Source organism: Haemorhous mexicanus, chromosome 19 (genome assembly GCF_027477595.1).
Source record: "Haemorhous mexicanus isolate bHaeMex1 chromosome 19, bHaeMex1.pri, whole genome shotgun sequence".
Classification (NCBI taxonomy): domain Eukaryota; kingdom Metazoa; phylum Chordata; class Aves; order Passeriformes; family Fringillidae; genus Haemorhous; species Haemorhous mexicanus.
The window spans coordinates 3111286-3393399 of NC_082359.1; the positions used below are offsets into that span (position 1 = coordinate 3111286).

Here is a 282114-nt window from a genome sequence, read left to right on the forward strand (position 1 = left end):
AATTTTTTTTTGTTTATTAGTATTTATTAATTCTTATACTTAAGGAGGTTAACAGGGGAGGACTAATGGCAAGAGATGAGTTTGAAATTTCCACTGGGACTAATAAAGTTGAATAACAAATTAACAATTGCTCCCCAAAGCCAATACAGGCTGTCTCCAGATTGAGCCACCTGATAGCAGGGCAGATTAATCCCCACAAGCACCTTCTCAATTGAGTACCATTCTCATTAAAACAGAAATATTATTATTATTATTATTATTATTATCTCATAAATAATAGACTAAATAACACAGGACATTATGCCTTATTCTCATTATCTAATCCATTGTATTTTGTATATACTAGAGTCTTGCAGACTCTTTTGGGGATTTCCCCTTTCCCTTGAAACAATGTGTCCAGAAAAACATTTTTCAGAGATGGATACCTGCTGGCCTGCCACTTCTACTATTGCTAAACCTAAATAACAGAAGGAATTAAGCAAATGAGCTGCATAATCATCACCCCAACTCTCACAAGTGTTTTTAACACTCATGTTCCAGAAACACTTTAGGGAAAACAGCATGTCAACTGCATGAAATGCAGGAGAGAAATGAACAGGAGCTGAGCTGCTGACGCCCCTTCCACTGAAATAATTCTCCACTTTTCCAGGAGCCCCAATGAAAGCCTTAGGTGCCCTATTTGATTTGCTCAAACCCAATGTAATTACTCTTGAACAGCAGACAGCCTCAGCCCTTGTGGGCATGTTTTGATTGCCCTACAGCAATAAACAGCAATAAATATATTCTTATTTATTGTATCTGACAGTCTAATTTGATTAAATAAATCTAAGTGATGGGGAGAAAAGACCATAATCTACTAATGTCATAGCCTAATATTAATGTCCAATTTGCTGCACAGGGTCCCAGGGGCTCTTCAGTTAAAAGTGTTTGTAAAGTGTTTGGTTGAGAAATCAAATGGGGACAAAATCTTAATAGTATTCTACAAAATATATATGAAGCTTCTTGAAAATGAGAGAGAACAGAAAACATTGTTGGAGAGAACCTGGGGAAATATTCTTTAAGGAATCTCTGGTCAGGATAAAAGTGAAAAATTTGCCTGCAAACAAATCCCTACTAGGGGGAAGGAAAAGCTAACAAATAAACCAAAAAAAATACCAACCCAGATTATACACAGATTACTGTTGGAAAAAGAAAGAAGAGAAATGTCAATAATGAAGAGTGTGAAAAATATACTGACATCTGAAAACAAAAAACATCAATAAATTACCAGGTACATTTCTGCAGAGGTACCTCCCCCAAAACAACTGTGATGCAGTCTTTGGACAGACTTTAAAGGTCATTTTGTAGGAAGAAGAACATTTCTGAAAGGATTTCTAGTTCATGGACCTCAGATATCGTTTTCTCCATTAGATCAATGTTTAAAGGTCATTTTGTAGGAAGAAGAACATTTCTGAAAGGATTTCTAGTTCATGGACCTCAGATATCAATTGTTTTCTCCATTAGATCGATGTTATTTCAGGCCATGTGTGCATTTAGGTGAGGATTTCTCCAGGTGTGTCAGAACATCAGGAACGAGGAGAGGTGACCCGTGGGAGGGTGGGGCTCTTTCCGGGATTTTGACCGAGGCACAGGCTGGTCCCTTACATTTTTATCTGAGTGTTTACTGGCAGCAGAACATCAAAAACTCCTACTTGTTCTTTACAGGTGCAGGAGACCTATTTCCTCACATTGTGATGTAAGGAGAGAGACAAACTGATCATTAAATATAATAGACTCTTCACGGAAGGAAAGAAACTCTTCCCAAGGTCTGCAGCTCCTGCTGAGGCAGATCAGCTCCCCCAGCCCCGCTGCAGGGCTCGCTGATGCTCCAAACCTCACGTTCAAACCGTGCTGATTGCAGCGGTGCTCAAAGCAGAGGCAGCAGCGAGGACCATCAGCATTCCCAAAGCCAGAGCCACCTGCCCCTTTGTCCCAGGAGCAGAGGCTGATTATGCCGAAGAATTTCAGCACTCAGGCACAAGGAGGAGAAGATTTAGGAATACCCTGGCTTCAAAAGCCGTATCATTGCTGTTATCTGCGAGCTGCAAAGGGCAGCCAGCCCGACTGACTGGATGAGCCGGCATTCCCCAAACCCCACCGAGCCCAGGGAATACAGGGGGAGACAGGGGGACCCTGTCACAGATAGATTTTATAAAAAATCCTTTCATTAGGGTTTTTCTCTCCTGAGAAGCTGAGAGGCCTCAGAAGCAAAATGTAAACAATGATTCTCTGCTGCTGTGGAATGCAACAGGTGCATCTGTGATTGGTCTCATGTGGCTGTTTTTAATTAATGGCCAATCACAGTCCAGCTGGCTCAGACTCTCTGGTCAGTCACAAGATTTTATTATCATTCCATTCCTTTCTACTTCTTGCTAGCCTTCTGATGAAATCCTTTCTTCTATTCTTTGGTATAGTTTTAGTATATAATTTTCTTTTAATATGATATATATCATAAAATAATAAATCAGCCTTCTAAAACATGGAGTCAAGATTCTTGTCTCTTCCCTTGTCCTGGGACCCCTGCAAACACCACCACAGCTCCCAGTTATGGGTGTTCTCCACCAGAAGAAATATTCTTCGGGGAGAAAACCTCCTGGAGCAGTTCTGTGCATAAAGCAACTAAAAATTCACCATTGTATCCTTTTTTCTTTCTCTTCAGTGGTGCCAGGCTCTTGCTCCAAGATTTGGTACAAAATTATTATCATTTGTACCCAAACCAGTCATTACAGCAATATTTTCATCCATCCAATCCATGGCACAATCTATAGTTACAGCCTAGAACAACATTTGGTATCATCCACCAATTAATCAGCTCAGCAGTGTTAATTGGAAACAATGACACATCCATACATAGGATAATGACACCAATACTAAAGGAACAGAGAGAAATTCCTGAAATGCTTTTCCTTTTTCCTTTGCTCCCCCCCCCCTCCAAAAAAATCCTCATAAAATTCATCTTGGTTTTATGGGGACTCCTCATGTGCAGTTTACTTCTTTAAAGCCAGAGAAGGATACTGGTGGCAATTAGGAGTGGGAAATCAATAAGAGCCTAATAAAGAACAGTTCTAGCAGCAGAACATAACAACTTCACCTATTTTTTTAAATAATGCTGCTGAAAGGAAAAGCTCCTGTGGGCTTGGATAGCTCTGACAGCCTGTTCAGCTGCCAGGAAGCTCAGGCCCAGCAGGATCTGAGATGGATCCACAGAACAGGTTATAACTCCATCCAGCTTGCTCAGCAGCTACACTTGTTCTGTTTCTTGTCCCTCCAGCAATAATTCCTGTGCTTTTGCCCCACACACAGCACATAAAATCCACATGTGGATCTAGCAGAAACAGGGATCATGGGATAAAGCTTTTGGCAGCCTGGCCCATAGCACAGGCTGGAGGATTAGCACTGATGACAGGTTCTCTGTACCTGCTTGCAGAGGGACAAGGTGGAGAGCTTTGAAAAGCCTGCACTTTCACAACCCTGCAGGTGTGGAACCAGGTGATTCAGATGCAGTTACACTGTGTGGAACACTGTGTTTAAGAAGGGTGTGTAAAATTTGGAGCACATTTTTCAGCATCAGTTAAGAAGTTTCACATCATCAGGACACTGCTTATTGAAAACTGTGTTGAGGACTGTAAGGCTGACCTGTGCAGATCAGGGGGAGGACTGAAGTCACCCCAGGCAAGAATGCAGCTTCCAACACCACCCAGACAGGTGACATGCAGAGGGAATACATCCCACTGGAATACAAGCTCACAATCTGCTCTGAGAGATCTGTCCCAGAAAAACAAAATCTCTTCTAACTCTTCAAATGTCACTGGTCCTCCCTTAAGCTCATGCAAAAGAGGAGTAAATGTTTGGGAACATCATGCAAAGATCACAGATAGAATGGGAGATGCACATTCCAGAACACTCTGGCTGTAGCCCAGAGGGACAGTTAAGAGTTTGAGCTTCCACTTGTGCCTGCAGATAAAATTTTATTTCAATACTTTAGAGAGCAAGCAAACCACACATTAATTTTTAAAGAAATAATTTGATGACAATACCAGCGAGGCCCCTTCTGTTGTCAGAGGAATAGCACATATGTTTGCTGAAAAACTGTATACTTGTAACTTTTTGGAATTTTTTCCACATCCTGAAACTTTAATTTTTTACACTATATTGCCACTTTGAAAAATTCTGAGATTTCCTATCTATCAGCAATAGGAGTTTCTATAAGAAAGCTGAGTATCCAAACTAGGAAACACATAAAAAGCTACTTTTCCATGTTCATACATTAGAAATTACCTCACTTGACTGAAACAGTATTTAAATTGTACTTTCTCCAAGGAGATCACAAGGGGTAGAGAATAATAATCATTGTTGTACAATCACAGGACACCAAGGTGATTTAGAGTGGCTATTATTTTACTACTTGTTAATGATTCCTTAAGAGTCAGAACAACTGGCAGTCAGAGAAAGGAGACTCATTTTACCATGTATGACTTTTCATCATGATCAGGTGCTTCAGTGAATCCACCAGAGCCTCAGACCATGGCAGAGCCCAGATGACCTTCATGAGCAAGTCACTGTTCAAAAACATCCATCAAGACAACATTCTTCAACATGTTGGGGACAGGAGGGGACACCCTCACAGTCAGAGCAGTAAAGGTGACTCCCTAGAGCTGCACAAAGGAAGCCTGCCACTAATACATGGGCATGCATAACAGGCCAAGAAATTCCCACGTGGCTGGGGTCACCTCCCAGATCTGGTGGCAGATCTGAAGTTCCAAACTGCTTGAAAATAGTGCAGAAAGCAGTGCAGGCCCAGGTTTCAAGGCTTCCCTTCTCACTGCTTAGTCCCTGCTCTATGCTGGTTGCTATTTTGCCAAATAAGCACTGGAGTCCCCACCAGTGACAGAAATGTTGTCTCTCCCAGTCTCAGGATGCTTTTTGCCTCAGCCTGGCATTTTGTGTTTGAAGGGGAGATCAGAAATGGTGCAGTATCCAGGCACTCATGAGGCTCAAGTGTCCTTGCAGTAGCTCTGGGCTTTTCCTGACATTGAACTTGAAAAAAAAAGCTAAATCAAAGAAGAAACTTCTCCACAAACTTCTGTGTTACACAATTGTCCTGATTTCCTGCTTTGCAGAGGAAAACACACGGGTATCAGGACACAGATCATTTGAGGACATCCTTTTGTACACTGTGCTAACAGCAAGCACTAGAACTGCAATGGCAGTGTCTGCACTGGAGAGCCCAGGGAGCAGCTGGGGCAGGAGGGACTGGAGAGGCAGCCCCTGGGACACTGTGTTCCACCCTGGGCTTTCTGTCACCGAGGTGACACTGATAACTGCAGGGAGCTCAGGGAAAATCTCTAAAGAGTGAAGTGCCTGCACCAGGTGGCATGTGAGGAGAGGCTGAGGGTCTGAGTGTGTTTAGCCTCAAGAAGGGAAGGTTTGGGAAAGGAATCCAACTGTGGTAATCAAACATTTAAAGGGTAATTACATGTAAGATAAAGACACTTCTTAGAGATAACAGTGCAAGGGCAAGAAGCAATGGTCAGACTGGGGCAGGAGAAATCACCAGTGGATATAGAAGAGAAAAAATTCAGTGTAAGGGCTCAAGTCCTGAAATAGGTTGTCTAAAAAGACAGAAATCTCTATTCCTGGTGGTTTTCAAAATCTGATCAGACAAAGCCTTGAGCAATTGATCTTGCTTTGAAGGTAGCCTTGCCCTTCGTGTTCTCTGGAGGCACACTTCAAACTAAGTTATGTTATCTGGAGATCCCTGACACGTTTCCTTTTCTTTAAATCTACCCTGCTGTTTGACAAGCTCATCTCTGCACTCAGGTCTGCTATCACAGGCTCACAAGTCAGAGATTTGACAAATTGCAATTCTTACAGTTACAGGGCTGAAAAAGTCAATAGTGCCATATACTAATTTTTCACTAATCACTCACTGCCAAATCCTTGAGGCTGTTATCAGGCAAAGGCCCATCAAACCCTGGAGAAAGCAGAGTGCACCCCAGAGCCCCACTTCACTGTGACTAATCTGAGCAGAAACTGCATGTGAGCTAACTGAAAGCACACCAGGGCTGTGGGGGCAAAGTCTGGGAGCTCCTAATCACCATTTGTTCAGCTCACACACAGCAGAGCTGCAGGAGAGGTGTCCAAATAACTTCTGGGAAAAGCTGGCAATGGATTTCATCAGCTGACTGTAACTGATTTATTACACTCAATTGCTGATGGATGATTTGCAGACTGAGGCTACAATATCCCAGTGATTCATAAGCCTTACCCCACTCCAGTAAATTCAGCATTTTTTCCAGACAGCAATGTTAATTCTGCTCTCAAAGACAGAAGTGATAGTTCAAAATTGGTGGAATGGCTAAGAATAAAGAATAAATGACCCTGAGCTCACTTTGGCTTTTTGATTCCAAAGCTGAACATGCATGACTGCAAAGTGTCAACAATAACTCAGGCCAGCCTTGGGATCCTAACTGTGCTCCTGAACAGCACCTGAGAGTGGCAACCAATAGCTTAGACCAGGCAAAAATTGAGCCATATTCACTTTACTCCTCTTTTTTTTTTCTAGAAATATTGCCTAGAACACAAGTACAGTGCAATTTTGGCACAGAACACCTGTGTAGCCACATGGATCCTTCACAAGAAGTTCCTAAGTACTTTGCAGTATTAGGATGAAAAAAATGAATGAATCCAATTTAATTCCTAAAAAGAGAAGGATGAAGAGGAAGAACAGCTTATAGATTTTAAGAGCAAATTGAGAATGACCAAAACAAATGCTATCTATAAGCACAATTCATGTTAAACCTATTGAGAGTTAGCTAATTATAACAGAATACACATGCTAAACCCAGAGAAGTAAAAACTAAAATTACTAAGATATTAAATCTGAAACCAATACAAAATACTTCACTTTTTCTTTTCCCATGCCAAGTTTTTATTTTCATATTCCAATAGACCTGCTGGAAATGCAGGCCTGATCTTTCCCTGCTTAGCAAAGATTTGTCTTTGATGTGATTGATAATGAGCAGGAACAGGAGTGGGACAAACAGGTGCTCAGAGCCTTATGAGCACAAGAGATGAAAACAAACCTAGTCCTGCCCTCTCCTCACTGTGAGCTCAGTGAGTTGCAATTCCTCCTTTCCCTCCTCATTCCCAGTTATGGCACATCCATTAGCTGCAGACTGCAAGGCTGTTTCATGGAGGTTTCATGGCACTAATGGGGAAAGTAGATGTTAATAGCTAAAATTTTGTTTTTATGAATTATGTTCCTAGGGCTTAATGGCTTGTGTTTCCTTGGCAACAAACATATCATGTGCTTTTAAATAAGGTTTGTCCATGAGCTTTGTACAGGACCATGCCAGAGGTCCCTGCTGATAAGGTTTCTAAAACATTATGAATGCAGAAGAGTGGATCTACCCTTTGACAAAGCATGGACCACACTGGCAGAAGAGCAAGAGCCTTCCCTGATCTCTACAGAGGTGCTCCAACTGCAGCTTCCTGCTTTTATCATCTAAGTCCTTATTCATGCAAAGAACCATCTTCACTTTTTTACACCAGTAAATTTCACTAACTCCCTGGTTTTCCACTTAAATATTCTACACTTTAAAAAACCCAAAAAACCAAAAAACAAACCCAGAATGATATCCCAGGAATTAAATTTGTAAGGCTGCACTGTGGTTTATCCTGAAGAAACCTTGGAGAAAAAACAAGTTACTTATTTTATTTCCTGTTTTTCTACAGAAGAACTTGTTACAGGAAACAGGCTGCAATCTGTTACAGAACTTCAACATGCTTTGTGATCCACAAGAGGGTAACCCAGATCCTCAGAAAAGAAATCCTAAACTCCACAAACTGTCCTGGTGGAAAAACAGGCTTGTGGTGAATATGCACAGGCACAGCAAAGTCCTCTGGCTGAAGCCAGCAGAGATCACCCCAGTGCCACTCTGAAGCACTGCTAACACTTTGTTTCACAGCAAATACAAAAGCTCCATGTACAAGTCTGGAAAGGTTTAGTGATAGGAGATGAGAATTCTTTTTTCTTACACCACGTCCATGGAAAAAAGTAACATACTCAACACCACATAAATCTTGGCTGACTCCAACCTTCTAACTCTGAAAACAGCAAAGGTGGAAGGGATGGAACACTGAACTTCTGACACAAAGTACCAGCTAATTGACTCATTTATATTCTTAGATTGTCATTCACATAGTAGCTAAACCAAGTAGTGAAGAGTACAATCATGTGATCCATAAGCACCTTAAAACATTTACTAACCAGTAATCCATGCAGGGCTCAGAGTTAAGGGAGGCTGACATCCATTGGCATCAGGACCAAAAATAAGAGGAAAGTTACAATCAGCACTCATCTGTTTGGTTTATTTATTAAAGCAATCAGAAACTTAGAAAATGAAACAATTCCAAACATGCAAAAAGAGTGTTCAACTGTTACATCTGAACCAAGAAACACAAAGAAAGGATTATTAAACACATGGAAACAAGATCTAATAGATAGGGAGGAAAAAAGAAGGTGGAAGGAACAGTGGAACAATTAGCATGAGAGACATTTTGCAAATCAGACTGAACAGAATTGACATTAATAGATAAGGTGTGCACTGAACCAGCACAGGTGGCCCAGGGAAGGAAAGAAGGTAGCAAAACTGTTCCATCAGGCAAGCTGTGCAGGCAGAGAACCCTGTCTTGTTTCTCTGCTGTTGGGCTGATCAGTGTAATCAGGAGTCCCCAAATGCTTCTGCACCAAGCTGAGCACCACTGAACATTTAGAACATTACAACAAAACTGCCTCAGTGTGCTGCTCCCCAAGAATGAGATTGGAAACCAGCCCTGACACCACCCAACAGAGCATCCCCAGCCTGTGCCAACCCTGCCAGAGCTCCAGAAGCATCTGGAGAACACACTTAGGCACAGGGTGGGATTCTTGGGGTGTCCTGTGCCAGGACTTTGAACCAATGATCCTTGTGGGTCCATTCCAGCTCAGGATGTTCCATAATCACAAAGGTGTAGAGAGGACAACATCTAGACAGCTTGCAAACAGGTACATCAGCCCCAGTTTCACCTGGGAATGTTGCTGACATCATTCAACCACTGCTGAAATCATTATTCCCTGCTGAACACAGCACCCAAGGCACAGCAGCTTCCTGCTTCAGAGCAGATTGCTCTCTGCCCCATCAATGGCACAAAGGACAAGGCTGTCACCAGCTGCAATGCCATTCCCCAGGAACTGAAAAGTAAATTGATTTCCGTGACTCAGCTGCTCAAATCAATACTCACCCTCCCCTCCTCCTGGACACATACAGACATTTTTCTTCCTTTAAAATAAACAATATCATCTCCAAAGTTAAGGAGCATTACTGTGCTTAATGTGGTATAAATACATTTTTCAGGGGAAAGCATTTTCTGCCTATTACTTTATCCAATGAAACATGTGTCACCAGCTCTTGTGAATCTGATCACTGACAACCAGGGTGTGACAATTTTGCATTCATGTTCTTGACCTGCTGGAACTGGTTCTGAAATTTTATGGCAATTTTTGATTTGAATCATGTCCATCAACACAACATCCCAACACCTCTGTGTTGACAATCCTACATGAAGCACATAAAAAACATAATTTCTCTGGGATATGACACTGTCCAAAGCTATGATATCATCAAGAGGCAATTAAGGCCACTTTAAGTAGATTTTTAATGAAAATTAAGAATTGACAATTGGCTAAATACTAAATTATTACTAACTTCTCGAGAAAACAGTGTGAAGCAGCAAGAGCAAAAGCATCCATTGACAAGGAGAGTAAGGAGCTTCATCTCAGTTCACAGGTAGTAAAAAGAAATTCAAGCTCCTGTGCAGAGACTTGCAGGTGTGAGTTACAGCCTGCCAAGGTATGTGAGCCATAAAGATACTGACAGCCAAAACACCCTGAGGACCAAAGCACAGCCATCAGCAATGGAATGTGCTCCTGCATGGGCACTCAGGGAAAAGCACTTCTTCTGCCTTTATCTGCATATATAACATGAGGGATGGACAGCCTGTGGTTGGTTGGGGTTTTTTTTTAAATCCAAGAAAATCCTCTTTATTAAATTACTACCAAATGGCAGCTTCAGATATTGTTGCTCCTGCAAGTGAAGTAACAGCACAAGGAAAACAAGAACTGCCTAAGCTTGTGCCTCTGGGTTCCACCTGATTTTTTAAACTGCACATCCAGTTCAATTAATCCTACTCAAAGACAGCTTCTGATGGCTGCTAAGGTAAACAGTAGCTATTTGTCCACACAAATGATGGATGTGGGACCTAGACTGCAGTGTTCCTACCATTCACAGATTTGTTTCCCACATGCTCAACACCCAGAGCAGGATATTTGCTGCCTAGAAGTACTGAGTTGCTTATTTTCAAACAAAGCACAAATCCTCACACATATTGGATCGATTTACTTACAAAACATATCAGTGTCATCAGTGAAAGACATCTTGAATGATTTCTCCTTAGCAGTAGAAGAACAAGAAAAGCAAATCTAAAGTCTCTATTTCCTACCACTCTCATCATTTTAAAAACATTAAGTCCCTAAAATCCATCTCTTTGTTCTGTGTTTGACCCTGATCCCAAGTCCTTGCCCTAAAGCTAAGGGCCCTTGGTGATCCTTGCACAGCCAAGCCCAACATCCCAGTGACAACTGCCCTGAGGAGCCCAGGGAGCTGAAGGAGATGGAGCTGATGTGCTCCATGGGCTGCCTGTTGAAGGCCATCTCAAACTTCCACGTGCACAATGATAATTTTTATCAAGTGATCATCCTTTGGATGATCCCAAAGGACACAGAATTGCAGTGACTGCAGGGAGGCAAGGGCAAGGTGCTCTGACTTTCTTGTTTATTGTTCTTTTTATTGTTTATTTAATGAATATATTTAAATAAATATGAGTAGACATATCTCAGTATGTAATATTCATATTATATAGAAGAATCTACATCTTTATTACTTCCTCTAAAATTATCCTGAACTAGTAAATCTAATCTTATATATAAGGTTATAAATTTTATATACCATGTGTAATTTACTTTCTATCTAATTTTATATCTATAAAGTTAAAATTTTATCTAACATAAGAATGTTGTATTTATTTGTAATGCCACTTTATCACATCCAAAGGTGTTCTGATATCATTACTCCTAACAACAGTCATAAACAACAAGTAACACAGAAAATATTTGTTCTCCACAACTTTTATGGTTTAGGGTGGGGTTTTTTATTTGCACACTTTTCCTACACAACCAAATAAAAAGATAATGCAAAGATAGGGTAACAATCTCATGCTGTTCTTTCAATAAATCAATGGATTTACAGGAAAAAATGAGAAAACAACTCATTAAACAGAGAAAGGTGGGTGGGCAGGGAAGTATTCTGTTAGCTGGGCTACAGTGTCTCCAGACACAAGTTTTAGTCAAAGTTCTTTCAAGTTTATTGCAAAACAAGTTAATTCCACAATTCAAAACTATGCTTTGGGAGCCCAGATCCTGATGTACAGTGCCAGTGTAAATAATACTGAGTGAACTTTCTAGTCCCAGCACTGAAATCCATCCTGTCCCAATGGGTACATCCTGCTTGGCCATGAAGTGCAAGGGGCCAGCCCTGCAGCCTCTGCAGTCTCTCAGTGAAAGCACCAGCTTGAGTCACAAGTCACAAAAGCACCCACTAGGAAGATGTTTGCAGAATCTGTACTTTAACTTCTAGAACTACTGTGTAAGTAATGATATTGGAGAATAAAACATTAAGAGTACTGGTTCCAGGCAGGCAGAGTTACATCCTTTAGATGTAAAGCTATAGAGCACCCGAGTGATTTGTGCTAGCTGCTTCAAATCCCAGAGGAACTTGTTTTCTTCTAGTAACCAATGATGATCAAATCCTTGGGGGGGTTCATGAGCACGATTTTATTTCTCTGAGTGCAGGGTGAATACTGTGCAAACAAACTTCTCCAGCAGATGGAAGCATTAGTCAGCAAAAGCTGAGCTCTCACAGGACTGTCTGTGCTGCAGCACCACAAACCACCTCCACTGCTGCTCACAGAACTTCAGCAGGTACAAACCCAAGTGCTTCACACTAATGGAACACAAATCTACAATTCTGTACCTCTAGAGATCTCCAGTATTGCTGTAGCACAGCATACAATTATTATTTCAATATTTACAGAAACCTGACACTGGTGAAAGTCCAGAGACGGGAAAAGCTGGAGTATGAATCATAAAAATGTGGATTTCAGGTAAAATTTACCAAAACCCCTTAAGCTCTACCAACCTTTTCCCACACCTCCCTGAGAGTTAAACAAACACAGTCTAGTTTCCTGCTTGCTTTCTCATATTTTACCAGTAAATGTCATCCAAACATAAATGTTTAAAATGTACTTAAATGCAATAACCTCAAATTGCCAGGTAGGGTGTTGAAATAAAACAAACCCAAGTTCAGGGGTCATTCTGAAGCTCAGTTAACAGAAAAAGTAACACAAGTGGCCATTAATAGTAGGATCAAATATCCCTCCAATTACAGATTCAGCAACATCCCAGGGGAGTACCTGCAAGGCTGCTCCAGTGCATTAAAGCCCAGGAAAGGCCATGATTACTGACATATTTTACAGTGATGCAAGTCCCTTGGCTCACAGCCTGATCTGCAAACCCCACCACTGCATGGCAATTAACTAACCACTGTTTTCAAACAAGAATTTAAGGATTTACACACAGATCTGAAGCAAGTGACTATTCATGGCTCACCTGAGCACTGACTGGCTGCTGCTTTCCCCCTCTGTGAGCTGTTCTGTTCCTTGCCATCTGATCAAAATGACATTAAGTGATTTCAGGTATGAAGCACAACTTTCTTTTACAGTTAGTCTGGCACAAAGACTGAGATTGCTTTGTTCAGTATGCTGAACAAATAAACAGTCAATCAAGCAGTACTTGTAAAGCATAAGGATGGGAATCCAAAATAAACAAATATCAAAACTCCCCAACCTCTATTCCCTTTCTTCTCCCCATACTTCTGTGGAAATTCTGTTCCCTGCCCAATGAAGTTACATTTCCTCTTCTGGATTTTCCTCCTAGCTCTGCCAGAACTGAGCTCCTACCCCCATTCCAGCCTCCTCCCCACATTTCAGGAGCCCTGGATTTTAGTCAATAGCTCAGGTGCCCTAAACTCCTCAGTTACCTGGCCTGACATCAGCACTCTCCACAGCTTCTTTGACTGCATTCCTGTTTGCAGCTCCACAGTAATTGTAAGGATTTGGATTTTCAGCCTGAAGATGACTGTACACAGTGGGGCCAAAGAATGGCTCATTCCATGAACTTCAGTGGGAAGTTTTTAACTAGTTTCTAGTGAACTCCAGAGCATCTGCAGCGACACTGAGAGCAGAGACTTTACTTGACATGTGGAGGCAGTCACACTCACACATGCATGACTTGACTAATATGCCCTAGACATATTCTCTCAAATTGCAGAAAGTGTGGAAAAGCCATTTTCATACAAAGTTATTTATTTATCCATAGAGCAATTGCATGTGTGTTTATGTACATGCACAAACGCTGCCAGGGGTACAGATCTGCACATCACAAACAGTGCTAACCACTGTTTACATCCCCACATCCTAACATGAATCACACACACTTACTAAACTTGTTCTTCACTAAACTTGTTCTTCAGTACCTTTCTCATCTCTAGTAGCTACCTCCTACTTTTTATTTAACCTCTGCTTCACTTTTCACATTGACATTTCTGGGAACTGCTGGAATTATTAAAACAAGACAGGTACATGAAAGCAGTGATGAAACAGAAATTGGCAAAGGTAGGAAAGAAGTGGAAAACAAATTACAGGCACACAGGGAGCCTGGTGCAGATGCAGCAAGCTCAGGCTGTGACATTCACTGTTACAGCAGTCTGATGTCTGCTGGATAAATACTGGGCTGGGCTATTTATCTCAGAAACCAAGGGAACCAAAGAGGAAAAAACAGAGCAACAGAAACTGCAATCCCATCTCAAGCAGAACCACAGGACAAAGCAGCTTTTCTCCATTTTCTTGTGCTTTGATGTTAACAGTGACATTCAACAGTAGAAACAGGTGGGCAGGATCCCAGAGGCCAATGGAAACAGCCCAGGCAGAGAAGTGACAGGACATAAAGCAATGGGGTCTTTGAGTCACAGGCAGCCCTCCCTGCAATATTAAAATATAAATAAAAGTCTCTTCTTTATTCCAGTTTATGGGAACATTTCCTGGCACCCATCAAATGACAAACCCTTTTTCCCAGTTACCTCAGCCAACTCGGTAACCATGGCAACTGCCTCCAGTGCAATGACATCATATGGTTTCCTAGGTAACCGTTCCCAGTGCAATGATGTCATGTGGTCACCATGGCAATGCTCCATGAAGCCAGGAAGAAAGAACTTTAAGTGGGAAGATAGGTCAGAAAGGACAAAAGAGGGCTCAGGGAAGAGCAGGATAAAAGATCATTGAGGTAAAAATATGAACTTTGTATCAAGGATAGATGCAAGGAAAAGGAATGGATGGACAGACTGAAGGACAGACAGAAGACAAAAAAGGAGAAGTTTTAAGTAATTTGAACCACAATTTGTTTTTTAAAAATCTTAATTCTCTAATCTCCAATACATTACTTAGGCCAGAGATTCTGAAGCAAAGCATGCATGGTCACAGGAGCTTTAAGCATGGTTCAAACACTGATTTACTGGAGGGACTTCTGACCATCCAGAATAAACTGTCAGAAATCTCAGGAGAGACACTGAGGGAAATCAGACTACATAGAATATACAGGTACATTTTCTAATATATTTCCATTCTCTGACTGATTACCCAGGGCTCTGTCACAGCACTGCCCATTACCAGGTGTCGCTGCCACACCTGTACAGGGCTTGAGGAGATTCCTTTGCCCTCTTCCTTCTGCTCTTTGTAGCTGAAGCCACAATAACAAGAACCTGACCAGGTGACAGATGAAAACATGTTTTCCTTTTACTGAAAGTTCCTTCAGTCCCTCACCAAGATGGAAGAGTGTCCCTTCTTTTTAATTTTCTAGATCTTCTTCCAATTCTGTTATACTCCCAAATATTTGAATTTACTGAGTACAAATACCCTTTCTGCATTCAATCCTGTTTTAGCTCCGGCCAGTCTCAGCCAGCAGACAATGTTACTGCCAGCTTTAAGTTAAATGGCTATAAAACCCCTGGGAAAAAGCTTTTTTCTTGGCAATAAAAGGCCAGCATTATTGATACACAGTGTTTTATCCATGTATACAGCCTTGAGTGCAAGAAAAAGTAACAAAAAGCTCTGCCTTCTGAGGACAGCCTGCAGGCTAAAAGCTTAGGGCAATGTTCCTGAGAAAGCTTCCAGGTCTACCACACAGTATTTTTCTATCCAGAATGAAGCAAGGCATCCTCACACAGTCTCTCTAAAGCAAAACCTCAGTATAGTTTATTCAGCCCAATTATTGGCCTCCATCACTCTTTTCAGATGGAGTTAATGCAGAATCAGATGTAGGACCTGTGATTGTAACATTGCAGCTCAGCAATGCAGGGCTGCAGCTGTGACATCTTCTACTAAAAGTGACTTGTTTTCTACAGTTGAAGTGAGGATGAACCTCAGCTGGTCTATTCAGACCCAAACTTCAAATAATGTGAAGCTTAGAAACCTAATTTGGGAGTGGCTGCAGCTGAGATATTTGTGTCAGACTAACCCACAGACTCTCACAAGTCCCTGGCAGCAGTGCCCACCAGCCCAGCTGTCTGTACAGTTCAGCACAAAGGAACAGAGCACATTCCTATACCAAGGATTTGGTACAGTTTGTCACAAGGAAACATTTTTGTACCTCAAGACCTCATGCAGATTGTTGCTGTTACTCAGACAGCAACAATGCATTTCATATGCCAAGCACTTTCCAAATCTCTACAAAGGCAGGCATTAGGGCTCATAAAGTCCAACTCCTTCAGAGCAGCCCACTCAGAAAATCTCCAAGGGGTTTCATTGCAAAACCCTGCAGTCATCAGCTTGGAAAGGTTCCAGGTGCTTAATCACAGCAGAGTGGAACTGAGAGAGGGAAGAAAAATTCTGAGAGATAAGTAGCACTAGGAAGGATGTGGTGGCCAAGGGAGAGAAACAGGAAAAGGGGAGGAGGAGGAGAGGAAAGGGAGAATAAATATCTCATGCTGTTGATGAGCAGAAACACAAACACCAGAGACAGACACAAAGAGGCCAGCAGTGGTTCCCCCAAGTTATTCTTCTGTCCTCATGCACTTCCTCCCTAAATCAAAAGATATTCATGGAGCAGCCAGCTGCACATCTCACACAAAAATCAGGCTAAGCTGGGCATTCCCATACAATCAACAGGTCTCACAAACCAGTTACATCGTCATGAAGTTATCAGAATTCTTTCTGCAGGGGAGTGGAAGGAAAGCTCAGCAGGGTCAGCACAGCATTAAGGAAAATAACTGCTAGAGGAGAAAAGAAGTGGAAAATAGGTGGTGAGGACTGTTTTGGTTGTGAGATGGAGTTTTTTCAGGCTGAGCTGTGAAACTGAAACATCTGCATTAAGCTATGCTTCAGGCTGCAGTCTTATTTCAAAAACTAGGAATCTTAGAGAAACTGTGGCAAAACACAAAATAATGTCCTTTTGTTTAACTTCTGATAAATCTCTTTGATGAACAATGATATATGAGAACATTAAGTAAAACAAAATGCTGAGAATTAACTTAAAAGGGAGAAAGAGGAAAATATAGACTAATGACTAATGGCCAAGCAAAAAAAAATCTGCTATAAACTGTGTTCCCTTAAGTAATAAAGATTAATATGCATAAATATCTAATTCATTCCCACAGGAAGTGCTATGCTTTACAAGTGCACACACAAGTTCTAGGTCAATTAAGAATAAGACAAATTCTGCTCTGATTGATACAAGACAAAAAAGATCACACATAATAGAAGAAATGACAACATGCAGCTCACCAAGATGGACAAAGTATTACAGTGAGGAATAACAGTAAAACTTTGCAGCAGCTGTCCCAGAAGCTCTTAAAAGCTTCAGCTCTCAGGCTAGCTAGACCTAAAAAAAGTAATTGATTTCAAAAAACAAAAGTTGAAATAACAGACAGAAAAATAAGTCTTGTTTCTATTCAGTAAGAAATAAATTGTAAGGTCAGAAAATATATTTATCATGAGGAATCAGAATATAGGTTGAATAAAATATCTCCTGGGTATTCCTTACTTTGTGTCAGCCCATCCACCTGCTAATTAGCACCAAGACATTATTGTGATTGCACTAGGATAACAGCATGAATAATTCATTATGCCTTACCCAGAGATCTGGCACTTTAGTAGCTCTTAATCAGTTCCTAATCCAAGGATTCAGCATAATCTTTATGGCAGAATTAACAACATACATCCACACATAATGTGTTTAGTAAAAATTTAAAGCAATTGTTTTAAACACAACTAACAATGGGCTAATAAGCTCAGCTAAAGCTGGGCTTCACTAATCTGAAAATAAGTTAATTCTGTCCCCTTTTAGCCTAGGCTTGTGGCCAGTCTCAGAGTGAGGAAGTGTCAGCTGTGAAAACCCAGAGAATGACTCAGCAGTGGTACCAAAGTGTGTCCATCTCTGGGCAATGCTGGGCTCTGAGGACACCACTGACAGAAAATGCCTGAACTTCCCAACCCTTCCAAACGACCTTAGAGCCCAGAGAGGCTTAACAGGGCTTGTTTCAGAAGAGGCAAATAGCAGTCCTTAAAAAGCTTGGGGTGGCACAAGGGAGCAGAGATGTCTCTGCCCTTTGAGGACAGGCTGGAATCTCACTCACCCCTCGGACAGCCAGCAAACACCTGGGGAGACCTGGGCCAAGGCAGGCCCAGCCTCCTACTCCCTGCTCTGGACTGGGATGCAGTGACAGAACAGAGATGACTGCTCCAGGCTGGCTCTGGCTGCCATGGAGACAGGAAGCCACTCCAGATGGTGCCCACACCTTGCATCCCTCTGGGTGGTGCTCTAAGGCCCCACACCGTGGGCAGGTGTGTCACTGGAGTCACTGGGCTGTACTTCCCAAACCAATAACCACCCGGGATTTGGCTTTTTTCTGAGTCAAAACAAAGAAAACACGGCCAAGCACAAGTTTCTCTTTGCAGACAGAGAACACAATCCATTTTACTCAGCAGGGAAAGCAGTTAATCACTGTCATCCATCTACTGCTCTGCCCTCTGCAAGAGTCAGATGTGCTTTTGTGCTGGAAGGGCACAGCAACAGTCACAAAGCCTGTTAGGAAAATGCTGCTCCTGCCAAGCCCCTGCAACTCCTGCTCCCTTCCAATGTGTGCCTTACGTGCTTGGGAAAGGAATCAATGCTTTTCTGCCAGCCCTGCTCTTTCTGTAGCCTCTGCTGGAGAAATCCCTGAATAAAGGGCATTCCTCAGATGTTCAAACAAGGATGCAGTTCTCTAAATGCCACAAACTTTATCTACAATTACTGCAAATATAATAGGCTTATATTTCTATAACATACCTTTATTACAACTTAAAAATAATTATTATATTTAATATTTATAACTGGCAAAACATCACTGAAAGTCATATGGACAGTATATTTTGATCTGTTTCTTCTCTTAGACATGTTGTTAAACCACTTAATTCTTCAGAGATGGAAGAGTTGAACTACTATTAGATTGAGTCCTAAAGTGGAATCGATCACATTATCAAATTATGTGAAAATAGCTCATACTAATTTGAGTACATTACAGTACATAAATGATTTCTTAATGATTTCCTCTATAAAAAAATATATATTAACTGCTGAAGTACTCACAGTGCTTTGCCTTGGTGCACTCTGGGGTTTACAAAACCCAACTCAATGAAAATAATTCATCTGGCTATAATGTTTGAGTTGGGACAGACCAAGCTGGCTCATAATTATTAGTTAAAATCACTTTAGACTAAAATATAAGACAAGTAACGCTGAAGATTCAGAAAAATGTGTATATTTGAAGTATATATATATATATATATATATATATATATATATATATATATAGTAAGTGTATTACTACATTTATAGTTGTTGAATATTAAATCACAATTGGAAAATGGGAAAGTCATAATAAACACTGTTATTTCTAACAGATGGTTCAATTTCTAACATCAATTAAAAATTTACCTGGCCTGACCTCAGTGTTCAGAAAACATCTTCATTTATCTCAGAAATCATTAAGGCTCAGACACTAAACCATCTGCATCTAAGGAACTTCAAGTACTGTAGGCTTGTTCAGAACAAGATCTAAACATCCTCTGTCAATTATGTGGATAATCAACTTCACATCCTTCAAAATCTGCCACTGATTTCAAGGAGCTGCTTCAATGAACCTAAGATCTATCAAATAGGTTTCTTGTGTTGTTGAAGTGGCTTAGCCAATTTTTCCTCATCAATTATGTTAAATTAATTCAAATATGTGATGTGGATAGAATTTTAAAAAACCAAGGATACAAAGCACAGGAATATTTTTCCTGTTTTCTCTCTGTCCTTAAACTCAAACTGGTTTATTGAAAGATTTCCAGTTGTTCCCATGCTGACAGAAAATGTTTTATAATGTTTAATGACATCAGTTTTCACCTTTCTAACTTCCATTATCATTAAGGCATTCTCTTATATGACTTAAAATACAGCCAGGCTTTTCATTTTCCTCAATGTGAGGTGTACTCACAGAATTCTTTTCTAGATTATTATAAACAGCCTATTGCAGCTGCTGGAAGAGGCCCTGAGAGTAGGTTAGGGAATACCCTCCATGCTCCTTTGGGCTCTGGAAGTCAATCCATCCAATTTACAGATGTAGATCACAGGTGTGAGGATTAAGGATGGAAAATCACAGCCTGAAGTTACAGGCAAGGGAAAGGCAATGTGGAAAATCTATTTTCAAACCCAGAGTGAGACCCAAGTAGTAAGAGGGTGAATGGTTACTTACCAGAGGAAGTGTGACCTCTGATGTGTGTTATCCATGGACCTCCAGTCTCACCTCTCTTCTTTAGGTTTCTGCTTGCCTGGAACATTCTCAGGGCTACTGCTCATGCTGAAGAACAGCCTCTCAGTACATAGTTTAGTGTCCCATACATTGGCACATTGTGTTCAGTGGGTTCAATAGGGTGTGGGTGGTTTTGTACTCTGAGAGATGAACACAACCACTTCTGTGAAACTTGAACATGTTTGAGCACATTGGGACATAGACTGACAGTGTGTCTGTCCCTATAAAGAGCACACAATTAATTCAAGGGCAAACTACACCATAGCTTTCAAGTTCCTTTAACATCACAGAAAATGCTGCTTTACTGTTAGCAGCTGTCAGGATGCTAAAAGTTCAAGGATATGCACAGGCCTTGTTATTATTATACCAGCACCCTCAGAGTGACTGAACCTCTGAACAAAGATTGCCTGTGAAAGACATGAAAATTGTGGTTCTGGGCAAGAGTAATGGTCAGGTGGACACTAATGAAACCCTCACCATGTCAAGAGCAGCAAAGAACCTTTTATGCCTTCAAGGACACATAAAGTGTTCCCTGGGGACAGGGGGCAAAGTCACTCAATTTTGAGTCTTTCCATTGGAATTACCCCTGCTTCAAACAATGTTGTGAACTTCAACTAAGCACCTTTGCTGAATACGTCTGGTGTTGACAATCAATTTGGCATAGCCTAGGATTTTATGTTTATTTTAGAGAGTGATAGGTAGAAGACATGACTTGAGAGTCACCTATGAGAAATACCAGTTCCAAAATACCTGAATCCTGTGGTCTACTGAAAAATATTGGAATAAACATGTGCTATCCATCAGCTTTGCTTTCCTCCAGATCACAGTAAGGATTACAAAAAACCATTTAGCAATCCCAGGGCCCAGGAAATGAAAAAGCTGCTGAAGTGTAAACAAGGATATGGATTGCACTGGAGCATTTGTTTTCTTGCTCCACAGGAAACTCTACTAACTCCTACCAAAACACAACCACAAAAACATGCTCTGCATGTCACTGACTCCTTCACTGGCAGCTGGAAAACATGGCAGAAGTATCTGCTTTCCTCCTGGGAATCCAATTCACTGCTGCACAGCATCATTCTGCAGAATGGCTTTGGTCTCCACTTGGGATCCTGTGCCAACCTTCAGCTGCCAGCCCAGAGATGCCAGACCTGCTGACTCACTTGCAAACTACAAAATGCTCGTGGCTTTGTGATAAAGGGTGTGCACAAGACAGTAACTAACATGAGAAAGGACCCCTTGGCTTTTGGATGAAGAAAAAATATTAATAAGAAAGGTAACAAAAAGGTACTTCTATCAACAGGGAAATAAACCTACCAACTACCAATATTTTACTAACCATCCAGAGTGTTTCTGTGTAAAAAGGCAATCTTATGGCCAAGTTTTACCTTGGTTCCACAGGGGCAGTAGGAAGGTGTGTAACTATTTTCACCTTTTTCAGATGTTGTGTTACTCTTTCAACTGCTGTCAATTTTACTGATATAATAAAGCTAGAATTATCTCTAAGATGATAGAATATATAAATGCACACAAACCTACCATTTAAAATTCTAAAACTCTGGATACTTAAAAGGAAGCAGTGCACTGCTTTTAAAAAGTATGAGCAGTTGTTGTGGGTAATTCTGACCAGTAATAATTATTTTTATAATTAAAAACTATCAGTTCTGATAAATGAGAACTTACATGACCTTTGAGCTAGCTCAGGTGCCAGTGGCAGTCTGGATACAGCTAACTTCTCCTGCTTCTGGGACATACCATGACAGAAGTGTGCTCAGCACCAATAAACGTGCATGTACTCTAACTGTTGGGAGAAAACAAAAACAGTGTTAAGTTTGTGTTCTAGACTTAAGTGAGTTAAATAGAGACAGGCAGTCTTTAGCAACAAGTATTGCTTCTGTTTGAAGCAGGTAAATATGAAATAGCTACTGGGATATTCACCTATAAAACTGATTTGGTGAGCAGCACTTCAGAGAAAGAGCTTAGAAGTTGCAGTGGACAGAAGCAAACACAATTCTCTGCATTGATAAGGTAAGTTACGTGCTTTACAACTATTCAGCAGCTCTTGTGCTGAGCAAACAACTAAATATACCACCTTGGGAAATTCACTTTAATAGAGGTGACCCCCACTGCAGGTGCTTTTGGGTTTTGTGGGTTTGGGTTTTTCTTCTCTCAGCACACTACGTTGTGGTTTTGTGTTGTTTAGCATGTGTCAACTTCTCATTAAACTTTTGATTAAATACGTTTTAATCCATCAGTGATGTGCTGGATAACTCTATCTCTGCTCTGAACAAAAGACAGGACAGCTCATGTAGAGATAACATCCCTGAAGCAGCATTTTATTTTATTCACTTAACTCCAAAACATTTAATTTAGAAGTCTGGCTTCCCAGTCATCCATCTTCACATGGGCAAATATTGACATAGAGTTGTCAGAATACACAGACAACCAAACAGCCAAAGAGTTTACAAAAAATAAATTCATGATTCTTCAAAACAACTGCAAAAGGTTACAAGTATCAAAACTCTTAGGTAGATGCACTGCATTTAAAGAAACTGTGCACATAAGTTAGAGGCAAAAAAACCAAATTGCTACTGAAACCTCACATTTCAAACAGTTTATTGTAAACTGATGAACAGAGTTGTCATTTCACATCAGCTTAACTGTTTTCTTTGACTGAAAAAAATTTGGGATGGCTAATTTACTTTGCATGCACAAAATGTACTGCTTAACAGAACTGTCAGCTCATTTCAAACAGAAAACTTTAACTGGAATCTAGTTATCCTCAATCACTTTCCATTATTCTTTTCCATATTTTCCAATCAACAGGCAAATTAAAAATGCCTCCTTCTGCACTGCTGAAGTGCAACTAAGATAAATAGGGCCAATAAACCAATCAATCCATCAATGCCCATGAAGACTCATCTGAAACTGCTTCTTGATAAAGTGGACAGCAGATCTGAACAGCTGTACAATACAGATATGCTTAGCACTAGATATTTAGTGTGACTGTGGCAAGGAAATATTGGTGATGATGGGGATGGCCAAGTGGATGAAAGAGGGATCAGAGGAAAGCTTATTAATTATTGCCCTCTCCTGCTTCTTCATCCTGCTGATCACTCGTCCACAGAGTGAGGTTATCTCGAAGCAACTGCATGATGAGAGTGGAGTCCTTGTAGGAATCCTCATTTAGTGTGTCCAGCTCTGCTATGGCATCATCAAAGGCTTGTTTGGCTAAAAGGCAGGCCTGCTCAGGGGCATTCTGGATCTCATAGTAGAACACTGAGAAATTGAGTGCCAGCCCAAGCCTAATGGGGTGAGTGGGCTGCATGTGCTCTTTGCTGATTTCAAAAGCCTCTTTATAGGCAGCTTCTGAGGCTTCCACGACACTGTTCTTCTTCTCTCCAGCAGCAACTTCTGCCAAATAGCGGTAGTAATCCCCCTTCATTTTCAGGTAAAAGACCTTGCTCTCATACTGGAAGTCATTGCAGTTCTTGATCAAGTATTTATCTAGGAGAGCCAAAACATCATTGCAGACTGTCTCGAGCTCCTTTTCTATCTTCTCCCTATAGGCTTTAACCTTCTCCAGCTTCTTCTCATTGCCATCTGCCATGGTCTTCTGCTCTATGCTGCTGATGACACGCCAGGAGGACCGTCTGGCTCCGACTACATTCTTGTAGGCTACAGACAGCAGGTTTCTATCCTCATTTGAGAGGGGCTCATTCAGCTCAGTTACCTGAAAATACAAAGAGCAAATTTAAAGGGTTTCCCTTAGAGAAGAGTGTGTAAACCTCCTTCAATACTTTCAGAGTGCAAGGTTCAAAACTTCTTCTAGAACTCAAAATTCCTTCTACACAGGATTAACTTTGTAACATTGAAAGTTTAAAACTGTTCAGCAGTCAGGACTTAAAAGAGAGAGATCCCCATAGTTTTGAAGTAATAGAAGGGGTATTAAGAAGCCATTGCAAAGAACATTCACTGAATAAAAGTGAGTCAAGCTTGTGTAATGGAGAAGCAATCACAGGGGAAGGCTCAGGTTTTTTAGGAAGTCTGCTGTAATTACACAGACTACACACTTAGTGATGAATTTACATGTACCTAGAAAACCAGCTCTTTGAATCTGGAGCACAGCAGTGACACTGGAAGCTGGTGCAAGTCTCCCATTTCTGTCCCCTGCTGCTTGTGTCCATTTGACAGCAGAGATGGGAGCACTGCAGTCATTAAGGTCTGCACAGCACAAATGGAATCAGTGTTCCATGGTCTCTTTCAGACATGTAGTGAGTGATTACACAGTGTAATACAAAAGGTACCCTGATTTCTGCTCACTGGCTGCAGACAAATTCCAGAGATAGGAGGTGAAACAATCTGCATAGAAATAGGACAGCAAATCAGGAACAAAGCCATGATCAACTTAGAACTGCTGCTTCAAAAAGCTGAGATAGAAGGATAATACTTCTCATACTGTGTATTTAGGCCTATTTCACTTGATATTTTAATTCAGGCTATCAGACTCATGGTCACTTGCTCTATTTTTAAAAATTTATACACATGAAATTAAACTCAAAGGAATTAGGATGAAAAACGTAACTCCTCTACCTTAGCCATACTGCTCTAAAATCAGTCACTAGAATTCTAAGGATATGTACTTTGGTGTGAAAATAAACTTGTCCTTGCTCAGACACTGTTAAAATCATTAACTATTTCTTTTTAAAATGTGCACATTTACACTGTTTGAAAGGCACCAGAGTGTTCACAGCCAATACTTAGATACTACAAACAATCAAGTTACAAATATTTACACTATTCTGAGACTGCTGGTGTAGGCAGTGAACCTTCTAACAAATGTGCTGATTTCCAGATCCAAAAAAATATTTAATGTGAATTAGAACTCTTACAGTAAGAGAGAACTTACTTTTAAATTTGGGTTCTGATCTTAAAATATATTAAGTCAATTAGTTTTATCTCCAAAATGACTTTTCCACAGTTCAGGAACCTGAACTCCCAAAAGACACTGCTCTGCTTGTCCTAATAGAATTAGAGGCAACCTACAGAGGATGAAATACACAGGAATAAACTCTAATGACATCTTCAGAATCCTAATCATAGCTCCCAATCAGTATTTTCCTCAACAATCTCCATCACAACCTACCTGGGTCGTCTCTAGCAAGGATATTAACAGTTCTTTCACTGTTTAATGACCAAAACGGGAGCATATAAAAGGAATCCTGACTATGACCCTGAATTCCCAACTCCACAAGCTAATGAGTGTGGCAGTACTCCATCAGCTCAGAAATTACTTCTGTGTGTGATCCCACATAGGCCACACACCAAGCAGAGCTCCTTTCCATGGAAAACACCCCAAAGTGAATGTTCCACAGTGGAGAGCAGATAAATGAGCTGACCCAGGTCAGTGGCCTGTGATTATACTGGTTCTGCCAGCCAGAGCACATCACTCAGCCAGAGCCAGTTCTGAACCCGGTGCTGCACCAATCCCTGTACCTGAGCCAGTATAGAGTCAGGTTAGATTAATTAAACTTGCCTGATACAAAGTTATGCAGTCCATTATTGGGGAACAAACAGAAACCAGACTAATGAATTCAAAGCAGATCAATTTCTTGTATCATGTGGGTTCAGAGCTCTATACCAAGACCTGGAGGTTCTATAGCTACAGGTACCCCAGAGAAGGCCATGAGGAAGTCATGTCCCAGCAGGGGAGGGCACTGCTCCCATTAAAGACAACTCATTCCCCTCTCCTACACAAACACACTTCATTAACCCCAAAGCAGACACTCACGAATAGGTACTAAAAATATAGAATATCCCACACTTTTAGAGTCCATTTCTACATACAGATAAAGCCTACATAACTAGAACCTCAAGCTATTTGTTTCAAAAAAAATCAGTTCAACACTTAAATTTATTTGACTGTGTAGTATTTCTCACATGATTAATTTTAAAATTCTGTATCTCACATCACCCACATTACCAATTTGAAACAGTAAATTATTTTTTACCACTATGTAGCGAACATAAATCAGAAGAGGCCCTAAGCACTACATATGAGGATTAACACTGTCCAAAAACTAAAGAGCTTACACAGCTACCATTTTTTTATTGTTTCTAGAATGATCTTAACCAAAGGGTACTCAACACTGAAATCTCACGATGCTGAAGCATTTGTTGCATCAACTGAGAACCTTTCACACTGACACCCAAAGCATCTTTCTCAATGTGTTGAGAAACAATTCTGTACCTACCGTGTAAACAGCTGGAATCCTGGAGCAGCAGTTCATGCAGTGGGAATACCATGCCCCATGGAAGAATGCCATTTGCATATGATTGCATTTGCTATTAAAATGACTTTAATAGTTACAAATTAATGGGTTCAGTAAACTAAACCCAATTATTTGTAACAGCAACTATTTCATTTTCCCCTCCTGTTCACACATTACCATCGAAAATACTGGAATTCTTCCATGAAAAAAAAAAGTTTACAACAACAAAAATTTGTATTAAGCAGCAAATTCCTTATTTAAGCCACAACTGCTACTTGGTCTAGCTTTTTTTCTTTATAGAAGGAATTAATGGGAGTAAAAAATGAATGTTTCTCCAGCTTTATGCTGACAGATGAAATGGCAGCCTCCTCACTTTTTTTCTCCAGTGGCAGTCAAAAATCAGGCAAATACACTTTCACTAAAACAAGCATTTGTTACTTTATGTTTCTGAAGTAACTACCATGCTGTTGGCTACATTCTGTATTGAAAAGTGCAGTAATATCTAAAACTGAAATGAATTGTTCAGATTTCAGTTTACACTGAAAGCACACTACTTTCATATAGCACCTTTAAAAAGTATCAGACGTGTTACATCCAGAGATGTAAGAAAAAAAAAAAACAAGATATCCTTGAGAATAGATTTCTGAGTTAGAATACAGATTTCCTTCTTTTTGGAGGAAGTCTAAATTCTCTGGATTGCAAGATGACTTCAATATCAACCTATATGGATTAAAAGCTCTCTGAATTATCTCTCAGTTATTTGCAATCATTGAAACAGAAGTATGAGCTGTGAGGAGAGCCAGCCCTCAGAACATTCCACAGATTATGCTCAGACCTACAAAATCAACCTCAACACTGAAGAGCATTCTGGAAATTGCCCTGATAGAGTGAATACCTGGGAAAGCCAAATAATCAACAGAGGCTACATCACAGATATGCAACAGTGCATGAAGAGCTCTAAATAAGGGAACTGTTGCTTTTCAATTCAGCTTGCTTTTTGTATTTTAAAAGTATCCAGAAGTTTCAGAACTCCACTTACTTATAAAGTGTTCTCAAGCTCCCAATTACAGAAGCTCATGATCACACAACTTACTTTTTCAGAAGTGGCATTAGAGATGAGAATACCTCAGCTCCAGATGAATGAAAATTTGCCCAGCAATTAGAACAGTTTGAAGACAACTGGACACACACACTAGCTGTAAGTACTTCATTTACACACTTCCTAAAGCAAAGCAACTGTGTACTCATGGTTTCACATGTGCCCAGAGACCATACATACCCTGTAGGTCTGAGTTCTTGGAGAAACAGAAAGCTTTCTACTAGCAACAGCTAGAAATTGTCTTCTTGAGCAGTACATTTTAGTGGGTTCTCTCTTTCATCCTTTAAAATTACCAACTGAAAGAAGAGTTGCTACTATGACATTATTTGTATCAAGAACTCTAGAGATAGAATTATAAATACACCTTGTTTTAATGTCTTGTGGCTCTGGTATTGAGATACTCAGAAGTATCACTGCTTTAGAACTGGACTGGTTGTAACATTTATTACAACATAATAGCAAAAGTGAACAAAAGCAGCAAAATTAGTGTCTTTTTGCTGCCCTCATTTAAGGGAGGTGACATTCTTACAACAAAAACGTGGACTCCATTTGAAGCTGCTCTTTTTCAAACTAAAATCATCTCATGCTTTCAAACAGCAGAACTGTCAAGAAAAACAGTTCCTCTTGGGGCCTTAGGTGTTCACAGAGGACAGATCAGCAAGAACAAACCAAATGTAATCTGATATGGAAAGAAATTGCTAAGCATCCAGTGGCATTAATATTACCCCTAACATTCGGATCGTGTGAATGCTTTGTTTTCAAAAAAGGGACTAGACATAATAGGTTTGACCATTCTACAATTTTATTATGTATCAGTACAGTCAGATCAGTACAAATAATTTTCATTGCTTGGTTCTCAAAGGAGCAGAGTTGCAAACGTAACATTTTTTAAACACATTTCAGTATTCAACAGGGTATGGAATGCACTGAGAAACTGTTACCCTACAAAGAAGAGGCAGAAAGGCAACGTTAAAGCTCGGGAAACGCTCCTGGAACAGGGGGTAGCTTTCACACCCGCAGCTATTATCTTTGAAACCGATGTTACTGAGTGAGGTCTCTATTCGTGTCTTTTACAGCGAGGCAACAGAATCGTCTAGAAGAGGAAGGGGCTCCTCTTGCTGTGTCCCCAGACAGCCCCCGCCGCAGTGCCCATCCCACAGGACCAGCGCCCCCAAACGCTGGCGGATGCCCAGAAGGGGAGATGCACCCCAAGGTGAAACCCAGCACCCCGTCGGGGTGGGAGGGAGGTGGGCGAGGACGGGCCCCGTCTGGAGCAGAGAAGGAATGCACAGAGTTCCCGCCGCCAGGAGAGGCGGGCGGCATTCAAATGGACGCACTGCGAGCCCGATTGGCGCGGCGGGGAGACGGAGAGGAGGGCATGGGGACAGCCACACCCCCGGGGCAGGGACAGCCGGGGAGCGGGAGGGCTGCGAGACAGCCCTTACGGGGAACGGAGGGAAGGAGGGGGGAAAGGAAACACATTTTGAAAGAGGGTGCTAGGTCCGGTTTGGACCGGCTACTCTTTGTCTCATCTCTGCCCAAGGCAGGTAGTACCGGGCACCGCCCCACACGGCGGCGAGGTGTCCCGGCGGGATGGTCTGGCTCCCGCTCCTGCCCTCCTTTCTTCACAGCGACGGGTGGGACCCGGCGGCTCGCATCCTCCCGGACCCAACCCCGCCTCGGACCAGCCCGCACTTCCTCTCCCTCCCTCCCCCGCCACTACTCCCCTACACACTCCTCCCCGAGTACGCCCCACGGCCGCCCCGCTACGGGCCCCACTCACCGACTTCATGGCCGAGGCCATGTCATCGTATCTCTCCGCCTGCTCGGCCAGGCGGGCTCTCTGCAGCAGCTGCTCTCGGTCCCCCATGGCCGCTTCCGTGGTGGCTGCCGGGCTGGGCTCTGCGCGCCCCTCAGAGAGAGCGGAAGGCGGGCGGGGATGTGCGGCTGGCCGCGCACGGGTGGCGGGAGCAGGAACCGTAAGCGGAGCCGCCTGCTGTGCTGTGCCGGGCTGGGCTGTGCTGGCCGCCGCTCCCTCGCCCGCCGGCCGCGCTCCCGGACCGACCGCGGCGTGTGCGGCTCGGAGCCTCGCGCTGCTGCCGCCGCCCGCGCCTGCGCGCCGGGAAGGCAACGAGGGGGCGGAGCCGCGGTGCTGCAGGGGAGGGGAGGGGGCGCCGCTCCCCCGCGCTCTATTTCTAGGTGACGTCACTTGCTATAAATAGCCATCGCGGGGCGCCGGCCGCGGGCCGCGCGTGCGCGCTGGGAGTGCTGCATTTTCCTGCTGCAAAGGTGGAGGTGGGCGGGGGGCGCGGGCACTGCGGGACGGGGCACGACACGGCCTTGGAGACCGCCGCCGCCTCACCGGCCCTGCCTGGCCTCGCCAGAGACACGGGTGGGCCACCGCTGGCTGAGCATGGCCAGGGTGACCACGCTGCGCGTTCACGTGTGCGACCCTGGCCAGCCCCTCGGCTGCTTTGTGCGGCCGCAGCCTGCAGCGGCGGCACGGCTGTGCCTCTCGGGGGGAAATAAGTGGATCTCGCATCCCGGCTGCCTTGAACAGCCCGAGCTGTGGGGGTGGTACCACGGACCAATTCTACTACCTCACCTAAGAGATGCAGCAAAATTCGATATTACTACGTCTGTGTAATAGTCAAGCTCCTCTTCATAAATTGACAGACTACCATTCTTATATAAAAATTATCTCAAGGTAAGAACCTTGCACAAACAACAAACTTCTGCTGGTGTCCAAGGAAACGCCGGGAGCTCCGTTACTCATCTCTGACAATAAATCATGGATTAACTTTCCCCATTGAACCCTGGCCAGCATTTAAACATGCCTGCACCGCTGAAGCTATGGGGGAGCTGCTGTACAGCTGAGCCAAAGGTTTGCTCACCTGCAGACAGTTCAGCACCAGAGCACCTGTGGCGATTTCAGCTCCCATCTGTCCTCACCCCCAAAGGGAACGAAAGAAAAGTCCATGAGCACAGCCGGGAAGCAGAGACAGGGCTGCTCTCACTCCTCCCGACCTCTCCACTACCCTCCGTACTCTCACACTACTGCAAATGAGTCAATCCAGTCCCTGGTGCCAGACAAAAGTTTTTCGCCTTAACTCTAATGCTGCTGGCTTTTGTGCATTAAACCCTAATGCCATTTAAAATAAATGCTGCGGTTTTCAAAGTGATTAGATGAATATTGCTTGTTAAAAGACACAAATAAATATGACAAATAAGAATAAACTATAATTATATGTAATAAGGCATGAAAGATAAAACTTAGCAGTTATAAACTGATTGCCAGAGCATTCTGGAAACAGCCCTTGCAGTAGTGTGAAGCACATACACCACTGTGCACTCGTCCCAGCATGCCAAAAGGGGCTTTTTCCTACTGGGATTTTGTTTTCACTGTTTCAAAGAGAAGGCAGTAACATCCAAAGCCTGAACAGAATGGATCCCAAGCATCAGTTCAATTTATCATCATAATTATTTTAAAACTCGCATTGATTTTACCTTAGAATAAATGTTTAGATATATACAGCAAAGATGTGACTTTGAAAATATATTATTCCATGTAAAAATACAAATCTTAATGCATCTGACCCTTAGGCATGAGTAGTGAGAGATGTGCCAATCCTCCTTGCCCAGTTCACTTCAGCTGGGAACCTTTGCAGTTGTAATAATTTCTCAGCAGAGATTAGTCAGTTTGCAAAGGATTCCAACAGCTCTGAAAATATGTAGGGCTTACCAGCAGCTTTCTAGTCTTGCACAGCAGCTTCAGACTCCCCAGGGAAATGGATTACAAAGTATTTTTAAAACCAGTTATTCACCCACTGAACCAATCTGCATTAATCTGCCAAATATACGTGGATATATCTACACATGCACAAAACGTTCACATTAAATGCTTCGGTTTCCTTAACTGAGGCCTCTGTAAAACAGCATCAGCCTAAAGCATCTCAAAAATTCTTAACCTTGAATCCACGAGGTCATGTGTAACCTCACTGCTCTAAAACCAGATACACATCTAAATTCAACAGTTTCAAAAAAGTACTAAAATAAGGCAACGTTGTATGCAGCATTTCCACGGTCTGACTGTAACCTAAAGAAAGGGAAGAGATTGCATTTCACATCTGAGGTCTGAGGGAGAGTACCTGTATTCTCCTGTGCACACTGTGCCTCCTGCTCTGGATCTCCACCCTCAGCAGAGGCTCCACAGTTACACAGAGGTACAAATAAACAGAAATTAGAGCTCACAAAGTGAGTTTTCTAATCTTCTACAATATTTATGAGTCTCAATTTCTTCAAACAAAAATGGAAAGGAAAGGAAAAAATCAGCAGGCCTTTTATTAGAGTGCTGAATGGGTGCAAGCAGTGCCTGCCTGTGGTTCCCCTGCTGAGCTCAGATGCCAGGCATCACTCTGTGATTCCCATCAAAGCTCAGGAATACTGCTCTCGTGAGGCAGGACTGAGAATTGTTCACAAAGTGACCACACCCAGCAAGAATTTGTAGATAGAGAAATTTATGGCACTGAAAATTGCACTATGACCTCAGGCAGTGGCTCTGCTCCACAGGCAGATCTGATTATTGGACAGCACCCATGTTCCAGAAATAGCTTCCTGCTGAAATGCCATTCCAGTTCAGTGCTCACTCGCACAGGGGCACTGGGGACACCACAGTTGTCTCAGAGGGTGTCTCCCCAGTGCTGATGTTTAGCTGCAGGGACACTGCTGGAGAGGCACCAGCACAAGGAAACCACCATGAGCCATTTCCAAGCTTTCCCCACAGTGGAAAACCTCCCCTTTTGCTGTCCTGGAAGCACTGAGGGAGCACACACATTTTGTGCCACTCTTCCCAAGACTCATGGAACTACAGCAGTGCTGCTGTGAAGTCCCTGCCACTAACATCCTCCTGATCCCTGGAGAAAATGATCTTCTCTCTCCTTCCTGCAGCAAGGAAATGTTTTATTTAGGGAACTGCTAAATGATGAAAGTCTTGGGGACAAGATACTGAAAAACAGAGAGAGAAGAGAAACCACCCACTGGTGGGGGAGGTTAACCAGATTCCACATCACAGCAATTGAAGTAGAGACAACTGTGGAAGAGAGAGTTGGAGTTCGTTAACATCTGGTCTTGGAAAGACTTGGGACTGGCCCTTCCATGGGGCATGATGCTCAGATAGTGCTGTAAGGACAGATCCTTCCAGAGGCTCAGGACTACCTGTAATTTTTATTGTTAGAATTCTAGCAGCACATTCCCCCAGTAAAGTGAGATAAATGTGCACCAGGAGGATAGATGGTGTAACCAACGACAAGATCAGAGCATGAGATAGCAGTGGGTGTAACTCTAGTGTGATGATTCTCTCCCAAACCACAAGGGACTGTAACTTCAGTGACATACTTCTAGCCAAACCATACATCACACTTTAACAAGCCTCTAGGCTGTCACAGTGTGTGAAAATATTCTACTCTTTGTCATATTTCAATTTCATATTAATCTTGAATCACTCACAGAACCTCCCTCATAACTCAAGGGTAAATCCTAGAATGAAGAAAGATGACACTGCCTGAGTGCTGCTCAGCAGCAGCAATAGGGCTCATGCCATGCATTGTGGTGAAGTACTTGGTGTATCTATTAACCTACACTCTAAAACAGAGGGGTACTGATTTGTACAAAACCTGTGAAGCTCTTGCTCCCTCATGGGAAAGGGTAGGTCTGTACCCCAAAGCCTATTTGGGATCACTGCAGTGTATTAATACCATTCAGTATTCACACACAGTAGCCTTTTGCATGTTCAAAATCCTGTGCAGACACAAGCTGATAAAACCTCAGAACTCTCTGGCAAAATGTGCTATCTTCCAGCACCTGCTCATTTCAGAGTCCAGTGAGGAAACAGCACTATGTCTGAATAAAAGATGATGGCAGTTTTTCCTTGCCAGAATGATTCAGGGATATGCACAGGGGGTTGTCAAGCATGCTCAGTTGTGGGGGTTCCTTTAAGTGGTGAGAACACAGTAGCTAATTGAAAGCAGCTTTAACTCCTCATGAGCTACTTCAGACTAGGGTGTTTGCTAGTCCTGCCCAGATAGAAGAATGCAGTTTTACTCTTTATATAATGAGGGGAAAGTAACCAGGATTCAGAAGCTTCAACAGGAAAACATGAAAAAGCCTGCTTATCAGCAGCTGCCACCAGAGCACCATTTTGAAAAGAGGCTGTACAGGTAAGAGGAAAAAGAAATAACCTGTGTTAGAAAATATTGGAAGTAAAGGAACAATATGAACACAAAATAACTCAATCCTACGATTTCTGGAACCTCTCTGAAAGACACCTCATGCTGAGCATAAACAATTAAGGACTCAGCATCAACAGCCACATTTAAAAAATAAGACCAGATCTGTCTTAACAAATGAATTTTTACTGCCCTTCAACCTTTACCAAAGTGGATTAGTTTGACTTAGAACTGGATTAAATCCCACTGAAAATGATTGATCTGAAACAATGACCTTTCACTGTAGAACATAACATGAAAGACTTTGGGGATAAGACTAATGAAGTGCAGAGATAAAACAAAAAGCCTTTGCCGACATTTTCAAAAGTGGCCTCTTATTCTGGGTGCCCTACTTGAGTCACTGCACAAAGTGCTCGTTTCCTCTCAAAATGAGGCCCCAAGAAAGCTGAGCCAGGCATCCAGAATGAGGGACTGCCAGAAAACACTTCCTTGAAGCTGTGTCTCCCAGCATTTGTCCTGAGTGGGTGTTGGATGCACCAGTGACAGTAAGCAGAACTGCCAAAGGGACTGTGAGCAGGAAAAGCTGCTGCTCACATCCTCCACCCCCTGTAGCAATGACATGGATCAGTTCAGGGGAGTTTCCATGGCAGTTCCTGTGCAGGACCTCCACACAGCCATTTCCACAGCACACCTCCAGGGCAGAACCACCCTCAGCCTCCCACCTTGCCAGGCTCAGGGCTGTCTGCTGAACTGCCAAGAGAAAGCCACCTCTAGCAGCAGTGCTGGAAAACATGGATGCTGCCTACTGGGAAAGTGTCCCTCTCACCTCAGGGAGGGTCAAGTAACAGAACTCCTGAAAGTGCTCCTAGATTTCCATCCTCCTTCTGTGATCAATCAAGACATACAGGCACTGTACTTTGGGCCCTTATATGCCTTTTAAGATAAAAATAACTTTGGGTTTTTCTATCTAGGGCAAGCTCCTTCCTTTGCTAGGCCAAACCATGTGGAGGAGGAGGAATGACAACAGCAGGTACAGCACATTCAGCTCAGGGCAGGTCAGCCACGTGCTCAGTGTGCTTCCAAGTACAGCTCCAAGGAAGAACAACAAAAACACATCCAGAGCTTGCTCCAGATGGTAGGACAGGGAAAGCAGAACATGATGGGGACACGAATCACATCTAGGAAACCAGAATGAGGTAAGACACAAATTGAACAAATTGCTACCCCAATAAAATGGAAAAGAACTGCACTAGGCTCTCCTTGAAAGGGTAACTCCAGCCAGCAGCACAGGCAGAGAAGGTCTAAAGCACTACTGGCATTCAGCAGAGATTCACTTGTTCTCTCCCCCTGCTGCATGGCCAGGCACCCCATCTGCTCTGGCTCCTGGATGGGGAGGCAGCAGCCCACCCCTGAATGCTGCTCAGCCCCCTGTAACCCAGCATGGCCAAGCCCTGTGAGACCAACTGTAGGCACCACTAGCAAATTCCTGTCCAAATGCAATTAACTCCCCCAAAGTGCTGTGTGTGGGTTCAATAACCAGGTGACATGGGGCAAGAGTGGGCCAAAATACACCGTACTTCAACCACCTGACTTTACATCTCTTAAAGGGAAATATTTTAATGTGCTTGACTTTACATATCAAATTTTGAATTGTCTAACATAAATTTACAGAAAAGTAATAAGTTATTTCACCTGGGAAATGACCTAGAAAATTCAGTTTTCCTCCGGAGAGCAACTGTACCAAATTCAGAAATGAAATTCATTAAGTATAAGAGAAAAGGCCTTAATTCTGCTTTAGCTGAAAATCCTTTTTCAGATTTAAGTTTGGAAAAGAGACTTGTTGTTCTAGCACTCCTGAGGAATTTTGCTGAATTGAGCCTCTTCTTTTTAACTAAAAACTCAAAACAACTGTGCTCTTGAACTATTTTTAAAACTTACAAGGTCTTAGGACACTGGTGGTGTTAATGTGGTAGAACAAAGGTCACTTATATGCCAAGCCAAAATACCTGCATTCCCTAGCATGGGGTGCTTTCTTAGAAAAACCTATATAGAATGACAGCGATCTAAAATTTCTATACAGACAGTGTTAATCTAATCTTATCATCTCCCCTGACAGGAAACAGAACCAAGTATTTGAAAGGAACTGAAAATCCATCTCATTGTAAGAGAGGCGTCATTGCTCTTTACTCCAATACATCTTCAACAGCAGGGAAGTGTAACCTCCCTGGCTTTCATCCACATGTATCATGTACCATCAGAGTCATTGTAGTGACATGTCATCAGCAGGGACGAAAACCAAACTACCTTATTTGGGATCTCACACAGCAGCCCAGCAAGATCCAGTGGGAATTTTGCTATGGGGCAGCTGCCTCTGTATGGAGCCGCGTCGCTGGCTGGCTCCTGACCGTGTGGCGTCTCCGTTCCACCGCGGGCCGCAGAAGGGCCGGGGACAGCGCCCACAGAACGGGCCTTGCCAAGGCGCGGCCATGGCGGCCCCTGCGCCCCGCCCGCCCCTCAGGGGTCCCCCCGCCCCGCGCGCCTCCTGAGGAGCCGAGCGCGCCCCGCTGTTGCTATGGCTCGGCGGGAGGCGACAGCCAATCAGAACGCGGCAGGATATATCTGTCGCTGTTGCCAACGGCCGCGGACCAATGGGAAGGCCGCGGCCGGCGGCCCGCGGGCCAATGGGGAGGCGGCGGCCGGCGGCGGGAACGGCCCCGAGCGGAGCAGAGCGGGCGGGCGGTGGCCGGGGCTGTGAGGGCAGGGCGGGCTCGGCCCTCACGGGTGTTCGTGCGGCCCTACAAGCCCGGCATCTTGGCTCCCTGTGGAAATAGTCGGTTCACTCACGGCCCCGCTGTTGACGGCAATAAACGATAACGTGTGTGACCTTTCCAAGCACCGCTGTTCCCAACACAAACAAAAGGGGTTATTCCTACTGAGATCCACCAAAATAATGGAGGCTGCAGGCTCTCAACACCTGCAAGTGTTCCCAGGCTAGCTGGTCCTGCCTTTTAATACATGTGACATGTATGAATTAATTAATTGACATGTGAATGTTATCACTTCACATCCGTACCTTAAAAGAAATGAACTCTGGAGAAACAGTAAGTGAAAATCTTTACTTGAAAACTTTGTGACAAAAGGTAAGGGAGGCATCTTCCTCCTGTATCTCCCCGCTGGAGGTTTGGCAACGGGGACACATTTTGCAATACAGATTTTTTAAAAACCAGTAACACTTCAGAAAAATACCCAAAAACCCACCCTATAACTTGCAGGTTTAGTTTTAAACCTGCATGAAGGGCTACTTCTTGTATTAAACACCAATTCAATTTGGCATGCCCTAGCACTGAAAATTGTGCTGTGCTCCAGTTTGTGTCACCTGTGGCACTCCGGAGTATGGAACACTCCAGAAGTTACACCCTGCAGTACAACAGGAAGGCAGGGATAAGAAATAATAGTATTTTACCAGCACTTACTGAGACCTTATTTTCCAAGCCTGAGAAAAGGTTTTCCAATATCCTCTGCAAGGCAATGTAACCAAATTTTACTCCTTTGAGCACAGGAGCTTCATTTACCTTCATGATGTAAGCAAGGACTCTGATCTGGCCAGTGCTATGATTACATCTATGTTACTGCCACAGAACCAGTACCTTGATAAGTTTAACATTTACAGTGCAGCTCCAGACAGCTCCAGGAAAAACCTACAGTCCACAGTGCACTTTTGTTTTCTTCTATCCTTTGCAAAATTCTTATTAAAACTGTAACTAAACCAAACTTTGTAACCAGTGAAAACACTTCCATCTTTCTCCCTCACTCTATTCCTCTCCCCTTTCAGACTCCTATTAAAAAAAAAGGGGAAAAAGGAAGCAATGGGGTATTTCCTGGGGAACTGCAGGCACATGGAGTGTATCTGCAGGCAGGTCACATCCGTCCACTGTCAGAAAATTCACAGAGCAGGCATGCTGCCTGGAACATGTCGCTGTTTAGTGAGCCAACAACTGGATCCTCCAGGACCTGAAAGACACAGGAAGGAACCAAAGCCTCACCAGGTATGATTTTAACAGTTGGTTATGGTGGAAGAGCTGCTTTGGGCAGACAGCAGCACAAGGTGTGCGATGGGAAGGGATGGCCCTGGTCAGGGCTGTGTGCATGAAGAGACAAAGGCCTGCTTCCCCTCCAAGTTCACAGTAATCTGTCAGTGGGTGTCGAAGTGATGAGCACGATCCATGCCCAATCCAACTCCCAGGAATTCAGAGCAGAGCAATTCCCTTCACTTTGCCCTAGGCTTTGGCTCCTATAAAAGCCAGTAACTGACAGAGGGTAAGACAGGAATTAAATCATTAAGGAAGTGATGGTCTGAACAAGGGAGCTCTGCTCGGGGAGAGAATGAAATATCTCCAAAAATGAATTAACTTTTTGTTTGTTTGCTTGCTCGCATTTTACTCTCATTTTGGTTCTAACAGGATGCATGACCTACCAAAAAAAAGTTGAGTCGTGTGGACAAAAGAAAGTTTTCACCTGCACCTCTGTGGTTTAGGCATAGGAACCAAATACCTGCATATTCTTGCCACAAACCCAGAGTAAGTTGATTCAGCAAGAAGCAAAGTGCCCAGGAAGTCTGTAGAATGCTGTAAAATCATTTACCCATTCAAGCTCTTCCTTTCTGTAGAGCTCACACTAAAATATGCAAAAATTGCTTTTCTGAATTCTTCAACTGAGTAATTATTACAAAGATTTGAAGATGTCCCATTTGACATCTACAAGCATCACTCAGTATCTTGCTCCCAGCCCATAGTGTACTGAGTGTCATGTTTCTTCACCACTGCAAAAATCAGTGCAAGGATGCAGAACAGCAAGATGAAAACTAGCTAGGGACAGCCTGCTCTGGGAATCTTAGAACAGGCTCATTCATTATTAACGCCCAAAGCTTTCCTTCTCGTCTGGCTTACATTATGGCTGGTAAAAAGGCCACTTTCCAAGATACAGATCTTTATATTGATGCTTTCAGAGGCTCAAAAGAGGTTCTGTTACTGCCCTCAGAGCTGCAGCCACTTCCCATAATGAGGCCAGCAGATATAGGTCCTGCTTTTTGTAATCTCTTTTGAAAAGGTTTTCCCCAGCAGCTCACACTGAAAGGGAAACAGCAGTGGATGCTGACTGACTGTTAGGCCAACACATGTGATGCCAAAAAATACATCAATGTACAGCCTTAGGGCTTTCTTGGGTCCTATTTTTAGGTAACAATCCAGAGATGTGCTCCCATCCCCTTGAAAGCACAAGATTTCTAACTTGTATTCTCTACTGCCTTGAAGTCCCCATCAGAAGGCATGCAGGCTGCACCCACAGCATGGAACTGCCTTCTTTATCCAGGCCAATAATCACACTGCTCTGTGTACTGCCATCAGCCCTCTCAAAACAGTTCAAAATCCCTTTTCCTCAACAATAACACAGACTTGCAAATGAAAATTACATTACACATTTTAAGAGATCTGAGAGAACAGAGTCGAATTGTACAAACCTCCTTAGAGGGGAGGACCTCAAGAAGCCATCTTTGTGTGATTGTTCTATAGATGAGCCCTCTGCTGCTAAAAATGTCAATGACTCTTTGGATATGCACAGGATCTTTTGGCCACCATTTCAATGACACGTTTAGTAAAATTAGGGTCTGACTAGCACTTCAAGTAGGAAAAAACAAAACCACCTTTCCTTCTGCTATCTGCTGGGTGTTAGCCAGGGAATGCCCAGCTTGTTCTGAACTGGACTTCAGAAGCTATGCTTAGATCAAACATATTTCATACTAAATATGATATGAGATTTCACATCTCTGAGAGAGCTGCAGGGGATCATGTGTACAGAGCTCCTTTCTCTGAACTTTAGGTGTGTTCTTACCTGGCTTTGTCCCAGGGCTTGGCTTTCTTCCACACAGGGTGCAGAAACAGGTGGGCACTGAGGCTTGCCAAACACAGTCTGAGAGGAACTGGAAAAAAATATTATATACAAGTGCATTTGTATTTAGGCTCTATTTGCCACTTACTGTAATGTTTTGCAGCAGGACAAGTTGGCCTGACTATTCATTTGATAGAGTTCTGTTGTCTGCAAACCTGCCCCATTTCTCAAAATTGTTATGACCTGAAAATACAAGTTCTGCAGTGGGAAGACTGCCCTGACCAGGAACAGCACACAGGGAATCACATCTCAATTTGCAACTTTCCTTCTGCCCCAAAACACTCTCCATAAACAAGGAGGTGTCTACCAAAGCTCCTGGAACATGTTTTAAAAGCAGAGACCTGAAGAGTCAAAATATGTGGCTTTAGACAAAGACACAACATTGGCTACGCTTCTGCTACAGCTTTCCAAGGCCACCAGTGGAGTGTGGGGACACGGCTCCCCCATCCACACTGCCCGGGAGGCTCTGCCAGCCTCCCCAGACAGATCAGTCTGTGGGCACTGGGTCAAGCAGCAGGCACTGGGTACTCAAGAATAGGATGTTCTCTCCCATGATCACCAACTCAAAAGTCTCTCTAATGCAAGAACAGTGCCCAAACCAACACCAGGAAGAGCCCAAGGTGTGAGTGTCCATACGGGCCCAGACGAGAGGTGCCCAACACTAGAGTACAGGAAAGAAGTAGAACCACCAGGATAAGTGTCAAGTTCCCTTCCTTGGAATGCTCCCCAGGTTCCAGCCACCAGCCCTGGGACTCCTCCTCTGCTGGAGGCTGCATTCAGAGTCACATTTCCTAATGACAAATGGGCCCAACTCCCTCTCCCACCCTCTCAAGCATTTGTCTCATGTTTTTTTACAGCCCACTTACAGCGACATGCACAGTGCCCTTAGCAACGAGTTCTGCAATTCAGTTATGCAACATGCCAAAAAGTAGCCTCTGATGGTGGGGCTGGGACTGGCTGCCTGCTCGTGTCAGGATGCTGGGCTGTCCAAAGGGGAGAGCCTAACAGCAGGAGGATTCCCAGCACTCTGAGCTGGAATCCCAGAAATGCAGGCAGAAGCTGTAAGCTACCATGAACATCTCAGCACTGACATTTTCTAAATCAATATGCTGGCTCAAATGCAGAATGCCTTGCTCCACAGAGCTCAGTGTGCTTTTCTCTCTGAAATGGAAGGAACTAGATTTCCACTCTGCAAGAGCCATTAGCTGGGCTGCATTCCACCTGTCCTGACTTGCAGAGTGAAGAGGATATACCACCACTATCTGTAAAGGGGAGCATCTGTTTGGTGTCCCACGGGGCCTTCCAGTCCACTTGCTGGATCAACCCCTCCTCTCAGGCAGCAGAAGCAGATGGAGACAGTCAGCTTCCAGCCTGGTTCCCTCTCACACTCCCACCTCACAGCCCTGTAGATCAGAAGAGGTTTGGACACAGCCCAGGTGCGTAGGAGTGGCTGTAAAAAGCCCATGAAAGAAATCAACAGGAATTGTTCTGATAAGCTTTGAGGCCACATCCTTTCCAGGTGAGCATCTCTAAAAATGAGACAAGCAGATTAAGGGTCCTTTGGCTGACTTGTACCTCCATCCCAGTGCTCAGGAAGCAAGGAGACCATAACACTGAGTCCACTCCAGATAGGTGATCTTGGCTAAATAATTTCCTTCTATTTGTGTTACTCTTACCTCTAAAACCAGGACAACATCACTGCCCTGTCCTTCCAGACAGGAACACTCATTGGCCTTGATCAGACAGTTTGATCTCTTGCCCCCACGAGTCCCCAAAGGAGTGATGCTCATAGCACCATGACTGCTCAAGAGGACTCTGGTAACAATGCTCTTCTCTAATCCAGAGGGCTCTGCCTTATAATACAGGTGATCCTCACTGACTGAGCAGTGGTCTTACCCAAGACTACCCACACCAGCTCTCCTGGCTCCTTAGAGAGAAACTGCAAAATGAAATTGCAGCCTAAGCATCACTCACTTCTGAAAAAGACTGATGTTCCATAGCATTCATGGGATTTTGAGGAGGTCAAGGTTTTGGGGGGACCTGGACCAGGCCACTAAGCAGTGTTTACAAAAAAGGTTCAAATAACTATGTCCTCACCAAAAGGTGCCAACAAAGGGGCAGCAAGTCCTGCCCCTCACAGGAATATGATAAAGGGTGTGTGGATGCCTGGCACACTGACATACCCAACAAGGAGACATTCACCACAGATTTCTTCTACTGGCAGAACATATCTCAAAAATAAACATGAGCTCACTCCAGAGTCAGAACATGCAATTTTAAATCCAGCCAAAATATTGCCAGCAGGCCTTGCTGATCTTTCATGATCTTTAGCCACTGTTTAAAACTGTGAATCCTAAAGCACAGCCTGAGGTTTACAATGGCTGACCTGGGTTCTCCCCAGCAATTCAGAGCAAGCAGTCTGACATGAATGTGAACAAGGCACCAGGCCAAGTGAGGAACAGGGGCAAAAGGCAGAAATGTTTTCTGCAGGGAACTGGGGCCAAAGCCTCACCAATCTTTATCTCCAGTGAATCACTGCATTTACTTGTTGTTTAACGAGCCACAAAACCTTCTGTGCCTTTGCCTCCTCATTTTTAAAGTGGGAATAAAGCTTCTTCTACCTCTCCCTTTTTGACAAACTGACAGTGTCATGCTGACACAGACGCTGGTCAGTGTCAAGCAAAAGGGTTATAAAATGGGGCTGCTGCTCCTGTTCTGTCCTGCAGATCAGTAAATTAAAGGAGGCCCATAATGTCTGGCAGTGTTTATTTTTATGTAACATTATGGAAGTTGTATAACATATGGAAAATGGCACGAATTTTTGTTGTTTTGCATTCTCTGAATTCATCTCAATTCCCAGAGAAAATCTGAAATCTGAAACCTTTGTTATAGGTGGAAAACAGAAAGAGAACAGTGCCTGTCTTTCTGTCTTCCAATTTGGAAAGCTTGCACTGTGGAATAATCTTGTCATGAGGTTGTGAAGCTACAAAAACTATTTTAGGATAAAGTACAGACCCTACCAACCCAGCCCACAGAACCAACAGAACCAGCCCTTACTGGATCAGTACAGGTTATGCTTTTCTGCCAAAACCAAGCAAAAAGTTCAGAAACTGAACCTGCCTAAAAACCAGGGGGTCATATTTTCTCTGATTAGGCTGGTTCCAAATCTCCTTTGTGCCACACACACACTTGTATACTTAAACAAGATTACCCATGCACAGATATAAATACTGGCAAAGAAGGATGGACACAAGGAGAAGCAGCCCCTGGAATGAGGTGTGTCACTATTTCTGCAACTCTCTTCAACAGGGTATCAAGACATGGCTGGACTCTGCAGCATTTTTCTTCCTGCCTTTAGGCAGCCCTGTGCTTTCCCTCCTTTTACCTGTGAAGAATAGAGTCCAGGGTCCCTAGCTGTCCTCCTCTAAGGATTAAGCTTTCATCCTGTAAATCTGACTGCTGAATGATTCTTTCTGAACTGGCTTCAACACAGCCAGCTTGAGGGACTGTGCTCAAGGGAACTCTGACACCTGCTGAAGTAAATGCTCAAATTAAACACAAGTACAGATACAGATAACATAGCCCCAACCTCTGACCCAGCTATTCCTTCTCTCCTTGCTCCACATTCACCAGAGCCTGGGTGAATGGCAGTTACAGCCCTTTCTGCTCTACAGACTGATGGCAAAAGCCAGTGGGCATCACTTATGCATCCTATCAAGCCTATTCTGAAGAACAGGGAGAAGAAAAGAGATGGTGGGAATGCTGAACAAGACTGGACAGGAAGAAGACAAAGAGGAAGAGAGAAAAAATAGCAAGAGGGAGAGGAAAGTGAAAACATGTGCTTGAAGACAAGCACCATGTCACAGATAAGTTCCCAGACTTTTCTCAGGCAATACCTTAACAATGACAGGCATTAAAAATCCAGAACTTTGCAAAAGGGCAAGATAAGCAGACATCACCTGGAGGGACTCTCTCAATGGAAACACTAAAAGGAATCCACCATTATTTTATGGTTGCAGTTTAGGGAAAAGAGTAGGTAAGAATGTCTGTTTCAACACCTTAAATCAACAGATTTTCTCGCAGAACCATCATGGAAAAGGAATTCCAAAGCTCCAGATAAGCCCTGCTCTCCTTCATCAGGACACTTAAGTGAGCAAGAATGTTTACAGCAATGGGAAGAGAAGCTTGGAAAGTCTTAAGGCCAACAATTTGGGTGCAGTTTTACTAACCTTCTACACCTGGGCTCCACATGGAGCCAGAGACTCCTCCGGTGCTGTAAGGGGCCCACCACATGGGCAGCCAATAATTCACAGAGGGAAAGGACTCGTAAGAGTGCAGGACAAAGCTCCCCTGCCAGGGGTTGGCAGCAGCCCTGCTCACTGCTTCTCCAGGCAGCAGCACAGGAGAGCCAAAGCAGGTTCCTGGTTCCATCACAGCCTCAGTGCCAAAAGGTACAGGTTGTTCAGAGCTGTGAGTGGTGAACAAAGCCATGCTTGTTCCAGCTTCATACAGCTCAGGGCTCTGCATACAGCTGCAATGATGGAGAAAATGAATCAGCCAGACATACTGCTTTGCCAAAAGGGGACCCTCAGCTAAACCTCTGAATCCTGCCCTCCACAGCTGGGAGATGAACTGCTCTGAGTGGACATGGAACATTTCCATCAGTGGTGGCAAGGCTCCCAAGTGATGTCCCCAAGGAACTGACATGGAAGGCAGTTCTGTGAATACCTTTAAATGTTGCTTTGTTTCTGAACTGTCACTGTAAAGATGCCATACATCACCTGGATTCCAGCATCTTTAAATATGTTCCTTCAGGAGGCTTATACAGAGGTGCAGCTGACTGCTCCCATCTTGGCTCACAGGGCATGTGGGTTCTCTCTGTTTGCTCAGGGCTGATGTCCACACAAGATCCACCTGAAAGGTGCAGGCCAGGCAGGTAAAACAATGCTAATGATTACTCCAAAAGGCAACAAAACAAGTCCAATCTGCCAAATGCAGCAAGACCCCTGTGTTCCTTGTGACTGAAGTTTGGTTAAGTGTCTGTGGAAGGACATGGAAATACTGGGTTTTCCTGGAGTACATTGCCCTGATTCCAGAATCTGAGAGCTAAAACCTGCTGCTTCCCATGTATTTGCTTTCATTTGGTGCCTCCTTAAAGCCAGGCACCTGTTGTTGCACAGGCATTAGCAGTGTCTGCTCCTCTGGAGTGACAGCCTGGAGCCAAACACGGAGGCACTCCACTGAAGCAGCCACTTGATCCATCAGCACATAATGCTGTTCTGAACAAGCAATATCCTTCCCTTCCTGAGGGGAATTTAAAATTGATTTTCACCTCTCTGGACCACATTCTGAACCCATTAGGAAGAGACAAACCTGCAGTTTGTAGAGTGTTGGATCCTTTATCCTGTGGCTCATTTCTGTGGGAAGCCAAAGCCCTCTCAGGACAGGAATTGCTGAGCTCTTCCATATGAAGGAGGCGGGATTTCTGACGGCGTCGATAATTGGCAAACCAGTTATAGACCTGGGTTGGCTGCAGGTTCATGGCCCGAGCCAATCCCTCCTGCAAACCCAGGTGCAGGGAGAAATCAAAGGAAAAAAATCACATCCAAATGATCAAGCATTTCCCTTCAGTTCCAAAAGCAGTCCAGCAAGAGACCTTCCAAAGCCAGAGGCATTTACTCACTAGGTCTCCAACAGGCCTAGTGGATCCGATTGAGGAGACCATTCTATGAACTCAGAGCTGACAGAACACACAAATTCCACCCTGCACTCCCAGACAATTTGTTTGCTAAGGAAGCCACTGCTATTCTGTACTGCTCACCAGATAATGCCCTCACCAAGCCATGCTCTTCCCACAGAATGACAGCTTCACAGAGGCAGACATTGAAGTGTGAAGCCCTCACCTGGCAAGGCAGTGATCAACACTGCTCGTTGATTTAATTCACACATCTCTTCCATTACAAATCTGTCCCTGTCCAAAGAAGGTAGATCCATGCATACACTAACACAGCCTATTGTGTTATCACATCAAATTACCAGCATTTGAAAAATATGTTCTGGTGAACCAAGTGCAATTTTATATAGGCTGTTACTCAGTCAAGTCAGAATTATTTATCACTGTAATAGAGCTCTGCTGAGTGATGGCTGTTTGGCTGCCTATGCTCAATCACTACAAAATTAAAACTGTTAAAAACCCAGTGAGGAATTTATTGCCCCTCAACTTTTTGTCCACATCAAGAGAAATTACTTAGCACAAACCTGATGATTTTTTAAAGAAACCTTTAGGGAAAGATCAAATATGAGGAATCCTAGCCCCAGTAAGCCTTTTGAAAACAAGGATTTAGAAATTAAACCAGTTATAGACTCTTGATAGCAGTGTCCTGCTTTTCTGTGACAAAGAGGCTTGATTGGAAGTATCCCTAGCATATCCCTACCCTCTGTTTCTTGTCTGGATTTGCTGTCACCTCTGCAGCAAACCTGTACAGGTGCTGGCGTACTTCTTCTGAATAGTTTCGATTCTTCAAACCTTCAGGACAAAGGGAAATAGGTGGAGGATTCCTGTACACAGGAGAAAATGGGATTAAAAAGGACCCCAAAGGAATAATTCACATTCACGGGAATTTTCTCACATTGCTAAAGTGGTCAAAATACCAAGAAAAACCAAGCTCCAAGAAGCAGCATCTTGAGGTGTAAAAGCAGCCTCTGCTTCTGGAAACTACAGAGAAAAATAAAAAAAATCTTTGTTTCCCCACTGTGCAGTACCTCTTCCTGCAACGGAACTTCTGCAGTGGTGTCAGAACATCTGTCTGCTGCTTCTCCATAACCCTCCGGTAGTGAACCTCATGCCAAAGTTGCACCAGCTCTTCCTTCTCTTCTGCCTGGCAATGCTAAAACAAAACTGTGCATAAGCAAACTTTTCAGAGAACCACTCAGACTGTGTAGAAAGGAGAAAACCCTCAAGAGAAATGTACTCAGGGATTCCTACTGGTTTGACAGAGCTAGTAGCATTACCTAAGCATATGGCTCACTGTACCTTCCCTCATGCACACAGGGAGCTGCCTAATTCCTTCTTTTCCCCGGGTGAAAAGGTCTACATCACCAGATCTAGAGGCCAAAAATCCCTCTCCTTGAGTGGCACCATCCAGCCTTCCTCATATATTCCCACCCTGCCAAGCCCCCTAATCTTGGGCTTCCCAACACTCTTATGTCCCGAGCCCCAAGACTGTGAAAAACTCCAAGCACCACGACAGCAGAACAAAAATCCTGCTACAGCCAAGCGCATAATCACCCAGTTACCTTTCTCCCCTCGGCTGATTAGGTGCCTGTAGCAAAGGCTTTGGCAGGGCAGCAACGCACACTTAGCACCTTCCAGGGCCTCACACCCGCTGGAAGTGCTCCACGTGCTGCAGTTTAGGTACTTCTGCACTAAGGGCTCCAACTACTGTTTTTCTAACACGGCTTTTTGTATCCATGAGGAGCTGAAGAACACATTCCTACCTCCAGGAGTCTGCAGGCTGCATCATGTTGCCTTTTTTGGATATGAATGGACACACAAGCCCGGACAACGTGGATGTTAGTAAGAAAGTATCTCTGGTTCTCGCATTTCATCATGGCTTCAACCAGCTTCTCCAGACTAGGAGAAGAGCTCTGGAGCTCCCGGCAAAGCTGTCCTGCTAGACTCAGCAGTTTGGTGGGTGGGGGATGCTCATTTTCATTCTTCTTTAACATGGCCATGAACTGCTTCATCATCATGTCCTGTTGGAATCTTTTTCTATGCAATGCACAAAGTTGTGGTTAGATAAAAACTCTTTATCTCCTATTTTTAGCTTCTATGGTATGCTTTTCTTCTTCTTTTTTTTTTTTTTTTAAAGGAAATAAATTCACTGTGCTGTTAAAAGCAGCCTAAGGACCTCAAAATAAAACTAGGCCTAAAGCAGCCCTGAAAAGCTAAAGACACACCAGATTTGCAGCTGAGAAAACGGAGCTCAGAAAGACACATTAAACTTTCCCCAAAACTCAGAGACTAACCCTGGGGTTTACATCCACTGCTTACAGGTTAAAACTTAGGAAACATTAAGTCCAGGTGAAATTAATTGGGGGAAGTTTCTCCAAAATTGCACGTGACGGGCCCGGGCAGACGGCAGGTAATGCAAAATGTAAAACCCTCGTCGGGGCTGGCTCTCACCCGTTTTCCTCGGAAAAGGACGCAGCGCGATTCCCCGCACCCTTGGGCCAAACGGGGAGAAGCTGGGCAATAGCCGCAGGAGCTGTAAGTGCAGGAGCTGCACGCGGCAAACCCTTCTGCTTCCTCCCCGCTCCCCGTCCCTGTCCTCACCGTCGCCTCGCTCAGTGTCCAAGCGCTTCCCGGCGCCGGGGGCAGCACGGGATCAGGTGCGGAGCCGCCGGCGGTTTCCCAGACACCGCCCAGGCGGGGCTTCGAGGCTGCCCCTGCACTCCACCCCCCAGCCCGCCGAGTGCATAGGACCGCCTCGGGGCAGAATAGATGACAGCAAGTTCTTTCCATAGTAGAGAGTATTTTTGAGTCGCTAATGGGGATCAGACAAGCACTGATAATTGTGACACACTTAGAGCGACTGAATGAAGAGGCACGCAGCTCAAACCCACCTTCTATAGGTGGGTGCCGTCTAAAAACAGATGAATCATCCTGACTCAGTTTAGGGGATAAAAAACTGAAGCAGCTAGGGTTTGCCCTGAATCAGATCTGAACACCACTGTGAAGGTGTCAGTCCTCCCCTCACTCCACTTTTCCGAGGAGCCAACAGCCCCCAGGCACAGCACGGCTGTGACCCACACCTGCACTCCAGTAACCAGTCGTGCCAACGCCCTGCAAAGACAAAGGCTCCGCGCTTGAGCGCAGGCAGCTTCCTCTTGCGGCATGAGGACATGGTAAAAACCTGCCCAAAACCCTCGGCAGCAACTTCTGCTCAGTGGCCCTTGATTTCTCCTTAGGCTTTGGTGCTGGCCTTGAAAGACGAGGAACTGGCTTCCTGCTCTTGCTGTGTGACACTGTTCTAGATCCAGCCACGAAGACAGAAAATCCTGCATGATTACAAGACAAAGCCCCAGTACAGGATTTTGAGCTGAACACAGAAAGCAGTATTTTCTTTTGACAATTGTTTTCTTTTACTCACCAATTTTGCATTGCTGTCTGTGGAGTTACAACAATACATCAGGTCACTTCATTTTCTGCATTTTACTTATTTACATGTATGAAAATTTAACAAGCATCTCTCACATCTTATCTTACATATTCACACAATCAGGTACACCTTGGAAGGGGAAGGGACAGGCTGCTGCCAGGCACATCAGATACCAACTGGCACCGATCATTTCCAGGGACTGGAAGCTGATACCATCACACTGTGCTGAATCCAACTGCCCTTGAAAACCATTTGCACTCTCCTTTCTTTACCTCTGCTCTAACTGAAGTTTTGGCAACCAAGGACTGCAGCTACTTGAAACCAAGCTGCGGTCAGGTGATAGATACTGGCAAGCCAAGAGCTCCAATTCTTTTTTTCCAAGCACTTAATCAAATTCTGTTGAATATCAACAGCAATATTGCTCAGGTCCTCTTGGAGCCTCAATATGAATCCAACAGAGAGACTCTTCACTTCTACTTCCTTGCCACAAGGTAGAGCTTCTAGCTGTCTCCCTAAGAGATAGAACCCCATTCACGGGGCACTAGCGTGCATCTTGTCCAGACAGTCAGTCCAGAACATGACGAGCCGGCTGTCTTTGTTCCAGCAGAAGTCTGTGAAGTCTTTCAGCAGCCGGTCTGCGAACTTCTCGTCGCCGGTGGCACTGGAGCGCCAGGTTTTGGTCAGCATGGTGTTGTAGGCCCAGTTGTAGCCGATGCGCTCCTCACAGAACAGGCTCTGCGTGCTGGAGCTCGTGGAGTTGCGCCGGCGCCGCTGCTGCCCGCTGGAAAACTTCCTCTTGGAATATGGCAGCTGCAAAAACACTGTCCCTGCAGGAAACAGGCAGCACTTCAGTCCGAGGCACACCTAAGGCCCTGCTACTGGCAGCTGATGGTTAAATTCCAAACTGAAACTGGCCTGAGTTTCATTTAATTGCCTTTTAACAAGAGAAAATGGGATACACTTTTCCCCTTGGTTCTTAGGTGCTACTTCTTCCTGTACGTTACAACACCAGGAGGGAGTGCACTTTGTCTGCCTTTCTCTTACAAGCACAGAATGAAGCAAAGATGTAGGCTCTGATCCATCTTGCTAGCTCCCCATCAATTTCCAGTCTCTTCTGCAATTTTCCAAACACTGCCTTCCTGTCATTGTTCTCACATCTCAGCAAGCAGACCCTAAAAGCTTGCTCTATCTCCCACACAGTGTCTATGGGTAGAGATGGATCTACAAGAGACCTTAAGCACAAGAACAGAGCACTGACCTGTCCCAACACCTCTCTCCTTCTTGCTTCTGGGTACACATTTATTTACATTGACCTTGGAATAAACTTTGCCTTATTTTTTAAAATTTCCTCATCTTCTGGAAAGAAAAGTTTCAGAGCTGCTGTAAAGCAGGATTTCAAACCAACACCATTTATTAGCAGCAACACTTCGTGCTTTTCATACTGCCCCCTCCAGTTTTCTGGTTTGTGTTTTCTGACACACCTACTTGTCATCTGGTTAGGGACAGAACAGCACAAACATCACTGACAAAACACAAACCACATGTAAAATGGTTCTGTTGTTTGTAATAACCTCCTCCTTGCCACAGAGCCTCCCAAATATTGCTCACCTGTGACATGGATATACTGGGGCTTGTTTTCTGCTGGGAAGTTGAATGCAGAGGCTGAATATTTATCTTGTACAAATCCAAATCTGAAGAAATAGAGACAAGGGGAATTAAAAAAGAAAAGAAAACAAAAAGATAAAAAGAGCCACTTCAGGTAGAATTCCTCAGCCAAAGGCAGGGGCACTAGAGGAAATCCTTCCACTATCCCTTTCTCACAGCCTGAAGGCAAAAGGAAAAGGGATGATGAGAGCTGAGCCTCTCCAAATATTCTCTGGCCCTGCCAGACACAGTGTGAAAGCCTGTCACCCCACACTGCTCAGGCCTGTCACCCCACACTGCTCAGGCCTGTCACCCCACACTGCTCAGGCCTGTCACCCCACACTGCTCAGGCCTGTCCTGACTCGAGCTGGAAAAAGAGCAGCAGCTCCATGCAGTCTCTGACAAAACAGGGCAGCTGCACATGAGAGAGGGAAGAGCAATAGTCAAGACAGAAATTCCCTGGGCATGTTTCAAGCTGCAGCATTATTATTTTCATTATGGCCAACGTTCCATGCAGAACTGCAAGCAGCTTACCTGGCAGTTCTCTGCTGTTCATAGGATACCTGTTGCTCTCCTGCTTTCTAAATAATGAAAGCTGATTTCCAAGCTAAAATCCATTACAAAAGGCAGCCTTCTCTGTCATGAAAAACACCCCAGCATGTACACCAGGAAAGAAACTGGCAGCTTAATCACACTAAGGGATAAGGCTAGATAGTATCCAAAGCTTCCAACAATTCCTTCTTAAACTTGGCCCAACCTCCTCTGCACAGCTCCCACCCCAGTCTCCTGCCTATTGTCAATCATCAGGTGTCATCCAGCTCAAGACAGTGCTAAACACACAAGAAGGAAATAACTGCTCCTTCTCAGGAAGAATCTATTCACAGCCTTTCTGCTTCTAACTTCAAATAACAGGCACTTTGCGAAGGCAGGGCTCTCCCTAGGAGGAGAGCATGGCTCCTAGGGAGTGACAGGCTGAAACAGCACAAGCTGCCCCTGGCCCCCACAGAACCACCTGGGGCTTGGAGGCTGTATTTTAGTCTGTCTGTAAGCAGACTTGAGAGAGGCAGACAGCATAGAACCCAAGTGACTCAGGAGTGACTGTTCAGCACAGGCCTTCATCCCACACTGTCCAGGGAGACAGGAACTGTTTGGTCACCCACTCCACTGCAGACACACCTGTGTGCTATTGCTTCCTGGAGAAGATGCATTCTGTCCCAGTATGTTTCTGGTTCAAAGCCTGAAACAAACAGAAAAGTAACAATTATCTAGTAAAGCTACTTTATTTTCTTCCTTTTAAAGACTTCAGTTTTCCTCAGAAGGCCTCAGTGCACTCCTTTTTTCCCCAGGCCATCTCTTTCAGTCACACTTTTTTGTCAGCTGTCTCAGAGATGTGTCTTGTGCACTCCAGCAGCAGACTCATATCTGAATTTAATATTTGTGTCTCTTGAGATGAAGGAGAGGAACATAAAGCGGGGTGTGGGAGGGGGCAAGGAAGAAGAGTGGGCTGCTGTGTATCACAAGAGTGCTCTGAAAATATTTAATTCAGTCAGCTAGGCTATGGTGACCTCACAGCATATGGATTTGCCTCATTCGTTGTACAGTTACACCTGGACACTGAGTCAAGGGTTAATGAAAATATCTCATTTACTTTGTTAAAACAGAGCCTTTTGCTAATTGTCCCTCCTCATGATGCAGTTTTGCCCTTCTCTGCATGGGGACAGGTCTCTGATCTTGTGGTTCCACCTGAGGTTTACCACAACAGGCTCACTGGAAAGGGCGAGGTCACATTGCAGAAAAGGAGATTGCAGTTTCTCTGCTTAATCTCATGTGCAAACACTGTAACCATTAAAGTAACCATAGCAACAACAAAAGAAGGATGGCAGTGGTGAAAGCCCAATCTTAGGGAGGGGGAGAATAAACAAATGCAAGATGCAAATGCAGAGCAGCTGTGGGTCTACCAGCAAAACAGACACATGAGTCTGTCAAACACAACAGCTACTGGATATGGGTCTGAAAGGGCACAGGGCAAGCATCACTGGGGAGACCACCCTTCCTGTGTGTTGGTGCTTCCTCTGCCCACAATCAGCCTGCCAGCACCCCAGCTTCCTTCAGCACCTCCTTCCCGAGGGGCTGCTGACCTGCAAAAACAGCTCCTTCAGCCACCAGTGCTGTCTGGCTTGGTGGGGTAAAACCTGGTGTTAAACAGTTTGAGTTTTACAGAAGCTGCATTAGGGGGAAAAAAAAAATATCTAAAAATGAAATCTAAAAATTTCATCCTTTACCAGCTGGCTGGTAAAGGAGCTGCTTTATGTCACCTCTGCACCAGCAGTGACCTGTTTGCACAAAGTACCCAGAGGGGTACAAGAAAGTGCATTTCTTACCATCAAACAAATGCTCACTGCCCTCCTTCAGCAAGCAGCTCACGTTGAGTGGGATGAAGAGCTGGGCTCGCAGTGGGTCCCCGTACAGGTAACTGGGCAAGGCAAAGGGGCCTTCCAGCACTGGGACGAGCAGGAAGCCACAGGAGGTGGCCTTCCTGTGCCAGCCCTGAACCTGAGCAGAAATTCACACAATGAATCACAGCACACATGCCAGCTGACGAAGGGCACTTATGTGCATGAGAGCAACTCATTCCCCAAGAATAGATCAGACATGCTCAATTCTCCCCGGGCTCAGCCTGCTCGGCATGGCAGGCACACCAACGTCCTTGCAAGCAAAGCAGTACGAGCACAAGACAACAGGCTTTCCTTTTTCTGAAGTGCTCATCAATCAGAAAGCACTTTAAAATAGGACATTTTTCAGGAACTGATTCAGCCTACTTATCACCAGTGGCTAAACACTTCAGCTTTACTGGAACAGTGCAATTGATCTTAAATAAAAGCAAATCCGACTACCTAGTGCTGTCTGGCTGGGTGGGGTAAAACCTGGTGTTAAACAGTTTGAGTTTTACAGAAGCTGCATTAGGGGGAAAAAAGAAATCTAAAAATGAAATCTAAAAATTTCATCTCAAAATTAAAAAGTGACATGTTTTCATTTCAAAATGTTTTCAGCAAGTTAAAAAAACCCTAAAACATTCCTGAGCAGGAAAAACACATTGCCTGGAAAAGCCCTGTTATGAAAGCAATTCCACTGAGATTTAAAGTTTTAAGGTTTGGGGATAGAAAGAATGTAATGTGAAACAGATTTTTTTCCAAAGACCTGGCTCAGGGCTTAAAATTTGCCTAAGGGGGACTTAAATTTATCACCTTGACCTGCGTTGATCTCTGCATACTGTGCATAAAACCCACTGAAAGCAGAACACACTCAGGCAGACAGAATGCCTAGAGCTGGTGTGATAAATGCTGACCAGATGCAGCAACACTAACAACCACCAGGGAAATTACTTATGGAAATAAAGGCAGATGCAAGCCACTGTCTCTCTCCCTGAGACTTCCTAGCACAATGTCCCCACTTGTCTAAGGGACACAGAGGCCAGCCAGGCACTTCAGGCTGTCCAGAGCAGCAGGATCTCACCATCTCAAAGAGAACAGCTGCAGTCACTGCCATCCAGTGTAACTTGATCTCAAAGGCAGCGTTCAGGGAGAAGTTGCCGTGGTAATAACAGCTGCACCACTCCAGCCGGTCCGTGCGGTTGTTCACATCCACGTCCAGCGTCACCGTGCGCTGCTCGGGCACCGTGGCAGCTGGGCAGCCAAGGGACAGCAGAGTGCACAAGGGCCATTAGAGAGAAGGTGGCAGACAGCATGAAGAGAACAAAAGAACCAAGATCAGTCACTTGAAATTAATCTGTCCTCCCATTCCTCCCCAGGTGTTTTTGGGCTGGCAGAAAAGTCCCAGAATGCGGCTCATCCAGATGACAAAGGACAAAAATCCTGAAGTATTTCTCATGTCAGGGCTATGTGCTACAGAATCACCTCCCCAAGCAGTCAAAAGACATTTCAGCTGCAGTAAGGAGAGAGAACCGAGAACCCAGCAGTTAATCAACAGGCAACTGGTGCCATAGCTAGACAACACCAGCTTCTTCATGCTCAAAACATTGCAAACATTTCTATATGCCTCCACCAGAAACCACAACAGGGTGCTGTTACATGGGGCAGGAGCATTCCAGGACTTTCCACAGCTAAAGGACATTAGAAGTTAAACTTGTTTCTTTAATCCCATATCAATATCCCACATTACCACACTGTTGACATAAGGTGCACATCCAACACTTTCTGTAAAAGCACGAAGAGTCAGCCAAGACATGCAGCAGCATTCTGACCACTGCAACAGCTCCTGGTGCTTTGCAGTAAGGGCTGGGACAGTGCCCAAGATCCAGCTCCCTTTGTGCCCCACACCCCAGCATCCCTCAGGTGATAGAAACCCTCAGGTACCAGGCAGCAGAGGGAGAGAAGCACAGCAGTGGAAGTGACCTGGCTGGTGTCACACACAGGACTGCAAGGCTGGGGACAGAACCCAGATCTCCTGACTTGGAGACCAAAGTCCTGCTATGAAATACACCATCACCATCACCTTTTCTTTTGACAAATACATAATTTAACATTTCTGTAATGTTAAAAATTTATATTAAACAATGGGCTGCAAGGTTCCTATGGGAAAACTTCTGCCTTTTTTATTATTGCATGCATGAGGGATGTGTGTTATCTCTTCCTGAAGTAGATGTGCACCCCTTGATAGGGTCAGCTTTTAAATTCTTATAATTTGATGGCTTGATGCTATTTAAAAAAAAAAAAAACAACCTGAAATCCTTCCTCAAGGTAGATGGAAAGTTCCTGGAGTCACTTTCAAGGTTATAAGAAAACCTTTTACATTGCTATTACTGCAATGTAGAACACGAAAAATAAAAACACAAAAAAAATAAAAGAGCATCACGCAGTTTTGTTTCATAAATAAGTCCCATTTTTGTCTTTGGGAAATGTGTCATTTGCAGTTTCTGAGTTGATCTGGTATTGTCAGACCAACACTGTGAGAGTTTCTTTTTCAGCCTCCTTTGGGATATTGTGAATACCATACTTGTGGTCAGGAGGTTATGGTGCCAACTTTGTAACAAAGTGTGTTGGGAAACAACATCCTGGAAGCTGTGAAACCAAAGCAGCTCAGTCAGGTAGGTGCTGGTCATTAGCCAAGAGGTCAGTGAGAACAGCACAGCCCAGTGTGCCCAAGCTAGCACACTGTGAAGAATGAGCTCCCTGCTCCCTTACACTGTTGCTTTTCCCAGAGAGTGTAGACCCCCTGGTAGGGCTGGGCTGTCTCTCTCCCTTGTCTGCAGCTGCAGCTCACAGGCAAAGCCAGAGGAAACCAGTCCAACAAGGTGAGCTAATCAAAAATACATTAAACACTGATGAGAAATGTCCATGTGTCTGAATTCAGAAGCTTCTGATTATAACCAACTTGTTTTTAGAATATACTCTGGCTTCCATAGGTCAGACTTTAAGAGGACTCACCTGCTTCCCAATTGTCTTCTACTAGTGAGTATTTTACTAATGATTTACTAAGCAAATCGGAGAGGAGCAGGCAGGTTATTCTCCAGTCACAGACTCCACTACATACATGACTACAGTTGCTAGAGCATGCACTGCTACAAATCAAAGGGACAAGATTAGCTGTGTCACAGGTCAGACTTCCACTGGGAAGGGAAAGGGGACAGTCACTGGGCAGGTGATGGGGAAATTGGGAGGGATAAAGATTTGAGAGATACATGGAGCTTGTTCCAGAGCTCCCAATGCTTGCATGCAATTTTATGTCACAGCCTGACATTTAGGGAAGGTGGGGAGGGGAAGAAATAAAAACCACAACCTAATCAAGACCAAGAGAGGAACAAATGAAGTCACGTGGACCAGGGGTCATCTGGGTTTAGTAAAGCTCTTTACCTCAGATGAACTGCTGAAGTTTTTTTGGAATACTGTTTAGAAGAGGGACAGCACAGAAGCATCATTTAAAGCAGTTCCTTTGGAAGAAAAAACTTCCACGCTCAATTTTTCTACAAGAAACTATAATTCCTGGAAAACCCAGACTGCATGAGAGCAATCTGAAGGCATTTATCACTCATTCAAGGGCTGTAAATTAGTTAAATAGTGAAATGGACATAATCCCAACTGAAAGGAAAAGGACAGCTACTCAGGTGTGTAATAGCCACATGCTACACTCTGCTCCTGGCTGGTGTTAAATGAAAGGTCAGGGGGACACTGAGGCACACTTCTACTCATCCCCAGGGGGGCAGGCCTGCTGAGTCTCAGTCTTCTCAGCTCACAAGACAGCACAGACAGAGGAATGGGAATGGTTTTCTCAGGCTAAATAGTGACTAAGAGACCAAACCATGAAGAGGATCTGGCCCCAGTGCCTCCAGCCTCCACAATACTTTCATGCCAGCCAGTTCAGGCTTCAGCTCTAGCCAGCCACCGAGCTAATGAGGTTGGATACCAGCCAAGGCAACAGATTTATCATGTGACAGGGAAAATAACCTGCATATGCTGACTTCAGGGAATTAACCATTAGTTCAGGCTTCCTATCCTTAATGCTTTTGGATTTCTGATGCTGTTCCTCTTCAAAGAAGGCTCTCAGAAATACACAAGAATTACTGTGACTTCAGGTTTAAGAGATACTACACCTGCAGTAAGGCACTTGTCTTCAGAAGGTTAAATATACACAACAGGAGAAAAGCAAAACTTTTCTTTTTATCCTTAATTGCTAGGCCTTTAACAGATGTATCTAAATAAACCTGAAGCTGCAGTTCCATAGCAATGATTTTTCTTTTAAACGAGGAAAGGAGAACAAAAGCAAGTGACTCAGGCTGGCCTGGACATGGAACAAGAAGCTGACAAAGCAATGGGGTCAGTCACGCAGCCAGTGTGTTTCATGGGCTGTTAGAGCAGTCAGGGTTACTCTCCACACATCAGAGAACATTAGATACTAATGGGACCTTGCCCAGCAGCAAGGCCTTCCTACTGCTTCCATACCACAGGGACCATGTGCAGCTGGGCTGCACAGACTCATTAATGCAAGGAGTCTGGTTCAGATTAGCTAGAAAGCCTCCAGCACATCACAGAAAACTTCTAACACATCTGGAGCTCACTGTGGCTCTTGCCCCTAGGAAGCAATTCGATATGTAATTTTCAGAACAGTGTGGTCACTTTGCTGTTCTCACAACTTAGCCCTCCATACTCCTCTCAGGTTGTGAACAGTCTCTCTGGATTTGCAAGGAGACAAAGTATCTTCCTCCCCAAGTTCTAGAGGTTCAGGAAGAAGGAATATTTTAAGAAACACTTTTTAATGTATTCCAGTACTTGGAAGTAAAAGTTTCCTGCCCAGCCAGTGAAACACACCTCCAGCACATGAGAGCGAGTGCACGTGCAAGACACTGTAAGGCCAGCATGAAATTTGCAGCTTGATTGCTGGTCCACGTGAGATCATCCCCTTGGCTGGCTGCTCTTCCCCTTTCAAACTATCCCCTTGAACTTCCCCAGCTGTCACCTGTGCTGTGCATCTACCTAAGAGTGCAGCTGCCTGGCTCCGTCCTCCGAAACTGCGGCTAAAGGAACTGTGCCTACTTGCATAGGAGGCGGGGCGGCTGGGCAGCCAGGGCAGCAGGAACGCCGGGATCTCCGAGTGCAGCAGCTCTTCTGCCACAAAGGCCACCTCAAACCATTTCCTCTGGAAGGCTGAGAAGTCATCCATGGCAGCTGTGTGCCACATGGCAGGCTGTTGCAGCCCCACTGCACGAGGGGAAGTTCGGTTAGAAACAAGTGTGTCGTGGATATATTTTATGAAAAATCCTTTTGCTAGGATTTTTTTCTCCTGAGAAGCTGAGAGGCCTCAGAAGCAAAATGTAAACAATGATTCTCTGCTGCTGTGGAATGCAACAGGTTCATCTGTGATTGGTCTCATGTGGCTGTTTTTAATTAATGGCCAATCACAGTCAGCTGGCTCGGACTCTCTGGTCAGTCACAAGATTTTATCATTCCATTCCTTTCTATTGCTTGCTAGCCTTCTGATGAAAACCTTTCTGCTATTCTTTAGTATAGTTTTAATATACTATAATACGTAATATACTATATATATATAAATATACTATACTTTTAATATAATATATATCATAAAATAATAAATCAGCCTTCTGAAACATGGAGTCAAGATTCTCATCTCTTCCCTCGTCCTGGGACCCCTGGGAACACCACCACACAAGTGGACAAGGCTCAGACAGAAAAGTAGCTCTTGATGAAAAAAAGGCAGGATAAAAATTACTTTATGTTTTCTGCTATTCTTTTTTTTTTCCCTTAATTAAAAAGGCCAAATTTCACAGACTCTTGAGATCAGTGGTTTTGGTTGCTCCCAAGATGCATTCCTGCTGCAGCACCTTAAGAATCAAGAAGAGCCTAGTGATTATGCAAAGGGATAGTGAGGAAAGTCTTGTAATAACAATGCTGACCTCGGTCTGGTTCTTTGTCCACAACAATCTTGTAAAAATAAAAGCCATAAATAAAGGTTCGTAAAGCTTCTCCAGATGCATGGACAATAAGCTGCTCTTCTAACATTTTCTGAACAAGAAAAAGAAAGAACAGAGCAAACATGATAAAGAAATCACTCGTCCAATTACATAAAAAGGTTGCTAGAGAACATTAGGAAGTAATTTTCTTTTCCTTGGCATCTTTTGTCCAGACATGTACCTAACAAGAATACCAGCACAGTTATCTCTTCATATTCAATAAATGTAGCAGTTTCTTTTCTCCCTGAGAAATTACATTTGACCTTTCTACAGATGTCTGTCTTCCTCTCATACCCTGCTCTGGTTTTATAGATGGATTCAATGAAGGTAAGAGTTTGGAAGCATTCTAAGCTCTCTGTTAATTGATATGGGATCTCAGCAGAGGAATGAACTCCAGAACATTTCCAACCTTCTGCCCCTGACACAGTTCAATACAGAAAAATCCCTTGATGAATACAAGCAGTGTTCCTGCATAAAGTGTGTCTGCTTCAGATCTGAAAGGTCATATGCTGGTTTTATTACAACTTTATTAACTAATTATCAGAAAGGAAAACCAAATCACAGCCCAGTGCCTCAATTCCAACACAATGCAGAGCACTTGGTGAGTGCCAGCTAATTGGAGGTTATCAACAGAACCATCATCATATAAGTAGAAAAAAATATGTATTACTAGTGAAGAATATGCTGCTGTTTTGTGATAGGGAATCCAAAAAATGTCATCATTACCTCGTATTCTGTTAAGCACTGCTTTCAATGCTCATCCATAAGAGGATTTTAATAAGTAACAGAAGTTATTGCTATGCTTTGCTCTAAAACCTTCCTTTCTTCCCAGAGGGAGGCATTTCTGGCCCTCCACATGCTCCTGGATAGTTTCCTTACCTGCATGATGTCAATGGCCATGGCCTGGGTGTGCACCCCTTCCACGTTATTCACCAGCCAGTGCACAACTTCTGCACTGATGAAGCAGTAGGGGGAGAGCCCCTTCTGTTCAGAGAGCAGCTGGATCCCTGTGCTGAAGCACAGCAAGTCACACGTGTTAACACAGGCTGAGAGCTCTTTTAGGTAACAAAGACAAAAATCACTGCTGGGGCAAAGAAAAAAAGGGAGAGGGAGGATAGAATACAGGAGAGGAAATGTCCAGGAGTGATGTCTCATTGGCTTCTGGTAACAAGATGAAGAGCTGTCATTGACAGCACTTGAATGACTTACTGGAAATTCTTGATTTGACAAGGTTCTGGGACTCTAATAATTGAAGCCTTTGCTTGTATCTCAATTTCTATAAAATTCCTTATGAGAGAGTCTGGAACTGAATAACAAAATGAAGTTTAAAACTCTTCAACAGCTGACATGGGGCTCTCCTTTGGCTGGCTCCACTTCTCATGTCCTCTTATTAAACATCTCATCACATGTTAAGCACATTTATATTAAAAACTTACGTGGGGTGTTTCATGGCTTCAAGAATCTCTACCAAAGTGGAGGAGGAAGTCAGAGCACTTGTTGAACACTGCTGAGAGCTGGGCAGTAAACAGAAGCATTTTCAGAAATCAAAGAAGCTGCTAGATTTGTTCAAATATGTACATTTAAGAAAATTGCTCTCTCTTCTCAACAATGACTTTGCCACATTTATTTCCTTTTCCATCTCAAGCACAACTAAAAGCATCAGATGAGCATTTCCCCCCTGAGCTCACCAGGACATTGCTATATGGACCCAATGCAAATGTGTCACATCCAGCTGTACTCAGCAGCAATTGAGAACAAACATTTTGAAGTAGGCTAATTTTTTTTTACTGTAATATACAACCACAGGAAACAGGAGCTAATAAAGTTTATTTTCAACACTGCTTCCTCCCCAGTGTCTTGCTTCCAGGTTAGAACCTCTTGGATTTCATCAACCTACTCGATCCAATTAGACCTGCAGCCCCACCCCGCACCCCTTGCCAAAACAGACAAGATGTCAATTCAAAGCCTGGTTTCCTACTAGCAGATTTCAGAAATGGAATTTCTTCATTTTTTGAAGAATGAAGCCCTTCTTGTGGGTGGAAAAAATCAGGCCTTGTGTGTTCATTTAATTCTGGAAAACTGGGTTGCAGGGCTTATTTTACTACCACTCTGTCTGCACGTGGAAATGCTGCAGCAAGGTCTTGTGACAAGTGCCTGCTCGTGCTGACAGGCACAGCACAGCCTGTTCCCAGCTCCTGCTTAAGTGCCCATTCCCTGACAGCAGCAAGGGGCTGGAACTGAACAGCTCTGCAGTTCAGCACTGCTGTGCCTCTCCTACCTGCCCTCTGCAGCACCAGCTGTGCTGTATCCTGGCTCTGCAGCATTCTGGGTGCTCCCCAGGGCCTGGGTGCTGCCCCTGTCAGGGACCTGCCCCGTGGGTAGCAAGGTGCTGCCATCAGAGGTTGCAGGAACTGATTGATCAATAGAGACCTGGGAGGAGCAAACACAGCAACATTTCTCAATTTCTCTGTGAAATTCACCATGCAATCCATTTCCCATCTTCTCCCCTCCCCACGTCATCTGTGCCTCAGCCCAAGTTAGTCAACAGCAAGCAATGCTCTAAGGAAGCACAGGCATATGCAGAAGGGATAAATACAGCCTTACTTTGTCATCACTACAGAGCTCCTGACAAACAACAAATTCAGACCCAAATAAAGACGAGGATCACCAACCCAGCAACAATTGCATTGAGAGAACTACTGGCAAAAGAGCAACACCAGCCCAACCCTGACATTTTCAACCCGAGGAGATAACTATGATCATCAACACACAACAGGACACTTTATCACTATGGGAAGGTAGTAAGCATTTAGCAAATACAGTTTGAAGTCTAACTCTCAAAAATATGCAAATGTATCACACGAATTCAAGTTTCATAATGCTCCAAAAAAACCCAGCTCATCTTCCCTCCTTTCTCAGGGCAGTGGAGAAGGCTGGTTGACACCCACCCACACCTATGTCGCCAAGACAACAGGAACACTTTCCTCCCGCAGGAACACTCGCACTATTCCAATGGTAGACTGAATAGTTCACAAAATTACCATAAAATCATTTCAGAAAGAGCATGAATGCTGGAGGATTCAGCTGAGTACAGGCTGTAATTGCCATCTGTCATTAACACGTATGGGTTAGTAAAGGCACATTATATAAAAGCTGGAGAGGTGGGGGAGAGAACACGCACGGCAGAGGAACTCGAACTCAAGCTGGTGTAAACATGGGGGCTGCTCTGCCGTGCTGAATCCACAGCACACACACAGCTAAAAATCACAAAGCTGGTAGCTTGACTTAGGTCTGACTGCCAGAAGTCCTTTATTTATGCCATTTCTCACACCCCAAAAATCTCTAATGGCAGATGTCCCTTTTTGGGCAGCCAAAACCAGCAGATGCTCCAGGGTCAACTCTTCAGTGCCCACAGCCAGCAACAGCATCTCTCCCTCCCCAGGGCTCACTTCAAGCAGCAGCATTTCCCATGGCCACAGTGTTACTGCCAATTCCTAACTGGTGTCAAGTGGACAAATTACTTCAGTCACAAGGACTCTTTTAAACCAAGATGGTACTATATATTTTCAGCCTCAGTTGTTCAGGAATCCAAGGAGACAATTTGACTTGGATATCTCCAGAGTCACCTGTCAAACACCACAGAGGAAATTTAGCCAAGAACCAGACAAGTGAGCTGTTGCCATTTTGTTCAGTGAGGGAAGATGGAAAACAAGCACTTATTGAAAAACAAAAGGAGCAGCTTTAGTAGTTGACAAGACAGGACTGCAAAGGACAGCGAGACAGGGCACATGAACATCCAAAACACAGCACAGACTTTGAATGGTGGAAAAAAATGCTTGCATCTGCCACTTTGTTCTGCCAGCACTGTACATCTCACTCTCAATGGAAAACCAACACAGGTTCCCAGCGTGTTAAGCTCAGGACACAAATGCTGTCCATCACCTCAATCCAAATCCAGAGATGACAACAACCCATTGCAAACTGACCTGGGAGTAGAAGGCTGAAGCTGTGCGAGGGCTGCGAACAAAGTCCATAAAGAAGGCCCCATCCTGAAGGCATCAGAGGAAGTAGGCCCATTAATGGCAACAGCAACAGCAACAAGGAGTTCAAGAAAAGCAAATACAAGGTTGTGCGAGTATGAAATGACCACAGAGAGAAAGTATGAGGAGAATGTAAATCCCAGACCCAGACGGTCAGATGCAGCAGAATGCACAGCACCAGGAATTACTCACACATATCTTTACTTTCTCTCTCTGTAACAAGACATTGCTCTTCCTTGGCACAGATGCATTCCCAACATTTTTAAACCCACACTGATCAGAAGCCAATTGAAACTGCAGCCTTCCCTCCATACTTCAAAGGAGAAAGCCTTGAGCTCTGAAGTATGGGGGCTTCCATCCCAAATACAAAACTGAAATACAGAAACCACAGTGTAATGACAAATATCCAAAGAAGGACAGGATTTTATTCTAATCTTTAGACATTCAAATGATAAAGAAAGAGAGGCAGAGGAGCTCTTTTCAGGAAGCACCCTCTTCCTCTTACATGCAGGTCTGGTATGGTGCAAAGGAAAGGGAAGAAAAACTCATCACAAAGATCCTTCCCACACTGTGTTTAATACTTCTTGCAAAATTAAACAGACACTGCCTGTGCTACGCTCCTGCCTACTGACAAACCCCAGTGCATTTATCCCCAGCTGCTATTCAAAGATGTGTCACGATTCTCTTATCACACAAGACAATGTAGTGGAACTCATCTAGATTTTCATTCCCTATTTGCAATTCTTTATTCTGTTCCCTTGGCAAAATATTTTTGTCTAGCCTGCAGTTAAGATGATGCTTACCTTGGTACATACATATAAAACAGCCTCTGGGAAGAATCAGTGCCAGGGTTACCTGACTGGCAATTTACATTGTGCAGAAGCAGAGCCAAGTGCCCTGGATCCATAAGGGCAAAGACTTCCCCAACAGAGCACAGATCAAGTGAACTCCCTGGGTTAAAACCACAGTGTTGCCCAGTAACTGGCTCAAGTGACTTGTCAATTCTACTCTGAAACAAAGTGATGCAAAGCCAGTGGCTCAGTTTTCATCTGGAATGACTCAAGCACTGAAGGGCATCCTAGAAAAGCACTTGCTCCCTTGGCTGCTGGCAGAGCTCACAGCTGTGATAATTTGTCAATTCTCTGGCTGCAAGTGTGTGGAAAGCCAGAGCTCCCTGTGCTGAGGAGCCCTGCAGGGGCTGTGACACGAGGCACACGCTGGCTCTGTTCCCAAGTGAGCACAATGCTGCCTGCCCACTGGCATCTTTCCAACAGGCATAAGCCATCAATCAGGAGATTGCAATTGCTTATCTCCCAGTCCCTGTGTGTAAATATTTACTGGAGTGTTTACTGCTGCAGCATGAAAGGCCTTCAGTTGATAGCACACTCTTCCAGAGTCTCCAGTCGGCCTCCCAGAGAGGCTTTTGAACATGACTTTTAACATTCCTCACAATGGCATTTTCTGGTAGCACAAAGTCTGCTGGTTTGGTCCCAGCACTCCTGTGCCACTGCTGGGGAAGCCCACTTGGCCTCTTGCCCCCCCTGCCACAGAGAACAACTGGACACAACATTCTTCTCTCCTGTTTCTCACATGGAATTTCCACCAGTTTTACTGGCAGAGAGGGACATTTAAGATTTCTGTATTTAAAAAGAGAAGCTGAATTTTCAAAATGGTAGAAGAGAAGGATGCAAAGCCTGAATTATGATGTGGAGGTTTGCACACACACCTCGAGTCAGTTTGAGCACCTGCTGTTTGCAGGCCTAGCACACCCTGCTCCAGACTCTCATCTGTGCTCTCCAAACACTGATACTACAAGGAAGTGTCTAGTACTAAGATGATCACAGTTGCTCTATCACTTCAACTTTCAATATCTAGGTCTCCAGGATAACACAATACTTGTTCCTGGTGGTGGCACAAAACAGTGGATGTAGAAACATTAGATGCTTAGAGAAAAATGCCGAAGGAAGTGTTGATTGTGGTGAATCTGAGAACTTTTTCTTTACAATATTTGAACTGTTAAACCCAAAGACAGGTCACATTTAAGTCCTCTACCTTTATTCAGTTCCTTGTTACTTCAGTTGAAAGACCTTCATGTCAGAACACAGAAAAATAATCCAGTATTTCTGGTTGGACTTGGAGGCAGAGTTGCTGCTCTCTGGGGTCTCACAGGACAGTGGACAGAAAGGCTGAGGAATAGCACAGTCTTTTAAGTGCCTCAAGAGAGCTCCAGGAAGATCACTTTCTCCAGCCTGGAGTCCAGCCAGTGAAGGAATGACACCTAAATCACTTCTCAGGAACACACCCCCTCTGCTAAAGAGAGGCAAGAGATTCAAGTTCCTGCTGTTAAAATCCCACTCAGTGTTCACACTGTCACAAGCTGGAGGTTGATTTTGCTCTCCAAGACAGCCTGCACACAGATGCACACAGCACTGCACTGCTACACCCAACAGTCAAGCCATGACTGAAATGAAATGTGCTACCAGCAAAGGAAATGCACTAACTAGCAAACAGCACTTAGCTCAGCAAAATGCTGAGACAGCGTCCCCGGGATTCCACACCATTGTCACTCTTACAGAATTGAATTCCTCTGCCCTTGCACAGGAGCAGCCCTTGCTGGATTTGAGTAAAATGTGGTATGATGTAGTCAAGTGCTCAGAGAAATAAACTTTGATTATTTGAGGAATTCTTATGTAGAAAGAGCAGCTAAAGAAAGCCCAGGGGGTCCTTACCTTGCGAGGGCTGTCCATATAGGTGGGTGTGATAGCAATGCTCCCACTCTCTGAAGGCTGGCCAGAGCTCTTCCCAGAAAGCATTGCTGCTTGCTGTTCCCCCAGGGTCCTAAAAGAAAAGGAAGGAATGGAGCTTATTCAAACAGCTTTGGTGTCAGCTTCCCCCCAGAGGCAACTGCTGCAGAGGGGTACTGCTGTATTTTCAGATATTTGCTTTCCCACACACTGAGGCACAGACCCAACATTCCAAAAGTACCTTTTACCCCCACAAACAACATGGACCCTTGCACTCAGTTTTATGATGCATGTGTAATACTAATATAGCATTTAAAACGTTAATCTCTTATGTATTTAACAAAACATGAGGCAAGGTTCCCCAAATGTGCTTTAGGCAGCCCAGGAGGGATGTTCTTGGCTCCTCACACCGCCTGTAGAGACTCACTTCTGACTGGCTTCCATCTGCAGCAGAGCTGAGAGTGCTGAGGTTCCCTTTTTCCCAATGGGAGGTCCAGACTGCTCCAGGGAGTGAGTGGGAATTGGACCAGCAATCTGCAAGCCTTTCATGGCAGACCCTTTCTAACAAAGAAAAAATGGAGGCACAGACTCAGTCAAGCTAGGCTTAACCAGTAAGCAAGAACACAACACCTCAAGTCAGCAGGGCTTAATTAAGCCCACTTCAAAAAGGGAGTCAAACCACTGGTACCCAAGAAGTGGAATAGCCTAGTGTCTTTTGTGGATGTTATCCTGAAAAGAAAATGTTTGTTATTCTGGAAAAGGTGAATTTGCTTCAAAATAAATTACCCCATTTGCTGTGAGAATGGGAACAGGATTTAATACACATTAGCCAGTTTCTCTTCAGCCTCTTGAAACTACTGTTTACCAAAAAATTCACTCACATATTTCTCTTTTCCCAATCCTTCTCCTGAATCTGCAGCACAGAACCAGTCCAGGTTAACCCAGAAGTGCCCAGCTCAACTACCTCAGGCCCCTTTGGATGAACTGTGTGCATCACAAGGCAGAGTGGTGCACCCAGGCTAAGCCCACCTGCAGCACAAAGCAGAGCACACCTGCAAAGAGGAAGCATCAGGCTCCTGGGTAACAAAGACTGGCCACGGTGTAAAACAGAGCAGTGCCAGGACAAGATGGTGCAGAAGAGCCTGGCTTGTCCCTGAGCAAGAACTGCCCTGAGCCTGGGTCCAGCCACAGCAGCACAGGATGCTCATCCCAGGGCCATTTCCTCAAGCTGTTGAAGGAACCAGCTCTGTTTCCTCTCCCAAAACATCACTTCTGTGATGCAAAAGGAGCACATGAAGCCCCAGTGTCTGAAAGCTGACACAGCACAGGGCTCAGCAGTGTCCTTCAGGGGCACCGTGCCCCACCTGCCCGGGGGGCTCTCGGGTCTCCCTGGGCCCCCAGCGGCCCAGGGCACGCCCAGCCCCAGCGGGACTCACTCGGATCATGCGATCGGAGCGGTGGCGGCGGCGGATGCGGTTCAAGCCCTCCACGAAGCGGATGAAGCCATCGAGGAGCTGCCACTCCTCCTCGTCCGAGCGCGGCTTGTCGCCGTACACGTCGCAGTGCGCCTCCCCCTCCATGATGCGCTTGGTGGCGCTGATGCAGGCGGGCAGCAGCAGGAACCGCGTCCTCCAGAACTTCAGCGACTCGATAAGGCTGCAGCAATGTGGAAGGCAGCACAGAGGTCAGCACTTTCCTGAGAAGGGTTTTCCACAATCTAAAGTATAAATCTTGATACCTGCTGCACTTTCCAGTGAGTGCAGCGACCACCCTCGCTGCTATCCCCGAGACAGAACCAGCACAAGTGCAAAGGAATGGTCAGAATTTGAATATCCCTGGCAACAAGGCTATCCTCAGAGTAATTGTCACACAGAGATATGCTTTCTTTTCTGTAAAAGATAGGCCCCAAAAGCTTTTTCTCTAAAAATATGCAAGCAAAAAGGAATTTTCAAGGTGCACATTAGCGTAGGAGGTATTTTGACTGAGACCTGAAAAGAAAAGATGATAAAGACTGGTTGTGTGGAGAGAAGATATCAAAAAAACTAGTGATACTAGTGGAGATATTGCACATTTCTGGTAAGCACTTGCTCCACAGCTTAGGAGTAGGACTACATGTCAAGCCCAGCACTCAAGCAAACCTGCAAAAGCTTCAAAATAAATGGAAGTTTTGAGTCAGATCCAGAAATCAGTAAGAAGCCAAGAAAAGCATCTGTGTGGTACAAAATGCTAACTTATTTCTTTGCATTTCTAGCAGAGGAAAAAAGTTCATGCTCAATTTTGAGATCAAGAGTCTGTATCAAAGGTCAGATTAAGCAGCAGCAACATAGAGCAAGGTTCCCACAAGGCAACAGCTGCTGGAAGCTGACAGTGAAAGCAGGCCAGATATTCTCCCTGGAGTACTGAGCATTCGTGGGTTGAACTTGATGATGAAATTTTAGGTCAAAAAGAAAAAGAGGCAATTAGGACAAAGAACAGTCTGGATGGAAAAGAAGCTCTCACCTGAAATCCTCTGAGCCAGCAGAGCAGATATACTGATCCAAGTAATTCCACTTGTACTCTTCTAGTCTCTCATGGGAAAATTCTACCCAGCAAGAGACAAACTCAGAGTCAGAGTGTGAGGGGCACAAACTGTAGGTGTAGTTTATCTGAGCAGATTCATATGGATACCTAAAAGATCAAACACAAGTATTAAGCTCAGTATTATTGATGCTGATGCTTCTCTTTCTTCTCCTAAAAAGAAAGGAGGTGTTCTTTCAAGCAAGCACAGAGCTGCAGAAGAATGCTCCTCCGAACGCTGACAGCACACTGCTCAGCAGAGATACTCACTTTGGCAGGTACCGGGTCACAGTAATTATTTTGTCTTTCAAGGTGACTTTGTGGAAAGTACGGCCCATGCTCAGCCAGTACTGATCCTCTTCCTCAGGTCTGTTCCTCGACACAAGACCTAGTTGTAAAAAGCAAAACCCTTTCAGCTTACTGCAGTACTCAGAAATTTATCAACAAACTGTGCCTATAGGAAGAGACTCTAGAGCTGGAGTCCAGAAGTGGGCTTCTGATCTCAGCACAAGCTAAAACCCAGCTTTCAGGCCACATTTTTAGGGAGCAGCTTTTGCTCTTAGAGTGAAGATGCGCTGATATCATAAGCAAAGAAGAGCACTTGGAATTCATACACAACCAATTCAGAACTTCCCTGGGCAGAACAACCAAAGAACAACCAACAAGGTGTTAAGCACCTTGCGGATGTGCCTAATTCGAGGTTACTGGGAGTGGCAGAAGAGCAAAGCCTGACTTGTCCAGGCCAGGTCACTCACCTCTGCTGTAGAGGGGGCTGCTGCTGAGCGGGGGCGGCACGGCCGGGGCCGGCTTCTGCGGCTTGGACTGCACAATGATCTGATAGCCCTGCATGAGGCGCTGACAAATGAACTCCTCAAACACCTGCTGGGCTGTCATCTGCACTCCTTCCTCATCCCTCCTGGACACAAAGGTTAAGCAGACCAGAATAAGGAAGCTGATCACACACCTATTCCTAGCTCTGCTCTGGGCCCTGGAGCCCTGTGCCTGGGAACACCTGCCTGTGGGAGCAGGAGGGAAAAGGGGCACCTTTTGACCAGGGTGATGAGCTGTCTGGCAATATTTACTGCTGCCTTTGAAAGCAGTTTGGCAACCAGTAACAAATTTGCCTACAGCAGTTGTGGAACAATAAATTCCCCAAAGATGACTTTTCCAGAACTTTGAAGACAACTTCAGTGCAATTTGTACATGTTCAGGAGAGCACAGAATGCCAGTGGGCAGCAGTGCTCCAGCCTCTCCCACAGTGGGAAGTGGAGAGCAGGGAGGAGTTAAAGAACACATTCATCTTAGTGCAGCTCCTGCTCTGAACTTTGCCTTCCTACTGACATTTCTTTCAGGTGTTTCTTCATTAATCCTATTACTTCCTTTGTATTTCAACAACCCTGATTAATACTTTTGTTTTGCTCCCATAAAGCAGCAACATAGGCAGGTCTTTCAATGTCTTACAAGTTATGGAAAGACTGAAAAAAATTTAAGATAATGAGACTGCTTCAGTAAAAATCAAACTAACCCCATTAAAGAATAGTTACCAGAGACCTCTGAGACAAGCAGAGAAGTTCTATTTGTCCAACTAATTCTGTTTTCCAACAAGATTCTTTAAACTAAATATCCTTTAGAGTGAGGATAAGCATCTTAAACACTGTGTCCATATGCATTTGCTCATTTAATACTTCCAAAACACCTGCTAGAAAGTAGATTAACAGAGATGATAGCTTGAATATTTTGATCAAAACACAACAGAAAATCGACAAAAATTTATATCCAAACAATTTCTAACATCAAATCTACAGAGCACAACATACTGCCAGGTGGGAACATCAGAAAAGGTCCAAAGCTATCACTGGAAGAAAAAAAAAAAAGTATTCTGCTGCTCTGTCAGCAATCCATCACTCACTTCTGCTCCAGATTGCAAGGCAAGATGTATGCTATTGCCATCTGTATGGCAATTATCTTTTGTCAAGAGGGCAGTTTGCTTTATTTCTCTCTGAGTGATCACAGTCACTCCTCCCTCGGGAGGGGACATCTGCTGATAAGAGGCTATTGAATGTCACTGCAGGGATGATAAGAACTACAGCATCCCATTGGGAGATGTGAGCCCAGGGGGAGGAGCCAAGCATTCCTGCCTGGATATAATCTGGAGATTCTGAAACACCAGCCTGGCTTCTCCACTGGATTTCCCAGAGGAACAGCAGCTGCCTCTTCTTCCACTGGATCTTCAGAGGAAGACTTCACCCTTTTCTCCAGGATCCCTGCTCCAGCAGAACCACCCCTGACACTGCAGGAGGGCTGAGCCACAATTCCAATGGGACTGCTGCCAACACCCTGACCCACAGGGTGTCAGGTTGAGTTCTGACTCTGTCAATATTGTTTTCATTTACTGCATCATTTATTTTATCCTTTTATCTTCCTCCCTATTAAAGAACTGTTATTTCCTGATCCCATAATTTTTGTTGCCTGAGAGCCCCTTAATTTAAAATTTATAGCAATTCAGAGGCGGAGGGGGTTCATTTTCTCCATTTCAGGGGAGGCTCCTGCCTTCCTTAGCAGACTCCTGTCTTTCCAAACCAAGGCAACTTGTACAGACTGCAGGGATCCTCTTCCATCACCTCTCCTTAAGCACAGGAGTGTACAGAGGAGGTGCTGGCCAAACCTGTCCATGTCAGCCTCTGGCAGCAGGTCGTAGCAGCCCTCGGTGTAATCGTTCTGCAGGCTCTGGCGGTCGGGGAAGTAATCGGTGGTGAGGGGCAGGCAGGCAGGGGTGGTCAGGGACTTCCAGTCCACTCCAACTGTACAACAGAAGCCTGGCACTATGGGGGGAGCAGACAGCGTCAGAACTGCCTCGTTGTGTCATGGGGGCACACAAGGGGGGCACGTGGGGTCACCCATGGAAAAACAGGGTGCAGAGCAGGATGGAAGGAGTGCACGAAGAGAAGAGTTTAAAAGAATGAGAGACGAAAAACAGTTGGCGTAAAGTCAACAGGGACAAAAAGGGGTGTGGAATGGGAAGGGAAAAGAAAATAGGATGGGAAGAAGGGAGGGAGAGAAAGAGACAGAGTTTGTTAAACAATGCAGTGCACATGCTGATTCAATCCCATCATGCAAAAGGCATTCCAAGTTAATACATTTAATTTCCTCTTGATTAAAAGCTAGAGCTGACATAGCCACTGCTCTTCCAAAATGACAGCAAGTCAGGTGCAGTTACTGATTATTAATAAACAGATCAACATTCCAAGTCTGAACAAGAAAATCAGACCAGTTTTGCATCCTAGACAACTGCAGAAGGAGCTGGAGAGGAGGAGAGAAAGAATGACAGACCAGCCTCTTTCTGGAATAGTACAACAGCAGAAAAGGGAGTATTTCCACAGTTATAAAAACAGAAGACATATCCAAAGGGGTGGGAAGACCAGAAAAATAGTAACTTGGGAAGCAATCTATTCCCACACCCTTTCCTACAGTTATGCTGCAGTTTTGAGATTACAGGGATGTAAAACTAGTCATTAAAAAGGAAAAGCTAACTAGATTATACCAAATCATCAGCTCATTACATTCTGACCACTGACCATTCACACTACTGCTTTACATTCTGACCCAATTCAAACAATCTGTACCACCTACTGATGCTTAACTTCTTGTCATAGAGCTCCTACAGATGGAAATTTATTTTACTATAAAACTGTTAACACCAATGGCAGGAACACTGCACAAGAAATTAATATATGACAGACTACTACAAAGAAAATGCTTTCTTAAGCAGTGACACACTTGTTTCTCTAGGAAGTGAAGGCAGGTATTTCTCAGTAAATGGTACCAAATTCAGAAACTGACTGTACTAATTCTACTTCAACAAGCTGGTACCAAACAAACTTTTTATACTGAGAGGCAGATAAGAGTTCAGCAGCTTTAGCTTTTTGCAGAATAGTGTCTGGTAAGGAAAGAATTTCAGCTGTAACACAACAAACAGCTTCACATGTTCTTAAGAACTATGGAACTGCAACCACAGTGAGACAGAACAGGCAGATCCTGCAAATTACTGCAGGCCAAAATAAACCTCTGCCAAAAGCCAAGGAGGCTCCTCGGTTTCTTGCCTACCACCTCCTGATGCCTCTATATATGTACATGCCCTTTCCCTCCCCATCTTCCCACCTATGCAAACTCTCTTCCAAACCTTTCTCCTGCTTACTTGGATCTGGAGAATTAGAGACAGCATCTTCCAAGGAATCCTTGTTCTGAGTTTTGAGGTTCGCCCCTACAAGAAAGAAATGGTTTTTATTTTAAGCAATTACGCACTTCTCTTGAATTTCAAATAAAAATAAATCAAAACTGTGATGATGTTTTAAGATACAGAATTTCTCTGCATGGAAAATCCCAGGGTTCTGCACAGCAGAAAAAAACCACTAAGCCAATTAATGAGGAAAAAATACATCTCGGATCAAACTTGAACATCTCTAAAACCCAAACAAAACTCTCCTCCCCAAAATAGTGAAACATCTTGAAAAGTAAGTGCTATAAGCTCCTACAAACAGCTGGTATGGCACATGAGAGAAAAAGAGTTGCTAAGGAGACAAGAAAAACTGCTGCCTTCAAAGCCCTGTATCAAAATAAAAATTTCAGTAAGCCTCCAAACATTTAAAGGGAACTATTGTTTAAAACTAGCTTAGGTGGATTTACCCAGAAATTGGTATCAGCACCATAGCTGTTGCCCTGTAAGAGAAAGGGTGGATATCTGCTATGTGATGATGCCAGTAGCCAGCAGGGGAGCCGGCTCGGAGTGGCCTTCACCTTCCACCAGCTCCTCCTGCCATCTGCCATCCGCAGCGGGAACTGCAACTGCAGGATTTCCTGCTCTGAGCTACCGCCTCCACCTGCGCGGCAGCAGCAGCAATGTCCCGAGGCCCAAGGGGAATAGATGGGATCGTTTTTCACTCTGAAGCCCGTGCTGCACCAAACCATGCTGCAGGCAGCAGAGGAGAACCAGACTCAATAAGAAATTCCTGGAAATTCTAAAAAAACACAACTCTCCCCCAAAGTGCTTCGTTTCATAGGTGACTCAAACCATAAGGCAGAACTCTCAGTCCAATCACTGAGCACCCAGTGTGGCCCCTACAGACAGGTGAGGGTCTACAGACAAAGAAATCTCATAAATGCAAGCATGTTTATTGCCAGGACATGCTCTGCATTTACATTGTGCCAACTGCAGCCAGCTGAAATGCAGTTCAGCAATTGCAAAAACAAAATCTGGAAGCCAGAAAATACCAAAAATATAAAGCAAGAAAATTAAATGTAATCAGAAGAAATTCACAGGAGGAAGCAACAGAAAATAATTTTAAATGTTACTATGTGAATACAAGATGAGAGATGAGAAAATTACATCTGCTAACTTGTTTACAGCTCTTCAAGGCATAATGGAAAACAAAATTGTCTTAATCTAATGTAATTCAAAAGGGCAAATTTATACTTTAAAAAAAATCTTTAAATTGGTTTTGAGAAAAGAACTATTAAACAAACTATCAAATTATTTTTGAGAAAATAAGTCTTGAATGCTGTAGTCCAAAAGTTCAACTTTTTTCCATGTGCCTAACCAAAATGCATATCTACAAATGCAAAGGGTAAGTCACAAAAATCCAGACAACACAGCAGAATGTTTAATATGGCATGTTGTTCCATTTAAAGGGCTGAAAAGAAATGCTGAGAATTTTCACTAATTCAGGTGTCAGGGTAAGGAAGATGGAGGTAGTCTTCAACTGAAAGTACAGACACATCATCTCTCTAAAGGATAACAGCTTCAGGCAATCCCACCAAGAAAAAAACAGGCTTCTGAACACCAGTGCATATTTAGTTATTCTTTGTGTCTGAACATCACTGCTCTGTTATTATAGAACTCAGTTCCTACCTGAGAGCTTATTACCAGTAAACAACAAGCACCTTTCTACAATAAGCCTTATAAGACACACCTAGAGAAGTAGAGACACATCAAACAAAACCAAACTAAAACCAACAAAGCAAGCCAAAGAACTACCACACGCCAAGCAAGGAAGTGCACGAACAGATCACTGTTTTCCCACTCTCGACTCCTCCTCTTTGCCGTGCCCGTCCCCCCGTGAGTCCGGCCCCATCCCCCGACTGCTGTCCCGGCGCCGCCCCCGCCCCGTTACCTGCGCCGGGGCCGGCCCCCAGCCCGTTCCCGAACTCCTCCGTCCCGCCGAAGCTCAGGAAGGAGCCGCTGTCCCCCGGATGCCGAGAGCTGACGTGTCTGCAGAGAAAGAAAGCAGCCCGTTTTGTACAGCCCTCCTCACTCGTGCCGTTCCCGGCTTTTAGCAAAGGTACCAGCGAGCCCTCAGCCCCTCTGCCTCAGCCCAGGCCGGCTGGAAGCAAACTCTTCCCTCGCTGATATCGGAAGGCCATGACAGCATTCCATAAATGTCCATAGTGTTTGTTTGCCTCCAGCAGTAACCAAACACTGCCTTGGCAGGACAGCAGAGAACCAGCTACTCACACCTCCTCAGGAGAGAAATACAGCTTAGCTGGTTAGCTACAGACCTGATCTCATGGTCTGTAAACACAACACTGAAGACTGAGCAAATGGCTCACCTGCCAGTTGCCTCATGGTAAGCCAGCTCCAGCAGCTCTGCAGAGGAATGTGTCAAATCCTGCTGCCCACTGCCCTGCATTTCTGCCATGTTCTGGCGGGTCTGATGATGGATCTGGATAGCTTCTCCTGAGGGACCTACACAGGTACAATTGGAACACTGATCACCACATCTGCACTGATTCCTCAGTTGCTTTTCCCCTCTTTTGCCAACAGCACAAGCAATGAGAGCTAATGGCCATTATGAAAGCACGTTCACAAAATCTTCAAAGCCTCGAACCTCTGCCATCTGCTCCGAAGCAAGTGAAGCAAAATATTTTTTTAAACATTTTGGAGGGCCTACTTACAAGGCATTAAACAATTATGTAAACAATTCAGCATCAGAAAAATCAACCCAAATTGTAGTTACAATTCCCTTCAACAGGGTTAGGGTTGGGCTCCCTTCAACAGGGAATTGTTCTGTACCTGCTGCTGCTCGTTTGCAAATAGAGCTATTTTCCACAAGAGGATTGCTCAGGCCTGCACACAAATGAGTGTAGTGTGCAAGCACTTTAATACCCCAGAGCTCTCACTGGCTCTCTTGCTGTGCTAATCCTGGACAAGGGCAAAGCCACAGCAGCCAGGTGTGCAGCAAGGCAGCTCACCCACGGGATGGGTGGGCAGGGAGGCAGCTCACCCACGGGGAAGGTGGGCAGTGAGGCAGCTCACCCACGGGGAAGGTGGGCAGGGAGGCAGCTCACCCACAGGGAAGGTGGGCAGTGAGGCAGCTCACCCACGGGATAGGCGTGCAGGGAGGCAGCTCACCCAGGGGATAGGTGTGCAGGGAGGCAGCTCACCCACGGGATAGGTGTGCAGGGAGGCAGCTCACCCACGGGATAGGTGTGCAGGGAGGCAGCTCACCCACGGGATAGGCGTGCAGGGAGGCAGCTCACCCACGGGATAGGCGTGCAGGGAGGCAGCTCACCCACGGGATAGGCGTGCAGGGAGGCAGCTCACCCACAGGACAGGTGTGCAGGGAGGCAGCTCACCCATGGGGAAGGTGGGCAGGGAGGCAGCTCACCCACGGGGTAGGCGTGCAGGGAGGCAGCTCACCCACGGGATAGGTGGGCAGCGAGGCAGCTCACCCACGGGATAGGTGGGCAGCGAGGCAGCTCACCCACAGGACAGGTGTGCAGGGAGGCAGCTCACCCACGGGATAGGCGGGCAGGGAGGCAGCTCACCCACGGGATGGGCGGGCAGGGAGGCAGCTCACCCACGGGGAAGGTGGGCAGGGAGGCAGCTCACCCATGGGGAAGGCGGGCAGGGAGGCAGCTCACCCACGGGACGGGCGGGCAGGGAGGCAGCTCACCCACAGGACAGGTGTGCAGGGAGGCAGCTCACCCACGGGATGGGCGGGCAGTGAGGCAGCTCACCCACGGGATAGGTGTGCAGGGAGGCAGCTCACCCACGGGATAGGCGGGCAGAGAGGCAGCTCACCCACGGGATAGGCGGGCAGTGAGGCAGCTCACCCACGGGATAGGCGGGCAGAGAGGCAGCTCACCCACGGGGAAGGTGTGCATCCAGCGCCTGCGGTTCGATGTCAGCTTCATGGGCATGCGGGACGGGGCGAAGGGGTTGATGAGGGCGCGCTGCGGCGCGTACCCGCCCGGGCGGATGTGCAGCAGGGACTCGGCGCTGCCCACGTGGAACCGCCCCGGGGCGCTGGAGTCGCGCTGCTGCGACTCCAACATGTTCTCAAGGAAATCTGCAAAACACAACCGAGCCACACAACTCAGCGTGAGATCCCGCAGGAACCAAGCACAAGAGAATTAACTGTTTAGGGATATGAAGATGACCCAGGGTAAAGGACACCTAAGGAAAAAGCAGGAGGAGAAGCTGAAAGCAATTCCTATCCAGCCTGAAAGTTACAATGGAAACAAGAACCCAGACAAGAAAAACCATTACTGCATCTGCCATTACAGCACTGCTGTCAACTGTGAACTTCTACTAAATGAATCCATTAAGAAACCACTTGCTGAGCCAATTATGAAGGGCTACTCAGACCTTTGAGAATTCTTGAGGAATCAAAAGACTGACATAAAAACTTCAGGATGAGTACCAAAGCCACAGCTGAGCCTTGTACATGTGCCTTTTCTGTAACACTCAGATCTGAGCACTGAAATCAGGGATTACATGATCTCCACAAGATACCAGTTAGTTGTCACTATTCAGTGTGGAACAGAAGCGCAGTTGTTTATAAATACGAGAGAAAAATATACCAGATAGGTAAGTAGCAATTAGTCTGATTACTCTGCCCAACCAGTGGAAATCCCAAAGAGAAGGGTCTCATTTACCATTCTATATTGTCAAATACAACATGTGAAAAACCTCAGTTTCTTTGACTCTTCCCTCCCTACCAGTCCTAATCCACACACATCCTCATCCAGCTGAACACCTTCAGTTGGGTCACACAACTATCCTTCAAACTAAAGGAGTAACAGAGATACCAAAGAAAGAAAATGATTGTATTAACTGTGAGCAGAGGAAAACATGAATGGTAGCTGTGATGTCAAGTACACTGTGTGAGAGCAGCTCCACACCAGTAACTGATTCCTGTGACAGGATAAATATGGTATCAGTGTCACACAGCATGGCATGAAAAAACCATGAAGAGCCTTCAGGGATAGAATTTTATAGAAGATGAAACAGTTGCAGGAGGAATACCATTTACCTAGAAATGAGCTGGGGTTGTGGAAGATACTGCATACTGTCTGAGAACAAAATTAAATTGGAAAGGAAGAGAAGAGGAGTACCAGCACTGCTAACACACTGAGACAGCTCAGCAGTACATTGTCAAAAGGAAGGATCCAGAAAGTGAGTCTTAATGACAACAAATCCCCACAGAGAAATGTTATAATCAGGGGCCCCCAGGACTCACTGCTAAGGCCAGTTCTCATTCAATAGATTATAGGTGACCTGGATAATACAAGTTCCTTGTCTATGTCCACACTTGAAGGCAGGCACAGGAGAATAGTCAAGTACTAAAGAAGGCAACAGGCAAGGGAAAAGAGCAAATCAGTGTCAGGACACTTCTATTTAGGACAAGCTATTAAAAAAAAGCAATGGAATTGGACAAGGATGACAAAGGGAGAACGCACAGCCAGCTGCAGCCATGGAAGAGCTGTACCACGAGTGCCAATACAAGCACCATCTCCACCGTGCTGGCCTGGCGGTGGCCAACACAAACTTTCCCCTTCTCTCCCCACCAAAGGCACCTTCCCATCTGCCCAGGCTGACCTCTGGTGCTGGTATAGCCCAAGGAGCTGCTGACTTCACACTGGTGCAGGTGGGGCCGTGGGATCATCAGGATGTTGGAGATCTTGCCCAGGGAGCTGTCGTCGGAAGCCTGGCTCCTGACCTCCTCGGGGGGCAGCGCGCGGCTCTGCAGCGACGGGCTGCACGAGACGTCGTACGAGCTGGAGCTCTTCCTCGTGCGGCTCTCCCGCTCCCGCACCGACCTGCTCACAGGGAGGCCAGTGACAGCACAGACAGATGGATCCCCAGTTAGCAGGGGGCTGGGACAGGCCCAAGTCATGCAAAAGACTCAGTGCTCAGCAGGCGATCTCAAGAAGAGCATTACAGAGAAGCCATCACTATCTTTTTCGACAGCCTGGGTAATTTATACTTCTGTGCATCACACAACACAACAAGAACACTGCAACAATTCCAGCACGAGGGCTGTGCAAGGACCTGCTCAGCTCCCTCTGCAATCCTACAGACTCCACACCAGCCTGGTAGAGATGTGGCCTAATAGACACCAGACCTCTGCCTACAGTGACAGAACCATGTAGCTACAGGGAACTACCAGGAATTATGAACTGTTTAAATTGTGCTGGTATCTTTCAGCGTGTGTGGCCACATTTCTCTTCACAGAGAAAAGCAAGGCACAACTTCCCAAGGATATCTTCTGGGATTCGCATTCTCTGAACCTCAGAGAAAGAAAAAACAATTCTTATCTCAGTTGCTGCCCCTCTTGTTGTTGACAAGTGGAATGCATTGTGGAAGATTGTTTACCTGAAGGGAACTGGTAACTGGATTCTGGTGTGAGTGTTTTGATTTACTGACCAATTGAATCCATGTGTGTCTGTGTGTGTGTTGGGACTGGTGGCTGACAGTCACCAGATTCTGTGCAGTTGAGTGGGGTGCTTGCTCAGATTCGGTTTAGATGTAGTGTAATACAACATAAGAAAGTAATTAATTAGCCTTCTGATATCAATGGAGTCCTCCTCATCATTTTCTCCCTTCATCAAGGTTGCCCTGATTTACCAGAAGCATGGGTTCCTACAGGCTGCTCAAATGAACATCCTAACAAGAGAGTCCAGGTGCTCTGAGTTAGGCAATACTACTGAAAGAAGCAAAACAAGCTTGTCAACTCTGTATTTCTGAAAAAGCAGTGAAATTTATCGTTCATTCAATGAATTTGGCCAGGACCTGAGGATAATCAGCCTTTCTCCTCAGACAAAAGGATATGGAATAGTTGAGAACCTGCACTCAGCTTTTCTGCCTCTTCTCTCATTCAGCCAGGCATCATTTTCAGGGAGGATTCCTCACCACTCTGTTCACCAGTTACTAAGCAGCGCATTAAACAATCTATTTCTACAACTCTGTGCAAGTCTAATGTGCAAATACTTTCTTAAGCCCCTTGCAAAATCTGCTAGAAAGACTAGCTTTATTCCACTTCACACAAAATTAAAGATTCAAAGAAAAAAAATATATATATTTATGCCTTTTCCTAGACCCCACATACTATTCTAGAAGTAAAACACCAGACAACCAGCCATGAAGAGCAGATAGAGATGAAGCTTTTTGTTCAACTGTGAGCATGTGGAGATCAATTCTCTTTGTATTTCTCCAAGTATTTTATGTATCAAGCACACATAACAGGGCTACTCCAGAAGCAGTGCACTCCCAAGCCTCTCACCTGAAAGTGCTACAGCGCTGGGCTCTGGCTGGGCCTGGCAGTCTGAACACCTGGGCATCATAGCCATCATAATCCACCTGGATAGGCAAGGCATTCTCAGCATCCTTTGGAGCTCCTAATGCTGAAATAAAAATCATACAGCACTGGAACCTCTTGCAAGAATATTCAAGATCTGCAAGAGAGAGTAAGCACCTCCCACCCCTAAGGAAAGTATCTATTCCAAAAGAAATCCCAAAGTGTCATGAGCAGAGCAGCTGGAGCAGCTCAATTATCAGAGGTGGTGCCTCTGAATCAGGCTGGCTGAGGCCATAATGCCTTTCCCCCATACATCCTAAACACTAAATGAATAATGCCAAGAAGTCAACTGGCACGTGCCCATTAGCATCCTGGGTAACAAATATGAGAAATACTCAAATATGAGTTTGATGGTTTTCTGTAACAATTGTCCCTTCCTTGGGCTGAAGTGTCATTGTCTTCCTGCAGCTGTTTGTTACTTTTGGGAGTCACTGGGACAGATCATTCCAGAACAGAATTACTTACAGGCATCACGATTACTTTTTGCTTTCTCTGTCAGTGGCTGAAGGATCCAACAAAGGAAGGGTGAAGTGACCAAAAAAACAAACAAGAAAGAAAAAAAAAAAGAGAACAACAGAAAAGAGAGAGGGAAGGGAATCAGTCAGAATGTTCAAAGGAAACATCCCCAGTGTGACCAAGCAGACAAAGTTTAGTTTGCTGACTCAGTGAGGCAGCCAGACAACTTCACAAATATTAAATACTGATAGTTGGTCACAAACCTGTGTGAAAAACACAATGTTCAATACCTTTCTTCCTCTCCATACAGTTCTTTGTTACAGAATGAAACTAATTTTTATGGTGGCTACAACATTTCTCACCTAGTTTTGTCTAGGAAGGAAAGACTTAAACTACCTCTCATTCACAGTCCCCATAACAAACCTTGCAGCTTTGCTCTTTTAACACAGAAACTTAGTTCCAGCTGTTGGAATACTTGTGATGCTTGACTGAAAAGAGCTATGGGACAAGCTAGTAAGAAAATACAAATCAGAAAATTCCCACCTTCCTTCCTGCCAGCTTGATCCGTGGAGTGAAGCTGTTACACAGGAGCTGGCTTTTGGATGTGTAGAAACTGAAAGAAAAAATAGTGTGGCTTTAAGAACTCAACACAGGTGGTTTGCTACACAATAAGCAGACCAGGAACCTGAGTCAGCTGTTGGATAAAGGGATACCTTTCTGTGCATAATAAAAATATGGAAAACACTGAGGGATGGTTGAGAGAAGCTACTCTGCCCAAAGACAGGGCTTTGATACTTGTACAGCCTCAGTCTAGACACTTCTTAATATGCTCAACACCTGCATTGCCCAGTTCATTTTCTCCTTCTACAGAAAGACATCCATTTCTACTGTGCCATTTACACAACTCTTCCTGATTTACACAACTGTAGTGATTCACACCAGCTGTTTGAAGACCCTGTCATTTCTGTTAGGTTGCATTAATGCCCAGAGTTCTGCAAGAGTAATGTAATATTTCCTCTGTTTCACAAGGAAAGCAGAGGAGATAAAAGAAGAAAGAGAATTCAAGAGATTATGAAGAGTAAAGCAAAGCAGAAGTGTTTAGCAAAAGCTGGTAGAATTCACCTACCTATGATTTATCCAGTGTGGGATATTGTAGTCATCACCCATTCGTGAGTCACCAGGGCCACAACGATTATGGAGCTGTAAGAGTAATTCAGAAGCATCTACCTGTATCCAGCCAGTCACAAAATGAGTAACATTTGTAGCAGAACAAGGGAAGGTAAAGCACCCTTACCTTAAAGAGTGGTACAGCATGCAAGGGCTGCTCTCCCATGCACACCAAATCCACACCAATCCCTGTAAACAGACAATGGTACAGTTCAGTTATCCAAGCAGGACTGATAAGCTAAGACAAAACAGATTATCAATTTGAACTGAAGACCCAATATGTATTCACATCATATTATAAGAGGCAATAATACTGAAAAATGGTAGTTAATGGTCCCACGGTATGGCTACAAACCAACAGTACCTGTGGGGATATAAGAAATTATTTTCCTAAACTAATGCAAGTCGTGCAAGATTATCCTTTAAGAGAAAGGTTTGCACAGATAGGTGAAGCTCTCTGTCACAAACAAAAGAAACTAAATGCCTCTAAGTACTCTGAAAATCTGCTCATTTCAATACGAAGTGCAGACACAACTCTTGCAGCTGTAACCCTTCCTCCCAGTGCACACAGCTTCCAGCAGATACTTTTTCACAGCCAGAAGCGGCTCTGTGTTTGCCTGCAGAGAGGCAGCAGGCACAGTTATTTACCATTGTCAATCATGCGCTGCTTGGTGAGGATCATGAGGAGCCGATCCACCTCGAACACGCCCACGCCGGGGGTGATCACCACCGACATCTGCCCCGTGCGGTCGAAGTTGCGGTTGATGTAATGCTTGTCAAACACTGCCAGAGAGAAAGGGGGGACCTTGTCAGGCTCCCCTGGACGAGGGGAGAGATGAGCAATCTGACTCCATGCTCTCAGAAGGCTGATTTATTATTATATTCTGTTATATTTGATATCCTATTCTATTTGATATCCTATTCCTATTCCATTCCTATTCTATTTGATATCCTATTCCATCCCCATTCCTACCCCCATCCCCATTCCAATCCCCATCCCCATTCCTATCCCCCATCCCCATTCCTATCCCCCATCCCCATTCCTATCCCCCATCCCCATTCCTATCCCCCATCCCCATTCCTATCCCCCATCCCCATTCCTATCCCCCATCCCCATTCCTATCCCCCATCCCCATTCCTATCCCCCATCCCCATTCCTATCCCCCATCCCCATTCCTATCCCCCATCCCCATTCCTATCCCCCATCCCCATTCCTATCCCCCATCCCCATTCCTATCCCCCATCCCCATTCCTATCCCCCATCCCCATTCCTATCCCCCATCCCCATTCCTACCCCCATCCCCATTCCTATTCTATTCCTACTATACCAAAGAAAGAGAAGGACACAGACAGAAGCCTTAACAAGAATGAATAATAAAAACTCCTGACTCCTCAGAGCCTCGACACAGCTGGCCATGATTGGCCATTAAGTAAAGACAATTCACATGTTGGATAAACAATCTCCAGACCACATTCCAAAGCAGCAAAACAGGAGAAGCTGAGGCTTCTCAGCTTCCCAGGAGAAAATACTGGGCGAAGAGAATTTTTCAATACTATCAGAACACCCAGGATGTTTTTTTTGCAGACAAAGGCAGGTGAACTGCTAATATTCCCCTCCTCTTCAGTGTTAAGGAAAAAGTAACATAAGTCCACAGCCATTTATTGGCAGCTGCTTTAATGGCTGTATTTTTACCCATTGCTTGTAACTCACCATTGAATGAAAGATTTATAGCCTCCAGGTAGTTCCCTTGTGCTGAGGTAGAATTGTAACCTGAAGGAAAGCCCTCTGGAAAAGTATTCAGAAAGGAAAAAAGAAAAGAAAGTCATCATTCCTGTATACTAGCTTTATATAATAAAAAACCCACAGAAAAATACATCTGTACTAAATACTATTGGTTCAAAAATGACAGCAAAATTGATGTTATTAAGTTCCACAGAAAGACTGAGGCACACTGCCCAGCCAGGAGAGCACTAAGTAGCATGACACCACACTTCAACTAAAAATGGATAGTTTACTGACAAGTTAAAAAATGTTAAAAAAAGAGGAGAGAGAGCAAAGGATAAAAGCAGGGAAAGGAAGATTCTTGTACCTGCTTGCTCGAGTCGTACCAACACAGGATACTGGATGAAAAGCTTTTTGATGGTCACAAGCAAGGAGGTCCACTCCTCCCGCCTCTCGTTCTGAACGACAACTCTAGAAAAAACACAGCCTGATGAGGCCCAGGAAAGAAACTGTGAGGGGAAGTGAGAAGGGATGAACAAACTGTAAAGAATTGCACAAAAGGGTGCATTGGGTTACACATACACTGTGGGACAAGAGGTGAAAAGAACTGGGAGGAAAACATACTTGTAAAAATCTTCATAAAATCTTCCCTCGTGATCCTGCCGAATTGATGCACGATGTGTTTCAGGAAACTCATCTGAAATGGAAGGAAAAGCACATCTTATCTCATGCTCTTCTATAGAAATGACTAATCTTTTCCAGCAAAAAGCTGTTTTTGCCATTAAAAATAAACAAACAAAAAAAGAAAAAAAAGCCTCCAGCAAGCAAACAGAAACCAAAATACTTGAAGAAATATCAGACCTCCTATATAATAAAAAACTGCTTTTAAACCAATATGACAGCTTGAGTATGATGAGGAAAATTTGCAACACTCTTCTATGTACTCTGACTGCAGTACTTTCATAACAATGGCTGTGTACCTACTGTGCTTGATAGAGAATACTTTGAACATGGCAATTAAAAAAAGATAAAAAGTTCCTGTCAGCCTGTGACCAACTTTCAAGAGACAAGATAGGTTTAAAAACAGAAACATGAAAATAGAGAATTTGCATACCTATAGATTTAGCTTCATAAAATGTTCTTGAAAATAGAACCACTGTCACTTCATGGCTGCAATTCTTCTCCTGTCCAGGAAGAACAAATGCAAAAAGAAAACATTAGAAGTCACATTTGGTAAAAAGTTGTGTATATACACATATAGTAATAGCCTTTCTTCCCTCACACCTAGAAACAAAGGTAATGAACAAAACCTAGACTGTTGCATTAATGGATCTGCATTAGAGTTCCATCTGTCTCTCTGAAATAACACATGGTCTGTCCTGAAGATTCTGGGCTGCTTGGCCATATCACATTTACCAGGAGCACTCTCCACCAGGCTCTAAAGAAGCTCCTCTCTGTAGTTGCCAAGATTTTTGTTAAGAAAACAGACAGTTGACACAGTGTATTTACAGCCACAGCAATTTGATATTCTGATGTGTTACTGCTCAGAGAGATGTCCCTAAATTAAAAATTAAAAATAAAAAATTAAAACTGAACTCAATCAACTACTTACCTTCCATTTTGTGAAGAGGTCAGCAAGGAAACCATTCACAGCTTTCTCAAAGTATAGATCCCCTGCAAAAAAAAATCTCCCAAGCATCAGAAAACAATAGTTACTTCACCTATAGAAGTTAGATATGGGGCATATCTAACCCTAAGATTCTAGGACAATTATATTTATTAAATCTCAAGCAGCTGTGTGCATAATAAAGGGCACTATCACAAAGATAAAATGGTTAAAAGATTAAAAAGCATGACTGCTTTATGATAAAAAGATTTAAAAGCACCATTTTTTTTCAGAGAATGAAAACATAAGACTTAATGCCAGAAGGATGAGACCTTCAGTTCATTTTTCCAACACATTTGCAGCATGCTGGGAAAGCATCTGCACTGTCTTTCAGGCAGAGAATGCACAACTGATCCCCTGCTCTGATTTGAATAGTTGCCCAGTTCCATATGCCTAAACACATGGTCAAAGGAAGTAGCAAGAGGTTTGCTGAAGAATTAAGCCAGAAAAAAACAGGATGACAACAGAGAAGTGACTCATTCTTAATGCCTGAAGTTGTAATTCTTCCAGCTGAAATTACCAACTTCAGCCTGAGCTAAGGCAGGTTTCACTTCCTCAAGAAGCCAAAGTCTAGAGAAATCTAAAACATCACGGTCCTCTTTGCACAGGACTTCCACACATTTCTGGCTTCAGGATTCACAAATTTACACCTGCCCTCATCACCAAACACGTCCATATCCATGGAAAACCTTTCCAGTGCTCACAGTGATTTAGTGGCTGAGATAATGGTACCCAGGCTCTACAGGGACAGGAGAAGGGTGGCACAGACAGGGACAGAAATGGATGGCACTGCAAGGAAGGATCTAAGCAAAGACCACAACACACCCTGGAGCACTGCTTAGGCCAAAGGCAGGAAATTTTAGTTTGCTGGGAGTGGCAGAAAAAATAGCAGAAAGGACATCTGTGACCATCCACAGTCAGAGTTACCTACATACCATAAATATCAAAATCCCACATTTCACAGCTCATCTGGATAAAAATATAAACCATGGCAGAAGTGGAGCGGAAGACCACCTGCAAAGGAAGGCAAGACCTCATTTAGAACCAAGTACATTCATTAGAAGGCCCAAATGAAGAGCTTAACTACACAGCAACTCCTACAACTGTGGCCCTTGCATCACAGGGAAATTCCCCTCTAACAAGTCATTCCTAGCAGAGCTGAAGTTTAATAATGATTCACTGTCCTGAACTTATTGCCATTCTTCACCCTACAACAGAGCCAATTGCAACCATCCATACAAATCTGCAGGCAAGACAGAATTACAAAAATCCTGGCAGGCAAGGAAAAGAAGGGAAAAACTGCTCTCCCCCTGTTTCCTGAGCTCTTACCCGGGTGTCCTCACTGATGTATCCACAAGTAACTTTCTCACTCTTTACCCACAGTTCACCTGCCTGGGCCCTGGAAGAAAAGAAGTGCAGAATATTTGAATATGAAGATTAGAGAATCAGTACTTGAGCAAGTAAGAGATGCACCAAAATCTGCACTCAAGGATGACTTATTTGGTTAAAACCTGATGTTTAACCCAAACGATGTCAAACAGCCATTTCCCTCTGCATCTGCACATTTTCTGGTCCCGGTGTCACCTCAAAAGCAACTGAAGTAATCCCCTCTGAACTATTAATACAGCTTAAGAAGGGGGGTAAATATTCAAAGAGATAAAAATAAAATTATTTGGCCTCCATCAGAGGCCACAAGTGTAGCTGGCTACCCTGCTATTAGTTTCTTTTATCCCAAACCAGATAGAAGCCTTTCCCCACCCCACGGTGCAGACAGAAATGCGTAGATGAGTAGCAGAACAATGAAACATGAAGGATTTTTCACAGAAGAGTCTCCAGCTGGATACTTAAAACTTATGAAGTTAAAGCAATAAGTAACAGTAAGCCCTCAGAGGAGGCACTGACCTGATACCTGCAAATTCAACTTTTTGGGTGACATATGCACATGTGCTGACCTAGGAAAGAAGAGTTACAGGTGTCAGAAGAAGAGCAGGCTCAGAGTGAGAAGAACAATGTACATAAACATGACCTTTATGACAGAAGTCACAAAATCCATTCAGTGTAGTTGCTACTAATAGCTCAGCCTACAGAACCTCTGTAATATACAACAGAAAATCACTTTTTACACAGATCAGCTCTAAATGGGATCATTTGCCTAATTCACTGCACTTAGAGGAGCCAAAGACTGCACTTCAGAGATGCAGGCAGAAGATATTCTTATAGCTGCTTATTAAGTGGTACTCTCAGGGAGGGGACACTTCAGCACACTTCTGCTTGAAAAACATTTGGATTCAATTCCTTCCAAATGCAGTAAATCATTAAAATTCAGAACATAAGCAAAAAAACCTCTCTAGACTATTTTCAATGCCCAAGGCAGTAATCAAAATTATACCAGTGGAGTAGGAAATGATGGGATTTGCTTTTCTGCAACATTTACACCCATTTCTCCAACTCTGATGTGCCACTCCTGCTAGGAAGCACAAGATCCTCAGGAGCTGCAGGCACTGTCTTTGTCTTTGGCGCTCTGCATTTTGCAAAGCACTTCTTTTCATTCACAGCAAGCAAAAGATAAGGTTCATCACCTGCACCCTGCCCAAGGGCAGCAGGGGCCTTACCAAACTCTTCTTCAGCCTCCACATATCCCCACGCCCAATATACTGATCTTTAAATGTCAGCTCCACCAAGTCCAAGGTCACCTCCTGGGAAATAAATGAAAAACGGCTTAGATTTTACTGCTTGTTTTTAAGGAGGGCCCACCAATCTGTTCATTTAATAACCAAATGTTACAAGAAGGGCCATTCAAAAACAAGTCAATATCCCTAAAACTGAAAGATAAAGGGGAAGCCCATACAAATAAATAACAAAGTTGTGCATGTACCTCAACTAGTGTGAGCTGCAAAACATTGCACAATGTGATCAGAAAAAGCCCAAGGACTAAATCTGTACAAGTCTTAGTGCATACTGGAAGCTGAAATAAATTACTGCCATTGTTCATGACATTAGGGAAACCTCATTTCCTGCAGACTTTTGTCTTGTGCATAATGTAAGTGCTGACTGCAGCTCTTTTAATAGTTGGAACATTTACAGGAAATGTCTCTCTGTAAGAGGCTCTGTGGTACCAAATAATGCAAATCCAGGCCATGGATCTTCTTTTGACTAGGCTCCTTTCTGCTTTTCTTTATTGTGCCTGGTTATCATGAATTTCTGAAATTTAAAAATATGTGAAATGTCTACATTTCTACCAAGCTCTGTCAAAGCAGGTTCACAGAGTTCAAAAAGAGAGCAGAGATTTTAGGGAGAAAAGTGACACATAAACCAACAAATAATTCAAAAGCTCACTCTCTTAGGGAAGAAGACTAAACATCTTTCAACAAACAATAAATGCCTTTCTTCCCCCAGACTGCTGCACATGGAAAGTCACAGAGCTCTGATTTGAGTCAAGTGATGGAATGGATGGAAACAAGTGGCAAAACCACAGACCTTTGGGTCAACAACATTGACATGGACATCCTGGTACGGCCGCAGGCGGAACACCTGTGCCACTGTCTGGTCCACACTTATCGTTTCTGCCAGAGAACAAGAAAGGACAGCAGAGAAGTCAAAGTCCCCAGCAGGTTCCAAGTGGTTTACAGGTACAAACCCAGCACAGTCAGACTGTCATGAAACACAAATTTCAGGCTAAAAAGCTAGGTTTGCTTAAACCATACTCATTTTACCCAAACAAAAGCAGATTTAGAACCAACCCATTTTACGTTAAAATTCAAATCCTTCCCTTGCTAAACAGACAAAGCATTAATTTTCTTATGAATTTAAATACACATGCTAGCCAGCCACAGGTACAGCCTAGCCACGCCACCCTTCCTATGATTTTACTGTGCATAAGTCTCAAATTTTACCTTTCTGCAAATCTTCCTTAAGTGACTTCACTTGGAGAAGCAGTGGACTAGCATGGAGAAGAGAAAAAAAGGAGACAAGTTGAGATACCAACAGTCTCTCTGGTAAGTCACACCCAAAACTATTCAGTAACATGGATCACAGGATAAGCTAAAGAGAAACATTCATATTTTCTAGAAAGCTTCATACACCATCCTCTCCACCTGTCTCTCTGTCTTGCTCCTTACACTCTTCGTAATTATAAGGTACTCTTGAGCTAAAGATGATAGTACAAATGGGAAAGCAGGTCACACCAGAACTTCTCAGATCCTCATACTGCTGCCTTTCAGACAGAGGCTGTAGGATGAACAGGTTCATACAACAAGGCCACAAAATTTTATTTTTGCCTAGGATATACTGTAGGATAGGAGAATAGTCCTTAGGTAACAGGAGGTCTAGGAAGAGGATACAGACATTGTTGATTCTATATTCAGGTGCTACTTTGCCTATGGAAGATCAGCAAACTAACACCAAACACAAAGAATTCCATAAATTTTTAGGAAGCACTCTTGCTAAAGTTACCTCTTTACTTCCCTTTAGGCAGAAAAAAATCAAGGCAGCATCCTCAAGCAAAGTTATGTCAGCCCTAAGAGCCTCCCACTCTAGAAAGCACTACACATGAAGAGACCCTTTCAGTGCTCCACCCTCACTGATATCAGCAAAGAGAATTCACCTGTATTCATCATTGGGATGTGCAATTTCCACAACATCTCCCAGCTTGATTTGAAGAAATACTTTAGGATTCACCACCAGTTCATCATCTACAAGACATAAATGAATGAGGGCAGTGAACACATATATACTAAATAGACTCCTACATTTTTGCATACAACAGCTCGGCATACACAAATATACTAAACCAAGATGAACACATCAGCAAAATGCTTTCTATTCCCCACATGACAGGGTCCCCACAAAGCCACTTCAGCCACTCCTGCAGGCACAAACAACTCAAATAACAGAATACTCACAAAAGAAGTGGTCACAAAAGACTAGGTCTTATTTAGGCAACCAGAATCATCTTCTGTACTTTTCAAACAACAAACACCAGCAGCTATAGAATCTCAGCAAGATTTATCAATGTGTAAGTCGAGAAGTAGTGAGCAATCAAATCAGTGGCACTGTTATTAGTGCTCAGAAACACATCTATGTGCAGTCATAAGTCACTGACATACATGTCACTCACTAGGGTGACTGAAACACCAAATTAAGAGAAAAGTGTTGCAACAAAAGGGGAGGAAGAAAAAATAAAGCAATTTTTTTTTAGATACCATCTTGGTCTCTTCCAATAAACGTTCATTTATTTTGCTGTATCCTGTTATTAGAAAGAGCTTTCCAAACTCTGGCTGGAAATACTGCTTGTTACATCAAAGTTCCATCTTCACTCTTTTACAATTGCAATTTTACAATAAAACAATCGTTTTCAATTAAGTGAGTATTGGTCTCACTGTTATGAGCTAGGAGATACTGACCACTGCCTCCAAACCCCTTCTTATGTATGACGAGCTTGTACACCTTGTTGGTTCTCATCTTGAGCTCCGGTTCCTCTCAGACGCTTCGAGCCAAGACGGTTAAAGGCATCTTGCACATCTAACATAGAAAGGAAAGCAAACACAGATCTCTTTAGGATTGTCAGTGCAAAACCATTGTGAACGTTCTGCACGTGAACACAGCACGCTGTCCGGGCCGATTTGACCGCAGCGCGGCAGAGCTGCGCCCAGCACAGGAGAGTGCGGGGCAGCTACAGGTACAGGCATAAGGAGAGAGGGACCCAAAAGTGTGCTTTTCAAATTGATTAAAGGGTTGAGCTTGCAGAAGTGCTTTACAGAAAGTCACCGATTACAGAGTCATGGTGGGAAAAAAAGACCCGTATAACTAAAATTTGTTAAAACAAACTTTATAACTTGGAGCCGATGCGGGTCTGGAAAGAAGCGCCGCTTGGTGCTGCGAGCCGGCAGACCCGCTCCGGGGACGCCACAGCGAGGAGGGCCGGAGCGGAGAGCAAACAACGCCAAGCAGTTCCAGCCCGCAGCCGTGCCTACAGTCCTTGAGCAGCTATGGAGCCGCTCGCTTACTGGGAAAGAGAGGCGCATCGAGACACCCGAGCTCCTGCCCGGAGCAGCGGCGAGGGGCGGCCGGGCGCACGGGCCCGCCAGGGTCCTTACCCGCACGGGGGGCAGTAGTGCAGAGCGAGCAGCGCGGCGGCTCACGCCAGAGCCCCGGGGGAAGGACACCGGGGAGAACGGCGCAGTCCGGGCGCGAAGGGAGCGCGGACACCTTAACGCTCCGTGCCGCTCACAGCCCCAGGGCAGCGCGGCCGGGGCCGGCCGTGCCCCAGCAGAGCGCAGCGCACTCCCGCCCTGCTCGCGGAGCGCCCAACGCGGGGCCCGGCCCTGACCTGCCGGTGCCGTCCCGCGGGTACCGCGCGGCACTTCCGCGTCCGGGGCCGCGCGCCACGTGACACCCGCGCCCCCACCGTGGGACGGAGCGGGGGGACACGCCCTCCGCGGGGGCGGGGCCGGAGGGACCCGGCCCGGTGAGGAGCGTGGGGGGCGCGGCGGGCGCTGCCGGAGGCGGGGCCACAGCCACGGCTGCCGGTTCCGCGCGCGGGCCCGCCCCGGATGCGGAAGTGATGCGCGCGGGGCGGGACGCGGCGCGGCGGGCGCGCACAGCGGGGCCGGCGGCCGCCGCCGCTCAGGTAACGGCACCGGGCGGGGCGCGGGGCGTGTCGGCGCGGGCCCGCCTCCTGCGCCGCCGGCCGGGAGTTGGAGCGGGCCGGAGTGGCCGGCGTGGGCCCTGCCCAGCCCGGGCGCGGGGGAGACACCGGCGGTTGTGTAATTACCGAGAGCGGTGATCTCCGGTGCGCCGCCGCAGGGCGGCTGCGGACCCTCGGGTCTGGCCGGTGCGGGGGCCGCTGCCGCGGAGAAGGAGCGGGGCTCGGGGCCGAGTCTGTCGGCGCTGCTGCGGCGCTCGGAACAAAGGGTCGCCCCCGGTCCTGGCGCGGCTGGGCTCGGGCGGCACCGCCGGGACGGTGATGCTCTCCCGGGACGAGTGGCCTCGCGTGTTCCCGGAGGCTGCTGCGAGTTTCCCCGGTGTCTGTACAGGCTGCTCGTGCTAGAGGAGCACAGAGCAGCGCTCGGCTGATGAGCCCGAGCTGTGGTGGACTGAGTCACTGATTCTCCTCTGAAGGCCTGGCTTAGCCCGTTCCTGTCCGTGAGCCTTCGGGAGCGATTGGCGGCGGCGTTCTCACGGCGGGGTTGTCCCGGTGCCGACAGGAGCGGGGTCAGCTCAGCCCGAGCTCCCGTCCCGTGCTCACAAAGCAGCTGCCGCGCACCGGGCGTTCGGTTCTGGCCCGAGGAGGATGCGGAGCGGGGCTGTCCTGGCACAAGGCGTCCTCTGTACTGCGGGACAGCACAGAGTGCTCACATGAGAGAAGCTGAGAGGCACAGGCTGCTGCCTGATGGCTTAGACAGTGTTCATTTGAGGCAGAGAATGTGAAGAAAACTTGGAGCTTTTTCCCAAAGACTAGAAACTCATGAAAATCCCAGGAAATCAAACAATGCTTTAGTTCCAGTGAAGGAGGATGTCTGATACAAGCCCCAGTGATTTGTTTTATAACCTCTTCTCAGGTTATTCAGAAGATGTGGTTAAATCTGCAGGGAGGTGTTTGAATGTGAAAATGAGGCTTGGGAATATCTATTTCACTTTACTCTTTCCATTTGTTCATGAAGCATTTCCTTAGATACTCAAATCTTTCTCAGCTCCTTTCTTAAAGACATATTTGCAAGTATCTTTCTTAAACATATATACAGGAATCTTGAGGAATTAAGCTTTTCCTTTTAATCCAGTCCAGAAGCTGGATTTCAGTGATCCTTGAGGGTCCCTTCCAGCTCAGGGTTTTCTATGGTTAATCCAATGTACGTTGATTTAATGTTGCTTTTATTTTTAGGATAAACTGAAAAGCTCAGGGCAACTGATCTTCTACAGCCCTGATGCTCTCATCTGGGGTGGAGTCTCTCCTTGATTCTTCTGCATCTGCTGTAATAGAGGAGTTGTACACTGGATTGCCAGAGAGCACCTCCAGGGACCCCATGGCAGTGCCGGGGCCCAGCCTTGGCTTAGATGCACAGTCTGATGGGCCAGTACCCGTGCTGGCACACAGGGATGGGCCATGGACTTCTGCCATAGGAAACTGCTGCCAGAAGACACAGGATTTGGGTGATGTGCTCCAGGTGATTTCTCATGGGCCAGCAGAATCCTTTCCTGAAGAATTACTACAGGCTGGAGACATTGCAGAGGATGAAAAAAGCAGAAAAAGACACTTTAGTAAACTAGACTGTCCTAGTGATGGATACCAGAAAGAAGATGAAGAGACACAAGGTGCTGAGGACCATCATGCTGAATGTTGTCCTTTGACTCTGGGGGAAGGTTGGTCAGAACAAGTAAGTGAATGCAGAAGTTAATCCCTGCATGATAATTTGAATTTAGGGCTAGGCAGTGAGTTTGGCAATGGGTGTCCTGGTTCTTTTTTGTGTCTTCTAGTACAGAATTATAAAATGGTTTGGGTGGGAGGAGGGCCTTGAAGATCATCTTGTTCCAACCCCCTGCCATGGGCAGGGACACATTCCACTAGACCAGGTTGCTCAGAGCACCATCCAGCCTGGCCTTGGGCACATCCAGGGTGTGTGCGTGTGTCAGTATCGGGATTATTGTGAGTCCAGTCAAAAATTACAATACTGACAATAGTTCAGGAGACCAGCAGTGTTTTAAAATACCAATGTTTTCACTTGCTTAAATACTGTTGGAATGCTGTAAGGCAGATATGTAACAGAAAAAGGTGCACAGCTTAGTGTTTTACCTTAACTATTGGGTGTTGCAAAATTTTGTGTGTTTAATTCCAAATTTTGATATCTGTTTGATTTATCTGACATTTTTAAAAAATGATTTATCGCTTTTGTGAAATTAAAATTGTTAAATTCCTTACAGTCATTCAGTTTTCAAGATGAATTTTCACATATTTCTAAAGGCAGGTAGTTTGGTTGTGGGATCATGGTTTGGTGGTTTTGCTTGCAGATCTAGGTCACCTGTTCCAGGGTTTGTGGTTTTAAGCCCAAGGAATAGTAGAAGGCAAGTTCTACTAGGGACACACATCTTCCCAGAAGTCTAGTGGTAGTGCTTTGGGGGTGTGAACTAGACTTGGAGACTGCATTACTCTTCTCATTCCAATTTTCAACAATTTGCATTTTAAGCCATGTATTTATATTTTAGCTGCCACATCACAAGACTTCATTGCTGTCAAACACAGCAGTGTTTTGGGGATACATCCTTTGTGCTTGTGTGAGGCCCTTGCAATGCAAGGCTGCCTCTGGCCAAGGCTGATGTGTCTGGAGGTTTCTTAGTGAATTTCTTATTCTGAACTAACCCAGCTGAGCAGATGCAGTCCCTGAGACATGACACACTTCAGAAAATCTAATCATTTTTCTGTCTAACCATAGCTAACCATGTCTAACCATATTTCTGTTGTTCCAGGAGGACCCTCACCTAAATGAGCAAGAGGCAAAGTCTTTGAGAACCTATTGCACTGAAATTGCAGGATCTCTGAGGAGCACAGGTAGTTATTTTAGCTGTACATCTCTACCCAGCCTCTGCTTCTCTCCCAGGTATTTTTTGTTGATTTAAAACAGATGAGTGATTGTGGGATGGCTCATTTAGAAAGTATTACCCCATGTAACTATAACACTATCAAAACTTAATGCTTTACTTTCTCCTGTAAGAGAAAGTACTTGCCTCGAGTCCTTTTCTGTAGAAGATGTGTTTTAGTTATTTGTTTCCAAAGCAGAAGAGGTTGTTAATAGCAGATTTTTGCATTTCCTTTTGTTTCAAAGATGAGTGTATGAGAGCAGTAATAGCATAGATATATAAAAAAGTATTACTCATTCATTTTTGAGTGTTCTAAAAAATAAAATTGAAAGTGCAGAAGCCAAAGGAAGAGGACAGCTAAAGTAATTATTAATTTCATTATAATCCTCCATAATTTTCTAGCTCCAAGTACTTTGGTCACTTTTTCTGAATCTAGTAATTATTTTCTTTACCTAAACTTGTATTTAGCTGACAAATGCCATCTAGTCTTGGTGCTTGCTAGGAAATAGGGAAAAGATCTGCAAAAGTCTGAGTAAATATGTTCCCTGTAAAGTTTTGTGTATGAAGATATTCTACAGTAACTGTAATTTCTTTAATTAGCACCTTCTTTATGACTTTACAGAAAAAACTTTAAGTAGTCCAAATTGCTTGGGCAGATGAGATATGACTTGTTTTCCTATGGATGAGTTACTGACAGACATGGCTCCAAGGAAGAAGAAATGGAAATGGTCACACAATGGCCAGCCCTCTTTCTAGGCTGGAGCAGATCAAGTCCCAGCCCATGTTAAATTTTGATGTTACAAATAAGCATTATTTTAATGTTGGCCATGGCTTCCTATGTGTTAAGTTACAGGACCTGCATTCACCTAGCTTGATATTAGAGGAATCTGAAATGTACAGGGCTTGGAATGCCTGCTGCTCATGGAAGTGTCTGTATTGAAAAGGATTGGTTTTGTTGCCTTAGCTTTGTGGTGGAATAGTTTGTTTTTTCCTCTAAAGACTTGTACTAAAATTGATAGCATCAATTCTCACTTTTAAGAACATTTGGTAACCAACACTGTACTTAATAAGCCAAATGTCCTCTAAATTTAGCATATGGTTCTGATTTGCTTTATTTTTTTTTTCTTATGCAGAAGAAAACCAAGCAAATGTTCAGGTGACAGCTGAAACTTTGCCAAAGCTCACTGAAGAAGTACAAGGTATGAAGGCTGATGGGACTAGGATATTTAGTAAAGCAGGATACAGGAATGACAGAGTGAGTACAGGTCTTCCACCTGAGAGCAATCAATGCCCAGACATAGACACAGTCATGGCCAGAGCTGGGGTTTCAGAAACCAGCAGCTTAGGTTTTTTAGAGCCTTTAAAAGTCATGGACATTGGAGCAGCTGCAGATCATCCACAAAAGACAAGTGACTATAGTGGGTCAGAAGCCCTTGCTGCCATGCCATTGAGAACAGGGGGGAGTGGTGTATCTGTTTTGGAGGTTAGAGAAGAAAAGTTACCCAGACAAAATCCTGTTAATGAATTCAGTACGTCATTTGCTAATTGCCAGACTTGTCAGCAGGATGAAGAAAATTATGTTTATGACTTCTTTAAGGGTCCTGTACCTGAACAAAATGAACCTCATGAGTTGTTCTCAGCAGAAAGCTGTAGAACACTCTCCACCCGAAGTTCTGAAGTTTTATGTCCAGTTCTGAAAAGCATCTCTTATCTGGACTTTGGAAATAAGCCACCAGAAGGCAGTTCTGCAGTTCACAGAATTGTCAGTGAACCCCCCCAGAAGTACCTTCCCCAAAACATCAAACATCACCCTCTTTATGATCATGGACCCGGGTTTTTGGAAAGCCAAACCTTCACATCTGTTCCACTAGAGCAGATCTCAGTGATAAGGAAAAAAGGATTATCTAGTGCAAAACCTGATCCTAGGGCATTAAGTGCTGCTATTGGGAAATCATACAGCTCTGAATCTGAAGAAGCTGCTGAAGGCTGGAGAAAAATTGCTGTGGGAGATAACGATGAAATTTGTAGCTGGCCTGAAGCTCAAAAGACTGCAAATTCTGAGCAGTGTCATTCTCCAGTTTTTACTCCTGTTGCTTCATCTCCTGAGGAGTTCTCAAAAGAAAAATTTAAAATATTCCCATCAGAAGGTGATAAGTTGAAAAAGGACCAGTGGCAATTCTCTGTCAGTGACCCATGCAAGAATGATACAAAAGAAAATGGTTTATGGGTGGAAACGAGTAACATTGCTTCCCATGAAACTGGGCAGAGAGACATGTACTTTTATAGTACTGCCAATAAAATCCCTCCTCTCAGTAACCACAGCTGGCTTCATCTTGGTACCAAGCTAGAAAAAGACTCACCCGAGGCACAACTGCTTGAAGAGGAATCTGAGAGCAATTCAACATCAGAAGAGTTGGCTGGTGGTTTAGCTGGAGCTGCAGAAGCTGATAGTAATGACAGCTTATCCATGGGGAACAAAACAAATTTGTTTTATACACTAAATGTAACTCTACCTCCTGTTTTACAGAAATCAAGAGAACCTCGTTATAATGAGTGTCTTCCTTGTACTAATAATGAAGTTTCATGCAGGGACAAGGCTTGGGATAATTGGTCTAGAAAAGAATTAACTGGTGCTTCTGGAACAACAGCAGAACAAGTTGCTGAAGTTTTGCTTCATAAAGACAAATTCAAGTCTTCTATAAATTCCATGACTTTTGATAACCCTAATACAGCAAGCAGAGTATCCCAAATGAATATAAAATCTTCTGCAGGAAATATGGAGAAAGTGGTCACTGGTTTAGAAAATGAACATTGTCACACATGGCTTTGTAATAACAAGAGCATAAAACAGCAGTGTCCAGCTGCCAGCACTTCCTGTATTTTATCAGGGAGTATGTGTGTGGGTGAAGTTTTCCTGAACAGTCAGTCTTTGGGTGTTGAAGTTGATAAGATTGAAGAAAATGATAATTTGGAAGGAGTGTCTTCATCAGGAAATAACAGTAAAGAGGCAATGATCTTTCCAAAAGCACACACCCCTTTGGCACGTGGATCTCTTCTTTGTGAAAATGACTGGGGCAACAGAGGTATAGCCCTGCATGGGACAAATGATATTCCCACAGGAAAAACCATGTTTTGCTCAGCATATACTGCAGAGAAGTCTGCTGCTACCTTGGCAAGAGATGAGGTTTCAAATAAGAATATGGAGGTCGTGGAACAATTTGACCTTTGCAAAGCAATGGACAGTGAAATTGTTTGTGACAGAGATGAGGCAAAAGAACACATTGGCACGTGTGCTTCCCAGACAGATGAGTTTGATAAAACAAGAGCTGTGGATTCCCCAAATGCTCCTGAAGGCAATCAGAGAAATAGGACTAGTAAACAGCTATTAGTCAGATATTTGAACAAAAACACCTGTGCTCATAATTTTGGATTTTACAACTCTCTGTTAGGCCCTTGGAGGAGAGACCTGGACACACATGAGCAGGAAGAAATGCCATTGCTCACAGCTGGTCCCTCTGAGTGTAGCCCTTCAACCTGTGATCCACAGCCAGCACTCAGCAACGTGAACACTCCCACACAAGATGCTGGGCAAACAGAAGAGACCCTTTGTCCCTTGGGAAATCAGTTTCATCCATGTCAGAGTGAGTCTGATGTCCCAGTGCTGGGCAGTGAGCAACATTTAGAAAGTTTAACCAACCAAGCAAACATTGGCTTCCAAACCATAACCAGTTCTGTGGGAAGAGACAAAAGTGATCCTAATCCCACTGAAGAGGTTCTGCTAAAAACAGGTGGTGACCTGCCTCTGTTAGACCATAAATGTGCAAGAGAAGCCAGGTTTAAAGGAGCTGTACAAGAGAATGTCATGGGTTTGGACTCTTTAATTGGCGTGAAAAATGAAGATTCTTCAGGATCCATGGACTCCATTAGTGATCTGATTGAAGAGAAGACAATCAGACTACAAGAACATGAGAACAAATGTGAAAGAAACAATAAAGGAGCTCTCGAAGAAAACTTTTCTGATGACAAACCACAGTGCTCACAGCAGGCTCGTTTTATCCAATGTGCAAAAGAGAAAGCAGAGCTGGTGTTTGCAGGAAACAAAATGCAGCAATCTTTACCAAAGATCAAGTGGTTGGTAGAGAACCAGGAGAATACAATTAGTGCTCAGTTTCTGCCCATTTCATCAATTAAAGGGAGTCTCTCACACAAGCCAGAAAATAGGAATATGCTTTCAGATAAAGAAAACAGAGAAAGTCTGAGTATAAATCCTATCCTAAATAACTCTCACCCACAGTTAACTATTGAGCCTGGTAAAGAAACTGATGCTCAAAGGGGCGTTGGTCCATCTCATTTTGGAAAGTTTGACATCCAAGAATCTTGTGCTGAGACTCGGGCAGGTTCAGAAACTGTGTCAGCTCTGAACTCTCACAACTCTCTGCCTGAGAAAGAAAAGCTGTGGATGTCACCTGAGAGTACACAAAGTGATAACTGTGATTCATCTTCAGCTGAAGTTTTTAGCAAAGATACTTCAATGACAAAAATCCTTTCTGTAACAATTTCTGTTAAGAAAAAATCCAGCAATATTGAGGTTCCATCTTCAGGGAATGAATCAGCAGCTGGCTCTCTGAATGGTGCCAAAAGCTCAAGAGTTTGTGACCACAGCAAAGAAAGTCTGAAAGGTGAGGGGCTTTGCATGCCAGCTGGGAAAGACATGGACATGAGCTCAGCAGAAAGTCCTCCTGGTCAAGAGAAATTTAAGAATACAGATAAGCCAGAAAATACAAATGTGCTTTCAGACACAGAAAATGGAGAAAGTCTGAGTATAAATGCTATCTTAAATAACTCTTGCCCACAGTTAAGTTTTAAGCCTGGTAACGAAACTGATGATCAAAGGGGTATTTGTGCATCCCATTCTGAAAAGTTTGACATTCAAGGAGCTTCTAGTAAGACTCAGGTGGATTCAGAAACTGTGTCAGCTCTGAACTCTCACATCTCTCTGCCTGAGAAAGAAAAGCTGTGTATGTCACCTGAGAATGCACAAAGAGATATTTCATCTACAGACAAAAAATTTAGCAAAGATACTTCAATGACAAAAATCCTTTCTGTAACAATTTCTGTTAAGAAAAAATCCAGCAATATTGAGGTTCCATCTTCAGGGAATGAATCAGCAGCTGGCTCTCTGAATGGTGCCAAAAGCTCAAGAGTTTGTGCTCCCAGTATAGAAAGTCTGAAAGGTGAGGGGCTTTGCACACCAACCAAAGACATGGACAAGAGCTCACCAGAAAGTCCTCCTGGTCAAGAGAAATTTAAGAATACCTGTGTACAAGAGATGATAGGACAAGAGGTAGCCCCTAGAGGAAGGCTGCCCAAAGATTGTTCATGGGCCTTGTTGAAAGATTCTAAAGAGTCTGGTAGCAAAACAGTTCCCCTCAGGACTGAGAATTATGGAAAGGTTTTGGAAGAAATCCCAAGATCCAAACTAAATATTCTTTCAAAAGAAAGACAAAATGATACAAAGCTCCCAAACTTAGGAGGTACCAGTGTACTTTCAAAAACTGTGCATGACTGTGAGGCTGGAGCTGTATCTGACACAGAGGCTGCCCCAGAAGTGCAGGATGATACAACACCCACATTTTCTCCACCTCTGAGCACACTATCAGAGAGCTGCAAAGAACCATCCCCAAACTGTGTGGCTTGCAGTGAAGCGTGTGGGCCTTACAAATTAAATGCATGGAGCAAAGATAATGTAAAGGAAGTAACAGAAGGCCAGGACAAAATACCAGCTCGTGCAGTTTGCAAGGAAAATGGGGCTTTATGTTCAGAGAGACTTGATCAAACAGAGGAATGTCAAGTATTTGTACAGAAGAAGTATGGAAAGATGGAAGTACATCGGGTGGGCAAGGCACAACAAGGACAGAAGTTAGAACATCAGGAGAAAGCAAAAATCATACTGCAGCCAAGTGTGTTGCACAGTTGTGAACTCTTATGCAGCTCTTCAGCTGAGCTGATGACATCTAGAAATACGAAGTTTGGAGGTGCTTCAGAGGAGATGGTTGCTCTAAGAGGCAGTGAAAGTAAACTATGTAGCACTTTACAAGAAGTTAAAAGGCCAAAGATTACCACAGATTTTATTAGTTCACAGTTTTTGAAGACTCAGGATTCAGAAATGGAAAACCTGAACCTTAATTTAGGGTATGATGGGATCCCTGGTGCCTTTGGAACTACAAATAAACGAAGAGGAACTACAAATAAACTAAGAGGACCTCTTCCATTAAAAATACAACCTGGAAGGACATGCAAAAAGGTTCCCACATTGTATCAGCTAAAAACCATAAGAAAAATCAAAACAGTTAAAAGTTCACCTGTCTCTGAGATTCCCTTGGAAATATTCCCTAAACAGGAAAACCCACTTCTGGAGTCTTTGTACTTTCCATGTAAACCACCAACAGTGGAAAAGGAAACAGCCATGAGATTGGTGCATATGCCAAGGCAGAGGGCCAAGAGGTGCAGTTTGTTGAGCAGCTTGAAATTTAGAAAATGTACCAAAGAACCAGCATTGTTGAGCAAGTTGTCTGCAATGGCCAGCAAGCTCCTGGCCCCTGCCAAAAGCAGCCGTAATTTAGAACCTCTGCCATATTCTTCTGAAATTCTTCCCGTGGGTGACAGGTACAGCCAATGTAGATCTAAAAATCTCTTGGAAGCCTTTTCTTGCATTAACAGGAACGTACACTCACGCTGGGCTGACAGCTGGTGCACCAAGATGTTCAGCTTTCAGCCTTTGGCACTTTATCCTGTAGAAACTACCAAAATACTTTCTTCAGACTTAAGCCACGAGCCTCCAGCCTCTTTCTTGGACACCTCAGTTTTCCCAATTTCTTTTCACATAAAATTGGACTCCAGTCCTGTGACAGACCTCAGAGGGATTACATCCCAGCACTCTGTACATCACAGCCCAGTTTTCAGAGAAACGCCAGCACCAGCTTCAAAGTGGACTTTGTCTTTTCTCCTTTCTCAGAGCTGTTCAGATACAACAGCTTTCCAGGAGGATTCCTGTGTAAATAATGAGCTTCATTCCTCTCACTCCACAACAACCCCCAGGACCGTTGCTGTTCATCCCGACCCTGGAAGAAACACTGTAGCTGGAAGAAGAGGAGGTTGTTCCACGCTTGGCCTTCACACAGTGTTAGCACTTTCTTCCCCTGGATGTTACAGGATTTGGACGAGAAGAAGAAACTTAACCAGCCATATTCCTACCATCCAGAGACTCTTTATCTCGCAGTTGGCCCAGGGTTTGAAAGGGGCCAGGTTGCCGAGGTGTGCCCCCGCTGGCCTCGTCTCCTCGCTGCCGTACTCCCTGGGCAGGGTGTTGTCCATATGGAGTCAGCACGGCCCCGCTGCCCGTCCTTCCGAAATCACTCCTCTCCTTCCCAATCGCTGCACGTGGCAGCCAAGTGTGGCCATCGAGAACAGGTAAAACCCATCACCTTATTTCTGAGATTAAATGTGTGCAGGTTATATTCTTGCTCCTTTTTGGGAGGGAGAGGGTAATTGCAGCTTGCACTGGAGGGTCAGTTTCTCCTGTTCCAGATCTACACATTCTGCTCCAGGAATGGCTCAACGTGGAAGATCCTTTCTTACAGAACAGTCTTTAGCTGAATTTAAATATATTGCCTTCACTTCTTTAATACTATCCTGTTTTGGCAGAATGGCTAACTCTATTTTCTTCTCCCTTGCAAAATATACACACCATGCATCAGAGTATATAATGCAAAAGGTGAGCTACTTCATTAGGTCTATTCAGTGTGACTGCAGAGGAACTGGATTTCCGAGGTAGGAAAGTTTTTTTCAGAGGTCTGAGCCACAAATACCCCTTGGAACCACTGTAAAATGCTCAATATCAGGTTAGGAAGAATTGTAAAGGGTGGGGGGGGGGTGTCATTCAGTAACATTTTTAATTGTATTCCATCACCATTCTATGCTAATTGAAACCTCTTTATGCATGCTATGGCTTTTCATATGTGATGTTGGCACAAGCAAATGTAGCTCCAGTTAACATTGGTAATGAATTTTTCTCTGCGTGTCAGTCTTGTTACGAGTGGGAAGAGGACTGAAATCCAAAGAGGACTTGGCATATTTAATTTTGCTTTGCTATGAGCATTTAAGATCATTTTGCTAATAAAAAGAATGAAAGAAGTTCCTAGCTCTGTTACAGGATTCTTGCATGCCCTTGAGCAAAGATTTTGCCCTTTATCCCTCAGTAACATAGGGCAGTTGAGTCCCTGATTTTGTCACCTTGCAGTTCCTGGGCAGAGAGCTTCATGAGCACTCTACCAAAGTCTTTTTAATTAATTGGTTTGATTGATGTGGCAGTCTGTGGAGAACTGTTGAATTTAGCCCGTGTCACAGATTGACACAAGTGTAACCAAAAATCTTGCCAGATAACAAATGCTGCACTTTGCTTTGTATAAATGGGTGACATACCTAAAAGTTTAATATAAATTCTGATGTCTGCCAAAGGTGTGAGTGAGCTTGTGAAAGCACTGCTTCATTCTGGAGTTGTCTGCGCTAAAAGAATTAAGTTGAATAATGGCAATAGAGACAACTTTTGGAGCACATTCTATGGGACTTGCTTCCATTTTCATTCCATACCCTGAAAGTGATCATACCACTGAAGTACAGTTTGAGCAATAAACTTTAAAATAACACATCATCAAAAATAAAACAACATCTTTTTAAAACTTACTTGTGTGTATAAGATGAATTCAGTGTTTTGTGTTGCTGAGGCATGCTCTCCTTGGACTGGGAGATGAGAACTTGGGGGTTTTCCCACATCCCTAAGTGTGCAGGCTCCTCAGCAGCTCGGGACACCACATCCAGTTAACTAATGTGTAAGAGGATGTCATTCCTGGTGTAAGGAGTCATTGGAAAGTGCTTTGCTATGAGTGGTGATCTTCTTCCCAAAAGGAGAGTATTCAAATCAAAATCTTCACTTCAAGTGAAAAATAATCCTGAGCTAAAATACCCTAAAACTTAATTTGTTTTTTTTCTCTAAAATACCTTACAACTATGTGTATGAGGCAGATGTAAATCTGTCCCACTCAGATGGTACATAAATATGGTACATAAATATTAGAGGTATGTTTGGTGTAAAAGCCTTTTCAACTCCTACAATGACAGAAATTCTTGCCTGTTTTACGATAATTAAAAACCAGAAAAATCAAAAAGTTCCCTGCAGGCCATTTTCATCTGGAAAAGATTTATCTTTAAAATATTTCACTCACAATTCACGTTCTTAATAACCAGGAGAACAAGGAACTAAAGGAGTTGCCCTACCTAACTTCCACTGTCAATAATAAAACATTCTTTCAGTGAAGTTGTTTTCTAATTAATGCTTATTTGAATTAAAAATTTCTAAAGTGATTTCCTTCTGTCCTTATAATTTTGTATTATTATTGCATAAAACAATAAGCTCTGTCTCTGACAGAGAGGGCTCTGCTGCACTATGGATACAGGTTCCAGTAACACTGGAATAATGAGTGGAATGTTGATACAAAATGTTACAGTTCTGACATAAGTGATGAACACAGTAAGTGGGTCTTTCTGACCTCTTTACGTGTAGTTGGACTTCCCTGTGCTTCCAGCATGGCTGGTTTTCATCTCCTTTGTAGAACTCCAGTCTGGCTGTAACATCTTTGCTTTAGGACAGTGAAGTGCATTTCACTGTTGGTTAGAGAGAATAGCAAATACAAGATTTGCTGTTGAATGTAATAAAAGCTGTCCTGAGAGATTTCCTGCTGTTAACAGTATGGGCACAAAAGTAAAGCTTAATACCAAAGGACTTAGAGCTGCTGTGCTGACTTTTATGCCATTGAATTCTGGTCATTACCAGCCCCTATGGAAAGGTTATTGGTTTGGTTATTCCAATCAAGTGAGGGTATTGCAGGCTGTGGGAGTCAGAGACAACAGGCAGTTAATTTAATGGCAGTACTTCCTTTTACCTGTTACTGTTGCCATTATGCACTATTTTCTTTAGTAACCAAGTCCTTCCAGGGTTTTGGTTACTTAAATTGTAAAAACTTGGGGGCTTGAATAAGGAAAATAGACTTTCATAGAAAGAATTACAATTTTCAGACTTTAAATAATTATGATTTTTAATATTACTGTCTCACTCTCTTTCTGTGCCTTTATTTCCTTTTCTCATTACCACAATTTTTAAATGAAAGCAGGACAGTTTCCCTCACAATTAAATTTAGTTACCTAAACAGATGTGGCTTTCTTTTGTATCATTTTAGTCTTTCATTCTCATTCCTGATATGAGCATCCTGTCTTACAATCCAGTTTATATTAATAATTTTTCCCTCATCTTTTTGTAGTGTAGCCCTAATTTCTGTCTTGTTTTGTTTTGTTTTTTCATTCCTTTTTGACCCAGCTGTGCCATGTTACCACACTCACCTGTACAGAGTATGGGAGCACTGCAGACTGCAGGCCATGCAATACAGTGAGTATCTGGGCTGTTGCTCTTTACTCTGAGTAGTGGCATCATAGCCTTCCTCAGAAAGCCACTGCTTATGTCATTTTGGCTTTCAGCTTTTGGCAGTTCACTCCCAGAACAGCTTTCTGATTAAGAAGTGGGTGAGGTAAACTGACTGGGTGATGTAATGGAGAAGAGTGGAGGGGCAGTTATGCAAACACCACATAGAACATTGGACACAACAGTTCTGTTACTTTCAACCATGTTGTGCCACTTCTTATGAAATGAATATGTGAAACTATAGAAGTTTGACTCCTTACTTGGATAGAAGTCCTTTCTGCCTTAGCAACTGGATGATGGATGCAGAAACTTCCTTCTATTCCTGTAGTGTAGGGATGGCAGGTATCAAAGCTATATTTTATCTGTAAACAAAAAGTGTGATTAATAGTTGTGTCAAAGAAATTTGCTGGCAGAAAAGGAGGATTGATCCCTTTCTGTCAGTTCATGTATAGAGCTGTATACTGTTTAGTTGTATGAAAAGGAGAAGAGTGGGTTTTAAATGCCATGTTCAAATACCCTGGCAGTTTAGTTGGTGTCAGTATCAATGTGGGATGCAGCAGGTTTGGCTCTATGTGTGTACCAGAGTTCACTTACTTGGGCCATTTCTGTGAAATGTGTTGGTTTTTTGTGCCCATATTGCAATTTAGGAACATCTCCTGAGAGCATGGAATGCTGTTGCATTATCAGTTGGGTATCAATCTGCACGTGTTCCCTTCTTTCTCTGTTACAGTTTGGAAACTTCAGTCCCTCCTCCGTTACCAAAGCCTCACACACTTCCAGAGTCATTGCCATCTCCCCCCAGGCTTTCAGCATCTGAGCTCCACATCCCTGCCCTTGATGAAGCAGATGCTTCTGTTCCAGCCTGTCTGAGATCTCAAGATGACACAGAACTGAAAAAAGTGAGTTCATTTGATATTTTAGATCTCTCAGACTCTTGGTTCTCCAGAAGCTGAAGCTGCTGCTGCGGGATATTATCAAGTAACTGTTAAAGATGAGGAGAGAAAACAGGCTGCAGGTCCTACTCTGTGCTGCTGCTTGCTTTGATTCAAAGAAAGAAGGTGGCAAACCAGAGAGGAATGTTTATTCTATAGATAATGGATATTCAGAATAAAAGGGAATTCTGTTGACTAGTATGGTTTTAATTTCCTTGATTTTAACTTTTCCATCTTTCTCTCTTAAGACTGAGCCAGAAAAGAGGCCAAAGAAAGTCTCACAGATCCGAATCAGGAAAACTGTCCCTAAGCCAGACCCTAACCTTACTCCAATGGGACTACCCAAACCAAAAAGGTGAGCAGTGCCTCTGAAATGGACTCAAAGCATATGAATGTAATCATTTCCATAAATGCTTCTCTTACACCACTATTTTATACAGCCCCAGCTGAGTGACATCTGATGGTTATTTCCTTTACAAGAAATGACTGACACAGCTCTATCTTCTGGATCAAAACTACTGAATAAAGTTTAGGCAAAATATGAAAAAGCAAGCTGCAATGCAATCATTTTTCTGAAGAAGAAAGAATTTTTATTGATAAAGTGAAAATCAGTCAACCTGCAGTGCACAGTGAGATGAAGTGATCTGTTAGGAAGTTCTGGTGATGCAAATTGTGTTCGAGTTTTTCACAGTTTCTTTGTTTGGGGTATGATCTTAGGGAAGCATTAGTTCAGTGAAAGTGTGGGGAATCACAGAGCCAGATATTGATAAAACTTTCCAATCAGTCATCTAGTGTGCCTGCAAGTCATACTGGTCAGATTGGTCATACTTCATCTAGTGTGACTTCTGTCCTAAACACAGATACCACCTTTGACAAAGGAAAGCACTGCTTCAGAGATCAGCTTGGTAACTGTCAATAACTAAAATCAGTCTCAAAAGATGAAGTATTAATCTCTTAAACTGTAAGACTTCTTCTCAGCTTTCATAACAAGGTGAAGGGCATTTCCCCTTTTGAGCATCATTATTTCAAAGCATCACAGAATGCTGGAAGGAATATTGATCTCTGCAGAAAGGGGCAAGTCTTGACACTGACCTTATAAAAACACTGGATAACATTATGTACTTAATGAGCCCAGTTTTCATTCCTCCTGGTCCCCAGTTAGTTAAAGCATAATTGGTTAGCATTTAGGCACAGAATGCAAACAATACTTGTTTCTTGTAAATCTGCTTGCTGTGAAGAGAGGTTGTCTTGAGATTCTTCCTTCTAGATTGATTTGTCATTCTTTTTCAGGCTTAAGAAGAAAGAATTTAGCTTAGAAGAAATTTATACAAACAAGAACTATAAGTCCCCTCCTCCTGCCAGGTTGGTTCTGCTTCCTAATAAGAAAACTTGAGATAAATGTAAATTGATTACGGGGGGGAAGAGAGGAGATGAAAGGTATATGAAAGCTAAGAGGGAAATATATTCTTAAAATTGGTCTAGTTTAAACTGCTAGAGAAATTTAATTTGAAAATAGTATCTTTACTGTTTGGACGTGAAAAAGTGAAATAGAATATGAACTAAGAATTTGCAGCTGGTTAAGTATGGATTTGTATATTTTTTCATTTATCCCTTCCTTCCAGTTTTCATCAAAGTACAGTACTTACTTTCCAAAATTCAAAGGGAATTACACGTTCTTTAAAATACTAACAATCACAGCCTGTCATCAAATGTTCAAACTTTATTCTGTAAAATTAAGATTCTATATTTATTTATTCTGTAAAATTAAGATTCTATATTGTGCTTTAGAACTGAAATACAAAAAGATTCTACCCATATGTCTGTGCAGCAATAACCACTCAGCTGGCAGTAATGTGCATTGTAGGAGGTATTAGGTGTAGATAACATTACAAGAGGTGAGGAGGGGCTGTAAAAATATAAAAGTCAGAAGTGTCTTTACCTGGGTTATGAAATCCCCCTGTCAGTGTAAGGTGGCTGCTGCTAAGGTATCCATGAGCTCTGTTCTTTTTTTTACCAGGAGCTTGGAAACAATCTTTGAGGAGCCCAAGGAGAAAAATGGACACTTGATCTCTGTCAGCCAGCAAAAGAGAAAGCGGATTCTGGAGTTTCAGGACTTTACTCTTCCCCGGAAAAGGAAGACACGAGGCAAAATCAAAGCAGTGGGGAGTTTCACCCGGGCAAAAAGAGCTGCACTGCAGAGTGCAGAGTTAGATGTGCTTCTGAGTCAGAAGCTAATGGACCTTGAAGCCTTTTTTGCAGAGGAGGTTGAGCAGGAGCAGGCCTCCAGCATCTGAGGGAGCCACTTAGCTGGAAACGGTCCAGTCAGCTTCTTTAGTATTTTTTTTCTTGGGAGAAATCTACTGACTTCTTCATACCTTACTCTGCCACTCTGTTCTACATCTGGTAATCAGTTTTTGGCTGTGACCCTCTTTAAGGTGCTATATTTTTTTTTAAATGCTGTTGGAGGGATTCTTTTAAGTCCCTGTTTGAGTGTTACACAGCCACATGAAATTTACCCTTCCTTTCTCAACCTCTGGAAATTACTGCTTAAATTTAATTAATTATGTTTATATATCTTTTGGGGGTAGAGTAGGAGTGTCAAGGAAGGAAGTAGTGCACCTTCAGTGATGCTAGAACTCTGTTCTCCAGATCATTTGCACATTTGAGTCTGCTGTTGTTACTGTAATGGCTATTTTTAACAAGCTGACAAAAGAGATATGGTGTCTGATAAATAAAAATTCCAGCAAACACATTCTTGATATACCACTAACCTTTTGATAATTAAAAGTAGCTGTCTAGGTTAGCATTCAATTGTTTCTTCCTTCTGTTAACCTAGAAGGTTCCTTCTAAGTATCTTTGCCCTTCCTGGCTCCACGCAGTGGAAGCCCCACATAATTAGACATTAAATAACTTGCACTTTGTATATGCTTCCTTTAACATCATTCAACTCAAAAAAGATAATGTTTTAAGGAAAAATGGTGCCCAGTACTATTTTTTTTTTTTCCTAAATAGCAGATTTTTCTACTTACTTGGCTGATGCCAACTTCTTCTCCAGAGGAAAAGGTCATTGGTCCACGAGGGTGGTAAACTGCAGGATACATAGGCAGAGATTTTTATTTAACTGAGCTGAGCTGCTGCATGCAGGGAAGACCAGCAAAATCTTTGATACTTGTTTTAAAGTTATTTTAATTCCATTCATACTAACTTGATTTTAATGTCAACAAGAAGGGTTTTTTGGGTTTTTTTTACCATTTTAGATTTACAATTCCTGTAGCTCATAATTAGATATTCTCCGTACAGCACTGTTGTACATAATAGCCAGTGTTGTACAAAGAGCCTCTGAGTATGTGGACATTGTTTTTGTCATGTAAGGCCATATGTAATTATCTGATGCAGCACTGGGCTATTTCTCACCTCTACCTTTGGAAGGAAGAGAGCTCCCTTCTGGCATAACTTCTGTTAAGTTTAACTTGAAGCATAATTCCAATGCTAGCTGCTGTTCAGGTAAATTCTGTCCCTTAGTGCCTAGAGAAGTTATTCAGGCAAAGCTGTTGTTGCTGGGATGCTCAAATTTAATTAGTCTGTTCTTTCTTTCACTTGTCACTTGAACTTGCACTTTCTTATTTATCTACCCATATAATAGAGTTTCTATTTACCTTCAAATTGAGCAAATATCTAGTGGGTGGGTATTTTTTATAAAGTCCCAATAAATGCAGGACTGCAAATACCATCATTATCTTCTGTTGCTCTACCACTTCTGTTACTGACCAAACAGAAAAGTAAATGTTAACGAGCAATCTGTTGAATTGCAGAGCTTTGAGAGTAGAGAAATGGAAGAGAATTATTACACTGTGTGTGCCTGAGTCTTGAAAGAAATCTCATCTGGGTTTGTTTTGCTCCCAGCTTATGTGCTGGGATTTGTAGAAGTTTATATTCTTGTTTTGAAGATGAATTATCTTTAATCAGGAAGACAGAAGAAAAGAGAGGAGTGCACACTTAGAGTAGTAGTGTTTGGAGTTTGAGGGTAAAATAACAAGGCAAACTTTGAACATATTGACATAGTATTTTTCTTGTTAACTTACTGGGCTGTTGTAGAACATTCTAACTGATTCTCTTTATTTTTGTAAAAAGAAATCCCTAAAAAACAAAGATCAACTGCCTCCTAAAAAATGTTTGAAAGTTTCCCTATGTTGGCTTATTAGCCCAATTATTGACTAGTTGGAAGTGGTAGCAAGAGTGAAAGATATATTTTTATGCATTTATGCTATAGAATGGAATTGTTACAGAGCATTCATTCACCTTCTATTAATATGGGAGGCTTCCAGTGACACAGTTAAGCTGTAACCTTACTGGGGCTTTCAAGGAAATAAAGATTGGGGTGGGGGGGAAGAGACTTGGGTCCAGGAGAAGTTCAGACCTCTAATGTGCTTCAAAACATGGAATGTGTTGAGTCTTTTCCTTTGGGTTATGTTGGGTTTTGTTTAGGGTGGGTTTTTTTTACTTTCTTCCCTGTTCTCTCTTGTTTCTGATTGCATTGAAATAAGATTTATGAACCTTTTTCCTACAAGCTACGGTGGAGAGAACAGAGCAAAAAACACTCAAATACTCTTCAGTTTACAGAAATTGGAGGAGTTACAAAATGATGTTGCAGTTGTTTAGCTTCTCCCAGACCTTAGTTTGTGGAAACCCAAGCACACAGCATTATTCTGTTTTGGTTTAGTGTTTGTATGACAGTGTAAGCTAGTGGAGACCAAGCATTTCTTCCCCTCCCCAGCATACAGGTGTCAGTCCTGCTTATGCACTTTTTTGTTTTTTCCTTTCCCACCTGTTTCTGTTTACAGCTCTCATGGAACAGCCATGTTCCTTGTGGCTGCTGCTTGTACACTGGGAGTGATGACTGGGCAAAAAGCTGGGCATTTCCTTTCTGAGCTGCTTCTGTCACAGCTAATTTTAAAAAAGTGTAGAGGATTCATCTTTTGGGGTCTTGCATACAGCCCTAGCAGAAGGATATGTCCACTTGTCTTTTCATTAAGTGGACCCACTCCAGTGGGGATGTTTTGGTATCACCATGGAAAGTACATCACAAACTGATGATGAGAACAGCTTGAGAAGGATTGCAAAGCTTTTGCCATGTTCTGTCTCTTAGTAGAGCCAAGCAGCTCTTTGATACATTTGCTGATTGTCAGAGACAGAACAATCACTTTCAAGAAAAAAAAAAAAAAAAAAGGAATAAAAAAATCATTGTTTTCATCATGCTATGACTGGAGCAGCTAAGGCTCCTTAAGGTATGGTACAGCATTTGCCTGGCTGGCTTGTGTCTGCATACATTTGAGTTCCTGTGCTTGCTGGATATGATTTCCTGCAAGCAGTTCTCATTCATTGTATTTTATTTCAGGTGGGCCTTTGGTATATTATGTTCCAGGTGCTTTTCTAGAATATGGATAGTAACTGTGGATTAAAAGTCTGTATGATGCTATCAAGGTAACAAATAGCTCAATGAGAATTTGTACATTTGTGCCATTAGCCTCCATCATGCTCTTGGCATTTTGTTTCTGTTCAATATTGTGTGAATCTAAAATTTTACTGTTTCTTTTGTGTGTGTTTTTAATTTATGGAAATAAATTTTTCTGAGAACTTTTCAGGTTTTTAAGGCCTTTAGGCCTGTATGGGTAAATATGTATGATAATATGTTTTACATGCAGGGGGGAAAGGTCAAATCTCCAAAGAGATCAGCACTACTGGGTAACAGGGAGTGCTGTTATTGAGACAGAGCAGCAGTTCTGGTGTTCCTTCATCCCAGCCTGGCAGGTAATAAGCATGATCTCAGCTACTATTCAGAATACTGAGGCAGCATCCATCTCTTCAGAAAGCAGAGTAGCAGGAGCCCAGGGAGCACAGAAAGCACAAACAGCTCCTGCTCAGCTCAGAGCTGGGATTCAAGGCTGAGGCTGGCCAGTGGTTCATGTGCCACAGGCTGTGCGAGGCAGCACAGTGCTGTTTGTGAACCAAAGCTGGAGCACAGGATCATCCACAAGATTGGTAATGTCTGTGTCAGAAAACAACATCCCTGCCCTCCCAACCCACGAAATCTTGTGTATAACCCAGATTTTTTATTTATCCCTGATCAGCTGCAGGCTGCTCTTGGCAAAGCTAGGCTGCCAGATGCATTTCTTCAGTGTGTTCTCAGAACTGCCTTCTCCCAAGTGCAGTGTCACACGGGCCCCACAGATGGCAGGGAAGCTCCAGGAAAGCAAGGCAGGAACACCTGAGAGGCCTAAAGAAGCATCCTGCTTTTTCCCTGCTCCTTCAGGACTGCAGCTTGCTGGCTGCAAATGGATCTGAGGATTTGGCTCTGTCACCATACTGGGACAAGACAGGATAGAGATGATGAACAGATGATTTCTGTTCAAAAGGCTTCATTTCATGTTCAGGCAGTTTCTGCTTGTAAAACTTGTGGTGTTTAATTGATAGATAGTATTTTGACATTTCAGAGAATCTCAAATTCAAAGTGTCAATATAAAGTAATATTTGGAGATCTTGACTAAGAGGAATATCCACTGCTGCAAGCATCCAGTTCTGCTGGCTATTAAATGACTTAATACCTTTATTTGTGAGAAAATATGTTTTGATTTACTAGTAAAAAATCATTGGTTAAAGAGTATAGATGTGCATTCAGCAGGGGCTATCTAGCTGCAACCAAAATCACAGATAGAGGAAGACAATGTTGCAACTACCAAAATGTTAGTTGATAGGGGTTTTTGCATGGAAACTGTTTATAAGACAAACAAGGCAAAATGCTACCAACTAACCTGTGCCACTCCTACCAAGTCTGTATTTCAGTCCATGGTATTGGCCCTGCTCTTTCCTCAATGCTGATCCTAGTTCTGTGCTGTTGGTTGTGATGTTCCCCATGCTGCCATGCTCCAAAAAAGAAAGGGATAATATATGAGTAGTATTACATCACCATAAACATAAAATCTGCTGGGAAAAAAAAAAAAAAAAGACAAGGAGGTGTTCAGCATACTTTGCTGGAGATGACTGTTTCCTTGCTGATTGCTTTGGATTGGTTGGACTTGCATGTTTTCCTTGTTCTCAGCAACGATGCTGATGTTATGTGCCCTGCAAAGGCTCTGTATGAGCTGTCAGTTGGATGAGGATGCACAGATATCCTGTTTGCAGAAGTCCAAGATGCCTGCAAACCAGTAAGAAAGTATACATTTACACATGCTATCAGCTTCAAGAGTAGTAGGTTCTTCAGATCCTATTCATTAAAATAGCAGAATAGAGGTCAAATTCTCCTTTTGAATTGCAGTTACCAACTTCATCTCACAGAAGTCTAACACAGGACTCCCTAGAAATTTGTTATGAATAGGATTAGGTAGAACATACTTCTCCATTCAGTCTAAACAAAAGGGCCAGAGCTGTGCACAGAAGGCTGCCTGCTGCAATTCTAACTCTGAATTAAGAACTGGACTTTACCTGCAGGTGTGCAATTAAACACTGATTCTGCCAGCTGAACGAAAGACTCTCCAAGGATCTCCTGATAGCTCAGGTGACTTGCAGGAACAAGGTACTGAGTGGTGTCTTTGAAAAGCAGATCACTTTCACCATACTTCCACGACTGAAACAGTTGGAATTCAGAATCCAGTTTGCTTCCCAGAGATTCCTGAACAGAAAAAGAATAAAATTTTCACAGCTTGGGTCATTAATAGTACTTGTATCTAGCACTGTTCATATTAGTACAAAAAGATGCACTTTTGCAGTCTCTTACTTCTCAGAAAAAGTATGGTCTCTGTGGAATGGGAACTTGGGAACTGGGGCCAAAATACCCCTTAAGAGAATGCAAATAACTATTTTCTCAGTCTCCTATGCACATTTTTAATTCTTTTGTATTGGATATGAAGGCACTAGAATATAAAGCTTTCCATCTTGAAAGGGTTTTCAGCAGCTGAACATAACAAATGGCAACATGCCAAGCTTTTCCCTGTTACCTGTCACACCTGAGATTTCAGTAGGAAGTCAGAGATTTTAGTGACAGTGACTGGTCGAGTCATGACTGTGCTGGGGGGAACAGGGCCAAGGTTACAGCCGGCCCATTCTGTGGCTGCGGCGCGTGTTCCGTCCGGGCACAAGAGTTCAAAGTCAGGGGGGCTGTAACCTTTTGCCCAACCAGAGCTGCCCAGATCTGAAAAGAAAATGAAGCAAAAGGTAATCCTTTTGAAAAATTACAGCAGAAGAGAGGGTGAATCTCAAATAAGATGTTAAAACTTGAGAGGGAGACGTTTAGTCAATGTGTTCAAAACAAACACAGCGTGCTATGTGGTCATTTCTTAGGAATGCATAAGGACAGGGTAGTGTCTTCACTGAGGTCAGAGAACTTAAGCTGCACCTATCAACTAAAGCAGAATCATATCAAGGCATATGAACAGCATATCATGTCTCATCTGCATCTGTAACCACATCCCTTTCTGGAAACAAAGGGATTCAGCCTACATGCCCTTTGCTTGCCCAGACAAACTGCTAATTGCTGCAGGAATTCCTGTGGGTTTCCAGCCCCTTATACCTTCAGTTGATTTTAGAGAGATTCCTCTCTTAGAAAAGTCTCTTCTCTTACTGAAATTGCCTAAAATAGAATTTTATTTTGCTTTAATGAGGGTTCCTTTTCTCCTTGACTCTAAGAAAAACATATTCTGGTTTGCCTTTTAAAGGTGTGAAATTTAAAGCTTCCAGAAATTTAGTGCAGTCTCCAAGGATGATTATCCCAACACACATCTTTGCACTGGGTGATTGCTCTTCTTTCCTCTCTTACAGTATCTGTTGAGCTTTACTGGAACACCTACATGCAGAAAGCTTCTAGAAATCTTCCATTTACAAACACAACTTCATGGACCTAGATTAAACCTGTACAGGTTGATCCTCATGAGTGATGGTTGCTTTGTGGGAAGTAACTGACATTAATGAACATTCTCAAAGGAAAAGAGAATATCTGCATCTCACCCTGTATGTTCTGGAGCAGGTTTGAGTGTTCCAGGAAAGCTACATCTCCAAAGCTTCTTCCACTGGGATTGCCAACTAGGCACCTAGTGCAAGAAAAAAAAAAGGGATCGAAGACTGCACGACATGGTGACTGATATTTGGACAGTCATCTGAAGCTAAAATTGGAGTAGCTGGAAGTATCCCTCCCATCTGTAATCCCTTGGAATATGTCAGTGATCTCAGCATAGAGATTTGCTAAAACAATCCTTTTCATTCCTTACAGCAGCTTCCAAGTCAAAGCTGCTGCACAATGTGCACCTTCACCCATGCCTAGGCAGGAAAGAGAATGGAATTCAACTAAATACATTATGTACATTTCATAAGAGTGCTTTCATAAAAGTTTCACCTTTAATAGTCTTCTCTGCCTCTGTCTTCAACTATTTTTTTTTAAATCTCTTTTTTAAAAACTCTATTTAATTATCTCCTGTATGCTACACTGCTTCTTACCACAGCACCTCTGCTCTCTGGTCTTCTTTCATCCCTTCCCTTTAATGAGTCAGTACCAATGCTCCAAGCCGTACATGTTTGGAAGCATTGCCTTGCTCTGGAAATGGTTTAATGACCATTTTAAACCAGCAGTCAGCTGAACATTCCAAGGCAACTGCAACCAAAACAAAATACACCCTAGCAAAAGTTTATACAGACAGATGCCTAACAAATAGGGAAAAAAAATCTTGCAAAAAAACCCAAATCAACAAAATAATAAGGCAATTCTGGCTGTTGCTCTGCATTTCTGACTCTCACCTGAGTGCTCCCATATTGCCATAGTAACGTTCATTGTGGCTTGCAGCACATCTGCTGGACACTCGAGCTCCTTCCACCTCACCATCTCCAATGCACACCTTGCACAGGTTTCCATCTGCTCCTGGCATGCAGCCCTTCCAAAAGTAATTCTGATAAGCTGAGTAAAGAAAACTGAGATGAGATTAAGGTAAGGTGTTCCCAAGCCTCTTCACATATGGGAAAAGACAGGAAATTTCATCCTAACAGCTAGCAAGAAGAGGGCTAAATAGTGTGACACATAGTCAAATACGAAGAAAAGCTGCTTCAACACCCTCTGAAACTGTAGTCATCACTTGCTGGTTGGATCCTCATGGCCCCATTTCTATTTTACTCACAAATTTAAGCTTCAGATTTTCATGGTCTAGCTAAGAAAGAACCCAGAGGCAGCCCTTACCAGAGGCAATATCACAGTTCTCAGTGTCATTCTGCTGAGCTCCCACTGTGTATCTGGACAGAAGTAACCATCCTCCAGGACTGTACAGGTGACTGTGGCAGGATCGCCTTCCCCTGAGGTTATGGATGTGAATCTGTTTGGCACTTTTCTTAGCTAGGGCAACAGCATAAACTGGTGGTAGTGCTGTGAAACAATGACAACAACCAGTTATACCAAGGCAATTCAGTATTCCAGAAGGGTACAGCCCCCTTCCCTCCCTCATCTTGTCACAGTATCTTCAGTTACAGTACAGACCTACACTCTTTGCTTAGCCACAAAGTTCTTGTCCTTGCACAGGAAATTCTATTCTAAACCAACACACAAATAAATTCCTGCATAACGCCTACAAAGTTTTATTACCTTTCTGCTTAAGATGAATTAGTTTCCCTGTTTTCTCCATGGTCTCAGCTGCTGGGGCACAATCTCCCCCTGGAAAAAGAGATAAACATTAAGGATCTTGCAACGCTGTCATTCCTCTTACATGGCAGCATTCTTCAAAACCCCTGTGATCGTCTTCAACCATGTCAGCATCTTTGTCCCTTTAACAGAAGGGATAAGATAAACAGACCAAATGCTAGAGCCAGTTAGTGGAAGAGCTGGGAAGAGTATTTGGACATTTATACTGACTCCTGCTTCCATCACAAAACATCACAAACTGTGGAAACTTAACTATATTCTTAACAGTACTTTTTTGATTCCCTCTTTTCTTGATAAGGTCACATGAGAACTCACCATAGCATTCTGCAGCTACAGGCACCAGCCCACATCTCCCTGCAATGTACACATGTGTTGCGTCCAGGGTGACTGCATCAGCCTCACTACTCTGCCAGCAGCATTAGAGAAAATAACAAAAACAGGATTTGCATGAATTGAGTATCCAAGCAGCAGGACTTCTCCACTGGCTGAAAATTCCCCTGCATAAATTCCCTCTCATTCCCACTTACTCCTCAAGCTAGTTTTCCTCTCCTTACTTCAGACAAGACACACACAGCCTGTGCAGTCTTACACCCTGAGCAGGAGTCTCCTACCTTGATCATTTCAATGCATTTGGCCATGGAAGTTGCCTGGACACAGACCAAGGGGTCGGATTTGATGTTCAGTGCCCACTCCTCACATTTGCGAAGCTCAGCATCACTGATGCAGCACCAGCGCACCACGCTGTTGTCCAAGGAGCTCCCTGAAACGGAGGCAGATCACGTCACCAGTGCCACCAATCTGTGATATGTTAAAGGGATTTTCAGGCAAATGCATTTGTGCCTGGAGGGAGGACTAATGGGGAAGGAGAGCTTTCTCTTCCCTTTCCTTAGCTATAGTCCCCTGGAATGGTTCTCACCTTCATGGCCAAGTCCCTTAAGGAGAGCTACATAATCCAGACCAAGGACATAGGCAATCTCCAGCTGCTCCTCGAGAAGCTGCAGGTGCTGAGTGGCATCTCGGAACAGCAGGTTCTTTCCCCCAAAGGGGGCTGAACTGAAGAGTTCAAATCGGGCTCTTTCCTTTCCTTTATGCCCAAAGAGGCGCTAAGACAAGAACAACACTTTTAAATGGCAACAAATCTGCTCATTGTTCCAGCATCAGGCAGCCTCAGCCCTCCATCCCTTTGTATCAGTGGTCAACATATCAAATACTATTTATAAATTGAGAAAAAGAGATGAAGAAAAGTGAGCCCTGTCTGAACCTATGAGTCTCCCTCAGCTACATAAAAATTGATTCAAGTTCCATGGCAGGATGAACATCATTAGCCATTTTCCAGTTTGCATGTTATGGCATCTTCCCCTTCTTTACTGATTTATTCTCAGCCTCCTATAGAAGAACACTTTAGAAAAAAGCAAAACCTTATGCAAGATCCTTCTCCCGAACAAACAATTTTTAGCACTTTTTTCTTGAGAAATATATAGTTAGTGTGAATAAAGGCAACCTGGGTCATGATTGCCACACAAAGATGAAAGAAAAAACTGTGTCTGGACATAGACAGCTTATAATATTAATTCACTTGGATCATGCTAAGAAATTTGTTGGTGATCTTCTGGAAGTTTCTGCGGGTGACAATGCCGCGGCCAGGCCCCTTGCCCAGGTTACAGGTGCTGTATTCAGTCAGCTCAGCTGTGGACCCATCAGGACACAGGAGTTCATATTCCTGTTGTTCTGTCTCTGAAACAAGGAGACACTCATCAATCTGTGACCAGAGCCATGACTTGCCACCAGGCACAGAGATGGAATAAAAAATGTTTTTCAGTACAGGTTGCTAAAGGTTATGCTGGCAGCAGGGTGTACCAAGCACACTTGGGAAAGTTGTCTTTGGTACTTCTTATAACAAAGAGAGGGACCTCAGCCAGAGCTGCTCCAAAATACTCTTTAAGCTATACTGCTGTAAATACATTTATTTAAAAATACTTACCTGCAAGTACTACTGGTATAGAGCTCAAGTGAGTTTAAAAGTACAAGGCAGGTGTACAGGAACTTCACAGTTATGCAGCTCAATACGCTGAATTTGAAAAGGAATCTTGTAACTCGGGCAAAGCAAATACTGACAGCTAATGAAATCACCTGTCTGCTCCCATTTTAAGAATCTCCTGTGAGCAAATCATTGCTCACTCATACTTTCCTGTTCTGTTTCTTTCTGAGTTGGATGGAGGGCCAATAAATACCCCTGAACTGCTTGCAGGGATTGAATTTTCCCTGGAAACAACAAAAATATAGGCATATCCCTCAAACATCTACACAGGAAAGAGCACAGCCAGAGATTAAAAGAAAACTGCATTTTTAAGATTACCTGTGGCACTCATAATTCTTAGATGATCTAAAAAGGCAACATCTGCCACTCCATCCTTCAAGCACCTGCAGGAAGACAAATGCCATCCTATTAACATTTCACCTGGCTTTCCTACTTTAAAAGTTCTTTTTTCCCCAGAAGTGAATTCAGGCCCAGAGCTCACCTGAAGGCTCCCTCGGAGTCATAGAAGGGTTCATTACTGCTTGTCTCACAGAAGTGGTTCCTGTCTCTGACATAGGATTTTTGTCCTTGGCAGAGAGCACACAACTGGGGAGCAGCAACACCAACCCCAGGGATACAGCTTGCATTGAAATACTCACTAATTGCTGCAGGTGTAGGGGAAAAAAAACCAAACAAAACAAAAAGAAAGAAAAAGTCAAATGGGAAAAAAAATCAGAAAAAGGGCCAAACGTATCATGGACATAACTAGTTCAGCCTACATCTGCTGGCATTTCAACTGCATTTGCTGTGGCCAGAGGTGGTCCTATGGCTCCTATCACCTACCTTGGCTCAGAGGTTGGGCCTCATCCCAGGGAAGATAATTTCTTGCAAGGAGAAAGCCAAGGGGAATATTCCAGCCCGATGTCCACCTGGCTGCATTGTGACAGCTGCGCACACCTCGCAGATTCTGGATATCCAGAGCTCCTCGTTTGGCAATGGCCACAGCAAACACACAATTTCCTGCAACAGCACAAAGTGTGTAACAGAAAAAAAAATTCAATTCTGCAGCTTCCACCTCTGAAGGGGAGCTGAATTACTTCAGTGAACATAGGTAAAGAAGAAATTATCTTAGGGCCATTCAATGTAGGTACTCGTGCCAGGAATTTAACCATGCTACATGGCACCTGTCAAACAAACAATGCAAGTTTGTCAGTACCTCAGGCAGAAAGGCTACTGGGTACAAAGCACCACTGCTATTTTATTCACCATCATTAAATATTTTAGAAACAATTGTTAACCACCTTCATTTTCCTACAAAGTTAATAAAACTTTTTTTTCAAGAAATCTAGAGCCATTTCTTAGCCAAATCAGAAGGATAGTTTATTCTTCAGCTTTACCAGCCTACCTTGATCATAGATCTCTTTTGCCACCACTGCCAAACCGTACAGCTTTACAGCAGAGTAAACATCTCCAGCATCCAAGGAGGCAGCATCTGCTTTATTTGCCTTTAAAACAACAGAAAAACCCTCAAAACAAATGTGTTTACAAAGAAACAAACATAAGGTTCAAGACCACAGTTTCTGCCTCAACAAATTTTAATTTAGTAGTTTTCTTTTGCCTATTTATTTCCAAGCAGCTTTCACTATTTCTTAGAGATTGCAAAGACATTAGCTGGGGTAAAACAGTACATCTGGCAGCATGCTCACAGGATTTAATTCTTGCCTCTCAAGTGACTGTGTACTTTGTCATTTAAGCAGCTCAATTATTTCAGCATCATTTCATTTTCCCATAGTTTCTGTTTACCAGTTACTTTTCCAAGAGGATTTGGACACAAAATCAGTTTTTAAAGTCTTTGTGAACTCACCCTGATTTTATCAATGCAATCATATGTATTGTGGGCTCTGATGCAAGAAATCCTAGTGAAGGAACTGGCAGTAGTGAGGGGCAGCACAGCTGTAAGCACTTTGGAGAGCTCAGCACACTTTCTTTGTTCCAGGTCAGAAAGGGTGCACCATCGAAATTTCTTCCCTGTAGGGTCAAAAAAGAAGTCAAGATTTGTAGGATTTCATTACAAACCCTCAGTTTAACACCTTATGGAAGAGAGAGGTTATTCTATTTTATTTAACTTCCCAATAGCTTGATTGTGCTCACTCACACACTCAGAAGCACCCAAGAGATGTGCCCACGAGTGACCAAGGTCATTTTTCCCAACATGAGGACAACATTTTATGCTGAATCTTTAATATGTCTCTTTGCTTCCTTTTGACTGAAAGCAACCAAACAGTTTTAGGCAGATTTTTCAAGAATCAGCAATTATTATGGCAAGATCTTTTGCCACAGAATCTTCCTTGCTTCAACCCTAGTGAATTTTAGGTAAGGCTGCCACCCAAAATTAGGAGGAACCAAAGGTAAGGATGTGTTTATGGCTATGGCCTGTTTTCCTGTTGGCATAGCAAGAGAAGCAATGGCACTTACAAGGTAGGGTAACCACCTTCCTGTTACCAGAGTGAAGATTTTCTCCCAACAAGTCAACTGGGAAGTGACTCTCTCAGAGCACAGACCTCCTAACCTTGATGTAAACATGCATTCTCTGGGGTTTATCAGTTTTACTGCTGCCCTTGGTTATCAATACAGGCCATTCTTTTAACCTTTGCTCTGCTGTTTCCTCTGGTGCTTTCACACACCAAAATGATGCAATTAAGGGTGGAGGTGAAGGTGAAACTTCCTTTTTCAGAAGGACTTGGAGGCTTGGTCAGTTTAAACCAACTATAAAGCTATATTTTAAAGGAATCCAGACATGCCAACAAAATTTCCTCTTTTGCTTTAGGCAGCAATTACTCCATCTTGTATTATTCCTCTGAAATATATCATCATATGCATCTCCAAGAAGATACTAGACATTTAAGGAGGAAAAAAGTGATTGTTGTACACAAAAATAGCATGCAGTTATGTAACTCGAGAGAATCTTAAGCCATGTAATGAAAACCAGGACTGAACACACAGAAAATGCCACAATAACTCTAACATTGTCATTTCCAGATGTTTAAGCATTTGACTCTCTGGAGAACTATTAATACTAGCAATGTGTACAATTAAATCATTGAAGTTTTTATTTCTTTGAGCATAGCATCAGACATTAGTCCTCCACTTGTTTTAGTGTTAATTCAGCACAATTCCATGAAGAACCAGAAGAGGTTTTAGAGGGGAGCAGCTTGAGGTCCCCTGCTTCATTCTGACACTGCTAACGAGTACACAGATCTCAACTATTCAAAGGAAACAAAGCCTCACTGAATTACTAAGGAAGTTGTGTATCAAGCTGCTTCAAAACTAAAAGGTCACCATCTGCCAATGATCAAACAGAAAAAATACAGGCACAGCTTTAACTGCAACTTCTTTCTTTGCACAGAGGAAAACAAAACCAAAGCATTTATTAGTTTGAATGTCACCCACCCAGAGGCAATCCTTCTCTCTCCCTCTCTGCATCAGCCTTACCTGAAGCCAGCAAAGAGAAGGTGATTAGGACAAATAAAATCACTGTCTTCATCATTACAGCTGTTCAGCAAGGATCTTCTCTCTGCCCTGAGCTCTGCCTTCTCATACCAGGAATTCCACAGTGATTACCAAAGCTTCTGGAAGATAACAAGGGGGGGTTTAGACATCAACGAGGATAAACCAAGATTTTAAAGAACAAACTGTCAGAGGATGGTATATCCTTGTATGCAAAGGAGAAAGGGACAGGGTCTCTTTCCTACCCACAGATGGAAAATATCCATGTATTTTCTGCTCTATTTTTATCAGACACAGAAAGAAATGTAAGCCTCTGCTTTAAAAAGAAATAGAACTTCTGCTGTTCCAAAAGGCACCCAAAGCCTTTGGGAGATGGGCAAGATTTACACCTAACTTACAAAAAAGATACATAAAACTAAGTGAATTATCCAAACTACTCACCATATCTCTTTACAGAATCCTGAAGGGTCCCTCTTAGCTTATTTTTTTTTCACCTGATAATGGCTTCTCTACTGAGTAATTTTAAACAAAAAGTAATCCTATGCTTTCCTAAGAATTCAGAACAGACCTGGGACAATCCTGACTGTCTTGATTCTCTTCATTCCATTCCAGCCCAGCAATCTCATCCAAACTGCTTTATTCCCCTATTCTCTAATGCTTAACCTGAAGTATCATTACCTCTTAACTACTCTACAGCAGCTATTAACATCATTAATTCTATAGCAGAAAAAAAATTATATATATCTTATATAAGAGAGAAAAAATAAATTTATGTATGTATTATATATAAGCAGAAGTGTCTGATGATGTATAAAATATTGTTAATATGGTTTAATCTTTTCTTTTCAGGAAAGAAATAACTGTTCCAAGAGTTCTGGAGAAATAGAGTCTTTATCCTACTTTCCTTCTTCATTTTACAGATCCCCCTGGTGCTTTATCTACTTCATGTATTTTTGCAGATACATCTCCCAGATTTCTTTTGTTGCCTCATGTACCCTTCCCTAGTGATTCAGTCATCATTCCCCACCTGCTTCTTTCACACTCACGCATTGCACATCTCCTGAATTTCACAATTTCCTTCTCTAGATCTGCAACATTTGTTGAGGTGTTGCTTCCCACTGATCTGATCACAGAAGGAGTTACACAGAACCACAGGATGGTTTGGGTTGGAAGGGACCTTAAAGCTCATCCTGTTCCACCACTCTGCCAAGGGCAGGGACACCTTCCACTAAATCAGGTTGCTCCAAGCCCCATCCAGCCTGAGGCATTCATTTCTTCCTGCACTGCCTGGAACAGAGGCTAGACAGAGTTAAAGGAATGGAGTGGGTGTTTATTAAAAGGCCTTCAAAGGATACACCCTGGGCAGTACAAGAGCCTGGCCAAGGCTGCACCCAAGATGGACACAAGATGGACAACCAGTCATGAGTTTTCACACTTTTATAAGACCTGGTCCATTTACATATTGGGGTTAATTGTCCAATTACAGCTTCAGTCCCACCCTCCCAGATTGCACTCCTCAATCCTCCATTCTTTACACTTTATGGGCCTGAAGCTGCAACGGTGTCCTTGGTTCTCAGGCTGGACAAGGATTGTTTTGTCTGACTAAACTGTGAAGAGAACTTGCTAGCACTTTATATGAAGTTCAGAGCCACACACTACGGCAGCACAGAATCTGGAAAATATGAAAGCTTAAACTTAAGGCATCACCTGAACAAACATTCTCAAGCCCCAAGGTCTCCAGTCTCTCATTTACTGGAGGAGCTGTGGTATTAATCTCCTCTTTGACCTGGCTCAGCTGCACAGGCCTAACACAGCTCAGTACCCTTAGGGAAGTAAGTTTTATCCCTCAGTGAGTGCAGTCTATATAATCTCACCAGATGTTAAAAACCCCCATAAATCTAGTAACAAGACACATGATAAAAATAATTTTTAAAAAGTTACATGTCCACATATTTAATTTTAATTCCAAGGAGAAAGATTAGATTAGGACAGATTATTAATCAGTTTAGCCTTGTGACAATTACTTTACACTATAAAAAAGTGTGTTACTTTTAACTGCACCTTAACCTCTGAATCACTTCTCAGTCAATTCTGGGGAAACTTGTCTGTCAGACCTACCAGTGGGGTGCTCTTACACATCAAAGCTAATGCTTCTTGCAAGGCCTGTACCAAAGAAATGTACCAAAGAAATGTACCTAACAACAAATCCCACCTTCGTTGAGGTTTCACTTTGTGCCAATCCTACCATTATGTAAAGGACACATAAATCTCAACAATTTAGTCAGCTAATAATAGGACTGTTTCTGGAGGTCTGTGTCTGGATTTCCCCTCAAATTTCACATGTTTAACAATGAAAGGCTTTCCTGTACATGCTTAGGATACTTATAGATACTACCACCTACGGTGATGTGAAAAAGAGGCAGAATCACATGAAGGTTTTTTTCTGACCAGGCCTAAATGAAATATAGGTTTCATTTAGGCCTGGTCAGGAAAAAATACAGACATAAATCAGGAATTTAAATTAAATTAATCAGCTTGCCTGAGGACCATGTCCTAAAACACTAAGGATGTGGGAACACAGGCAGGACTTGAATTCTTTTCCTACTGATTCATCATATGAAACTACCCCTCTGCCACCATCAGACAGGTAATTAGCTACTTCCCAGCAGTATAGCATTTATTCATCTAGGGATGCATCTAGGAGAGTGAAAACCAAATAACCTCGATAAAATTCACTCTGGGCAGCAGGCAGCCAGGCAAAGGACACCAGAGGAGGAATAGGTGTTACCGCACTACCCCACCAGACACCTCACTTGGAGGAACAGCATCGTGTCTGTCCCGTGCCGTGCGTCCTCTCCCTAAATCCCTGCCTTAATATTCCTGATGGTCCCACACCTGGGGCAAATACCTTACCTGTGTGCCAAAAGCAGCGCTGAAAAGCAGCAGAACCCCACCTGCCTCATCCTGAGCTCCCAGCAGCAGCGCCCACAACCCCTTCATGGGGCAGCTCCATCCCCATAGCACAAACCCTCAGGAGCCACCACTCCGTCCCCACTGTACATCCCCAGGAAAATTCCCCACATCCGTCCCCTCAGGGCCGGCCCGATCCCCACTCCACATCGCCTCAGCGACGGCCCCTTTTTCCCCCGCGCTAAGAGAACAGCCCTCCTCACAGATCAACACCCCCCCCCTCCCACCCCCCCTTTGAAGAACAACCTTGCACCCGTATCCCCATTCCGTCTCCCCTCAGAAATGAACTCCTCCCTTCACGGCGTATCCCCTCAGGAATAGCGCCCCTCACACCTCCCGTGCCCGGCAGCGCCCGCCCCCTCAGGGCTATGGTCACGCCCCCTCACGGCCATGGCCACGCCCCCTCACGGCCGCGGCCCCGCCCCCTCATGGCCGCGGCCCCGCCCCTGGCCCCGCCCCCTCGCTGTTCCCGCCCTCCCGCGCGGGACGCGGCAGAGGACGCGGCGGCGGCAGCGTGGGAAGATGGCGGCGGCCGCGGCGCGGAGCAGGTACGGGCACGGCGGGGCTGGGGCTGTCATTGTCACTGTCACTGTCATTGTCTGGCTCCGGCAGCCCTGTCTGACAGCCGGCACCCCGCGGGGGAGGAGGAGCCGGGCCGGGGGCCGCAGCCGCCCCCTTCTCGCCCCCCTCGTTCGCTGACGTTTCCCTAGCGGGGTGAGTGCGGTTGTCTCTGCAGCCTTACCCCTGCCCTTGGCACATGTAAGGAGCCTTGCCCTCCTTCTCCAAGCTGGAAAGGAAGATAAGGGCTTTGAGTATTTTAAGAACGAGAAGCGTGGCCTTGTGCAGTTGTGACTGGGTTTCGCAGGCTGTAGCTGTCAGTGTGTAAGTGCTGAGTAGCAGTCGGTAGGTGGGGAGCAGCTGCAGCCCCTCGGGTTATGCAATCGGGGGATGGCTGTGAGAGGCACCTGGCCGGGCACTGAGACTCCTCTGCTGCAGATATCCTCTTACGGCTTGTGCTTTTCATAGCAACCAAAGAGCTTAAGGAATGCTGTTTCTCGGCCACAGTTCTCTGTTCTTGGATAGAACACACAGTCCCCTTATTCCCCCTTCTCTCTCAAAACCTGGAGAAAACACCTTGTGCACAGAGTGTTCTGTTCTCTTACCTCCGGCCCCAGTGCTGGCAGCAGAGTGTTGTCCCTCGTCCAGAGATGGCTGAGGACACAGAGGGGCTGCAGTTAACAGGGAATTTCTTGGCAGTTCCTTCTCTATCAGCCTCCAGTCCGGTGGGAGAGGCAGGGGGTCAATACTCCAACATGCATTTGTATCCACCAAGGTCAGGCTGTCAGGAGCAGGGAAGGCGAGACTGGTTTTAGTTTTGTTGCCTTTGCCTGTTTTTAGGCAGGTTTCAGAGTAAGATGGAAACTGATTTTCCAGTGTTGGAGACCAAAAGCAATTTTGGTAAGAGCTTAGGGCTAGATGTTGTGTCCTTCACTGTCTGAGGAAGTACCAAGCCCCAGGTGCCCTGCCCTGCCTCAGCAGTGGGAACAGCTCCTGGATGCTCCTGTGAAGCCACCACAACTCATCCTGTTCTGACTGCATTTTTGTATAGACTATTATGTGGGAAGGCTAATAAATGTCTCAAATACTAATGCTTTAGGCTGCAGCTAAGTTTTATTAATGTTTTCCATTACTTTTTAGGATTTGAAAACTCTTCTGCTAAATTTAAGTCTAATGCTAATTCGATTAGTTCTTTATTTCTTGAATCTCTTTGAAGTAGCCCACAGGCTCCCAGCTTACTGATGAGCAAGTGCTCCTTTTATCCCAAGTGTTTTGATATGTTGTAAAACAGGCCTTGTAAGTCCACAAATTAGTCTAGGCCTGGTGTGACCCAAGAGCATCAGGTGACCTCGTTGTTCATGACAGATCACAACGTGTTGCTCTGTAGAGCATACAGGTTGTGCAGCAGTGGGAGCACTTTTTCTGTCTTGCCAAGGAAATGACATCCTGGGAGATGATGCAGCAGTGGGGCAGGTTTAGCACGTGGGTACAAGAATGTGGGGCTTGGGGAGGGTCTGTCCTGTCACCTTTGGGTTAATGCAGGGATTTTAACAGAGACCATGAAGCTGAAGGGCACAGTGAGATATTCTGACACTGTTGCAATAGGGGTAAGAGAAAACTTTACTGTTGGTGGTTGGCTGATGTTAAAGCATAGTTACCGAGTGTGCTGACATAGTGGTGTGACTTCTAGACAAGAAGCCTGTAGGTTCCTCTTTGAAATAAAGGGATCATGCCTGTAACTCAGAAGACGCCTGAAATTAAGTCTTTAAACTCTTAATAATCACTTCCTGAGATTGAATGGCCCCAAATGATGCAATAGCTTGTAAGCTCCTGAAGTAATTGTGTCCTCCGTGTATCTGATCAAGAGCAGATGAAAGGCCAGAGGGCAGATGAAGACATCCCAGCTGTGGCACTGCCTGCTGAGAATGAGCAGGTTGCACAAAGAGCTGGTTCTTCCTAAGGGTCTGAGCCTGTTGGGGTGAGAGCACTGTCCCTCTCCTCCCTGTGATCCTGTCTGACAGCAGGATGTTGCCAGGCCACAGTCAAATACTTGTTTAAACATGCTTATTTACAGACTCGGAACAGTTCTTGTACAACTGGATGTCTTCTTGTCAGATTTATTATGAACATGAAATTAAAAATGATATATTAAACACACAAAAAGTCCTGGGTGAACCCTTTCTCTATATTGGCCGGCCAAATCTATTTTATGGATTTTCAGAGGGGCAGAACCACTCTCACTGCAGTGCACCAGTGAACAGAGTGGTAAGGTAAATTCTAAAGAAGAACTGCTGTGCCTGGCAGCCTTTTACTTTTCAACTACACCACTTGGTCTAATAAATGCCATTACTTCTTCATAGAATCCAAAATCCAGGATGGTAAGGTAAAAATTACATGAACCAAATCCTAAGTGTCTCTCTAGACAGTTGCTGTTGTAGGAGGTTCTTAAATGACACAGTTGCAGCAGCCCAGTGGAAATAGAATAATCCCAAGTACTAAGCAATAATTATAAAATTTACCACTCCATTTGCATTTTAGAGCTCCAAACAGGCCAAGCAACAGTACATGCTGATAACATAAATAAAGGGCTATTGGCAAGATCAGCATCTACAATACTCAGAAAAGTATCACTGTTACAGCAGCCCAAGAGGAACATGTCAGTATTTGTTAAGAAAAAGAAAATATAAAGATGCATCTTTAAATACAAAGCTGCAGGAGCAGTTAGATTGTAGGATTTTTCAAAATTTTTTAGGAAAGGAGTAGACCACAAAGGGACTAGGCTGTGGAAATTTTATAACTTGAGTAGACTTTTCCCTCTGTTACTCAGCTGCTAAATATTAGATGGTGACTATGCTGAACTACTGAAATTTGCATTATTAGACATTTGTACTTAAGCAGCCACTTCTTCTTTGTTGTATTTGCAGCTTGCTGTGCAGCTGTAACTTGCTGGTGCATAGGAGCCTGTGTGTTAGAGCTGGAGTCCTGTGGAAGCAGCCTCCTTCAAGGACATTTTTCAGTGGTAAGTGATGGGTTGTAGCCACAAGTGGTTTTAAACTCAGGGTCACTCACAGTTAGGCAAATTGGGGAAGATAAATTTTTTGAAATGAAAAGAGTGGAAGTCCAGCATCAAAGACCAATTAAAGGCAAATTCTTAGACACAAGTTTGCAAATTGTGTTTTCCACATAGTAAAATAAGTATATTTACCTTTTTCATAAGATTTATTTTGAGCTGTTGTTCTTTGTTGTTTTCAAACTTTACAAAGCATCTGAAACTTTTGCTAGTGAAGATGATTCCTGCATAGCAAATTAAACCCCATTAGTCATAGGTTTATTTTTCTTAATTAATTTCTGCACTTTAGTTAGTTTTCTCAGGAGTCTAGAGTTCAAATATTATTTTTTAAATCACAGTATAATTTACCAGAAAGATTCATGTTAGGACAGTGTTTTTACATTTTAAAAAACCCACTTAAATGAACTTGATGAGCAATAATTTGTGTACTTTCCACACCTACTGAAGTGACTGACTGGGAAGGGCAACATCAAATTTAGGCATATTTATAATATTCAACTGTATTACCTGCTTTGTAGTGCTGCTCTTGCCAGGTGTTCACCTTGAAAAGTCTGAGAGATTCAGATTCCAGCAGTTTAACAGCCCTATAAGAAAGAAAAGGTATAAATATCCTTTTATGTTTCAATCTTATAATTTTAATAGATCAGGAAATCAGAGTAGGTTTACATGAAATGTTTATGACTTGGTTAAAATGGTATGTGCACTTGATGTTTCTGTAGCTGGCTAATGCTGTGAAGATCAAATATTGCTGTTTGTTTTTAAGGAATATTTGTTAACTTGTAGCATGTGCATTGCAATATATGCACAAGTCTTCAATTTTGGTTTCCTCGCCAGCTGAGCTGTTGGACGCATTTTCTAAAACCATTTATTTGGGGTAACTGGCCTGTCCAAGTGCTTTGTCTGGCATATCATATATGGATATTTCATTATTGAAAAATATGCTTACACAGATGAATAAAACAGCAGGGTTTTGTTGTCTATAAATCAAAGTCATTACAGAAAAAAAATCTTGGAAGCTGAGACATAATGCAAAGTTGTTGATCACAAGGAAGAAAAGGTCATTTTAGTCAAAATTAGCTTTGAGTTTTTAACAAGTCAACTTTTTAGCCTGGCATTTTCTAATTCATTGTTATTTTAGATTCTGATTTGGACTTAAAGGAAAGATAATTCTGTAATTTTATCTCTATGCCTTCTAATGGCCTCCTCTAAGGGTTTGTGTCATGTCCTTTATGCATCTGTCTGCATAAACTAGAGCACTCCTGCCATTATTCACTTTCCTTTCTCATCCTGAATGTTCCAGCCTTTCTGAGGGAATGTATCTTTTTCACCTGTCCCAGAGAAGGAAACTGTTAGTAATTTTTATTCTCCTTTGCTAAATATACTCAGTGTTTAAGGGAGTTCTGGAAGAGGTTGGCTTTATCTGTGAGGGCTTCAGATTTAGGGTAGTATCTAAAAATGTTATTAGTACATTGACAGTCCTGCATCTTTCTCCTCTTGCCCTGCACTTGTTTCTGGTGGCTCTTGTGCCAAGGATGAGCTCTCCACACACTCTCATGCTCCTTTCCAGGGAGCAGCAGTAGCATCACTAGAGAACAAGATGTTCAGCTGCAATCTAAGCAGTGCCAGCTGCCTGAACCTGGATCTGTTGCCAGAATCAGTAACTAGTGTTCTTGTCTTAAAATTTGTACACTTGGGTGAGAAAGGTGTGGAATTCTGTTTTGTCAGGGCAAGTAAGCTTGACAGTGGCATGTTGGATGCCTTTGCAATGACAATGTTTTGGAGACCAGTTACAGAAGTGTTGTTTCATTAATGCTGGAGATGGGGAAAAGTCAACTCTTCATTTATCAACAACTTAAATTGTGTTTGCTGTGGCTTGTGGAACAGCACTTGGTTTGGTCACTGTTGCAGGAGGAGAAATGTTCACATGGGTGTAATCAATGTTCTTGAAACAGAAACTGCCCCTCTCTGGATCCAAACCAGAAAAAGCTGCTCTTGCTGAGGGATTTTGGTTTGGGAATTTGTCAAATTGCTGAAATAGCTGAGCAGCTTGGCTAATTTAGAACCAAAGATGTGGTGGAAGGGAGTTAAAGGCTTTAGGGCTAAAGAGTATCATTGGTCTGTGTACAGACATTTCTGTTGAAATAGTGATACAAAGTTGAAAGGTTGTAGAGTCTTTGTAAATTCAAGTAAGTCTGTCTTTTTAAACATTCAGCTGATCTAAATGATCCCTCTCCTTCCCTGAGCATTGTTCTTTAGGAAAGAATAATTTTTAGAATCTTAACTGTAACAGTAGTTGCTGCCTTGTTGTTTTTCTCCCCAGAAAAGAAAATACTTTTTTTTTTTTTTTTAAGAAGGAACAAAGCTGGTTTTGTTTTATGGTGCATTTGGGATATATAGCAATATTTTAAATCACAAGTGTAGGAAAGAAATTATTAAGAAATATTATTTTGACAAAACAAAATGTAGACAAGAATTACTTTTATTTGGCATCTTTTTGCAGCATCATGGCTGAATGCTTCTAATCAACTAAATTCCTTAGAACTAAAGTTCTCCAGACCTCAGAACAATTGTGCTTTGTCTCTGTGTGTGCCTAGAAATAGAGTTGGTGTTGGCTGAATTCTTTTGGTTGCTCATGCATCATTTCATAGTCAAACCCTAAGAAGCCTGGCTTTGATGGAGCAAGGTGAAGTTCATTGGGTTTGATTCTGCTGCACCCAAGTTAATGATTGCTGTGGAAATGACAGCAATCAGTATCAAGAATTGGTTCTGGGCATTTTCTGTCAGGTAGTGACTCCTCCTCATTGCTGAGAACTTCTGCCTGGCTGGCAGACAGACATGAGCAGCACAGTCTAATACTGACTGAGCCCTGGACAGATTTGTTTTCTCAGAAGATTTTGGAAGGGAAATACTCCCACAGCTGTGCCTGCCCCACGCTCAGTCTGTTGCCTAGTGACCACACTGTGTCCTTGTATGTCACAGTGACTGCAGGGCTGGACTTAGGCAGGAGGAGCTTGGTAGTTATTCAGTAAATAACAGATATAATACTACACATCTCTTTGTTTCATGTGGAGGCTTGTATTACAGCAGAAATGGGCCTGTTTTCCTGTTAGCCCACCTACTCTAAGACAGGTCATCATTTCCTCCCCTCTTCCAGTTAGCTGTACAGTCTGGAGATTCCCTAACTGTAGTGAAAGCTTTAATGACTGAGGAGCACAAAGCTTCACAGTAGTACAGATTGTTCCCCAGCAAATGATTATTCCACATAGTAGCAATGTTCTCACAGCTGCAAGCTATGATAGTGCTGTCAGACTCTAATTCTGTGTATTTCTCCACGGGGCTTTCAGGGAGCACAGTTTATACATATTTTGGGGAGAAGAATGTTGGAAGCATGTGGGGTGGCAGGGACAGGGATGAGGTTAAAACCACAGATGACCAATTGGTGTTGGTCATTTGAGTTACAGTAACTTGGTAAACTGCAATAACTGGAGTAGTCAGGAGCATCTGTACATACCTTCTGTGTCAGATTTATTTTCTGATGACATTTTCATCACCCCAGCTCATACCCCTCACTGCACAGGATTGCTTTCTCTCTACTGTGTAGCTGTTCTCTTTCTAAGTCTGGGATTTTTCTGTTACAGACAGGAGGAAGCTGCACACTGCTCCAGTGGGCCAAGCCTTCCGCCTGCGGCCCTTCCATGTTCTGGTAGCTACAGGAGGAGGATATGCAGGATACAGAAAATATGAGGATTACAAGTTGGAACAGCTGGAGAAGAGGGGCATAGAGGTGCCTGTGAAGCTTGCAAGTGAATGGGAGGTAAGAAAATTGAGGCAATTTTACTTCTGCCACGTTTGATGCAAAGCTCCTCTGATTCCATTTCAACACGGGAGTCTTGAATTTGCCTCTGCTGACACCACAACAATATGTGTTCTTGACAACTCATGGAACTAAAGTTTCTGTCACTTCAGTAACTCATTTGGCTGAAGTCATTATACATTAGGAACTGCCAGCAACTCCTCCATCTTTTAGTGTGGCTGGCACCATGTGTGCTTTACAAGAAAGCTGAGATGGAATGAATGCCTGATTAATAAAAATTTACCTGTTTCTTGAATGAATATACAGCAAGATCTTTTCTTGGTAGGGTTTTTTTTTTTTTTCCACTTAAGTCTGTAATTCCTCTTGATCCTGAGGGATTTTTGCTTTTCCTTTTGGATTCCAAGGAGTTGAGAAATTATTGTGGAATTGCAGGTGGTGTGTATGGTATTCATAGGCCAAACACCCACTGCAGCATTGAAGTAAATACTTCATGACTTCCTGTAACTACTGTATTGCCTTTGAAGTATTAAGTATATTGTTCAACTCCATGTTGGACACTTTAAAATATATGTGGTGTTCTTCCAAACAGCCAGATGAGTGCCTGCTTTAGTGTCACTTCTGAAGGCAAGGAGTTAAAGATTCCAGGACTGTAAGGTTGTGTAGGAGATGCTTCAGTGTGACCTCTGGCACTCCAGTTTCTTTGCATTCCTGAGCACACTGCCAGTGTGTGAGTGATTTGGCCACATGCCTGTGGGAGACTAGGCTGGAATCCCTAAATTTCAGTAGTGACCAAAACCAGATATGATCCAGACAGTCCAGATGCTAACAGCTTAGCCTATGATAGCTCCTCAGGAATCTGTCTGTAAATCTGTCTTCTGTACATTCTTTTCTTGCTGAAGTTTGTTTCAAATAGGTTCTGATTAAAAAAAAGAACTGGTAAGTGTCCACAGAGTATTTATTTAACAAGGCAATGTCAATTCAATTTTGATGCTTGAAAACAAATATTCTTTTGTTATTGTTCATACTTTTTGGTATGAAATTGGGTAATTCTCTTATTGCATTTTCCTTCTTTCATTATGCTGATATGCTGATTTGTTATTATTTGGTGAAGCTAAGAGCACATATTGCTTTTGATGAAACAGCTTTAAAGGATTTGGTTTTTACAGTGGGGAAACACACAAAGAATTTCAAACTGATAAGCAGGGCCCCAGATGCAGCAGACCCTAGTAGGAGACACTAACAAGACATCCCAGTCCTTCCTGATGTGTTTGAGTTCTGTTGAATGCTTCTGAGGGAGGGAAAGGAAGCTCAATAGTTATGAGGAAAAAGAGAAATTGTGGTCAGACATTGCAAGAAATATTCCAAACAATGAAGGATTCAAGAAAAATAAGAGCTGCATTGTTCCTTTTTATTGTAGAATGAAGTTTTTTGCTGACCGATCATTTTCCATTGTTTTGGTTTTTTGCATCACTGGGCTCACGCTAAGGGGTGTGGAGGGGGGGTGTTGTCTTGTTTTTAGGGCAGAATAAACCTTTGCATAGGCAAAGAGAGACCAGGTGGGATTGAACGGGCTTTGAAAGAGTAATACAGAACAAGGAAGCGGTGCATGTGCCCTCGCTGCCGAGCCTGCTGCTCTGCAGTGCTGATTGCACTGTCCCAGCCTCGGTCCCCGTGGGAATGTGGAGCATCTTCCACCTGCCAGCTCTGTGTATGGGGCAGATTGCCCTGCTTCTGAGAAGACAGATACTAAATGGTATTAACCCTTTAGTATGGTATTAACTAAGTGGCATTAACCCTGCTGAGCTGGCAGGGAAGCTCTCCCTGTAGCAGAGGTACGTGCTGGGATTGAGGTGTGCATCATTTTTGATTGAATTACAGAGTCGGTACACTTCTGTGTGGTTTTGTTTTGCTTGAGCTTCATAAAAGGATGGTGGGGGGGAAATGAATCTGGTGCAAGTCAAGTGTCCCTTAAGTTTCTCCACAGGGAAAGACAGAACTACTGTTTCTTTAGCACAGACCTTTTCTTTGTGTAATTTTCTTAGAGACATTCTGTCGGTAATAGCTTGAGCTGATTAAGGCTTTAGTGTCTCCTACTGTGAATACCAGTGGGGATCAGCTTTCATTTAATTAGATGAGGTAAAGCAGAGTGCTTGGAGGGAGACTGGTAGATGTTTATCAGATGGATGGAAGCTTATTGTTCCAAATCTTTGCTGTCACAGAACATTTCCTGGCTGGGATCTGCATGCATGGCATGCCATTCATATGCTAACTTGAGGCACTTGGCTTCTTCTTACCTGGGCACCAGGGCACTGTTGATACAGGATCAGATAATTACTGTGGGAAAGCTTGGCCAGAGGTGGGGTTTGGAGGAACTGAGTGAGCAGATGAACCAGAGTGTTGAGAGTGGAACTTGTAGGTGTCCTTTGCTCCTGTAGTTTGCTCTGTTCTGTGTAAGGAAAAAGCAGTGTTTATTGGAGTGACATGTGCCAGGAAAGCACAGTAAACGTCTCTGGAAGTGAGCTGCAGTGGTCAAACTGCAGCTTATTGTCATGGGCCAGTTTGTAAAAACAATTTAATTCACCAGGAAAGTGTTTGAGCATAGGTTTAGGATCTGGATTCTCAGAGGTAAGAACAACAGTCTTTCCTACTGATGGCAGGAAGTGCTTGTATTTATGTAACAGAGGATACTGGAGCTCATATGGCAGCACAATACAGAAGGTGCTTTTCTTGGCCCAGAGGAGACATTTAGTATTATGGTAAGAGGTGTGTTTCAAGTTCAGGAAAGAGCTAATAATGAAAGAATATCTGATTTTTTTTTTTTATTCGACTTTGGAAAAAATATAATCTCCAGTTGGTCTCTTATTCCTCACTCTTGCTCCCAGATTCTGATGCTTGGAGTTTCATTGGAGCATCTATGCAATTACTAAAAAAAATCCTTGTAAAGTGGTTGAAAATACACAAGAAAGATGGTCAGAAAATGTTAAAACCAGTGACATTTCAACAGCATCAGATTGTGTAAAGGCTGTAAGGGTGTAAATGTTTTTCTCGGTTGTCCTGGCAAATGGAACCAAATAAAACCAGTCTGGGTTTGTGGGGTTTTTTAAAATCTAAACAGTGGAAGGCCTTTTGGCTAGATGAGTCTGTTCTGTCTCGTGCAACTTCCTGTGCATCTTCCTGAGCGTCTTGCTGAGCTTATGGAGCAATTTATGTGAGCTTTTCGGAAGCGCTTTGTGAGACTGGAGCACACTTTCCTGCTTTGGCTGCCAGTGCCTGTGTGGGATTGTGTTCCCGCACCGGACACGCGGTGGGAAGCTGTCTCAGGGAAGCTGTGCAATGCACAGAATCCGCATCAGTGCCTTGTTTCCCGACAATTCTCTTTCCCCGTTGTCGGGGCCAGCGGCTCTTGGTGAAGCTGAGCGCCGATCCCCAGGAGTGCCTCTTGTCCCGCGGGCCGCCGCGTTCCGGAGCCCTCCGCTCTCTCTTCCTTTGCGTTTGTGCTGCCCTGGCCCCTCCTCCGAAGGGGCCGGGGCCCTGCGGGAAGGAGCCGCCGAGCAGCGCCAGTGGCTGGAGGCGAGGCGGGGCAGGGCCGCCGGCCCGCGCTGTTCCTTAAGGCCGGGCCGGGCCGGCACCGCCCGGCAGCGAGCGGAGCGCGGCCGGGGAGCGGCTCCAGCGGCGGGAGGTAGGAGCGGAGCGGAGCGGAGCTGCCGGGGCGCGGCCGCCTCCGCTCCCCGGCCCGGAGAAGGGGCCCCGGGGGCGGGATGGCTGCGGTGCCATGGGGGGGGTTCGCAGTCCGCTGAACTTTGTTCACGTGTCTGAAAACTGCTTTGAAAGGAAGGGTCGGTGTCGTTTTGGCGATTGAAGGCGGAAAGCAGGGACGAAGGAGACTTCCCTGGGCATCAGGTAAGGGCTATCGGACCGCAGGGCAGATGTGCGAGGGCTGGCGGCCAAAGGGTGATTCAGTCTGGCTTGCTGGAAGTTTCAGGTGATGTTCCAAAGTCGACTCATGAGTAATCTCTGAGTAGATTTAAACAGAATGAGTCTGCTGGACCAGCCCTATCGGAGTCCAGAGTCCCGCGGGGCGGACAGGGGGCCGAGGAGCCGCCGGAGCTTTTGCGCAGCTTCCGCCGGGTGCTGCTCTGTGGGGAGGATGTAACGCGGCTTATGCTTCCTTTAGAGATCCTTTCTGGAGCTGAGAGTTTGCTTTACTGATATCTTAAACTAAAATAATGGGGCGATAGGAGGGGGTGGTACTGGGGAGTGTTGTTCCAAACCGTTAATTGGAAATTACTACTACAACGTATTAAAAGGATGCCATCAAATTTCATGTCACTTTGTAAAATAAAGCTTTATCTCCTTGCTTCACAGAAGGTCTTTGAGACTGTATAACAGGCTTTTTGCACAGAATTCAGAACCCAGTCATCCAGTTAGGCTATCCTAAAATATTTCTTTTTCTCCCTGCTCTATTTATACAAAGTAACTGAAACAGCATTGTAAAGTTAGGGGAAAACAATAAAAAGGTTTTTTCCTGATACACAAAGAGAAAGTATAGAAAGGCTTTTTCAAACGAGAAGTAAAGAATTTCAGGCAGTACGGGTAGATGCAGCCGAGCATGGTACGTTTCCTTAGGCAGCGCTGGTCAGTCGCGGAGCGGTCCCGTTGGAAAACTCCTCCCGGGAGAGCTGCCCGAAGGCGCTGCCCGGCAATCCCGTGGCCTTGGCAGACGCTCAGCCTGCGCTCAGGTTTCCGTTCTGTTGAGCTTTCGGTGTCCCGGAGTTCCTGCCTGGGTGTGGAGTATCCAGTGTTTGTCCTGCCGGGCCGCCTGCGGAGAGATTGGGTGGGAGCAGGGATGAGGTTTGTGATATTAAAGTTACTGCTGGGGAAGGAACGGGACCTTTAACAGCGGTCACCGAGTACCTCGCCCCTGAGTGCAAGAGCGCAGTTTTTGCTGGCACTTGAGTACAGCACTGCGATGCGTTCAGTGCATTTTTTAAACAGTAGTTCTGTGACCAAATGTAGAAAGTTTGACCAGAGGGCTTTGAGCACTGACCAGCACATTCCAAGCCTAATGATTCATGCTCACGGTTTAAAACCGAGGCTGCAGGTTTGCAGTTCAGTTGCATATTAGTCTTTCTTGCAACTGCCTTGCTGTGTCTTTTTAAAACTTGAGAGAAGGATTTGAGTAGTTCACTATTTGACAAGTAATTAAAAGAGGTCACTGGATTTGATGCTTATTTGAGCTGACAGAGTAGAAGCTGTGGCATAGCTGGCAGATTAGCAGTTCTCTATGAGATAATTCTCTATGGATTCATACCTGCTGCTAACTGCTGCTTTATTTGCCCAGTGTGGATTCTGGGTGAGTTCAGACAGGTGAGGGGGTTTGGGAATGGTCTGCATCCCCTACAAACCAAACATTTTAAAGATTTTTGTCTAAGCTGATGATGTCTAAGCTGACACAAGCTGTGGGCACTGCCTGCATCCCAAGAAGTCCAGCTGTTGAGATGCCAGTATATGAGTTCCTCTGTCATGAGCTGTCTGATGAGCAGTTCTTGTTCCTTTCCCCATGGAAAGCAGGTAAATTCAGGGTGGATTTTTCATTTCAGCCTTCTTACACTGTAGGAACTGCATGTAACTTCTGGGGCAGCCACGGCAGGCATGTCAGCAGCTCAGCAGGACTCGGGTATGGGCATCCTGGTGAATGTAATGAGGGAAGTAGAACAGAACTTAAGAGAAACTTCTTAGCTGCACACAGTTTTTTTAAGAGGTGGAGAAAAAAAAGTTGTAACACTCATGTTTTCCCCTTCCTGGAGAGGAATCTCTCTTCCCCACATTTTTTGTTTTGGACTGAAGGGTGGTACTACCCCCTTCATCAGGCTGTAAAACATTTCAGTGTCTGGGTTTTTTTCAGGAGCAGGTCAGCTGTTTATCTGGGTACATGCTTCCTTAGAATCATGGTTACTCAGCTGAGAATAATTCCTTAAAAGTTTTTTTGAGGGATAAAATTGATTTTTACTGGAAGAGCTTGTGGGTTATCTCCCTTATCCTGAAGGGAAGAGCACTGAAGTAGATGTGATGTGTTTGCTCTCTCTCTGCAAGGGTGAAGGTTGCACAGGAGGAGATGGGATGGGGAGCAGGGTTCCACCCAGGCTGCAGGAGCTGCTGGGTTGGGTGCTCTGCTGCTTCTGCCCAGCTCCAAAGGAATTCTCTCCCCACAGTTCTGTGAACACACGTGTTCAGTGTGAACAATAATTTTGTCTTGGTCAGATGAAGTTTCTTTTGAAACAATGTTGTAGATTTAGCTTGTTGCTGTTTAAAATTAAGTATTTACTAATTTCTAATGTTCCCAAAGTAGCTTCCCTGTGCTCCTTGTTGCTTTTCTTTGAATTTTGGTAGGATTTTGACTAACTGCTTTCAGCATTTTACTATACAGATGGCATCGTTTTTGTTGTGTAGGAGTTTCTTGTGCCAGCCAGAGAAAGACTAAATGATATTTTAAGTAGGAAAACAAAAAGAGTTGGCACAGGGCTCAGGGAGGAAGGAGTATGTTTTGAGTGCTTTCACTGATCTTAAATTTCCCTTCTTTCAGTTAGCTGGGTTTCTTTTTTAATTTGCAGTTGTTAAAATTCAGCTTGTATAATGTGCACAGAGGTCTTGGAACTTCTTGACACACAGAATACCATATAGAGGTTTTCTACCCGAGAAAAATATTCTCATACAGGATCTCCAGAGGTGTTTCTAGGGAGTATCTGTAATGTTTGGAGTTGAAGGCAAATCAAAATACACAATTACTGCTTGAATATTTTCCTTTTGAGGCCTGGCTGGGATGCCATTTGCTAGTTAATTCTAGCTTTTCCTGCTGGTCCTCCCACTCCTCCTGCCTTATCCCTATTACAATACAAGCCTTTCCCTCAATCAGAGCAACAGTGCTCTTTTTCATCCACTCTGTTAGCCACAGTTTTCACAGTGCAAATGAGGAGGGGGGTTTTTGTTTGTTTTGAACCCAGATTTAGCAGAAAGCAGAAGTGAAATGGAACCACTAGAGAGTCAGCTCTGAAACTGTTCTGAGTATTTGGTTTAATCTTGAGGTGAGATGTAGCTGACTTCCACTTCTTGAAGCAGGACTCCCTTAACAATCCAAACCCAGCCACAGGAGATTAAGAAAATCTATGTTTGAGGTGTGTTCTGTAGGATTAAAGAGGGAAATTTCTCTGTATACTTAGAATCTTAGATAGAAACAGTGCAGCCTTTGGTCTTTAAAAATCAAACCAGCTACCAAACAGTTTCCTACTGTTTTGTATTTAAGTTCTACTGGACATAAAAACTGTGACAGTACTTAAAGTCACATAATGGACACATAACACTTTTATACCCAATTCTCAAGCTGGCCCTAAAACTGGCTTTTTTTTGTATGTATCTGGTTATTTGTAGAAAAATGTCCATTACCTGTTCCCTTAACTGAGTGTTTTTAGATGGAAGGAGATTTCTGTAGATGGATATTTGTGTCTGGCAAGAGTTGTAAAATAGAAAGACATTCCATTCCGTTCTGTTTTGTTCTTTACAAGCTGGACACTAAGTGCAGGAAGGGATTTTTGGTGCCCAAGAGTCCAGAACTCTTAGCAGCAGCTGCTGCACTGCAGAATTGAAGCTGGGAGTTATCTCCTCCTCCTCCTCCTCCTCTTCTCCGCCCCACTCCTCCTCCCAGCCTTGCATTCAGGCTGGTGCTGGGATGAGCTGTGCAAGGCCAGCTGGCTGCTCCTCTCACTAGAGCATTGCTGCCCAGCAGCCTGGGACAGACTGCAGGGTGTTTTTTGGGGAATTGGGCTTCAATGGCCACCCGGACTAGCAAGAAGCAAGGACTGCTCATATGGACAGCTCATTTTTATCGTGTGCAGAGTCGGCTTTGTAGTGGGATGTTGAAATATGACACAATGCCTGTTTGTTTGCAATAGCTGCAACTCTCGTAGCAGAGATTCAAGTGGGAAACAGAGAGGGAATCCAGAGACAAACCAGCGGGGGATTTAGGAACTGTGACGCCGTGTCCTCTCTCCTATACCGGAGCAAGCAAAGGAAAGAGAGGTAGAGGAAAAAAGACTGAGCCTTGCAACAGCCGTCACCCTGACGATGTGTCAGTCAAACACCCTGCAGGGACCAGAGCTCCACACAGGGAAATGGTGAGATGCTACAAAGCTTTATCTAACCCTCCACCCTCTTGCTACAACCTCCGCAAAGTTAAAATTCATGTCCGGAGGCTGCGTTCAGGGAACGGCGGCAGCAGCAGCTGTGCCGGGGACCAGCACCCACAGCTGGAGAGTCCAGGCCCAGCTGGCTCTGCTGGTGGGACACCAAGTAGGAGAACTCGTTTCAGGTACTGTTCAGTATTTTCTGCTTTGCAGGAGTGGTGACTGAAGCGGGAGGGAGGCTGGGAGGGTTTCTGGGCAGAAGGAGCGGGAGCCATCTGCGAAGCTTTTGTTTGGCCTAATTACTATAAAGCTCCTTATACATTGTATTGGCAGAGAAGGGCATGCTGTTCCATGACAAGGGGAATGGGGAAGCTTTCATTCCTTTCCCTTCTACTCTCTATCACTAGGAGAATGGAAAAATTAGTTGAGGGGCCGCTCTGAAACCAGGCCAAGGCAGTGAGAAGCCCGAGGGCTCCAACGCGATGCAGCTCTGCAGGGATTGGTCCAGGAGTGACTGCAGTGAAGGGGGGGAGAGCAGCAGGAGGGGGAGAACGGGACCCAACCCGGCTCCTGGCCCGCCAGCCCTTGCAGGCTGCTGGGGGTAGGGATGGGAGGGAGAGTGTGAAGTGTCCCTTCCTATTCCCATGTGGAGTCGGTCCTACCTCCTGCTGAGAATCCTGCATTAACTCTGCTGAGACAGCACTTCTGCTCAGGGTTCTTTTTCCCTGATGCATTAAGATGCACAGATCATTCTCTGTTTATTAGTTCTTCAGGGGAAAGAAGTTGCGTTCACTGCTGAAAAAACATCTCTGAGCCAAAAGCACCATCTTGCATCCCGAAGTGGTGACAATTATACCTGTCTGCCTGATATTTTAATTCTGATCCAAGTTTTGAAAAGAACGAGTTGGCAAAAAAATTTCCTTTGAAATTCTTAGCTTCTTTCCATCTTGGAAAGACATATTCAGTATTTTGTAGTTCCTCTTTCATGTCACAGGATCCCTTGAGAGAGCGAGCTGTTGGGAGCAGCCAGACTGTGCCGCTTCAGTTTGTGTGTGCATGTCGCTGTGTCCTGGTTGCAGAACAGTCTCCTAGCCAGGAGTTCAGTCAGTCATTTCAATAGTTTGCCCTCAGGTAGACAGATTTCCCTTTGATAATGTGACCTTGGAAATGCCAGTGGTTTTTTCATGAGTAGGAGCCAAAGAATAAATGGGGATCTGAAGGGTTTTGCATCCAGACCTCCTGCAAGGGTCTGAACTGAGGCCCCTAATGTCTGTCCTCTGCTAAGAAGCTGAGCAGCTTTTCCCTCTGAGAGTTAGGTCAACTTCTCCCCATGGCCATTTGTGCAAAATGAGGTCTCTCTGAGTCAGGACAGCCATGTAATAAAAAAAAAAAATCAGAGATGCAGCTGGTTATGAGGCAGGGGAGTTGATTATTTGGCTATGGATTTGGCTAGATTGTTGTGCAGTAGTAGAAATACTGGCTTTGTAGACATGTTCCCTGTTTGGAACCAGGATACTCAGTGAAAGCTTTAAGACCTGGAAACTGGTCTTACCTTCAGATTTTGAGGGTGTCATTCATAAAACGTGACCTATGAGGGTGAACACTATTATTTGGATGGAAGACTTTTATTTTTTAGATAAACTATTCTTCTATTTTGGGAAGGGGAAGAACTGATCAAAATAAAGGAGTAAAGATTTGTAGTATCAAAGATTAAGAAACATTTAGCAGGAATAACTCACCCAGCTGTTGGAAGCTGGTGGCTCTGCAGCTGAGATGCCTGACCCTCTGATGTTGTGTATGTAATCTTTCAGGTTGCAATTCCCCCAGCTGGCCCTGAGGCGAAGGTTGGGCCAGCTGAGCTGTATGTCTAGGCCTGCTCTGAAACTCCGTTCTTGGCCTCTGACTATTCTCTATTACCTTCTGCCTTTCGGTGCTCTTAAACCCTTGACCAGAGTGGGATGGAGGCCTATGAGCAGGGTAAGTGAGAGCAGCTCTCGTGTGCCGTGTCTGGGAGCTGTGTCCTGGAGGAGCTGGCAGCAGCTGGGGGGAGAGCTGCTGCATGCAGGACAGCCTGGTGGTCACTGGTGTGAAAGCAGAGGTGCAATTCGTGCTTCTGTTTAGTTTTTGCTGTGGTTGTGTTGATCAATTGCCTCACAGACAAGTGACTTTTTCAGGAGCAGAGAATTGCTTTGTCCTCTAACAGTCAGGGAAAGTCAACAGAAACTTCTGAAGGAATTCAGTCACCTCACAGTATCAGGGCTAGGACCAGGAAGACCAAACCTTTTGACAAGTTCCTTTTCCTGTCCTGTTGGATTGGTCTCTTGTGTTTTGTTATTTTCACACCAAGAGGGTTTGTTCCTCAAGTTCATTGAGCATTTGTAGTCCAGCGTGTCCAAATGATACACAAACCTCTGCTCTGATACTGTTGAGAGCGGGGTATGGGATGCCTGGCACATAGTAATTCTCCCCACAAATCATGCAATTTCAGAATCCAACAACCAAGTAAATATTTTGATTGCAAACAGGAACAAAATTGCCATTCTTAAGCCTATTTCATTGAACATCTGTTCTGTTTGATCCCATCAGCTTGAAAACCAGGCTCCATTGAAGAGGAGGGGCTGCTAGGAAATACTGCTTATGACAATTGATGTGATTTTATAGTTGTATGTACATTTTCGGTGTTGGTGGAAAACAGCAAAGTTAATTTTTAGAAATTAATACAGTATAGGGCATGTCAACTAAAATAGTAACATTTTTTTCTTCAGTATTTCAGCTTATATAACCTAAAGCACCGTTCATTTAGAAGGTTTTATCTGAAGTAAGATTAGGTTGGTACTTCCTCTCTGAAATATCCCTGTATGTACACAATGGTGATTTGTAAGTGAAATCTTCATTTGCTGTATTTGGTATGATGAAGCCAGTGCATACTTCTGCTTGTATTTATGGCTGTGTTTTGCAAGACTTAATAATGAAGGATATGCTTGAGAACAAATGACTCTCACTAAGAAAAATCCCAAGGTTTAGCTGCAAGTTGAATGTAGCTGTTCAAAAACACCAGTCAGCAGATCACCACTTCCTTTACAAAACTGGTTTCAGAGTGTTCAATTCCCTTGGTCCATATTCCCCAGCTTCCCCCAGTTACATCACAGCCATGTGAGCTTCCTGGCTGACAGCAAGTACCACAAACCTCAGAAGAGCTGTCTGCTGGAATTATCAACAGAAAGATGTTGTCATCTCTCCTCTTCCATCAACAGCAGATACCTCTTGCCAACTTTGTTTCATTTGTTTTCCTTGCTAAAACTTGGGGTTTGGTGCAAGTCCAAAGGTGTATTTCTACAGAAATAAAGGCACTTAATATTCTTGCAATTAGCAGCTCCCATTGTTGTGAGAGAAGGAGTAAGGCTGGTCTAAGTTTATACCTGTATAGCTGCATCCAGTGGGTACATTTTTTTGATGGTACTTGTGTCATTAGAGCAGACAACACACAGTACTGGGTGTGGGAAGCACCCTCAGTAGCAGCTGCATCTGAGGAACATGTCATCCAACACTGAGAGGTTATTTTCCAGTCAATTTTCATTTAGTTATTCACAAAAATTTATACATCAGTTATGTTAAGCCTTTCTGATGAGCGTTCTACTAGAATATGTGTAGTGTCTTTTTTTTTCTGTAAGCCTCACATTGGGCAGTTTGCAGTAACTTCAGTGTGGAGCTTCAGCCTGCAAGGGAGTGGAAATTCTGGCTTCACTTTAAAGTTATATTCAGTTTCACCCTGTCTCTTGTCTACTCTCGCCAGAATGGAGGGAATGAGGATGAAGTGCAGTGTAAATTTTTTGCTGCCTTAAAGGCTACATGAACTCAAGGGAGGGGTTTGCAGGAACAGTTTGATCCTTCCTGTGTTATGGGAAGAAGTAAGAAGCCATCAGTGGGGAGAGCACTGACCTGCTGCCATTCTCCCTTCAGGTTGCCCTGTACAAGTCGGTCCCAACGCGGCTGCTCTCGCGAGCCTGGGGCCGCCTGAACCAGGTGGAGCTGCCCACGTGGCTGCGGAAGCCGGTGTACAGCCTGTACATCTGGACCTTCGGGGTGAACATGAAGGAGGCAGCTGTGGAGGATCTGCATCACTACAGGAACCTCAGCGAGTTCTTCCGCAGGAAGCTGAAACCACAGGCACGGCCGGTCTGCGGCGTGCACAGCGTGGTGAGTGAGAGGGAGGGAGGGCTTCACCCAGCACTGCCAGTTCCCTCAGCCCCCAGAGGAATGGCACTGCTTCATGAGGAATTAATGAACTGCTAACTGTTTCCATTTTTTCTCTTTGCTGTAGATTAGTCCCTCTGATGGAAAGATCCTGAATTTCGGACAGGTAAAAAATTGTGAAGTGGAGCAAGTAAAAGGAGTTACTTATTCTCTGGAATCTTTCTTGGGACCTCGCATCTCCACAGAGGAAATGCATTTTAGCCAGGGTGAGTTCTGTGTCAGTTCTCCATTTATTCTGCTGTGCCCTTCCAGTGTTCTCAGAAATCATAAGAGAGATGAAAAAAAGTAACATTTTCTTGCATTGTCAGGAACAAAAGCAGGTCTGATGTTTGGTTCATTTTCTTTGTGGGTAACCATGTCGCTGTTCTAGTTCTTCTCTTTCTCACCAGTGCTTTATACAGTCATGCCTGGCTCATTCTGATTATCTGAACTGAGTTGCTTGGTTCCTACACTTGACTCCAGGATCTGTTGCTATACCATAGCTGCAGCACTCCTGCTGTCACACTGAAATGGGCCCAAGCACTGGCCAGCAAAAACTGGATAAGCTACTCCTTAACAAGATCCATGCTCAAGCACTACCCCTCTAATGACTTAGGGGACTCTTCACAAATTCTGCTCTTAAAGGATAGCTTTAATAAAAATTCTGTTGTACTGGATTTCAGTTTCTGCTGTTTTACTTAGGGAAGGGCAAACTCCAAAAGAAAATTTTTCACTGTGATTGAAACAATCCAGGATCTAATTTTCTTGGAAAGGAACATTTGGAAATACTGGATTTCTGCATGAAATCTATGTTTTTGTAGTCTCACCAATCCACATGAGCTGCATTTGATCCTCTGCTATTGCACTGGCTCTAACATAGACTGCCTGGCTAAGGTAGATGACTCCAGCAGGAATATCTTTAACCCCTTCCTTTCCCTTCTTTTTCTGCAGCCCCAGCTGGTAACTCTTTTCAGAAACAACTGGTCACAAAGGAGGGGAATGAGCTCTACCACTGTGTAATTTACCTTGCACCAGGGGATTATCACTGCTTCCACTCGCCCACGGACTGGACAGTGTCACACCGACGGCATTTCCCAGGTTGGTTTCTGTTCCTAAGGAAAAAGCTGCAGGGCAGCTATGGAGGGAAGCACTGCTATGGGCCTCTGCAGAATGAGACACACCAGTGCAGAAGTTGTACAGTAACATGACAGACAATAGTAGAAAAGTGATTTGTCTCAAACAGTAAGGAGTTTTGTAGCTGTATAGTTTACCAGAGCAAATCACATAAAAATGGTGAAAACAGTAGGACTGTATTCAAACTGTTTGAGTTCTTTGAAGTACCCCTTGATTCAAGCTGAGCTGATTTGTTCCCAAACACTGTTTATTCAGTTTGTACCTGAAATATAGATAGTTCTGCAGATCACACCAAACAGTAGCCTAAAGTATGATCTCTGCTTGCACTTGGCAAAGAAAATGCAACTGAACAGTTGCACTACTGGAGCTGGGATCGGATGTTCTTGCAGATAAAAATATTTTACTTCTTGGTATCTAGCAAAACCCCAAGTATTTGGATTTGATTTCAAACACCATGAGAGAGAGACTGACCCACCACACGCATCCTTCTGTGACCCCTTTGTTTTCAGCACAGACTTCTCCTTCATTTGCTCTGCCTGGCACTTGCCTCTCTTCCTACAAATAACTGACAGAGTTGTTTACTGGATCTGCTCCAGTTCCACTGAAAACACCATCTGAGTGGCATTACAATATTGCTACAAACCAGACAACCTAACCTGAATATTTTCTCACTTCTTCAGGCTCTCTGATGTCTGTCAATCCTGGAGTTGCTCGCTGGATCAAGGAACTGTTCTGCCACAATGAACGGGTTGTCCTTACAGGTGACTGGAAACATGGCTTCTTCTCATTAACAGCTGTAGGAGCAACAAATGTGGGCTCCATCCGCATCTACTTTGACCAGGTGAGCAGGATCATTGCAGGCACCTTTCTGTTAATGGTTGAGGTTAGTGCAGCATAACAAAATTTAAAAAAAAATCTTATTACCCTGAAATCAGGGTGTTTCACAGTACTGCTGTTCTAAGACTGATTTAAACAGTGTTGTCTCCAATATAGACAATTTAAAAAATATTCCTATTGCACCTTTGAACTGTGAGTTCATGGAAAATGCATGAGTGTGCACAGTCCACAGCTGTGATCATGAATGAATACAGAGCACTGAAATCCTCCAGTAAATCCTTCTCTTCTTCCTTCTCTGTACAGGACTTGCACACGAACAGTCCAAGTTACTCTAAAGGTTCCTACAACGACTTCAGCTTCATATCCAACAACAACAAGGAGGGAATCCCCATGAGGAAAGGGGAACATTTAGGGGAATTTAACTTAGGTTCTACGATTGTACTAATCTTTGAGGCACCCAAGGACTTCAGATTCAACCTCAAAGCTGGACAGAAAATCCGCTTTGGAGAAGCACTGGGCTCTCTATAGGAACTGTCTCAGAAGGAAGATTTTCTATAAAAAGGGACTCTATTCACACCACTGAGTGTTTCACTTATCAACTTTGTATCACTCAGCAGGACCTGGGTGAGGAGGAAGAAAGATGTCACTGCTGCATTAAACTTGAAAATATTTGGTCTACATTTACCTGCTGCTGAATGTAGAAACTGAATTGAATGATCATGGATGTATCGGGTACAGCTGCCTTTAAAGATGTTGCCCATGGTGGTTTCAGGCCCACCCTGTGCCTGTAGTCTTTCATGTTCTCCCCTGAATGTGCCACAAGATAATTATGTTCTTAGAGCCTCTAAGTCCCTTTTAAGCCTTCCTAGGCAGGTGCAGTAGGAAAGGGTGGAGGTAGAGATTACCTGTATTTAAAGGGACACTGACAGGCTGAGTCAGACCTTGGACCTTGTATCTACAGAATCTGTTTTTCAGACCTTGAGTAAAGAATATATTCTCATATTTATTTTATTCTAAGAAACCCCACCCAAATTGCTAAATAAAAGCAGTCTCTGAATGCCAGATGGCCAGACAGTGAAATTTGCTGGTGTGGCTTCATGGCCCAAACAAAGCAAAATATACAACAGTCAGTCAGTACAATGAGTGACACTCATCCCTCATCCTGAGTTTTGTGCTGTTAGACAACTTTAGTTCTTTTGTCTGACATTGTTGCTTTAAAAATGGGCTTTGCACTGTATTTTAAACCTGAAAATAGTGTCTACATTCCAGACAACAGAACTTGTCATCTTGTGATTTTCTCTCTTTTTTTTTTTTTTTTTTTTTAAGACAGACAAAACTGTGTCCTCTTCCTAATCCATGGTTTTATTTTGCTATTCCAGGCCTTAAGGTTTTTGTCTTTATGAAAGACAGTTAACTTTACCTCTTGGATTAAGGAGTTAGAAGACACAGGGCATATTTTTGCTGGGTGATGTGATGGCAACTAAAGTATGCTTTTCCTTTCTGCTATGTATCTTGTTACTTTGTCACTAAATTCTTGAAGAATTAGTTCCTCTGTTAAAGAACAGCTTCAGCTACTTCAGGACCAATTTTTATTGTACAGAGTGAAATGCCCTATGCACTGACTGTGTTTAAAATGTTTATGGCTCTTCAAAGCAATCCCATGTTGCTTCCCAGGTGCCAATCTGGCCCTTCCTTGACTGGGCAACAACTTCGTCTTATTCAAAATACAAAACAAAAAACCACACTGGCTCTGACTTGTACCCTCATACTTAATGCTAGGAATGTGCTGGGGGCTGAAATCTTTGTGCTGAAGCTTAATCCACTGTAAAATTTTAAAGCCTCTTTGTGACTTCACATCAAGAAGAGTTAAATCTAACACCTTGGATCTACTGCATGTGGCACTGACAAAAACCACTGCCAGAGTGAAGAGGAATTGAGTTTTAAAGCAATGTATAAATTGTTTTTTGAGAATAAACTGTTTCAAGTCCCAGCACTCAAACATGATTTTGCTATCCAGAGCTTGTTGGAGTGGACACGCTTATGAAACCTGCCTTTGTGCTTTCTGAAAGATTTCTCCTACTACTTCCTTGCTTGAGCTACTTTTCTGCTACTTCAAGGAGATGACAGGCTTTGATGAGCTCTGATCTCCTAAAGAAACCTTCTTTGTATGCACTGCAGAAAATAGAATCTAATTTTGTTGTACAAATGTCCAGTTTGCCAAGTCCTGTATGCTTAGCTTGTCATCAGGAAGGAAGGGATGATAAACTGCCTCTAAGTGATGGAGCCAGGCATGAGTCAGATGAGGGTGGCTGTTTGGGTGACAAGCAGGAGAAAATTCATTTGGCTCCAGGAGTCAGTGTTTCCTCACACAGGGAGGAGTTTGAAAGCTTGAAGTGGCTCTCAGCCATCTATCTTGTTAAAGTTCTTGGTATTAGCAAGTTTACTCCTGCAGCAGTATAGTACCTGATACAAGTCTTTTTAAACCTTTGAGAGTGAGAAAAGAGTAAGGCAAATATCAGCTCCAAGAGGATAAAGTTAGGGTGAGCTTTTTGATTAAACTTCAATGTCATGTTAACAAGAGAAATCAAATTTGTTCCAATGGATGAGAGAAGAAGACAACTGAATCTTTTCCTTCTTTTCCACTGGGGTCTATGACATCCAGACAGAGCCAAAGGAAGTTTAAGCTTTAATTTCTTCCTACTCAGCAGCATCATCCATAGTATCTGAAGGTACATATTAGCCTAGTGATGGAGGATGGGTTGCTTGATGTTTGCTTTATTAGAAATCTCAGAAGGAAGAGAGGATTCAGCATGCAAGTGGCTGATGTTATGATGGTTTTAATACTGTGCAGAGCAAGCTAATAAACCATCATTGCTTGTGATGCAGGGGCCAGCAATGCACCCCAGGAGTGAAAAAGTTCCTCGAGGGTACTGATAATGCTGTGAATTTCTCCTGCATGGAGAATCCATTTAATTCAACTGTATCAGTAGCACGGTATTTTTGTATGTCAAAGTGTATGACTTACTGACATGAACTCATTTAATTGCAAACATTTTGAAATAAAGAGTCTTATCTGTGTTGCTTATCTTTGTGGCATGACAGGTAACCTAAACTAGGTATTGCAAGCACAGCATGAGGTAGATGTAGCTCCAGTTTGGTTTTGATTAGCTACAGTAACAATAAAAAAAGCAAAATTATTTTCACTTAATTTATCAAATATAAATTCCATACATAGAACTAAGTGAATGGATACATCTCTTCCCTTGTCCCCTGCTATGAAAGGGGCAAAAAGTCCTACCCCTGAGCTGGGAAGTTGGTAGATCCTACAGATCCAGGGCAAGCTGGATATCTCGCAGGCGGGCAAGCAGGGCCTGCACGTGATGTCTCTCAGCCAGCTGTGCTGAGGTGAGAGTGCTGATCCTCACCTGCAACTGCAAGGGAACACAAGTGCATCAGCATCAACAGAAGCTGGTACAGTAAGACAATATTTAGTCTCTTTGACAGCAAGAGCTGCTCCAGCAGCTTTTGTATTATCTCACTTGAGGGCTAGTACGTGGCAGATTGTGTCACTCAGGAACAGCTCAGAGGTACCAGTACCCACACCTGGCTGTGTCAGCCTGGGGCCTGGAAGCAGGGCAGGACCAGTCTGCACACAGGGAATTTGCAGAAAAAATTTCAGATTGAGTCTATGAAAGCTTGATCCATAGCTAGGAAATAGCCTCAGAAAGGTCTTCTGGAGCAGGAGTTACATTTCTGAACAAACAGGAAGAGGCATCTACACAGACTCTTCTGCTCCTCAGCTTACTTCTGACTACAAATTTCCCTTGGAATTTACTAACAGCTTTCTACACAATTCCTCACAGCTACCATCAACCTTTAGGCTAAGTGCATGGCACAGTGATAATCACTTCAGTAGCTTCAATTTAAATGCTGTTTACACACCTGACCCAATTCTTCCTGAACTCCTTGCACACCATCTTGGGCTCCTGGTTGCGTGCTCATTTCCAGCCACTGCTGCAGAATCTGTGCCTGCTGCTGACAGCACCTGATAAAATGGATTAGAAGGATTCTTATCCAAATTAAGAGCTCAACAGTCTAAGCCAACTTAGACTTGCAATTGATACTTGCAATAAGACCCATATTTTTGTCTCAAACCAGTCAATGGTTACAATCTTTTTTAAAAGGTAAAAAAAAAACAAACAAAAAACCAAAAGATGCTAGAAAGCAGAGGAATCTGAAAATTGTCATCTCCACCTCCTGCTTCTAGCCTCTGACTACTTCTTGTCCAGACACTTAAATCGCCCCCAAGCCCCATTTCTTTTGAGCATTTCTGTTTTCTTGTTCTAGTAGAGCATTTATCAAATACCAGCCATATTTAATTTTTCTAATTGAAAGCTGGAAAAGCTCACTCCTCTTGATAAAATAACTTAAAGCTAAATTTCAACTGCTCTGCCCTATTCATTTGCACTATCTCCTGATTACACCCAGTGATACCTCTGACATGCTTCTGCAAGAGCTGCCAAAGTTGTAATTAAACCACTTGGCTGACTACAGAAGTAGTTATGCACATGCTCTCCTTCACCTGGAGTGAACTCCAAAGGAGAAAATAAAAATCTCTGGAACTTTTCTCTGTTTCATTCACAGCTCTACTGTGAACAGACTGATTGTTTCTAGGGTAGATACTCAGAAAAAGTGCAACAGAGTGGACAACATGAAGAAAGGCTGGCTAAAGGGGCATTACTTGAGTTCCTGCTTCCTGCTGTAGTAGTACTGCATCTGCTGCTGGATATGCCAGAGTTCAACTTCCACCTTTCTCTCCAACATCATTTCTTCTCTGGAACTGTGCTCCCTCTTTTCCCCTTCAGCTGAATGGAAGATATAAGGCACAAGCAATGGAGGTAGAACAGACATCCACTCTTTCTTATAAAAAAACAAGAAAATATTTTTAATGACAGGAAAAAAGGAACCCTCCCAACTGCTTTTCATGTGTTTGGTTACCCTGTGACATGTACCTGTTCACCCCAAAGGATCAGGTACAGTGAGAGGGCAAGAGTTCTGACAACAGAACGAGCTCTTGAAGACTCAGTCTGAACACAGAAAAGATACAAAATGCTCTGGTGGATGGTTCAGTACTGCAGATACTGTTTTGGCCTGTTCAGGATTTAGTCTTTCGCATTTAATCTAGAAGTAATTAAGCACAGGAGTCCTGCAGAACAAATATCATACTCTGATGTCATTTAAAACACCACAAGGGGAGGTGCTTAGTCACCATCTGTCCCCTTTACAGCCATACTGTAAGTACAGGGAAATCTCAGAGAGCTCTACTGGATGAACTTCCCTCCTGAAGCAGGTTCTGCTTCAGGAGGGAAGTGTGAACTCAGGTGCACATGTGAACACCCCAGCACCTGAGCACATTCTTGCTGAAAGAATGTTCAAGCAGTTCCCATCCTTCAATGCCTGGAGCAGGGCTTTAGCCCCCAGACTCAGCAGAATCCGTACAACTGCAGTTACCTTCCCAGAAAGGAGTACTGGTACCCTTTACCTCCTGATGCTGGCACACAAGATTGCCCTGTCTCCCATACATTTTGTGGCAGTGACTTGCAGTCTCATATAGATCAGAGAGGAGGATGAGCAACTGCTACAGTTTGGATCTGAGGATGTACCTGCAGTCTGGTGACTCCCTGTTCCCACCAAGGCTTCAGATGACAGCAAATGTGGCTGCAAATTTGGTGGCAACTTCTTCTCCACAGGATTCTGTTGAGAGTCTTGAGAATGGGCTCCTTTTTGACCACTGGCAGGCTGACCTCTCTGAAGGTTAGAATGATATTGGGGTTTTCCTCAAAGGGTTTTCTTAAGTAAACCCTACAAGTTGGATGTGCCTGACCTACTTAGTCCTACTCCCACTCAGACAACCTGTAGGTGCTGAGCCCCTCTCATGAAATCCCACAGAAGAAGCAGAGCTTAAAAGATGGGCTCTTTGATTTCTAGCATGGAGACATTTCACCAAGATTAAAACTTCCCATTCTGTGTGGAACAAGCTCAAAAATCAAACATCTACTTGCAGGTTAAGTGAATTTCAACTTTTTGAAGCTCTCAGACACACTCACTGCTCCCCTAAGCTGAGTTTCTCTTAAATCCCTGCAATCTGGACAGCAAACTGTAACTGCTCTGAACTCCAAAGAGGCAGCAGCACCCTCATGTCACTTGCTAGGAAAAGATCTGGCTAGGAAGACAACCAGGAAAAAGGCATGAAATACAGAACCCCACATGTGGATTGCTTCAGATTAGGGGTAACAGTTCTTGGGCATTCAGAGGCAGTTCACTGGTCAGCTTTAGACAGCTAGAACAAATGAAAACCAGCTCAACCAGGGCACTTCAGAAGAACCACAAGAAAACACAGCAGTAAGCAACGGGCCTGCTGGCAGCAGCCCAGCACACACACTAACTGTTCCCTCAGCAATACACTCACCTCTTCTGAGCCAGCTTTTATGTGGTACATGAAAGATGCAGGAGACCACAGCTCTGGCCCCTGCCCAGCTCGGTGCATGTCCTGTGTCCACAGGGGGAGAGAAGCACACGTGAGAGAGGGATGGGGATGAGCAGCATTGTCCATCTGAGACAGACTTTTACAGGTACTTTCTTCCATGTGAGGTGTCAGCATTAAGTTCCCAGACTGTGCAGGACATTTATTCACAGATATTTGCTGAAAGGGCACCTCTGATCTGTACAGGAAGAAAGATAAGGTCACTATACACTGCAACCTGTTGGTCTTGTCCTTTGAGGTCAGTGCAAAAAAGGGGAGACTCCTGTCATTCCCTTGCATACAGCTCTCCAATTAGCTGCTCTACTATGCCCACTGTAAGTCACTCTCTTTTCTTTACTTCTGAAATTAGATTTTCTACCTAGTAAAAGGAGGTCCCAGCAGTTCCTTGCTTTCTAGAGATTCCAGAGGGAAGTCAGGCTTCCGTGGTGGTAACCTGGCTCGTTGAAAGGCATTTCTGAAAAGAAAAACAGAACAAATAATGCCCCAGACTTATGATTATTGTAAACTGGCATCAGCTGGCATTGCAGCTAAAGAAACAGTCCTGTTTCATCATTCATCCCTGTTCTGCAACATTCTCCTTGCATGCAATCCTGATTCTTAAAGATTAAATGTCAACCTGTATTAATGTGAGAATGCAGTTCACCATGTGAGTGGTGGTGCCAACACAAAGAATGGTGGAAGTGACACAACTGAACAGGGCAGAAAGTCTTCTTTTGGCAGCATATACTTGCTTAAAGCAATGTGAAGTTACAATCTCATTTCCCTGTAGGGTTCTGCACTGAGAAGATTCATAGACAATTCTTTCTTGCAACTGCCCCATGATCAATAGGAATTTTTTAAGGAATAGCTTCCCCAGGGAAAAGAAAGGGGCAAGAAGAAACTTCAGCTTGATATTTATAATTTCATCAGGTGATTTCAGTGCAAAAAACAAGAGCTCCAGTGACACTGGGCCACTTGGGCAAGATAAGCCCTCCTGATGGCTGAAGTCCCATCAAAGGTATCTTTCAATGTTTCCCTGTATAACTGTTCCTATGACAAACGGCCAATGCTCCACAAATTCAGTTCTGCCTTGAAAAACACAAAGTGGAAGCTGAGCTGAGCTGGTTCTACCTGCCACTGGCAAGTAGTCACAAATACCTCCCCATGTGTGGGCTGATGTTTGCATTACACAGCAGCTCTTGTACAACTCTGTACCACCAGCCACATGATGCAGTCAGAGCTAAGGAGAATGCATGGAACTCAAGTCTTCAATGAGAAAACTTGGAAACACAAAAATGAGACAGACAGATTACATATATGCAAAGTTACTTATATGCCAGAGAAACAGGGCAGGGACTGGAAATTTACACTCACAGGCCACGGAGCACTGAGCCCCCCTCAGCAGGGTGAAGTGGTAGATGTCTGCATTTTGAAGGCCATGGCTCTTCCTCTGGTGAATGTCCTCTTGTCTCAGGACTAACATCAGGCCTTTTAAATGTCACTTGCTTCATCAGAGGTGGCAAAAAAGAGAAAGGTTTATTTAATTTCTGGGAGAGAGCCTCTGTTTCCACAGCATGGCACAACAATACACTGACTGGTGAAGACTGCAGGCTGCCTGCCAACACGAAGAATAGCAGAGCATCTGATGGCTGAGAGAAGGAAGCACCACGGAGAAGGAACCAAGATTTCTGATGCCCTCAAAACCATACCAGCTCTCTAAACTAAATCAAGAGGTCCACTGTGGTAACGTTTGGGTGAGGAGAATTAACTGGGTACTTCTGAACCAAGGCAAGCTGCACGTTAGCAAATGGAACAACTGGTATCCTGAAAACCTGGAAAAGAGCTGGGAATGCTGCCCAGAAGCAGGAAGAGAGCAGTCAATACAGGCATCCTTTTCACACACAGGGCTGGGTTGATACTCAAAGGCAGAAGTGACACAAGCCCACACAGGAAGGAATAAGCAGTGCTAAAGCTAAGACAAGATCAGATGTAGTCTTGAATGCTTCATTCTAGCACCCAATTTAGACACCTGACCCACATGCAAAGGAGTATTGTCTGTGAAAGAAAATGGCCAGTTTTAAAATAGTTTAATTAAGAAAGGTTCCTAATGAGTCTGAAGTCCTCTAGTCTCAGCTGAATGAAATGCTTTGAACCAGAGACAGAAGTGTATGTAGGATCTAAACAATAGCTGGGATGTGGAGCTACAAGATACATACATGCACAGACACACATACACAGAGCAGAGCAGCCCAGCTCTGGATATATATCTGAGCAATCTCTCTTTCACCTCCAGCTGCAGCTGAGTATGGAGCTGTCCCTGCAGCTGTTTGATGCCAGCAGTGCTTCTCAAGGCACAGGTTACACCTTCTCTCAAAGGAGTTGTGTGGTGAATTCCTGTGACTTTTTCAATGCCATCTTTCTTCTCCTGCTGCCCCCTGGCAAACCTGAGCCAAGCATCAAATACCTACAACAGGAACAATGAGAGCTGTGAGTATTACACAGACAGGTTCCAGGCCAGGGACTCCCCCTGCAGAGAGCAACACCCTCCCTTCCTCTGGACAGGAATAAGCAGAGCTGCAGCAACAAGAGGACACTGCCACAATGACAAAGGGACAGAGATTTAAGTTAGCTAAGGCCAGATGGGGAAAAATGAGCATATTTTTAAATCAGCTAAGAAATGTTAGGGAGTTGTCCAGCATCCCAAAATAACATACAATACCCAAAAGAGGAAAGGAAACAGACATTCAGTGTGCACTCTGCTGACTGCAGTCAAATCTGCCCATCATCAAATTCACTTGCCAACCCCTTACCTTTCTCTGCACTGAAAGGGACCAGTGCCACAATGCTTGCACTGTCTTCTGCTTTTCCCATTGCTGCTGCAACAGCTATTAGGGAAAAAAATGCACAGCAATCAGGTTAGGAGTTCACATACTCAACACCAGAATGCCAGCCAAAGCACCAAGCAAGGAAGAAGTAATGGTAGAGCCAAAGCAGAAAACCCTCAGCTCATCCAGTCTATAGCAAGGTGTCTCGCATGCTAGATGAACCAAAAAAATCTGAAAAATGTTTAAATAAAGTTTTCTTGGTCCTTGTGTAAACAGAACATGAAGGAGAAGAGAGAATGACTAGCAAGGAGCTAGGTGTCTACCCATGGCAAAATTCCTTACCCGAGTTTTCCAGCAAGAGAAGGAAGCAGAGCAAAGTCTATGAGTCATTAGCTCATCTCCCCTTCTCTGCAGCAGCTGCAAGGCAACCAAAACATTGAGTCACTTGCAGACAAACCCCATTTATCTGAGCCAAATGCTATTAGAATAGCTAGCAAACAGCCTTTATCACCCTCCCTTTGCTCTGTTGAGGCCACCCTCAATACCCAAGTGCCCTACAGTGTAGTCCCATGTGGAGACATCTACAAGCCCAGCAGGGATTTCATCTGCAGTAAGCTCAGGCTGTCTTGTTAACTCTGTTACTTCTATCAGTTTCTTCAGGCAAGACACAGCCATGCTCCTTCCTCCTCAGTACACAAAGCTGTCATGCTCCTTCTCAGCCCAGACTGCCATTCCCTTCACCAGGGAGCACAGTGTGTTCCTCCATACCCATAACTTCCCATAGGCTGGGAAGTTTGCTGATCCTTCTCACCTTTTTCCCAAGGCACTGCTGATGATAACTTTTCCATTTCATCAGGTACTTCTGGAGCAGGTGCTGCTGGTGGTGCTGCACTGCCCTGTGGTGCTGAGCCCTCAGCATCAGAGACTCCCTCATTAATTCCTTCCAGTGCAGAAACAGGCTCTGTAAACGCACTGTTAGGGGAAGATAAATTAATTCATGTACCAAAGGGAGATTATTCATCTCAGAGTATCAAGTGATCAGCTACTCTTCCCAACTGTTTCAGCAATACTCAACTTGGACAACACTCAGCACTGACAGTATTCAGTATAGGAAGAAGAACTGTGAAACATTTCATGTAACACACAGGGAGCTGTGACTGGCAAGTCTTCCCTGCTGCCACTGACATTCTTTACAACCTTTAGGAAAGCCTTCTGTGTTTCAGAGTCCTCATGTCAAGAATGTACCATGGTACCATGAAAATGCCTGCAGAATTTGAGGGTCATTCAGTAAGAATTACTAGAGAAAGACTGAAGAAGTAATTGATAAGACTACTTGTATTGCCTTCAAAACAGATGTCTGAGGTTCCCAAAATTAGTAATGGAAAATTCCTTTGAGGAAGGAAGTGTTACCATCTGTTATATAGCACAAAGAACAAACAGAGAAACCAAAGTAACACAAGGAGCATTCAGCAGATCACTGGAGTCCCAATTCACACTCCATTCTGTGGGGACATCCTTTGTAAGCCAACAGACCATCCAGTCACTCCATCTGTAGAGATGACACAACATACTGCCCATGGCTCATTCACAGACAATGAGGACTTTTGAGAGTTCAACATCTCCATCAGCTCACCTAAATCCAACTGTTTGCTGGCCTCTACCACAGCTGTCACCTTCAGGTGGCGGTGACACGCTCGTAGCCAGGCAGTGTCTCTCCACTGCAGCAGCACCTAAGGATACAATGCACACAGCAGCTGGGACACAGACTGGCACTGCAATGGAAGGGGACACAAGGTACTCCCCCATCACTGTAACATAACCATTTCCACCTCATTCTTCACCTAAGGCTCAGCAGACAGAATTTCCTACAAATTAAATGCAGAAGTATTTCAGAGGGTCCCCGTGGCCTTTTTCAAGGTGTTCTTCTCTTTCATTCATCCCCTCCCTGCCCCACTCACCAATACTAGTATGCTATATCATGCTGCTGGTTTTTCCTTCCTTCTAAGGAATGAGAAGAAGGAAGAGAAAAAGCCATGAGCTTACAGAGACAAGTTTCAGAGACACCTGTATAAACAAGATGAGACTCCCACTTTGCAGATCCCTCTTAGTAGTGGCTCTTAGATTTAAGTTTTTGGTCCTTCTAACTGTATTATCTGACCCCTGCCTGAACCAGCACCTGTACTGAGACCTTGGCACCTGCTGTACAGATCCTACCTTTGACAGGATTGCTCTCCTGTAGTGCTCATCTGCCCGAGTAGTTGCCTCAGTTTCATGTATAAGAGCAAGAGCATTTTCTCTCCACGTACACACCACCTGTCTGAAGGCAAAAATACACACAGAAGTTAAAAACAGACCCATTAAGAATGATTCTCACTCGTTCATTTGGCACTTTTTTACTCACAAGAGAACCAAACCCAGCTGCATCTATAAACTCAGTTGGGCAAATCAACTTCTGCCCCTTCAGGTCTCTGCTGAAGAGAAGGCAGTGCAAAACAGAACACAGTCAAATCCAGCAGCTTCACCTGAGCCAATCAGGCTCTGCAAGTGACTCAAGCTGTATAGCATTAAAATAAGGTAACTAAATAACTACAACCTATGCTATGTGATTATATCTTTAATCACTCTCCTCACTGTAATGCAAGATAGGCTCTCCATCTTCCAGGCTGCTTTAATACCATAACAGATGTAGTTCATACCATAATGATGCAGTTTGCTGTCTGATGACTCTTGCAGGACTAAACAGAGATTTAAAAAATATTCAAGCAAAGCAGATAGCAAATAGGAAGAGGTTGATTTCTTTTACCTAGATGATCTTCATGCAAAGAAACAGCAATGCATGCCAGAGTCCACTCCCAGCACCAAACATTCAGAAAGTTACAAAGGTGGCAGTGAAAGAAAGTAATGAATTTGACTGCAGTGCAGTCACTTCTCTCATGCTGCCTGGGAAGAGGCTCACCGCAGCAGCAGTCGAGTGTGCTGTTTCTCCTTCTCAGCTACTTGATACAGAATGCACTGTATGTTTTGTTGGTAAATCTGGAAAAAAATAGTATTGAGAGGTAAATTTACCTCAACTGTTAACACCTGTGAGGAGAGGAAACACCTAGAAACTCTTACTAGCATCTAACTAGCTCTTATTAACTAGTAAGTAGCACTGGCAGTTAAGTACAGGGGGAAAAAATACAGCCACTGAAATCAAATGCTGCTTTGCTGTAGCAAGCAGTCACTACACAACAGTTAATGTTAGCTGTTCTATACCAATGACCAGTGCTACAAGATTACCTTGGTTCTTCGGCTCCAAAAAGCAATGCCAGAGCTCATACAGCCCTACATACAAGAGCCTCCATTCTACCTTGTACATGTGGTGTGTATGTGCCTCCAGGGAAGCAGTGTGGGAGCTCTTTAGCTGCCACTGAAACACTACAGCATATACAGACAAATGCCTCAAAAAGGCTGTTCCATCCTACCTTCCAAGCTGCCAAGGTCTTGCCCAGCAATACATGTTGATAATGCAGGTCTGCTTGCACCAGCTTCCTCCACTTCTCACGCTGATGTCCCACGTACTAGAAGGAGGAAATGGAAAAAAACCCAGAAGATACACACACATGAATAAGGGAAAACAAGTAATGGCAAAGAGAGGAGGGAAAAGGACCATTTCCATTCTCTGGAGAATCAATCCTTCACCTTGCTGTAACAGCTTTTCCCCAAAAGGCCTAGTTGAGGTGCTTTTTTTTCCTGCCCTTTGTAGGAATCCTCTTGAGGACTGATGTAAACCACTCAAGTTAACAGGTCTGCACCAACAGAGCAGCTCCAACTATAAAATTTCTCATAGATTTTCAACACATGTTACAAGGCACATCTGGTACCTCATATCATGGTAAAGAAAAGGGGCCCACCATGAAAGCATTCTGTGTTTGTGACATCCTGTAAGGCCTGGCTGCAAACTTCTAACTTTTGAGAAGGACAAACTCAGTACTGGGCAGGGACAATTTCATCACACTAACTCTGATTACATTCCCAGGTACATCTAAACCATATTCCTATTCTCATCGTATCTACATACAGGAACAAAAAGAATTCTCTCTTCTCCCTACACAGTTCCTGTTCCACCCACACCAAACTGGTTTTATCCACATGAAAAGGGAGGAGAGCTTAGGAATGACTAGTGTTTAAAACAAACAATTTAACTTCTAGCCATATGGGTACAAGCAATTCAAACATAACAGGAAGCCTTCATGCTCTTTCCCATCTGCTAACTCTCACCTCTCTCCACTTGTTCCAAGTCTGCTGCAGACAGTTTGAACAGTGAAATCTTAATGCTTCTGTCTCCTTGAACCTTCTGTAAGAAAAATAATTATTTGTCCTACAATGCAATCCATGTTACTGGACACTTCTAGCACAGACTTGAGTCCACATTTGTTATTTTCAGTAATTCACTAACTGAAAGACAACTTAGTAGACTCCAAAGCACAAAAAAGGAGTGAGCAGCGAGCACCATTGTGAATTAAATGCTGTCCAAAGCAGGCTGCCACAGGGCCAATCCAAATCATTCTCTGTTTCAAAATAAATCTTACTCTGTTTCTCTCTCCTGAGTCTTTTGTTTCCACAGACAGAAGGCCTTTAGCAGCAGCTGGTTACTGTAGTGCTCTCCTGCACGAACCAAGCCCTCCTGCTCCTCCAGACGTGCAGCTGCTCTTCTCCGCCAGCAGGACCAGCAGCAGCGCAAGAGCTGCCTTTGGAAATGGAGCACAGCCTGAGATGGGGGGAAGGAGCAATGAATGCACAGCACAGGCAGTACAAACAACAGGAAACACCTCCTTAAAGAGGACATGCATAGAACTGTCCAAAGTTTGTTTTTCTGAGGTTGAACAGCAATGGACACACCAGCAAAGCCCCTCTGTGGTGAGGCTCTGTAACATGCTCTGCAGGTACCTCTGTGTGTGTGTGGAGGAGCTGTTACCAAAAAACAGCAAGCCAAAGAAAGGAAAAACACAAGCTGATAAATAGCATGTGAAGGACTCCTAAGGACTGATAAGTTCCAGAAACCAGTCCTGTTGAATGTACAAGAACTGATAACCTCCCTCCACCAAGGGTGAGCCATATCTGCAGAAAGACACCCACACGTGCTACTGTCAACTTGGAGTTGTGTAAGAGACCACGTAAAGGCCACATGTGAAGACTCCAAAGACTCCAGGACTATATATATATATATATATATATATATATATATATATATATATATATATACACACACACACCCACACACACACCCCTTAAAAACATGAAGGGCCCTGTAAAGAACTTTATGGACACCTACCTAGAAGCAGCTAATTTCTCAGCACAACCCTGCACTTCTTAAATGACTGGGCTTGGCCATTTAGCATTACTATTATTATTATTATTTCAACAAAGTAACTATGAGACTGTGTGAAAGAGAGAGCACACACATATTTACAGGGTGAGGGAATAAGTGAATGAACTATGTGAATGGCAATACCCTAATAATAACTGGTTTCTATTATTAACAAACTACTTCACTTAAAAAAGGTGACCAATAAATATCAGTTGTAATCTCTTTGATTGATCCTTGATCCCTCACCAGGGAAAAGGGAATTTACACCAAGTCTCTAACTCATATTCATAGACAGTGACTAGGAAATCATCCCCTCTATTTCCTAAGCAAGGTACAAGAGTTCCATTTACCCTCTTCTCTCCCATTCGATATCCTTGCAGCTGGCAGGTCTTCAGCAGCCATGTGTCAAATACCTGTCTCATCAACACCCTCCTGGCAAGCAAAAAGGGAGAACTGTCAGCACACGGGAGACAATTCCTTCAGAAAACACATTGGTCTTATGAATGTCAGCTGACTAAATGAACCTCAGAGCTAGGCTTAACCAACCCCCCTCTAACATTCCAGAGAGAAGCACAAGATGTAAATTGTTCATTATTCACAGAAAATGTCAGAGCAGTTGCTATCAAGTTATGCCCCAAAGGTATTACCATACTTAAGAAGAGACCCCAAAGGCCCACAGATTCCACATCTGTACAAGTCTCTATCAATAATTCTCTGCATACCTGTAACGAGCATGAGCCACTGATGTTAAGGCCTGCTGCTGTTCTTCCTCCTTCTCTTCCAAACGGGACTTCCAACGGTTCCAGTACTTCTGCAACACCTGAAATAAAATAAGAAAAGACACAAAAACCTCCCAAAGATATCCAGTGAGGAGAAGAATGCAAATAAATAAATTGTTAAAGTCCTAATGCAAATGCATACTGCAATGGTTGTCTCCTGCACTGCTTCATATACCAAACTTTTTAACCTCCTACCAGTTTTTCTGGTCAAAGAAAAAAATTCACCACAAACACAAGGAAACGAAAAAACTAAACATATCTAAGAGTGGCAGTTGACTCACACAGATTTTCTGTGGCTATTAGCATTTAAGAACAAAGCCACTGCCGTAGTAAAAAAGCACTTTGTAGGTGACAGTGGAAGTCAATAGGACAGCTCAAGACAAACTGACACAAGAACCAAAGTCAGACTCACTGTCACTCGATGCTGGCAGGATGACAGATTTGTTCTCATTCGCTGAAGACGAGTGTCCAGGACATTCTGCCGAAGACCCTTAAGGCCAAGTTCCTGTAACCACAAGAAAAAACACAACTTTCATTTGTAATCCAAATCAGGTAATTTAGAACTGATCTACAATCCTAGAATCCCTTGAGTGGGGGCAGAAAATGGTAAATAGCATCGTGAGAGCATCCTACTTCAAATCACTAATCATCCTGCTCTTATAATCACTACTGTTTTCACTTCACAATCCAAACCAGTTTGTTGGTATTCTTTTAATGACCAGTACTGATCCAACTTTGAAAATAGTTCAGTTCCAAAAAGCTGGAGGCTTGCTTGTGCCCACCTCTCAGACAGCATTTAGGAATTTATTTTTTCTTTTAAAAAAACCCTAAATCCTAAACAAAAACCCAGAACATCAACTACTTGAATATGCAGCAAGCTATCTTTGGTCTCATGTGAAAAGCAGCAGCACACATTACTGCAGAGAAGAAAAAATAATTATTATAGCAACCACCATAAGAAAAAAAATCAAGGAGAAAAGGTGATCTCATGGAGGAATAGCCAGGGAGCAGGTAACCCACCACCCTCAAGATGAATCTATTTCACCAGTCTCCCAAATGGATGAATAGCTGTTCTGGAGATCAGCACAGTTTCCCCATTTGGATTCAGCTGGCAGATTCCAGAATCTGTTGAAATTTCAAAACCTGGTGTATCTCCCACTTAAAACTCAGTCACCACTGTCAATGTTAGAGAGAGACTCCACAGCCCCACCACCCAGCACATAACAGTGCTCTTACCAACAGGTGACACTTGTAGTGCTTTTCAGCCAGCTCACACTGTTGAGCCTCCTCCACACACAGCACAACATCTGTCACTGAGTTAAAGTATCTTTTACACAGAACAACCTTCTTCCACAGAGGGGCACTACATCTCCATCTACATTTCTTCAATGTTTGAATGTCCAGCACTGTTATCTGCAGAAGTTTTGACTACAGTCAAACTTTTAGATTTTGCTGGCTTATTACAATATGTTTCTGATTCACACTTAAGCCACAACCATAAATTATCTTCTGCAGGCTCTAATGTACTCTTATACAGCTGCTGACATACTGTAATTACAACAGTTTAATGAACTGTTAGTATGGCATTACATACAAATAATGACAACATGTTTGCTGTCACTGTTTGCTGTCACTCGTGCTACTGCACAACGTTCCTGCTTATTAACTGGATCTTCCCCCTGAGAGAATGCTTCTAAGGTGGTTTTGCTAGGGACTAAACACAGGCTGGATACAATGCTTCCAGTGTGCAAACACCCTCCATAAGGCAATCCTTGCTGCTTGTTTTTCCAGGTCCCTTCCGTGAGCACGCATTCTCCTCCTGCACTCCCACGACAGCTGCCAATCCGAGAAGCACTTCCGGAGCGTCCTGCTCCGGTGAAACTCCTGGGCCAGCTCTGGAAGACAGACACAAATCACTCATGGCTGGTTCTGTCCTAGGCTCATTGCTACCAGATGAGATCCTGGCATCTGAGCCACTGGCTCACAAGTCACATGAGCTCTAACACTGAGAAATGGTTACAAGAATTCACATTAACACTCAGCTAGAGATCATATTCTTCCTATTGATCACAAAGGCAGTTTTAAAGCAGGAACCGACTGTGCTGACTTAAGAGAGGGAACTTAGGACAACGTATTACTTGTGCAACTTAAACTTGCTTATGTTTCATACTCCTATTACGAGTTCCTACACATCCAAGCTAGAATCTTTTCCACTGCAAGCAACCAAAAAGCAATTCATACAAATATCTGAACTCATTCCCATTCAAGGGAAGAAACAAAGGAACTGGTGTAATAATCTTTACCATCCTATAGGAGTAGTGATTTGACCGATTATCAAGAAAATCCACAGACTGACTGATCAAAGTCTTGAATACATCCTTCTCACAGATATCTCAGTCAAAATCCAAGAGACAATATGCAGTTTTCATCAAGGGAACTGTACAGCATTTTCTTTTAAATCCTGTGGAAAGCAGGTGATCTTCCTGACAGTCCAGCACATGAGCTAAGCCAGCCAGGCTTCCACAGTGTACAGCCCAAGCTGCATCTCATGACCTGGGTGGGCAGAGACACTGCAGTGTCTCCTAGAACAGAAAAAGCCATCAGCATGCCCTCAGCAAAGGGGCTGAGCCCTGTTCTGTCCCACCTCACCACTTTCACTCACCATTCTGGTGTTTCTTTACTCTGTGGAGGTTCAGGTATCCCAGCCATGCTCCCATGCATCTCCTCAATTCCCAGTGCTGATGGTGAGTTACTGCCCTGGTGCCCTTCTGCTTTTCATTCTGGGTGTGCAAATACAGCTCTCGCCACTGCAACCAAGCCTGAAGGAATAATTAAGGGGCAAGGGCAGTAAGGGATAAAAACAGACAAGATTAGGGAAGTAGAACAAAGAGGAGGAGAGAAAGAACACACACGCAATAAGAAATTCAATGTTAAGCCCTAAAGGTGAAAGCCATGAGCAATGAGGTTCCCCCTCAAAAAAGAGGAAAAAGCCCAACAAAACCCAAACAAACACCAAAGGAATGCCAGCATAGAAAACATCAAATATTTATTAACTCTTTTAAATACTTTCATACTTCTTCCCATTAAAAAGACCAATACAATACTTTTCTTTTGCCAACAGGCTTTCTTTCAGATTATTTTCATATAAAAGGGAATCCCATCATGAGATACTATAAGACTTCCCAAGCCACAAGTTTCTTTCCTTAGCAGAATACTGCCCTAAACCAGTATTGTTACATCTTACAGTGCAGGTCAAATTTGCATTTGCATCTTACAGTGTATTTGCCATGTTGCATCTTACAGTGCAGGTCAAATTAAATACTGTCCCTTCTTTTTAATAAAAGGGACAAAAAGCCACAGTTTCAGTGAAAGAAAAAAAGAAATCCATGCTGTTTTCACTTCAGCTGAGATCAAACATCTGGACAACACTCTCAGTCATCTCATTTTAAGTAATCCTGCAAGAAGGAAGCTGGACTTGATGCACCTTGAACTCTGACAGGTTTGGTGCTGTAACCACTTCCTTGGGGACTCTGTTCCAGGGACTGACCCCCCTCTCAGGAAGATCCTTTTCCTAATGCCTAGTTGGAACTTGCCCTGACACAGCTTCATTCCATTTCCCCATGTCCTGATATGATATTCCATCATAAGTACTGCAATTTTCAAAGTAAAGAAGGCCTAATTTTTGTTCATTTGCAACATTTTCACATGTGTGCAACTTAAAACATTAGAAATGGCAGTAGCTGAAGCTCCTGAGACTTACTCGAAATTGCAGGCTCTGGGCCCAATGCTGCAGAGCCAAAATATTCATTTTATGTCCAGAGCATTTCTGGTAGTGTTGTCTTCTCCACACTGCCCATGAAATGCTGCCAAAACAATGTTACAGACAAGTTCAAACACAGGTGCCATGATTTGGTGCAAGAAATCACTTTCATCTGACTCAAAAAACGGTATGAACAACAACCTTTTCAAAGAGCCACCAAATGGTTTGGGATGGAAGGGACCTTAAAGATTATCTTGTTCCAATCCCCTGCCATGGGCAGAGACACTTTCCATTTCCTACACTGCTCCAAATCCCATCCAAACTGACCTTGAACACTTCCAGGGATGGGGCATCAACATAATCTCTGGGGGATCTCCAGATTTCAGTGCCTCACCACCCTCAGAGTAAAGAATTTCTTCCTAATATTCACTCTAAATCTACCCTCTTTCAACTTAAAGCCATTTCCCCTTGTCCTCTCACTGCATGCCCTTGCAAAAGTCACTCTCCAGCCTTCCTGTAGGCTCCCATTAGGCACTGGCAAGCTGCTGTCTCTTAAATTCACAGTCTATGGGTGTGCCAGAAGAACTCACAAATCCCAAAAAGCAAAAGAATACTTAAAGAAAAATCAAACACCGAATTAAGTCCTGGTATGACTTTTTATCTTTTAGGAAAAGATAACATAACACAGATAAAAGCCATGGCCTAATGGTCACAGTGCCTCTGTGCCTGTTTGTATACCATCCTTACCGCAAACAGCTTCTTTTCCTGAATGCCAGTGCCACGGACTGCATCCCATGTTTTGTCCTTTGAACATCAACATAAACCAGCCAGTGCTGCCAGGTCCTGAGCAGAGTTTGCCTTTTTGCTGTGCATGACAAAAAACGGCAGCATCTTAAGTCCTGGAATGTGGCACATCTTAACCACTCCATCACAGCTCGCCCTCCACTCGGTGTCCTCAACCTGTAGGGACACCTTGTGGAAAAGCCTGAAATGACAGCGACCCTCCCTCTGGTCGAGGGTGTCACAGCGAGAAGTCTCAGAATCGCTGACAGCACGGTCAGCCACTCGTGCAGAGCAGCGTGAATTATCGGACAATGGCCGATAACCGCTTTGTCTTCGGTGCTTACAGGGGAAATAACTGGAGAACAATGGTCAGCATAACGACTCTACCGCGTAAGAATTAGAGGATTCTCTTTGGTTTGTTAAAAAAAAAAAAAAAGTGTATCAGGTTCATCAGTTGCTGTTCAAGAGTTATTCTCTCCTACAAGCAGAGAAATGAACCAGAAACAAGTCAAACTTAATTTAGCAGGCTGGTCATGCAGCTAAAAACAGAAGTGGTGTCACAAATTCCAGTTTACCACTTAGTGCAGCACACTGCATATTCTCCTCACAGCAGGGTGGCTCAACAGAACTGACACCACTAAAGAAACATTATCAGAAAAAAACTCTCAATGATTCTATGCCACTTCACAGGCACACATAAAAGAACCCCAGACTTTTCTTCTTTAGGATTTCCTTGTGAATCAAGCATTAACCTACCTTGAAACAGGTCACCTTTTGCTATTTTTGACCAAGTAACTCACAGCTTCTGCTGTAAATACTCTGGTCTCACTCAGTAAAAAAGAAGTCTGGATAGCCTGTCAGTTTGTGTCCAAAGGACATTCTGAGGCTACCTTCACATGCAAAGAGAGCAGTTAACTTATTCTGCAAATCAGCACAGAACAAAACCTCAGCATCATCTTTAAACAAAGGTCAACCTCTCTTCAGCGAAACATATTCCCCAAACCCAAGAAAGCTGCTACCAGTACAGACAGCTCCAAGTCAAATCCCTTGCAGAGCAAAGAACCTACACAGTAAGACCAAGGGCACTTTAAAAGTTTGGGCTTCTTTCAATTGCAAGACACAAGCTGGAAGGAACAGTCAACAGATATATAATAAGTGCTGTTAAAAGCACAAGGATTTACTATCTAATGTCTATAGCAACAGCTGACAGAGAATTCCAGTAAAACATTAGATCAAAAAACATCTACTTGAAAACATATTGTGATTAAGTTAAAAAAAAAAACCAACCAAACAAAAAACCAATCAAAAATCAAGCCACCTGCTCAAAAACCACCAGTGCAATCCAGAGCAGATGGAGAGAGGCTCTTAAGCTTATTCACTGGCATCCCTAAATAACCATATAGCTACACCCCTATAACAGAACCCCCTGCCATCTGCTCCTGCAAGCACTGCACCACCACGGGCTGGGGGAGCTCAGGGTGCAAACAGGCACAAGTGACACAGATTCTGGTAAAAAATTCCCTGTGGATACTCCCATCTCAGTATGACCCCAGATACTGGTAATCACCATCACTTCACTTACCATGAGAGTCTGCAACATAATACTTGCTCCTCTTTCCTTGCTGTTGGCATACATAGGCACTCCAAGCCTTGAATATCAAAGTAAGGAGTAAATGCCTGAAAAATGAAAGAAGTGCCATCCAGTGAAATATTAAAATTAGCAATGAAAAGATTGCTCTTGGCCTAGATGAACCATGGATGGAACTTGCTCACTGATACTAAAAACTCCTTCAGAAAATGTCTCATACACACACACACCCCAAGGGGAAGTCATTTCACTAACCTGTAATGGTTGCCTGCTCTTAGGCTGAGCTTCTTTTCTCTGCAAAGTGTCCACTGCTCCTTCCACTCTCCAAAAGTTTTTTGAAGAATCTTCTGATCATACAAACATCTAAACAGTTGAAGGATTTGGACAGGAGAAATGTCATAGAGGTTTCCAGAGTGACCACAAATCAGTTTCAATGAATATTACACCACCTCCTCTCCAGGCTTGCCTGATCAGCCTAATAACAACTAATTGCATTTAAAACCACTTCCCTACTGTGACCCTTTATTCGAAGACTCCATGAAGTACTGCAAGAAGCAATCTCTCTACTGACTGTAAACACTTCACACAAAGACAAGGAATAAAAGACAGATGTTAACTTGTCAAACATCAGAGTACCACTTCTCTTGAGACCTATTCACATTTTTCATCCTCAGTTCTGTGTTTTACTCCAACAACCAGAACAGTAGATAACATGTATTTTCCTTTGTAATGTTGTTCTTTGCTATTTTAACACAAAATATTTTTATATATAAATAAATACAAAAGCTGCAACAGATTTTATAATGCTTTGATGTTTTTATCATGCAATAACAGCAGAATTAGGCCCAGAATACCTAGAGGTCTCTCAGTGAAACATATCAATCCTCTCACAAGCTGCAATTCACAGCCACCTACCCCGAGCCAAGTCCAAGCACTCATGCAGAAAAGGAAAAAAGAAAAAAGAAACAAACCATATGTTATTTTTTGGGCCTGGTGCATTAACAGTATTGCACATGCATTAACAGGTATTACAGCTATGGAGAACTGGGGACTTTTAAATCTAGAAAGGCAATACATTATTGCTTGTGCTCCTTGCTGATCTTTATAAAATCCATTTCCCCTAAAAATAAATTCATTATTGTGCTAAATTGACAGGCAGCCAAAGTAGTGCCAACTCAGTAGATGGGACAGGAGGAATGGTGAGGTTCACAGGACAACTTCCACTTACCAACAAAGGCAGAAACAGAATATATTTGATACAGAAAAAATGAAACTGAATGACTAAGGACCTGATCTTATTCCAAATGCAAGTCTTCCCACTGGGAACTGCTTCAGTTCCCAAGGGTGTGGTCAAGCAAGAATGAACATGCAAATTAATGCAAAACAAGCAATGAATATCAAAGCATGGGGGTTCAGCAGCTCACAGAACACTGACAGCAGAAAGGAATTATCTGCCACAGGTATTTCCAAGTCAGACAGATACCAAACATGCACAGATATACATTAAGAACAACAGTGCAAACAATAATAATTAATGATCCATGTGGGTCCTTTCCAACTCAGTCTGTGAAATCTCTGTCATCATAACTTTGGGAAACAGTTAAATTTAAAGCAGGTATCCCAATCACATCCCATCATTTATATGCACATACTGGTCAACTTTATCAAAACACAATTCCTATTCATTTGGTTAACAGAAGCTTAACCATGATTATTAAAAACAAACAAAAAAAGCAAGAGCAAGAAAGGCACCCAAGTAAAATCTTCAAGTGATCTCAAAATACATCCAAATAGTCTCTTGGCAGCCTGTACTCTCTTAGCCCAGTGGTTTACCACTAAGCCATTAAAAAAAAAAAAAAACATAACAAACAAAAACAAAACAAAACAAACAAGCAACAAACCTCCACCCTTGAGTTCTGTAATTTTATCTACCTGGCTCTGGAAGGGAGAACTTGTCCAAATGTTACTTTTGCCCACAGATAGAAAAACTTCCTTGCTAGGTATCTGGAATACAAGGACAGATTAGTTGCTTTTGTACACCTCCTCTGCATATTCCCTGGAAGAAGTGAAATTAGGAATTTTTATTATAGTTTCAGTAATAAAAGTAAGGGTCTACTTTTCAGAGATCAATGCATATATGAAATATTTAGACCCTGAAATTAGTACCTGTAACAGAGCAATTCATAAAGCATAAAGAGGCCCAAGCATCATTGCAAAACTTGAATTGGGATGTACTTCTTTAGGAGTTCTGGGTAGCCAAAATGCCTTCCAAGCAGCCCTCTTGTACCCAGTGGTCCTGCTGAGCTGGGTGCTGGCTGGCTGGGAGCCCTTTCTGAGGTTTCAGTGTGGTAACATCACTGTTTCCCCCAAGTCAACCAGCTGAGTCCAGAATACTTGAGCCAATCTAATGTCTGGCCCTTCCTGAAGCCAGCCAATCTTCCTTCTCCCCACCTCCCCTTAGCAGTTCCACATCTCCACAAGTTTCTCCCACCACCAGCTCTGCTCACTAATGTGTTCCTGTGATCCTATCACCCTTCCCCTCTTTTTTCCCAATGGATTTCAGAGTTAGCTGGCACATGGAGGGCCCCAAGAAGCACCAAAGGCTTCACAAGGTCATTAGTTAAAGCACACAGCCAGGAAGGGGGGTCTTGCTCTTCCAGTAGGTCTCAGCTGCTCAACAAATGATGGGCTTTTAATCTCTACACAATTACATCCCACCTTTGTCAAGGTTCTTTTAACAAACAAAAGAAGCAAATAAAAAACTCAAGAGGAGAACAAGAAGAAATCATGACACCTGGTAGTGTATCAAAGAATATTTTTAAATTTGCCTTTGAAATACCTGAAATAATAATACCTAAAAAATACCTGAAATCTGACAGTCAATCCTTGTCCTCAAGTTACCACAAGGCATCCTCAGAACTGTCTGCCATGGCCATGAACCAAAACTTCTGCTGCAACCTGCACTGGTACCACTAAACCCAGACACTTTCAGGTCTGATCCCCTGCTCCATTTAGTGAAAAATATGATTTGCACTTGTCACCTGCTTTGGAATTTTTTTAACATTCTTCTTTGACTCTGGGTATACCCATCTTGACCTGGCTTGTCATGACCACTGTCCTGAAATTCATGTGTTGCAGACTGGGGAGCAACAGACTGTCCAGCTGCATGAACTTGATGCTCAGGTGGTTGCTGGATTTCATCCATCATCAGGGATTTTGAACTTAAAAGGAAAGAAGAAATATTTTGTGGAAAATTGTATTACCTGCAAAGAAGTGGCATTATTGCAATAGCTTGGTCTGTAACAAAGGAATCTAATCAAACACAGAACACGACAGCTATGAAATGCTAAAACATTTATTGTTTCTTTATCAGGTGTTTTTCAGTAATCTGGAATTTTAAACTTTCCCCAACAGAACCAGGAAGATACATTTCAGTGCAATCATGTCACAGACAACTCCTTTCTCCTCTAAGCTGAAATGAGAAATCACTGAAATGCATTTGTGTGTGCACACAGGGTATGTTGACAGAGAAACTCTGACTGTGGTTTTCTGCCTTTTAGTCTCAAACATACCAAGGTATTCTGCCCACTGCTGATAAATTCTCTTGAGCACTGGTGAACTGAAGTGAGATTTCCATTTTAACATAAAATGCTCTTTTACAAGCTCTTTCCTAGTTTTTAACTGTGTTTCTCCTTAAAAAAAACCAAACCCTGAAAATCTCTTCCTGTTTTTACATATTAATCATTAAAAAACAAAATTAGACCTATTTTTCTATCACACAGTTTACTTTCACATGTAGTTCTAATCTGAAAAATAACAAGTGTGTTTTTATGAATTCTAAATATTTTTTCTTTGTAATTTTCTGAAAACAAGGATTAAAAAAAAACTATGCAGATAAAACTTGCTGCACCGGTTCCATCAAAGCTTCTTTCCCAAAACAAATGCTGCCACCACCCTGAAAATTTGCACATTAGAAACACAAACACATTCTTGAGTTCCAGAAGAGGCAACAGAAGAGGATAATCTGAAATCTCTCCCTAATGATCTCCTGAACTGAGCTAGGGAAAACATGGCTGCAGCCAGAAAAAAAAATGTTGTTTTCACAAAGTGACTGGAACAATGCAAGTTTCAAAAATTTGGCTGAATAACCACTATTAATAACAAATCACTGGGGGAAATACAGTATTTTTGGCTTGTTCCAGCAGGCTGCAAAGAGTTAAAAATAAAAGTTAATGGAAGAAAACAAGACCTGTATTTTGTGTGAGAAATTCTTGTTCTATAAAATATTACCTGAATGTTTTCTGAAAGAGGTAGGCCCTGTCCAGAAGACAAAAGAATTCTGTTCACATCAAGACGTGCAGTTAAGGCAACTCCAAGGCAACTCTATGCACGTTTGAAGAGGAGTTTCAGGCACTTTAAAATTGATACAAAACAGTTTTCAGCACAAATTCTTGTACACACCTATTAGCCCCAACCCCTTTGAACTTATGTAATCTGCCCCAAAGATAAACCTGGTCTGACCACATGCAATGACAACCTTGCACAAAGCAACTGAAAAAATAAAACCTGGGTAAAACATTGCAGAAGTTTTGTATGAAAGTCTAAGGTGTGAGAGTATCTAATAATTTTCCAACATACATACTAAACCCACATAAAGTTGTGCTTCATGATCAGTTTGGGAGTTAGGTGTTTTTTTAGTTTTTTACTTTGCTTTTAAGAGGAACATTTTCTGGCTAACGAAGTTTCATAGAGACTAATAAGACCTTCTGTGAGAGTAACTCAACTTTCTTCTGTCCCATGGAAATCTTCAGATGTCATAAACATAAAATAAATTACAGCTGAGGTCTTTAGCATAGTAGCTTACCTCCCCATGTATTTCTCCATCTCACTGTAGTTCCAAGCCTGCAGTTCAAAGGCACTCTCTGCTCTGCAATGCTGTTTGTTAACTTTGGACAAAGCATTAATTGGTGCCTGTTACTTCTGATGAATCCAGCACATGGATCTATGCTAAATGCAGTCTGTATCATAAAAATGACATGATTTCCACTTAGACTTCTGCTGCACTCAAACAGCATAATGCAATTCCAGATGTTTAACATCAAAAGCATCTGTGTGTCTCAGCAACACTGTGCTGCCTTAATCTAATGGTAATAAAGTTATAACCATATTTAAATACTAAGGCAGCAATTCTGCCCACCTAAACAAAAATATGCTAGCAAGGTGCTGTAAAAAGTAAACTAGTGCAAGTTATGTGCCCTCTAGTTAAAAATAAATTAATAACCAAGGGTGACACCATCAGCAGCTATTCCTTTTCACCTGTTGGTTTGTTGTTTGTTTTTGTTTTTTTTTTTTAGTACTATGTTCCTCTCCTTCACAAGCCCTTAGAAATTAACAAAACAATGAGTTCCACCTAGCTCCAGCAAGAACTTCTCCATGCATGGAACCCTGTGACTTCCCGGGAAGAATCTGACTCTATGAAAGAACCTGGAATTATGGCCAGGCATCTCCTTCTAAGTGCGAGACCCGAAGTGGATTCTTCTATTAGCATTGGTGAGGGTGTGAAAGAAAAAAATACACCCCCACAAAAAACCAAAACAAAACAAAACAAAAAAACCACACAAAAAAACCCCACCAGAAAAACAAAACCCAACGCCACCCCCCCTAAAAAAAAAAAACCAACCAGCCCACAAACCCAACACCAAAAGCAAACAAAACCAGCTTAAAAACAAAACAAAACAAAACCCTACAAGATTTTTCTGGAGTTTTACTGCACGAGACTCCCCTCAGCTGGTAACTGCACCCCGAACGCTTTTTGTGCTGATGGACAAACACTGGAGACCCACACGACGCTGCTGCACAACCCCGCCGTGAGGGGCCGCGGCAGCCGCCTCTGCCCCGCTGGGAGCGCCACGGAGCCCGGCACCGGCGGATGCCACACCGGCACACGAGACGGCGGAAAGCAGCGGGGAAAGCACCGCAAACGGGAGGGAAGGGGAGGGAAGAACCAGCAGCGCCTTAGGCGGCCCCGCCATGAGGGGCGGGCGCTCCCCGCCCCGCCCAGCCCTGAGCAGGGCGTCCCCGTGCGGCGGGGCGGGCGGGCGGACAGCGCCCCCGTGCGGCGGGGCGGCGCCGAGCGCTGTCCCGGCCCCGACGTGACCGGGATTTACCGAGCACGGGCACGGACCGACCCGCGCAGGGAAAGGGGCTGAACGGCCGCGGCAGGGAGCTGTTGCTGCACTTGGGAAAAAACTGTGTTCTGCCACTTCTGTGCCACTGGACATTTCTGCTGTGAGCATCAAGTATCGGGCACCTGGGGCAGATGTGTCTTGGAAGCCGAAAAGCCTGGTTTAGCTCACAACAGGGACGTGCACAAAGGTGACAGTGAAACACAGCATAGTTCAGGCCTCCTCAAAGCCTACAGCATCTCATAATAACCACTCAGCTCGAGGCTGGTGGCCCGCTGGTTGCTATGGAGTCTCCCTGTGTATTTGTTTGAAAAGTACTTGCTGGCTTCAAGAGACTTAGCAATAGTTGCAGTGCTGTCTCATTAATAATGCAGCACTTATTTCTCTCATTCCATAGGTAACCAGATTTTCATTCTGGTACTCAACTTCATTAGAGATCAGGGAAGAGAACACCTTATTCACCAGATCCTACACGATATTCGTTGTTCCCACACAGACCTCGCTGCCTAAGGTGTTTGGAAACCCTATGGCCCCGCTGGGTTCCTGTGGCAGAACGGATCCAAGTGCCGGGGACAGGGCTGTGGGCAAACGGAGCAGGCGATGTCGCTCAGTAAATTCCTTAAAATGACGATGAAAACAATGTCTGCTCCTAATTAGCAAAAACTGAAAGACTTTTGCGGTGCCTCCGAATAAGCTGCTCCGCTCACTGCACCAACCTAGTCCTGCTATCCCACAGAACGCCAGACTCCAAAATGACAGGAGCCCGGTGCGGGCTAACACCGGGACCCTGCGCTCTCACTGCCGGGCTGGGCAGCGGCGCGGGCTCGGCCGGACCGCCCCTCTCAAACGCGGGAGCCGGGCCGCGCACGGCGGGACGTGAGGGCGCTCCCGGGCAGCCCCCCCCGAGCCCGCCGTGACCACGGCGAACGCGCGGAGCGAGGGGAGCGCCCGCCGAGCGCGCTCCCAGCCCATCTCAGGCGCGATCGCCCCGCCGCTTCCCGCCCTTCTCTGACTCCGCGCTGCCCCTGAGGCGAGACGGGGACACGGCGACAGTCCCGGGACAGGGACGCGCCGATTCCGCCGCCGCCCCGCACATGGCGCGCACCGCATCCCGCCGGCGGCCGCTTCCCCCGCAGGGCTGCCCGCCCAGACTGCCTGCAGGCCCTCGCCGTGCCCCGCGCCTCTCTTCACCCACCGCACCGCTCGCAGGGTGAGACGCCGGTTCCGCGGGCGGCCGGCGGCGGGGACACAGGGCGGGAACGCAACCCGGCCGCCGTCAGCGACTCCCGCCGCCCATTCGCGGGCAGGCGGCAGGCGGGGGAGCCCCCGGCGCGCGCGCCCGACGCGCCTGCGCGCGGGGCGTTAAATGGGTGCGGAGCGGGCGGCGCGAGGCCCCGGCTACGGCGGCTGAGCGGAGGCGGCGCCGGGCGGAGCGGGAGCGGCGGCGGCGGCGCGCGGGGCTGCGCGGGGCGGCCGGGGCTGGGGGGGGGGGGGCGGTGGCGGCGGCGGCGCCGGCCCGGGGCGCGTGCGGCCCCTCAGTGGGGGCGGGCGGGGAAGAAGTGGGGCCGGCGGCCGGAGCAGGAAACGCCGCGGGCGGCAGTGAGGCCTTAAGCGGAGCGGAGCGGCGCGGGACACCCGCCGGTGAGTGCGGCCGGGCGGGGATCCGCTGAGTCACCTGCCCCACTGCCGCCGTTCCCCTCCCCGGCTCCGGCACCTCGGGACGGCGCCTGGGCCGCGCTGCCCCCGCGCCGCGGGGCGAGCGGCGCCCGGCCCCTCAGGGCCCCGCGGGCTGTGTGGGGGTGCGGGTCCCGGCGGCCGCGCGCCCCGGCCGTGCCCGCAGACCGATACTGCGAGTGCTGGAGCCGCCCCAGCGCGGGGTAGGGCAGGCCGCGCTGCCGGAGCGGCTCGGACCCTTCAGCCAGAGCCGCCTGGCTGGGCCGGGGGAAGGGGCAGGGTTGGGAAGGGACAGGCGCTGCTGGGGAGCGCGGCTCTACTTTGCTGTGCCCGAGTGCTAAACTGACTCCGGCTGGAGAGAAAATGCACCCTCTAGAAAGGTACGTCTCGAAATCTGACGGGGTGGTTTTGTTTTAATTAGCTCCGCGGTCGAAGGCTTTGAAGTAACCATGGATAAAAGAGGAGGTGCAGCAACAGAAACCGAAAATGGCGATGCTTTCCTGGAGCTGAACAGAATTACAACTAAATACCCACATCGTTACACAAAGGTTAGCTCACTCTCCTTTCATCTCTGAGTTGTGCGTGGAAGTTCTCGTTCACAGGAGTAGAGTGGGAGGTGCAGGCTCCTGTGAGGGGGAAACGGTGAGGTGAAAGCTGAAAAGCCTTTGCCTGGATTAGGATTTACAAAGTGCTATCAAATGAGCAGCTTGTTAAATGTGATGCAGTTGTGCAATCTTGTCCTCGATATGCTTTTGATTCCCACCACCTTATTTTAATATCTGAGCACCCCACAGCATGTGCTCAGAGATTATTGTAGAGACTGAAGTATGTTGTTCTACCAGCTTTCTCAAGTACTTCGTGGTTCTGTTTTCAGCAGTGTTCTTTTAAGAAGTTGACCAGAAATGTTTTCTTGCTGTAGATGCCATTTCCTAGGAAGGTGTAGCACACTTGATCTTATCAGGATCTCTCATATGTTTACTGGGTGTCTTTTTTGTGACCTTAGAATTCTCATATTTGGTTGCTGGAAGCCTAAACAGTTGTGACTCTAATCAATGCTTAGTGTTCTAACGTTAACACAGGTGCTTTTGTTTAACTGTGATGCCTAAATATATGTATGAGGGAAAGAAGAAGAGCCAAGTTGCTGCAAATAAAAAAAGATTGTTCCATTACTAAGTGAGCTTGATATGCTGTAGGGTTTAGGATTCAGATTTTTTTGGGGGTTTGGTACCACTGCTGAAAAATGCCTTTGGGAAGAGTCTGTAATGGTGGTTGATTTTCCCATGGCTGCAAGCTGTGGGAACAGGTGGTCATTGCTTTGTAAAAAGCTGTTAAGATACTTTGCAGCAAATGGCCTGAAGTGTGGAACAGGAGAGATAGTTTATTGTTGCTGACTGTGTTATCTTTCTTGAGGAATTCAGAGCTGTTGGCTTTTTAGCAGGTTGTTTTTTAAAGGAAAAAGAAGTTATCATTGTGGCTATGTTCAGTTGAGATAGTGGAGCTCTAGCTTATTTTAAGTAGACATCAACAATAAACCACATACTTCAGAATTGGCCAAACCTCTTGGGAATAGTACAGCTTTCTAAATCTCTAACTTCTGAGAAAAGATGTGCCCTTAACTTTTGAGGATGCAAAGTATACTGTTATTCAGACCTAGTTAGTCAGTTAACTGCTAAGTGAAAGAGAGGAGCTGTTTTTAAAGCTGCCCTGCTGAAAAAGTGGTCTCTATTCTCTTTCAGTCTTGCCAAAGTCCTCTTGTGTAGTAGCTGAATTCAGCTTCAATTTCTGCTCTGCTTTTTAGGGCAATGTTCAGCCCATGCTGATGGTGGCTGTTGACTGAAAGCAATGCCTTAGTAGCTTCAGTTTTGTTAATGAAGTACCTATGGTTTCTGACCAGGATAAAGTTGCAGAACTAGTGCCAGAAGGTGCCTAGTCTTGTTTATCAGTTGGTTTCCAAGGAGCCTAAATCAAGAAATACCAGAAATCAGTCTGTGTTAAAATACTTTACATCACATAGTTTCTCTACGTGTTACAGCTCAAATATTTTCAGTAGGTGAGGTAATCGGCATTGTAGGGCATTTTCATGTGTTCCAGTTTCCTACTAATTAGAGATTGAGGGAACACTGTTTTGAGGTATGTGCTGCTGATAGAAAGAGGAGTGATTTCCTTTAATGGTTTATATTCATTTACTACCACTAGGAAAACATCTGGCTCATTCTCTGAGTAGTTTTAACTGTCTGCTTAAAGCTGTGTGATAACAGCTGAGCACACTTTTCCCCCCAGCCTGCTTAGAATGTGTGTGAATTAAGCATAAAACCCCACAGGTGGAAGTGCCAGCATTTATCTCCTTTCTTACAGGAGTGCTCTACAGTTTAGGCTGTGTCTTTTCTGATTCTTGGGAAGTTGTTCCCCCAAGGGTGCACAGCTAATGAGTGAAAGGCAAGAAACAATTCAAATTTTCCTCACTTGAGTGGAAGAATTGTGATAGGATGTGAATGAGAGCCTGTGGACTCCCTCTCGTGGCCAGCAAAACAACCCAGTCCCAGTCTGGTGATGGACAGGGCTGTTAATACTTGTAGTGTCAGTGCATCAGGCTCTGATAGTATTACAGCACTGATGTTCCTCGCAGATTGAGGTTTATTTTGGGAAGCTGTGGGCAGGGAGGCCAGGCTCCCTTTAATGGCACTCTTTTTGCTGAGGTCTAATACAGGGTGATGCCTGGGGTGGGAGGGATGTTAAGGTTTTATCCAGCTACCAAATTTCCACCTAGAGCAAGTGTTAAACTCACATAGTTAATGACTGATTTTAATCATGTGGGGGAAAATATGTAAGAGTTCTGAAGGATTTTGTATTTTTGGGGGGAAAGGGTCAAGAGATTTCATTCAGTTTGGCTGATGTATGGTGTCTGCTGTTAGGATTTCTTTATCCTTCCAGCTGCCCACTGATCCCTGCACAGTTCTGAATCAATTCAGTACAGTTGGGATTGGGGTAGGTTGAAGAAAGGGGATCTTGGGAGAATGAGTAAGTGTAACTAGAAGTGTGCATCTTAACTGCAGCAGAATTAATGTTGATTTAAAGCACTGATGGTCACACCACTAATCATGCTTTCTGAATGCAGCAAACTGCAGTGCAGAGACTGCACTGGTTGCCAGTGGAGTGACTGCTCAGGGTGTACAGTGGTAAGCTAAGGGCTGTTCAAAGCTGGTAGAAAGTGGGAAAACAAGTTCACCAAATCATTCAGCATTGATTTGGTGTTGGGTGGAATGGGTAATTGTATAACACATATCATAGTATCTTGGAGTTGGTGGTGGTCAGAAATGGGAAGCTTGACTAGAATTCCCAGATCTACACCAGTAACTGAAATTGTACTAATGCTTTTTTTACCTGCTGAACCTTATATAGCATTAACCACAGCAATTTTGATTCCTTCTTGAGAACTCACCAGCACTGGTGTCCATGATGCCTGTGTTGCTTTTAAGCTGAACTGTCCAGGGAAGTGAATACATAAACATTTATGGTGCGAGCAGCCTTGGAGTGTTCACGAGAAACTGAACCTGGCCTAGTAAGGCTTAGTGCTTTGAATAAGTGTTTGATCAGTGGCCACTGGTAGAACAAATACAAATTTTCAGTGCTGTATTTCACAGGATAGGAAACAACGTATTCGGAAACCTGGGCTGTCAAATTAAAACACTAAATTGGACAGGCAGTCTGGAATAGATGGTTTGAGACACTTAAATCTTGTCAGGGTGTGAATCAAAACTCATGTCTTGATTTTTTTTTTTTTTTTTTTTTTCCTAGGAGGAGTTGCTGGATATTAAAGAGCGTCCCTACTCTAAAAAAAGACCTTCTTGTCTTTCTGAAAAATATGACAGGTATTTTCTTGATTATACAAAGGCTATATACATTTCTTTCAAAGTAAAAGTTTAAATTGCAAAAAGCACTTAGCTAAGAAATGCTCTTATGTTGATGGGAGGTATATGTGCCACAAAGTTCAGACTGCTGCAGAGTCCAGTTTTCAGAAGTACTAATCTGCTAGGAAGGGCTCAATTCTCTGGCCAAGGATTTTGTTCTTTGAACAGAGATTATTTTTGCTGGATCTCATAACTTTCCACAGCACAAGTCTTAGACTTGCAGGAAGAAGTACCAAGAACATGGATGGGTGTGTAGCACAGACTGGGTCAGGCTGTAACAAGCTGCCTTGCTTAGTGGATTACTGTCCCATGTTGTTACTGTACCTCACTAAAAAATGTAGGTGAGTGTTCTTGGCTAGCATTTGTAAGTTTATTAAGGAGCAGTTTCTTTACTATTCAGATGAATTTATTGTGGAAGTGTGAGATTGAGGTAAAATTACCCAAATGCTTAAGAGCAGCACATATGATCTACTTGAACTGTTTTTCAGTGTACCAGGCAAGCTTCAACAATAACTGGTCTTTTAAAATCTGATACTGGGTATTGTACTTCCTTGTTGTTACAGAAGAAATCCAAATACTATGTGTGAAGTAATAAACCATAGTACAGCAGATTTCAAAGTTGGGTATGAAGGATAATTCACTTGTACTGGTTGCTAACTAGTGAATTCTAGGTTTCCAGCAGCAGCATTATGAAGCATTTATTAGACTACAAGGTAGCAAACAATCCTGCAATTTTATTTTCCTAGTGATGGTGTCTGGGATCCAGAGAAGTGGCATGCATCTTTATATCCAGCTTCAGGGAGAACTTCACCAGTGGAAAGCTTTAAAAAAGATTTGGATTCAGATCGGACTTCTCTTATGCGTAGAATAGTAGGTGAGTGTGTTCTACAGCACATGGCTCAAAACTGAACCTGGGCTGTTGGCAAAACCTTTCTGTTGGGATAACACAAAGGAGACCAAACAAAGGCTCTGAAAATTGTTTGGCTGCGCAGGATTATTGTCAAAGAAATCTTGCTAGTTCCAACTAGACTATAGTGGGTTTCTGGTGACTGTTACCTAAGAACAAACCTGTGCAACAGTCAGTTATATCCTGCTATTCTTGCTCTGTAGTAGTGAATACATATGTAAAATGCAAGTGCTGGGACAATTTCCCTGTAACTCAAAGCTGAGCAGTTAAAAGGTCTAATAGTGGGAAAGCAGGTACTTCTAGGAGACCACAGTAATTCCTCAATACCCATCTGTGCATTTTTTGTTTGCACTTCCTGTGGTCTCAGCTAGATCAGCTTCACAGAAATAAATCATGAGCATTTTCCTTTAAAAGCCTTGGGATAGCAGCAAGGCTATGGAGCAGAGGGGTGCTGTACACACAACTCGCTTGTCTTTAATACATTAAATTGCTGCTTTTTGTGTGGTCTTTGACGTGCAGATCCAAGAGAGCGAGTGAAAGAAGATGACTTGGACGTAGTCCTGAGTCCCCAGAGGCGAAGCTTCGGGGGTGGCTGTCACGTGACCGCATCCGTCAGCTCCCGTCGGGCGGGGAGCCCCCTGGAGAAGGACAGCGACGGCGTGCGCGTCATCGGCGGCCGCAGGATTGGCAGCGGCAGGATCATCTCCTCCAGGAACTTCGACAAGGACCATCGGGGCGGTGACTCCAGGGACGCCAGAGACCGGGATCGTGACAGGGACTACAAGGACAAACGCTTCAGGGTCGGTTCCTCCTTTTCCTGAGTGCATGTTAAATTGGGGGCTTGGACACCTGGGGCGGGTGAGCTGCATGCAGCAGCTAAGTGTTCTGTGCAAGCAGGTCCTTTATTAGGGTGTGAAGGGTGAGCACTTGGTGTTTCAAAACTTAGTTACAGAGAGCTTACAGGGATGTATGTAATGCTGTTTATCAGACAAACCCTGCCCATGGCTGACTTTTACTAGCACGAGGTTCAAAAGTCTAATAGTTCATTTGTAGTTCTTGACCTGGCAATTGTCAGCAAGCATAACCTCAGCAAATGGGAGCTTGCCATGCTTTCAGGCTTTTTTTTAATGCTTTTTTTTAAAAAAAGTAACTGTTAACTCTTAGGCTGCAAAACTGAGTTTATGGAAGCACTTGCAGATCAATAGCTTTTGGTGTAATGAAGCAGAAATTCATCTGTGAAGCTTTAAATTTAAAAGCTTACAGAGCATACAGGGAGGTTGCATACACATGTAAAAATACCCAGAACTGGTGTGAAAGGTGGAAGCTGGGGAAGATTCTTAGGAAGCAGTATTTATTAAGGCTAATATTCTTAATATCTGCCTTCAGAGGGAATTTGGTGACAGCAAACGTGTCTTTGGGGAGCGAAGAAGGAATGATTCCTACACTGAAGAGGAACCTGAGTGGTTCTCTGCTGGGCCTACAAGTCAGTCTGAAACCATTGAGCTGACAGGCTTTGATGATAAAATTCTGGAGGAAGATCACAAAGGGAGGAAACGTACGAGGCGACGCACAGCCTCGCTGAAGGAAGGTAAGGGCAAACCTCAGGGAAGCTCTGCTCTTCTGCTAGTGGGGCACATTGCTGGCTGTGGAGGTGACTGTTACAGATCCAGACAGGTGCAAATGAAAGTCTTTATCTTAAGCTTGAATTGCTTTTGGTAATCCTGAAGCACAAGATGTAAAGCCTATAATGGTATTAGTAATCTGAAAGATCAATTAGGTGAGAAATTACTTTTTTTTTTTTCCAAAGAGAGGCAAGATTGAGAGGCTGGGATAGAACCTTGTATGGATGCTGAATGATATCAGAAGTTGATAGGTTATTCTAAAGGTCTTGTTAATTTCTGTATCCTGCTGGGTGCTAAAGGCTCTGTTTAAATTAAACTAATGCTCTGAGGTACTTGAAATAGTTTTTTTTTTCCTTATGGTAATACTAACATTAGGAACACTGATCTGGGCATACATCTTCCAGTAACATACACAGCTTTAAACTGAATTAGGAAACTTGAATTTGTGTGCAGTCATTGGATGATTAAAAAAACAGTTGCAGTATGGCAAGAGAGATGACTTTTTAATTCTAGAAATTCTGCAGGTGGACAGCATAACTGCATTGTAGTGCAGTTCCGAGCACAGGCTGCAAAACTGAGCCCTGTCACAAGTTTTTTGAAGTGCCCTGTGCAAGCTTGCTGAAAAGTCTTTAAAGTGAGAAGTGCCTTGCTCCTGGTGAAGGAGAAGCAGTATTTGTCATATGTTGACTATTAAGAACCCATGTCAAGAAGGCAGGAGCTGCCAAAGGATTCTTGATGAAAAACCAGCAGCAGCTGTTGACTTTCTGCAACAGCTGTATGTGCTTGGTGTGGCATAACAGCCCAGGCTGATCAGGATGCAGTTGTTTGTGCCCTGTTCAATGGCAATTCTTATTTTTTTGAGCTAGATAGTCTTACCAGACTAGAAGCTGTGTGCTAGGAGTTGTAGTGGGTGCATTTTCTCTTGCAGGAGCCAGTGGAGTGTAACTGATGAGGTATCAGATGGGGGCTGGGTTTTTTTGGGCCTGTGCTTCTAATCCCTGGGCAAGTGCACTGGCTATCAGGCACTGTTCCCACAGGAAATAGTCTAATTCAGTGATTCAGCAGTCACTTGGTTTTCTTTTTAAGGCATAGAATGCAATGGTGGAGTGGCAGAAGAGGATGAAGTGCAAGCTGTCCTTGCCAATGAAGCTCCAGCAGATCAAGAAGTTCCTAGAGAAGCTGTTTTACAAGAACCAGCTCCAGGAGAGTTTGACTTCAATGAGTTCTTTAACTTGGATAAAAGTGTTCCTGGCCTGGCTTCAGTGAGTTTTCTGGGGTTTAAGACTGGGTGTATTCATGAGAAGCATTTTTGCTGCAGCTGCATTCTGTGAAAGCTAAAACTTCTCTCTTTGTGGAAGTTCCTTTATGAAGTGTGTAAGTTTAAGATGAATTTGCAGAGATTTACCTTTGGAGTGTTATGATGTTTCTACCAGGGTGTTATCCCTGGGACTGGCTCCATCTCCAAAGTGTTTGAGGCAGACTAGCTGACCATTTTTCCTTTCTTTTGGTCATTACTTGAAGGCTCAAAATTGACATTCTGAACGGATATTCTTTGGAATTATCAAAGATAGGTTCAGAGAAGATTCACTGTACAAATTTAGTCTAGCTGAAGACAGCCTTTTCTATCTTAGTCTGGGAAATGCAGCAAGCAGATCTCCTGTGCAGACTTCCTGGCAGGCAGTGAGCCTGGAGACACTAGTGCCTGAAAGGATGTATGTCTGAAAGGGTTTGAATCTTTATTACTTAAACCTTTAAGAGGTTAATTAATGTTTTAGAACTGTTACTCCTGTGGTGGATAAACACAGCCTACCAATTCAGTCAAAAGTCAAAAATTGTGTTCTGACTGCAAACAAACAGACCTGACATGGTTTAGAAGTGTTGAGGTTTAAAAACAAATGGACTTCTGACCTAATCTTTAATGTGGACAAGCTGCTTGCATTAGAAGAGAGTCATTATATGGTGCCAGTGATTGGACAGATACACAGAGGAGTGTTCATTCTCCCAGTGCAAGTTGTGAATGGCTTCTTCAGACTCGATAATCTGATTTTCAGCATGTGTGCAAGGGGGTGACTCCTTTTAAAAGCAGGGATTTCCCAAGTGAAAAAACCTGCTGATGAGGCAGATGGGCAGATGTTAAAACTTGTCATAAATGTGAGTTTCTTTGTACTGGTGATATGTCTGTGGCAAGTGTTATCATAGGTTTGTACATTTATTGTCTTAATTCTTCTAATATGTTAGAGTCAAGCCATCAAAACCAAATGGAGCAATACTGTTTTTTTCTCTGTTGTAAATAGTGTTGAGTGCTCCTTGTGTCAGAAAAAGACTAATTTCTCTGAGAGGAAGAAGCTGCTCTTCCTTTTGTCTAACAGAAAACATGCTGCCTGAAACTGTGTCTGTGCCTATTGAGCCAGGCTTTAACTGGGTACTGTCTTGAAGCTTTAGTTTGAGTTATATTTTTATAATGCACTGGTTTTTAAATACTTGGGGTTCTTTTGACACTTGCACTTTAAAATGGTCTAGTTAATGGCCTTTGGTTGGAGCTCTGACTGTGCTTTTTCAGTTACAGTTTTACTGTGAGTAAATATTTGGTGTCAGTTAGGGGTGTATGCTGGGTTAACTGTCTGCAAGAAAAAAGCACGTCAAAGCTTTGAAACTCTGTGAGCAGCATCTCGTTGTCTGTAGCAGAAGAATCTTGCTTGCACAGTAAAGCTTCTCAGAAATGTTGCTGATCTTGCTTATGTTAAGATTTTTTCTGTTTTCCCTCCCTTAGATGATAGAGGATGTGCTGGGGGAAGGTTCAGTGTCTGCCAGCAGGTTCAGCAGGTGGTTTTCTAATCCCAGTCGTTCTGGAAGTCGGTCCAGCAGCTTGAGATCTACCCCTCATGAGGAGCTGGAGAGGCTAGCAGGTAAGGCTGCAGGACAGTGCAGGGTCAGGGAGCCTCCTTCCACATTCTTTCTTACTCGTTCAATAAGAAGATGACAGATAAGGCTTTAGGACAGGGAATTCTCCCACAGTTTAAGCACTTGGCGTTCTTTTGGAAGCTCTTAGAGTAAGCAGCTGTAAGTTCTTTTTTAATAAATGTTCTTGTCAGTACTTCCTGATGACTTCCCAGCTGATCTTGGGCAAGGGGTGTGAGGCATAACTTTGCAGTGACATGCTGAAGTTGGTTGCCAGTGTATGTTCATCTTGAGCCATTGGGTTGGTAAACTGATGTCGCAGTGCTCCTGGTTTTGCTGTTTCAGGTCTAGAGCAAGCCATTCTCTCCCCTGGCCAGAACTCTGGAAACTACTTTGCTCCCATTCCATTGGAAGACCACTCTGAAAACAAAGTGGACATCCTAGAAATGCTACAGAAAGCCAAAGTGGACTTAAAACCTCTTCTCTCAAGTCTTTCAGCCAACAAGGAAAAGCTTAGAGAGAGCAGTAAGTGCCTCTTCAGCTATTGTCGAGTTCTTGTGATGCAGTATCTCGCAGCAAGAGGCTTGGTATTCTGGAAACCTCAACTGCCCAAACCCAGGAGTAGGCAGTGTTACAGTTTTACTTGCAGCACTGAAAACTCAGTGTTCAGCAGCTCTCAATTGTGTCAATATCATCACTGACTCTTTTCATCCTAATCACAGGATGACATCACTTTATCAGACTGCTTTAGTGGCCAGAAACAATTACAAGATGATGCAAGTCTTGGTCTGAGTTTCCAGCTTTGTGTATGGCATTTGCAGTTTTTTCATACTGGTGACTGGTAATGTCGGCTCTGAAACTGTGGCATTTAAATTCTGGCTTTACCAAAACCTGGCAGTGTCAGTCATCCTTGACAGTGTCTGTGATGGATCACATTGATCCATTAAGTGTCAGTATCCAAGAAGTTGCACAGTGCCTTGAGAATGGGATTTTTTTTTTTTTTTCCAAGGGTGCCTCCAGTGTAGGGATTTGCATGTCTGGGCCCATAGCATGCATGGAGTGTACCAAATGCATGTGTTCTGTGAGATCTTGAGGTCTCATTCCAAATTGGTTTCTCTTTGGCAAGCAGCATGTATTGCCATGTGAACTGGACTGAAGAAAAGGTGATAGTGTGAGGCAGCTAGGAAGGAAAGCATCTAAGCACTGCAAATATTCTTAAGCATCGAGTCTAGGGGTAGGGAGTGTTGGCTAACATGTGGAGAGCTTCCTTAATTTCACTTTAAAAAGACTTGTAGTTCTATTTCTGTTCTGCTTAGTCTGACTTTCCTCCTAAAAACTTTTTCAACTTTGATTCTCACAAACCAAGGATGAAGGAACAAAAATCTGTGGGGAAGGTTCCATTTACTCAAAAGTACCTGATGTTGGGCTCTGCATTCCCAGAAAATGTTGTACAGCTCTTCAAGTGTTGTGGAGTTTTCAGATCAATTCCTCTCCACCAACATCATATTTACTCATGTTCTGTGCTGCATGTCTGCATCATTGTTTCTTTTCTCCACCTCCTTGCCCAAATTTCCAGTAAATCTTATTTCTTTGGTCCAATATCTGCAACCCATGGCATGCTTCTGTCTCTTCTTCCTTTTCTTTTAAGGTGTCATGCCTTGTGATGTGTGTCAGCTGGTCCATAAAGCATGTTTAGCCTTGATGTCAGGCACCAGTAGGTGGTTATATATGTGTATATGTATGCATATACAGAAAAAAGTACTGCTAAGAGCACTGTGCCTTGTGCTGGTTATGCCAGTGAAATCTTTCTGTAAGAGGCTTTAATTTCTGAACAAAAAATCTACTTCAAACTTTATACACACTGAGCTTAAGTGTGTAACTGAGGCTCTAAAGTATCTAGATTTTCCAGGTTTGTATTCTTTCTGCTTATGATAGCTTCAGAAATTTGGCATGGCTTGCACTGTGGCTGTAAAACCATCTGGTCTCCTGGAGTATAAAATAAATGAAACTTTCCTAATTGAGAGAAACCAACTCAATTGTCACATGAATATTCTCTGTTAAATGCAGGCAAAGTTGTAAAATATAGTAACAACATTTCTTGCAGGGTAAATGAAAGAGTGAGAATTTAGTAGCTGAAGCCTGAACAGGTTCTTCTGGAGTCTTATGTGGCAGTAGTTGTGCATGTCAGTTCTCTGAATTTGGATATATTAGAATGTCAGTCTAACCTCAGATCAGTCATGGTTTGATAGTTAGCATCAGTATAAAAAAATAAGGTTTTGGCTGTTTCTAGTTTTCAAACAACTTCTATTCAACAACTGCACAAGAATTATCAGCTCACTTGAGAACAGAACTGTGGTTTACCAGTATTCCTCCTGTATTTCTCAGCACATTCAGGGGTTGTACTTTCAGTGGAGGAAGTCGAAGCTGGGCTAAAAGGTCTGAAAGTGGATCAGGAGGGGAAAATTGCCACTCCCTTTATGGCTGAGCAAATGGAAGAAGCCCTGAATGTCAGTGGCTCCAGACAGATGAAGAAGGATGGGGATATGACAGCGTTTAACAAACTGGTCAGCAGCATGAAGGCAAGCGGGACTCTGCCTTCCCAGCCCAAAGTCAATGTAAGTGCAGCCAGTGCCTCTGGTTTACAGTGCCCTGTGTGTACAGGGGGTAACAGCCAACCCCTACCTGAAGCCCAGATGTTTTTAGTGACCTTTGTTTAGTAGAGGTGTATCAGTGAACAATCTGTTGTTTTGCACCTGACTTCTAACAGCACTTGTGCTAAGATGAAACTGAAGTGAATACTTGTTAGCTGGAAGATTAATATTAAACAACAGATGATGGTAAGGTTTAAACTGCAAGGGATTGTAGGATGAAATTTCATCCTGCCACTAACTGCCTAAGCAGTATGCTTGACCCAGAAGCTGTCAGTAAATATTTCTGGCACCAGAAGATACTTCTAACAACTAAGTAGGTCTAAAGCATGTGGTTTTCCTGCCAAACTATGGCCAAGGACTTTTAGACTCCTCCCACTTCACTAAAAGATAGTGAAGAATGTGAATTTGCCCTGTGAAGAAATTGCAGATTGATTTCAGACTTAAATCAATACTTTTGCTTCTGGGTGTCTCTCTGCATTAATGTGCAATTTTGATGCATAGAGGAATATCTTAAATAATCCTTAATGTACAAACTTTTTAGTTTGTGCATTTTTTTAATTAACCAGTAGCTCAGTAGTCCATCTCTGGTTTACACAGTTACATAAATTCATATATTTGATCCAAACTTGAATGAGGCACAGTGAAATACCTGTATGCAGTCTAGTACAGGCATTTTTCTTAGGGGAAATCTGTGAGCTAGCTCAGCCCTTTCTGAAATTTTATTTGGCTGTTGCATAAACTACTGTTCCAACACAACAGATGAAGTTATTTCTGTCACTGAAACAAATATAGATAGTCTCTTAATGAGCTTGGTTGTATTTATGTCTAATTTACAGTGTTTTCATTTTCTTAGCAGAGCCTTGAAAGCCACTTGATGTCACCTCCAGAGATGTCAGGCCAGCCTCTGTCAAAGAATATTCTGCAGGTATTCTTACTGGGGTGGGGGGGAGTACTTAGAAGCATATCCCCAATGAGAAAACAAAAATTATTTGAAAATAAGCCATTTGAGGCTTTATGGGATCAACAGTCAGACAAGATACTATAAAGAAAGAGCCAGGGACTAGATCAGTTTACCTAAAAATTTGTCTTGTCATGTTATTTCCTGTAATTACAGCTTGAAAATTAAAAGCTTGCTGAGTGCCTAATTCTGGGCAAACCAGGATTGGTGTATCTGGTTGCACAAGTCCCCCTTGTCTTTAAGTTGCTATAAATAGGGCAGCCTGTGGTGTAGTAAAATGAGCTAGTTTGTGTAAATTTGCCATATTTTGAATGTTCTTTCTTTAATTATTCTTAGGAGCTTCTTGGTCCACCCATTACCAGACCTGCTTCATCGAATGTCTTGAGTGGCCTGATAGGAGGTTTGGAGCCTGCAGCCTCCCTGCTGGCACAGAGAGCCCCCTCTCCCCCCATCCCCCCTGTGTTCCCAGCACGAGCTGCTTCTGCAGATTACCTGCGCCACAGAATATCTTCACCCATTGGTGAGACTGCTTGCAAAGTGGGCTTTTGTTACTTGAGGGTTTTTGAAGACTGCTTTACAGAACTGGAAAAATTTCCTGGCACTTGGTGGGCAACTAGGGCAGTGTGTGCCTTTGAGTGCTAAGTGCCCTTTCACTTACTAGTCTCTACTGTTAAATTCATCACCCAGACCTCACAGTGAGTTCTGGTGAGGAATAATGTCCTCAGCTACTGTGTAAAAATAACTTCCAAGGAGTACTTGGCCATTTGTACTACAAAACACTACCAGGAGCCTCTTTTGTAGCTCTCCAGCTCCGTGACATGGAAGAGATGTAGCTCTATGTAGATTTAAGGGGCTGAGCTGAGAGTCTTCACAAGGAATCCTTCATTCATGTAGCATTATTTTACTTTGGGATGTGTATTCCATGGATTGAAAGAAGCTGTTAGTACTTTTAAATACAACTGTTTTATATTCTTTAGGTTTTGGACAAGGTTCTCAGCAATTGCTTGGTGATCCATTTCCAGGTGTAAGGAAGCCCATGAGCCCAGTTGCTGCACAGGTTAGATGACATGCTTTTTGTTTAATGTATTTGCATGTCTTTGTCTTCTGTGGTCTAGAGCTAACTTGTGGAAACACTTAGTTGTTGCATCCAGATGTCTGTGCTTTGTTAAGTTTACTCTTAGTAAACTTAACAAAGCAAAGTCTAATTTAGTACAGTCTCAAAACCTCATTGCAATTTGGCCCATCTTAGAGTACCTGAAGTACAAAATTTTTTGAAAATGCTATTGCCTGTTAATAAAACAGAGACTGTTGGTGGGCAGATGTTGGTGAAGACAGTAGTAGCTATAGCAATCAGTCTTCAATATCTTAAAACCCAGCCAAATACTGGTTTTGACTTGTGTGTTTTTCATCCAACTCTACCTCAGATGAGTCCCCTGGAGATCCAGCAAGCTGCATTAGAGGGACTGGCACTCCCACATGATTTGGCCATACATGCAGCAAATTTCTACCAGCATGGCTTTGGTAAACCACAAATGGACAAAAGCAGAGATGGCTACAGAAACAGGTGAGCACGGACTGCAAAACGTAAGGGGTATGTTGTTAACTGATTTTTAAGGTGGGTATTGTCTGTCAGTAGATATTAGCACTAGTCACTGAGGATTGCATTGGTTCTTGGCAGTGCTGCCTTTGATTCTGTGCCAAGAGCAGAGCTTCTTCTGACTCCCTGTCCCTTCACAGGCAGCAGCGAATGACTAAATCCCCTGCACCAGGACACAGAGGGAATGCATCTTCTCCAGCCCCTGCAGCATCCATTACAAGCATGGTCAGTACCTGATGTGCAGTGGTTGTAGGGAGAGCTGGCAGTGTCTGCAGTTACCAGGTTACAGCAGTGGTAATCAGTGGGAGAAAGGGAGGCCATCGAGTTCATCACATTCATGTTTTATCTGTGGCCATGTGATACAGGAATGAGTTTTCCTTTGTGCTTAACTGAATGTCTTCACCTTGGAAAAGAGCCTTTTCTGATCACTGTCTTACCTAAAACTGAAGAAATACCATTAATGTTACCTTGACTTCATGTTCTGAAACCAAACAAAGGTGATTGTGAAAAACCAAGCCATCATATTTTGGTGCTTTAATTTTAAGACCAGTGCTGAAAGCCCTGAGGTGCTTTAGAGAGCACTGGTGTTTGGGTATGAAGTGTTTGACCAAAGTGTCTGTGGGTTGAAGTAATGCCTAGGAGCTTCAGGGTCACTTTGAAAATGAGTAAAATCTCAAAGTCAAGCTGTTACCTCTCTGCCTTCAGTACTGTGTAGAATGCAGTTTTCATCTGAATTTTCCAGTTAATCAGTCAAGTACTTGCAGCTCGGGACTGACACAGACCATCACCTGCCAAGTGAAACAAGTAATACAGGTTTATATTCCAAATGAGTGACTTCCACAGGTGCTGTGGAACTCTGAAAGGGGGAACCCAAATGAGGCAATAGTTCTCTGCAGAGCATCAGCCCTGAGCTGATGCAGATGAAGCAGCTCTATAGGAATTCCTATGGAGTTGCTCTTCTGAACCAATAGCAAAGAGGAGACAGCTGTAACTTACACTACAGCTCAGCTATTTCGTTTCAAGCCTGTTAAGGTACATTTAACTGAGAACAGCTGCAGATTTTGATATTGGACTTGCAAAAAAGCTAAAGAGAAATGCTTAAACTATAGAATAAAGCTATGAAATGAGGTGAAGTGAAATCATGGGCACACAGCAGCTGATTCAAAAGAGCTTTAAATGGAAAGGATGTGCTGGAATTGGTGTCCTCCCACAGCTGAGATATTGTGGCCTGGATAATGAGCACTGGGTGAGGTGAGCTTCTTACTGTGTTCTCTGCAGCTGTCTCCTTCCTTCACACCTACCTCGGTGATTCGCAAGATGTACGAGAGCAAAGAGAAGAGCAAAGAGGATCCAGTTTCTGGGAAAATGAAAATCAGTGATGTTAAAGATGAAAATCAGAGACCAAATGAAGGTATTGTTATGGCTTTAAAATACCACAGACAAAAGGGATTTGGAATAGGCTCAGATTGTCTCAGCACAAAATACACCCAGGCCACCTTTGGACATTCCTGATCTGTGGAGATGAGGAGGGAGCCTATGGGAGGAGGGGCCAAAACTATGGAGAGGATACTCTTCCCGTAGTGATGGGGCTTAATCTCTATTTCCTATCAATTTCTGAGCAACACTAAGAGGGCTGAACCATAATTGTTTGCAACTTTTCTTGATGAACAAGCACAGTGACAGTAATGCTTCCATAGCTCTCTACACCAGTAATAGAAAACTTAGTTGTCTTGAAACAACTGAACAGTCAAAGCTGAGACCAATTAAGCTCTTAAGTGTAGCAGATCAGGGAAGCATTTTGTCACCCAAACTGATGTAAGAGGCTGTTAAAAGGGAGTGCTCAACACCAGTTGCCTGACTCAGACTGATGTGGCGTTGTGCTTCTGCACTGGTAGCCACAGAGGCAGCTTGCAGTTTGTGGTAGCAGTCCAGCTGAAATATCTCCACTGTAGTACTTGATGCCAGGGTATTTCAGGCCTTGTCTAACTCATCTGGATGGTCTGTGGAAGCAGCTTCTGGAGGTGCTTTAGTGTTCCAAATCTTGCTAAGCAGATGTCAGATGTAGAAGGCTGCTGTTAACCCCCAAACACAGCTAAACTGAAAAACCACCTTTGGCCAGACTTCTGGCACAGCTCTTGTCTAGGGAGGATCTCTTGTACCTCCTGTCACCTTTGGCACTGACTCATCCATGCTGCCAATTCAAAATTCCTAAGAAGGAAAAATAAGAATTAAAAGTGGAGTTACTTCTGATCCTAAACTAATTGAAGCTTCCTGTACAGGGATTCCTGTGGAACATATTCCTTCTCATTACTCTTTTTGAAATAATTTGGCCAGAAGCATCCAGAAAAAAGATGCCTACTATTAAATATATATGACTACAGTTCAACTAGTTCTGGAACCTATCAAATCCAATCATTAAGCTTTAATTTTCATTAGGTGCAATCTCTAGCTGTGGACTGTAATAGCTGTATTCAATTCTAGCTACAGATAACCTACTGTCTAGTTCTGTGGAGAATGCAGATCAAGGAACTTTGCCCACCTTAGGTACCAAACTACCTGCACTGCAACGCTCTGCATGTTCCACACCTCTTACCCAAGCAAATCGTTGCACCAAAGAGCAAGACTACAGGCCCAAATCAGCTGGTAGGAAGACTCCTACAATGGCCTCCCCAGTACCAGGAGGCCCTTTCCTTCGTCCTGTTCATCAAGTCCCCCTTGTTCCCCATGTACCACTTGTACGACCTGCTCATCAACTGCACCCAGGACTGGTCCAGAGAATGATGGCACAGGGGGTCCATCCACAACATCTTCCTCTGCTGCAAGCAGGTAATCCATACTTTTTTCCCTGTTCATGCATGTTCTTTTTGAGACTGTGTTAGGAGCAGCACAAACTGATATTACTGGTAATCTTTATTAAATCAGAACTTACTTACCTTTAAAATCAGACAATAAATTCCAGCCCATCTAAAGACATATGTTTTGTTTTACATGAAGTTCCTTATGCTTATCAGATAAGAAGTTTTCTTGCTCGTGTTCAACAGGTATGCTTCCTCCTGGAGTGGACCTGTCTCACTTGCAGGGAATGTCTGCTCCCATCCTTGGCCAGCCTTTTTATCCACTTCCAACAGCAAGCCATCACATCTTAAATCCACGCTCGGGGACACCTTTGCAGCTCGCCATGATGCAACAGCAGCTACAACGATCAGGTAGGCTAGAAACAGACAGCAGGAGTGAGAGTTCTAGAAGGCTTCTTTCTGGGGTGTTGAGTGCACTGTGCTAGCAGGAAGCTACTTTAATTTAGTCATTTTTGATCACTAACTTTGTGTGGGTCTCAAGTGGTTTGGGCCAATGCAAGCTGTTATGACAGAACCAAGTCCAAGTGAAGTGTTTGGTTTCAGAACATGTGTTGCTACTGACAGATCTGACTCTTGCAGCACGTATGCAGGCTTTCAGCCTTCTTGGGCCACACGCCACCCACGTTCTCCAGGGAAATGCTATTTGATCCTGGTCTTCCCTTCAAACCCGCCTGTGTCCGGAACTGGCAGTGTCAGGCCATTTATGGGAGTACTAATGAAAATAAACACGTGGTACCTGGACTTCCTGGGGCTCATAGAATGAATAAAAGCCACATTCAGCTCACATGCCTTCTCAGGTGATAGCTCAAGGGCAAATCTGTGCTGGGCATTACTCCACCTCTAATAGCTTTGCATTTCACAGGCTCTGGAGCACAGGGATCACCTGCTGGTGCACAAACAACCCCTCAAAATGTGCTGCCTCGGACTGGATTATCTCACGGGCACACACAGCTCGACCATCGCCCCAGCCAGAGAAGTGGCTCTCCCATTGGCCTTGCAAAATGGTTTGGTTCAGATGTCTTGCAGCAGCCTCTTCCATCCATGCCATCCAAAGTCATCAGTGTAGATGAACTGGAGTTCCGGCAGTGAACAGTGACCACTGGGTGGAACACTTGCGATTCTTTAGACTGGATGAGAATGTCCATAGTCAGGACTTCACCTCTGTTTGGTTTTTTGGGGCTTTTATTTTTAGCACTCCTGTGCAGAATTTCCTTTTGAGAGACTAAAGCACATGGCACCTGTCCTGGTCTCATGTCTGCATCAAGACTAAAGGATCCATTATGGCTTGGATAGTGAAGCCTGAAGAAATTTAGATGCACGACAAAGCCAGTTTAATCCTGGAAGTGTCTATTTTTTTTTGTTTGTTTTTGTAAGATATGTGAATGAAGTGCTGATATTCTCTAGTGTAGAGGTAGCAGCTATGGATTCCTTCTGCAGAAAACTACATGTATAGACCCTTCTGTACAGACTTGTGTATAAACAATCTTTTGTACATACACACCTAGAATAGCCTTTTTGAATCTATACAGCTGTACATAAGAGTAGCTGAGAACAGTTGAGCTTTAGTTGTGCCTATGGTTTGGACCTTTCTCCATTGTACGTGTGGGACTTTCTTTAAGATTAAAGTTGCATATCCTAAGTGTGAGTGAACAGGATGAAGTTGCTTTGCCTTTTCTTGCTGCTCATCTCCTCTAGGTCTCCCTCTCACATTTTTCTGTCACGTACTGTGCACTCAGTGTAGCTAAAGTGTCAAAGTAAAAGCCCACATCTTCCTGTCTTTGTAACTAAGGTCTGATTCCCTGTGACTCTCGCCACCAAATGAGAGAATTGTTTAGTCTTTGAAAGCCTTGAGGATGGGACCTGGTGCAGTCATGATAAAGCCAGATCTTCAGTCTGTAGGTACCTACTGTTATTGCTCTTTCAAGAGGGCTGGTGCTGGTCCTTATTTAGCTGCAGTATTTTCCTTGTTTTAATCTTTCAAGCCAGTTAATAAAGGTCATCAAAATGGAGCCTTGGAATCCTCACCCTTCAACTCCTGAGTCATAGCTGTGGATATTCTGTACTGCCTTCAGTGCTGTTCATAGAAGGGAGTCCCAAGAACTGTCCTCAATCTAGTGTGCATCTGGTGATGCCATTACTGTGAAACTTGCCTTTGGAGTCTTGTTCTATGGCTTGAAAGGGGGAGGATGGGGTAGTTTTGTGATCTTACTGTGTATATTTGGTTTTAAAATACTATGTTCCTTTTAAGCCTGTTTCACTTCCCTGAACAGTTAAATGTTCTCTTCCATCCTTGTGCATGGTTCCTCACTTCACTCCCTCACTTGTGTTGAGTCTAGTACTGCTGTCATGTCCTACCTAGCTTAGGCCATTGTGCTCTTTTAAGAGGTGAAAGTAAAACCAGAACTCTCACAGACTTGCTCTTTCTTAGGTCTCACTGAAAGCAAAACCAGCAGCAGGAAAAAAAAAAATCACTTGTCTGTATTTTATAACTCTTGTCAGTGTGCTGTGGTGGGTTTGTTTCAGTCCAGCAGAGACAGTGTTGTATGAAATAGCAAGCTGCAATCTCCAGCGTGGAAGCTGTTGGAGGTCACCCATTCTTCCAGTGGTTGTTCCCAAAACAATCCCTGTAAAACATGCAATCACCAGCTTGTCCTTGTAAGATTGTTTTCATACTTTTTTAACTTGACACTTTCCCAGTAACATTCTGTAAATAAAGTTGATTCTACCAGCTCTCTGTATCAATTCCTCTTGTACTAAATTATGTCAGAATATTGATTTATTTTTAGCACTGTTCTTGTTGGTAAGATGGAACCAGGGTTTGAGGTGAGATGCAGAAAACTTCAGTTAGTCCAGGGTGGGGAGGATCAGTCTGCTCTGACAAGAGTGACTGGCCTCACTGATGCCCCTGGATGGAATTGCTGCATTTAAATGTCACAGCTAAATGTGAGGAATGAGGCTCAGTGTATTAGAAGTTGTAAAACTTACCAGCTCTAAAAAAAGTGTGAATGTGAGGAAACAGCAGTGAAACCCAATCTGAGCAACAGCCTCATCTTCTGCCCTGTTCACTCAGGCTCATAAACCAAGCATCTCTGCAGGGATCTAGAAACAGTACAGGTGGAAATGCTTGGAGTAGAAGCAAGGCTTGGATGTTCCTTACCAGGCTGAAGAGCAGCCTCTGTTCCAAGGATTTAGTGCTTGAGTGGGTGTCTCTGATCACTTGGTCTTCTTTTAATGTATAATAGGATGAGGGGGAGTGTTTTTTATGCATCAACATAAACACCCCTATAATTAAACACCCCTACTTCCTTTTTGTAGGAGGGCAAATGCTAGAGGCTTTGATAAGCATGCTTGATATGAGTTAAAAGCTTCTTTATCTTTATTAAGCAACAGAACCAGTCTAAGAGTAATGTGCTTCTCTTGGGCACCTTACTTCTTTATCTAGGCAGGAAATTCTTTTAAGAAAACTTAGAAGCCTTCAGTGATACACAGGCACCTAGCTCATTTCCACTAGTCTAAACAACTGAAAAAGCAACTGCTCCTGAGCAGAACTCAGCTTTTCCACAAATGCAGGACTATTAATAGCCTTGAAATATTCCAAGAGAAACACTTTCAGATAAAGGCAGCTGGAACTCTGTCCTCTAGCACTGTTTCATAAGATAGGATTCTCTAGCCTCTGCTTTTCATGTTTTGTTCTTGGAACAAACTAATTCCTGATGTGTGAACTTTTTCCTGATTTGGAAAGACATGTACATGCAGCAGAACTTTATCCCAGCAATCAAAGCTTCTTGTAAGATTTTGTCCTTGTGCAAGTCATTTACCCAGAGTTTCTCATTGCACGTTCTGCTGGAACGAGCCCCTGCAGTGTAAGCTGGCCAGAAACATTGCTTTTACCATGCAGCAAGGTGCTATAATAAAAGGCCATTTCTAAATAAAAACTGGGAGGGGGCAGGGAGGGGTTGTCACTTACAATTCATGACAGATTTCAGGCACAACAACAAACCACGTAAGAATAACTTTATTTCTTCACAATCTGAATAACATCCTCATCTTCAAGAGTATGGTCTTTACCAACTTTTTGAGGGTTGTGTTTAACAGATGAACCCCAGACCAGTGCACTGAAAGAAGAAAAATCAAATTTAAAAGGCTTAGAAGTATGATATGCAAGCAGAACAGCAGCTATTTCTGTCACACAGCTAATACAGAAAGCAATGCTTCAGAGCTATTTTTATTCTCCTACAAGTACCTGGCTGAGTGGTTGGTGTGAACCAGGGCTAGAAACAGATCAAAACAAAGCCTGAATTTGTCCTGAGTACCCAAGTGCGTGGGACAATGGCTTGCAATGCTGTGTCTAGTGCTGCTTTGGTAAGTTTGATTATCATAGGCAGATTTATTCCATTTAACATAAAAAAAAAAGTCCTAGTATTCCCTTCTAGTTTAGAAGAGGATGAAATAATTTATCTGAAGGCAAGTTACCTTCTATTCTATATGTTCTTTTGCAATAATACTTACTATTTAAAGTCTTTTATGAGATTTTTGTGGATCTTCATGCAAAAATCTTCCACTGTGGTCTTGCAGTAAGGTAGTACCACAGGAGAGGTGTAGTCTGGGAGCTGCCCTTTAGGTTTTGTGTAGCTGGAACACAGATGGAACCATCAGTCAATACCAAAACCACCTTCTTCAAACCCATCATGATATTTCATCAGTGATTTGCACTGTCACCCCCAGCATGTGGGCCAAGTCCCACTACTCCAGTGGTGACAATGGATACACTGCAAAACCTTTGGTGGGCCTAAGCTGAAACTGCATCTGGGCAGCCAGTGGCTGCAGTGGGTTCTCCCTTGAAACTGCAAAGGTTTCTTTCTTGTGAGCTTCCTAAAGGTGCTTTAAAAAAAGCCAAACAGCAAGAGTTGCTGGAAAAGAACATCTTTAGTAATATGGTTCTAACGTGCCTTTTTTTTTCTGTGAAAACCTCAACATATATTGGAAAAGGCACCTGCTGAAGTCTATAGCATAGATACCTAGACCACAGACACAAGGGATTCTGAAATGCCTTTTCACAATACATTCTATATTACTACAAGAATATAGATATATATTTAAAAGACAACAATTACTGTATTATGAGTATTAATAAATTCATTCATAAGTTCATCCAAAAATACCTAAGAATTAGGAGGTAAACCTGGAATAACTTGTAGTAAAAATATCTGAAATTCTAGATTAAGAACTAAGTTCTGTCAAGAGAGCTGCAACCATGGCAGACTGAAAAGATGATTACATCTGGAATCACAGTGTTACCATGAAGTTTGACTGGAGTTCCATGCTTTCAGGAATTTTTTTAAGATGTGCTTTGGTGTTGGTTTCACAAGGTTCTCCTTTAATTCCCCGACAAATTCAAACTAGCACTTGTGGCTATCACACAACAGCTAAGACAAGCACAATTTCTGGTTACAAGGCAAACACCAGCTGGTAGAAAAGCTTTGTAAAATATTCCTCATCCATTCCTGAGACCTTCTTCAGTCTCAGCCATGCACTTAACTCCACAGAAAGCAGCAATTTTGACTCACATTCGGACTAGTTTCAAGTAGTCCCAGATTTTCTCCAGCAGATCATCAAAGTTCCAGCGATGATGAGCAGATATGGGTACACAGTGGGGTACTTTGTAAATGATATCTAGTTCTTCAATGGAAATCTGGTCAATTTTATTTAGGACATAAATGCATGGGATGTAAACCCTGCGAAGAGAAAGAAACTGCTAGAGCAACCTGACAGCAGCATACTGCTACCTTCATTGCAAAGAAAAAATGTTTTTAAAAAGCTTATCTCTGTGTTGATGCCACATTGCTGGCTCAGCTCGTGTGGGAAGCAAACCCAAAAGCCAATTCTTTTCTCTGCAATACAGGCTGCAGGAGTGCCACAGCCTGGGAGCCAGCAGTACCTGTTCCCTTCCACAACGTCAATCAGGTCGTCGGCAGTGGCGTCGCTGCGCAGGGTGACATCAGCGTTGTGGATTTTGTACTCTGCTAGGATGCTCTTCACTGTCTCAGCATCCAGCTCACTCTGGGGACACTGAGCACACACAGACACAGACACAGCGTTAAGGAGTGGCAGAGCTAACAGCCAAATCCAGTACTACAGTTACCAGTGCTGTCGCCTAGCAACCACTGCATGTACATTACGAGAAAGAATAGCTGCATTTTAAGTTATTGGACATGACTGATTTCACCATAGCTGGTCTGAGGAGAGGGAAAAAACCAGACCTAAATCCTAACAGCTTCATTTTTATCAATGCCTCACTGAGAGCTGCAAGCACGCATTGCAGAAGCAGTGCTTCCTTTCAGTTTGGGACCAGCTGCAACACAAACCCAAGTACCTTCTAGTTCAGAGCCCAGACAACTACACTTCGGGTATCAGAGTGCAGAGTTCTGACTTTTGCTATCTCTGGCTATTTCTATACTTTCAAAGACTCAGGTAAATGGATTGCAAGGCCTGAAACTCTGAGCAATCCTCTTGAAAAGAACACTGTAGCCACCAAGTAAGAGGCAGTTTTTGCATGCTCTCCTCTAGATCCAAACTTGTTATGTGTGGAAAGCCACCAAGGCTCCGTTTTGAGGGCAAGGAAGTGGCCAGGCTCCAGGAGAGGTGTGGATGAAGGATACTTTCCTCTAAGGAAAGTAACAGACTGCAGCACTGTACAGCAGCTCAGCTCCCAAAGAAGTCACACACAGCACAGCATGGTCCCAGACATACCATCAACCACAAATGCCTCTTTCTTCAAGCAATTTGTTTTTAATTTTGGTTAAAGAAAAGTTCCAACTTACTGTGGCTGTAAGGTTAATGCCTCCTTTATCCTTTTTTTTAAAGCCAATATTGGGGGGCTTACTATTCAGACGAATTCCAAATCCCTCCAGTTCATTCTCAATGATTTTCTTGTGGCCAAGGGGCTTCAGCACGTCCAGAACAATCAGAATGAGATTACAGGTTCGAGCAACTAAGAACCAGAAAAAGAAAGTCACCTCTCAAAAAGTAAGAGACAAAACAACCACAGTATGGCTCATGGACTGATGACACTACAAAACCCCTGAAGGCCTGGTTATTTTAAAAGCATACAGGTTATTTTTAAATACCAGTGTAGGACTGAAGTTTAATTTGCTGGCCTAGCATCACTGACAGACAGATGTGTACGTGCTGTAAGAATGACAGAGCAGGGAAAATCCTTCCCTTCTCCATTCAGACACCAGACTGAGGACAATGAACTGGGTGAGGAAATAAAACCAGCAGCCTTGTTTAGGATGGGATCACATCTGCCTGCAGAACAGGCAGTGTGCTTACACTGAAGTGTCAATGCAGAGCACAAACCCAACAACATGGAAGCAGCTACTGCTTCTCAGCAGACAGCTCAAGTCCAGCAAACAATCCAGCTTTTAAAAGACATCAGAAAAGTGAGTGAACCCTCCATTCTCCTGCACTGTGTTAAATGAACCAGTGACTGGCTGCTGTCTCCAGCTCTACCACACTCACCTGCAATGACCTGCCGACCTCTGCCTTTCCCATCTTTGGCCCCTTCAATAATTCCTGGCAGATCAAGCAGCTGTTTGTTCACAGGGAGGAAAGTATCACATGTGAAAAGTATTCTTCATTAAATCAATCCTACTTTTACCCTTCTAAACCAGCTGACTCTACTGCAACTCTGAACAGGTATGACAAGACTGGTTCCCATCTGGCTGTTTTATCTTGTATTATCCCATGTGCCATATTGGTCCAGTGGAACAGATTATCTCATAGGGAATAATCAGAACTACCACAGGAACTTCTTCCCAGAGCAAAGTAAAAAGCAGGGAAAATCCATACCTCATGGAAACATTTCCAAGGTATTCTCAAGCACTTTTACACATCACTTCTAACTTGCTGATGTCAGGCCAGACCACTCAACCCTAACAGCACAGCATCTGCATAGCCCATCCTACCCTCAGAGAGGCGAGATCTCACCTGGATCTTTGCTCCTTTGTACCTAATGACTCCAGGCACAGTAGTCAGTGTAGTGAATTCATAGGCTGCCACTTCAGAGTACACACCAGCAAGATTACTTAGAAGAGTGGATTTCCCCACTGATGGAAAACCCACAAACCCAATGCGGGCATCACCTGTCTTTGCAACATCAAAACCTGCAAATAAGGAATAGAAATATTTGTCAAATTATTGACATTTTCTATCTTCTAATATTCTGGACAGCAGACACACTATTATTTTTAATACTGCCTGAGCAAAAGCTAGGTAAGCTTTCCTAGAAGAAGGATGAGGGTGGGAAACAGATTGTTCACAATCTTTATTGCCTTGCACCACTTTGTAACACTCCAGGACATGTACCTGTCTAATAAAATCTTGGCTGCAAAGCTTCACAGTGGACTGTGTTTGACTTCAGTGTAAGTGGAGCATTCCCTTTAAGCACTGCAGCTTAGGAAATTCGCACCTTTATATATAAAAGCAGGTGGCTGCTGCAAAGGTGCTTTTTCCTGTAAAAACCTCAAGATTTCTGCAAAGATTGCATGAGCCAAGATACAAAAGCACTTCAGGAAGTGCTCCAGCCCCCAGCCCTAGGAAGGAACACAAATCATGGTGAGAGGTCCTGTACCGGGTAGGACAAGAGAAAGCAAGGACGGAACAGGTTGCCCAGAGAAGCTGTGGCTGCCCCATCCCTGCAAGTGTGCAAGGCCAGGTTAAATAGGGCTCCGAACAACCCGACCTAGTGGAAGGTGTCCCCGCCTTTAAGGTCCTTTCCAACCCAAACCCTTCTGTGATTCTTTGGCTGTTTAGCAGATAACCTGACACGATTTGTTGGACAAGAGCCCCCCATCAGATCGACTTCCGTCACACCTCCCGCACTTGGACAGCTCCCGCACAGACAACGCACCTTCCCCGGGGCCGCCGCCGCCGCCTCCCTTGGGGGTGATGAGCTCCCGGCGCAGCTTGGCCAGGCGGGCCTTCAGCAACCCCAGGTGGTGGGCGGTGGCCTTGTTCTTCTGCGTCCGGGCCATCTGCAAGGGCACAGCACCGAGGGCTCACACCGGGAGGGCCCTGCCGCCCTCGGCCCCTGCGCGACGCCCGGGAACAGGGCCCCGCCACCCCTCCACGGCACTGCCCAGCGGCCATCCCCCTCCCCGGCCCGAACCCCGCGTCCGCCCCGTTGGGCGCTCCGTGCCCGGCCCGTCCCGCGGGAGGCGGTGCGGTACCTCCGCCTCAATCTCCGCGATCTTGGCCAGGGTGCCGCTCATGGTGGCGTCGGGCCCGGCCCGCCCGGCCGCCCCTCAGCGCCGCCGCTCCTCCCGCACCGCTCGCGGCCGCGCACGCGCCTGGCGACCTCTCGCGAGAGACGGCGGGCGAGAAAGGGCGCGCGAGGCGCGCCGCCGGCTTCGCGCGCTGCCCTGAGGGGAGGCGGCGCAGCGCCCCCTGGGCCGTGTGCAGAGCGCGCGCCGCCTCACAGAAAGAGCGGGCAACGCTGTGAGGGGCGAGTGGGAGGGAGAGATGCCTGAGCGTGGGATCTGTGTGTGTATGAGAGCCGTGTGTGTGAGATGCCAGAGTGTGAGGGATCCGTGTGTGAGAGAGATCCGTGTGCCCGTGACATCCATATGTGTGATGGATCTGTGTGTGAGAGATCCGTATGTACGAGGGATCTGGCTGTGTGAGGGATCCGTGTGTGCGAGATCGTGTGCTTGTGAGATCCCTGTGTGTGAGAGAGATTCGTGTATCTCTGGGGTCTGCGTCTGTGAGGTCCATTTATGTGAGAGATCTGTGTACGTGTGATCTGTGCGTGTGAGATCCGTGTGTCTCCGTGTGTCTGTGCCCCGTGTCCGTGTGATGTGTGCGAGGCTGTGGCGGCTGCGGGGCGGTGGGAGCCGGCATGAGCTGGGTGTGCGAGAGCCCTGACGGGGGCCCGGGGACGGTGCTGGCGCTTGGCCGTGAGGGGCAGCCGGACTGCGGCGCCGAGAGAAGCCGGACGGGCGCTCGGCTGTGAGAGAGGACGGTGCGAGCGGAGCTGAGCGCTGAGGCAGCGGCCCCGCAGGTGTGAGAGGAGCCGGGGCTCTCGCTGCCCGCGAGGGGAGGCGGCGTGTGCCCTTCCCTGGGGTTAAACCGGACCAGCCTCGCCGCGGTCCTTCCCGCAGCCCGCCCTGCCCAAAGCCAGGTGTGTATTTGTGGCACCCCGCGTTCCGCAGCGCTGCCGGACCGGGCGGCGCTGCCGCACTGCCCGCGGCGGAGCCTTCCCGAGCTGGTGCTTTGTCACACCGGGACTTCATGCCGGAGCTTTCTCACGGCTCCTTTCAGCTGAGCCCTGACCGTACCACTTTGCCCCAGGGACATCTGTAACTCTGCACTGAATGCAGGCTAATTAAATAGAGAAAGGATTTTTTTAAAGGCCCCTTCAAACTTTAAAATGCCAAGTATTTCCAGCGTTAGACTGGAAGAAGAAGCCAAACAATTGGATTTCAAATTAAAAGTATTTTTATGACAAGGAAATACAGTTTAATAGTTGTTCAGGACTTTGATTTCCAAGTTTGTTTCTGTGTCATATTTTGTCTAAATTCGAATATTTATAGAAACCTTTTTGTCCATGTTCAGTATCCTTTTCAGGAAGGCTCTTCTATCTCAACTTATTGCAAAGTCTGTTTCTATAGGATGTATCTAAATGTAAAACTTAACTTTAGGAAAAAAAAAAGCCAAAATACACTCTCCTGGGCCCATAGTGTGAGCACTTACAGACACACCTGCCACATCTTCAGACAGAATTCTGAGTATGTTACAACTGACAAAATTGAACTAACCTTACCACAGTTTCAGTGATAGAATTTTTATGGAATCATTAAGTCTTCTTTAACTTACAGTGAAAAGGGAAAAAAAGACTGCTAGTGCAATAGGAACCACACTGCTATTTGTGGTCTCTGCCTCTGCATTTCCCTTTTTATCTCGTTTTCATCAAGAAAGCAGCCTTTATTGTCATAAACTCTTTATAGTAGGAACTGTCTTTAATACAAGCTTATACAGAGCGTACTAAAATAGAATGTCAAATAAAATGGAATTGCTATTCCTGGTAATGTTAGTTCAGCTAAGCTAGGGTAAATATAAATGCACCTACCCTCTGTATATTTGTTCATGGTTTTCTAATTATTCCTTGTGAACAATATCCTTTTCCAACATGGGACAGAGATTTGACCCTGGTACAAATTTTTTCCTATTTACTTCAGATGGAGTTGAACTTGTCTATGCCTCAACTGAATTCAGCCATACAATCAGTCCAGGCTCTTTTTAGTAAAAGGAAAAGCATTGAGAAAAATACAGATTCTGAATGCTCAATCAGGATTTAAGACTGCCCCTCTTTTGTGCAGTACATCATGGTTAATTTCAGAATATATTGCTAATTGTTCTTACAAACTCATTCCAAATCTCATAAACTGAGTCTAACTTAAAATTATTTTTCAAAGTGGGGGCTGAATGAACAAAGATGTCAATAAAGTACATGGTGGGAATATTTAGTTACTGGCTGGTTTTTGTATTCCTGGTTTATGTTTCCGTAGTGTTCTTAACATACAGCTGCTCAGTAAGCTCTTAAATTCTTTTTTTTTTTTCTCAGAAAGTTACTCAAGCAAAGGGTATAAGGAATTTAGGCACCTAAAAACTTCTTTCAGTGTTGAGTATTGTCCTTAATTACCTGAAGGGATAAATAATTTAATTAATAAAGATAATTAGTCTGATTTTGGTAGCCAAATTAACACTGTTTAATTGGTTAGGATATTTAAAGTAGTTTATATTAGTTTATAACAGCACCATCTTTTAGCCTTCAGAAAGGCTTGTTCAACACAGATTGTTTACAGGTTGTGAACAGAGTAATGTTACTTTTATTTATTGTGAGTACTGCTGTGAATTTTTTAATATAAAGGTGCTTTATGTGATACGGTGCTTAGAGAACAGGGTGGTTCTGACCATAGGAAATAAAGTGCAACAGCTGGAAAAATAGCTGAAGGGTGGGTGACTGGGAATGGATAAATTATGTCCCCTGAGGACTGTAGTCAAAACTAGAAAATAGAGTGCAAATGATAAAGCCTTCTTAAAGAAAAAGAAAAAAGAAAAGTCAGAGAAGGAAAAAAATCAGGGAAAATATTAATAGAAAATTGGGTATCATGTCAGAAGAGATAAAAGCCCCCAGTAGAACCAGAGAGCAAATGAAAGGAGATGCAAGAGACTGAGATCTGCTCAAAAGGTTAATTGAGCTTTATAGTGGGCACTGATGGAAGATGAAGTATGTGAATTGCCATCTTTTGTATTAAAATGTGTATGTGTGTTTTTTAAATTGCTATCATTCCATTTAGGAAATCTAGATTAAGTGCAGCAGAGGGAATACTTCCAAAGGCTGTAACTTGCACAACAGTCAATCTCTCCTGGGACCAATTGCCTGTAATGAAGGTTCAGATCTGGAGTAAAACTCACAAATGATCATGCAGTCTTATGAATGACTGACTGACAAACTGGAAGTATATCCCCTCAGCAGTTCTCTTTTAATATTCCTAATAAGATAAAAAAAGCAGTATTCTAAAAGATATTCAGCAGGTGGACAAAGACTGTATCTGACGTAAAGGCTGTCTCATCAAACACTTTAGGAACATGACAGAGTCTGGAATCGATGACTGGGAAAAACCAGGAGTGCTTGTTTCACCAGTGACAGGAATGTGACTGAAATGGCACACACCTCATCAGCAAGATCTGAACAATGCAGGGCTGTAGAAAAATGGAGTTCAGAAATTCATCTTCTACACACTTCAGTCCTGCTGACACTGATCCTGAGCAGGTCTTTTCCTTTACTTGTGCCTCAGTTTTGTTTTTGCACAAGAGGAATGTGCAGTTGCCGCAGAATGATTGAAACTGTCATGTTTCCATAGCACTGCCCCGCGAGTATGGTAACTGTAGCTCACTTCCACAGGAGAGCTTAGGAGCTAATGCATGTAGGTTTTAGGTCAAACTATCAAATTTAAATAAGCTACTTCATTATGGGTCAAATTCTGAAATTCTTTCTAAAACAACTGGTATTTTAGCTTGAGTAAGAGTTTTACTTACACAAGATAGTGAGATGCAAACTGAGTATATTGAGAAGAGGCTTGCAAGTGTTTTGGACAACCATGTAAAATTTATCATTGTACAATACATGGTAAATACTGTGAGTATGAAATTAATTGTGATAACTCGTGTAATGCTTCATTAAAATCACATAAAGTACCTTGTTAAAAATAAGCAGTGCGTGCTCACCTAGTTGGGTTTGAGGGTTTTTTCCTCCTCTTTTATATTCTAATAAATAACTCAAATACTTGTGGATATCAAGTTTATTCACAGTGCACTGAGAAAGTCATTTTAGCTAAAGAGCTACCCTGGTAGTACAGCCCTTGTGGTTTTGGTAATTCACCTCATGCCAGAAGCTGCAGACTGTACTGGCAATCAGCTGATGCTTTGTGGGCTTGCTACAGACTGCATTTCTAGATTAGTGGTGGGATTTCTCCAGGATTTCAGAAAGTGGGGAGAAGGTGACAGGGAGGAAATGAAATCATGATTTCAGGTGAAGCAAGGATCTTGAAATTTCATATCCTCTCAGAAACGATCACCTGCCCATTGAAAAATGATCTGTATCAAACGGTAACTGTGATCTGAGTACTTGTGATTTTAAGAATTATAGGTATGGGACTGTAACCAACCTGACAGAGTTTCCTCATGAAAAAGGGGTAACTGCCATTTAAGGCATATAGAGAATTGGTTCGTTTTAAGGTGGTTTTTCTGTGGGTTTTTGTTCAGTTTTAGTGTTTGGTTTTATTTAATTTTTGCAGTTTTGCAAATTTACCCTATGAATTGTACTTTGATTTGAGAACTGGCTGCTAATTAACCCTGTCATTGTATTTCAGGGAAGAACTGCTCGTGCTGAAGGGGAGACAAAACTATAATGAGCTACAATGAGTTGACTAAGGGCCAGCTTCATGCCTGTTTGGAGGAAAGATATTTTGAAAAAGCTCTATCAAAAGGTAAGATTTTTTTCAATCCATAGTGCTGAATCTTCAGTGGAAGCATAATACTGATTGCCTGAGGTGAAGTGACTCTGAGAGTTGATGCAATTCACATCTTAATTAACTCTTGAGCCAACAGACAGAAAGTTGTGTTTCTTTTGAATGTTGTAAAAGGTAAAGATGTAGCTGTTCCTAGTTGTTTTCTAGGATTAACTTTTTTTAACGTCAGTTTACTTGTTATCTAGGTAGGAGTTTTCCTGGGGAAAAGCACAGTAGTTTAGCTGTTAATCTGTAAATACCAAGCCTTTGTGCTTGCCTTGCATATTTAGGATTGTATTGTAATGTACATTTTAGGAAAAAAAGTTGTCTGTCAGGTTTGCTTAGGTAGGCATGAATGCCTAATTCACTGGGAGTCAACGAGATGGAATCCTAGGTTGTATTTCCACGTTGCACAGATCCCTAATGTGGCAATCTTGTTTTGAATGGGTCAGGTTGCTTTGGTTCCAGGCAGTCTAGAATAAGTTAAACTGAGCAGACTGAAGAAATGAGGGGAACAAAAGGGAGATTAAGTATCAAAGGTTGGCTTCCAAGAATGTGTAAAAGTAGTATAACAACTAAAAGTTGTATAGTTGTCGTGGACTGCCATGCAACACACAGAGTACACCGCACATGGGTGCAGTGAGGAGAATGATCAAAAAGATAAAAACCAAACAGTGCTGTTTTCTCTTTTTAAAGTAAGTCTTTCCGTGTGCTTTCCACAGCATCACATAGCATCCTGTTGCTGTGAGTTTTGTGAGGGAGCTGGGTATTTTTAAAGAGTTTTCATCTGCTTCTAGAGGAGAAAGCTGACAAATCACTAAACCCACGTCTGGGTTACAGAGGAAACTGCTGTCTCCAAGTCTGAGAATCCTTGCTGCTAGGGTTGGCATTCTCATGGGATGCTTCCTAATAATAAACTGAGCAAGCTTTAAAAACTAAATTTAAGTAATAATCAACCGAATAAGTAATGAATGCTGAATTAATTGCTTGTTATATCAGTAGCAGTTAATTAAAATATGGGTGAAAGCTCAGAAAAACTGACAGCTACTCACTGAAATTGCAAGTGTGCCACAAACTGCTCAGTGCTGTGTATTTCTGTGGAACACACATAGAAAGGAAATAGTTCATATGACTGATTAGCTGGCACAAGTGCTATGCACAAATGTCTCTGCTAATATTATAATCCCTGTGAAATAGTGACTAACCTTCTTAAAGAGTATAATAATGGGACTATTCTGAAAATTTTCAGTAGCCTCAAGACCTACATAGATTCACAAGTTGAAAGTGTTGAACAAATAGGTATGAGTCAACTCTAATTAACATATACCCAAATATGTTTGAACAGATTCAACTGTAACAGTCTTTTGTTACCTCCTATATTTGCACACCAATTTAAGGTCTGCACTTCTGCGTAAGACCAGTAGCAATTGATCTGCAGTGAAGCGAGCAATGTACAATGTGGAGTCCCAAATGGTACACACATGTTTGGAGAAAAGGAGATTATTAATACTATTGAAGTACCAATCAAAGTGCTTCAGCAGGCACCAGGCAGCTGCAAAACATTTAGGGACACCTCAGGAATTCCCTTGAGCAGAAGTGAGACAGGAAATAGTGAGAAGCTGAATAAAGTAGCTGAAGAAAATGCCTTTATTTAAAAGAGGTATGGATTCAAAAGAAGTATAGCACATTCCAGCACAGAAGATGTCAAAGAAAATAAATGATGAATCATCTAAAAAGGAGAGGAAATATTGGATACAAAAACATAAATTTCAAAATTGAAATTTAAAACTTTCTTTCACATTATCTGGAACTTCGTCTTCAAAAAGTAACTTGCTAGCTGTGATGGTAATTGAGTTCAAAGGTAATCATTCCTGTGTGCTTACACAGTTATGTATGGAGAAATGCCACTTAGTCATCACATTAAATTTAGAGAACTTCACCTTACAAGTCTGTTCACAGTGATGAGCTGAATTTTTGCTCAGTGTGTTCAGTACCTGTTCATTTTCGAAAGAAATTTGGCAATGTTTTAACAAATGCTAGTTGAGTGACTACTTTGATAGTCTCATATTCTGAGACAGGGTGAGTTTGGGACCAGAAAATGTTCTAAGCAGAAGTCCTTTAAGTGTGCTGCTGGAGCTGTAGAGCGCAGTGAGCCAGTGTACAGGGACTTAAGTACCAAGAGGAGAGCTGCAGCCACTGCCATGGCAGAGTGCTGAGGAGCCAAGGCAAAGGGCTGTGTCGGTGTCCTTGTGATTACCCAGGACTGCAAGGTGCTGGCAGTCATCTTGAACAAGCATCCAGCAACTACTCGGAGTGTGAGCTCCTGGTGTGCTGATCTGGCATCCTCATGGCAAGTGTGAGTGGGTCACTTGCCAAGAAACAGCCATGCTTTGGGGTTTTTTTAGCTTTTACCCAGAGAAGCAGGCAGGGTGTGTGGGATGGTGCCTTTTAAACAGGAGGGCTGGAAGCTGAAACCAGAACATTCCGTGGCAACTGGAGAAAGTTCTGAAGAAAGTGCTGTGAGAGAGGCAGGACCCCCCTCCCCCTGCCTAGAGCAGAGACAAAGAACAGGCGAGGAGGGAACTGAAATAGGAAGCAGGAACCATGTCAGGAGGCTGGGGGCTAAAAGAAAGCAAATTAATAAACCACTGGGGGAAAGGCACACAACTGTCCAAAGCCACTAGGAAAGATAAGCAAATTCCAGATTCTTTAACTGCTCCATGTCTGTGTGTGCTTGCAGCCTGGCTAGTGAGTTAAACGTAATCATTTTCCTCACTGTAGCAAGTACAACTTGTGTGCCTGTGGCACACGGACTTAAGAGAATATGAGCACTGTGTTATCTACATAATAGGGTGTACTTAAGCTGGGTTTGTCAGCATTGCTACCACTCCACCTCGAATTTTTCAAAGTATATGTTCATATCAGGGTGTTCGCACACATAGTGCAGTAATAAAAAGTTACTGGTGATATTCTGACTGCAGCAGAGACAAACACTTCCTATCAAAAGCAGAAGAAATCTGGTGTACAGGCTGAGGGCACTGTGTGGCCTTAAGTGTTAATGTAATATTTTGAAAGTTGGAAGCTTGGTGCGCTCATTTGCACATCAGTACCCAGAATGCTTTCTCAGTTCCACCACTATTTAATTCAAGTGCTGGGTTTGAGCTTTTGGAAGGCTCTGTAGTTTGTGATGCCCTCACATGAGCCAAGTTCACTATTTTCCACAGAATAGTTTAAGTGACAATATTAGATCGTGAATAGGCGGTCCAAGCATTCTTAATTAGGCTTGATGTTACAAATGCAAAAAAAAAGTGTCCTTGAACACTTTTTTCCAAACGTTGTCTTTAACAAAACAAAGAACTCTGTTTGTGGAATGTGTGTGTGTGATGTGTGTGGGGGGAGATGTTTTTTCAAAAGTAGAGAAAAATTCCTCTCTGAGACAGAAAGCAGATTTCAGATGCAAATGAATAACGATGATGTTGAAATAGCAGCTCTTCATAGAGAGACCTCGAGCACACAGGGAAGATTCAGCACTAGGACAGTCCAGGCAACCCCGCGCAGTGAATTCGGCAGTGCATTTTGGAGCGTTTAACCTGGGCCCGGGGAAGGGTAACTTGAGGGAGCGGGAGCCTCGCCGCGCTGGGGCGTGGGGCGCTCCGGGCGCCGTGGGAACCCCGGGTGCGCGGGAGGGGCTCCGCGGGCAGCAGTTTCCCCAACATGGACGCACTCGGGGCTCTGAGGTGCCCGTGCCTCCCGCAGCCCCCGGCCCGCGGGTACCGTTCCTCCCAACCGCTCCCAGGGGGAGGGCATTTTCGGACTGGAAGAATTCCCGCTGTACCCCTTCCCTCCCCCACAATGCCGGCGCCTCGCTCTTCTAGCGAGGCTGAGAGTTGATCGCGTACGGGGGGTGGGGGTGAGAAATGCAATGAAAGACCGGGGGGAGGCCGGTCTGCGCTGCAGCCCCTGGCCCCTCTGGGATCGGCTCTCCTCAGGCGAGCCGAGGAGGTGGGGGCCGCTCTGCGCCTCTGCAGCTCCGGGAGGGTTTGCATTGGACGATTCGCGCCTGGGGAGGGGGGAAGGTTGCCTGCAGCCCCCCCCGCCGGCCCCTCCTCCTCTCTCCAGTGGGAGGGGGGTCTCGGGGGCGAGCTGCAGCCCGGATATTTGGGGGAGGGGGCGAGCGCAGCCCCACCACCCCCGTGAGCTGCGGAGGGGGGGCCTCACTGCCGGCTCGGCATTGGAGGATCGGTGCTGGGGAAGGGGGAGACTGCAGCCCCCAGCCCCCGCGGGCGGGCGGGGTGGGGGCCGGCCTGCTGGCTCTGGCTGCTCTTGCATTGGCGGATGCGGGGAGGGAGGGGGGCAGGAAGCGGGGGGGCAGGGGGGGAGCCCGAGTGGCTGGAGGGGGGGTCTCCGTGAATAGGGTGGGGGTCTTCTCGTCCAAAGAAGAGAGGAAAGTTTGCGGCGCCGGTGGTGAGGGTGCGTCGAAGCGGGCGGGGCCCGGACCGGGGCCGGCGGCGGCGGCGCTTGGTCGGGGAGCAGCAGCCGGGGGGCCCCCGCTGGATTTTTGTAGGGGGGGTGGTATCGCCCCCTCCTTCTCCTCCCCCCAGGGGTGAAAGTGCAAGAGGAAGTGCAGCCGCTGCCATCTTTCCTCCGCTCCAAACACACAGGGACGGACGGAGCCGGCAGCCCGGAGCCGCCGCCGGACCCCCGTCCCTCCCGGCTGCAGCCGCCGCGCCGCGCACGCCCCTTCCCGCGGCGGCTCCGCGGCCGCAGCGCCTCGTGGCGGCCGGGCCCGGGCGGGGCTCGCGCGGCCGCGCGCGCGCCTCGGCCGCCCGAGCCTTTTGTCTCGCCCCCCCCGCGCCGCGCGAGCCCCTCGCGCTGTGCAGGGAGCGCCGCGCGCGCGCCGCCGGCCCGGGCAGGGGCGGGGAACGAGCAGGAGGAGGCGGCGCGCGCCGCCGGGCGGCCCGAGAGCGCGCGCGCCCCCTGCGGGCGCCGGCGGGGCGACGCAGCCCCCATGGAGCGGGTGAGCGAGGCCGCCGCCTGCGGCCCCTCGTCGGGCTGCTACACCTACCAGGTGAGTCGGCACAGCGCCGACGTGCTGCACAGCCTCAACCAGCAGCGCAAAAACGGCGGCCGCTTCTGCGACGTGCTCCTACGCGTGGGCGACGAGAGCTTCCCGGCGCATCGCGCCGTGCTGGCCGCTTGCAGCGAGTACTTCGAGTCGGTGTTCAGCGCGCAGCTCGGCGACGGGGCAGGTGGCGGCGGCGCGGAGGGGAGCGCGGCGGAGGCGGCGGCCGGCGGGGCTGCGGCGGCGACCAGCGGCGCCCCCGGGGGCGGGCGGGAGCTGGAGATGCACACCATCAGCTCCAAGGTGTTCGGAGACATCCTGGACTTCGCCTACACGTCGCGCATCGTGGTGCGGCTGGAGAGCTTCCCGGAGCTCATGACGGCCGCCAAGTTCCTGCTGATGCGCTCTGTGATCGACATCTGCCAGGAGGTCATCAAGCAGTCCAACGTGCAGCTCCTCGTGCCCCCCACACGCCCTGACATCATGCTGTTCCGTCCGGGTGCTGCTGACCTCGGCTTCCCTCTTGACATGACCAACGGTGCCACTTTGGCACCCAATGGCAATGGCATCGCTGGCATGCCTGAAGATGAGGCCACACGGGCTGCGCTCACCGCTGCGCAGTCCTCCCTCCCTGTCCTGCAGGGTGTGGACCGTCTGCCCATGGTGGCAGGACCTCTGTCCCCACCACTGCTGGCCTCACCCTTCCAGAATGTTGCTGCTAGTGCCCCCACTTTAAGCACCAAGAGGGGCAGAGGGCGTCCCCGTAAAGCAAATCTCTTGGACTCCATGATGTTTGGTAGCCCAGGGGGCCTGCGAGAGGCTGGTATCCTGCCTTGTGGTCTCTGTGGGAAGGTGTTCACGGATGCTAATCGTCTTCGGCAGCATGAGGCTCAACATGGGGTGACAAGCTTACAGCTGGGCTACATAGACATCCCACCCCCACGACTGGGTGAAAATGGTGTTCCTGGTCAGGATGACCCCGACGCACCTCGAAAAAGAAGCAGGACGAGGAAACAGGTGGCCTGTGAGATCTGTGGCAAGATTTTTCGGGACGTGTACCACCTGAATCGGCACAAGCTGTCACACTCTGGCGAAAAGCCTTACTCTTGTCCGGTGTGTGGCTTGCGGTTCAAGCGAAAAGACAGGATGTCCTATCATGTTCGATCGCATGATGGCTCTGTGGGAAAGCCCTACATCTGCCAGAGCTGTGGAAAAGGCTTTTCCAGGTAAGACAGTGCTTGTATGGACCATTGACACAAACAGAGACCTAGGAAGTTGACTTTCCTATCCCTTGGAAATGTACTTAGGATAGCTTGACTGTTCCACTTTAGAATGTTTAAAGGAATGAGACCTCCATAATTTCCTCTGAGATGCTGTTCTGCAGTCTCTTAGAAGGGTTTAAAAGTAATTAAGACATTGAACTGGGAGTCAGCTGGCTTCTGGCTAACCTTCCCAGCTTTGTCCCAGAGTTGCTGTATGCGTGTCCTTGGGCAAATCAGTTAGTCTCTGCCTCACTCTTCTGTGAAATGGGTATTGAAGTAATTACCTGCCTCACAGAAGTGTCTTGAGATCGCTGATGTGTAGGTAGCTTGAAGGTGCTGTTGAAGTGCAAAATAATACATTTCAAGATTATTATTTTTCTCGTATCCATTTTAAATTTTCTTTTTCTTAACTTCCCTTCATTTCTCTTAGTTCGTAATGTTTTTTATCACCCAAATGTGAAGGAAGAGGTGAGATTTCAAAGGCTGCAGCATCAAGTATCTTTTAATACATGATCTTTGTGTCCTTTGGGTTTACATCCTTCTGAAGGGGATCCTGTTTCTGCCCTGCAACATACGTAAGATCTGTGCATTTAATGTTGCTGATTTTTTGTTGTCGCTGTTTGTGGGAGCTAATTTAATAAGTAGTTTGGTACACGTAGTTGTGTTAGTGGTATCTTATAGTCTTGAGTTAATGAATTCGAAACTTTTTTGGAAGTTTGCCGCTCGCTTTGAGTGTAGAAGTAGTGGGGGGGAGGGGGATGTACTCTGCTATTTCTGTACCAGCAGTCGGTTTTCTGCAGCAGTTGATTTGCTCTGATGTGAGGGAAGGACTCGAGATCCACCAGGCTGTGTAAATTGTGGAATTTTGCCCCTGCTCTCTTTTTGATAGAGGGACTTTATGTTATTGAAATAAATTATGAAAATGTAGCCCCCTCCCCACCTTTAAAATCGGCAGTAATTAGGGATGCCTCATCATAAGGAGTGCAGATTGAGTGATGGAAGGTCACAAAATGAAAATTTCATCTGTGGCTAGAAGTGAAAGTACTTTTCTTACTATAGCACTACCCGGGATCGTGTGCCAAGTTTTATTGTTTTCACTGACACTTAAAAATTTCTGCTATTGCTCTATGAAAGGTTTTTGTCATTAAGGGGAAGTGAGACATACAGGTTGAGTTCTTATTTTCCTCAGCAAGTTAATGTGAACAGGCGGGAATGCTGTTACAAAAGTTAACAACAAAACCGTTTGCGTATCTGTAAAACCCAAGTATGAATGAAAACCAGAGACTCTAAGTTTCAGTATTCACTCTTAGGAGCAGCCAGAGGAAGTTGGAAGTGTGATGTCTAATTTTAGTGTCCTTTCCTGTATTCAGTAGCGCAGCACGTGAGGTTGCTGGGCTTGAGGTACCCAGAAGGACCCCAACCAGTCTGTCCGGTTACACCGCTCCCGCCCAGCGCCGGAGCATCGGGTTTAGGAGGCTCACTGCAAAGTCCAGCCTATTTTCTGTCTGCAGTGCGTGAATTCCATCCCGTGCCCTCTCATTGGTGCAGCTGGGAAGTTGGGGGAGGAGAGGGTGGAGAAGTTGTTTCCAAGCAGTTTTGGTCTCATACAATGAAAAGCTTTCTTCCCACTAGGAGAAACTCCCACCAGGACAATCTGCAGCTCTTCAGTCCTTTCTTCTTCCAAGTAGGCTTTGCTGGTTGTGAAGAATGGTCTAACTTTCTACAATAACGATTTGCTCTTCCATTGCACCTTCTAGTTGGAATGTTCAGAGCACTTTATTTGTATTAATGCAGTCTCCCTACCAAGTTGTAAGTTAGGAGTATTTTTTCATCTTGCAGGTGGAAAATGTGTCACAGCAACAGAGTTTAGATAGTCTTTTTGCAAGAGGTGCCTACAGTTGGTTTTTTACATCCTTGTTTAGGACATAAACCAAAAGGATGTGATTTTCAAATATTCAGTGACTGTAAATCAAAGTGCCCTGATTATCAAGGTGTAGATAGGATTTTGGATGGGGACATGCAGGCTTGAAAATCATAACTTGTATTTCCTCTGATCATTCAGTCATGATTTCTTCCTGAGAAAATGCTGCCTTTTTAGCAACTTGCAGAGGGTACATAACAAGGTAGAGTCCCAGTTGTTGGCAGTCTGGTTCTTGGAAAGTTAAATATCACTACAATTGTCATAGATACAGCACTGGGATCTTTTTTTTTTTTTTTTTTCCTTTTTTCTTTCTTTCTTTTTGTGTTAAAATTGTAACTTTATTTTTAATGTTTGTTTTAAGTGTGCTTATGTGTATTTTCCTTTAAGGCCAGACCACTTGAATGGACACATCAAACAGGTGCATACCTCAGAGAGACCTCACAAGTGTCAGGTAGGAGCCAGAGGGGTTTAGAGTGATGTTGTGGGTAATCTTTGGTATTGCATTTCTGTGTGCAGACAATTTTGAAATACCAGTAGAAATACCATGTATATGTGATTTGGGATGAATGTTTGTAAAGAACAGTGGTCTACAGTGACATCTGCTTTACATCCCTCCCTTCCCCTCTCTCCTCATCTGCAGCTTTGCTCCTCCTGCCTCTCCCTGTTCCACCACTTGTTCTTCCCTACTGTGCTGTCCCAGTCTCACCCTGGAGCTCTCACCCAGCCACCTGGGCTTGGAGTCCATGTCACTGATGATTCCCTCCCTTTTTTTTTAATTGCAGTTGTTGCCATCAGGAGGCTCCAATGCTGAATTCATTTTTTTTATAATAACTTCAGTAAAATATTAGTAAATTGTAATTATCATAACGCATCAAGATACTTTTTATAAAAATTGCTTAGCCTTCAGAACATTGCACTGAGCAAAATTGGGAGCTTTTTTTATCTCAGGGAGAAGATGAGTAATGACATCACAATATCCTTTGTTGTACAATGTCATAATGTTGTATATAGTTTTTTACAGTTAATAAGGTTTGAAAGATCAAATGAAGAAAGATATTTTGTAATCCATTTAGAGAAAGATTTAAAAGGTGCCTGGAAGTATCAGTTAAAACAAAGTTGAGAATCAGCTTCCACCATCACACATTGCCATCAGAGAGATGTTGGGCAAACTTTTAAAACACTTGTTGGGCTAACAATCTCCATGCTTGGCTTCTGAAGAAATATTTAATATTTATTTAAAGAAGCTGAAGCAAAATTCTGTTCTTTTTTTTTTTCTTTTGAGGACAGTGCAGGTTAGAGGATTTTTTTCTTCTAAAATATTTAACCACATTTTATGAACTTAGACAATCCTACGTGATTGCTGCCTCCTGATCTGCATTGTTGCACGCTTTGACACACCTATATTTCCTTCAAATTGTGGGAGTTTTGAAACATTTTGAAATTTTAAGAATCTTGCCAAGTTTTCTAGACAGCTGGAGCCATCTAAAGGTTTCTGTAGACATCCATATGATCTGTGAAAGCCCAGCACATGTGAAAGTCAGGCCATAGAGCTGTCACATTGATTTAACTGCCTGTCCTGCATAAAGCCTTAGATTGGCTCAAGAGTCTTGAGATGATTTATGGGTTACAGATTTATACAAGCCAGAAAATTCCACTCCTAAAAAGAATTCCCAGTGTGGGGACAGCAAGAGGTCTGTGGATGAACTGATGATTCATGTTTACATCCCAACATGAACAGACACTCAGTTGGTACCAAGATTACTGGATGAACACTGTTTACAAGTAACACAGATAGCTGTGAATTGTCCTTGGCCAGCTGATGACCGATAATTCTTTTATAGTTTAACATTGATTTAAGAATATTAAATACTAACTCTGTGTGAATCAGAGGATACACTAAGAGCTCAGCAGTAGAGAAACATAAAAGCTACGATGGCACAGCCAAGCTCAACTCCATTTCCTTGCACACATGTATTTTGTGATAGCAGTTTCCAAGAACAGTCTTTCTTACTGTGTGTTATCTAAAGTGCCATAATACTGTATACACTGCTCATTTCAGCTAAAAGGTACAGGCTATAGGTTACAATCATTAAGACAGAGTTGAGATTGTCCTTCAGGCTTGGGTTGTTCTTGATTTCTGATTGCTTAGCCCTACAAAGTTAATTTTTTCGTGAATCTTAAGGCGCAGAAAATGTAATGTTGTGTCTTTGCAGAAAATGCTTTGCAATATCCTATCAGATTTAGAAAGTCTTCTTGAATATGCACAGATCTGCTGTACATTGTAGAAACCACAGAAGGGATGCAGTCTCTGAAACTTGTGTCAAATATGAAAACTGATGAATAAATAGATGACGTTCCCTGTGATTATCTCATAATCAGTTATGTGTCTGTTCCTTTATATGTATCTAACACAGGATCTGGCCACCAAGAAGGAAAAGAGCTTAATATTGGCATGTTGTTTGCCCATTTTCCATTCTCTTTTTCCATTGATTTTGCTTGGCAAATTAGCTTCCCCTGAGAGCAGCCTGAACAGCATTGAGCATCCTTTTTGAATCTGTTCAGTTCCTGTTGAAAATTCCTGTTATTGTCATGCTTTGTTTATGTTTACTGGAAAAGAGAATTACTCCATAAACAGCAGAGCACTCCAGAATGGCATTTTTGGAATTTGTGCTCTGTTATGATTTAAACAAACTGGCCATTTACCTGAGCTCTAAGGTATCTTTGCAAACAGGTGATATGGAATGTTTTGTTGCTGTGGCATCACAGCACACTTTGGAGTACCAAAACAAAAGTGGGAAGATGTCAACCCAACTTCAGAATAAGCGAAAGTACAAGAAACAGGACAATTTTAAGCTGAACATCCCTGCAACAGCAGTAGTTTTCAGTGCTCAGTTTGTTATCCTGCACTCATTCCCGAAATAATGGCTGTGCTTCACACATTTTTCACAAGTATCCTGACTTCCAGCACCTCTAGCACCTGATGCCAAAGTCTTCACTCCAGCTTTTTCATTACTGGTAAGGTAGACTCAGGTTAGAGAAGATCTCCACAGAGCCAAAGTAGCTGAGAAATCAGATCCAAGAAGTTCCTTTGATGTCCAGGCAAATGGCACTCTGGATCATTTCCCCTGGATTGTTGCACTGGTGAACTTATACTTTTCTCCCCCAGTCTGACAGTTGAGTTCTGGCCACAGGAGAAGGAGGGAGTCAGTTTTATGGCCAGAATGGGGCAGCTCAGTTTCTGACCCCACGGGATGGGGTGAAGCTGTCAGCTTTGGCATGCCAGTGTGTGAAAATCAGGCTGCAGTCTGGGAGCAAACAGCCATCTGAAAATCTGTGCACATGAAAGAACAAGGGGAGAAAATGGAAGTTTGCTCCTCTCAGAGACAAGACAGGTTGTTCATTAGGCAGATAAAATAAAAAATAAAAATACTGGTTAAATTAAAGCACAACTTAATTGGCATCCCAAGTCCAGTGCGTATCCCATTGATTTCAATGCAGAATGAGTTTCTTCCTGTCCTAATTTCTCTTACTTCCTGCCTATTAGCAGGAAAATGGCAGCCACCATGGAATAAGCTCAGAGACATCCACATCCATAGAAAAGTTGAAACTTCAAGAGGTATTTCTTAAACAATGTTTTTTAAACTTTATATATTCTTTTTGATCTATTTATATACCTGTGCAATGTTTGATAGGAAAGCACTGGAGAGTTTTCTTCTATGATTAACAATTAATGACAAATACTTAGCACTCATGTAGCACTTCACATCTTTCATAAAATAAGACTTTTTTTTTTCTCTATACCTTTTATAAATATTAACTATTTGAATATTAACTTTGGGATTTTCTTTAACCCTAGTCCTGTCTCCCATTGTTATGATTCAGCTAAACTGGTTCTTGCTTTCTCCACTGGACTTAATTATTGTTATAAGCTTTGTTGCAGATATATTTATTATATAGCTTATCCAGAGGTGAGCTATACACAACTCAGCAGCAACAGTGAGAAATCAAACACATAAATTATTATATTGCTTTTGCCTAAGTTTTCAACTTGCTAAGTTCACTGTGGGATAGATTTGGTTTTACTTTGGCATCGCTGTATTTATGTGATTTGTCTCTGGTCTGCTTCTCATTGGCCGGTGCACTCCCAGTGCTCGGGTATGGACCTTCCTGTGGCTCCATAGCTTTAGAGTTATTGATGATGGATCTCTTGGCTGTCATTATTGATACTCTAGTCATATATCTTTAGCTGATACCTAGCAGATTGATTAGTATCAGTGCTGCAATCCTGCCTTAAGAGAGTGCTTACCTCTAAGAAAGCTTCAGTAAGTGAAAGCTGCACCTGTTTTGCTCAGCGCTGTGTACTGAGATTACAAATGAAGAGAAGTCTTTCATGTTTAAGAATTTGCCTCTTAAACCTCAATACTTGTAATTTATAAATCTTTGTCTGGTGGGCCTAGTTAAACTGTGTATGTCACAGAAATCCAGATAATTTTACTGTTACCCTTTCAATTTCATTAAGTCCCGATCCTCTGGGGTGTTAAGTCTTGTACTTGCTGCAGAGCAGCCTCAGCTCCATGAGAGTTTTCCACATTTAAACATCTCACAGGATCGAATGAGTGTAAAGCCTGTTGAAATTGATAGGTGCTTTTCAGCTGCCTTCAGTGGTTTTTGGATTAAGCTCTTGATTAACTGAATTTTATGTAATTACATTATCCTCTTCTGTATTATCAATTCCACTTACTTGAATTATAATTTTGGAATTTTTACTAAGATTGTTACTTTAACAAGTCTTATCTCTATTGAAACAGTGGTTTAATTACACACTGATATTTAAAAATGCAACTTTTACCCAGTTCCCAAGACAGTGAGCAGCCTCATATTATTTTTGGGGGGGTTCTGGTTATATCTCTTAAAACTGTGATATTTGATATGAAGTTGGTTTAAACAAAGCGCTGTACACTCTTGAATGTCACTGCTCTGGCTTGGTCCTGTCATTCTGATGTGTGTTTGCTTTTGTTTCTCCTCTTGCACTTGTGAAATGGTTTAGACTATAACCCTAATCCCTTGTGCAGCATATTGCTGGTGGTTTATTTCCCTTCACACATTAGAGACAGAGCAAGCCTTTCAGAACTGGCAGGCCACTAGAAGAGGCTGTGGGCACAGCCTGCCTGCCTGCCCATTGCAGAGGTTATAAAACTGGGAGGGAGCCTTCACTTACCATACAGATTTCAGCTGGAAAGTGGACAAATAGAATCAATACTATCTTTTGCCAAATCAAGCTTATTTTGTGGCAGTAAGTGGAATATGATACCTTGACCAGGGGTAAGTTAAACCAGATTACAATGTCATGCAGTTATTTTGATATCTGTTCAGTTTCGAGGCTTCACCTCTGCGGTTTGTCTGCACTGCTGCTGTGGATACCAGGATGACTCTTCTACTGTCTCTTGTCATATTGTCATCCCAGATAGTTCTGTGATCCTTTGTTTGTATGTCTTCACACTCCAAAAGAATTCTGTGTACTGAAGTTAGATTTATCTCATCAAAGAGTAGAATTTAGGAAAATGACAGAGAGGACATTTGAGTGGTTTAAAGTGATTGTAATGGCTCAGTGAAATGGCAGAACTTACTGTAAACAGAGCAAAGGAGTTTCTGCTATTTCTTTTGTTAAATATTACTTAAAATTTTAGTATCTTCATCCTCAGAAAGGAGCTAAAACCTTACAAGTCTATCTTGGAGTAAGTTTTACTGTCTGTAGTGTGTCAGAGCTGTTTTCTTGCTGCTTTAATTCTTTTGAGTGGTAACATTACAACTTGTGCAATGTGTTGGTGTTCTGAATTTTTTATCTGGGGGAAAATAGCTTGTGCATCATGTATCTAAGGTATTTACTCTAAAGAATACTAAATATATTCAACAATATCAGTGCTGTTAGCAGAGCTGATGAGTCACATGGTTCTCATTATACCTGCAGACTTGTAATGCTTCCTTTGCCACTCGTGACCGGCTGCGCTCACACCTGGCATGCCATGAAGACAAAGTCCCGTGCCAGGTGTGTGGGAAGTACTTGAGAGCAGCATACATGGCAGATCACCTGAAGAAGCATAGTGAAGGACCAAGCAATTTCTGCACTATCTGTAACCGAGGTAATGAAGAAGCTATTTCTTTATTCCACTAGGATGGGCCAGCACTCGAGGGGAGCTGTAAGGCTGCATGACTCTCTGCAACAGGAGGAGGTTGTACCCTGTTTGTGTACATACTCTGCTTTTCCTACTGAATCCTTAACCCTGAAACTGATGGAGTACAGCTCTGGCCTTTTCACATGACAGATAGTGCCCAAAGAAACACAGTTTAAATCTGAAGCAAATTTTATTTGCTAAATAGCCAGATCCCTATACAATAACCATGATAAGTTGCCTTGCTGCTGTTCAACATACATCTTCCTTTTTTTTTTTTCTATACCTGATTAGACTTCTGCCCTTGCAGTCAGTTTGAAAGAAGAATGTTTTTGTATCTTTGAAATACACATCAAGTTGAAAATCATACACTATAACCTCCTGGTGCAAGAGTCAAGCTGCTTCTCCCTCTTAATTGCTTTGTACTAATGTACATTTCTAAAACATACTTTGTATAAAGCACTAGAAATGTGGTTTACCTTTATTTGTACAAATACAGCTTTTCACAGTTGGAAGGGACCCATAAAGATCACCAAGTCCAACTCCCTGCTTCATGCAGCACTATGTAAAACTGAACCATATGACTAAGCTTGTGAAGCTTTTCCATCTTTTTGTGGTACTTTTCAGTTGAACAGAGTTGGAAATTTAGGCTCTGTGGGATGTAAGGCAAGCTGGAAAAATTATTTTGACTTACTGGTGTCTTTTTTTTGAGGGATTAATTCACAACTTGAAAATGCCTTTTTGGCTCACACAGGTATACATAGCTAGTAGGTGTCAGAAGAGATTGCTTCTGTGCTTTGGGATCTTGTTTTTTCTGATGAGCCTTTTTTCCTGACATCTGTTCTTTTTCTAGTTTATGAGAGGTGAAATCTTTTGAGAAAATAAAGCTCTTCTGTGTTTAACATGCAGACTGTACAGGGAGCTTATGGAGTTGATGAGTAATGAGACATTAAACTGCAAGGGAGGTGTTTGCTAGTTGAACAGTCTGGAAATCCTGAAAGTGATGTTATCAGTGTGAATGGAAAAGGCATCTGGGTTGAAAATCTTCAGGTTTTGAAGCTCTGGGTAGATGGTGTGAAATGAAGCTTGCCCTCCTTTTCAGCTGAAGGCCTGGCTTCTGAAAAACAGAAGTTTAAGCTTATCCTGATTCTTTTTGTGGCAACAACCTGGCAGATGTTGTTTGAGATCCAGGTGCTATCCTGCTCTCCTTCTGCTGAACACAGTGCCAAACAGAAACTCAGATGGGTTGGGAGGAATTGTCTTGTTTCCACGATTTGTAAGCTTGAATTTCAACTTGACTACCACTGGATGTCACTGCAGCTCTTTGGAAATGGAGCCAGTGTGACAAAGACAGACCCGGCATTCAAACAATAAAATGACTAAGTGGTTTATTCACATTTTACAAGTCTAAATGTACAGTGGGAATTTAAATAAAATATATACTTCTCTGTAGAAGGATAGGGAACCTGTTGTACAGCAAACTTTAAGCAACTACTTTCTTCTTACAGTTTGTGTATTTTATGGGAGTTGTCACAATTGTCTGCTGTGAATTTGTTTGCATCAGGATTTAAAAAATGTAATTATGAATAATGAATAATGTTAAATTTCATAGGAAGTGTTAAAATTCATAGGAAGGGTAAGCTACAGACTGGATTTGTCAAACAGTTGTGTTGTAAACTCATTGTTTTATGCTGTAAATTTTGATTACAGATTTATGATCAATGAGAGCAGAATTTTTAATCCCAGGTGTTCTGGAATTACAGTATAATGTTCACTGTTTTAAATAGTTATTTTTAAAACTGTAGAGCCTGGCAAGATGAAGTCTAATGGAAAATTTCTTGATTAGAAATATCTATTTGATAGGCATTGGTGCAGTGAGAAGCCACACACAGTAACCTGATCACAGCTGTGCCATGCCTGAGGTGCTTGTGCAGAGAGATTTTGTTTATTCTTCCTTTGGCTAATGTGCTGATGTATTTTTTAATTGAAACTTAGCTGGTTCTGGATATAGTAATTGTCAGCCTCTGGATATGGTAATTGTCAAGCAAGAATGTTCTGCAAGCTCAAGCTGCTTGTGGGGAGAATTTTGGATGTTGGCCACATTAAAAAAAAAAAAAAAAGTGGATGGAAAGGTGACATTCCTGATGTTAGTGACAGACTCAGACTCCCTCAGTTCATCCCACTGGACTGAAGGCTTTTCTGTGGAACTTAATGAAGTGTCTCATGTTGTTTTAAAGGTTTAATGGCTTTAGGAGATGGGGGTGGAACTCAGTACCTGGCAGAAAGCAGTAGGCAGTAGTTTGCCATGTCATGTGGTTCATTTGTCTGTCGTACTTATTTCTTTTACAATGTGGCAGTATAATTTTAAAAAACAGCTGTGATTTGATGATTTTTCCAGGTTGTTTCTTACTCGAGGTCTTTATGCTTAGAGTAATCATGGAAGCAATTAAATCTTGTTAAATCAGGGAAATAGTGAAGTGGTTCTGGGGGGTTTTGTATTGGTTTTTTTTCCCCTCCTGGGATTTTGGGGGTTGTTTCTCTTTCTTTTTCTCTTTTGGTTTGGTATTTTGTTGTGGGGTTTTTTTCCTAACAAATTTGTCTTAAAATGTGCTTAAAAAACTAATCCCCAAGCTTCAGATTTTTAGACAAATTCTCTTTAATCTGTTTAAATAAAGAAGACATGCTCCTGTTGTGTTGTTACACAATCTAATAACATTCTTAGGAACTTTATTTGCTTGTGTGGGCTTTTTCAAAGTATTCAAGAGATTAATGACTTTGGTACTTAGTAATGACACCTGCAACTCAGAGCTTTGGGGTTGTGTTTCAAACACATACACATTGTTTGTTTCAAAGGACCAGATTAGTTAGGAAAAGGGTAAATATTCCAATCACAAATGAGAATTTATTTTTTCACGCTGAGTTCTTGTACATTCATGGGGAACAGAGTCACATTCTCCTTATGTTCCAACTAAATCCAAATTACAATTTTTGAACAAGGAGTATCCTGCAATTATTTCTGTAGTTTATCTCCTTACAGACCTTACCTAAGAGATCAAGGGACAGGTCCCATTTATATAAAGGAGATCATTTCCTCTCTATACATGATTTTAATATTGGTTCTTCTGGTATGGAGAAATAGTCTGTCTTGCAAAGTGGAGAGATGTGTATGAGTAAAGCAATAAATACATTCCTGCTCTGAAAAATACTGCCACTTTATCCTCTGGATTAGTCTGACTTTGCTCTGAAAGAGACTTTTAAGAGTGAAGGATTATGGTCTATAAACCCCCATCTTCCTAGGACAGCATTTATAATTAAAGTCTGGTGGAGATAAAAAGGCCAGTCCTAAGTGCTTCTGGAAGAAATTGGGATGAAAACACCCCAAAAAAGTCTCCCTTTAATCAGTTTCCCATGAAGCAGTTGGCATTCTTACGGTTTTGATGGAAGTTGATGACTCACATGTTCATCTGCCAAGTGCATAAAGGGGAGCTAACACACTTTGCAGCAGTTTTCATTCTATAAAACAATGTACTCTACAAATAGAACTGCAGAGTTCAGAAAAAAATCCTGTGTGCAGAGATTACAAGTTCAGATTTTCCTGTGTCAGTTGTGGTGTAGAAAAACACTGAATACCTGCATGTAGTCCTTTTTTAGTGGCTGGCAGTGAGATTTTAATGCATTGCTGCATCAAAGAGGTTGATCTCAGCATGCATGTGGTTATTAACCACATCTGTGAAGTAAGGAAAGTACCTCATAGGTGGAAGTGTCACCATTATATCTGTGCACTGTGCCCTTTTCTCTAGCAAAGACTGGTTCTTTCAGGTCTACAGTGAATTTTGGTATTTGTAAGAATATATTCTCTTGCTGCCCAGTGAGATTCAATGTAGCATTTGTGTCTGAGGGTAGGTCTTGCATTGTTTGGGAGGATAATATCCTTACATTCATTCCCTGCATTACTTGGCCTTGGTGGTTCTGCTCCATTGTACTTTGAGAGTCATATGTTCTTGGTTTCTTCAGTTGTGATGTATCTGCTTTCCTGTACTTTTATCTTCAACTCGGGGGTCCACAGTAACTACCTCTTGTTCATTCTCAGCAGCCTGCCCCTTTTCCCTTCAGCAGGTTGCTGTGGAGTTCTTGCTTTGCAGGTCCTGTATATATAATTCTTAATAACCTCTGGATAAAAGTCAGGGTAGAGGGGTATTCTGTGTGCTAGGTACAGGGAAATCTACTGTAAAGCCACATTCATTATTAAATTCAGCACCTGAAACTAACAGCTGCAGTCAGAAAATCCACCCCAGAGAGGTGTAGTATTTGGTTTGCAGCATTGCTGATATATTATTATATATCATCAAATGTAAATGCAGTTATATCACTATAAAAATAGTAGAATGGTAGAATATCTACTCATATTTTAAGGAAATTATTGTTATGAAAGTTCTCTTGCAAGGACTTGTGCTGTAAATGCTCTATTGGTTTAAAAAAATCTAGGGCTTGGGTTTTCTCTCTCCAGAAAGGGAACCTTCAGCTCTGGGTCTGCAATGGTGAACCTTGTGTTGTGTTCTTAGTTGTTAGTGGAAAATATTTCTAACATGAAAGTGCCATGATACTCTGTTCCAAGTATAACAGGAAATTAAGCTGGTTGGTGGTGGCAGCTTTACCTCTGTAGGAAGTCTTTAAAACTCTGTCCTCCTTGTACCTCAAATATGGTCCAAATGTACCAGTAGTGACTGCAGATTTTCTTGAGGTTGAATTAAAAAACTTTCCAAAGTATATGTGAGATAATTCATTGCATTAAAGAAAAATGACATGAGACTTAAAGAAACATTTTAAAAAGCACACGCACAAATGTAAAAAACTGGTTTGTTCAGAAATCAATTGTTTGATATATATGTTTTTATTTTCAGTGTTTGGTGCTTATAGATCAGAGCTAATAAAAATACTGAAATTTATTTTTAGTACTTTTTGTTAACTGTAGACAAAATAAAACAAGTTCTAGTATATTTTTTAAAACTCAGGATGAGCTGACTGCAGGAAATGTTTTTCAAAAATTACTATTGAGCAAAAGTGTATACCTTAAAAAGTCAATAGTTTCAGCTTTCTGCCTTCTAGAAGTCACTATCAGTGCTACAGAAACCTAAGGGGAAAGCACACTTAACCAACAAGGGTTGTTACTAGATAGCATTCCTTCAGATCTTAACAGCACAAAATCAACTAATTGGAACTTCCAATTAATCTTCCAATGTATTATCAGATGACAAAAGAATTTTTTATTAAAATAAATAAAACAGCAGAAAAATGGTGAAGAGACATGGGTACCTTTTTGTATGATGTCTCTTCTGCCTTTTTTCCAGAAAGTTTCATGTCATCTGCTAGGTTTCCTTACAAAGAATTTGTTTTTAAGGAGGCTGCTCTCTCTTTGTGACTAACACAAAGCCAACTCAGTCTGATGAAAAGTGTGCATTGCATTACTGCCTGGGGATGACAGGACTCCTACGTGGGCATGTCAGAGGGAACTGGTGGAACAGCAGCTTTAAAATAGGGAGCAGGAGCAAGAGAAAGATGAAAGGAACAGGGAAGGCAGATGTGTGTCTTTGCTGGTGGCAGGATCTCATCTCCTTTTATCTTGTTTAGGTTTCTCCTCTGCCTCCTACTTAAAGGTCCATGTTAAAACCCACCACGGTGTTCCCCTTCCCCAGGTCTCCAGACACCAGGAGTCCATCCCGAATGGGGGAGCAGCGTTCCACTGCGTCAGGACCTATGGCATCAAAGGCAAGAGACTCGCTGCTCTGCACCTTGCTGCTCTGTGCAGAGCTTTGTGTTGTGGGGTGTCGGGCTGGGCACGAGAAAGGGGAGGGAGGAAGGACAGGGAAAATACTGGAGAGAAGCTTAGGGAGATGCAGAGAAATTCCATAGCATCACGCAGGATGTAATACCTGTCATTGGACAGCCGATTTAACAAGTCTAGGGGAAGGAAATGGGCACAGAAGAATATGTGAAGCTTTGGCAGCTTCTTCGGTTTGGAAGATTGAAAAAGCCGTGTTAGTTCATCTTGACCCTCTTCCTTGGAGCAGTCAGCATCTGAATTTTGCCTGAGGGCAAATTTGTTAGTCCCACTGCACTTGAATCTCGCGTCAGTCAAACCCTGTCTCTGGTTTTGCTAGGGGCCATACTGTACATGCAGCCAGATGTCTGTAGCTAAACTTACACTTCTAAATGCAGTTGTTGGGAAGGAGAGGTGAAGAGTGATAATAGTACCGCTGCTTTCTTGTTTTGACATTCATTGAACTTGTGGGGGGGAGAAAAAGTTGTTATTGTAAGCATAGTTGAGGAGTATTTAACTTCTGAATAAGTAAAGCAGTGTGTTTACCTGTGTAGAATAGTTTTTTGCTTCTTGGTTTGAGCTGTCAGTATTCCTGGTGAAAGTGAAACATCAGAAAATTCTTCAAAGCCATGATTGTTCTGTTTTTTTTCTTGCCCAGGAGAACACAGCAGGCTGGGTTAAACAAACACTGTGCCAGCAGAAAGCTCGAGTTGTGTAATTTTTTCTGTTGAAGTCTTGATAGAGTTACTACAGAAGCCCTTTAGTTTTGGGTGGTGTGCTGACTTAACAAGAGATTTATTCCAGCTCAGTGGTGTATCGATTTCATGCATATCCTGTTAGGTTTGTAATGCTGAGTCCAGAGCAAATCTGTCTTTTGGGTTGTGCCAAGTGGTTCTTTGGTCTCTTAGAGTTAATAGTAGGTACAGCCTGTTTGTATTCAGAGACTCCTTTAGTGAGCACGTCTGGGTTTCTCACGCTCATTCACATGCACTGAGCAAAAAAGTGTGGACAAACTTCCTTGGCATAATGCCAGAGGAGAATGGGGAAGACTCCAAACATACCAATGGCTTTGCCAGGAAGTATATCCAAATAACTTAAACAACGTCCCTAACCTCTCTGCTGTTCCACACTGCAGTATTTAAAGATAGAACAATATTAGGTTGTGAAATAACTTCTAATAGTGTTGCACTTGTGAAAAAGAGTTCCTTGAGACTAAATGGAATTGCACTTCTTAAATTGCAGTAGCTCACTGCTGTTTTGCTGAGTGTTTCCAGGTTTCTTCACATCTTGCTGCAGCCTGTTGTACTTCATGAAGTTTCTAGGTTCTCCCCCAAAGTATCAACAGCATTTCAGAAGTGTGCTAGTGAACTACACAGTTGAAAACTCATCATTAGGTCCATCCTGTTGTAGTGTCTGAGGTGCAAACATTGTGAGACATCCTTGGGATTCAAGAAGTGGTGTGTGAACCAGAGACCCATTATGCTTGCATTCAGTACTGTGACAGATCCCTAATGAAACCCCAGCTGTTGCTCTGATAGCAGCCTGGTGTTTGGAAAGGGGACCTGTGCTCAAGGGCTTTAGGATGTGAGGGATTGGATGTTAAGTGTGTATCATTCTGTTGCAACAGGCATTAATGTGATCAGGTGGTAACCAATCTAATTTATTTTAATGCGTGTTAAATATCTTCCCTTGGGAGCCAAGATTCTGAAAAGTTCTCTCTCTTCTTTTTCCCGTAGAAGGCCAGAAATGTTCACATTCGGACCCGATTGAGAGTTCTGACTCATATGGAGACCTCTCTGACACCAGTGACCTCAAGACTCCTGAGAAACAGAGCACCAATGGGTCCTTCTCGTGTGACCTGGCAGTCAGCAAAAACAAAATGGAGATGGAAGGAGAGAAGAAGTACCCGTGCCCTGAATGCGGCAGCTTTTTCAGATCCAAGTCTTATCTGAACAAACACATACAGAAAGTGCACGTCAGGGCCCTTGGTGGCCCACTGGGGGACCTGGGTCCTGCTCTAGGATCCCCCTTCTCACCCCAACAGAACATGTCTCTTCTGGAGTCGTTTGGGTTTCAGATCGTCCAGTCAGCATTTGCATCATCCCTAGTGGATCCAGAGGTCGACCAGCAACCAATGGGGCCAGAGGGGAAATGAGATCAGTTGGATCTTAACAAAGCAAAGCAGCAGTCTGGCTCTAATGATAAGATGCTGTGAATGAAAGAGGAAATAATGAAATTTGGTTCTATAGCTGAGAATTTTTTATTCATTTTAGCTTCCTTCTTTGTCTCATACCCTACCCCACCTTTAAACCTTCACTGGGGAGAGGGAGAAAATGCTTCTTTAGCTGATAAATTACAGAAGATGGTGGCCTTGAATAGGAGATATGACCCAAAACAAATGGAGCTTTAGAGGCTGCTGGTGGTGTTTTCCATATGTTCTTTGAGAGTAATTAAGAGTTACCAGCATGGTCTGAGAATGAGACAGTCCTAGTGACCGAGGCACCTGGGGAGCTGCAGCTACAGGGAGCTGTGATTTTGTTCTCCCTCTATTCCCCTGCCCTCCCTAAACTCCCCCAGAAAAACAGTAAGTTTAAAAAACAGACCCATCATTGAATATAAAGTAAAATGCCCCATGGTTCCTAGCAGGTTACAATGCAGTTGTCCTTTTAAAACCAGAAACATTTAAAGAAGGTGAGAGAATTTGATCCCCTTCTGCCTTTGTGAGGCTGTGAGTGCTGCAGCAGGACTGAACTGCTGAGAAAAATCACCTTTCAGAACAGGTTGTTTTTATTACTTTTGACCATTAAACTTGCTGTCAGGTTTTTAATTCTTTATTATTATTATTATTATTTTAGGACCTGTTGTAGTGAATTGCTACTGAAAAGCCAGTCTAAGGCGGTACACAGAGCACTCGTAAAGCAGCAGTCACATTAGGGTTAGTATGAGATTTTTTTTTTAGATGTACCATAATTAATAACTTGGCTAGTTGGTTGTTTTAAGTCTATGAAAAGAAATAGTTTTTATGAAAATAAAAAAAAAGAAAAAAAAAAAGGAAGGAAAATTACCATTACAGTCTGGTTGACTGGTGCTCATTTTTCATGTGGGGACCTAGGGGATGAACACGATCAGCTATCGGGTTAACACTATGTACCACTGACTTGTTTAGTGTGAATAAACCCAGGGGTTCACAGAGTGATTTTGGTTTAATTGGATTGGACTCTATTAAAGAAGTTAGTATGTTACTTTGCATCCCCTTGTTTTGTCTGGTTTTTGAGCAGTTTAGCCACCTGTCCAAAAGGTGTGCAAATGAGAGCCAGTAAATAATATGTGAATCCCACTCTGCACTGGGCTGTATTCTCAGTGAGCTGGGCTTTTTGGCCAGTCGTGCTCTCCTGATCTGTCTCTAGTCAGGTTTGCAAAAGCCACTGTTTCTCCTTTCTTTTCCAAATGAGGTGGGAATTGCAAAAAATTCTTTGAAAAAGAATTGATTACAAAATGCAAAGAAGCTGTACTCCAGGCTGTTGGACATTCCATTTAATCTGAAAATACCACTTGTGCAGAAATAATGTCCTTTCTTGACCCTCCCTTTCCTTCCATGTAACTAGTCATGGTTTTATGTACCAAACCCAGGTATAAATGTTGTTTAACACAGGGTTAGGAGTTAGGAATACTCTGAGTTTTAATTATGGTTCTGCTGTTGATGCTCAAAGTCACATAGAACAGTTTCCTGAATTTATTCCTTATTTTCATATCTGTGAAGAATCTTCTCTACATCACAGTTGTTAAGTAGTGATTTGGTAAACTGCTTTGTGTATTGAATGTTTCTAAAAAGGCCATTCTGAGAGCCCGTGTCCTGCACCAAACTTGCATCCCATGAAACAATATCTGTCTCCATCATTAGTACAGTGCTGGAGCAGGACAGACCCTCTTGGAGCAGGTTCTCATTTGCTGCAGGAGGTCTGTCTGTGTAATGCACAGAGAGACAAAGTGTTCTTGTACCACAGCCTGCATTGCCCAGGTGCTTCTAATCCAAACCCTGCAGCTGATGCTTAGCTGATATTCCCAATCTGGTTTTATGTTAGAATTAGAGAGGCCTTTGTAAGTATATGGATTTTGGAATTACATTCTAAATTCTACAGAGTTAGAAGACCCAGATTCCCTCTTTTAAGAAGCTACTTTTTGTACTTGCTCTCTACTATTATAAATCAAGGATGAATAATCAATGGCTTTCTCTTTATAGCACCAGCACTTTCTAAATTGAGAGCATGTTGCAGTGGACTTGATGTTTTGCTATTAATCTGTGTTGGGAGACTGAAGGACATGTTCTTCTCCAGTCATCTCCTCCTCCCAGAATCCTGGAATAGGTATGAGCCTCATTTAAAAGGAAAAATCAGTGAAACAAACAAACCCCAGCACTAAAGCTTCACGGAATTGCTCTTGTACTGGTAAGATTAGTAGACAGGTAAAAACAGAATATCTTAGAAAAGTGACAAAACATTTTAAGATACCTTACAAAACTAGTGCTGAGACAACCAAGCAAATCAGGAGAGAGCAGGCTTTCCAGTCAGCACAACAGTCTGTTGGGATTAGCAAATGCAGCTGCAGTCACTGGTTTACTAATAGCTCATAATTAATCCACAAGGGAAATTTCTGTTGAACTGAGGCTGTGTGCTGAAAGACAGAAGGTTTTGTCCCCAGTGTTCCTATGTGCACTCAAAGAAGGTGCATTAATCATAAAATTCAACTCCAAAAGCTAAGTCCAGAGTATAGAATACTTTCATCCTACTTTTATCTCCCCTGACTTTAGTGTTACAAGTGGGTTGAATTTTGGCTGTATCTATGAGAATTTAATTTTGAATGCTACAGAATTTGACCTGGTGAAACAAAAGCCTTATCTGAAAACGAAGCCTTCGAAAACACTGTGTATTCTGCTTGTCAAAGAAAATGCTTACTAAGTTATCATGAATACATTGAATGAAAACTACTTACTTCTCAGTCTAGTGGACAGGGAAACAATTAGGCAGGAGGTTAACAATCCTGAAATGACAGTTCTAGATCATCCTAGTGTAAATGGGAGAGATTTGTACCAACACAGGAGGCTGGTGCAGGCTAGTGCCAGTAGGAAGTTGGGCAGATCTTTAGCTATGGTGTGTTTTCAGTGCTTTTTGCTTCTTTGGGGCATGCTGTTCCATTCTGGACAGTGCTTTAATCTACATACAAATTATTTCTATTCTGTACTTTGGGAAATGCCTGTTTCTTATAGAAATGAGACAGATCCAAACAGAAAACTCAGCCTCACAAGTTCAGAGTTCAGAGGGAAGTATGTAACATGCCTTGAGCTGCAGCTTGTTGCCATTGCATTTTATTTTTAATTGGTGTGTAGATGATAGTTCTGATTTGGGCCACCCTCCCTTCCTTGCCTTCCCCTTTGGAGGGACTGCAAGGCAATGTTTGAGTTGGTGCACATGTCAAGAATGAAACTTCAGTTCATGCAAATTTATATCATCAGACTTGTAGTATTTGTTTGTATTATAGGAGTCCCATAACCTCTCATCTGAGGCTCAAGCCTTGTGTAGTAGGTATGATGAAAACATCTTCAGTCATTCATAATCTAAATATTAAAGACAGCCAAGAAAGGAATAGATGCTTATTAGAGAATGAGTGAGAGATAAAAGACTAAAAACCACTTGCATGCATGCTTAAGTGTTGTCTTTAAATGTGAGGGCACAAACTTCTCAGGCTTTTGTTGCCTGAATTTATAGATGTTAATCCAGAACAAATGCAAGGTAAAGCAATTTAATGTGAATTTATTCCATACTCAGTTAAATTAGGTGATGTGACCTTGCATTTGTCATGTCTTAAATGTGTGCAGACAGTGTGGCTCACCTGACACATGGCAATGTGCATGTGAGCTCTCAATCCTAAGTGATTTGCCCATGATGATATGGGAAATTGATAGCAGAACCAGAAATTGAACACAGATTTTTCCTTCTCTCAATCCAGTGCCTTAATTATAGTAGGGCAAAGTATTATATGTTGGGGGGATGGGTTTTTTGGTTTTTAAAGCCTAGAACTATTAAGATGGTGTGGAGGTTGGTCTTCCTACCAATCTTTTGAATAATTGTAAATGCCCAGTCACAATTTTAGACCTGTTTGAGTGCCAGTGACTTAGGGAATATTTGTTATTTCCCATGTATTCCCTGAAATTATTGTTCCTCCCTCAGCTGCTGTCAGCAGTAAGGAATGACTTGAATAGAAGAGCTGTGTAACTGAATGTCTATAACTCAACTAATTGAATTGCTAGTATGAAAGCTAACCTAGATTTTGTAGGCTCTGTTGTAACTTTAGTGTCTTGTTTTTTCACTAAATCTTTGTTCCTAGAATTCAGTATCTAAACTTATGTCTTGAGTCGGGAGTGGGGTACCACTTTCAGCTTTAATTTTTTTTAAGGTGCTTGCTTGAGGAAGTAGATGCCAAAGTAAACTTCAAAGGAACTCCAGACTTCAGTGTTGGAAGAATGAATGGAGAGCAAGAACTCTCCTTGGGTTTCATGAGAGATAAATGGACAAAGTAAAAAACAGCCACCAAAATTCTAAGTAATGAAACAGGAAAGGTTTTCTTTACCACCCACAAAAATAATAAAATATTTTCAGTTGTCACCATGGCATAAAGTCTGAGAGCAAGTGCCAAACAACACAATGTGCTGGCTTTTTCAGCATTATTGTTATACCTTAACAGCATTGTCAATACTCAAATGTAAATTAAGCCAGCTTAGTACTACTCCCCTTTTTCTTGGGCACAATACCTGAGTTTTATTTAAACAGAGCAGAAGCTCACAGTGAATTTCTGAGCTTAGGCTCTCAATTCTACCCTGAGAGACAAAACAAATGAGCAAAGAGGGGGGAAAAAATAAACCCACTAGGAAAACTTAAAAAGGAAAACAAATTCTGGAGGGCTCCAGTGTCTCTGGAAAGAGCCACGTTTTTTTATCCTGAACATCCTTTTCAAAACAAGAACTTTCAGCTGTTGTGAATGAGCCCTTGGGAACATATTTGGCTTCCAGCCCAATCTGCTGCAGCTCCCTGGCCCTGGGAGAAGGCAGCATGTTCCAGAGGACTGAGCCTGGGATCCAGAGGGAGGGGGCAGGCAGTGCTCCTGGGCTGCAGCCACAGGTACTCCTGCAGTCAGCACCAGCACTGGCAAAGTCTCGTGTGCCTGCTGCTTTCATGCTCACCCTCCACACATCCTGTGCATCCTACTCGGATGTGTGCAGCTCTGCAAAGGGCTGTTGGCTGTAAAACAAAGCAGGAGCTATTTGGCTAAGAAGAAAAAAGAGAAGCACCAGTTGAAAAGAGTGCTGTGACATAACTGCAGAGTGATGCAGCCCAGGAGCAGGAGCCCTGGCTGTGAGGGGTTGTGGTGATGGCTGGAATGGTTGTGGCACGTCAGTGAAAACCACAGCTGTGCACTCTGTGGTGGCAGGCACTGATGGCCTGTTTGCCAAGAATGAACTCCCTGTGTCATGTCTAGCCTCTTCCTGTGTTGTGTTCCTGTCTGTGAGATGAGATGATGATAACCTTTGGGTAAGAACGTGCCAATATTTAATTGATGTGCCATATTGTGCTGCACAATTGTGTTGCTGAACTCTGTCACAAATGTTTGGCCTCACTGACTTCAGATGTAATGCAAAGTTAAACAAACATTTGGCCACATTTTTCCTGAAAGGTGTGATATTTAAATTTATTTAAAGACTGCCTGGCACTATTGATCTGCTCTCAGGGTTTATGTGAATGAAGCTTTTCCTGGGTGGCCTCCATACTTGTACTGCAATTTTGGAGACCTGGAAGTGCTCTGAGCCGAGATATGCTGAAGGAGGGAGATAACTGGAGTCTCACTGATGTTCCAGTGACTCCCTCCCAGCTCCTGAGTTCCCTGTGGACCATGGAGTCACTTCATGCAGCCACTGGCAGCCATAAATGCTCTTGAGCATCCTGCAGTCACATAGTGACCTTGGGTAAGTGATTTTATAATAAATCAGTCTCATGCTTGCTAATACCTTTTTGGCTGCTGTGTCTACAAACTGGTGCCTTCTCCAGGCAAATTTTACATGCCCTCTGCAAAGTTGTCAGACTGACTGCTGGCTCTTAAGGAATCAACCAAGCCTTGCTCTTGGGCTCAGAATTTTTCTTTGGTACTGTTGTAATCTGAAAGTTTGCTGCAATTAGTGCAAATACCAGAGTAAGAGAGAAAATAAAAGGCTGTTCTTAGATGTCTTGTAGAGTGAACAACTGAAACACGAGTGTGGGATGAGCCAGGAAAACTGGTATTTTTCCCTGGCTGCACGCCATATGGAAGAGACAGTGCCTTGGAAGGGAAAGAGCAGAAAAGTTTGCCATTGGCTCTGATGAATCCCAATCCTGCTTCTACTGAAGTTGCTGGGAATCCTCCCATTGTCTTCAGTGGAGCAAGAAAGGATCTTAGGTGAGGATGGATGGCTCTTTCCCTACTTGAATGAAGTCTCTTGCCTATTTATGGGCCTGCTTCTATTGAAACCGAGCCTGTTTTAGCCTTTTTGGGTTCTTAGGGACCTGTTTGTATAAAGCAACTTACCTACCTATCTTTTTTTTTTTTCTATTGTGTGTATTTTTTGTATGTTCTGTTGGAAGGTGAAGCCTCTGTAGAAGGGGATAAAAAACCTGATTTTTAAATAGTAATAAACCAAAAGAGAATTAAACTCTGCAGGCTGCATGCATTCATTTCCTGGAGATGGAGAGTAGAGACCATGAGTGCACAGAGACCTGGACTTCTCATATCTCAAAATCTTCCCCTTTTCAGAGACAGTTCTGCCTTTGCACATTTCCACAGCTCTGTGTGAGAATTCATAGTGTGGTAGGCAGGTTGCAAAACTGTGTGTCAGGATTGCCTTATTTCGACTAGGAAATCCTTTCTCTGGCACTGTGTGGTGAGAGTTCTCATTTCAGCAGAAGTGGATGGAGTAACAAGTATCTGTGAAATTTGGTATTGTCCTCACTGAATGGCAGTGAAATAAAACTGAGGTGATAGAGTTTTGCTTCTGGCCTGCCTACCTCAGATGCTGAAGTGTTGGTCAAATGCAGAGTGTTTTAAGTCCACACCCTTATATACTAAAGAAATAAGTGCAAGTGTTAAGTGAAACTTTATTAAACCTTTGTTTCTTCCTGGCTTTTTATCTCCTCATGGTGTTACCAGTTGGAGCCTTAACTTTCTAAAAGAATGGCAAACTCAAGACCAAAATAACAACAGAGGTTTGCCCTGTTCTGTAAACATACTTAAAGGAACACTGTCTTTGCTTTTGTAAATAGATGTAAAAAAGTCCATGTGCCTATGTCAGTCATGAAAAAGGCTATCTCTGCATGCTTATGGCATGTGTAGGACCCAGAGAAAATACAGATTTGCCTTTCTTCAACAGGAAAGAAAGGGCAACTTCCCAAAATAAACAACTCCTCCCACAGCCTTCAGACAAGCACCTGTGGAGTCTTTTGCAGTGCCTGTGTGCCAGTGGTTTTATCTGCTTTCAGGTCAGCTAAGAAGTAAAATCCAGAGTGGTGAGCTCTGCATTGTAAATGTCTCTGAATCCTGCACTTTATGAGGAAACAGCAGTAGCTCCACTGCAAGGTTTGGTCTCTGCTTCTCTGCTCACACTGAATTACAGACCCATTACAAAATGACTCTCTGCTTCTGCTCTTCTGCTCATGGCTCCAGTCCTAGTCCCACAGCCCTAGAGAGAGAAGAAAATACCTGCTTGGCTTTTTTATGTGTTCAAGTTTATAACCTTACAGCCTTTCTGATGGCTTGGGATAGAGGTCACATGGGTGGTAGTGCTATTTAGAGTAGGAGTTTTGCATATTTAAGTGCAACTTTAACCTCATGTTTTTCACAGTGAAATCTAACTATTACTGTGGTAAAATTCCATTATTATTGAGGTTTAAACAGCAGAGTTTTGGGCTTTCACTGTGAAATTGGCTTCCACAGTGAGTGAAAGATTGGTAGAAGGATATTTAATAATCCCATCCAATTCACTGGAGCTTAATTTGAACAGATATCAGAACAGAAATCTTTATTCCTTTTGACTTAAATCTCCAGATGTTTTGATGCTACCTTTTCACATTTATCATGTGCAAATAATACACAATTATTTTTAGGTAGGCATTTTCTAACAAGAACAAATTAGGTTGTCAGACTGCTTAGCTTTGCCAGGTGCTGCTGGGCACAACTGTGGTTTGAGATGTAAGAAAGTTACAAAAGTATGTTTATACTTTAAAAAACAACCAATAACACATTCTCCTATTTTAATGAATTCCTGCATTAATGCTTATTTGTACTTTCATCTAAGTCAGCACTACACATGTAGAACTTGAGAACATCTCCTGCATATCTGTCTCCAGGATTCCTTCCCCTACAGAACCATTTCATAAGGTAGGTATTGGATATCTGAAGCTTCCAAAATGCTCTGCAGACATACAATCATTTCTGCCTCTGTGACATAAGTAATATGGGAAACCAAGGCAGAAGCTTGCCTAAGGTCAGGCAAAGATCATTAAAAAATTGAGAGTAAAGCTTCTGCTCTTGGCTTCTGCTCTTGGCTCTGACTTATGTGTTCTCTGAGTAGATCACAGTATCTTTCAAAATAGCTTCCCTTCCTCCACCCTTAGAAATGTGTGCTCTGGCTTTTGTCAGTAGCAGCCTGCATCTGTAGCAAAAAAACAATCAAACAAACAACAAAAACCAGTGCAACTGGAGACTGAAACACCTTTAGACAGCTGTACCCAATTCCTAACAGGATTGCTATGGTTTGATGATATCCTGCTGTGAGACACACCCACTGGCCGCATAGCAGGTAAAGCAATCTGTGATCAGATACCGAGACTGGAATGCTGCAGCCAGGGAAAGAGCTGAGGGATGATCCGTGGGGACCTTTGCCACTGCTACAGTGGGCCAGTGGGAACACAGATGTCTGTCAGCACTTGGGCCCTTCAAAACTGAGAAAACTGCAAGGGCACTGGGCAGTTCTTGTCAAAAAAGGACAAAAAAATGATGCCGTTAAGGACTCAGTGTGTGAAATTTCTTAAGTCACTGATTGCTGAGAGTATTTAGAGATAATCTCTTAATGCTTCTCCCCAGTAAACAATAGGACCCAGATTGCCCTCCCGAGGCCTCTGGCCTTTTATTACAGCCCACACAGAAAACGCATCTGAGAAAGCACTCTGAGTTAGTGGAGCAAACTCTGAACCAGTCTGAACCAGTTCAAATATCGCATATGGTTGTTTTGCTTCTGCAGACTTCCTTGTTAGTCCTTGGAGGCTGTGGCTGGCATTTACTTTGCAATAGCTCACGCTGTCAGACTGAAGGGGGAGGAGAAAGCCTCTCCTCGAGCATGTCAGCAGCGCGATGCAACAGTGCCGGCAGATACTCCTGTCGCTCCACAGCGACTCCTTTGTAGTCACTGCCTCTGTCTTGATTTTTGGTTATACTTGGCTCAGTTTCATAAAGTCAGTATCTGATCCTTTTGTTACAGCCCTGATGTTCCTTTTTTACATTCAAATTATATCTACCTTAGAAATGAAACACATTTGTTTCTAATTGCTTACGAGAGGATTTTTACAGGTGAGACCCAGAGTTGTTTTCATGATCAAGAGAGAGGCAGCAAAGAAATAAAACCCCTGCTTTTGTTGGAGTTGCAAGTGCTCAAGTACTTAATAGTGTTTAATAACGTTTGATGCTTGCAGCTTTTTAAGCTTAAGCACAAACTGCTCTAATATTCTGTTCGTGGTGAGGTCTCAGAATTGTACTGTCATTATTCTCAAGCATTGCCATTTATTGAAAGAAGCAGAAAAAGAAGAAAAAGGAGTTTTGGGGAAAACTGGAACAATTCTTTTGATTACCTAGAAGAAGAAGAAAGGGGAGGTGATAGGAACATGACGTATGTCCTGTTACAAGGAGGGCAATGGTCAACTTTTTCCATTTTAAGCAGTCCATGTCAATTTGGCTAGGAAAGATTACTCAGATTAGAAAACTCATTTTGTTTACTCCCCTCAGTGTCTTATTTAGTAAGATTAAGTAATACAGCATGTTAGCTCTTGTCTAGGAGGTTAGATGAGCTTCTGCCTGGCAAGATCAGAACACACTTGGCTGTGGCCAGAGAAGGAGGGTGGGTTTGATGGCTCCTTGCAGAGTCATTCCAGAGCTATAGATCTGGGGCTGCCTCCCTTGGCACAGAGTGCTATGCTGTTAGATTCCTTTTTTTGTTTGATTGGGGTTTTTTTAAATCTCAAAACACTTTGAATTTTTCCACAGGTGAAAATGTAGAACAAATAAACAAGAAAGAGCAGCTGACAGACAGGAGAGAGAGAAAGCAGACATTGTTCATTCTGGAACCTGTATAAAGAAAGGTACCAGCTCACAGCTGAAACTGGTTCACACTGAGTTTAGGGAAGATGTTTAGTGTCCCTCATTCCTAAAAATAGTGTATATTTTCTCTTGTAAAATGTGGGGATGTGTTGTGATACCTGTATGTGTATATACCAACAGACATCTAAGTGTAAACTATGTGAGGAAGTAGCTGCAAAGCTCTTAACTTACTTATAGTTTGGGTAGTTTAAAATCAAGTCCTAGGAAATAATGTCATGTTTAACCTCTAAAAGTGTAGCAAGAAGAGCAAACCCATTCCTAAGCAGTGGAAAGAGCAATTGAGTCTGCCTCTGACAGCTGCCACCTGGCATCCTATTAAACTTAATTCTGTGAAACTGCCAGGCATAAATCTTCCCTCATCCTGGAGAAAGCTAGAGATGAAAGAAAAAAATATGCTTAGAAGTCAGTTGTGGAAAAGACTTTGATCTTTACCATTAATGTGAAGGTTTTTGCCTTCCACATTCCCCATTGTCCTTCTGTGGACTAGAAAGTCAAATTGTTTGCTGGAACTTGGCTGGGTGTAATGAGAAGTGCAAATTTATCTTGTTACATAGTAGGAGAGAGAGCTCGGAAGGTCTGAGATTTGTTTCCAAAGAGATTACTGCAGTTCTTGGATCAGTATGTACAGAAGGAGGTGCTTTCTGTGCTAGGTGGCATGGAAGCATTAGTTAGTCTAATGAAATGAGCAAAAGACATTAATTGTGCAGGTTGGTAGTCCATCTGCAAAGTTTTGGTCAGGCAGTGCCTCTGGATGCATGTGTGGCCCTGCAGTTTCTGCTGAATGGAATTTGTTTCATAAAATCTGATGAAGAGCTATTACAAACAGGCAGCTTGACTGAATAGCCCTTATTAAAAATTCTTGCTGACTCCAGTTAGCCTTGCCTTTACAGAGAGTAACTGGAGAACATCAGGAATGCAGTAGCAGGGTGTCTGTGCAGAAAATGGGCATAATTGCACAAAGGCTGCATCTTAGCTGGTGGTGTCAGTCAGGACTAGCACATGCAGATGGTTTTTGGTTTCCTGTTTTGATTTTTTGCAACCATATTGTCTTTAAATCTGACATTACTAAACTAAATTTTCTGTAGTGGTAAATCATGTTGTTAAAGCTTGAGTCACACAAATGTGTGCTAAGACCTGTGGTTTCATTCTTGGTGGTAGTGCTGCTTAATTGACCTGTTTCCTCATTATCCATCTATCATGCTGGTACATCTCTGGTTTTGTGCTCCATTGTGGACTGGATGCAGCAGGTGACCTGGCTGTAAAGGGCTTAAAACGTTCATGACCTGGTGAAAAAGGGGCAAAAGTTGGGTTGGATCAGAACCTTGAGCAGGTTTGTTACACAATTACCTGTAGCAACCTGACAGAGAGCACTGCCAGGATGGAAACATCTGGCAGTGGAAGGGAAAGACCACTGCTCCAGCCAGCACTGCCTTGAAAAGTGATTCATCCAACACTGGAGCAGCTTCCTGGCATAAAAATACTTTTTATGTGTTAAATGGTTTCCATGTGGTTTCAAAGAACTTTAAAAGAAGGGAACTTCCCTGTCCTGTTCTAAGAAGGAAGGTTTGGTTGTACCTCATGTAACAAAAAGGAAGGGAAAGTGCAAAGAAGTGGGGCAGGCAGGTTGGCCAAGGTCAGGAAGAACTCTGTGGGAAAACCAGAAATAGCACCTTGTGCTGCAGGCCTGTGCCTTGGCTACAAACCCATCAGTTGGCCCAGACTGTCTTTGCAAGCTCATTGTTGAACAGGACCAGCTATTCAGTGGCTTGTTTTTCACTGGTGTAAAATAGAAACAGTGCTGAGGACTCCAGATGCTGTGTATGGGCACTGGGGCTGCACTGTCTGAATCCCTTGGCATGTTCAGAAACAGAAGTATCTATTGTGAGCCGTGTGAAATGTCTGCAGAGTGGCTTTATCACAGTGGCTGGATGCCTGCAGCAGAACTACTCTAAACCAGCTTCATGCTGTTTACCTTGATTTTTTCTATAAGCAGGCACAGCTCTTAGAGTAAGCCCATGGAGTCAATGAAAAGTAATGGATTGGCAGAGGCGAGAATGTAAAGCACTTTAAGGTGGAGTTGCACAGCCTCCGTGGCAGCGTGTAGCCCTTACAACGTATCTTTACAGCTAAGGGAACCCAAAGGGAGAATAAGGGCAGCAGAATTTAGTCCTTTATGATAATTCTCCAGGGGAAAGAACAGTTTTAGGTGTCTGAAGGTAAACACTTTTCCTGCCACAGGCAGTTGTTCAAGCGTAGTTCCGTGTGGAAAGTCTCCTCTTCTGGTCTAAGACTTTTCCTGCGACTGTAGGAGACGAGCCCAGAGACGCGGAATTCCTCTCGAGCCAAACAGCCCCACGGCACCGAGCACCCATCGCCGTGCTCGGTCCCGGGGCGAAGGACCCTCTGCGGCAGCAGCTCCCGGCTGCCCCGAGCCCTGCCCCGCGGCAGCCGCCCCTTCCCCTCCTGGGGGCGGGCGGCGGCAGCGGCAGCGTTAGGACCCGGCGGCGGCTGCGGGGCGGGGGGGGAAGCGCAGCCCGGCGGTTGTTTACCGGGGAGGGGAGCGCCGGGGCAGGTCTCGCCGCGGCGCCGAGCGGAGCCGAGCTGCGCGGCCGGGCTGGCGGCGGCTCCTCGCCCTCCGCGCCGAGGATGCTGCCCGGGGGTCCGCGGCGGGCGCTGCGCGCTGTGCTGCTGCTGGGCTCGTTGCTGCTGCTGGGGGCCGCCCGCGGAGCCGAGGGTGAGTGAGTGCCAGCCCGGCTTTGTGGGGGACAAAGGCCGGTGTGGGGAGGGGGAACACCCCCGTGGGGAAGGCGGAGGCCCTGCTGGGGAGCTGCCCGGAGCGGCGGGGGCTGCCCGGGCCGCCCGCAAGGCTCGGCTCGTCTCTCCGCAGAATGCCTCCGCGGCAACGGCGCGTCCTACCGCGGCAGCCGGCAAGTGGCCTCCGGCGGCGCCCCGTGCCTCAACTGGCTGACGGTGCGGAACGGCCCCGGCGCCGCGCTCCCGGCAGGTGGGTCTGGGGCCGGGGGACGCGGCGGGAGGGGCTCTCGGGGAGCGGAGGGTGCCGCGGCCGCGCTGACGGCCCGCTGCTCCCCAGCAGTCGATGAGGACCACAACAGCTGCAGGAACCCGGACAGCGACGCCGCGCCCTGGTGCTACATCCAAGGCGCTACCGGGATCCCCGAGCGGCGATCCTGCGACATCGCCCAGTGCTCAGGTAAGAGCGGCCGCCGCCGGCCCCTTTCTCTTCCTGCCCTCCCTGGCCTGCCCCCTACCGCTGGGGCTGGGTTTGTCACCAGGGTGGGGTCCCCCCGGCGCACAAACAACCCCGGGCTACGCCAGCACCTCCCTCGGAAACACCGCGTACCCAGAGCTCCCGTCCAGCCCCCGCCTGTGCGTGCACATCTGCCTCCCAGCTATGCCGTGCTCCGCCCCTCGAGCTTTTCCATTAGTGCCAGAAAAGGCCTGTGAAAAGCCCCCACTCCCCATAATTCCATTGTCACTATAGCGCTCTCTGGCTGTGTTGCAAAAGGCTGAGGTCTGGACATCCAGGAACTGCTGAGGTGTGGGTAGACTGTTGCTGTGGGGCATGTTATGGCTGACTAAAGAAGCTTCCTGCTGTTAAAGAATTGCCAGTGGGAATTTGAGTACGGGATGCACGGGAAGAATGTGGAAAAAATGAGAAGTAGAAGGGAGGACAGTAAGAAATGGAAACACCGGATTCCTCCTCGATAGTCACAGTGAGAAACAGTTTGCCAAAAGAACTGTAGCCGAAGCCTGTTTCGGGGAGAGGAGGTGTCAGCGTTGACTGACATCAGAGTAACCACTGGGGGTTTTTGGAACTGTTTACTACTTTCTGAGCCCTGCAAGATTTACTTGCACCACTGTCCCTTGAGACTGCTATCCTTGCATGTAAATACTTTTCCCACACCCTCCTCTTTTTCTCACTTTGCTCTTTTTTTGCCTGCTTTTCCCTAAAGATGAAGCAAAAAAATGTTTTGCTGCCAAGATCCTTACTCAAAACACTCTTGCAGCTTTAGGATTAGAAGAGTTACCTGACCTTTCAGCCATTTGCATGTTTAATAGGTTTCATATTTTTGTGTCTCAGAGTGGGCACCATTTCATGGTTCAACAGTTCACTTTAGTTCAGTTGCCCTGGCTGACCCTACTTGAAGTTACTGTGCAGGACCCCTGATTTCCTGTCTCTGACTCCCTTCTGTACTTCCATTTCACATTGCACTGAGGACTCAAAATGGCTGCAGATAGAAAATCCAACGTGGAGTTATTGCTTGCTGTGGGGGAGATGCAGGTGGAGTGAGTTTTCAGGTGTGGATGCATACTGTGAATAGCATTTCCTAAAAGGAGGGGGGTTTGTGGAGAAAAGGTAATAGATACCTACTTTACACTGTTGCAGTTTTTACAGTGTTACAGCTTCCATTTAAACTACATCATGAAAGAAGGAGCCACCTTGAAAATCTTTCAATGCTGTGGATGAAAAAGAGCATTGATAAAAAACAGGGCTGGGAAGGAACCTGTATCCTTGGATGCCATTTCTGGGCCTTGACTGAGGAAGGAATTGTCCTTAATCAGTGGCTGTGCTGCCTGCTCTGACTTAGCCTGTCCAGTGGTGTCCCAGACTATCAGTTTGATACACCACTGCAAGGAGGGACCAGGGAAGAATATCCCCAGGTTGTTTTCACACCAGCTGGAATCTCCTGTCAGACTTTCCTGTGTCAGGAAGATTGAGGCAGAAGAGGGATAAATAGGCTCCTGGGAGATTTGGGATGGAGATTCTCATGATCTTGTTCAGCATGATTGAAGCTGCAGCCTGTACATCGATCTATACACTAAATGAAGTCATTGTGCATCCTCTGGACTCATGCCCTGAACCTGGATTTCCATCTGCTGTCGGACTTCTTTCATCTGTGGTGATGCCTTGGACTCTTAGTCAAATAGGTTCATGTCGAAGGAAAGTGGGGGGAGGAATACATTTCTTGTCTACTTTGGTAGGATTTCTGGCAAGAGCTTAGGGGGAACAAGTGTTTTTCAGTGTTTTTCAGTGTGCTTTGAAGGCAGTTCAGTGATACCAGTCTAGAGCTGTCCCACTGCTGGGGACATGTTGTTTTGAAGTACTCATAAGTGCTTGGTATGTTGTATATATATATTTTATTTTTTTATTTCTCAACAGATGCTACAGCTAGCACAGCCCCAGTCCCTACAGCAGAAGTTGGTGCTTCCCAGGAGGATGAGCAGGTGTTTGAACCAGCTGATACTTTGCCCTCCCGGAGCGAGGCAGCTGCGGTGCAGCCTGTCATTGGGATCAGTCAGAGAGTACAGATGAACTCCAGAGAAAAGAAGGACTTAGGGACACTAGGTACAAAGCCAGGATCGTGTCATAGATCCATTTCTGTAATTCTGGCAGACCTGTTTTGAGGCTCTGAAAGCAACATTATAGCTGGATCTGCCCCCTCTTAATTTTGGCTCTTTTTTTTTTTCTTTTCACAGGTTATGTGCTGGGGCTGATCATGATGGTGATAATCATTGCCATCGGGGCTGGCATTGTCCTGGGATACATCTATAAGAGGTGAGTGGCTGTTCTTTGTTCAAAAGCTGGTGTGTATAGAGCAGGAATGTCTGAGCACCTGCAGACCCAACCAGATCCCAAGGAAATGGGACAGAAGTGTATGTTTGATTACGGCACATTGAACAAGTTTGTCACACTGAGGAAAGAGCTACTGAAGAGTTAGCTCTGTTCTTCTCCATTCCCCCATTATTGTGATGTTCTATCTCACTTAAAGTTTCAAATTGCCCTCTTTAATATTTGGGGTTTTGTGTGTGCATGTGCACCTTGATGTGGCTTTTTCAGATGTACTCTGGATCAGGATTTTGTCAGAACTGGAAAGAGAGATCCCAGGTGCCCTCACAGGAAGTTTTCTTTTGATTAGAAAAAGAACAATTCTTCTAGCAGGCCACCTGTTCCCCTGATTTCTCTAGACTATCTTTAGAAGAAAAACAATTGGCAATTATTTTTTTGCTACTCATGCATTGTATCCTATGAAGCTGACGATCAGATAGCACTTCTTTTTTGGGTCCAAGTTCATTTTAGCAAAGTTCCTGTATACTTTAAGGTCAGTTTTGATTTTGACTTCAGTCACTTTTTTTTCAGTCACTTCACTGTGCAGGACAGAAATGTTTCTGTAGCTCAGCAGTGTTTGAGGGTAGTGGCAGTAGCAAGCTGCTTAGTTGTAAGAGAGAGGGCAGGATTAACAAATAGCAGTGTTTGTCACTGCAGCAAGCAAAGGCCCAGGCTCCCTCCTCTGGGAGGGTTTGTTCTATGTTTTGGCTGTTTGACAACAGTCTGACACAACCAAGCAGAAGGAGCACTTTCCCAAGCTGGGACATGTCCTTATGTAAGTGTTTATAATAAATGCTGACAGAAAAAAAGCAGAGGGAAGAGTGTTACATAAGGGGCAAAACACAGAGTGCTGCTTGTCGAGGAATTTGATTTGAGGTGTCACTTCAGAGAATGCTGTCTTGTGTGCTGGCAGGAATGGCAGCCACTGCTGCACGTTTGTAGGCAGCTTTGAAAAGCAGCCAGAATGCCAGCAGGAAACCCCAGCAGCTCTGCCTGCCTGCGATCACGAGCCTCAGGAGGAGCGAGTGGTGCCTGTCCCACCTCTCTCCTGTCCTCGGTGGGAGGAAGCAATAGACCAGTGCTGGGCTTTGTCCAGAGGCAGCTTTGCTTCTCCAGTCACAGAGAGCTCACAGCAGGGATGTGCTGCAGGTTTACTGTCTCCTTCCTTGCCTTGATCTCAAAATTGCATGTGCAACCTGGCAGGTTTGTGTAGTAGGTGTGGTGAGAAACCTTTAATGGGTTTAGTAGTTTTTGGTATACATAGCTCTTCTGGAGACAACATGCTATTAATGCCAAATCCATTTTTAAAGCAAGGCAGTTCTTCCACAGCACAAATTACAGAGGTGTTCCTTCACTTAGCAACAGGCTGGAGACTGAGGTAGGTTTGAGGAGCTGGTTGTGGCATTAAGCTGTTATAGCTGCAGTGGCAGGAGGCAGGGCCAGCTCTGAAGTCAGCTTTAATACTTTCTGGACAGCTTAATTTGCTGCAACAAAAGGCAGAAGCTGTCACCACCTCCAGTATTTGTTCCAGATGAAGCAGGTTACAGAAGCTCTTTTCCACAGCAGTGGCCTCTGCACTGTCTCACTTCTCCCCTGGGCCTGCACCAGGCAGTGCTGTGGGACTGTAAAGGATAAGGAAACATATGGCACTCTGTGGTTTGAAGGAGGGGCTTGGCTGTACAGTCATTTATCAGCAGCAATGTCAGTGAATAAGCCAGTTTAAAGGAAGAGACAGACTTCGCTTGGCTGCTTGTTTTTCAAAGATGCTCAGCTGTGGTCCTCTGCTTACCGTAGGGAATATTTCTGGCCCTTTGTATGCAGCTGAAACCACTTAAATCTTAAAGAGCAGAGTCCCTTCTCTACTCCATCAGCTTTACTGAGACTCTCCCTCCAAGCAGCAGCACTCAGCCCACGTGTATGTTTTGGTTTTTGTTGTAACACAGGGGGAAGGACCTGAAGGAGAAGCACGAGCAGAAGGTTTATGAGCGTGAGATGCAGCGCATCACGCTGCCCCTGTCCGCGTTCAGCAACCCCGCGTGCGAGCTGGTGGATGAGAACACCATTGTGGTGCACACCAGCCAGACGCCCGTGGAGGACACGCGGGACGGCAGCGGCCCCCTCATGGGCCAGGCGGGGACTCCTGGTGCCTGAGCAGCTCAGGCAGGAGCGCTACAGGCTGAGCAAAGCCTCCAGCTGCCCACTGTGAGTGCAGGGGGTGCGTGTGTTCATTTCTATTTTGTTTTCTTTTTGATGAACGCCGGATGAAGGTGCTGCAGAGGAACAGAGCAAGGGGCTATTCATCATCTGTTTGAGGGGCACCGTTCAGTGCATGGCCAGCTGGGGACTGCTGTGGTGGATCCTGCTGCTTCTTCCCACCTGTCTCCATGGTGTGCCAAGGAGCTGGGGGGGATGATGGGCCAGGCTTACAACTGGCCACAGATCCTGTAGCCTGGAGTGTGGTCGTGGCTTCCTCCTTCTATGTTCTTTTCCTATTTAATGGTGTGCACTGTTACTTAAGTTTTAGCCTGGAACCTCAGGAGAGAACAGTACTGCAGGGACTGAGGGGAGCTTCATGTCAGATTTAGCTAGATAATTACACTGATTATAGTTCCTGCCTTTTTGCTTTAGTGACTGAGAGCTGGAATCACTGTCCAGAATCCTGCTACTGGATCAGGTTTTTTTCCAAGGAAGAGCTTATTTGTGGGATGTCTTTGGCCAGAAGCAGAATGTTTAGCCCCAGTGCTCTCCTCAAGCTCTTGACAAATCCAGGTCTTCCAGGGCTGAGGCCACTTCTCCATTCCCCTGTGGTGCTACATGCACACATGGTGTCCAGGGGGTCTGTCTGTGCCTCCTGCTCACTTACACAGATCAGGAAAGCAAGGGTGAGTGGTAGATAGTTGTGAAGAAAACAAACTGCCCTTCAGTTACTTAACAGCAGGTTGAAACTGAGGATAGGTAACATCCTCTTTTGAACTCCCTAGGCTTCTTACAGAGCCAGTGCTGGACAGAGTGGCCAAGCTGTGGAGGTCACCCTGATCACAGTGCAGCAGCTCTGGCTCTAAGGGCAGAACAGGGCAGCTGTTTTGTAAGATACTGAAGTTCTGGTGTGGCTCCTGGCCCAGCCTCTGTCACAAACTCAGCTTGTGCAGCAAGACTACTTACAGAGCCTGGTCCTATTAGAGAGGTTTTGTAACAACTTTTATTAGCATTTCAGGGGGTTTGGAAGGGATGGTTGCTGCAGTGTCTCCCTAATGGCACCAAGGCAAGGCCAGTTCAGGGAAACATCTGTCCCCGCTTCAGGGGATTCAAGCCATTCAGTAAGTTTTCCAGCCATCTGCTTTGTAGCTGTGGGCCTAACAGGGAGCAGCACTTGGCAGCAGGGGTTTTAGTGTTAATGTTTGATTCAGAAAAGGGAAATATTTTATTTTTAAATGCCTTTGAATACCATTTCTTTGTAAAATGTTTTAAATACCTCATTATGAGAAGGTGCAGACTGTGCTACCTTGTATTAAAGCTTAAAAGAAGAATGCTCTGTAGACCTATGTGGACTGTGGCTCATCTGTGCATTCCTCCTGCCAGAGCAGCATCCTTTGCCGTGTTTCAGACTTTGAATTGAGGAGAAGGGAAGGTGCCACTTCAGTTTGTCAGGCCCAAAAGTAAATCCCTGTAAGCAGTGCCTGAATGCGCCAGCACTGACAAGGGCCATGAAGCTTATCTCCCTGCTGTGAGCAGCTCCTCTGGACTGGGACACTGTTCCTGAAAAGCAGCTGTGGGTGACTCAGCAGGCTAGCCTATGGGACAGACTCTTGGTTACAGCCCCTTCCTGCACTGACTGGGTCAGTTCTGCTCAGCAGCAGCTCCATCCCTTGAGAAGTACAGTGGAGACAGAGCACAGCAGGCTACAGGAGGTACTAACAGAGCCAGCATTTTTGTTCAGTTGTTGTCTTAACAAAAGTCCCCTGAACTACATATTTCAGAATAAGATGTTTCCAAGAAACCCTGGATTAGAAATGGAAAATTGAGAGGCTCCATGATCTGCTGACTCCTGTCCACCCTTGAAACCAACCAGCACATGAACAGAAGAACTTAACTTGTTCCTTTTCCCTCACTTCAGGTAAATAGTCCTACAGAGCACTGCACTGTGATTCTGCAGTTCTGTGAATGTGGCAGAGTCCACAGACTGAAAAAAGGCTGTTCTGGATGGTCCCTCATCTGGGCAGTGTTGCTGTTGCCACTTGGTGACTACAGTAGAAACCCGAGAAAGTGACGGCTTCCGGCTTTATTTAACACAGAGACCACAAAATCTTGTCTGCAACAGCATACAGTTACTGCTTTTTAATTTAGTTAGAACGTGGAGCTGTGCAAATCACAGTTCATAAACTCCACCCACACATCACCCAGGACTCTCCCTTCAGGGGTCCCCTCACAAACCAGCCTGGGAGGGGGAATGAAAGGGCAAATCCTATTAACAATCCTGGATCCACTGGACCCAGTTTAGAGAGGCTCCTGCCTGACTTACAGCACAGGGAGTCCCTAGTGTTTCTAAAACACCACTACACAGACTAAAAACACCCCCCCCTGCATACCTGATATCAGGTGATGGCTGGTCCCATGTTATTTTACATAATACTTAGAACTCATGGGTAGGGGAGGAAACCAAAGTAATAGCAAAGACTAACACCCATTCCCCACCATTCAATGTTGAAGGGAGGAGGAGGGAAAAAGGAGCACACTAAAAATCCAGTTCAACCATGATGTTTGTGAGACTTAGAGCAGAACCTGATTCAGCTTTTTGTTCAGTTCTGCCAACCACATGAGCTACTGCAGCAGTAGCTTCCTTCCTTCCTTCTCCCACCACGGGAAGAAGAAGAAAAGTACTGGAAGAAAATACAGCCCTACCCACCTCCCAGTGACTCCAAGCCCTTCCCCCCCCCCCACCCCACCCCGAGCAGGGAATGACCCTGAGGAAAATTTCTGTTTGGAGAATCAGCTCAGGTGCTGCAGCAGCAGCTGCAAGAAGGACCTTCAAAGGGAGCAACTTGTACAATCTGCAGGAAAGGATGAGGTAGTGGCAACTGAATTATTAGTTCTCCAGCTGCCACTCCAGGGAGGTTGGGGCATTCTCCAGCACTTTTCTATTCATGACAAGTCCATCCTTTAATTAACCTTGGGCAAGTCCCCTTTTGCCATTGTCCATGCCCAAGGTTTGAGCCACTTCAAACGTTTGGCTTTCTGACGAGCACCTTCTGCTGCCATTTCTGTCACCTCACATCCACAGGCCAAGAGCTCAAGCACTCAGGAATGTCCACACCCAGTGCCTAGTGCAGAACTACACCTTCAGGTTCAAATACTTTCACCGAGGTTAAGGTTTTGGGCAGGCAAACTCACTGCAGGCGCAGGGTCTGAAAATGCTCCAGTGGCTCATTTGCTGCCTGCCTCATCTGCCATCAGGAGGGGCAAGCAGAGCTCAGTCTTAGTGTTTCTAGGCAGTCTTAGTGTTTCTAGGTAGGCTTTTAGAGGTATTCAGAGACACAGAAGGAATAAAAGCCCACAAAACCAAAACAACAATTCATATGTGCTTCCCCAGAGACATGGTATTTCAGGAGAGCTGCCCAATTCCTGGGGCTTTTTACTCCTTCCTCTGATGCGTGTCAGAGGCCAAAATCTCAGTGGGTTGTTCTGGGAAACACATGCAAATACATACATGTGCTGTCCTGGTGAGACATGTTGCTGGATGTCCAATTTTCCCAGCTTTCTGGGCAGGGCAGTCAGTGGGAGAAGCTGTTCCAGAAGTACTGGTCCTTACCCAGGAGAGTCTCCTATAGCAATTCCCTCCCTGGCAGACAGGCCAGGGTGGCTTCACAGCTTGCAGCCAAGTTCTAAGGCACCACAGTAAAGAAGCCTGAAAAGGCCAGAGAAATATTTCTCAAGCCAGAAAAATAGTGTTCAGCGGCTTTCCTAGGTGCAGCTGGCAGGAAACAATCCTTTTTGCTTCTGAAACATGCCAGGAATCCACAGTGAATCAGGATATCCAAGAGGAGGGAAGCTGGGTGGGGAGAGAGAGGCAGTGCAGCAGATGCACAGCGTGGTGCCCCTTAATGCCCTGGAAGTGGCTGAAGTGCATCTCCCTCCCTGCTGCTCACCCAGCTCCAGTGCAGTGGTGCAGGCAGCAGGACGAGCGGCCTAGGTTGTGTTTTCAGGTAGTTTGTCACGGTTCAGTCCATACTGCACACTCACATTGTGGTCCAGCTCCTCCAGCTCAGATGGAAGGGGGATGGCTAGTTCTCCCAGGTACAAAGAGAGAGCTTCAAAGGAATCTTCCAGCTTGGAAAAAGGGGGCCTAGAAGCAGCAGGAGGAAACATGAGTAGGAAAGAGGAAGCAGAACGGCATCTGGAAAGGCTGAGCTAGTTGTCCATCCAGGTCCCTGTACCACGTACAGAGTGATGAACAGGGCCAGGATTTCCTTCCTATTCAGCTTCCAAGACTGCAAAGCCCTCATCTGTCTGGGCTACCCATTTTTATAGCCAGTGAGTGAGCAGGGTGGTCTGGCTCTTTGGAGCCTACTTGGCAGCAACACTGTTCTGAAGCTACAAGTTTCATAACTGAAATCAAATGAAGTATTTACCTTACTGTCAAAGTCTGCCCCTACTCTTTATACCTGAGAAATCCTGAACAATCATTCCTTCTTTACTCTGTCTTGGAATTGTTTCAGACATCTCCACCATACAGCAGTCTCTCTCCCAAACTGTTGAGTCTGAAGCCTCTCATTCATGAAAGCCTTTGAGCATTCCCAGAGATGGCTGGAGCTGCCCTCTGTGCAGAGCAGTCCTTCCACTATGGGAATACAGACAGGAATTCTGCAGGCTTCCAAAGAGGAGTCCTCCAGACCCCAAACCTACCTGCTCTCTGGTTCCAGTCTGCAGCAAATAGCAGCCAGAGGGAAAAAGGCTGGAGGACAATCAGCAGGAACAAACTTCTCCCAGAACAGCTTGACATTAAGGCCAAAATCCAGTGTGCGTGGGAGACAGTCTGGGTCAGCATAAACCTGGCCTATGATCTGGGGAAAGTGAGAGAAGCACTTAAGTACTGCAGTAGATCAGGCAGGGGCTCCCTCAAAGTATTATGGTGGAAATGAAACAACAGAAACACTGTTCTTCCTTTCCAATGGAGCTACTAGCTCATGGCACTATGTACAGACAAACTTCACTGGAAACTTTTTCAAGACCTGGAGATGTGTCCACAGCTGTGGAGGAAGTCCCAGATGCCTGCTCCTTCTGCCCAGGGTCTCTCTGCCAGAAGACACAGCATGATGTGCCTCTCTCAGGGAGCTCCACAGTGTCTTGCAGCTGGGGATGATGCAGCCCCTCCTGATTGCAGGTAATCAAGGCAACCTGCATCACCATCCCACCCCATCCCTCCCCTTTCTAACCATCTTACCACACCATCAGCAAAGCCCCTCAGTACAGAGCCTGTCCTGAACAATGCTGGAAAGTCAACAGCCCCTCTAATTCTGAATTGTTCTGCCAGTGACAGATTCAACCCCCCACCACAGCCAGAGGGCTGGGACAGACAAGAACAACCATAACTGACACCCAGGAGGCTGCAGGTAAAGGAGAGCCAGTAAAGAGCTGGGAGGACAGGGAAGCCCTGCCCCAGCATTGCCCCAGTGCTCACCACCTCCAGCACAAGTGTAGGAGGGAAGGAGCCCACAGCAGAGAGCTGTGGGGTGATCTGGACTCAGAAGGTCAACACAAACTTTCACATGGACAGAGTATTAAGTTTAAAGCCTCACTGGGTATCATAGAAGGGGTGTTATTTATAACCACCCAGGCTTTTCTATGCCAGTAACTCAGCACGACAGCTACATCCTGGAACTAGGCAGACACGCCCATTATGTATTTTGGCAGGTTTATGTCCTTATCTGTTTGAGTGTTTAATTTTAGGGGTTTTTTTAGAATCATAATTTTGGCGACAAGGAGAATGTTCATATGCTACTACCCTTTTATTTGTCTTTTTTTCTAGATGAAACAATTGTTTTAATCCCACATACAGATTTTTCAAGTTCCTAACTCTATAACTCACAGCCACAACATTCTCTGAGAGGAGGGCCCAGTGTAAACAGAGCTCCAGATGAGGCCACAAAGATTTATGCACAGACATTTTCTTTGTCTCCTTCACCCAAACACTGAAAATGAAACTGTGCTGGCATCCCCTGGTGTTCCTGCAACTGCTGTGTTACACAACACCCTGCCTTTCATCTGTATTTCCACTGTCATATATACCTTTCAAACTGAAAATACCTTGCAGCTTTCAAGTGCTGCTTTTTGTTCTGCAGATAGAAATGCCTGATATAACAGTCAGACTCTGCACTGGCTCAGAAATAAACTAAGCCAACAGACTTCAAGGTGCAAGCTTCATTAATCGACCTGCAAAGAGGTTTTTGTTTCCCCTTCTTTGAAGTGAAGTGCTATCCCCAGTGGAGGCCCTGAATTTGCTGAGATTATGCAGCTGATTGTTCTTTTAATGAGGCAGAAAAAGAAAAAAGCATCACAGTTCTAGGTAATATATCTACTTTCAAACAGATAGCAGGCTCAGTCAGAACTTGATGACTTTTTTGCAGCTTCTCTCAATCAAGGAAGAAACTGGGACCAGCACATTACAAGACAGTTATCTTCCTTGAGGAAACAGAGGCAGGGTAAGCTTGTTCTCCCAGTCTAATTCACTAATAATGTGCTGTTAGGTCACAGGCTGCACACTCAGATACAGAGATCTGGGTGATACCATGTGTACACAGAGATGGGGACATTAAAGATTCCATTTAATGTCCTTGTCTTACCTCACAGAGAACAATCCCAAATGAAAAAATGTCCACCATCTCATCGTAGCTCTGTCCTGTAAGAAACATGAAACATTCAGCTCTGTAAAGAGAGAGTTACCCATCCAGCTATTTCAGGAGCTGCCAGTACCAAGCTTAACTAAGGCTATTCCCTGGAGAGCCCTAAAACAGGAGACAAAGCAAGGCTTAAACCTGAGCAGGGTTGGTCACCCCAAGATCTGTATATACCAGCTGCATTATACTGCCATTACAGAGTTTAACCCTGCTTCTCTCTTGTACTGGGGAATTACAGGACAACACTGTAACAGATCTGAGCTAATGCTAAGAATAACTATTGAAAGCTTCTACCCGTTTTCATTGATTGCTGTTCTTGTGGATCTCTACAGAGCATGGAGCCAGTGCTCAGCTTCCCCAGCAGCCAGCAAGTCCCTGCTGCAGTGACTGCAGAGATAATAAATTACACACCGGCAGCACTTTGATCCTGGGAGAGCTGGCAGGCTCCAGCATGCCATGCTCTGCTTACAGACACACCCCTCCCAAGCCAGGAGCTGGTAAGCAGCCTTGCTTTCAGAGCTGATGTCAGACTATGCTTTTGCTGTTCTCTTGATAAATGCCAGGACTGAGACAAACTCTGAGAAGCAGCCTCAGACTTCTTTAGGGCTGGAGGCCTTGAGGAAAGGCAAACAGAACAGCACACAAGAAAGCAACACAGAAAACTGAGCTGGGAGAGAGGAGCCCAGTCCTCCCTTCCCCAGCAGACTGTGCTGGACAATGCGGATATCCCAGCCAGCCAAAGTGTCCAACCTGGTCAGAGAGACCTGCTCTTTAGGAGGAAATTGTATCCACTGTATTTCACCCTCACCTCAACTCCTGCAGGGGCAGCTTTTCCTCTAAGGGTCACAGCTCAACCTTAATGCAGCTGAGGGCTGCATGTCAGAACCCAGATTTCCCTGCACTTGGACAACTCCTGCCTGAATCCTGAGGCTTCAGCAAACCTGGCAGCACATGACCTCTCCCTAGATCTGTGCAACAGCACACATAAACCTCTTCCCAGAATGTAATGATTCCCTGTTTCAAGGGGCAGTTCCATAGCACGAGGCTATAACAGAAATTGATCTTGGGTTCAGTTTTATCTCAGGCCTCTTTTGTCTTTCCTTTTATTTGGATTGTAGCAAGTTTACTTCTGCTGCCCTCCTGAAGAATCCTGTTGTCGAGCCAGAAACAGTCCCTGGGCTGGTACAAAGGCTTACCAGGGCAGGCACTGCAGGACTGCAGCTATGGCCTCTGTGCATATAAAAAAGCTTCCACATTAGCAGGTGTAAAACCACAGGCTCTAAAAGGTTTGGTTGTTACTGGGGCACAGAAACTTTCAGTAATCCTGTCATGTCTATCTTGTCTCCTTGCCTGCTCCCTGCTGCTGGACTCTCACCATTCAGCATCTCTGGGGCCATCCAGTACGGGTTCCCCACCACCGTGTAGCGCTTCTTCCTGTCGCTCTTGCGCAGCGTCCGTTTCTTGGCAGACGGCTTCTCCAAGGTCGGCTTCTTCCTCTCCTCCACAATCAGCCGGGACAGACCGAAGTCAGCCACCACCACTGTCTTATCCTGCACAGGGGATTCAGTACAAGCCACTGATCACTCTCAGCCCCTTTCAGAAGCAAAGAGGCTGCAATCCTGTTCCCCACCAGCTATAGTCTAAGGCAACTATCCAGGTTTCCTGCAGCCATGAGCATAGCAAGATGTCCAGACAGTGTAAGATACTCAGTTCATGACCCCAACTCATCACTTGCTCCCTTCATTATTTTATTTCCTGTGTGGTTGCTAGCACTTATCCCATCAATTTGGCTTCACTTGCCAGGAGAAACCTGGACCTTTCCTTTTAGATCCTGGACCTTTCCTTTCAGAAACTACACAAAAATCTTGTGACCCAGCATTTAAAAAAATGAGAGAACACACACATGCACACACCTACACTCTGAATCCTGAGTGCCAATATGAAGTCATTGAGTGGTTAAAAGAACAGAAACGGCTGCAGAGAACACCTCAGAGCTGAGATAAAGAACAGAGCTGTACTAACTCTCAGAAAGTGACTCTTATAGGAACTGCTACCAGAGGAAGGGTGGTAAGAGAACAGAACACAGAAACAGTGAAAGCTGAATCAGTCTGGAAGATCCTGTGTGAGAATAAAGCTCCTTTGCCTGGGGCACAAAGCCTTTCTGAAATCAGTTCCACCCTGACAAAAGAGGGAACATCATGTGGAGAAAACCAAGGGATGAAGATGCCAAGGAGAGAAGCAGCATGCTGTGGGAACTGAGGTGTAACTCACCAGCTTGATCAGGCAATTGTGTGAATTCAGGTCTCTGTGAATGATGCACATGGAGTGCAAGTAAGCCTGGAACAGAAGGAGAAAACTTGGTGTTAGGGGTTCCCAGCTGAGCATTTACAGACTAGACAACCCAATTCCAGTAGTCAGGCAGTGTCCACAGCCCCTCATACACCACCCTCGTGAAGCCACTAACCCTCACCCGAGTCTGCTCTCTTATGAAGCAACAGTCCAACTCACCATTCCAGAGGCAATCCCTTTGGCAAAGCTGACCTTCTGCTGCCAGGGGAATGGGTCCTGAAAGACAAATGGTCAGGGACCATCTTACCAGCCAGCTGCTGACAGCAGTTCCTTCACAAGAGCCACTCTTAGAGCAGTCAGAGACATACGATACAGCCCCAGAAAGAAGAGGCTTCCTGCCTCAAGCTCACCCACAGCTACGAGGCAGCTTTACTGCCCAGCTTCAAAGAAGACTAATAACGAGTACATGAGGCTGGCACAACCATCAGCAGCCAGGCTCACTGAGTACCCCTGTCCCAGGTGTCCATACTCACTGCATTGCGGAGGAAGTCCTTCAGCGTGCCCCCCTCGATGTACTCGGTGAGGAGATTGAGCTTCTTGTCCTTGTACAGCACACCAATGAACTTCAGCACGTTGGGGTGGTCCAGGCTGCGCATCACCTTCACCTGCCAGCAGAGACATCCCAAAGGGATGATTCACACCAAAAAGTGAACGGAACAAGTGCTGACAGATCCATTCTGTGGTGAAAAGTGCTCAAAGTCCTGTTCAGGGATCACAGAGATCACTCAAACCCCAGCCTTAAGGCAGTCAACGAACTGCTGCCTCTTCATTTTCATGCTGTGCAATTAACCTGATCTTAGTCTTTAAGGAGAGCACCCTTGAGTTTGGCTAATATTTCAGAAGGCAAAACTCTCCAGAGCAGCTATTGGGTCTGTGCTGTGTATGTTAGGGCCACAACAGCAGTGTCAGGTGTTTAGGGAGCTGCCTTTAAGCTAAATCTGACTGAAAAACATGGTAGACTGCCACCAAGAAAATAGTTTTGCTTAATACAGCATGAGTCTTAAATATCTTACAGATATTGGCCCTCATCCTTTGTACTTATGCACAAGGCTCAAGGGATAAATCCTTTATGTACTGCACAGCTCAATTTGCCTCTGACTGAAGCTGCTCTTATCACTGAAAAATTAATGAAGTGGAGCTGAAGCAATGTCTAATGCCCAGTGTGAGTCACACTTCACTGCAGCAAATATTCAGCTCATGTCAGCTTTTCCCCATGCAATGTCTCCCTCCTCAGCACCTTCATTCTGCCAGGTTGCTGGCTGGCAGGATCTCTCTCTCTGGAGAAGATGGGAGAGTTCTACCACACTACTGGCTCAGAAGCTGTTTGAAATCCTGCTCCTACCTCTGTCAAGAAAGTCTTCTGTGTTTCCTCATCACAGCGAATCAGCTCCTTCATCACCATCACCTTTCCTGTTGCTTTGTGAGTCACCTGGTGGAAACAAAACCCACAACTACAGGCAAGGTTCAAGAATACACAGCTCCAATGGTCCTGCAACTTCTGAAGAAGTGCAACATTCCCCTCCATCCAGAGAAGAATAGAGATGGGAGGAAATTCAGAGATCTGTCGAAAACCGTGTGAAACTTCTCCTTTCGGAATTCACCGAAGGTGCCGTTTGTGAAACGGAAACTCCTAAAGCTGACAGAGGATCATGCCAAGACCCAGAGCTGAGAGCTCCAGTTTGGGTAGCACAGGGCTGAGTGTGCACACAGGCTGCCAAAGCCTCCACACTGGTGCGTGCCTCCAAGTTCCCTTATGGAACACATTTGTCCATCGGGATGCTCACATGTGCACAAGCTTTATCAACTACATTCTGTGTCAGCAAAAGAATCAATGTTCACTTGCATCAGAAAGCAAACCAAACAACCCAAAACTGCATTATAAATGCTTTGGCTTTATGGGGAATCTGAATCTTATCCACATGCAAGTGGAACTGGAGTGCACAGGCTGTTCAGTTAAGGCAGGAAGCAGTTAATTTTACCTTGCTCCTTTGGAGCAGTGTCTCAACATGCAAGGAATGTCCTAGAACAGTGGAAAACACAAAGAAATCCATCATAATAATAAGGTAATAAATTTCCTGGCTCTTAACATGGAAAGCATTTCCAGTTCCTTAAGAACTGTTTGCCTATCTCCAAGTAGTTCCTGGCATTTTGCTGTATTATGAAGGTTTTTTGTAACCAGCTCAGGCTTGCTTGCACAGGGTGCAGGAGTGAGTAGAAAGAGTCCAAATTCCTATGAGCACATTTTCCTGGAAATCCTCTCCTCTTCATTTGCTTACATTGGACAGCTCAGGCTCCCTAAGATCTGCAGCAAACTAAACAACCACCTTGCCTCTCTGATCAGAAGAGAATTATGTGACCAGATACAGTACTTGCTGCATCACACCCAGTCAATCTGAAGCCTAAAAAAAAAAAAATCGCCCTTTTTTTTTTTTAACAGTAGGAGGCAAAAAAGTCCTTTAGAAAACCTCTAGAACTAAAATCCAGAACACATGATCCAGTTATAGTACTTAGGAAGCTTATGAGTTCTTGCAAACACTGTGACACACCAGTTCTGTTTGGAGCCATGGACATAACAAAGCTGACACAGGTGGAATGTGAGCGCATGGAATAACACAACAGAAGCAAGAGTACAATATTCTTCTGCTCCCATCTGAAATCAAGCATCCATACACAAGTAATGAGCCAGGGAACACTGCATGTTTCAGCCAGGGACATCTAATATCCAATGATAAAGGGAAGTGAAGAGACAAAGGCAAGGCTAAGTGGAATTCTTAAGCTGACATACCAGCAAAACTAAAACAAGTGTCACATGAAACTCCACGGGGGCAAATTTAACTCCCAGAGCATGCACCAGAACAGGATAGCCATGGGGCAGTTTGAGCAGAAAAGAAATGCCTTTGTGCCAGTAACTGCTGGGACACAGATGACAAAAGCATGCAACAGAGCAAAGGTTTCACTTACCTGCACCTGTTATTTCTCTATGAGCAGAGAAGAAGAGAAATATGCTCATTAGTATGGATCAAGCATTGGGTTTGTAGTGCTGGCTCATCACCTCCCATGGAAGCATGAGATGAACATGGTGGCTGGACACCTCAAGTTTTTACCAGTGTAAGGGTCCCATCCCCTGGTGAGTGCAGTCTGAGTACTGAGGAACTCACAGAACCTTAACAAGGCAGAGGAAGGTGTCCCTGATGCTGTCAGGAATGTTGGGATAGGAACTGCTGGAGTACCCTCAGTCAAGATCAGAGAGCTTAAATGCAAGAGAATGCTACTGATTGAGATTGGAACTGTGAGAGTCATGCAAGACCTGACCACTACCCCCATGCTGACAAGCCATTGAGGCTGTGCCAGGGGTTCAGACACGGTCACTACATCAGCCTAGCAAACCCCTGAACACTCCACACTAAGGGTGGGTAAGAATTGCTGGGGAGCTGGACACAATCATAGGGAAGATGCTCGTAAGAGGAACTGTGGCCTGTTCCCCCCAGCTCAGCTCACCCAGCAGCCTGCTGTGACAGGCATTCTGGAGGGCTAAACCTGACTCACGAGATGAACATGTACAGCCAAGGCTGACATTTCAAAGGGAACAAAGTCAAAACCATCTGCAGTCAGACACACTCAGGTCAGGGAAGGAAACAGAAATGGATCTCAGAGCAAACCAGGGAAGATCCAAGACTGATCACTCTCGGCAAGGCAAAACCACTGAGACTGATGTGAAGGATGCCAATACAGGCAGACATTGCTGTTCTCAAAGTAACTGATGAATGTTTGAGGACCTCCCTCACCTTGATTGCTTGTCCAAAAAATCCTTTTCCTAGAACTTCACCATGAATCAGGTCACAGGGCCGGAAGATTTGCTGGGAGCAGCTGGAAGAGGAGCGCAGGGACTCAGAACGACTGATGTCACGGCTCAGGAGGAGAGGTTCCTTTGGAGAGCTGGGGCCAGGAGACTTCGAAATGCTGTTACTGCGCCTGGAAAACAGGGATACAGGAAGATCAGGGAAGCTGCTGGGTAACCTTTGGTCCAGCATATCCCATCATTCACTGATAAGGGACCAGTTTCTAATGTTCTCCAGTACTTTTACTATCTCCAAAACCAGATGTTCTCCCAGCACTGTGGAAGCTCCTTATGAATCCAGAGCAACTTCCAAGTCAGAGCTGCCTAACAGCAACACCAAGCTCTCCTGCACTGGCAGTCTGAGGTGGAGTCTGAGAACAGGGGGAGGAAGCTGTGAAGACACATCACTTGCTATCTCTAAACAAAGTACTGGTAAAAGACTAAATGAGCAACTGAGTGCTCCACTCTCAAAAAGACTTTTTCCCAAGACCCAGGTCTCAGCCAGATTCCCCTTCCCCATGTTCTTCCCCAGTCATCTATGGCTGGTAAAAACCTGACCTTTACATTTACTGACGCTGAAACTTAGTAGCTTTTCTCTGTTAACAGTAGAGCTCCTTACTTTTATTACTGAATGTTTGTCATCCTGAAAGGGAATGGAGAGAGAGTGTACACCAACAGCAGAATCCAAAGCTCCCCATGACTTCTCCACTGGTTTACACCACGGCAGACATCGGAGATAAGCCCTGCCCCACAGTCACTGCAATCACAGGGCCTAAGCTGCCCAGCCAGGGAGCACAGGGCAGAGGCTGTGCTTCCCAGTCTTTACCTGAGGGAGCGCCGTCGCAGCGTTCCTTCCAGGTTCTCCTTGATGTCCAGAGGAGAGAGGGAGCGAGGGGAGATGGGCGCCTTCATGTGGCTGGGAAGGCGGGAGTCCAGGCGGAGCCTGTCCAGCCGCTGCGACACGGGGTCGTGCTCTATCAGCAGCTGAAGGGTCTGGCTTGTCTTGCGAATCAATTCCTCCACCTGAAATCAAACCAAAGGGCAGCATAGCAGCAGGCAGGAGGAATGCAAGCTACAGGAGACAGAGGAGACACAGGGAATGCCCCTCAGGAATCAGAGGAGAGAGTTCAGTGAGATCACTCCATAGTTGTGGTTTAGTTGTGTGCACCACAACTGTCTACCAGACAAATCAGGCTGGCAGCACAGAAGTTCCTTATGCTATCCAGTACTTCTTTCTGGTTAGCTACAAGTAACCTATATAAAAAAGATGTGGACAGGCTGGAGAGGGTCCAGAGAAGGGCCACAAAGATGACTGAAGTGCTGTGAAGCTGCCACGTGAGGAAAGGCTGAGAGAACTGGGTGTGTTCAGCCTTGAGAAGGTTTAGGGGAGACCTTATCACCATGTTCCAGTGTTTAAAGAGTGGCTACAAGGAAGATGAAGACTCCCTTTTCACAAGGAGTTACATGGAAGATACAGGACGTAAGGGTACAAAATAATCCTGGAAAGATTCCAGGTAGACACAAAGACAGTTTTTTTTACAAAAACAATCAGCCCTTGGAATAACTTCCCCAGCAAAGTGGTGGATTCCCCAACACTGGACACATTTATGTTTTAGCTGGACATAGTGCTCCAGATAGTGCTTTTGTCAAGAAAGATTGCACCAGATGATCCTTGAGGTGCTTTCCAGTCTGGTATTTTATGACTCTGTTAAATACTTTTCTTTCTCTGAAAAGTGTTCAAAAACTACACAAGTTTCCACCTTGAACAGTGCTGCAAAAAACAGCTTTGCAGAAGCTACATGGAGATCTGTCTGAGTGAGAGGTGGTTTGTGCTCCTCACGTTCTCTTTAGTGCCAACAGTAAATAAAACCCTTGGGAAGTGAAGGTAATGGTGCCCCCCTTTACATTCTTGCAGCATCACCTGGTATCTGTGGAAAGCATCTACTTGTAAATAAAGACAGCAAATAGGTTTTTTGCAATGGGAAATGTTCCTAGGATCAGCTGGGCCCTTGTGTATTAGCAGTGCCTCTAAAAGAATCAGAACTGTGCACTTCACCAGCAGTACATGGGAAAGTCTTCACAGCCTCCCTGTCCTCTGTCACAGCCCTAGACTTTTCTTATTACCTCCCTTCACATTGGAATGCCACAAAATCAGGACTGAATCCTAACTGCATTTCCATCTGTTACATTTTCCTCTCCAGCTGGAAGGCAAAGCTTGCCTTCATGTTTATTCCTCCTGTCAGCACGAGTACTAGCAGTGTACACACACTGTGTAGGGTGAGAGAACAGTGTCAGGAAAGAGAAAAGGTGTAGGAAGGCAGAGGAGAAGGAGGCTTCAGAACAGAGCTCTACCCACCTCCTCCACCTGTAAGGTTCGAATGGGAGCTCCGTTGATCTCCAGGATCCGATCTGCAGGGTGGATGGCATTTCGGACATCTGGGCTGATGTGCATCCTGTTAACTCTAAAGATGGGAATTACAGTCTGCATGTGAAGTCAGTTTAGCCAAAATTGTCAAAAATATGCTTCCCTTCATATTGGTATTTTGAAATAAACCAGTGCTAATCTAGTGCTGACACGGGGAACTACCATTAGACCAAGTGCTTAGGTCTGAGCTGGTTTGGAGAGAGCTCTTCATATCACCAGTAGGAAAATTTTAGTCCAAATTTTTGTTTTGTGCTCACCGAAGGAGACAGCACTGAGAGATACAATTATCAGTTAAGGTTGTCACAAGACTGAAATGAAGACCAAACCAAATGACTATTATCCAAACTACATCCCTGTAATGCCAGGATTCCCTCAGGACAACAGCGCTGCAAGATTTTTACCAGCTCCCTCTGCATGGACACATACATTGCACAAAATCTGGTCATACTCACTCTTTCACCTGGACACCAGTGGCATAACTGGAGCAGCCACCTTCAACAGACACAGAGAATCCCCTCTTGCCATCCGTGGCTGCTGGCATGGAGATGAGGGTCAGTGTATAAGGCAGCTGCTCACGCAGAGACTCAGTGGAGTGCTTTTCTATCATCGGTGTCAGCACAATCTGGTTATGGCATTTTCCACTGGAAGAAGTGAAGAAAGTCATTATGTCCCATCCCTCCCTGCCAAACTCACACATCTGAGTTCTCTCACTGACCACAAGCCATAGTTTTAGTGCTTACACCACTCCTTCCTCCCTCCCTCAAAGGCAGCTTCCCGGCATTCCTCAGAGCAGCACTGGCTGAAGCACTCCGAGCCAGCTGAACAGGGCTTACACTCAGCAGGAAGCAGCTCTGTGGCAAAGTGCAGCTCCTCTTACCAGTAGAGAGTGGAATGTTGCACCAGTGCATAAGTGTCCCCATCTTCAATGATCACCTTGCAGCTCATACAAGCAAAGCACTCAGGGTGATACTTGTATTCGCCAGCCACCTACAGACAGAAGAGGGAGTAGCTCAGGAGGGCCAAAACCCATCAGCAGATGCAGCTCCTGCTTTCCTCTCCAACCAACGTGTTCACTCACATCTCTAAGGCAAGTGGCAGTTTTTTACTGAAGAGTTATATTAGTCCATTCTGTCTTTCCTGAACCCCATCCATGGCACCTTGTTTACAGAACTCCAAAACAAACACATCAACCCTCTAAGCAAAGCTCATGTCCCAGGAACCTCTGCTGTATTTGGCAGCTGCTCAACTATCAAAAATAGTTGATAGTCTGCTGCAGACTAGTAAACAAGGTATTAAACCTTCCTGGTCAGTTGCTCTTGGCAAGATAATTAATGTTACGCCTGAATTAATAAAGCTGAAAGGGCTTTTTTTTGGCAGACGGGCAGTGCACAAATTCAGATATTTAACCAGCCAGCTGACAGAAAAAAAAGCACAAACTGAGACAAAACATACCTTTAAAGAATATTTTTATTAATTGGTCTATTCTTCTATTTCCCTTACGAGAACTTCCTTTAGTGACGTTATTATGCAAAGTCTTTTGCAGGCAATGAAAAATTGTCTGCACATTTCTCAGTATTTTCTTTTGAGATAGCAATCATATTACTGAGTACCATCCTGCTTTTTTATTTAGACTCTAGAAAAATAATGGTTTCGTTTCATTCTTGGTCGTTTTAAAGTTTAAATATTTGCAAGGTTGTGGCAGGAGGGTAACATTTAGGTGAGCCCATATTGTGCAGGAAGAGTTCAATGCATCAAAGCAGTTGGGGCTAACACTGCTTCAAGACACTGTCAGCCTGAAAAAGCACTCTGGCCACAACCAGGTGGGACTTGGATGGCAGCCTTCCCACAGCCAGAACCTTCTGCTTACCCTGAGCAGAGAGCTTGGACTCCACAGTGCAGTGGAAAATCACCCCTGGAGACACTGAGGCACTGTGCTACAGAACCTGAACAGATGTCCCCTGAATCACCCTTCTGCCTTGCAGGTCTGTACTTTTCAGCACTTGATTTGTTCATATGCTCCAGATCCTCACATCTCCCTCCTTTAACAGCTACCACCATTCAAAATTTATTTTTATCTAGAAGATGCCCACCCAAGCTTCATTTCTACTCTTTGATTCGACATTAGAGTAACAAGGAGATTATTACCCTCAGTTTATTTGGTTATCTGAATACCTAAGATAACTCCCAACTAAGTTTGAGGAGATGAAGGCAGGCATGTCCTGCATCCAGGCAGGAATCCTTCAAAGTCCTTACCATCACAGGTCCAGTCATCAGCAGAGAGCAGCCATGGCAAGATTCCCCAAACTTTCCCCAGTAGTCTTTGTGACAGTACAGCTTCCCATCTTTCTCATAGTACCAGTTAGTGAGGGGATCCTGGCATTCAGAGCACCTTGAAGGAAGCAAAAGAACAAAGTTCCAGTTGGCAGCAAGTCATAAATCAACAGTCCTTTCCTGCATGGAGAACACAGACATTCAGCAGCAGCTCACCAGCAGGTAGGTCTGCCAGTTATGGATGTACTAACCCCTTCTGCCAGTTAGGGATGTACTAAACCCCAGTTAGGGATGTACTAACCCCTTCTGCCAGTTAGGGATGTACTAACCCCTTCTGCCAGTTAGGGATGTACTAACCCCTTCTGCCAGTTAGGGATGTACTAAACCCTTCTGCCAGTTAGGGATGTACTAAACCCTTCTGCCAGTTAGGGATGTACTAAACCCTTCCACTTCCCATTGTTTTTTGAACTGAGAATTAGCACCAAACTCAAGGTCTGTAAGGAGAGGAGCATTCAACCAGTACAAAGAAAAAGAAGCTTCCAAATTTTAAAACAAATCCCACACATTGAAACCCACATTTATAAATTTTGCTATGTAAATTTTGCTCCTCTGCTTTCTCCCTCTTTCTGGATGCAAGCTTCCAGCTGCAGACCTGCCCAGCACAGCAAGAGCTCTGCTCTGTTTCTGCTTAGTGTTTGTATAGCATCACCCTTGTGCCAGGGCACCTGCCTCCTCAGCCAGGTCAGGAAGCAGGACTGAGAAGCAGGATCCACTTCCCTTTTTAATGCAAAGCCAGTTTTGCACCAACCTTTCTGGAAAGTTTTTCTATTGTTCTGTAGGAAGGCCTCTCCCAAAAGGTAAACTGCAGCACTCTGCATTTGAGGGAGAGTTTTCAAAGCAGTTCATTCCCTGAGCTCTATATATTACTGCATCCACCAATTCACTGTGATGAAAGTCCACCTCTCCCAGCTGACTGCTCTCCCTTCTGCTGATCACAGTGCATGAGAAAATAAACACCACGAGCAACCCAAAGGAAAAAGCCCTAAATTAATTCTCCGATTTCATTAAGAGAATCCCCAAATCCTTCACATATCTGTCAGCCTCTATTTCAACAAGACACCATTACTAATAATCTATCTACATCCTTTCAAGAAACAAACTCCTTCCCCCCACCCCTCCAAAAAAAAAAAAAAAAAATCAAGGAAAAAAAATGCAGCAATTCTACTGCAGATACCTTTTCAGGAAATCACAAGCAGAACCCAGGCTTGTTGAATACAAAATAATCCTGCCTCAGCAAGATGCACTGGGCAAGGGAGTTTAACTTCAGCAGCATGGAGGTGTGACTTACTGGAGAGATAAGGCACAGGAGTTGCATCAGTAAGGATTATTCCATTAGCCCTGGGCAGCATGTTCTCAGACTTTAAGAGGAAAAGAAGTCTGGCACTGGCCATTTCTGAGTGCAGAATCCAGGTCAGTCACCAACAGCTGGTTCAGAGAAACACCTTGAGGATCAGTCCATTGACACAATGGTTTCCCAAATGGGAGAAGAAGACTTTCTTCTGTCTCCTACCCCAACACCTGTCTCAGTCACTGCACTGGGGGGAAGCACTGCAGTGGGATGGGGGTTTAGGTGGGTGCCCCTCCAGGCAGCTGATCTCCCTTAGCACCCAGTGTGCTAGAGTCTGCTGGTGGCACTGGAGGAGCACTTCTTACATGCTCCTTGGGCTAAGATGAGAGCTACAGCTGACTTCTCCTCTCACAAGCTTCCTAAAAGCTTATTTGTGCCAAAGACATTCCTTGTAAACTCCAGCAGCTTGTAATGAGCATGATGATATGTGAGGCTGGTCATGCTCCAAGAGAGCACAGAGAGAGTTATTTGCTCCATCTCAAGAGACTGCAAAGGGACAAGGTAAAGCTGCTTGTAAGCAGCCTTTGGCTTCAGGGAAAAACACACCTCACGGAGGATTCAGTGCTGTTCCCTCCCCTCAGGAAGATTGCTCCTTAAGATGTATTTGGCTTCTACAGTGTTTGCTCTCCCAGCTGAGGAACATCAAATCCTGTCCCCCCTCCAAGTGATGGGAAAGAACTCCAGGAGCACATGCAACAGGCCCTGCCAATTTTGTGTGAAGCAGAGGGAACAGTAATTTAAGATTGCTTTACATGGTGCATATATCACTAGAGCCCCAGCCTGGGGGCACTGTCATGGTTACACCCTGCTCCTGGTATGCAAGAGACCCAGAAGGCATCCCAGTGCATTCTGCCTTCAACCACTGGCCTTTGGCTTCCATTTGCAGTAAATACCCCGTGCTGAATGAGCACATAGGTGAGTGGGAGGGAAAAAAGAGCAAGTGGAGACTAACAGCAAAGATTTCTATCATTTTGTGGCAGGAACATCTGGCTCAGCACGGGCAAATCAGATCCCTCAGACTTATCCAACTCCTCCATGCATGCCTGTACCAGTGTGTGTGTTCCACCAGTGATTACATCTTCAAACAGGGAGCTGTGACCAGACCTGCACTTGGGATGCAGACAGCAGTGCTGGAGACTGCTTCACCAGGATTTCAGGACTTGATTTTCTGTGTTCTCTCCACACAGGTGGGTCACTTTTTTGTTTTTAAGCACATCACCTTCCCTTCCTCACCTCTCTTCCATTTCACCTTCAAACCCTTCCTTTTTCTCCCTAAGTAAATGTAAAATTTCTGCAAAAGCAATACAAACTGCAATTCTGTTTAGGTGGGCTCCACAGGATCATGTGCATTTGCCTTCCCTTTACCCCTCCTCTAGTACTAAATGGTTTGATTCAACCTCATAGCACTTAGTTAAGTTTGCTTCCATCCAGAAATAAGCACTGGTATCTAATTTGGAACACACCCATAGCAAAATGAAGGTGAGGAGGTGGAGCCAGCAAGCAGTCAGTTCTCTGCTATGTAATTAAACAAATCTGGGCAGGACAAGTTTGCAGCTTAAGGCTCAGAGCCCCACCCTGGGCAATGAGGCAACAGGAACAGAGCAAGCAGCCCTGGAGAGGCTGGATGCTGGAATGGGTCTGACTGGCTGCTTGGTTAATCCCTGAAGGAACAGGACATGGCTGCAGCCCATGCTGCCACACAGCACCTTTGTCACTGACCATGCATTCTGTAACCTCAAAAAGGCTCGGAGTTGGCAGGTGTGGGAAACTGGCTGACAGCACACAGGTATGGCTTCAATGCTTTTTATCATTCACCAAATGATAAAAGCAGCACATGATTGTTCCACAAGGCTCACATTGAAGAGATATGTCAGAATTTTATCCCAGAAGATACAAGAGTTGCCATTTCTTCCTCTCCCGCCTCACTGGAGCTGTGCCCTTGCACCAAGGTTCTCATCAGCTGAGACAGGAATGCAATTACTGCTACAAGTATTAAGAAAGCTAACCTTTGCCAGTCACCACAACCAAGAGAAAGGAGTATGCCATGCTCCTTTATCTTTTACAGATTAGAAACCACTAATCTTCTCCTAGATTATGTGCTATTCTTATTACAGAGTAGCAAACCATGGTGATCAAATTTCATGGAGGACTGGTAACAGCCATACCTGCATATGTGCTTCCTCTTGGTGCCCAGCCACCATTTTCAGAGCTGCAGAACCCTGCTCTGATTATACAGACCAGACATTATAATTCTTCACTTCCCAGCTTTGGCTGTACAGAATAAATTCATTTGCCTCCCACAGCCATCCTCCAGGAACCGCAAGCAGCATCTGGGTGCAGAGTTCAGCCCTGATGCTCCGCAGCACAGCAAGTGCAGAAGGAGCTCACAAATCACTGCTCCATGGACTCTTGGTTTTGTGGGGGGTGGTAGAAGGATCAGGTCACAACAGGTAACCAGACCAGATTCAGTTGAAAAGCAGCACTGGTGCCTGGTGGCATCTCTTTTACAGCTAAATGAAAGGCAATACCTTCATGGAAGCAAAGACTTCCCTGGCATTGAAGAGACAGATCCCTTGGAGAAGGGCTCATTAACAAAATGCCCCCCTCACACACACTGTCAGGCCAGATCAGTTAACGCTAGACAGGCTCGGGAGAGCCGTGGTTCCAATTCTGCCGGCAGGGCAGGGAGGGGACAGGCACCGAGAGCTGCAGAATAAAGCATTAGCCCAGCCTGCAGCTCACCCAAAGGCTTACTCACCCGGGCTTAGCAGCTGTGTGTGTGTGCCCTGGCTACGTAAGAGACACCAGACAAGGCAGAACAGATGCTAGGAAACAGACTACTAGAAAGACAGAGTGCTTAAGCTCTGACTATGCAAAACCATTTCCACACACTCGGGAGAAGGTGTATCTAGGGCTTAGCATAATACCCTACACATATTACAAATAATGAGTGTCTGCTCACTTTCCTTCTTCTGAAGCAGCTGTGGTTTCAGAAAGTTGCCAAAAGAAGCTCAGCAACTGTTCAGCAGTATTTACTCCTATCCTAGACTGTTTTACCAACAGGCTCCTTACTCCCAAACCAGTACAAAAGTTTGCAGAACAGGATCAATAACAAGCAAATCCGAGCAGAGGGGATAGGAGGGAGACAATGAAAGTGCAAGCTGTGCCTTTCCCCATCCATCCACCTAATCAGCACATCAGTGTCAATCACCAGCCTGGCTGTGTTCAGCCTCACTGACTTTTCTCACTGTGGAGAAGCAATGCAATCAAAGTGTTGTTCTGGAACTATCACCTTTCTCGATTCTCATTTGTTCAATTGGACCAAAACTGAATAAAAGTTGAATTAACCAAAATATCACAGAAGAATCCTTCTCATCCCTAGTTACCTGCAAAGTGCCTGATTTCTTAAACAGGATTATGTGCTGCCTCGCTGCAGATTACATCACCTTCCTGAACTCCCAGAGCAGCACCTCACCTCACCCAGTCACAAGGAGCTTTGGAAGAGAAGCAGCAGCAGCCACATTAATCTCATTCCTCTGCTGGTGAGCAGAGCACAGGGGCACAGGGTACAGCAGCACATCGAGTGCTCTCTGGAAGGGAGCCTGCCTGGCTGTGCACACACTGGAGCTGCTCATCGAACCAGGGAGCTGGGAAGGGACTGGCAACAGGAACCTTCCCTGTCACCTCCTCAAAGCAACATGGGATCCCAGTTTGAGGCTGGCTGTTTCTGGCACACGAGCACGGGACCTCATTCTTCCAGCCTCACCCAGGAGTGCCTGGGCTGGCACACAGGGGGGAAAGCACACTCTGGAGGCCCTCTGCTAACCCCACAGTGCAGGACTTACCGAAAGGGATCCTTGGGAGCGAAGTAAGCTGGAGCAGACAAGTAACTTCCCATCTTCAACACTGGATAAACCGGATCAGCCACAAACTTGTCCAACTGCCTCTGAACAGCTCTGTTCTGCCAACATGGCAGCAGCCAGTGCTCATTTACTCTTGCGCTGATTCAGATACTTCACCTCCCTTTGAAGCTGCCCAAGGAATGCCAGGTCTCTCGGCTGCTCATTCCTTCTCAGATTTTTCCTGGCTCCCATTGCTATAACCATCTTCTCCTGCGCTCAGCAGCAGCAGCACCTCGGGAAGGACAGACTCTCTGCTAACCGGGCTAGTGGGACATGCTGCTGCAGGGGCTCTGCGAGCTCTGCTGCCTGCTAACTACGGGCAAGTTTTCCCTTCTCTGGTTCCACCCAAGGGTGGGAGGGGAGGAGGAGCCATGGCAGGCGGACAGCGGCGGCTCCAGAGCCGCAACAGGCTCTGCTCCTTCACGGGGGTGGAGCTCTGACCCAAAGAGGGGCTGAGTATTTAGTGCTGAAAGAGAGCAGCTTTGGCCAAAGAACACAAGCACACACACGTGAAACTTGTCTTTGCAGCAGCCGCACGTTCGAATGGAGGAGTCAGAGATGGAAACGAGCCACATCTCCAAGTATATCAAATTAACTATATACATTCCTAAACCCTTCAGTGAGTGGGGTTATCCTGCCTTCACAGCACCTACAACCTGTTCACCCTGCTGCAGGAGGTAACTCACAGTGTGCTTCATCCAAGGAAACACTGCTTTCTTTCCAATACTGCTTTAAGAGATCATTACAATCCTTTAACAGAATTATCATCTCCTGAATGGAAGCTGAGAGGTATAAATCAGCACGGAATACTCTCTCCAGCTCACAGCACATGCAGTTGTATCACTGTGCTTCTCTGAAGCCAAGCATGATCTCCAGTGACCTAATCAGCTAAAGCTGCTCACAAGACACTCAAAAATGCAACAAACATATGCTGCTGCACCAAGCCCGCCCATTTCTGTACAGTCAGCAAAGCCTGGCATGCCTGAACACAGCCTGAAAACCATGCTCTGTTCCAGAGGCAAGAGCACAAGAGCACTGTAATGTGCTTTTCCTGGAGATGCTCGCCTCAGCTGGCACACTGTTCCAGGGACGCTTGGGGCTGGAACAAGGCAGTCTTGGCTGCAGATTTGACAGCTGCTGCTCGCTGTTGAAGTATGCAGAAACCCAGGCAGCTTTTTGTGTTCTTTTTTTTCTCCTTTCTTAAACATTTTTTAAATTTAACTTTTAATAAGCAGCCACCTTTATAAAGGGGAAAAAAAATCTCCATTTTCCCCATTGAGCGTAGCTGGTAAGCTTGGCTGTAAAAGTGCAGTGAAGCCTAGTGCTGCAGAGCCCGATGTGCTTGTCAGTTCCAGCACGGGTCTAATTCCTTCTGACATTTCACACAGCTCTACTGGAAGCAGCAACACGGTGAGTCTGTGTCTAGGAATGCGCTCTGGTCTCCCACATTCTCTATATGCTGCGTGCTGAACAGGGGCCAGCGCTCGCAACCCTGCGCTCGCCTGGCTATCAGCACCTCCCCACCGCACGCCCACCTGGAGCGCAGCCCCGGCCCCTCCCGCCTCTGGCACCTACACACAAAAGCCTTTCCCCGCAATTCTGCTGCCATGGGCTCACCGCCCTCCGAGGGGCATTCCACGTGACCTCATAAATCCCAACTCTTCAGACAAAACCTTTGAAGATTTGATCCACAGATGTGATAAGCAGCCAGCTAGTCTGTGAATGAAGCCAGCAGATAAAGCCCAACTTCAAAGTAATAAAAACCACCCAGACAGCTAAGCAACTAGGAAAGGATTTTAAGACTTCCTTAAAGCCAAAGGACACATAGTCAAATGTCTATTTAAACAGGAAACTTCTTATCAAAATTATTTTACATCTGCAGCAAGACCCAGCAGCAGCAGCAGCCAGTAAGTTACTTTGGCTACACAGAAATGTCTTGTTACTTCTTGCTTTTTTCTCTTGTCTCTATGACCTATTTGAGAACACAATGTCTTCTGATAAAAGGGCTCTGGAAAAGGTGTTAATGTGTTCATACATTCTAGATCTGAATTCCTGCCAGAATGACTGTACTTCAATAATGCTGATAACAGGTGGGGGGGGGGCACCTGTAATTTTACCGATACCATCTCTGGGGGCCAAAATGCACAGCAGTAAATTTCTTTTTCACCAAGTCAAGTCAGACATCAGCAACTTCCCTCGTGCAAATGCTGGCAGCATTTCCACTACAACCAGGTAGTCATCACGGGGGAGCTTTTTTCCTCATTATGGTTTAGAACTACGCAGTAACTTTGGCCAGAAAGACTATAACTAACAAATGAAAAGGAACACATGAAAAACCTCAACAACGACTTACATGATATTTATCACTGAGTCTCAGCCATTAGAGATTTATCTCCACAGAAATGAATCACACAGCTGTTGTGATATTCCAGTGATGAATACCTTGAGCCAGCTGGGGCCGGGCAGCCTCTCGGCACTCCTTGCCACACATCCCGTGCTCTCGGTAGCATGTCTGCAGACAGATGTATTGCTCAGCACATCCGCCAGCCCTAAGATACACAAACTTATCCTGGCACAGACAGACACTTCGGTATGTGTGGGACCGAGGGAAGAGGAATCTGCTTGATGCCTGAAGAGTTTGCAGCAAGCCTTTCCTTTAGCATGGGCGCAGCTTGGAGGCATTCCAAATACTTCATGCAATCCCAACACCTCGTTGTATTCCCAAGGCACTTAACGTATAACACGTGCTTTGCTGCTGTTGAAAGACAAGAGTCAGCACCTGAACCCAATCCAGTCAGCTCCTGCAAGCAGCACCTTTAGATCTGCACGTACCTCCGGGAGCTCTTGTACGTGGATCCTGAGCAAACCACAACGAACGGTGACCTGAAGCTCAGCTCCATCACTGCATCTCACTTTTAAGCAGCAGCACAACTTCAGAACAACGCTGTGGTGCTGCTCAGTACCTCACATCACCAAGCACGTGAGGAAGGAGGGGTTTTATCCCCACCACACTTGGCAGATGGCTGCAGCCCTCCTGAATGTGTGCAGGCTGAGAAGCAAACCAAGGAAATTCAACCCACTGAAACTTCATAGGTTACACAGGGTTTGGGAAGCAGTGGCTTCTGCTCTGTAAATGCAGCAGATATGGCAGTAGGACTGGCACTTAAAACACTGCATCCTCACTCCTCCTTAACGTGGTGCTTTGGTCTGTGAAGACCTGGAACTCCTCAGGGAAGGATCCTGCCTCACTCCTGTGCCTCACATTCTCTGCTGTGTGAGTAATTCTAATTACCTTGATAGAATAACGCTTGATAACAGTGCCCTAAAGGACAAGCTGCCAATTCAACCAAAAGAAAGTTTGGACTGGAATGTCCCATTCCTCCTTAAATATAAAGGCTGCTCATTGATGCCCTGTATCTGATAGATTCCCCTGAGGAATTCGGCCACCTGCGAAGTGCTTCATTGTTCCTTTGAATCTGTAAACTCTCCAATGGTCATAGTGATCTGTGTGCTAATAGGCAACTATTTCTCCCTGGATCTGATAGTGGGCTCCTGAATTTCAATGCTGAAGAAGACACCACCAAAGGAACATTCCCAGAAATCCGCAGGATTAGTGAAGAGTTCTCACCTCTGAGACCCCTATCATTAAATTTCTGTAACTGCCAGAAACTGGAGAAGAGAGGGAAGAGGAGATTTTTATCTTCCTGCTCCTACCTTAATTCAGCTGCCTTTTATCACTGCTGCTCTTTCCCCTGCTCTCAAACTCAGCTGCTGTGTGGATAAACCTGCCCTGTGCTCACAGGTGAAAAGCTAAAGGAAAATTCAAAGCACCAAACATCCCACAATTTAAATGTCTTCTAATAGACATCTTGCTTACATCTTCATTTGTCCACCTTTGTGCTTCAAATCCTGTTCAGCCATTCATCCTCTGGAGAGGGAGCTGCTTTTGGAAAATGAAGGCCTGTGCCAAAGAGATTGAACTGACAGAAGTGATCTAAAGTCTAGAAAATAGAGTCTGGAGAAAAAGCTAGGTCTGCTAAATCCAGGGCTTCTGCCTTGTACGAGGGGCTCATGGGAGACACAATCTCCCCTTCTGACAGGGGAAGGCTATCTCAATAACAGAAGCAGGGGAAAAAGCTTGTTTTTCATGAACATGGTGAGAAGAAATGGATTTAAGTCTGAAGAGAGTAGGCAGAAGGTTCCAACCCTGAGGATACTGAAGTGCTAGTAGACAGTCTGGGATACCAAAATCCTACAGTCACTGGAGCTTGTTAGATGACCAATTTCTTGATCATCCATAAGCCAAAAAAATTACTTGCTTCAAATATAAGCTGATAGTAGATATACTAAAAACAGAAAATAGATTTTAAAAATACCCTCAGAAATCATCTAGTTTATCCTGCACCCTCAGACCAGGTTTAATTATACCCAGTCCTCATACAAGTTTGCCTGGCTTGCTTTCCCCTGCCCCCAAATGTAAAAAGAATCAAAGTGATTTACTAAGTTTTGCTGAGAAAAAAATATTTCTGTACACCAAATATGGGATTCAGTACAGAAAAATCACATTTTGAAAGACAATCAAATCACTAGAGCTGGGAAATTAGTAGTGTTTCCTTTTTCTGTTCAGTAGGCTGGAGCTTAGGGCACCCCTTGATCAATCCAGTGCTCTTCAAACTCCTGAGGATTTTTCAGCTTTTAATTAACTGGTTTGGGTATAAACTAAATAATATGTTTTAAATCTGTGACTGTAAAATCACCAGTAATCCATCACCTTCTGCTACTTTTGAAGATATGCTGTGAACATTTTTTCTGGTTTTGGCTTTCAGTAGAGACTTGTGCAGCAAGCCAGTGTTGCTTGGCTACTTAAATTAGGTTTATTTTATAGACCACAGTACTAGACATGCTCTGTTATTTCATGGTTAGGAAGGAACTGAGCCTCAGCTGTCTTCCTTCCTAAAAAATGCTTAAGCACCCTACTACAGTAGGAATTCCTGCCAACATTTCCAATTATTTTCTTCCTATGCATCCATTTTCCACCTGGATGTAGTCTACAGGCTTGATCTGAATTTGTGGTTTTCAAATAATCAAAACTGGATTTTTAACAAATACCATGTCCTTAAGATAAAGCCATACAGCTGTGTCTGGGTCTTCTCATTCCATCCTACTCCAAATATACAATATCCCTACAGAAAGTGGGGTTTGTCTTTAATTTCATTTGACATTAATTGCAGAAAAACAACACAAACCACCAAAAATAAACACTAGTAATAATACTTTATTCAAAAGTATATTTATAGATATATTCAAAAGTATTCAAGGCATTACCTTCTATTTTGCAATATGGAAAAAAGTTTGACTGAAAACAATAAAACCAGCAAGCTCTTGGTCAAAAAAAAAAAAAAAAAAAAAAAAAGCTCTTCCAATAGTCCCCTGAGGTACAAATGATCCAGACCTAGGAAAAAGACAAAAAGACACCTTTTCCCTTCTGTCTTTCCCTTTCTTGGTGTAATGTTTGAAGTTCTGTGCAATGCAATTTCCAAATCCAGTCAAACTGTGCAAAGCAGTGACCTTTGAAAGTGTGTGCTGTCTCAACAGAACTCAGAGGCACAAAAGCACATTCAGAGTTAATTCACAACAGACACTGTGACAGAAACATCTAAGAAACTTCCTCAGCCAGATCCAGCCCATCAGATTCAAGCCTAAGGAACCAGCTGGCCAGAGAACAGTCTAAAATATCCAAGATCTACAAACAGGGATTTGCTCTTCCCTCAAGCCACAGCAGAGAAAATGCAGGTTTCAGAGACAAAAGCTCCTGTAGATGCAGTTTGAGGAAGGAGGGAAGTGACAAAAACTTCAATCCTCAGAGACGCTCATGTACGTCAGCTCCTGCCAGCCCAAGCCTGACCAAGAATAAACAGAGCTAACGAGCCTGGAGCAGTGCCAATCAGCATTAGAGAAATTATGTGCCAGGCCAGGGAGTCAACTAATCCACAGGAAGACTGTAAAAAACACTCCACAAGAGCTGCCGGAACTCACAGCTCCCACAGCTGCCAAAGCCTCCTACCCTTAGAGGCTTTTTAAAGTTTGGCTTTGGGATATCAGGCACAAGACTGCTGCTCAGCATGGCTTAGGGACAGCAGAAGAAAAGGAAGAACAGTGCAAACTGGAAACTTGTTTTCATGTACAGTCCTACCCTGGAACTAGGAAAAAGGGGAGGGCAGCTTCCTTTGCTGCAGGTTCCAACTGTTCACTGAGCACAGCAGCCTCGCTGGGTGCTGGAGCTCAGCAAAGGCAGAGCACAAGAAGTGCATCAGCAAATGCAGAAAGTGACTACACAGCTCAGAAAAAAGTTGGTGTCATCACTTGTATAAAACAAACCAGCCCAAAAGCAACAACCAAACCTCCATTATACAATATAAGCTATGAAAACAAATCCTCTGTGAAGTGTCCCAAAGGCAGGATTTGCCTCCTGCTCAGCTGCTCCTCACCAACAGCCCCAACAGCAAGAAGCACCAAGACATTTGCAAATTAAGACCCACAAGAGAAATATATTCAATGGCAAGAGGGACAGACTTCCCAGCACACACAGCTTGGGGTTTGGCTACTGGCACAATCTAGGGAAGCTCAGCACGATACTCATCCTTCAGGGAAAAGAGAAAACCAGGATTAAGAAAAGCTGCTTCATTATGGCTAAACATGAACATTAAACCAAACAGAAATCCAAAATACCGGGATTTGTAATGAAATCAAAATGTTATTGTGATTATTAATGTGTCACTAAAACAGCATTTCCCAACTCAACTGAGCCTGCACTGCTTTGGCAGCATGAGATGCTTTATTTTTTTTAAATATACCAATAACCACAATCCTCACTTCAACAAAATTGGGGCATTTTGTTGTTTTTTTTTTTTTTTTTTCCTTCTGTTCTTTAAACAAGGACAATAGATGCTTATTTTGGCACAGAAAACATTCCTCCAAAGCCACACTTTCTTCAACAGTATCCAACACATTAACCTCCCCATATTCAAGCCAACATAGTAGCTAGTAGAAGCTGCAGGTACTGAACCTCTCTCAAAAATACAGACAGACCCCTTCAGAAATGTGATTCTGGAGCATGAAAACTGGACTGAGTATTCATGGAACACCAAAAAGAGGCATTACTCCTACCACCACGGCAGAGATCCCTTTTTGTCCTTGCTGACAGCAACATTATCTAACAGATTTCATAAGTTTGTCTGTCTTAAGAGTCTGGAAAGGAGAGAAAGCAAAAGGCAAGATCTCTATCAGCACCCTGATAACACCCTTGCACCTACCACACATGGAAAAAGCAACATGCTGTGCAAATTGCCTGGGCACTACTTTGGAATGCTGCAGAAGACAAACATGTAACCCATGGCTTCTGCCACCAGCAGTAAATCAGAGCTTTTATTTGCACTTTATCTGTGCCCCGTCTGCGTCAGCACAGCCGCGCTGCCAGGCAGTGTCAGCTGCTCTGGGGACTGGATGTTGTCCCTGAGGTATGGCCACAAAGGAGCTGGGAACAGGTCAGGCACAGAGACCACTGCAGGAGCTCCCAGCTCATGCTGGGACCTCACCACCAGGTCCCAGCCAGTGGAACAACACAAGGAGGTTTAAAGGCTGGAGCTTTACCTACCGGAAACAGGAGATGTGCCAAGCCTCATTGACAGTCTTGTGGAGGCGCTGCCCAGCAGCAATGCTGTCCCCACATCCCAGACATCTCCAGACTTCTTCACCTGCACACAGCAATAAGGGGACAAACAGCAATCAGTTTACAGCAGAGAAAACAAAGATTGGTACATCCTTCAGAAAGAACCACCTTAAGGAACTGACAGGAAAGCCTTCCCACATGGAAAGCTGCAGGCAGTCTATAACCCCAGAGTGGCAACTCCCAAATCAAACTCTGATATCTTGTATTGGTTTTTTTTGTCAGATGTGACATCTGCTTCTTCACATTCTGCACAAGAAAAAAATACGACTTTTCATATGAAACAGTTCAGTTACAGCTCTGTCAGAGCAGAGATTTCAGGAAGGCAACACTGGTTTAGTACAACAATTCCAACAGAGAACCTTGCTCGGCCAGGAAGCCACACTGCTGCTTCCCCCACAGCACTGACTCAGCACATAACGTTTGCTCTCATTTGTATAATTAACTGGATTTCCCAGAACTGAAAGAAAGGAAAGGCAAACTTCATTCAGCAGAGAACAACTAGACTACCAGGAAGGAATTACACTCTTGAATGAATAATCCCATAGAGACTGTACAGCCAACACCAGGCTACCGTCAGACTGAGGAAGGGGGAGTGATGCTACTGGCCAGTTGCCCTTTCAGAAAATACTTATAGCAGTTATAATAGAGCTATAATAGATTTTACTAGAACTGCCAGAAAGCCCCAGAAAGAGCTGGTTACTTAGATGCAAGCAAGCTAGGAAAACAGAATGAAAGCTTGTGCACAAAGAACATTTGGCACACAGATAAATGCTATCCAAAATCCCAAGGGCAGTGCAGGCATATTAAAGAGTCAAGAATCTTAGTTCAGCAGAGGATGGCACAAGAAATGTGTCACAGAGCTGAGCAGATCCCAAATCTGTTTCTTCCTGGTTGTTGCCACCAACAGTTGCTTGCAGCAAGGCTGCATTAAAGGAAAAGTTGCACTTAGACAAGGAAAACCACAAACCACGGACTTCCCTGTTCCAAAGAGTGGTACAACTTGGTTAGGCAAGTTGCTTTGGCAAGTTCATACCACTGCTGAGTTCCTTGAAGCTACACAAAACAGAAGCCATCAACCTTCCATGCACCTTTACCCCACCGTGTAGGTCAATGACAATGTTTAAAATTAACCAAGGTAAAGATCTTCCACTTTTTACATGAATAGTTTTTTCAGGGAAAAAACCATTTGCTGCTCAGCTACATGCACCACTATCAGCAGTACCCAGAAAGGTCTCTATAAAGATGTAAGGCTCAAAGGGTTCCTTCAAATGTGACAAGTGGTGTAGGTTGCTACTTCAATTCCCAAGTGTGCATCAGTTCCACACCTGGATCACCTGCCCCTCTGCCCTCCTGCTAATCCAGAACACCAGGAACTCCACCTGAGCTCACATCTGCACAGCAGAGTAAAGGTTGGGAGATCCTTGGAAAAACCTGACCCTGCCTGTGTTGTCCTATAAAAGAAATGGCTTTTTCAGCACACTGGGAATAAAAGGCAAAGCTCCCTGTGCCTGTGCCTTCATGCACAGGCAGCCAATGCTCTCCTCTCGAAGCAGGGCAAGCCCTGGAAGTCAGCTGAGCTTCTGAAATAGCTGCAGGCCAAAACTACCTGCAAACCAAACATTCTGCAGCTCCATCCCCTCCCATTCAGTGTCACCAGCACAACACACACGTGTCAAAACTGTCTGTGGATCCTGTTAAAGACATTTAAAAATCAATGACTACACCACAGCTGTCTACAAGCAACAAATTACTCCTGGACCATCCAACAGAATCTGACCCATCAGCTTCGGAAGTCCATGAAGAAGAAAGAAACTACAGCTACTCTCAGCTGTAGTGCTGCATCTGTTAAGTGTACCCAGCAAGGCTGATTAGCTCACAAACGGAAACGAACAGTCCTCAATCCAACAGAAATTGCTTCAGTATGCAGGAGAAACGACGGAAATGAACAAAACAGAGCAGGAAACAGTGCGAAGGAAACGCAAAGGGACATAATCCATGTAACAGGTCTGTCGAGTTCCCCAGGCCGGGAGGAATTTGTCAGAGACGGCCAGCGAGGAGCAGCCGCCGTGGCCCCGGCGGGCAGCGGCCGAACCCCGGGGGCACCGCGGGATCTCGAGCGGGACAACAGGGACGGGGTGAGTGGCACCGGCAGGCCCCGCGGGCACCTGCGCTGCAGGACCCGGTGCCGCCCGCGGCCGCCGCGGGGCGGGACGCGCCGCATCTCCCATGGCCGGCCCGCGGATCTCACTGCACCCGCCTGGAGCCCCCGGGCCGCGCGTGTGGCCGCGAGCCGGCTGTGCCACCCTCTGGAGGGAGCCGCGGGCAGGCCCCAGAATGCTCCCCAGCCACGGGCTGACGTCCGGCCGGGGCGCGGGCTCAGGAGGCAGCGGCCCCGTCGAGCCCCGCAGGGGCCGCCCCGCGACACCGCCGATGCAGCAGCGGCCGCATAACGGCGAGAGCCGCGGCCTCGCGTACGCGCGCCCGCCCCGCGGTGGCGGAGGGCGGCTCCTCCCGCGGAGGCGCGGCCGGCCCGGCCCGAGCTCACCTGGCAGCGCCTCCATCCCGCGCCGGCCGCCCGCACCCGCCCGACGCCAGCGGCTGCCGCCGCACCTGGGCCCGCCTCTCGCCACCGCCCGTCCCGCCCCCGCCCCGGGCCAATCGGCGTCGCCCGCCCCGCGCACCGGCCAATCCCCGCGCTGCTCCGCCGCGCTCGCCCCGCCCTTTCCGCGCCGGCGGCCAATGGCGGCGCCCCCCGCCCGCAGCCCCGCCCCGCACGTGCGGCGGCCCCGGGCGCGGCCCCGCCGCTCCCGCTCCCGGCCCCGAGGCAGCGCAAAGGAACGGCGGCGCACTCCGCTCAATGTAAAACCATTTTTTAATTCTAAATCACTTTCACAACAGTGAAAATTAGTGAGGAGGAACGGTCACGCACTAACCGAGCCGTCCGGGCCGGGTGCGGTCGGGTTACGGGAAGGGGTACATACAAAAGCACACCAGGGAAAGGGGGAACCAAGCGTTAACACTTTTAGACTATTTCATCCTTGAACTGCCAGAAAATAAGAGCTCTCAGTCATGCTTCTGCAACCTTCTCCAAATCAATTATCTCTCTCACTCCTAGATGGAAATCCCCACCCCTGATCCGTT

At 44.3% G+C, this 282114-nt stretch overlaps 13 protein-coding genes across 47 annotated transcripts in view; 6 read left to right on the forward strand and 7 right to left on the reverse strand.

The window, feature by feature from the left end:
* Positions 1–22393: 22393 nt before the first annotated feature.
* Positions 22394–29544, reverse strand: YWHAH (tyrosine 3-monooxygenase/tryptophan 5-monooxygenase activation protein eta). Its single transcript, XM_059863338.1, has 2 exons — positions 29239–29544; positions 22394–23817 (listed from the first exon to the last, which is right to left on the reverse strand). Exons 1-2 carry the CDS (start codon positions 29323–29325, stop codon positions 23161–23163), a joined length of 744 nt encoding a protein of 247 aa, XP_059719321.1. The 5' UTR covers positions 29326–29544; the 3' UTR covers positions 22394–23160.
* Positions 29545–36779: 7235 nt separating this feature from the next.
* LOC132336443 (uncharacterized) lies at positions 36780–48623 on the reverse strand. Its single transcript, XM_059863924.1, has 7 exons — positions 47120–48623; positions 46057–46509; positions 44996–45182; positions 44404–44536; positions 43852–44153; positions 39566–39653; positions 36780–37690 (listed from the first exon to the last, which is right to left on the reverse strand). Exons 3-7 carry the CDS (start codon positions 45162–45164, stop codon positions 37660–37662), a joined length of 723 nt encoding a protein of 240 aa, XP_059719907.1. The 5' UTR covers positions 45165–45182; positions 46057–46509; positions 47120–48623; the 3' UTR covers positions 36780–37659.
* Positions 48624–48742: 119 nt separating this feature from the next.
* Positions 48743–91281, reverse strand: DEPDC5 (DEP domain containing 5, GATOR1 subcomplex subunit). 9 transcript variants are annotated; one of them, XM_059863918.1, is made up of 43 exons: positions 90993–91281; positions 90300–90417; positions 89501–89588; positions 88791–88837; positions 88375–88460; positions 87510–87593; positions 86800–86849; positions 86227–86296; positions 85833–85911; positions 84844–84905; positions 84346–84415; positions 83856–83928; positions 83599–83702; positions 83220–83294; positions 82157–82327; positions 81636–81697; positions 81468–81541; positions 80885–80954; positions 80351–80387; positions 79811–79931; positions 78127–78347; positions 76391–76594; positions 74853–74988; positions 74417–74514; positions 72445–72510; positions 70915–71098; positions 69005–69165; positions 68520–68637; positions 68193–68360; positions 67130–67349; positions 66121–66254; positions 65679–65787; positions 62896–62958; positions 61188–61339; positions 60346–60423; positions 59789–59921; positions 58853–58961; positions 57975–58139; positions 53941–54110; positions 52809–52980; positions 51604–51664; positions 50392–50474; positions 48743–49610 (listed from the first exon to the last, which is right to left on the reverse strand). In XM_059863918.1, the coding sequence occupies exons 2-43, from the start codon at positions 90355–90357 to the stop codon at positions 49315–49317; spliced, it is 4782 nt and encodes a 1593-aa protein (XP_059719901.1). In that variant the 5' UTR covers positions 90358–90417; positions 90993–91281; the 3' UTR covers positions 48743–49314. The 9 variants fall into 9 exon arrangements, with proteins under 9 accessions (XP_059719901.1, XP_059719899.1, XP_059719898.1 ...); XM_059863916.1 differs by having other exon boundaries at positions 57915–58139; positions 82157–82291; positions 90993–91280; XM_059863915.1 differs by having other exon boundaries at positions 57915–58139; positions 70915–71071; positions 90993–91280.
* Positions 91282–91453: 172 nt separating this feature from the next.
* On the forward strand, positions 91454–111568 carry PRR14L (proline rich 14 like). 5 transcript variants are annotated; one of them, XM_059863211.1, is made up of 9 exons: positions 91454–91525; positions 92777–93269; positions 94357–94438; positions 95601–101937; positions 104897–104965; positions 105729–105897; positions 106179–106285; positions 107221–107292; positions 107948–111568. In XM_059863211.1, the coding sequence occupies exons 2-9, from the start codon at positions 92820–92822 to the stop codon at positions 108222–108224; spliced, it is 7563 nt and encodes a 2520-aa protein (XP_059719194.1). In that variant the 5' UTR covers positions 91454–91525; positions 92777–92819; the 3' UTR covers positions 108225–111568. The 5 variants fall into 5 exon arrangements, with proteins under 5 accessions (XP_059719194.1, XP_059719196.1, XP_059719195.1 ...); XM_059863213.1 differs by having other exon boundaries at positions 94360–94438; XM_059863212.1 differs by lacking the exon at positions 91454–91525 and having other exon boundaries at positions 91835–93269.
* A 945-nt stretch (positions 111569–112513) lies between these two features.
* LOC132336095 (saxiphilin-like) lies at positions 112514–125463 on the reverse strand. 3 transcript variants are annotated; one of them, XM_059863218.1, is made up of 18 exons: positions 125347–125463; positions 122109–122245; positions 120481–120644; positions 120022–120121; positions 119460–119636; positions 119119–119281; positions 118956–119020; positions 118176–118333; positions 117516–117702; positions 117211–117359; positions 116915–117005; positions 116543–116611; positions 116144–116326; positions 115711–115867; positions 114928–115010; positions 113931–114115; positions 113410–113596; positions 112514–113122 (listed from the first exon to the last, which is right to left on the reverse strand). In XM_059863218.1, the coding sequence occupies exons 2-18, from the start codon at positions 122161–122163 to the stop codon at positions 113073–113075; spliced, it is 2223 nt and encodes a 740-aa protein (XP_059719201.1). In that variant the 5' UTR covers positions 122164–122245; positions 125347–125463; the 3' UTR covers positions 112514–113072. The 3 variants fall into 3 exon arrangements, with proteins under 3 accessions (XP_059719201.1, XP_059719200.1, XP_059719202.1); XM_059863217.1 differs by having other exon boundaries at positions 125340–125457; XM_059863219.1 differs by lacking the exon at positions 112514–113122 and having other exon boundaries at positions 113470–113596; positions 113922–114115; positions 125340–125457.
* Positions 125464–125561: 98 nt separating this feature from the next.
* LOC132336097 (phosphatidylserine decarboxylase proenzyme, mitochondrial-like) lies at positions 125562–140603 on the forward strand. The gene is made up of 4 exons (XM_059863222.1): positions 125562–125641; positions 128576–128670; positions 132360–132535; positions 140482–140603. The coding sequence occupies exons 1-4, from the start codon at positions 125616–125618 to the stop codon at positions 140494–140496; spliced, it is 312 nt and encodes a 103-aa protein (XP_059719205.1). The 5' UTR covers positions 125562–125615; the 3' UTR covers positions 140497–140603.
* On the forward strand, positions 136457–150001 carry LOC132336096 (phosphatidylserine decarboxylase proenzyme, mitochondrial-like). 2 transcript variants are annotated; one of them, XM_059863221.1, is made up of 8 exons: positions 136457–140703; positions 140781–140897; positions 142524–142689; positions 144673–144909; positions 145034–145172; positions 145897–146043; positions 146760–146920; positions 147220–150001. In XM_059863221.1, exons 1-8 carry the CDS (start codon positions 140654–140656, stop codon positions 147442–147444), a joined length of 1242 nt encoding a protein of 413 aa, XP_059719204.1. In that variant the 5' UTR covers positions 136457–140653; the 3' UTR covers positions 147445–150001. The 2 variants fall into 2 exon arrangements, with proteins under 2 accessions (XP_059719204.1, XP_059719203.1); XM_059863220.1 differs by having other exon boundaries at positions 140701–140897.
* Positions 150002–176210: 26209 nt separating this feature from the next.
* On the forward strand, positions 176211–196507 carry EIF4ENIF1 (eukaryotic translation initiation factor 4E nuclear import factor 1). Of its 5 annotated transcripts, none has more exons than XM_059863085.1 (19): positions 176211–176350; positions 176805–176931; positions 180179–180252; positions 181038–181165; positions 181718–181998; positions 182585–182786; positions 183907–184082; positions 185591–185726; positions 186064–186243; positions 188104–188333; positions 189223–189294; positions 189664–189847; positions 190305–190384; positions 190752–190891; positions 191065–191149; positions 192203–192335; positions 193406–193750; positions 193966–194130; positions 194642–196507. In XM_059863085.1, exons 2-19 carry the CDS (start codon positions 176833–176835, stop codon positions 194866–194868), a joined length of 2937 nt encoding a protein of 978 aa, XP_059719068.1. In that variant the 5' UTR covers positions 176211–176350; positions 176805–176832; the 3' UTR covers positions 194869–196507. The 5 variants fall into 5 exon arrangements, with proteins under 5 accessions (XP_059719068.1, XP_059719071.1, XP_059719073.1 ...); XM_059863088.1 differs by having other exon boundaries at positions 193469–193750; XM_059863090.1 differs by having other exon boundaries at positions 193688–193750.
* A 1271-nt stretch (positions 196508–197778) lies between these two features.
* On the reverse strand, positions 197779–203139 carry DRG1 (developmentally regulated GTP binding protein 1). The gene is made up of 9 exons (XM_059863091.1): positions 203010–203139; positions 202691–202814; positions 201769–201944; positions 201301–201370; positions 200601–200770; positions 199718–199848; positions 199347–199514; positions 198289–198411; positions 197779–197894 (listed from the first exon to the last, which is right to left on the reverse strand). The coding sequence occupies exons 1-9, from the start codon at positions 203049–203051 to the stop codon at positions 197795–197797; spliced, it is 1104 nt and encodes a 367-aa protein (XP_059719074.1). The 5' UTR covers positions 203052–203139; the 3' UTR covers positions 197779–197794.
* Positions 203140–212859: 9720 nt separating this feature from the next.
* Positions 212860–236818, forward strand: PATZ1 (POZ/BTB and AT hook containing zinc finger 1). Of its 6 annotated transcripts, XR_009488830.1 has the most exons (7): positions 212860–214139; positions 216484–216547; positions 219641–219712; positions 222065–222236; positions 227895–228032; positions 229821–231019; positions 232325–236818. XR_009488830.1 is itself a non-coding variant. In XM_059863557.1 (6 exons), the coding sequence occupies exons 1-6, from the start codon at positions 212860–212862 to the stop codon at positions 230237–230239; spliced, it is 2145 nt and encodes a 714-aa protein (XP_059719540.1). In that variant the 3' UTR covers positions 230240–231333. The 6 variants fall into 6 exon arrangements, 5 of the variants coding, with proteins under 5 accessions (XP_059719540.1, XP_059719542.1, XP_059719541.1 ...); XM_059863557.1 differs by lacking the exon at positions 232325–236818 and having other exon boundaries at positions 229821–231333; XM_059863559.1 differs by lacking the exons at positions 227895–228032; positions 232325–236818 and having other exon boundaries at positions 229821–231333.
* Positions 236819–242830: 6012 nt separating this feature from the next.
* On the forward strand, positions 242831–249696 carry PIK3IP1 (phosphoinositide-3-kinase interacting protein 1). 2 transcript variants are annotated; one of them, XM_059863113.1, is made up of 6 exons: positions 242831–243265; positions 243419–243535; positions 243623–243742; positions 245714–245899; positions 246031–246109; positions 248104–249696. In XM_059863113.1, the coding sequence occupies exons 1-6, from the start codon at positions 243178–243180 to the stop codon at positions 248309–248311; spliced, it is 798 nt and encodes a 265-aa protein (XP_059719096.1). In that variant the 5' UTR covers positions 242831–243177; the 3' UTR covers positions 248312–249696. The 2 variants fall into 2 exon arrangements, with proteins under 2 accessions (XP_059719096.1, XP_059719097.1); XM_059863114.1 differs by having other exon boundaries at positions 243626–243742.
* A 728-nt stretch (positions 249697–250424) lies between these two features.
* The window catches only part of LIMK2 (LIM domain kinase 2), a 32768-nt gene continuing 1078 nt past the window's right edge, over positions 250425–282114 (reverse strand). Inside the window, exons 1-16 of one of the 3 annotated variants that reach the window (XM_059863108.1) lie at positions 281519–281593; positions 278899–278998; positions 265917–266052; positions 264541–264650; positions 264116–264304; positions 263595–263700; positions 262065–262261; positions 261186–261372; positions 258743–258829; positions 257874–258005; positions 257560–257616; positions 257323–257388; positions 256427–256601; positions 254998–255053; positions 253061–253218; positions 250425–252500 (exon numbers count right to left, since the gene is read on the reverse strand). In XM_059863108.1, the coding sequence (XP_059719091.1) occupies positions 252344–252500; positions 253061–253218; positions 254998–255053; positions 256427–256601; positions 257323–257388; positions 257560–257616; positions 257874–258005; positions 258743–258829; positions 261186–261372; positions 262065–262261; positions 263595–263700; positions 264116–264304; positions 264541–264650; positions 265917–266052; positions 278899–278998; positions 281519–281534 (1929 nt within the window). In that variant the 5' untranslated portion in view covers positions 281535–281593 and the 3' untranslated portion in view covers positions 250425–252343. Of the gene's footprint in view, positions 252501–253060; positions 253219–254997; positions 255054–256426; positions 256602–257322; positions 257389–257559; positions 257617–257873; positions 258006–258742; positions 258830–261185; positions 261373–262064; positions 262262–263594; positions 263701–264115; positions 264305–264540; positions 264651–265916; positions 266053–271187; positions 271597–278898; positions 278999–281518; positions 281594–282114 lie in introns of those variants that run through there. The other 2 variants (XM_059863110.1, XM_059863109.1) reach the window with 2 other exon arrangements.
* RNF185 (ring finger protein 185) overlaps positions 281828–282114 on the reverse strand; it is a 14291-nt gene continuing 14004 nt past the window's right edge. For all 8 annotated transcript variants that reach the window (XM_059863117.1, XM_059863118.1, XM_059863123.1 and 5 more), the window contains one exon: positions 281828–282114. This exon is cut by the window's right edge and continues 2212 nt beyond it. The gene's annotated coding sequence lies outside the window, so the exon portion shown is untranslated.

Bases quoted from the DNA above. Each gene is read 5' to 3' on its own strand.
- PRR14L (XM_059863211.1), top strand. From the start codon at position 92,820: ATGCTCTCATCTGGGGTGGAGTCTCTCCTTGATTCTTCTGCATCTGCT. The intron at 105,898-106,178 runs GTGAGTTCATTT...TTCTCTCTTAAG, and splicing joins ATGACACAGAACTGAAAAAA to ACTGAGCCAGAAAAGAGGCC. The intron at 106,286-107,220 runs GTGAGCAGTGCC...ATTCTTTTTCAG, and splicing joins GGACTACCCAAACCAAAAAG to GCTTAAGAAGAAAGAATTTA.
- LOC132336095 (XM_059863218.1), bottom strand. From the start codon at position 122,163: ATGATGAAGACAGTGATTTTATTTGTCCTAATCACCTTCTCTTTGCTG. The intron at 119,282-119,459 runs GTAGGTGATAGG...CTACACCTGCAG, and splicing joins GGCCCAACCTCTGAGCCAAG to CAATTAGTGAGTATTTCAAT. The intron at 114,116-114,927 runs GTGAGATGCAGA...TTTTCTTTTCAG, and splicing joins CCTGCTCCAGAACATACAGG to ATCTGGGCAGCTCTGGTTGG.
- DEPDC5 (XM_059863914.1), bottom strand. From the start codon at position 90,357: ATGAGAACCAACAAGGTGTACAAGCTCGTCATACATAAGAAGGGGTTT. The intron at 86,297-86,799 runs GTCAGTGCCTCC...CTTTTCTTCCAG, and splicing joins GTTGAATTTGCAGGTATCAG to GGCCCAGGCAGGTGAACTGT. The intron at 62,959-65,678 runs GTAAGGACCCCC...TGATGCCTTCAG, and splicing joins ATATGGACAGCCCTCGCAAG to GATGGGGCCTTCTTTATGGA.
- EIF4ENIF1 (XM_059863085.1), top strand. From the start codon at position 176,833: ATGGATAAAAGAGGAGGTGCAGCAACAGAAACCGAAAATGGCGATGCT. The intron at 181,166-181,717 runs GTGAGTGTGTTC...TTTGACGTGCAG, and splicing joins TCTTATGCGTAGAATAGTAG to ATCCAAGAGAGCGAGTGAAA. The intron at 190,385-190,751 runs GTTAGATGACAT...ACTCTACCTCAG, and splicing joins TGAGCCCAGTTGCTGCACAG to ATGAGTCCCCTGGAGATCCA.
- LOC132336096 (XM_059863220.1), top strand. From the start codon at position 140,701: ATGGTGAGATGCTACAAAGCTTTATCTAACCCTCCACCCTCTTGCTAC. The intron at 142,690-144,672 runs GTAAGTGAGAGC...TTCTCCCTTCAG, and splicing joins GATGGAGGCCTATGAGCAGG to GTTGCCCTGTACAAGTCGGT. The intron at 146,921-147,219 runs GTGAGCAGGATC...TTCTCTGTACAG, and splicing joins TCCGCATCTACTTTGACCAG to GACTTGCACACGAACAGTCC.
- LOC132336097 (XM_059863222.1), top strand. From the start codon at position 125,616: ATGGCGGCGGCCGCGGCGCGGAGCAG. The intron at 125,642-128,575 runs GTACGGGCACGG...TTGTATTTGCAG, and splicing joins GCGGCCGCGGCGCGGAGCAG to CTTGCTGTGCAGCTGTAACT. The intron at 128,671-132,359 runs GTAAGTGATGGG...TTTCTGTTACAG, and splicing joins TTCAAGGACATTTTTCAGTG to ACAGGAGGAAGCTGCACACT.
- PATZ1 (XM_059863557.1), top strand. From the start codon at position 212,860: ATGGAGCGGGTGAGCGAGGCCGCCGCCTGCGGCCCCTCGTCGGGCTGC. The intron at 214,140-216,483 runs GTAAGACAGTGC...TTTTCCTTTAAG, and splicing joins TGTGGAAAAGGCTTTTCCAG to GCCAGACCACTTGAATGGAC. The intron at 222,237-227,894 runs GTAATGAAGAAG...TATCTTGTTTAG, and splicing joins CTGCACTATCTGTAACCGAG to GTTTCTCCTCTGCCTCCTAC.
- LOC132336443 (XM_059863924.1), bottom strand. From the start codon at position 45,164: ATGAACCTGCAGCCAACCCAGGTCTATAACTGGTTTGCCAATTATCGA. The intron at 44,154-44,403 runs GTGATGTATGGC...CCATCATTGCAG, and splicing joins TTAAAGATGCTGGAATCCAG to CTGTATGCAGAGCCCTGAGC. The intron at 39,654-43,851 runs GTTAGTAAAACT...ATTTTTTTCCAG, and splicing joins GTGGAGCCCAGGTGTAGAAG to TTCCTCTCAGACTGTGTTTG.
- YWHAH (XM_059863338.1), bottom strand. From the start codon at position 29,325: ATGGGGGACCGAGAGCAGCTGCTGCAGAGAGCCCGCCTGGCCGAGCAG. The intron at 23,818-29,238 runs GTGAGTGGGGCC...TTGTATTTTCAG, and splicing joins TGGCCTCGGCCATGAAGTCG to GTAACTGAGCTGAATGAGCC.
- PIK3IP1 (XM_059863113.1), top strand. From the start codon at position 243,178: ATGCTGCCCGGGGGTCCGCGGCGGGCGCTGCGCGCTGTGCTGCTGCTG. The intron at 243,266-243,418 runs GTGAGTGAGTGC...GTCTCTCCGCAG, and splicing joins GGCCGCCCGCGGAGCCGAGG to AATGCCTCCGCGGCAACGGC. The intron at 245,900-246,030 runs GTACAAAGCCAG...TTCTTTTCACAG, and splicing joins GAAGGACTTAGGGACACTAG to GTTATGTGCTGGGGCTGATC.
- DRG1 (XM_059863091.1), bottom strand. From the start codon at position 203,051: ATGAGCGGCACCCTGGCCAAGATCGCGGAGATTGAGGCGGAG. The intron at 201,371-201,768 runs GTGAGATCTCGC...GTGAACAAACAG, and splicing joins ACAAAGGAGCAAAGATCCAG to CTGCTTGATCTGCCAGGAAT. The intron at 198,412-199,346 runs GTGAGTCAAAAT...TCTGTGTTCCAG, and splicing joins TACTTGAAACTAGTCCGAAT to CTACACAAAACCTAAAGGGC.